Here is a 288,358-nt window from a genome sequence, read left to right on the forward strand (position 1 = left end):
CTGAGGGAACCTTCAAACTGAGAACATCTGTAAATGTTAGATACAATAAATACCGCTAGAACAACTTTTTTTTTATTTAGATGGAAAATAAAATCTAAGACATGCTAAACAACTGGCGATATTTTTGGTACAATGTTCGCACAACTGTATGTTTTTTACCTATAAAAAGTTGGTTCCCTATTTTGGATTTATCGAATTACTCCATCGACAATTTAAATCCTCACTTTATGTTCAAAAATAACATCTCAAATAATAACCTGTTATTTTGCTTTTACAATACAATACCATACGGCCACACATCTGATTTAAACATTTGAGGAGACAAAAATGAGTAAACATTCGAAGTTGTCACATAAAGGAATTTGTAAATCAGATGCGGATCCAGAATTTTGAAAAAAGGGGGGGGGGGCAACGTTTTGAGATTTGAGGGGAACAGTGAAAAATGAATAAACCATTAATGTAGCTGCAGTAGGGGAACCAAACACCATTTGCCTCAATCCAATACTTTAGATATATAAGACGTTCTGATTGGTGACAATACAGGAACCATCACTTACTTTGTTACTTTTAGTTGTGGTATAACCTCTTTTTTCAATTTTTATTAATGTTTATCTTATTAATCTGTGGTTATACCTTTAAGAATTTCTTTAACAAATGTTTTAACAAAACAATATGACCATGCATGTAAATGTACATGTTAAAACATAGTCTTCTTTCAAATCTATACATACATCGTATGATAAATTTAAAAAATCACATATTGTTTATTTTTTTCGAATAACATCCTTCAGGTGTTCGAGATATAAGTCTGCCAGATATGAATTATGATACGTACATATTTGCTTTGGATTGATAACTTCGAATTACGGAAATACAAAAAAACCCGGTTCTATTTCATTTTCAGATCTTCCTATTCATATTGTAGATTTGAAACATAGTCAATGTCCTATACAACAATGTTGCCGTACTGGCGTAGGTGAAAAATAATGGGGAATAGGAAAAAAGGGGGGTATATCTGTTGTTCATTATAACCATATTTATAACTGTAAACGGACTGACAGGACAACATATATTATCTAATAGGACAAAAGGTTGTTTGTTACTAAATTTACAATTGTTTAAACATTTTTTAGACATGTCTTGAAATAATTTCATTTTGAAGATAAGATGTTTTTACATAAGGATTTAGCAAATTGTAATCCTTCAAATGAAAGTTTTTTTGTACCACGAAGCTAGTCTTTTAAAAAATATGGCTTGACAGCTTGTTTTTCTTTATATTTATTTGATCAAGATTAAAATTTTGAAAACAATCATGGTTCAATCTTAGTTTAATATATAGAATAAAAGAGAGCCATGGTTTAAAACCCATTCTTTTAATTTTTAGAAGTATAGGATATATAAAATTTTGACTTTTTATCTATACTTTCTGTCTTATATTCATTTATTACATCGCAATGACATTATCAATAAAATATCAAATCAAAATAGTTAGGAATCTTCAAATTAACTCAAACTTCTTCGAACTCGCTCGCTCAAAATTCTTTTGGACTCTTAAAATTCATTTAGCCGCAATTCACAAAATATTTTTGAATTATCACTCAAAAAATGACAAAAAAAATCTACCAAAACTTTGTTTCAATGATATAATTCACATAAAAAAAACGCCGTCATAGCCCCAAATTTTATGTCTCACTCGCTCAGGCTGAAGAAGAAGTACTTAAAACCATAGATGTAATACCCACAACTGAGTAGCACGATATTAAGGTTTGATAAATTTTACAAAGGATCAAACGTTTGATTTTGAGTTTTATTTATATATATAAAAAAAAACCAGATGAACGCAAAGGTTTAAGTATGCAACTTTCAGTCAATAGAAGCCAATGATATTTATATTTTTCTAAAATACTTTTTATTTCTGGATGCCCATCTATTTTGTCATCGCTTTCCACAACTTAAAAACATGTCTTTCTATAATCGAAAGTTTGTCTGCTTATCTATACAAGAAACAGATTTTTGATCGCAACTATACAAACTATATTAACCACCATGTAGAGTTATTCCAACCACAAAACAAAAGTTGATAATCAATCCTAAAAATAATTAGGCCAATTTTATCAGCGTCACTTTTGAGTCTTCTGAAGACGAAACAGGCGACTGGCGTACAAAACATTAAAACTGGTAGATATGACGAGTTTATTTATATGTTATATATAATATTATTCCAATAATGAATTTTATTGCTTTACAAAAACAATAAAAGTTCGAAGTTATAAATGCAAAGAGAGCAGTGAGCGAATTATAACTAGATAGCAAGTGAATAAATTATCAGAAAACAGTCAAGGACATTTTGTATCGTTCTCGCAATTTTTCTAAAATATATTTAAGAAGAGATATGTATCAAATATCTACGAAATAAAACTTTATTTTACACCTTGCCATTAAGTATAATACTAATTCTCACCATGACCTAAGGGAGATAACGCAAACTTGATAGCATACAATTTTTTCTCGGATAAAAAATGTTGGTAATAATTATATTTGTTACGCGGAATAGCAGCATTGTCATGCACTAGTAGATTTACATCGAAATCTTGATCATCAAACACTGATTCTAGTGATTCCCCATTTTGTAGATGCAAATTCTCAATGGCTTACGAATACGTTTAATAAAGTGCAAAGAGAGCTGATGTATATTTTCTTCCCGATGCTATTTACGTTTTAAGTTTTTATATACAACAAATGGAAGTTTTAACGACCTGGACTGGCTATACAGCCCTTGCACGGTCGGCACTATTCATCCTGTTAACTGGTTGTTCGATGGATGTGTGTATTCGATATGAAAAATATTCCGATATATGACAAAAGTGTGATCCAAGGGAAATAATTCAGATTTAATTTAAGACATCGATCGTAATCGTCGAATGACACAAATACTCAGCACAAATAACCTTCTTTATATTTTTTAAATAAAACTAGAGTCACAAAAGAGCCTGTCGCTCACATTGATTTATGGGAATATCAAAGCACACTTTCCAACATTGCAGACGAGAATAGACCGTGACAAAAATCTCAGTTTTGTTGATCGTGTATTACTGATCTTTTAGTCTGTTTAGTTTCTTCGACTTATTAAAAGAATTTGCCCTGCTAATCATTTTGTGATTTAGAGTGTATTTATGAGCTGATAGACAAAAAACTTTTAGCCAATCAGAACCTGTGTTGCGTCCAAAATTAAATTATAAGTAGCTAAAGAAAATCTGAAATTAGTCGAAAATAAACTGATAATGCCAGAGCAGGTTTAAATAAAAAAAGACCAACAAACAACAGTATACAAAACACATTTTCGACTAATGAGTTTGAATATCTCTTTGGTATCTCTCGCCTCTTTTTTATCAGTACTATCAGATCTGAATAAATGTGAAATAACAGAAAAAAATACGCCTCTCTGTAAAATTGAAAATGATCCCTAGCTGTTCAGAAATTCATAAGATTATTTTAGAAGAGATCAAGCAATTGTATTACAAATGAAATGACAAATAAAGATTTTTTAGATATTTTAGGACTTTCAAACTCAAAGGTTGAAAATAAACTGACAACGCCATTGCTAGAAAAAGAAAACGACAACAAAAAACACAAAAACTGTTTACAGACAGACAAATAGACAAGCAAACCAAACAAAATTTTGGGATGAACTAAGATGCTCATTCTTTTAAACTTGAAAAACGACAAAACAACATCGTAAGTAAAAGAAAACGGAAACAGTTCATACATGTACAAGTAACAATAAATATTTCGGATAGCGGATATCCTTCATAAAATTTACCAGCACAGTTTTATACAAAAACAAACAAACATGACTTGTTCTGTGTGATAACGACTAGTTTTACTGTAACGTAAGTCCATAGTCATGTCTCATTTGTACTGTTTTATATAAGAAAGAACGAGACAATACATTTGGAAGTGAATAAATTAAGAATCTTAGATATTGAAATGCATGTTTACGCTCTTTCAAATACTGTTTTTATCATAGGGTTTGCCGGTGTATTCTTATTAGCAATTTTAGAATTTCCAATTTTTGCAAGCCAAGTTATATCGGGTATATAATAATATCATTATATATGATATGTTTGAATCATACAGAGGAATACATATTGCATATGAGTCTGTATATCGATTCGTGTTCAATCGTGACCAAATCAACTAAAAAAAGTCGAAACAAATCAAAGGCGACAAGAATTCCAGGACAAAGAGGGATAACTCTATTTTAAAATAAATGTAATCTCTCATTTTCACGGTCTCTTTAATTGGATATACAGACTATATGATGAAGTATATTCTTAGTCTTCATTTTTCATATCCATAAAAATATTAGACAGAGTATTTCATATATAGACCGCACAGTTGAGCTATTGAGTTTTCAATAACGTTAAAAAGACAAATCCACATATTTAAGCTGAATTCGAGCCATGCGTACTGATTGGTTAATCAGTTCCAGAGTACCTTTCACAAGATATCTTTCTGTTTTATTCTAATTCAATTCCTAATTATTTTTTTTAAATTTTGATGATTTCTTCATCGGTAGGCTCCAATTCTCCAGATAAGGATCTCTCGTTTCAATGACTGGTCGATAGTGCGGTGTAAAGAAAAGGGAGCCAAAAGTGAACGGAATCATCTGCTGTTGCAAAGAATTTCAAATTGTTGATTTTTCACTTCTTGAACCCCGGTCAGTACAACAGTCTATATTGAACAAGTTTCTCTTATTTGTCTTCCTCGTTTGCATGAGAACTAAATGAATATGCTTTTACAATAGAGCGTTCCCGGGAAGTGTTTCATCAAATAGCAGGTGTTACTGAGTGCAAAGGAAATATGAAAATAAACTGACTAAATCGTGACATAATATTGAAACAACACATAGAATTGTCTTCACTTGTCTATATCAAATTCTGTTTGATTGCAAAATAAGACTCATGCATCACTGGCTTATCCGCTCAGGTATCAATTATATTTGTGATTTTTTTTACTGTGACTATAATAAAAATTGACTCTGGTAGGTTGTTCCGTAGCTTCATAATTCTTAAAGTGAAAGCGTCCCTCGGCCTTAGTTCTCTCTGTGGATAGATTTCAGACTGTTAACTATCGCCCCTGTCCTCGGGCTCTCTCATCGGCCTTAGTTCTCTCTGTGGATAGATTTCAGACTGTTTACTATCGCTCCTGTCCTCGGGCTCTCTCATCGGCCTTAGTTCTCTATGTGGATAGATTTCAGACTGTTTACTATCGCTCCTGTCCTCGGGCTCTCTCATCGGCCTTAGTTCTCTCTGATGATATATTTCAGACTGTTTACTATCGCTCCTGTCCTCGGGCTCTCATCGGCCTTAGTTCTCTCTGTGGATAGATTTCAGACTGTTTACTATCGCCCCTGTCCTAGGGCTCTCTCATCTGCATTAGTTCTCTCTGTGGATAGATTTCAGACTGTTTACTATCGCTCCTTACCTCGGAGACATTTTCCTTCTACAGTTAAACAAATAATGCTGTTTATACTGCAACTAGTTTTGTTTATTTCCTTAATATATTAACATAGCTATATTTTGTAGTTTAAACATATTTATTTATAGTGGATTTGAAACTTATATTAATCCTTTTGCACAGTTGTGGGTTCGACTGCTCAGTGCCTTGTAGCGGCATTAGCCTGCTCTTTTCGAAATCTACAAGTGTGTCTTTAACGTGCAAGAGATGTGGCTCTCTCTTAACACGGGTCAGCCATTTATCGTCCCCTTCCGACTGACTATCATCGTTTCGGGCGTATTGCATTTCCGCTATTTTTTCAAAGTCCCAATGCTACGTTTCCGAAAATTTAAAGTATACGTTTTCGCAATTTGTATTTATTACTTTTCCGGAAATTTACCTTGAAGTACGTGATCTTAAAAAAACTATTAAAGCAATAGGAGCTAAACTGAGACGAGAACCATTTAATTTAGAGCTAAAATGTAACTTTTTTACACATGCTAAGAAACTTAAAAAATTAGTAAAGAGAAAGAAAATTGTATTTAAAAAGAACTTATATGAAACATTAACAAATTTGCAAGAAAATGACCCCAAAAAATATTGGGAACTCCTTAAAAAATTAAAAAATGAAGACACTAAACAGGATGATTGTTCAAATATTAAATTAAATAACTATGAAGAACATTTTCAAAATCTTGGTAAGGCTGAAAAATATGATAACTCTTTTAAAGAAAAAGTTAAAAAAGATTTAAATATGCTTGAGAGTACTTTAGAACATAATATTTATACTGATAGTCCATTTTCAATATCAGAAGTAAAGAACTGTATAAAAGAATTAAAATCAGGGAAAAGCGCTGGACCTGACTTAATATCTAATGAAATTATAAAATATAGTAGCATTGTTACAGTTACAGCCATAGTTAAACTTTTTAATCTTATTTTATCATCTGGTATTTACCCCACCAGCTGGAGAAAAGCATTTATTGTTTTAATCCATAAGTCTGGAGATAAAGAAGACATATGTAACTATAGAGGCATTTCTATTTTAAACTGTCTAGCAAAATTATATAGCTCTATTTTGAATAAAAGACTAGTAAAGCATTACGAAAATAAGTTCTCCAGTCATCAATTTGGATTTCGTTCAAATCACAGAACATCTGATAGCATATTTATTTTAAAAACTCTTGTCACTAAATATTTGAAAAAAAATAAGAAAAAGCTGTTTGCTTGTTTTGTAGATTTGCGTGGTGCTTTTGACTCTGTTTGGCATAATGGCCTGTTGTATAAATTGATAAATGATGGTGTTGGTGTGAAATTTTATACTACTTTGAAAAACATGTATAGTTTATCCCAGTCTGCACTGAAGATTGGCAATGAACACTCTTTGTTTTTTCCAATAATTAGAGGTGTAAGACAAGGGGACAGTTTAAGTCCTACTTTGTTTAATTGTTATATAAATGATTTACATTCAATTTTTGATGTAAATTGTAACCCTCCAGTTCTTGATACTTCAAGTATCCAAACTCTCAGCTATGCAGATGATTTAGTGTTACTGTCCGAGACACACCAGGGGCTTCAAAACGCATTAGATAAACTAAATAAATATTGCACTAAATGGCAATTGAGTGTTAATACAAACAAGACTAAAATTCTAGTTTTTCAGAATATTTATAAACAATCCCCACCCCTCTTGTTTAATAATAAATTTTTGACTGAAGTTAAGGACTTCAAATTTCTAGGGAATATTATTAACTATAGGGGAAATTTTACAAAAACTACTGAAGAGCTGTCTAAAAAAGGCATTAAAGTTTTATTTTTATTGAGAAAATATATGTCAAATTTTAATTTTGTTCCCACTAATTTGTCATGTAAATTATTTGATACTCTTATAAGACCTATTTTGACATACAACTCTGAGATTTGGTTTATGGATAATTTTCAGTCAGCTTATAGAGCATCTAATAGAGCTGCAGTAAATAATACATTTTGTGATACTCTTGCATTAGCAGAAAAATATCCCTTTGAGAAGGTTCATTCTAAATTTTGTAAAGCAGTATTAGGACTGAAAAAGACAGCCACTAACATAGGTGCTAGATCAGAATTAGGTAGATTTACTTTGGACTCCTATATAAAAACTCAAACACTCATGTATTTTTATAGAATAAATTGTAATGATATTAATCCCCTGGTTAAAGAATCTCTACAAACAAATATAAATTTACATTCAGAAGGAATTTATTCTTGGTACTCATTTGCAGATAAATTTTTTAAAGAAATGAAAATAAACCCAGAAAATTACTCTAATAATAATGTACCTTTTAAACAATCAAAAAACATGTTAAAATGTAATATAAAAAAGTGTGTTTCAGAGGAATATGAAAAAAATACTTTAATTAAACTTTCAAAAATGGATTCCTCATCCAAACTTTGTCTTTATGGGAAATTAAAAAATAATTGTCAGTCTGAGGAATATTTAAATTGCAATAATTTTATACATAGGCAGTTACTCTCAAAATTTAGACTAAGTGATCATTCCCTAGGCATTGAATTAGGAAGGTACAGAAACATTCCGAGAGCACAAAGATTATGTAAAAAATGTGAAGTCTTAGATGACGAATATCATTTCTTTTTGTATTGTGACATTAACACATCTTTGCGTTCTAATCTTTTTGTTTATCTAAAAGACTATGTTCCATTATTTCAGCATCTTGATGCATTCAATAAACTTAAACACATTCTAAACCCTATCCCTGAACTTGTTTGTCATATTGGAGTCTTCATTAAACAGTCTTTAGAACTGAGGGAGTCAGACCCATGTCAGGCAAGGTTATGATGGTGTTTTTTACATACATTTATAATTGAACTCTAATGTTCTATTTTTCCATATATTGTATTGTATTATTTTGTATTTCATTGTATTACATTGTATTTCATTGTATTGCATTGTATAGTATAAAATTATTGTTTCATTGTATTGCTTGACCCTCATGGGTGTAATTTTGCAATAAAGATATTAATTATCAAATTATAAATATTTGAATATATATTGACTTGAAAATGTTGCTTTGTCCTTATACAGAGACAGGCGAAAGCAGTTTCCAAAATTAACTAAATGTAGATTAGAAATTCACGAGACATTAAGACAAATCGATTTGAACACTAACACAACTGAAACTTATTTTTACTTTTAATTAGTCAATGATTTTGATTCGGGAATCGTTATACTTTCATGTTTCACCAACTTGGTATGTCTATGTAATGAAATGACTGATATTTTCATAGATGGCACATGTAAATCCTGTCCGAAAATTCTTCTACCAACTCAGTTTATTCGATACATGGATGTAAAAATGGTAACTACATTAGTCTTGTATTTGCGTTACTTCCACTTAAATCCGAGGAATGTTACACAAAACTGTTGGATCGGCTTATTGATGTGTTCACTACCCGAAGAATAACTCTTCAGCCCGAGGAAGTTCATAATGACTTTGAATGTGTAATGCATACTGCTGTTACGAAAACACGAATAGAGCTGAGTCTTTTCATGCTCACTTGAACGAGCAGTTTTACGCTGGTCAATCAATATTTTTGTTTTTATCGATGTGTTATTGAAGCTGCAAACAACATCTTACATAAAGATGAGAACCCTTAACTGTAAGAGCACCCGTTTGGAAATGTGAAAAGGAGAAGATGGACTTCCTTCTTGAACAAAATACAAAACTTGTAAACGGTGAATGTACTACTGTGGACTTTGTACGGCGTGTTGGCTACAAATATTCTGCCAGAACTGACTTATGAGCTAATATCAAGATATTTCTGATTAGTGCTGACTTTTGAACATATGTTTTCATAGATTTAAATGATAAATTTTACTTGCATGTTATGATGAGCTTTGGCGTACTTAATATTTATTTTATATTATAGCTTTGCTTTCGATCAACAGGTATCCCTCAATTATTTGCGGAAAAGCAATAATTTTTTTTTCTTCCGGAAACGTCATCTTTTTCCTCCCGGAAAAGTAATACCAATTTGCGGAAACGAAAAACGCCGATCGTTTCCTCAAGACCATACTCGCTAATGGTGTCAAGGTAGAGCCGAAAATTTGGTCCCTGAAATTTTCATCCCGGAACGGAAATCAAACCAAGAGCCTTTGAAATTTGTGTTACGATTAAAAAAGCTATTATTTCATTAATTTAAGTTGCATTATAAAAACAAAATAAGCTCAATGTCATAAAAATATAAACCTTTTTTTGTAACTGGGGATGAGCTCAGTATAACCTCGCATTTCCCCATTTTCTCAGCATCATACAAACAAGTCTATCTTTTCCTGACACTGACCTAAATATATTTATTTCCATGTCACTGCCCACTTTTAAGCAACTTAATAATAGACTCTTTTATCACGTTTTTGTTTGTTTGTGTGTTTTCAAAATGCTTAATTTGATTCTGGCATACAGCTTCGCATCATTATAAAAGGATGCCACACAGCGCTTGCAGCTTAAAATGAGTAGTCTTGTATAATAATATAAAGTATCAGCATCTATTTAAACATGCAGCTGCGCAAAATATGGAAATAGAAATGGAAGTCACTAAATAGTCAAAAGTTTGGCGACAAAAGGGATATGAGCTTCCCGATTGTGAACTCTCCATTTCTATTTAACAGCATTCAAACAACGCCTGAAGACTGATATTCAAGAGCTAGCTTGCGTTTCAATCGTGAACTTCATGATAAATGGTTGTTGCTTACAAGAAAACAATTGAACTTAGGGTGTCAAGTAGTAAAGTTGGAGTCATCCCTTCAAAAAAATTACGGACGTCATCTCGAGTTGTTCGACCGTTATAGGATATGTGTCACAGAAGACCACAGATATGTTCCAAATGTTGTACCCAAACTTATCCCGTCAGTATTTCCTAAATTGTGATATGGTAGAACGAGACGTGGTTGTGTTATTTGGGTTCGTTTTGCTAAGTTTGTAGTTTCTGTCGTCCCCCGACGAAGTCGATAAGGTATTCGTTTTCAACGATATATAAGTTTGTAATGATGTCTGTTCAATGGTAATCATTTGTGGTAGGTCATTGATATTTGGTATGCCGTTGAAGTATCATTGACACATCTTATTTCCGTGGAGATTAGTGTGCCTTGCTCATATATATATATATAGATAAAACGTTCAAGTTTGTGTTCGGTCACTTTAAGGAGAACCATTAGTTGCAACTGCATAAACGTTGGTTAATCATGTTTTTGTTACTCTTCTAGGCCACCCCCCCCCCCCCCCTCGACTTTGAAGCTTTCGTATAGTTTCCAACAATTTGCCAGTTGAAGATGAACCACTGTATAGAAATGTATAGAAATGGTTCTCTCAGAGTAAATGTTTAGCATAAATTACATATTCTCAAGTATTGCCTTTTTATCTATATTGTGGATTTTTTACTTGTTTTCGTCGTTTTTGATCTTTCACCATGACGTTGTTAGTTTCTTTCAATTTTGAGATTTGAATGCCGCCTTTATATCTTCCAACTATTTTTTTTTATCGAAGAGTTCGAAGTATGTCGATCCAAGCATTCAAAGGATAAATATAGTTTCATATTTACTGGAAGTTCTTCTCGTGACCAAAGTTGATTTATATTACAACATTTAAACAAAAAATAAAAATTTGCAGACAACACCTACTAGTAATTATAAAACCCATGTTCTTGACTTGGGACAAGTACATCACCACGGCATAATGTGACGGAACTTTACAATCCATTCAGTTTGACTTAAAACAATCAGAAATACTACAACCCTGTCCAAGGTTAGGGGAGGGTTGGGATCCCGCTTACATGTTTAGCCCCGCCATATTCTGTATGTATGTGTCTGTCCTAAGTTATGAGCCTGTTGTTCAATAGATTTCGTTTGTTTATGTGTTACACATTAGTTTTTCGTAAAAAAAAAATGAACATAGATAGGGAAACGTTTTCTTGTTTGGATTGTTTTACATTTGTCATTTCGGGCCCTTTTATTATAGACTATGCGGTTTGTGCTTTGCTCTTTGTTGAAGGCTTTACAGTGCCCTATAGTTATTAATTCCTGTGTCATTTGGTGTCTTGTGAAGAGTTATCTCATTGGTAATCATACCATATTTTCTTTTAGGAAAACAAGTTTTCTGTCAAAAAATTGTACCTTTATTGAAACTACATTGTACTTATATAACTATAAGAGTAGCAGCATGTTCACCGCGCACGCACATTTGACGATATCAAAAAAGAAAATGCGAAAATAAAACCATTCTTCGTTTTCGCTTTATGATATAAAAGCATAAACGCGACATGGCTTCATCTGAAGGTCTGGAAGGGGATTACAGAATATAAAATAATAGCCCTAATAAATAATGAATAGAACACCGGGGTATGGTATGGTAAATAATATAATGCAAAGTGAAAAGAATAAATGTGGGAAAATAAAAGAGTCGGGTAATATTATACCGAGGGAAAAAATAAATGATGTACAAAATAAAGAAAACATATCACTACAGAAACATTTGATAATACATCTTTTGAGAGAGCCGTGGTGTAGTTGTTAGTGCATCGGACTACTAACACAAAGTTTGCTGGTTCGATTCCCGTTCGGGATGAAAATTTCAAGAACTCAATTTTCGGCTCTCCCTTGACACCATTTGCGAGTATGGTCTTGAGGAAACGATGATAGTCCATCGGAAGGGGACGATAAATGGCTGACCCGTGTTAAGAGAGAGCCATATCTCTTGCACGTTAAAGACACCCTTGTAGATTTAGAAAAAGAGTAGGCTAATGCCGCTACAAGGCAGCACTCGCACTCGCAAAGTGGAAAGGGATTAATATAAGTTGCAAAACTTGTTTCCCAATCCACTATAAATAAATATGTTTAAACTAATACATCTTTTTCACACGGATGTAAAACTAACACACATCCTTGTTTTTCATAAGATAGATACCTCCTTTTCTTTATATAATATACAGCCTATAATATATCGTAACCGCTTTTGATAGTAAACTTGGAATTAAAAGCAAAGACCAAACACAAGTTACTTGTAGTATAGCTATGTTTTTTTTTTATTTAGAAAAAGAGAAAATAGAAATAGTTGAAATTAATTGAAAAAAACCCGGATTTTAGGAAAAAGCGGGGGAGGGCCAAACAAAAAAATGTTCACAAGCAAGGATTTGTATTGTCCTATACCACAAAGTATAACAAGACATAACCTCATATCAAGTACATTTTGATAAGCGTTATTTTCTAATATATGTCCTAAATATTTAAAGAATGATCATGCAGAAAAGTAGGACCCATCCAGATCGTAATATATAGCCACCATAACATTGTAATGATTTTTTATTCTTAACACTGTTTTATTTTGCAAGAAAAATCTAAAGTAGGGATGAGTTTTCCGCAGTTATTGTTTTTACCTTTGCACCACATTCTCTATTCCCTATTTTTGTCCTAATTCTTCTCCATTCCTTATTTTTAGACCTGAATATTTATAAAGATATTATCTTAGATACTCTTATCTTTCAAAGAATCATATAAATTCTTCATTTAAAGTAAATTGTGATTTTTATTTCGCTTTATCATTGTTATCACTTTTTTTTTTTTAGATTTGAACTTTGTGTAATGTTAGTGTTTATTTCCATTTGTATCAATTTTGTTCCAATACATTAGTTATTAATCTGTAGTAAAAAGTAATAATAATTGAATTTAAAAAAAAAAAACATCAGATGAAAAGCGGCTAATTTGCCAACGGTGAACCACTAATTTTGAACGTTCTTTCTAATTTTGAACTTTTCTAATTAACATATCGGTAATTAAATCAACACCTTTAAAAGCATTAATTAATTATTCGTTTTTAATTAACAAAGTGAGTGACGCCCGTAATAAAAACAGAGTTAATGATGTCTCCCTGGTTGTCAATGTCAACGGAAGTAAATAAAACCAAATTAGTGCATGTCTGAACGTAAACCTGATCGATATATAATACATTGACAGGTGTTTATATTCAGACTTACATTGATGATTTAGAATATAAGGTAAGGACTGTTCTATATATTATTTATATACAGCTAATTTAACACTACGATTTATGTAGTATAACTATATTCATTTTGTAAAATAAATTGCAACGTCACTTGGGTAAGGTGTAACATTTTCGGTCTTATTTACAGGCGGGAACAACACAACAAAACAAAAATGGCAGCAACCGGTAGAATGAACCATGAATTAAAAAGAAAGGCAAAAGAAGCTGAGAAAAATTGCAGTGATCCTGTTGAATTATTAAGATGTAAATGTTTACAAAGAGGCGCAAATGGTATTAAAGGGCTAGCAAGGTATGTGTTTACATTAATTATATTCATGTTAGTACCTGCAATCAAGGATTTGTTTGCAATAAAAACTGGGATGTTGATGATGACATTGAAACAAATAACTGCACTTATTGATTACAATGAATTTAGAAAAATGGCTTGCAACAACAATGTTGTTATGATAATTACACTGTGTTATAACAGTAACTGTGAAACAATTACCAATGTTGTTATATTAATTACACAGTGTTACAACAGTAACTGGGAAACAACAATGTTGTTATAATAATTTCACAGTGTTATAAGTTACACCTACTGTGCAACAACAATGTTGTTGTAATAATTATATTGCATTATAACAGTGACTGTAACAGGAGGTTAGGGCATTGATCCCCTTTTTTGTGTTGCAGATATTTTCTATAAAAGTCTTTAATCTATTGTGTCCAATGCAAAAGTTATGCACCTCCATAAGAGTTACCTCCCTTAATGTGCATGTTATATTTTCTGCAATGATGTCAGTCTTATTTCTAACAAATAGCAGAAGAAATTATTAAGATGACCTGCCTGTAAAAACATGAGGTCAAAGGTCATAGGGTAGGCGACTTAAAAGTTGATGCTATTCTTTTAAGTGTTTTATAAAGTGTTTAAAATATTTATTTTATAAACAGAACTTTCAAGATTTTTGATGATGATGGCAGTAAATCTCTAGATAAATATGAATTCAGCAAAGGGATACGAGATTATGGTATTGTTTTAGAGAGAGATGTTGTTGATCAAGCGTTTGAAGCCTTAGACAAAGATCACAGTGGAAAACTGGATTTTGATGAATTTTTAATTGCTTTACGAGTAAGTTTATCTTTGAGAAATTTATCCCTCTGATTAAACGAAGGAGTGAAACATATATAGTAAGGGGTAGAAATGAGATGTCTAGGCAAATTTGTGCTGATTTACAAGTTGGCTTCCAAGAAAAAAATCTAGCCTCTCAAAGCAACTTACAAAAGTAAGATGTTGTATGATTGATACAACTCTCCACCAGAGTCCAAATGATTGAGAAGTTAGCAACTATATGTTGCTGTACCGCCTTCAACAATGAGCAAATTCTACACTGCATAGCAAGCTTCAAACCCTATCTAAATTGTTTATATACTTTGTTTAGAAAACTATAGGATCTGATCAACCAAAATATAATTTTCTTGGTTTTGTGGAAATAATAGTGTCTTGTGTGCAATAACTAAACAATTCCAACAGAAAACATATTAAATGATATTACATATTTGTGATATTTATTTTTTTAGCCAAAAATGAATGCAAGCAGAAAATCTCTAGTGACACAAGCTTTTAACAAATTAGACAAAACAGGAGATAGCTTAATCACAACAGAAGATTTGAAAGGGGTCTATAATGTAAAGAAACATCCTAAATACTTAAATGGAGAATGGACAGAAGATCAGTGCTTACTTCAGTTTCTAGCATCATTTGATTCAGATGAAAAAGATGGAAAGGTAATTATTCACAATTTATGTTGAAAAAAAAGGGGGGTAGTAGTTAACCCAGTGTAAAATCACCATAGATAGTTTCACATTTTAAATGATCTAGTGAACAATCTTTCTGATATTTATTTGGATGATCTTCCAAAAACTCAAAATATATCAACTTGTTCTGACAATTATACATGTAAATCAGAATAAGCAATTTCTTTGTTTCTGATTATAAAATGTTCATACATAAAGTAATTGTATTTTAACTTTGTTTCTGATTATAAAATGTTCATGGTATTTTAACTTAATATCTATGGTGCTTTGTTGCTGGGTTCATGGCTAGGAGTATCAGTCACTCACATTAAATATTTTATTCTATAGTAAAAAAAAAAGTAGATAAGGTTTACCCTATAACACTAGTAAAAATTGATGCTTTTTTATTTAAATTTTCACCATTCTTCTTACAAAAATTTTATTGTTTATATTTTTTGGTATTGTTCTTATGTATTGCTCAGGTCTCATTGGGGTCTTAAGCGTGACCCGGGATTACTGATTTTTTTTGTAAGTGTGACACATGAAAGTCAAATTATTTTGTCACGAAAACAGGAAATGAGGTTTATCGGGACCTGGGAAATGACAAAAAAAACGAGAATTGCTTACGTACATAGTGTAAGTGGGCTACAGGAATCTGACAAAACAGAAAGCAGGATCTGGGATCAGAACCCCCTAATGAGACCCCCTATTTCTTTATATTGCTAGAAGGGAGGGAATAGACAGACATAAAAGGAGCCCTTCAAAATGTTAACTTATTTCTAGACCCTAAATGTTGTAATTAACCTTTTTACAATTTTTTATCAGTGTTATGTTTTGAGTGTTTTTATGTTGTAAAAAAATATTTGGCTTGAGTTTATTTCTTTACTTATAAGGGTGAGGCGATTAGATTCAATTCCTTCCTGACCCAATATCTCTCTCTTTTTTATTTTAAATATACCTATCTTATCTAAGTGATAACCACTGTAGCCATGCAATGTGGTAGCACATTAACACAATGTATGGGTATGGATATACATGTGTACAACAATCTTAGCATGATCATTATAGCAATATGATAATTCAGAATATAGAAAATTATACACAAGACTCAAATTTACATTTTCTTCTGATGATATTGTGTTGATGCATCCTAAATTACAAGTTTGAATATTTTTACACCTTTCATTTTTCAATGTCATGATCCTTTTTTTAATTCTTTTTTAATCACTTTAATTAAATAATTAAGAGTTACTTCCCCTTTGTAGGTTTTAGAGATTTTCAATACATGTATTTTGTTTCAGTTTTTCCAACAAGGCTGAAATACCCATTTGAACAATCCAGTCAGCATGATGGTTATAGCTACTCTCATCCCTTGATTGTTATAGCTACTCTCATCCCTTGATTGTTATAGCTACTCTCATCCCTTGATTGTTATAGCTATTCTCATCCCTTGCATGTTGCAATATTTATATTTATGCTTATTCTACACCACTTTCTTTACAGATCACAAGAGATGAATTTGACAATTATTATTCTGGAGTTTCAGCATCCGTAGATAGTGACGCCTACTTTTCATTAATGATGACAAATGCTTGGAAACTGTGAACACTGCCCCTCAATGCACATAGACCGCTGTTTAGTAATTAGCATCAGATTCTCAAATAATCAAATAAATGTTACACCTTTTAAAATATTTAGATTGTTTTTTAAAAGCTCAAAGTTTTATTGGAATTTGTATTTATTTTTTTATTATTTATAATTGTTATTTATAAATTTTATATACTGTATATTTTAGTTTTTATAGAAATCTCTGCTTTTAAAAATGTAATGTATCTTTGTAAAGGATATTTGAGAATCTGTTTTACGTAGAGAAGAATCGTGCTAAAATTAGAAAAGAAAAGTGCAGTATCATCAGTGATAATTGGTGACAGCAAATACGCACCGGTGGACAAATGCACGTTTAGTTTGTTAACAAAACATCCATTTATTTACCATGTTACATTAAATTATATCATGAAAAGTCACTTATTTTATTTTATTCACTGATTTTATTTATTTATCATGCGAGTGACCCTTGGATTATGTTGTTCTTTAGCATTATAATACAAGAGTAACTTACAATGTTTCACTTACAATGTTTCACAACACACTTTCAAAATCACAAAGCACAAACACCACTTGCCAATATGACACACAATGACACTCTTACCTTCCCACATGGTTGATATTTATGCATACTTGTATAAGTTAACATACATATTGATATTGTGATTATTGTGATGCTTATTCCCCCCTGCTTCCTATGATTTAGCTTTACTTTAATTTAGCTCTTTAGGTTCTTGCTATTTTGTTCTAGTAGACTTTAGTGGTTTAACAAAATCTGTGAACATTGCTTGTTCTACAGAAAAATCTATCAATCCTGATTTTTGTTATGGGAGACAGGTATTGTTTCTAGGTATACATATGCAGAGGATACTTTAATGTATGGATATTTATGGATGCAGAGTTACGCAGCAGGGTATTTATCATATTGAATTGCCCTTCTCAGCTAGCTCATTGTCAATGATTACTCATGTACCCTCAGCTCTGAGTGACATAGGTTCAATACAAAAGTTTAGGCCATTTGTTTGTTTGTCATTGGTGTTGTCAGTTTATTTTCAATCTATGAGTTTGACTGGCTCTCTGGTACTTTATCCCCTCTTTTAAACTCTTCTGAGACAAATATCTGACTTTAAAGGAAACTTATCTTGTGATAATGAGTACATACTTTCAGAAGGATTTAGAGCTTTGTCAACATGGATAAAGGCCTGAAAAGTGACTGGTGGTCCTTGAAGAAAAAACAAGTTTGTGGTGGGTCATGTGTTAATTTTGGTGGTAAAAACCTTCAGACCATCTTAGAGAACCGTCAAATCCCTTGGTTTGTACTAACATGAACTTCCCATTACAATATAAGATTTGGTCCAAAGGGTTCATGAATTGAAACTTGTTAGATCAAACAAAACTATTACCTGGCCTACATCTTTATGCAGTCCAGCTATTTTGATTTAATGGGGTCTGGTTCTAGTAAATTGTATATACACAACAGGTTGAAAAGATTTAGAAATGGAATACATATCCTGATTATTTTTAAACATCAATGGTCAACTGAGGTATTTAAATTTGCCATGTTTCTTAGAAACAAGAATGTGTAGTATGATGTAAATGTTCATCTGACAGGTGACATTATACCTATATTTTTATGTGCATGATATATCCATTGAACAACTTATTATAAAGATGTACATAAACATATATATATATGTATAGACTGAACTAAATTAAAACCATAGATACAGAAATAGTTAGCATGTGCATGACATACAATGTAATAAACATATTACTAAAGCATGTATTTTCACAACATAAAATAGTTCAGGCTCTATGAACAATGTTAGTTATATAAAACTTTGTGTAAGTACAAGTATTGAACTAGAAAGGGAAGTATGTAGTCGAAGGTGCAAATAACTTATTTTTTTTACCAAAATTTCTGTTTAAACAGATTTCAGTTATTACACACAGTATGTATCATAGTGGCAATTCATGAATATCAGATGCTATTCTCATGGAGGTTATTACAATGGGAATTACATAGTATATCTGGAGCAGATCCAGCCATTTTTAAAAGGGTGATTCCAACTTCCAACCAAATGTTCCCATTCAAAAGAATTGGTCATAAATAAAGAAGGAGATACCAACCCTCTCAACCCCCGCTACTGCATATGCTACATTTGAAGGGTTTATAACAATTGCAATTTAGGGTTATAAGAGCTTTCCCATTAGAAAGGGTTTATTACAATTAGAAATAAGAGAATTGGGTCTCTCTTCTCACCGGGTTTATCACCATGAAAATTCACGGATATCAGATGCTACTCTGAAAGTGTTTATCATCATGACAATTCAGGGATATCAGATGCTCTCAAAGGGTTTGTCACCATGACAATTTAGGAATATCAGATGCCACTCTAAAAGGGTTTATTACAATGACAATTCACGGATATCAGATGCTCCTTTCAAAGGGTTTATTACATTGGCAGTTCAGGGATATCAGAAGCCACTCTCAAAGGGTTTATTACAACAAACAATTCAGGGATATTAGATGCCACACTACAAGGGTTTATTACAACTGCAATGCAGTGATATCAGATGCTCCTCGAAAAGGGTTTATTATCCTGGCTTTTCAGGAACACCATATGTTACCCCATATGGTTTTTGTTACAATGGCAATCGAGTGATAGTACATGCTACTCTCAAAGGCTTTTTTATAAGTGCAGCTTACAATATCAGATACTTATATGTGCATATTGCAATTAAGATGTATCCAATTAGGTCTCAAAAATGGTTAATACGATGACGACTTGTGAATATCTGATGCTATTCTCAAGGGTTATCACCAAAACTCAAAAGTTTTAATACAATGACATTTCATTCCACTGGTAACATATAAAGATGCATGTGATTGTTTAAAACTCAAGTTTATCCAGTACCATAAGAAAATTGAAATAATAAAGTGACAACAAAATAATTAGATGCTCCTTTCAAAGGGTTTATTACAATGACAATTCAAAAATATCAGTTTATCCTCTCAAAGGTTTTTTTACAATGGCATTTCAATTGCAATTCAGGGATATAAGATGCTACTCTAAAAGGGTGTATCACCATGACAATTAAGGGATATGTAATGCTATTCTCAAAGGGTTTATTACAATGACAATTCAGGGATATCAGATGCTCCTCTCAAAGGGTGTATCACAATTCCGGGATATCAGATACATTTTCAAAGGGCTTATTACAATGACTATTCAGGGATATCAGATGCTACTCTCAAAGGGTGTATCACCTTGACAATTCAGGGATATCAGATGCTTTTTCAAAGGGCTTATTACAATGACTATTCAGGGATATCAGATGCTCCTCTCAAAGGGTGTATCACAATTCCGGGATATCAGATACTCCTTTTAAAGGGTTTATTACAATGACTATTCAGAGATATCAGATGCTACTCTGAAAGGGTTTATTACAATGACAATTCACGGATATCAGATGCTCCTTTCAAAAGGTTTATCACAATGACACTCCAATGATATCAGAAGCCACTCTCAAAGGGTTAATTACAATAACAATTCAGGGATATCAGAGGCCACTCTCAAAGGGTTTATTACAACTGCAATGCAGGGATATCAGATGCTCCTTTCAAAGGGTATATTAAAATGGCAATCCAGGGATATCAGATGCCACTCTTAAAGGGTTTATTACAATGAAAATTCAGGGATATCAGATGCCACTCTCAAAGGGTTTATTACAATTGTAATGCAGGGATATCAGGTGCTCCTCTAAAAGGGTTTATTATCCTGGCTTTTCAGGAACACCATATGTTACCCCCAATGGTTTTTGTTACAATGGCAATCGAGTGATAGTAGATGCTACTCTCAAAGGCTTTTTTTATCAGTGCAGCTTACAATATCAGAAACTTATATGTGCATATTGCAATTAAGATATATCCAATTACTACTCAATAATGGTTTATTACGATGACGACTGGTGAATATCTGATGCTATTCTCAAGGGTTATCACCAAAACTCAAAAGTTTAAATACAATGACATTTCATTCCACTGGTAATATATAAAGATGCATGTGATTGTTTAAAAATCCAGTTTATCCAGTTCCCCTAAGAAAAGTAAAATCATAAAGCGACAACAAAATAATCAGATGCTCCTTTCAAAGAGTTTATTACAATGACAATTCAAGGATTCTAGTTGCTCCTCTCAAAGAGTTTATTACAAGGACATTTCAGGGATATCAGATACTACTTTCAAAGGGTTCATCTCAATTGCAATTCAGGGATATGAGATGCTACTCTAAAAGGGTGTATTACCATGACAATTTAGGGATATGTGATGCTATTCTCAAAAGGTTTATTACAATGACAATTCAGGGATATCAGATGCTCCTCTCAAAGGGTGTATCACAATTCCGGGAAATCAGATACTCCTTTCAAAGGGTTTATTACAATGACTATTCATAGATATCAGATGCTACTCTCAAAGGGTGTATGACAATTTAGGGATATGTGATGCTATCTGCTTTAAAGGGTTTATCGCCATGACAATTCGGAGATATCAGATGCTTCTCACAAAGGGTTTATTACAAAGACATTTCAGGGATAGCAGATGCCACTCTCAAAGAATTTGTCACCATGACAATTCAGGTGCTCCTCTCACAGGGTTCATCACAATTGCAATTCAGGGATATCTGATGCTACTCTCAAAGGGTCTGTCACCATTGTAATTCAGGGATTTCAGATGCTCCTCTAAAAGGGTTTATTACAATGACAATTCAGGGATATCAGCTGCTATTCGCAATGGGTTATCACCAAGAGAATTCACAGATATCAGATACTCCTTTCAAAGGGTTTATCACCATGACAATTTAGGGATATCCGATGCTACTCTGAAAGGGTTTATCACCATGACAATTCAGGGATATCAGATGCTACTCTCAAAGGGTTTATTACAATGACATTTCAGGGATATCATATGCTACTCTCAAAGGGTGTATCACAAATCCTGGATATCAGATACTCCTTTCAAAGGGTTTATTACAAAGACAAATCAGGGATATCAGATGCTACTCTCGAAGGGTTTGTCACCATGATAATTCAGGTGCTCCTTGCAAAGAGTTTATCACCATGACAATTCAGGGATATCAGATACTACTCTGAAAGGGTTTATCACCATGACAATTCAGGGATATCAGATGCTATTCTCAAAAGGCTGATCACATTTGCACTTCAGGGATATCCGATGCTACTCTGAAAGGGTTTATCACCATGACAATTCAGGGATATCAGATGCTACTCTCAAAGGGTTTATTACAATGACATTTCAGGGATATCATATGCTACTCTCAAAGGGTGTATCACAAATCCTGGATATCAGATACTCTTTTCAAAGGGTTTATTACAAAGACAAATCAGGGATATCAGATGCTACTCTCGAAGGGTTTGTCACCATGATAATTCAGGTGCTCCTTGCAAAGAGTTTATCACCATGACAATTCTGGGATATCAGATACTATTCTTAAAGGGTGTATCACCATGACAGTTCACAGATATCAGATGCTACTCTCAAAGGGTGAAGCACCATCACAATTCAGGGATATCAGAAACTCCTTTCAAAGGGTTTATAAAAATGACAATTCAGAGATATCAGAAACTTCTCTGTAAGGGTTTGTGACCATGATAATTCAGTTGCTCCTCGCAAAGAGTTTATCACCATGACAATTCTGGGATATCAGATACTATTCTTAAGGGTGTATCACCATGACAGTTCACAGATATCAGATGCTACTCTCAAAGGGTGAAGCACCATCACAATTCAGGGATATCAGAAACTCCTTTCAAAGGGTTTATAAAAATGACAATTTAGGGATATCAGAAACTTCTCTGTAAGGGTTTGTGACCATGATAATTCAGTTGCTCCTCGCAAAGAGTTTATCACCATGACAATTCTGGGATATCAGATACTATTCTTAAAGGGTGTATCACCATGACAGTTCACAGATATCAGATGCTACTCTCAAAGGTTGAAGCACCCTCACAATTCAGGGATATCAGAAACTCCTTTCAAAGGGTTTATAAAAATGACAATTCAGGGATATCAGAAACTCCTCTCTAAGGGTTTGTGACCATGATAATTCTGCTGATCACAATTACACTTCAGGGATATCAGATGCTATTTTCAAAGGGTTTATTACAATGACAATTCACGGATATCAGATGCTCCTCTTAAAGGGTGTATCACAATTCCGGGATATCAGATACTGCTTTCAAGGGGTTTATTACAATGACAATTCAGGGATATCAGATGCTACTCTCAAATGATTTATCACCATGCCAATTCAGGGATATCAGATGCTCCTCTCAAAGGGTAAAACTGTTTCATTTCGGGGATATCATATGTTACTGCCAATTACCCTCCCCCCCCCCCCCCCCCCCCCGATGTAATTCAAATGATTTATCACCTTTGCGAGGAGCACCTGAATTATGCTACTGTCAAAGGGTTTGTTCCCATGACAATTCAGGGATAGCAGATGTCCCTCTCAAATAGTTTATCAGCATGATAGTTCAGGGAATTCAGATGCTACTCTCAAAGGGATTATTACAATGGTAATTTTGGATTCTCAGATGCTACTCTAAAGGGCTTTTTACAATTGCAATTCAATCATACCAGGAGCTTCTCTCAAAGGCTTTATCAGCATACCAGTTCATGAATATAAGGTGCAACTTTTAAAATGGCACTGGCAATTCGGGGATATTATATGTTACTGTCAAAGTTTTTTCCAATGATATTCAAGGATAATAGATGCTACCTCAAAGGGTTTATTACAATGGAATTCTAAAAATATCTAATGCTACTTTCGAAGGGTTTGTTACAGTTGTAATTCAAGGATACGATACCTCCCCAAAGGGTTTCTTGTATGACAATAAAGGGATATATGACTCTACTCTCAAAGGGTGTGCTTGAATGGCAGTTCAGGGATGTCGAATCGACTCTCCAGAGGTTATTACAATTTCAATTCCGATATAGCAGATGCTATATTCAAAAGTGTCTACTAATTGCAATGGCAATTTAAGAATGTAAAATGCTACTCTCGAATGGTTTATTACAACACAATTCATGGATATCGCGGAATACTTTCAAAAGGTCTACTGGTATTAACAATAACTATTTATGGATATCATTACATTGGTAATTGAGAGATATCAGATGCTACTTTCAATGGGTTTATGACAATACAATTAAGGGGTTTCTCAGGCTACTCTTAAATGGTGTATAACCGTAACAACTCAGGGATATAATATGCTTGTCCAAAATGTTTATTACAATGGCAATCCAGGAATATCAAATGCTCCTCTAAAAGGGTTTATTACCAAGACAATTCAAGTATATCAGATGTTCCTTTCAAAGGGTTTATTACAATGGCAATCCAGGTTTAGCATATGCTATTCTGAAAGGGTTTATTACAATGGCAATCCAGGGTTACCAAGAATGAAGGTTTCCACGAATCCAAAAGTAAAATCACAAAAATACTGAACTCCGAGGAAAATAATCAAATGATTAATCACATCAAACGAATAAAGAACAACTGTCACATTCCTGACTTGGTACAGGCATTTTCAAATGTAGAATCATGCACAAGTTTGATAATCAGAAAAAAATCATAAGTGGTGGACTATCCTATCCATGAACATATTAAGAATTTATCAATACAATATATGATCAGATATTCAAGTCACAAAATGATCTTACAACTGTCAAGAAAATTACATAAGGTGCAGGAAACAAATATCTGTCCAAATAATATAAATGATGTCATTGGTAAAGTCGTCTTCAAAAATTGAAGTTATCTCCCATTGTCCAGAATTTAGTTAAATTTAACTACAACCAATGCTTTATTCAATGCAGTATTTAATTTTACTTTCCACTGATAAATTAAGGCAATATTTACCCTTCTATGCTTACAAGCACTTTGATTGAACTAATAGTCTTAGGAATAATAAATTAAGACGAAACATATCTTACATTAAGATTGATTGATTGATTGTTGCTTAACGTCCAGTGGCAAATATTTCATGCATATTCAGGACGAGAACAAGTTCACAATAAACACAATATGTAGGTTGATACGACAGAGGCCATCTGGGATGATGGTCGGGGAAATTTGGACTGCCACCGGAAAGTGAGGGTATCTTGGATAGGGACAGAAATTTTGCCTTGCAACAGGCCACCTACAGACCCCTCAAAGAGTCTTACATTAAGAGGACTTCCTTGTGCTTAGCAAGTTGGACAAGACGAACAAGATGGAGGTTAATCCAGCAAAGACACTTCGGATGCACAAAATTTATAAAATATCGACTCTTGGTCCATACCGCTGCTACCCTATTATATATTCAGCTTATATTACGGTATAGACAGGATATATAACATACTTATTACTATTCTTAAATTAAGAAATTATAAAGATACAAGTTAGGTTCAACTTCCTCAGACAGATTTGAACAAGACGAATCTTTAGAATCTTATTGGTCATATAGGTCCTAGTGTTTCTGGCTTTGAAATTTCTAGGTATCATTGGGTATGAGCATTCCTGATAAAGGTTAGACCTGGGAAGCTCATACAAATTTAAAAAGTTTTCATTTCATCTCCGATGCTTCCCTCCATAAGTCGTGTTGAATAAATGCACCATTTGCATAACATGTTATTAATGCTTGTTTTCAAAATTCCAATAGGGAACATACTTTATGATTGAAAAGGAAATACAAATGTAATGTCAGCCATGTAGTTGAACTGAAGAAGGCCAATGGCCGAAACGTCTAAAAAAAACCTGGTTTATTGATACAATTACATGTTATTAATGAATAATAACTAGAACTAGAATATACAACCAAGCTTCTGTAAATCAAGCTAAACACACTTTGTAGAGACATAACTCTATATGAATCTGCTCAGATGAAAAAAAGGTTTGTAAAAAAAGATCATCTTCATACTGGAAACATGAGAACACTAACAAGACAATTTTTCACATGCATTACATTTTAAAAAAATGGCATTTTTTGCATATCTTTCTAGTTAAGACATTCACTTGCGAATGAGATACTGAATTACACTGTAATAATGAAAATCAGAGGGAGAACTTGTAAAATTCCATGTAGTTTACCTCTTTCTACTGTGAAAAACCGGGTCTATTGAACTGATGACCAAATAAGAAATAAGTACGTGTATACAAGAGAAAAGGATTACACTACACATATACCTAATGGTAAATAAAACATTCATCATTTACATCAAATCAGAAATATAATAGTCTGATGTCATGTTTTGTTTTATTCTTCAGATAACTCGTGATGAATTTGATAACTATTATAGTGGTGTCTCTGCCTCAGTGGACAGTGATGTGTACTTTAATTTAATGATGACCAATGCTTGGAAGCTGTGATTAGCTGATGTCATCAAATATTTATTTAAAATTATAGAGCAGGTTCTCATCGAGACTAAAACCATCTAATATTTATTATTTACAAAATAGTAGGTCGTTTTCCTGGGGGCTAGTCATCGAATATCTATTATTAAAATACGAGGTTCTCAACAAGAATCATTTTGCTCATGCAGACTAAAGTATTCATCTATTTAGTATTTATAAGATAGTATGCGGTTCTTAAAAAAGTCAATAAACAAAACATTTTGCTTATGTAGAACTACTTTTCATATGATATTTTCTGCTTTCATTATGTTGGGTTAAGATGAAAGGGTACTTCTATAGCAACACATTTACTTAACTTTGAAGGCTAAACTGGCTCTTGGTAGGGTAAGATGAAAGGGTACTTCTATAGCTACAGATATACGTAACTATGAAGGCTTATTACAGGAGTAGTAAGAATTTCAAGGGTCTGTTTTGAGGATCTGCTTTAGACTTAGTACTATATTACCCATTGGAACCTAGTATTAGTCTGGCTTATGGACACTACATTTATAAGAACATTTGTTTGAACAGTAATGCTCAATTCTTGTACATATTCTCTGTTATATTAAACTATGTAAACTCTTGCATGACTTTTTGTATGTTGTCTTTATGTTAACCATTGTCATTTGTACACTGGAACTTGGTCAAAGCATAAAACAATGAAAAATGTTAGAAATATTTACAACTTGACAAGTTCCAATGTACAATATTGAGTCATCATAACAACAGAATAAAACAAATCCTACCATAAAACTCTGATCTCAAAGGTGTTCAACTGAAATTCTTTACAAAGGAGGTTGTATGAGATAATTGTCTCAGACTTAGTCAGCCTTGGGCATGTAGTACAATGAGCAATAATGTTACACACTAATTGATAGAATCTATTTCTTTTATAGATGGTAAAGGTGAGATTATTGGAGTTTTACAATCAACACTTATTCACCCAGTCTCGTAAAATTCACTTCACATTTAAAAAAAGAAATTAAATATAATTATTGATTTTGAGAGGAAATATTAAATATGCATGTGTCTGTTATTTGATCATTGCCATGTTCTGTTTGTTGTATTCACCTTCCTTGGTTATAACTTACCACCACATATGAATGATCACCAGGATTATACATATTATGATCAACACTATGGCTACCACTAGTGAAGCTGGAATTGTTTACTTTTCCACTGTACTTTGTTTAAACTCAGTGTATAATTCAGTCTCTAAGGTATTGTGCAGTGATATTGGGCTATTATTATAGTCAGGAGATGTGGTACAATGTGAAAGCCATCCACCAGAGACTGAATGACATAAGCAAGTAAAGGTCACTGTTCAGCCTTCAAAAATTAGTAAAACCCTTTGTTAATTACTTTCTGTTTTGTTGGTAAAGTATAAGATAACTTTGCCCAACCGCTCCAACATTTTCCTACTAGAAACTTACAATGTCAGATATAAGTTCTTTTTTCAACTGATTTTTATAGTTCGTTCTTATGTTGTACTGTTATACAACTGTCCCAGGTTAGGGGGAGGGTTGGGATCCCGCTAACATGTTAAACACCGCCACAATATTTATGTATGTGCCTGTCCCAAGCCAGGAGCCTGTAATTTAGTGGTTGTCGTTTGTTTATGTCTTACATATTTGTTTTTTATTCATTTTTTAACATAAATAAGGCTGTTAGTTTTCACGTTTGAATTGTTTTACATTGTCTTATAGGGGCCTTTTATAGCTGACTATGTGGTATGGGCTTTGCTCATTGTTGAAGGCCGTACGGTGACCTATAGTTGTTAATGTCTGTGTCATTTTGTTCATTTGTGGATAGTTGTCTCATTTGCAATCATACCACATCTTCTTTTTTATATTTGTTAAGTTATCTCATGTTTAAGGAAGCATCCGTTTTAATGTTGACCCCTAAAAATCTCCTTGATAATACTAGTGGAGTGGTGCAGTTGACTATTGGTTGTTTTATGATTTGTGCAAACACATGTTTTTTCGTTATTGTATTTGCTGGGTTCCTGCTTCAAAGACATATGCCTCATGTCTATGTTCATTCATATAAAAAGGATTTAAATGTCTATTTGGATAAGGAATTAAATTATTAAAACAATAAACTCATAACTGCCCATTATTACATACAATCATTCTAGTAGACAATATAAAAGTTCATACAAACAAACACAATTTCAATATGTGACAGACTGGTGAAAACTTTCTATGTACACTATCATGATTCCATGTAAAATAGTTTTATAGAACAGGTGGATAGAATTTAACTACTTTAGACAGACATGTTCAAACTAATAACATACTTGTTCCCATAAGATTAAGGAACATTTTCTAATAACTTGAATATTATAACTGGACTTTTTGAAATCTTGAAGACTGAAGAGGATAACAGTAAGGTAATGAGATATTATAGAGTTAGTCTCCAGCACTTTCTGTTTATGTGAATATGTAAGAGTCCTACATACGTTCATTTTCATCCTCAAACCAGTTAAATGAAATTCATACAATAATTTCAAGGCAATGAAGCATTAACCTGCTTCATACTAAAATACAAATTTTCTACAAAAATGTTTGATACACATTTTTATTTGGTACACTACGGTTATGATGATTTTGAGTAAAATAAATCCACGCCAATTAATGATGTCAAGGATTTTCATATCATATTATTGTTTTTTTACTCAGATTCCTATATTCAAGGCTACAGAGCAAACTTTTAATGAACTATTAGACAAGCTATTTAAAAAACCCTTTATGCCTAAAAACATCAATAGTTTAACCACATTTTAAACTTTGGCAACATCGGGAAGCTAGGCTAAAAAATACACATAAACAAAAAAATGGACAATATTTATTTTAGCTTTACACTTGTTTATCCATTCAGTCTAAAATAAGAAAGTCTATCTATTTGATAGCAATTTACAGAAATAAATTCATACACTTAAGTTACTAAAATATGTGTTGTCCACATTGTCATTTAAAAATAATATTTTACATAAGATCAACAACAAGCGGCGTATGCAAACATTAATACTGCACATGCACACAAAATATAATTAGTTAGCATTAATTGTATACACACATCGTACATTACAGATTACAAGAGATGAGTTTGATAATTATTACAGTGGAGTCAGTGCTTCTGTAGATAGTGATGCTTACTTCAACTTAATGATGACCAATGCTTATAAACTTTAATGCCAAAACAGCGGCATGGCTTATTATTGAACTGAAAAAACCTTTTGTGAATTCTTATAGACTTTAATGCCAAAAGGTGGACATACAACGCCCAATATTATTATGAGTTATCAATTTTTTTTACATTGTTGTAAATTTCACTGAATGACAATCATTGTTTTATTCACATGCAACTGAGAATTCTTATAAAACATATAATAAAGAAAATTTGCACTCCAAGATTGCTTGATTTATAATCCCAAACATAGTCCTCCAAAAGAGGTATTAAAAATGATAACATAATAGAGTTCTTTTAATTAGTCTGTTGTGGATCCAGGGTGTGTGTTGTTTGTGGATGTCTGAGGGTTGGAACCCCCTATTATTTAAACGATCAATGCTCAATGCATTTGAATTGAAGCATATAGTTGGAACCCCCCCTTTTAAAATGGCTGGATCCGCCCCTGTTAGTTGCTTAACGGGTAAGAAATTATGCTCTATCAGTTATTTAATTACTAATACAAATCGTCACTGAACATTAAATACAATTACATGTACACAAAATAGAGACTAAACACCACACAAATTAACAAATAGTAATGAACAAAAGAAGTGAAATGTCAGAAAGAGAGAGATTTAGGAAAAACAAAAGTTCAATATATGGATATATGGTAGTTGGTTTGTTAAAAGAGATAATACTTTCCATCAGATGATTAACTTGAAGGAGAATTAGCTAACAAAACTTCTGTGATTACTTGTCAAAAATAGTTTATTTTGGAATCTAACAGAAATACTATAAAAAGATGCAATGGTTATCAAATCAGTTTGTCTGTTTTAATAGACAGAGAATTCACTCTGTTTTTTTTAATTTAAAAAAACTGATTTAAAAAAGACTGTAAAAATGAATTTATGCATAACAAATGATTCCATAACTAAAAACACAAACAACAAAAAAAAAGATGGATGATTCAAAATATAATGTTCTAATTCATCAAATAAGATCAGCAAATGAACTTTATCTATAAAAATCATTGCAGATTCAAAATATAAAGTTTTAAGTAAACAATAATGTTTATTTTTCTGGTTTTCATGACAACACATGAATAATAAATTTTCTGATGGATTGCTCCTTCCATATCTATGACAGCTTTTTATTACTGTTGAGTTCAGTCTGATCAATAAGTATCCATAACAACATGGTTCAGTGTGAATGGTCATTCATTGATTCTGATTAGTCTAGGTTCCCATGATGACATGTACAAGGACACTGTTCAGGTCGTTTTTTAGTTGCTAAGATTCCAACTCACAGTAACAAGGTTCTGATTCAGTCTAATATGTCAAAGTTTTATGACAATATAACATTGTTTATCTAATCTGATTGGTCTTCTGGTTCATCTTCTTTCAGCATTACATAGGATAACTTAGCAACATCTTTACGTAGATTTTTTATACTGTATGTATTACCTACAAAATATATCATATCTTATAGCAGAGAATATAAACCATTAAGAAATTATGTGCAGTTGATTTCATGATTTATGACGTTTCTATTGCATATTTAATGAGTGTGTTTAGTCATTATAAATATGTACTCTCACCATAGGGCAAAGAGTATGAATCATAGATAGATAGATAGAATTACTAAGGCCTAGAAAAATTCTGTAAACTTTCCTCTAGGTAAAATGACTAAGAATAAGACTTTTTTTGTACATTAATAAGGCCAATAGTTTTCTTGTTTGAATTGTTTTACCTTTGTGATTTCAGGGCTATCTATAGTTGACTATGTGGTATGGGCTTTGCTCATTGTTGAAAGCCGTAGGTTGACCTATAGTTGTTAATTTCTGTGTCATTTGGTCTCTTTTGGATAATTGTCTCATTAGCAATCATACCACATCTTCTTTTTTATAACTAACTCGGGTTGACAAAGTATTTATACACTGAATGGATACAAAGACAGGTTTTAGATGGCTAATGGAAGACTGTAAACCTTTTTCTATGGAACAGATAAGGACTTGATTGAGTCAGTTAATTCATTTATGAGGACTCAGTTCGAATAAAGTATAGACAGGACTAAAAAGGTTGAATGGAGTCAATTAATTATCTTTAGATACAGAGAATAAATTAGAATCACTCTGATTCAAACAAAAAATTCCCTAAAACTGACATTATCAAGATGCTCAATTTCTGGATTGACAACATATTTGTTACATTTGGAGGAAGTGTTTTTCAACAGACTGTCATAACTCCAATAGAAACTAAATGTGCCCCTCTTCTTGCAGACTTCTTTCTTCGTCATTGTGAGGCTGACTTCATACAGGAGCTTCTTAAGAAAAAAGATAAGAAGTAAGCAATATCCTTTAACTTAACATTCTGCTATAAAGATGATGTTCTCTAACTGAATAATTCAAAACTTGGTGACTATGTTGAACGAATCTATCCCATCCAACTAGAGATAAGTCTGCCTCATATCTTGACTTACATCTAGAAATTGACAATAAGGGTCGGTTGAAAACAAAACTTTAGGACAAAAGAGATGGTTTCAGCTTCCCAATTGTGAACTTTTCATTTCTATGTAGCAACTGGATTTGTAATAACATAAGCAACACAACAAGTGCCACATGTGGAGCAGGATCTGCATACCCTTCTGAGATCACCCCATTTTTTCAGTTTATTTTCAATCTATGAGTTTGACTGTCCCTTTGGTATCTTTTGTACCTCTTTCAAGTGTGAAAGAATTCATGGTGAGTAGACAAGTTAATAAGTCTTGATGGATGATGTAAACTTACCTCTAGGTACAAAGAATTGATCATGTGTAGACAGTATGACACTAGTGGATTGGATTGTTACTAATAGCTTGCCAAATATTATGTGAAATATCTGAAAAAAATATGCACTAGTTTATAACTTTTGTATTTATAGCATATAATACCTTTCATTCTAAAAGTAATAAAAACAATGCTGTTGCAGAATTTCATACTGTGCAGATGTATTTTCCATTCAACCTTTTAAGTTAAAAGTTTCTTAACATAGATATACCGTATAAAGGGGTGTATAGTCCGCGTTTTTTTACCCTGGGAATGAAATTGATGGAAGGGGTGCGGACTATGCAGTACTATAGGATTTCATGACCTTTTTTTCCAGAGTTCGGATACGATGTTGAACGAGGTTTGGCCAAGAAACAGAAACATCATGTGTTGTCAATGTTATAATGTATTCTTGACAACTCTTTGTATTATTTAGAAATAAAATAAACAATCCAACTGTATTCTTGACTACTCTTTGTATTTTTTTAAATAAAATAAACAATTTAACCGTGTTGACTTAGTAATTTGCATAAAATTCAGCCTTTGATCGAATTTCCGCTTTGTTTCGGATTTGGTCAAATTTGTGTCATTACATCTCAACAGTGTTCCTGAATCCTGAATATCAATGAAAGATGAACCCTTCAATGGTAAAACCGTAATAGTCAAGTTGAAACCTAGTGAAATCTTCCCAAGATCGATTGTGTTTAATATTATTCGCGTGTGTAACAGGTAAACAACGAAGCGCCATTTTGAAAGTGTGTGATTAAAGTATCAAATATTTTCGTATTCCGACTTTTTGTGTTCAACTCTTAACTTATCGACCTAAATGAATCAAGACCTGACATTTTTTAATTGTAAATCGTAACCATTAATACTGAAAGTGTAAACCCGAAAGAAGTGGAATTTTGTATACGAAACTATATTTCTAGGTGAAAGGTCATATTGTGCAGGTGTATCGTCTTACATGAATGAGTTTACGGGTGTGTGTTGAAAGCTATTAATTAACCATGTCAACTTTTGACAAGTGATGAATGTAATTCAATAACCTGAGGCAGTTCTTCAAATCAATAAAAGAAATGATAAGATTAAAGAGTTATAACAATTTAATATACTAAAAGGGATAAGCTAGGTTTTTACAGTCTGAGTTGAATTCATTTTCGATCTTAACTGTTTGATCTTTAATTTCTTTTGTTTGATAGCATACCAAATATTTATTTTTAGAATTTTAAACAGTTTATTGGCTTGGGCAAGCTACCACTTACAATGATATCAAAAGTGATAAGCCGATAGTTAAATGTACATGATTGAATTAATTAACATTTATTACATGAATACAGTTCTTACTTTCATTGTTTGGGACTTTAAATTAATTAGTAAAGAATGATAGTCTGTAAGACGATTTAATTAAGCAATTAAATAGAATCTTTTGAAGACTTTTAAAATAGATTAAATACATATCTTTTAAGTCCTCTTTTACAAACTGATCAATTTTATATTCATCATCGATCTTTTAACCACAATGATTAGTGTGTTGCAATCTTTAACAAAGATTAAAAATATATCTTTAAAGATCCCATTCAGAAACTTATCATAAGTTTTAACTGACTATCCATCTCTTTAACAACAATACTTACTGTATTGCCGATCTCGGCAAAAAAAAAATTAAAAAAAAAATACCGCAAATTCGGCATTTTCCGTCATTGTTCGCAGACCCGATCTTGTCAAAAGTTGCCGCGGACTATACAAGCGAACTAGACTTTTTCCTCGATATTTGGGGATGAAGAAGGGGTGCGGACTATACATAAATGCGGACAATACACGGCCGAATACGGTAAGAAGATGTAGTATGAGTGCCAATGAGACAACTCTCAATCCAAGTCATAATTTGTAAAAGTTAACCATTATAGGTCAAATAAAGGTGTTCATCACAGAGCATTGGTTCACATGGAACTGCAAGCTATAAAGGGTCCCAAAAATGGCTAGTGTATAACCATTCAAACAGAAAAACCAACGCTCTAATCTATATAAAAAAAAACAGAAACGAGAAACTTTTATGAACCACTTTAACAAAACAACAACCATGTTTCAAGACAACCATTGAACATCATGTTTACATTTATTTCAGCAAAAGCTGCATACCAGTGTACAATTTCTCAAATTGTTTTCCCCCCACAATATTATTATTAAACTGATTTAATTATTACCACTGTTCCTTTAGTAACAGCCTGTACTGGTTTCTCCTTTAAACCATTGAGTTGTAACATTCCTGTACCGAAGGCTGGTTGATTAATAGACCTAGTCATGAAGAATGGGTCACTGTCGCAGGCTTCTTCTCCATCAGGTCCAAATTTTAAGCTTTGTTCTTTAGTTCCAATGCATTCTAACAAAAAACATCAAACACATACACCAAAGATTTCAATTTACTTAAGAGTATGGACTTGAGATAACATAAAGCTATAAGGCTCAGTATTCTGTAACACTATCCTGGCTACTCTTATTATTAACTGTTTCTAAAATATCTGGTCATCTTTCTGACTGTAGTTTTAATATCTGCCTTTAAACAAAATATAACAAGGTTCCAGTTGACTATACACCTGTCTGCTAATAACATTGTAGCCGGCGACACAGGAGGCACTACTCATACATTGTCCATTATCTATAAAGTGAATTGACACAATATAGTCTGTACTAATAATAATACTAAACAGTTGCTAAAACTGGATATAGTCAACTTACCAAGCATGACATCCTCCTCATTATCTGGATTATATACAGTAATTTCTGTATTAAATGTAGTATCAACTTCTGATGGCAGTTCTGCATGAGCTGATAATCTTCTGGACAACCTCCGGTCAGGCTTTTCTACAAAATAATTCAATCAAATCAAATGCTTCACTTCTTCATGTTGAATTTTACTGATGGTAAACAGTCGGTAATTTATAAATGGGATCCCAATACTGACCACCTTCAAGTAATGTCAGTCCCTAAGACCAATATTATCACTGGTGGATTATGACGGCTATAATCTCCAACAGATTAAAAAGGATAATTTCACTTTTGTTAAACTATTGCCAAATGGTTCACAGACTGAGTTGCTTCTGGTGGTAAATCCAGAACTTTTTATAAGTTGGGGGGGGGGGCAATAACTGCCTACAGGGGAGTAGGGGGTTCCACTCCAGTCATGCTTTAGTGATTTCCTATATAATCAACCAAATTTTTACCACAAAACAGAAACTTTAGGCCAAAAGATCTTCATCACTTCTGGTATACTGTTATTCCAAATGGTCAGTCCGTATTATCTACAATATTACTTGTTGGCATCTGGTGCAGAAAAATTGGTACACTTCATGTTATAATTACTTGTGGGCTGTTGGCCCCAAAAATGAACATCACTACTTAATGAATGTTTGTCCCAGAAATGTTTATCAGTACTGTTGGACTGTTTGTCCCAAGAATTAGATCACTGCTGGTGAACCAAAGGACCCACAAGACTAATTGAAGACTGTAAGATCATCATGCTATTAGGTCATTATATCTTATACTTACTTCTTCCTTTAAGTTGATTTTTCCGTTTAAGTTCCATGGCCTTCAGTTTAGCTTCTGACACAGATGGTTTAACACCAATGATTGCAAAGCCTCCTGAAAAGTAATATACAATTTTTATAAAGTGTAAGAATGAAGACCTAGTGAAAAGTTAACAGTTGTTTGCATATTCCAGGTATAAAAAAAGAAGATTTACACAGAAGTCTGAGGAGTAAGAATAAAATACCACATTAGTTACCTGATTTTCGTCTTTCATAAATAGGTATTTCAAGTTTGTAATTGTCCAATCTTTTTAAACGAGTACGTCTGGATCTTCTAACACCTTCTGGTGCTGGTTCAGGGGAAACTAAAAAACAATTACTCAAAGTATAAACAAATCAAAAATACTTGTAACATAATTATTTACTGTATGTTTTACCTGTTTTTGTGTGTGTGTAGATCTGACTAATTATGAACAACTAAATGTGAAAATCATTTATTAGATTAGTACTGTTATTATTTTTCAGATAATCTCACATTGTCACACAATAAAAAGGAGGCACTTCCAAATCATTTCCTAGTCACAGAGGTCCAAGTATGGAATACAAATTCTTATCAATTTACTGTTTTTTTCAAGTGTGAGTTCCTATTTTTCAAGTCTCTTATAAATTTAATTCTACCTTCTTCATAACTAACTTTTTTATCTTTTTTGAGGGGGTTATTCTGATGTTGTCATTTACTGATCTTGTTTAAGTTTGGATTATCTTTTAAGTATACACAGATTTCATTCAAATTACACTTTTTATCATATTAAGGGAATCGCTAATTTTCTTTAAAAGTTTGCAAAAATTTTTCTGAGGGTCACATACTCATTTTGTTCAATTTTGGGTTGACAATCTTTTCAGGAGTCTGTGATGAAGTCATTTCAAATGCATGTACAAGGGAGCCATCAGTCATGTTCTGTGTCTGGTCTGTACTACTGCCTGTTCACAGAAAAGACACAAGAAATCAATTACTGTCACATTCACAATAACATTTATCAATTATGAGAATTTTTTAAAAGTTTGTTAAGTATGTTGAAGAAAAGATAATACAGCTGAAGAACTATATATTCAGTAAAGAAGCAACATGAAAAAAAATGTGATAGTATACTGCTTTTTCAAAATTGCTCAGATTAGTTTTTACCCATTACTGATCTTTTAATCTTTGAACTTTTCTGGCTGTTATCTAACTGATGATAGCTTATGATTACATACCAACAAATTAATAAAGGTTAATATAAATACCTCTATTGTAAGAAACAGGCAGGGGATACCAACAACTGTCTCTTTCCATATTTAAAATTATTATGTACTACAGTACATTAATAAATAATTGTGTGTATTTATTATTGTGATTTGGTCATTTTAGACTAAAATGTGATTTTGATTTTTGCGATATTGAGAAAATATTAACCCTGTTGCATTTTTCCAATAATAAAAACATAGCAATTTCTGAATTTACAGTATCTCACCTCAATAAAGATTAATTGTGTTATAACTTACCTGTTGTATTTTCCACATCAAAGGATGTTTCTATAACTTTCCTGCTGATGGTAACTCGCCTTTCTTTACTCTTGCTACCTTTGCCTTTGACAATACAGGGAGTTGTATTAATGACATCAGTGGAAGGAGCAAACCTCATAGAGCTTCGACGTCGGATAATGTTGGGGATCTTTCCATCTACATCTGCTTCGTCTTTGTTGACTATATGTGGACCAGAGCTGTCAGGATCACCAGAAACATCAGGTTCACCATTATCAAGTTCTGACATGTCATTGGAAGTTATATTCTTAATGCTGATGTCTTGTTGGGGGGTATCTATATCTGCTATTCAATTAAAAAACAGCGTTTAATCAATATTTTTTTAACATCTTTAAATAATCTAAAACACATTCATCTTTTGTGTTCTTTCTACTTGCTATATTTTTCTTTTAATTTAGACCTTTCTTACATTTATAGATATGGTGACACTGTCTTTTAAAAGAGACATACATAATTTATTTTTTTCTGGTTGAATTGAAATAACTTGTAAACATTGGACCTGTTTACTATGGTTTAACCTCTTTAAACTACTAAGTATATATTGTGTTACTTTCTGGTACAATAGTAAAATCCTTACCTTCAACAAGAATAGTTCTTCTCTTACTTCTGAAGGATACTCCACTCTTTAGTCCTTCCTTTAACAAACTAGCAGGATCTGTCAAAAAGTAAAAATGTCACTTAAAGAAAACAGTTACATAAATGCTATAAATTTACACTAAATTGTAAAATTGATTCTTAAAAAAAGCCAGCCCAGCATGAAATTGTTATTCTCCCTTAAGAATTATGAGTATATAAAATGAACACTTCACCAAAGCATATCATCATTACACTTTCATTGATCAAAATTTTTTGTGAAAATAAAAAGATCAAAAATTGTAGTTATGTTTTTAAAGATTAAATGGATATAATCATGCCTGCAGTTGCAGTTCATGGTGCATTTGTCCTCATACTACTTTTATAACGAGATTTGCTGATCTTCAATGTATTTACTATATCCTATCGGTAGTCATACCTACATGGGGATTTTTTCATGTTTTGATTTGGACAACAGTTTTTATATTTCATTGGACACTAAAATTCATGGACAAAGTCATGAAACCATGAAAATTGGTTCCCCACAAATAAAAGAACTTTCTCACAGTGTATCAAGTACTTACATTGAACATCTGGTGTGTTAGTTAACATGATGTGCTGTTTTATCACTGGGGTGGTTGCTTCATCTGAGGTGGGGAAAAACAGGAATATTTTTACTCTTTATTAAAATCTAAAGACTAAAACAAATTCATATACAACATGAAATAAACTTAAAGAAAACATTTTCAAGAATATAATAACTGATTCAATTGGGAATATACATAAAAATCCTGAAAAGCTCACATCACAATACATGGGTCTATTGAGTTTCTCTTTGATGTGAGCCCATCTTCTTTGACTGATTGTCAGAGGAGATTTACTGGTTCAACTCACAAGTAAACTTGTTGTTTTTTTACCAAATAATTAAATCATGTCTAATCATTTCCGACAATTCCTAACATAAAAATATATAAGTTATCAGATCTAAAAGAAGATATAAATAAATACCTGTGATAATTTCATTTGGAATACTTCTTTTTCTTGTTACTGGTGATGTCTTCTTTACACCCTTTCCTTTGTTTTTATCTTTCTTCTTCCTTTTGTTTTTTGTAGCCACACCTGGAGTGGCCTCATCAGAAGAAGACAATCTTGTGCTAATTTCATTGTCCTCTTCAAAAGTCTGTAAATCTAAAAAATCAAATAAAACATAAAAGGAAACTGGAAAAACATTGGATGAAATTCAACAATGTCCAGTATTTCTCACATTCATTGTCAATAGTAAGGATAGCTTTGATTCAGTAACATGACAGTAAACTGAACCAGTAAAAATCCTTATTTGTGTTTCAAATATGTAAATCAAGGTTTAAAAGCTATATGCAGTCTAGTAAAGTCCTGATGTTTACTGTGTTACATGTTGAATAAAAAAGCATAGGTTGGCACCTTATTTGGCCCCAAATAGCAAGTCAAATAAATTCAAGATGAAAAAGTGTTTCAAGTTAGTTAAAATAAAAATGTGAGTACAAGAAACAGAGACTCTTGTAAAATATAATAAAATATCTTTAATTTCAATCAGCTCTAAAACTAGATCACATAGAAATCAGGGTTGACAAAATAAACAATCTGAAGGAACATTGAAATTATCATAAAAAGAATACATCCTGAGGTTAAAAATTTAACTCAATTTAAATATCCTCAAAATCTTACCTGACATTTCATTCTGATTTGCTTGACCTAATGATTGCTCTTCCATATGTTCACTAGTGTGTAATTGAAGTGACTGGTTACCTGTTGCAGGTATATCCTCTTGTTCTAACACAGCATGTTCCTGATCATTAGTTACAGGTGAAACATCTTGTATTTCTTGTTCATCAGCCAAACTTGTTTCTGTAGAATCAAACACAAATGACTTTTTATTTCTTTTACTTATCTTCTTTTCTTTCTTCCCTCTTGTATATTCCTTCAGTTCTTCATCCTCATTGACATCAATATTTATCACAGGTGCAGACTTTCTAGTGTTCCTTCTTTTGTTTGTTTTGACAGGACTATTACCTGTGGTCTTTCTTCTATTTGTTTTTCTTTGATTCAGTCTCAATTCTTTATCATTACTTAAGTTATTTGTCTTCGACAATTTAGACGAGTAAGCGTCCGATTCTTTTTCCATTTCTGAACCAGCAGAAATATGTTTATCAATACCAATATTTGAATTATCTTCTCCTTCATGCGGATAAGTGTCAACAACTGCTTCTTCTTGGTTTGTATTATCAAAATCATTTTCCTCTTCATGTTTATTGTCTATATTGGCTTCACGTTCATTGTCCAACGCTGCTTCTTTTCGTTCTTTATTCACCTGGTCTGTTTCCTCTGGATGTTTGCTGTCTACCTCTACTTGATGTTGACTGTCATTATCTGGTTCCTCCTGTTGGTTATTATACACACCAGTACCCATTTTATATTTACTGACCAAGTCTATTTCTTTTCCATGTATGCTTTCATGATTCAATGACTCCTCTGTAACTGACTTTTTCTTAGGTTTATTTTTTCCACCTTTTTTCTTCTTCAATGCCTTGTCTTTTTTCACTGTATCATTTTTTTCTTCCTGTGCTCCTTTTTTTCTTACCACTTTAGATTTTTGTGCTTCTGTATCAATATCAGTATAGCTGTTCCAATCACCTCCCAGCAGTTCATCATCATTTCTTTCCACTTTAGTTTTGTTTGTTTGCGTTTTGTTGAATAAAAATTGTGAACTTTCATCTGAATCCGTATCCAGTACAAATGTTTTTTTGTTCAGTAACTGGTCATAAATAATGGAGTTTCCTGTGCTATAGAAACAAAAACGTGTCTTAATTAATTGGTTCAAGTGAGAATGTGTACAGCAGGCTGAAATAAGATGCAATAAATGAAATTCAACATAACTGTGAATAATATAATCCTTTACTTGAATTTGATAAATTAACTTCCTTACTTGCAACTTGTGAATTATTTTGCTCAGTTAACTAGTAAATTTAATAGTATCAATCATAATTAAGTGAGTATTTCACATGACGAAAAGAAACTAAATTTTATTCAAACGGTTCCTGAACCATGGAAATTAGGTCAAGGACAAAGGACGTGTGACAGAAAGAAACTTTGTTACATAATGCAAGGTATGAAACATTCAGGTCTACTACCTTCTGAAATATAAAGCTTTATACTAATACATAGAGTTCTAAGTGTAACCTTTATATTCAACATTTATCTATACCACTAAATATCCTTACTCAGCAACATCATTACATACCTAGATAACTTTGGAGTGCTTTGTCTTTTCTTCTTCCCTTGTAACTGACTGGAATCTAATGCGGCAATGGAGTAGGACAACCTGTCAAATAAATATCACAGAAAAACATTATTTAATAATAAGTGGAATATTAATACTGTGAACAAAGTTTATAAATTTTCAACATATTTAATAACATATATTATATATACAACCATGTTTCATTGTCAGAATGTAAACTCTGATTGAAAAAGAAGTTTGAAACAATATGATAAGTTTTTCCAGCTTTTGTAACTTTTCTCATTGAAATTCAACTAACTTTATCTACCAATTGAAATTCAATTCTACAAAAATATAGAAGAAAGAAATAGATTTTTTTCTGGTGTTTTTGGTTTGTTATTTGCCTGTTTACATCATGACCTTCTATATTAATTATGTAATAGCATTTAATCACCAATCATGTCTAATAAGATCTTCTTATGAGAAAAAAACACCCTCCATTCTTACCTTTTCCTTGTCCTGAAACTAGGTGTGCTCCCTACAAGATTGGGATCAGATTCTACTTTAGTCAGGGAACCAGTCTTATTTCCTCCTATATTAATGCTTGTTGCCTGCGACAGCTGTGATATTCCTACTGTTTTATTTTCTACCTGTAACCATTGAGATATTCCAACTATTTTGTCCACAGTGACTTGTGATATCCCATTTGTTTTGTTACCAGTGGCCTGTGACTTATCTGTTAGAGCCTTAGGAACTGAAATGTTCTTTTGTTTTTCATCCGATATATAGTCATCTTCTTTTGAGTTATTTGTTGCAACATTTTCATCATGGCTCAGGTCATCCTCTTCAGCTATATAAAGGTAAAAATAATATCAAACAAGAATGCATGCATTGTCATGGTATGCAGACCCCCACTTGTATTTATAAGTCTGGGAATACAGGAAGTAGGTATCTGACAGATCTGAAAAAACACTAAAACACTAAACATCATTGTCAAGCTGCCTATCAAATATGAAGTCATGCTGTTCAGTTCTACAGTAGAAATGTGTGACGGAAATATTTAAAGTTCATCAATATATTGAAAATTTAAAAGTATCAGTAAACAGAATGAAGGTATCGGACAAAACAGAATAATTATCTCCCTTGGTCTAACTGAGGCAAATATCTCTTTAACAGCTCTGCTAGTCATCTATAGGTTAACTCAATTTGGGAGAGTAAAACCAACTTTTTACGAAGGCCAAGCTTCAAATGCAATACAGATACATGTATCTCTTAATGTTGAACTTGTAAGGTAAAATTAGTACTATTCATACCAGTCATTTTCTGTGTGGCTGATGTCTGCAGTTTACTGAAATACAAATTAAAAAAAAGTTAATCTATGAAATAAAATAAAAAATATTATTCTTTTTCATAATTTCCTCATTTTAAAAATTATTTATAAGCATTTAATAAAATGAAACTATCAATATAGTGTGCATTGCAACTGATTTATAAAACTTAAGATTGTACTTGGGAAAAAACAGCTATAGTAAATTCAGCAATTTTGTATGCCTTTATTATAGCAGTTGTTGGACCAAAAATAGAGATAATTGTTAACATTTCAGGGAAATGCTGCATGAAAATAATGCTTTCAACAATCATATTAAAATAATCAAAACATCACAAAAATTTCTCAATTAGCAGTATGCTGTATTTCGCTGCTTTTAGCAGGTATGAATTGATGATTAATTATCTATTTACTTCCAACCGGTACTTAATCAGCACCATTTTAGTGATTAGTGTACATTTAAATCCATAATATTTTTTTTAGACATTTATCCTTCGTTCCTTATATATTTATAGACACAGCATTATGCATTATGCAAACAGCACTTCAATTAAAATAATTTACTTTTAAAATTTTAACACATTCTGGAAAGGGTATAGTATGTGATTTTACCTTTGACTTGTTTCCTGTTCAGTTTCTACAGATTCCTCAGGAGGAATATCTATATCTGTAGTAAGTTCATTCAAAGTGTTTGCTGATTCATTTGTAATTGCTTCAGAATATTTGTTTCCAACAGACTTCCGTCCAGATCTCAAACCATATTTTTTGTTTACTGTGGCAGCTTTCTTCCCTTTTTTTCTTTTTGTGGTCTTTGTTTTGACCTTACTGTCCTCTTTATTTGTCTCAGCCGTCTCTTCAGTACGGGAATCATGAATATCAGTATTTGTCACAGACTGATTAATTGATTTATTTTTAGATTTTTTTGCTACTTTAGAATGCTTATCTTTCTTCAAATTTTCTTTACTATCATTTATCCGTAGTGATGTATCAGTATTTGTCACAGAATGATTTGTCGATTTACTTTTAGTTTTTTTATTTGCTTTTAACTGCTCATTTATCTTCAAATCTTCATTAATTTCATTTAACGATAGTTTTTGTTTACTACTAGACATATTGCAAACTTCTGTATTTTCTATTTTGTCATTTGACAACTGTTGATGATCATAATCTTTTTGGTCTGTAGAAGTTTTTGTAACTTCAATTTTTTCAGTTGTGTCTTTCAATAACTGTTTTTGGTTGCTTTTCTTTCCTTGTTTTTGTTTGTTATTTTCCCCATTCATCATAGACCCTGTTGATTTTCTATACGTCTTTCCTACACTTGCAACAGCAGATTCATCCAGGACACTGTTATCCACTGTGATCATACTTTTTGTCCCTTTTCTCATAGATTTGTTTTTAAGAGATTTTTTTTTGACTGAATCATTGTCATCATCGACCATCATCACTGAATCTTGAGAATCGAAAGACAGATCTGGAAAAACAAAGGATTTCCGTGAAGTAGTATTGTGTGTTTTATTTTTCTGTTCAGTATATATGTTATCATTAGTTTCATTGTGAGGAATAATGGAACTAGATCCTGTTTCTGTATGGTGTGTTGTATCATCTGACAATGCCGACTTTGAGAGAGATTTCCTGTTGTCTGTTATATTTGATGACACTTCTGATTCTTTTTTATTTGATTTATTCAGTAGTTTTTCAGCCAGTGAAGAAGATGGTATTAATGGTTCTGGTGAAGTATCATAATTTCTTCTAGATTTATTTGTAGAGGATGTTATATTTTCTGATTCTGTCGACACTTTAGTATGATCTTGACATTCACTTATATCTTGTTTTATTAAACTTTTTCCTGATGTAACTGATCCCATGTCAGGAACACTACATTTGACCTCTGATCTAAAAGTCTGAAGGTTATCCTGTAATGATTCCCCTTGTTGATCATGAAAAGTTGATTGCAACAATGATTGTCCTGACAATGATTCCTGATAGTCTTCTCCGCCATCAGACGATAATTCCTTACTCTCATGTCTACTGTTTAATAATTCCTGGTTCTTCTGACCTTGACCTTCTGGTATTTCCTCCTGTTGTTCCTCTGACAAATCATTGGATACTTCCTCTTCTTCTTCTTCTGACAAATCATCATATCCTTCCTTAACATCTTCCTCTGACAAATCATTGGATCCTTCCTTAGCATCAGATGAGTGATGAATTTTAGTGTCAGATGTCTCGTCAAGTTGTTGCTCATGAACAGGTTTTTGTGAAACAGATAAATGATTTTTGGAACTAGAAGTAAGGCCTCTATTTGATTCTGACATGATATTTTCTGTACCTGAAGATGATTGTTCACTTAATTCATGTGTATCATTGTCTTTTCCTGGAGAAGGATGATTACTAGAATCAAGAGTTATATTTTCTTTTCCTGAATATGAATGTTCACTTGAATGTTCTGTTGGCAGAGATGAATGTTCACTAGATTCAGGAGTTATATTTTCTTTTCCCAGAGTAGATTGTTCATCACTTTCTTGACTTACATCATTCCTATTAGATAACCCTTCACCTTCTTTTGATTTGTTGTAAACAGACAAATCCCTCTCATTTGACAGATTGTTTTTTCCTGAAGATAAACTTTTTCTTTTACTTTTATTCAATGTCTTCTCAGGTGATACTACTTGGGAAATCTGGCTTTTTTCTGAAAGAACTGACAAAGTTTGACTCTGAAGTCCAGTCTTGGTTGGACTGTCATCTGGCACCTGTGGCAGGAACTCTGCTATTCTTGAATCTTCCTTGGCACAGTAAGTATTATCCTTACTACTGCCGTCACTTGAGTTGTAATCAGATTGTAGAGTTGAACCTGTAAAAAGGTCAAGTCAAAGAATTTCTCAATAAGTTTCAAACTTTTAGAATCTGTTTCATGAAGATGCGGTGTTTTCAAAACAGTTTCATACAGTTTGGATACTTCTTTATTCAGCAAGTTTTGTTTTAGAAACATGAAATGAAACATTATGATTGGTTGATTTTTGAATATGAGTACAAGAAACTGACTCAAAAAGTTTTATGACTTCCAGGCTGAATGTTCAGTGGTTGTTGTTTATTAATGTGGTTCATAAGTGTTTCTTGTTTTTAACATCGGTAGTTTTCCCATTTGAATGGTTTTACACTTATCATTTTTGGGGCCCTTGATAACTTGCTGTTCCATGTTCTGTTCTTTGACCTATAATGGTTTACTTTTACAAATTGTGACTTGGACGGAGAGTTGTTTCATTGGCACTCATACCACATCTTCTTATATCTATTGAGTTATTTTGGTTAATAATGGTAGTTATGACACATATTTTTTAATGGACCAGAAAATGTTATTCTAAAGACATATTTTCTGAGACTAGTATACCTTATCAAGATTTAAAATAATAACCTTACCTTCTGATTCTGTTGTTTCTGGATGCCTGCAATGTTTAAAATCGGTATTTAATTCATGGACATTCTAAAAGATGTATATCATACAAAGACAATTATCTTTAAGTATTTATATCAAATAATTGTGAACATAATATAATAAAAATAGCTGAAAGGTTTTTAAAATTTGGAAAACTTGTACTGATTTGAAAAAAAATATTCCATTATTTTGTAATTCTATACATAAATCCTACTTTTCATACATGGTATTATCTACTCAAGAACTGAAAGAATTATCATTAAAATATTAAATGATGGTTTGATAAATGTCTTCCTTGTGAAGCATTTAAAATAAACTTACATATCTGATTCAGAGTCCTTGGTATGCTTTAAATCCTGGAAAATAAATATATTTGTTAGCTAACATGTTACTGAATCAGCTAAACTATATTGATAGCCATACAAGATGCCAAAATGTTCATTTTACCTAGAGGGCTTAATAAATATATGGTTATGGTGATGTTGATCTTTGACTAAACCATTTGATATAATTTCAAACTATACACATCGAAACGAGAGTAGCCATTATAATATACAATTGGCCTAGTATTTACAGTGTAAATTTGACAAGGACAACAATTGTAAAGTTAAAACCAAATAGCAAACAAAAACAGGCTTTTAAAGTCGAGAGAGAGTACATTTTTCAGATTTTAGTCTGTTATCTATCTTCAAATAAACAAATATATTACTATTAAACCTAATCTTAGAAGAACAAAGCTGTTATTCCTAGTTTGATTTGTAAGAAAAGAAAATGAGAGTGTTTGATGTTAAATGAAATAAACATTAAGCATCAAATCCATGTTACAGTATAATGCTACCTACCTTGGAAGGGACAATGGGTGTTTCTATTGTTTTATCATTTATTCTGGATAACATCAAACTATCTGCCTCTGTAAATAAATAAAACAAATGTTTAAAAATTTATCACAAAAAAAACCTACTAAAAATAAGAATTGTAACATATTATTTTTTCTTGATTCAACCTGATTGTCTGTTCATTTCAGGAAATATCTAAACATTGGTGACCTTATCTATGGTGTACAAACTATTAACATACAATCAGTCTAATACATATATCCTTGTTCTAACTATTTCAGAACAACAGTTTTGCAGTATATTCATTTATACACCTCTTTTTTTCATAATAATAATAAATATATATTTTATTATAGTGTCACATATTGATTGACAATATTTACAAATCACAGTTTACAATAAAACAATCAATACCCAGTCATTAATTTGACTTATGAGACACTTAACACATGTTATATACATTATTAATATAGTTTAACGGTAAAATTCATAAAATTATCATCAAAAAAGTTAAAACGTGTTTATGCATTTAAAAGCATATATACTTGAGCAAAAAAAATAAAATCCGAAATGAATATTGTTAAAAAAGTATGGAAATAAGTTAAAAAGAATAAAATATATATTCTAAGTTTTAAAATAATTTCATCTAAAGATTAACGATTACATATTTAACTATCTTATAAAAAATTAATCGCAGTGACTTTAAAATTATAAAATAGACTTTTACAACTAGTATGTTATTAGTAATAATTAAGAAAATAATTTTCGTCTCATAAAACTCTTATGTAAACATTTGCTTAAACATTTTTGAATATCAGAACATTTCATTATTTCAACAGGTTTGACATCATTTAACATTGAGAAATTGTCAATATATTTTGAACATTCGAACAACAATTCAAACCTAATGTCATCATATAAGGAACATTGCAAAAGAAAATGTTTTTCAGATTCAACACTATCTAAGGAACAAAATTTACAAAGTCTATTTTCTAAAGCTGTAGGCGGCCTGGTGTACCTGCCAGTCTCGATGGCTAACGGGAGCGAGCCGGCGCGGAACAAGGCTAGAGTACGTCTGTACGAGCGTGGTATAATTTGGAGAACGTATGTCTCGGCAAAATTGTTAGTTTTAAATAACCTGTACGTTCGAAGTTTGTTGCCATTTTGATGTCCACGATCATTGAATAGTTCACTTTGCCATTCCGTATTGTCTAAAACCTTTATTTTGTCCGTCACAAACTTCATAACTGTTTTCGTAGATAAAGATAGATCGTTTACGGTGTTTCGAATGTTTAATAACTCGGTAAATTTATCCACATCGCGGCACCAACCTTTGTGTCTTCTTGAGGCCCACTTCCATATTTTGAACACGTTCCGATTTTCGTCTGTTCTTGTGATTTTACACAAAAGTCTGATACATGATATACGCTGCTTATTTAAACATGAAATCCACCCCATGTCGCCCCGACTTGCGATATTGGACGTGTTTTTTCCCACAGATAAAAAGAATTTACATGCTTTGTTTTGAACTGTATTTATGACATTAATTGATTTAGTTCCCCACACTGCACTTCCATACATTAGAATTGGATCCACCATAGAGTTATAAAGTTTAGTATATACACTATGTGACATTCCACCAGATGATGCAAATTTACCAAAAAGAGCTCCTAAAGCTCGACTAGCGGACTTCGCGAGTTCTTTACTATTTTTGATAAAAGTCAAATGCTCGTCTAGCCATATCCCAAGATACTTATATGAGTCAATGCATTTAATACTGTTTGCATCACATTCAAAATTACATCTGGTAACGTTAAATGAGTGTGGGCGGAAATGTACAACTTTAGTTTTATCTGCGTTAATGGATAACTTCCAGTTAGAACACCAGTCTGTCAACACGTCCAACATATTTTGTAGACTGTCTTCATTGGGCGCAATTAAGGCAATGTCATCCGCGTACAACAATATGCTTACCATAGTCTCATGAACATTAATTCCACAATTCAACGCATTTATACGGTCTGCAAGGTCATTAATATATACCGCGAAGAGCGTAGGTGACAGTATACAGCCTTGTTTTACATCGGACGTCACACTGAACCAAGGGGTTAACTCATTATTCACACGTACAGTACATTGGACATCTTCATAAAGCGATTTGATTGCACCAAGAAACTTCCCACGTACACCAATAACTTGAAGTTTATACCAAAGTAAATCCCTTTTGACTGTATCGAAGGCTTTCCTCATATCGACAAAACACACATATGTTGATTTTCTGGCAATTTTTCGGTCATTTAAAATTGAATAAAGTGAAAATAAATGTTCCTCGCAACTGCGACCTTTTCTGAATCCGTTTTGTTCATCGCACAAGCAATCATTAACCTCTAACCATTTACTTAGTTGAAAATTCAGAACAGAACAGTAAATTTTACAAGGTACCGAGATTAACGTTATACCTCGATAGTTCAAAGGGCATCTATTGTCCGTGGAACCCTGTTTCAATATTGGATTTATAATTCCACTTGTCCACTGACTGGGCACACGGCCAAGTTCGAAACATCCACTAATTATTTGGTATAATAGTTCTATCGCCACTTCATTTTTCAAAACCTCGGCAGGTATATCATCAATTCCAGCAGCCTTCCGATTTTTTGCCTGAGTAACGGCTCACAGAATTTCATCTCGGGTAATTATGCCATTTGAAGAATCGACATCTATGTTAGAGTTGAAATCACTTTCATCAAGATTGTTGTTATTCTCACTATTGTTCGTAAACAAGGTTTGAAACTCATCTTTCCATTTGTTTAAAACACTGTTCTTATCCGTTTTTACATTTCCTGTATCGTCAACAATGGCCCACGGAACGTGTGGTTTTCGTTCATTCGCTATTCCGGTCTTTCCTATCGATTTCCAAAATTCACTTTGGCTACACGCATTCAGTTGGTCTTCAAGTTTTTGTTGTTCCTGGTACACATATTTCCTTTTATATTTCTGATTTAGCCTATCGAATTGCTTTCTTACGCTACAGAACTCTTCTTTAAGTTTACGTTTGATTGTTTTTGATCCTTGAAATTTTAACCACTTCATATATGTGCAGAGGTACGTTTAGAGGAGTAACCCCCTCGTGAAGCTACACACATGGTTTGTTCAAAGATTTTTTTCTACTTTTAACATTTGACATCACTGTATAAAATTTTGTGACTTACCCGATTCTGACCAGTAATCATCAAACTCCTCAAATCCATCAGCTCTCTTACGGATAACCTTCCCTGCTTTAATATTTTTACCGGTCCTCCTACATTAAAACATAATGTCTTTTTAATAAATTATGATATAACAATGTTTCATAATCTTCACAGATATACTCTATGCAATTGTTAAAATACTAACACAGGCATAAACAAAATGGATTTTCCAACTTTATAGCTATTTACGTAACTTATTAAATCTGAAAACAATGAATCATTAAACTTCATGCTATCTCTATAATTCTTATCTTGCAAGAAAAAGTCACATTGTGTAATTGATTTTCATGTAAAATCAAAACAACATACAATAAACAAAATCTGGTCCTACCTTCCATAGTTCTTATTATGTACCCATCCGACTGGATTATAGCTGCTGTTGGATACCTGTAAAAGATAATTAAAGATATTCAGATATAGGTTTCCCGGTGGGGACAATTTAAAATGAAACCTAAATTTGAAAGAAAAAATTAATCAACTTCATCAAGGTAATATTTGGTAACATTAATATCATTTTATTTTAGGTCCATTCAAATAGTGGATGAGCATTGCACATGTCTAAACAGTATAAAACAGCCTGTATTCTATTAAACAGAAGTTAGCACAATCAAAAGTTTCTATATTTTAATTGCTGACACTTATGCAGACCTATGCACCAATGGGTCTAACAGGGCCATTCTGACATTTTTGAGTTACCTTAGAATTGACGGAGGAGACACCAGATCTGTATGAGGAAGTGTTCCTATTTCTGGTAGACATGTGACTGTTGGGGACAGGCTGACTTTGGACAATTCTATCATCCTCCACAAGTTTGGCATTTTCATGCTCTATAGATGATTTGTGTAATTCTGATGTTACCTTTAGATGTAATAGTAATAATACAAATACTTTGCATAAAACATATTTTAAAAATTGTTTACGATGTTTTCTAAAATATCAGTTAGAATGAAAGTGAAATAAATTAGTGGAGGTTCAACTACAGAAAATGACAGTTTATAGATGGACATTTGTTATACTGTGGATTCATTATTATTCGTTGGATACCAATTTTCGTGGATTTCGTGGGTACAGGTGAACCACGAATTCAAATGGTCAACGAATAACATATTTCCAATAGGCTTTGCATACAGAGATTGACAAAACCACGAAATCAAATGTCCTCGAAAATGAAAGTTATCAGCAATCCACGAAAATTGATACCCACGAAAATAAATGAATCCACAGTATATGAAAATGGACAAATATTGAATGTATGCATTATATCAAATATTATTTTTCATGATATCTTTAAAAATCATGAAACTTTACCAAAAAATACTTGTAAATAAAAGAACAGAGTTCCAATGTCCCCAGGGTTGCACTAAAATTATATTTCCAAGGGGCTTTACTCCTTAAAACAAAGTCGACCATCCACCAGTATAAAACTTGTCTGAGATATTGGTGATATTAACCTATTAAATAAGTTTTATAAACATCTGGCAAGAATTGTACCCATGAGAGTGCTACCAAGACTGACATGTTATGCTTGGGACAATAATGTTGTTGTTTAAGTAGACAAAATAATTTTTTGAATGAGCTTGATATTTAAACTCCTTTCATATCATTCAAGTGTTTAATTGCAGATAGTTTTGGTTGTTCTGTTTCAATTGATTTGGTGTATTTGCACAAATAATATATGTTTATTCTAAACTGTTGGAATCCAGAATTTCTAATGACAAGGAAATATGTGTTGTGTATGTCTGTGTATATTATAAATCTTTATTTATTACTTCAAAGCATTTGAATAACAAAGTTGTTACTGAGCAAGTTTTTTTTATTTGTAGTCTTTTTTAATAAGGAAAATGAACAGACTTTATGTTTTGACCTTTTCTCATTGTTGAAGATCATGTAGTAGCCAATAACTGCTTACATCCTCTTCATTTGAACTTTAGTGGATATTGGTCCCATTGGCAATCATATCACATCTCCTCATTTCTATATAACATGATACTAGTATTTTTTAATTTGTTTATGCAATCTCAATTAAAAGACTTTTACCTCAGGTGTATCACATGCGCTATTCCTAGATACCATCAAACTGTCAGCATCTACACAAATATGTAATAAACTGTTAGCATTATATCAACAAATTAAAGTTTTAAGAGATATTTTTTAAATCTTCAGAAAATTACTTTCTTTTAAGAAAATATAAAAATAAAAGAGCAGATTGCTCTGAGGGATAAGATTGCCATTGTTTTATTGACACATGTATACATGTAGCTGGATAATATTATTTTCAAAACTAAGTCAACTGCACATGTTTTAAAAATGTAATTTACGTAATCTGAATAGTTACAAAATAGCCAATCCCGGATAAAAGTGTATGAACAATGTACTTAGGCCTTATGTGTTTTATTTTTGTACTATCAATTCCAAGTTTACTTTCCACAGCAGTCACTGAGACTCAGAGTGAAAGAAAGAATTTCACCTCGTATCTTATCACCTATTTTCCTACATTAATTCTAGGAGGAATCACATTCCTAACTCTTAAGATATTTAAGTTCCTTTGGGTCAGTGATCATGACTCAAGTGTTATGACTCCTTTCCGTACACATTCCTCGGTTTAACTAATACTCGACGTGATGTTTTGATTTAGAATTCACGGAAGGGAGACACCTCGAAGCGATAATATGGAAGACTCCATTTCGCCTGAAGGGGTGTTCTTGTTACAACTTGACTATGTGGAGTACATTTATTTTAATTTAAATGATGCATATGATTTAAAATCATGCAATAACAATAACCCTCAATAGCAACCATACATGGAAAAGATCCCATGAGTTATAAATTAATTAATTGAGAATCCAGAGCAGCCATTCAATCTAATACCTGTTGAAGTCAAGAAATCTATATGCATGCGCATAATTACCAAAACAAACCTTGGAACAAGAACGTATTAAAAATGTTTATTAAATGACCTAGATGGTTCTTTATTTATTTATGGAAGTACAATCTCAAATATCAGTTTCATAACGGTAACAAATAAGAAAAAATCCACTTCAGTTCTTATATGACAGAAATAGATTTATCGGAATTTAGAGAACTCTCGTATTTTTATCAAAACTGGGGAATCCCATTGACGTGTTTCTAAATTTATAGAAACACTAAATATAAATACTGCTTAATTCTGATTTTCCCTGTTGTTAAAAACACGCACATAAGTCAAGTGAATTATCCAAAATGAAGATTATGAAACGAAAATTATAGGTAAGTTGTTTAAGTTCAATCCCTTTGTTTGTTTTTATCTTTAAAAGCAATACAATCAAGAATCTGTGATGTTCCTTAGTGTTTAGAATAAAACGGTTGACGTGAGGGCATTGCTCTGAGCCAATGGTAAAAGTCTACAGATTGCTTGAAAGCAATCGTATCCCAAAAACAAGAACCTATGCTTCCTACATTGTTCTAACAAAACCCTGACGAACAAATTCACTCAATAGTGGCTTTGATGGAGAAATGTACACAAAAGTATATGATTAATGTTTATCTGTCTCTGTATATAGCTGATGACATCTATGACATTTTAACTGCATGTATAAGGAAATATGCCAGGAATAAACTGGATTACCTGTGTCATCATAAATCAGGATTTTTTTTATAAGATGTAGTATGGGTTTTCCTCATTGATGAAGGTCTTACCATTGCCTATAATTGTTTATATCCACTTCACTTGAACTTTGTTATATAGTTGTCTCATTGGCAATCATACCACATCTCCTCCTTATTTCTATATTTTCCTTTCATACTTAGACTTGTAAACCTTGGCACAGTAATCTAACGGTCTTCTAAAGTTCTGAGTTTTGGAATACCAAACTAAAGCAGTCAATAGAGAACAACTATAAATGTACTAAATTAACAGTAGAATCTCCATGTGTATAACATTACCTGATTCTTGTACTAAATTAACAGTAGAATCTCCATGTGTATAACATTACCTGATTCTTGTACTAAATTAACAGTAGAATCTCCATGTGTATAACATTACCTGATTCTTGTACTAAATTAACAGTAGAATCTCCATGTGTATAACATTACCTGATTCTGACCAATAATCTTCAAACACTTCAAATCCATCAGGTCTCTTTCGAATGTTCTTTCCTGCTTTTATATCTAAACCTGTCCTCCTGTAACACAATAAACCTTCATTTTATTCATGCACATGAAATGTAATATTTAGTATGTATGTCCAAGAATAAACATTTTATTTATGTTGATTTTTGACAAATTTTTAAAATCTTAAGAGAACTGCATATAGTTTATACATGTATGTTTTTAGATAACAGCTTTCAGCATTTTTGCCATTTCATTTAGTCCCGATCTTCTAATACTGCTTATACTAGAGAATGTTTAATGGCCTTGAATACCCATGAGGGCCTTGCACAGTCAGTTTATTTTCTGTAGTTTCCAGAAAACACAAAATAATTGAATGTTGTTTTTCAATGGCAATACCAATAATGTGTAGATTGATTTTTCTGGACATTCCACTTATTATGTAAAACTTTTCCTGCCAATCATTTTTGAAAGGTACAAGATAAGGTAAATACATAAATTGATGAAAAATCCCAATGTCCTATATTTACAATCAAATCCGCACAACTCAATATCAATTTCTAAAAGACACATGGTTAGTATACATCCTATGGAAATTATCAGACAGTTTCTTTATTTGTTAAGACCAAAAGCTGCAGCACAAAATAGAATTTTTCATTTACTTAATATTACCCAAGTTCTACAAACATGACAAATACTACTACTTCTAAACATTATATTCTTTACCTTCCATAATTTTTATTGTGTAACCATCCCACAGGGTTATAACTACTGGTACTACTAGAAACCTGGAATCAAAGCAAATCATTTAAAGTCATGTAAAGTAAGTTTTTTATTATTATAATGTAAAGGAAATTATCGAACTAATGCATGCATACAATCTAAATCAATTCTGCTATGCAAGTTTTTAAAATTTGTTACAAACTTATAATTTTACAATCAGCACAAAATATTCTATTCAGAGATTCTTGATAGCAAATTAATTAACTTCTGGTTAGATGTCAGTGCATAACCAGATTGTGAACTGTCTAAACAATCATCACAGAATCATGGAGCACATTAATAATAAGAAATTGATAAAGCAAAGTTATTCTTTTAATATTTCTATGTGTTTTCATTTGTTAATTGAACTTTGATGTAACAGTTGTTAAATGATTTGGTGAGTCAATTGTTTTCTGAATCAATTTACACAACTATTTTTTTAAAAGATTTCAATAAGATTAAAGGATTATCTTTTACACACTACCACTAGACCAATGAACAGGTCTGGAAATAACAGACTAAGTCTTTTTTTTGCATAAGTACCAGGCCATGTCTACTAATATTATTGTCCATCTGATTAGTTAAGCATTTTTCAACTGATTTTTATAATTCCTTCTTATGTTGTACTGTTATACCACTGTCCCAGGTTAGTGGAGGGTTGGGATCCCGCTAACATGTTTAACCCCGCCACATTATTTATGTATCTGCCTGTCCCAAGTCAGGAGCCTGTAATTCAGTGGTTGTCGTTTGTTTATGTGTTACATATTTGTTTTTTGTTCATTTTTTTTACATAAATAAGGCCGTTAGATTTCTCGTTTGAATTATTTTACATTGTCTTATCGGGGCCTTTCATACCTGACTATGCGGTATGGGCTTTGCTCATTGTTGAAGGCCATACAGTGACCTATAGTTGTTAATGTCTGTGTCATTTTGGTCTTTTGTAGATAGTTGTCTCATTGGCAATCATACCACATCTTTTTTTTTTATTTACTACAAGGGATAGACACATTTTGTGCTTTTAGTTACCTTAGAATTGACAGAGGAGACACCAGATCTGTATGAGGAAGTGTTCCTATTTCTAGTTGACATGCGACTGATAGGGGCAGGCTGACTTTGAACAATTCTGTCATCCTCAACATCTTTAGCCAACTTTTGAGACTCTATAGAGGATCTGTGTAAACTCAAGCTGGACTCAACATCTACATGTAAATAGATAAAGTTTTTGTTATCTTACTTCGTGATCAAATCTTTCCTACCATACCTGTATATTCATTAATGTAAAGAAACACAATGCAACTGTTATTCAAATCTAGGTTTTCCTACCAATTTACTGTCTAACTTTATACAGGCAATTAAAAAGTTAAAACTAGAGATATATGTAACCTGAACAATAATTGAATTTCTTTATTTTTTTATAAAGCATACAAGTTTCCTAGCAAAATGCACTGTCATACTTTGTTAAATAAGTAACTAAATTTAATATATGATATTAACACTACATTTTTCATGGTGAGCATATCTACCACTAAGTATGACCTGTAACTGTTTCAACCAACCTGATTCAGAAAAATAATCATCTATTTTTTCGAATCCATCTTTATCTCTGTTGATTACTTTTCCAGATTTTAGCACTGGTCTTCCAGATCTCCTGTAAAGTAAATAATTGTAAAATAATAGTTATTAAAAAACCAGGTCTAATTATAATTTGCTAGGAGCAAACCCATCTCTCTTAAATTTGAGGAATAATTTTAACAACTCTTTCAGCTATGATAGTATGTATGTCATGAAGATTGCCTATCCAGCATACTTTTTTCAGTGGCATTCCATATTTCCTTTATCCTGAATGATGCACTTTGAAGAACCTTCCTATCAGATATATTTCTAATTTGTTCTCATCATGAACATTAGTTCCCCTGGAATTTTATAGCAAACAACACTTAATCTATACATGCTATAAAGTAATGACATTCTATTTTTTTTTTTAAAGGTTAAACTTAAATAAGTGGAAACTGTTAACTTGTCTGGTGTCAAGTTTTTTGTCATACCAGTAAAGAACATGGTACAAGTTGGGGAATCATTTTTTATTCTGTAAGACTATAATAATGTTCATATGTGAACCAAGCTCACTGAGAACTGATCTGTATCTCTGTAACATGTTGATGCAATGAAAGTATTTATGTATAATATTAATCAGATCACAAACAATGATATAAACATAGTATCAAACTTACAAGCCTCTGTTCTTCCTCTTCAGTGGATTCACAAAGAAATCTTTCCCTGCCTTTAGAAAAGAAAATAGTTAAAATTAAAAAAAAACAATGGCTAACTTGTAAGGTATATTTTTTTTTTCTCATTATGATTACATGTATATTACTGTACTATATCATTGTATATGCTGACATCAATAATTTATTTTTGTTTTATATAAATATAAACATGTAAAACATGTATCTTTAAATGAATAATTAACTATTGAGTGATTTATATTAAGAATATTATTCACCATAAAAACTAGTATAATAATAAATATTCAATATGTGCTACACTTTTATTAAAAATTTTAAAATGGTAAACATCTTGTATTAAAGAATAAATCAGTTTTATTATCTTAAAAATCAGGGCAAAATGATTAAATTCATTGGGAAAATTGACATTGCATGAATGTAAATCAGGGCTAAAAAAATGTTTCTCAAAATTGAAGCATTTCCATCAGTGAACTAATGTAACTAGAACAATAAAAACATGAAAAAAAATACCTTCTAAATATATACATTACTAACTCAAATTACACTTAATGATATGTGTTTAATTGTGTATGTACATTTATGCATGTACATGTACTATTCTAAAATAATTAGAACATAATTAAAAATATATTTAATTTAACATTTTTTTATCACCGTCAAATTACAGTCAAAGTTCAATTTAAGGGTGCTTGCGGGTTTAAATCATTTTTTTTCTTTATTTTAGGATTTCACTATATTTTTAATAAATAAACTTTATTTTATACATAATAAATAAAATAAAATAAAAAAATTATTTAAGAAGCAAATAATTTTGTACAACAAAATAATAAAGAATAGAGAAAAATGACATGATTAATTTAATATAAAGAAATGAAGAACACATCCCCCTTTTTCCAGACCCTGTGATGTCCTTTTTTGCAGTGTTGATACATTCGTGTAAAACACAGTTCGTAATTCAATTATCAAAGATTATGCTGTTTTTGGGCACTGTCATAAATTAAGCTAAGGTGTTAGTTGTTATTCTGTGGTTAACATGTTGTAATGTCCAATTTTATTATTTATTTATGTACTTCCCTGTCCTGAGTGTTCTTGCAATTAATGCATTTTTTTTTAATAAAGTATTCCTATCATGTAATGTTGTCTGTAATAGCAATAATTTTAACATTGCCATTAAGCGCAATGTTTGGCTACCCATAAAATTAGGTTCAACCAAAAAAAATATTCTTAAAAAGTCCTGTACCAAGTCAGAAATTTGGCAGTTGTTATCAATTTGTTTCAACAGTCCACTCCAAAAATGCCCTATCATTTCTAACCCGAATAATTCAGTCGTTATATTCCACTGATCATCTATGAAGGCTACATTAACGCCTGAACGTCTTCCTCAAACAAGACCGTCAACCAGAAAATTCACACCGCTTAGCAATATGGGAATTTTGATTTTGATTTAAATTGGCAGCTAAAGAAGGAGGAGTTCCGGATGTTAAATTATGTTAATTAGGGGTCCAAAACAAATTATTTTTTTCACCAAAACCTGGAAACAAACTTTTTTTTCAAAAAAAAATCATAGCCCCCCCCAGAAAATCAAATGGTTGCTGCCTAAAATCAACCATTTTTCAAAAAATTATTACCATTATTGTTTTTTTTTTTATAAATAGATACCATAAGATGCAGAATTGTGTGAAGTTTAATTGGTTATAACTTTTGTGAGGTTCGTTTTTATTATCTGATGGTTAAGCACATATACGTTATACAAGTACTGTTGCCTTCATTTCAAAATTTGATTGGAATACATATTTGTATCAAATGAAATAAAAATAGATGATTAGCTCACGTATGAAGTAAAATCTACTAGAAGTTAGAAAAATCATTTTCGTTTTCCTGTTTGTGTTATATCGCATTGTTAAGGTTGTAGATCTAATTACCATGATTTTACAAGCTCTTTACAGTTTTCGATTATTTTCCCCATTTTCAAATTTCCGCCATTCTCAGAAAATTCTAAACACCGGATTGCTAACCGAATAGTAGAGAAAATCTGTATTTTTTTGTTTTTGTTTTCTCGTCTTAATCAATCAAACGTTTTTGTTTTGCGTATTTCATGATTAAAGATATTTGTTATCGTCTACGCTGATGCAAGATATTTTTGCAGGGCGGTATCTTCAAACAAGAATAAACACAGGACTTGTCATGCAATTCACTTGAAATGTAAAGAATGAGACCGATTTGCTACAACATATACTAAGTGTAAGTCTATACGCAGGTGATAATATCTTAAATCCATCGGAAATATGTTTGTTATAAAATATGGGTTGTGAAGACACACAGGGTCTGGCCTGCCCAGTACTGCAGAGGCGGATTTAGGGGGGGGGGGGGGGCCAGGGTGCCCCCCTTTTTGGGAAAAAATTTGGTTGCTTATATAGGGAATCACTGAAGCGTGACTGGAGCAGGCCCCCTCTTAGGTCAGTCAGTGGGCCCCCACTTATGAAAATTCCTGGATCCGTCTTTAGTCTTTAGTAAGTGTCCCAAATGACACTGTAAACACTTGTGTACGTTTCCTCTTTTGTAGTTTCTTCACATATGTAATGTTCACTCATGTACTTAATTGAAATGGTGGCCGCTGCTTAAAAAAATTTGACTTAATTTTGATTTAGAATTAGTGTTTTTTGCTCTATAGTGTTTTTGAATCTACCAGACTCTGTTAAATAATTTTCCAGATGGCACAATATCTCATTTCGATTGTCTCTATTAATGTCTTCTTCATCACTGAGTAGTCCTATAACATATATATATGACTTCGCATTCTTCTTCAATTTTTAACTTTTTATACTGATATTTTCATTTTTTTTTTAATGAGATGCACATTGATAGTAATTTTTTTTTATCAGAACAGTAAATAGAAATAGTAAAAAATGCCCTGAGGTCATATGTTATAGGATATTATAGGACTAGCCTGCCCAGGTCATATCAGAGGGTAGTAATACCCTTTACCAACATCAGGTGTGGAACAGCAATTTTCAGCTACCTTTAGCGTCAAATTGATCTAAATATAACTTTAATTGTCGTGATTCGTCAGAGGTCTCAAATAACTTGTCAAAATCATTCGTTTTTTTTATATCCTTATTGTCTAAAAGAAAGTGCATATTTTATTGTCATGCACCAAAAATTACCATTTACGTCATTTGGCAAGAACTTTTACTGTTATTTGTCATGAAGGTACCTCAATTACCACCCTTAATTATATCCGCATCTGTTTTAAAAAAATTTGGACTGAGGGTTTGCTTAGTTTTCTTTTCAATCAGTTAATTAATAGCAATTATCAATAACAAAATTATAGTGCAGTCGAGTGTATCAGTGCACCTCAAAAACCTATATAATAATCTTATTATATTATAAATTACATAATCATGTATTTGAATCTGTCAAAGACATTAAGTACCTAGGAGATACAATAAGCAATGATCTTGACTGGGGCCCAATTTTAATAATTCAACTTCAAAGGCAAATAAAACACTAGGATCTTTACATAGAAACTTTGGTTTGTTTATTGAACCCTTGAGACTGTTTTGATGCTGTGTGTATCACTCTGTGTGAAAGATGTCTGTTTGATTTGTTTGTTTTGTCACTGTACATGTATTTACAGTTTTCAGTTTTATCTCGCAGTGACCAATGAGAACCAGCATTTTAACTTTTAAAATTCGCCAAATTAATGCCAACTTCAGGGCCTCAAGAATGGAGTATACAAATACCTACATGTAAATGTATGCTAATTTTGGTATTGAACTTTAAGTAGCCCCACAGTTTTTCTCGTTATAACAATCTTTCAAAATGAAAGTTAAAATGCCGGAATCCATGGGTCACTGTGAAATAGAACTTTGACTAGGTGTTGAAGATTTACAATAACAAATGAAAATAATGAAATTGATTCTGTTTGATTTATCTTGACCATGCAGTTTTATTTCCAGAAGATGAGTGGTAGACAGTTTGTAGAAACACTAAAACAGTTAGGATATCCTAAAGCACATTCTCTAGATCCTAGTGGATTAGAATGGATGTTTGAATGTGAAGAACTGGTTCCTTTCCTTGACTGGTTCTGTACTAATGTCAATTCTGCTAATGTATTAGATGCTAAGGAACTTGAAGAGTAAGTACTGACCAGTGTAAAGAAGTAAAAATTATGGTACTTTGGTGTGATAAAATGATAAAAATGGGATATCAGATGAAACTGATTTTGTTTTATGGCATCTTTGAAGCTTCAACCTAAGAATCAAAACAATTTGTGATGACACCAGGTTATACATGAATAATTACAATTTTTTTTTACATTAGATGTATGTTTCATTATAATACGTTATTCTGATTGGCTAACTGCACATCACATGTTATTCCGTAAGCAATTGCATGAGACAATAAAATTTATCATTCATGATGACACGAGGTCCCACAATAAAGTGCACAGGTGAATTAAATAAAACTTGATAAAGATCGTGTTTTCATGATCCTAGCTAAAAAATGTAATTATAAGTATTGAATGCTTCTTTTTGTAACTTTATAGGGGTGTAAAAGCGTTGACTGAAGTACATTTTTGAATGAAGCGCGGAATATAACCTGTATAACAAATGAAGCCGTGGACATATAATTTTCTTTTTTCATACTTATAATCTGAAAATTTCAAACTCTATAGCATATAGCCATATAGTTGTATAAGCACCATTGAATTACATCTCCAATGTGTGCAGTACATACAGATTAGTTTCTGTAATGTACTAGTACACAAAGATTTATTTCTATCATGTTCCAGTACACAAAGATTCAACTAAGTTATGTACATTCATATTTGTACAGCCCTGCCTTCAGTCATTCATCATTGACGTTAAAAACATTTGTGTCTAAAAATTTCTTTGTTTTAACTTGTTATCTCCACTCCTCATTCATGGGTCAACAGGTGAGGTAACTCTGGATGTTTTCACAGTCATTTGTTTTAATTTTAGATATGAGACTTTGATAAAGAGTGGAGAGGCAGTGTTAGATGGTAGGTGAGGTAACTCTGGATGTTTTCACAGTTATTTGTTTTAATTTTAGATATGATACTTTGATAAAGAGTGGAGAGGCAGTGTTAGATGGTAGGTAAGGTAACTCTGGATGTTTTCACAGTCATTTGTTTTAATTTTAGATATGAGACTTTGATAAAGAGTGGAGAGGCAGTGTTAGATGGTAGGTGAGGTAACTCTGGATGTTTTCACAGTCATTTGTTTTAATTTTAGATATGAAACTTTGATAAAGAGTGGAGAGGCAGTGTTAGATGGTAGGTGAGGTAACTCTGGATGTTTTCACAGTTCTTTGTTTTAATTTTAGATATGAGACTTTGATAAAGAGTGGAGAGGCAGTGTTAGATGGTAGGTGAGGTAACTCTGGATGTTTTCACAGTTATTTGTTTTAATTTTAGATATGAGACTTTGATAAAGAGTGGAGAGGAAGTGTTAGATGGTAGGTAAGGTAACTCTGGATGTTTTCACAGTCATTTGTTTTAATTTTAGATATGAGACTTTGATAAAGAGTGGAGAGGCAGTGTTAGATGGTAGGTGAGGTAACTCTGGATGTTTTCACAGTTCTTTGTTTTAATTTTAGATATGAGACTTTGATAAAGAGTGGAGAGGCAGTGTTAGATGGTAGGTGAGGTAACTCTGGATGTTTTCACAGTTCTTTGTTTTAATTTTAGATATGAGACTTTGATAAAGAGTGGAGAGGCAGTGTTAGATGGTAGGTGAGGTAACTCTGGATGTTTTCACAGTTCTTTGTTTTAATTTTAGATATGAGACTTTGATAAAGAGTGGAGAGGCAGTGTTAGATGGTAGGTGAGGTAACTCTGGATGTTTTCACAGTTCTTTGTTTTAATTTTAGATATGAGACTTTGATAAAGAGTGGAGAGGCAGTGTTAGATGGTAGGTGAGGTAACTCTTGATGTTTTCACAGTTATTTGTTTTAATTTTAGATATGAGACTTTGATAAAGAGTGGAGAGGCAGTGTTAGATGGTAGGTGAGGTAACTCTTGATGTTTTCACAGTTATTTGTTTTAATTTTAGATATGAGACTTTGATAAAGAGTGGAGAGGCAGTGTTAGATGGTAGGTGAGGTAACTCTGGATGTTTTCACAGTTATTTGTTTTAATTTTAGATATGAGACTTTGATAAAGAGTGGAGAGGCAGTGTTAGATGGTAGGTGAGGTAACTCTTGATGTTTTCACAGTTATTTGTTTCAATTTTAGATATGAGACTTTGATAACGAGTGGAGAGGAAGTGTTAGATGGTAGGTAAGGTAACTCTGGATGTTTTCACAATCATTTGTTTTAATTTTAGATATGAGACTTTGATAAAGAGTGGAGAGGCAGTGTTAGATGGTAGGTGAGGTAACTCTTGATGTTTTCACAGTTATTTGTTTCAATTTTAGATATGAGACTTTGATAAAGAGTGGAGAGGAAGTGTTAGATGGTAGGTGAGGTAACTCTTGATGTTTTCACAGTTATTTGTTTCAATTTTAGATATGAGACTTTGATAAAGAGTGGAGAGGCAGTGTTAGATGGTAGGTGAGGTAACTCTTGATGTTTTCACAGTTATTTGTTTCAATTTTAGACATGAGACTTTGATAAAGAGTGGAGAGGCAGTGTTAGATGGTAGGTGAGGTAACTCTTGATGTTTTCACAGTTATTTGTTTCAATTTTAGATATGAGACTTTGATAAAGAGTGGAGAGGCAGTGTTAGATGGTTCACAACTTGATGAAGCTGTCAAGAATTTGATTTCAGCAGAGGAAGAAAATCTCTCTGTTGATGACCTGAAGTGAGATACAATTTAGTTAATTTGACACAAGAGCCCATTATTCTGTGTTAAAACCTTTTGCTTTCATAAATGGATTACAGTTTCATTCACCAAAAGTCTTTAATACAATAACTTCTAATATATATAAGCACTCACACAGAAGTTTCACAGGTATTTCAAAATGAAGACAATTTGAAAACTACTCAAGAATTAGATTATGCAGTTGTGTTGCTTTTTGGTCACCTAAAAATGAAAAAAAAAAAACCATATTCAGACACTGATATTAAAACTAAAACAGAACAATAAATTTATTATTATTTTTGCAGGAAACAGAATGATCAGTTAAAGAGAGATATAGAATGCAGTCGGAAGAGGAAGCAGTCACTTATACAGAAAAGAAACAGACTGAGGTTAAATACTGGTTATCATATTTAAAAAATATTAGATAGATATAATTATTGTATATTTAGACAAGATTTTTTTTTTTCTCACAGAAATAGATAACTGGTTCTCCTGTTGACCAAGGAATTGTATATTTAAAAGGAATGGAAACGCGGCCGACTTCAAAGAAAATATTATGATGCATCTCTTGCTTTGACCGGGTGTTAATTACACCCCATCGCTCTAACTGGCTCATTACTTATCTGGTATAAGTTATCGAACGTGGTCATTTAATCTGACACTAGTTATCTAACTTGACAATGATATTTTTTTCTTCTTATAGGCATGTTTCTATAATAAAAAATAATGAACTAAAACATCATTCTAAGGGGCATTCTGTTTCAATTTGCTTGGCGTAAAATAAATCATATTATTGTTTTTTTTAGAAGATAATTCGAAATACACATTCTATTGTAGAGTAACGGTAAGTAAAATTGTGTAGTACGAACGTGGTAAAGTAGCTAAGTGATAAATCATGAAACGAAAAATAAATTAATCCAAGAAAAAAAATATAACAATACAACCACATGCCAAGTTACTAATAAAAAACTTATTATTCATTTTTTTTTATCTTGATATTTCATGAAGGTATGTCACAATCAGATGATATCGGACATTTTACGAGTGTTAAAAAGTTTTCATGCAAAATAAAGGACATTTTAAAAATGTAACTAAATGACTGTTAAAGAAAGAAGTTAATAAATTATTATGAAGGAAGGAACATGTTAACAACTGCAGTATAGTATCTAGATAAAAGAACTCAGATTACAGGTGTTATAATAAACAACGGCATGCGGGATGTTCCAATTTGCAGGTATAATATATCATGTATCAATGATAAGCTAATTTGTGTCTTACATACTTTTAAGATGTTAAAAATTAATAATGTCGAGCTCACCTGCTAAATTATGCAGAGATGCAATAAATTTTCTAATTAGAAACAGTTAAAACTTTCCCACATTCGCATTTTATTTATTTTAACACCAAAGGAATACTTTTGCGGCCTCTGCTGTTTCGTATGGTAATTTGCGGCAACGCTTAATAATGGCAAACTGCATTACCAAACAACGATTTAGTATCTAAAGCAGCATTTGACCAAAAAATGCATAACATCGTACATGGTATATAAAAAGGCACAATAAATCCCAATCGTGTGTCTTCTATATATTTCTTGTCTGTTATTTCAAACAAAATGGCGTCAATGTGAACTATAAACATGGAATTTTGAAAAATCATAGCTAATTCATTTTTATCACCATTTTCATAAAACCAACACTATACGATAGAAAAAAGACTAAGCTTTTAAATCATATGTCAATATCCCATCTATTTCAAGTAGTTATTTAACTTATACCAAAATACAAAGTGTCGATGTATTTGTTGACGCACAACTTCAAATTTTCAACATGTTTCGAAATAAAATCATATATATTGTACCAATTACATTTAGCATTCGTAATTTAGACCAAACTGTAGGAAAATATTCCTTCTTTAAAATGATATCTCATTTTTTCACTTTTTTCTTTCTACTTTCCAATATAATGAAGAAATCGTAGTGCACTCCCAGATTAATAGACATATTTTGACAGATTATTGAAACTCAAAACTGAAATTTCAAAAAATCGTAGAAAATTCTTAAAAGTTACAAGAAACTTCAAAAAGAGCGTAATCGATAGAATAAGATTTCAGCTTCATAATGATATCAACTGTTTTGTTTTGCACTTCGTAGTTTTCAAGTTTTTAGAACAAAATCAAAACACAGTATTTTTTGTTTTGTAATCCGGATGAAACTCCCTCAATTTTCAAGACCGAGGTCTATTCTAATGAGAATTTACTCAATACAACATTACAAACGTATGTTTGTTGAGGCATTAAAATGATACCTAAGGCCTTACTTTTTGCTAGGAATAAAAGTTTATTCTTGATTTCGGGTTTCTCTCTCATTTATATCGTCTCAAGCAAGATGACCCCGTGAATTAAAAGACCGATTTATATGACAGGAAATGGAACTCCGTCATGATTTTTTATATTATTCATCATACTTCCGCCAGAGCAAGACATGGTTTATAGCTCTGCGGGTGCGCTGCGGGTATCCCGATTGATCTCGAGCCGTGTTTCCATTCCTTTTAAATATACAATTCCTTGTGTTGACTGATCATAAGGTTACTAGTTTATTCACACTTTAACTTCATACAGTTCAACACAAAAAGTTCAATGATATATTTAGGAGTTTAGTATGGTGTCCTTTATCACTGAACTAGTACACATTTTTGTTAAGGGGCCAGTTGAAGTACATCTTTAGGTGTGGGATTTTCCTGCTGTGTTGAAGACCCAATGGTGACCTTCGGTTGTTTTCTGGATTTTGATCAGGTTGTTGTTTCATTCTTAATTTCATCTCAGAAAAGAATGTGAGAAATATTTAAATGACAGCATTGAATTAATTGAAAATGGGAGGAACAATACTCAAAACATGCATTAGTCATAACCATAACTTTAGTTTGAGTAAAACTATATACAGAAACAAAGAGTAAAAAAAATAAAAGTTATGTTACTTCTCCAGATATTTCAGTCATTGTGCTGCTGAAAGTCTTTATTAAATCTTACATGTTGGACATTGGCACAATATATAACATTCTATTGAAATGCATTATAATAGATGTGACAAATGATTGCTACAAGAATCTGTTTCAAGTCTAGGATTAGAAGTACATAATAGGATTTTATAATTGATTTCTACTTCTAAATTTCATCTAATTATTGATTTATTTTATAGCTTACATCAAACAGGGTTAACACACCGTGTGTCCAAGTTAAAGACTGTAGAATCAAAGGCTAAGTCACAGTACAAGAAATGTCTAGAACAGACTCAAGCTGATAACACACAAGTAATCAATTAATTTTAAATCAATAAGATTAAAATACAGATCCTATGTCCATGTCTCATTAACTGTAAGAACTTGAATGTGATAATATAAAAAATGAAATGTTATAACATTGTGTCTCAAATTTAGATTTTTAACTGATTTTTACAGATGAATAATAGTCTTGATGAATTGGTGAAATCTGTTTCCCGGACCACTGATTTGTATGACAGGAAAGGAGATGTATCAGATCAAAACAGTCATGTGACATTAGACAGACCAACATCTCCTGTATTTCTCTCTCAGCTGACACAGGAGGAATACAATAAAACTGAGGATAAGTTTACACAAGAACTTACATCTTATACTAAAAGATTATTCTTTGAGGTAAATAGATTTTTTGAGATCTAATCAGTGCTTTAAAGGAGTAGGTCCAGTAAGACCCCTTTTTGGCCCCAAAATATATAGCAGTTTTACAAAAATGTTAAAATGTAAACTTTTAGTAATTTATTGGAAAATAGAATGCTTCTGCTACATAAATATGGGCTTTTTTTTTACAATGAAATGCACATATATCGGGTACTATCATCATTAAGTCATGCTAAATTACTGAAATCTTCACAATTTTAGCATTTTAGTTAAATTTTAGATGGTTTCCATCAAAATTGAAAGTGGCAGCATTTGTTTTCATTCTTAATATTGAAATTTAAATTGTATTTGATAAAAATACGTGATATATAAAAAAAAAGGTTGATGATAAACATGGATGGTCACTTTCATTTTCGACAAAAACCATCTGAAAAGTGACATTTTTGGAATATTTGATAGATTTTTTATATTTCAGCTTGAATCAGAGTGTTTTAAATGACAAAATCAGTTAAAATTTAAAATTAAAGTTAAAAAGTGTTCTAAATCTTTCTTCAGATGAACCTGAAATTTGAGGCCAAAATCGGCCCTTATCCTTACAGTTATTGTATTTATTCTTATTTTTGTAGCATATATCTAAAAAAGTTTTAATTTTTTAGACTCTTATTTGCCAAAATTGTGGTCAAAATTTATGTTTTATTCATTAAACATGCATCATCTTCTTAATGAATAGTATTTTTATACAACCGCAAAATCAGCGTAGTCTGAAGACGGAAGGTTTCAAGATAATAACTTTAGTATAAGTGAATAGAAATGAATAAAATTTTAACACAATGTTTATAACCACAAAAGGAAGCTTGGGATTAATTTTGGGGGTAATGGTCCCTAAGGTTTAGGAATTAGGGGCTCAAAACAAGCATTTATCTACATTCAGGACAATAACTTGTGAGTAACTGTATCGATCTCTCTGACATTGTACCGCAAAGGTTCAATATAACACAGGGAAGGCTAGAATTCAGTTTGAGGTTAATTTTCCCAAACATATAGGAATAAGGGGTAAAAAAAGGCCCCAAAAAGCATTTTTATACGACCGCAAATTTTGAAAAAATTTTCGTCGTATATTGCTATCACGTTGGCGTCGTCGTCGTCGTCCGAATACTTTTAGTTTTCGCACTCTAACTTTAGTAAAAGTGAATAGAAATCTATGAAATTTTAACACAAGGTATATGACCATAAAAGGAAGGCTGGTATTGATTTTGGGAGTTTTGGTCCCAACATTTTAGGAATTAGGGGCCAAAAAGGGCCCAAATAAGCATTTTCTTGGTTTTCGCACTATAACTTTAGTTTAAGTTAATAGAAATCTATGAAATTTTGACACAAGGTTTATGACCACAAAAGAAAGGTTGGGATTGATTTTGGGAGTTTTGGTTTCAACAGTTGAGGAATTAGGGGCCAAAAAAGGGCCCAAATAAGCATTATTCTTGGTTTTCGCACAATAACTTTAGTTAAAGTAAATAGAAATCAATGAAAATTAAACACAATGTTTATGACCACAAAAGGAAGGTTGGTATTGATTTTTGGAGTTTTGGTCCCAACAGTTAAGGAAAAAGGGGCCCAAAGGGTCCAAAATTAAACTTTGTTTGATTTCATCAAAATTAAATAATTGGGGTTCTTTAATATGCCGAATCTAACTGTGTATGTAGGTTCTTAATTTTTGGTCCCGTTTTCAAATTGGTCTACATTAAGGTCCAAAGGGTCCAAAATTAAACTTAGTTTGATTTTAACAAAAATTGAAACCTTGGGGTTCTTTGATATGCTGAATCTAAAAATGTACTTAGATTTTTGATTATTGGCCCAGTTTTCAAGTTGACCAAATCGAGGTCCAAAATTAAACATTGTTTGATTTCATCAAAAATTGAATAATTGGGGTTCTTTGATATGCCAAATTTAACTGTGTATGTAGATTCTTAATTTTTGGTCCAGTTTTAAAATTGGTCTAAATTAAAGTGCAAAGGGTCCAAAATTAAACTAAGTTTGATTTTAACAAAAATTAAATTCTTGGGCCTCTTTGATATGCTGAATCTAAACATGTACTTAGATTTTTGATTATGGGCCCAGTTTTCAAGTTGGTCCAAATCAGGATCTAAAATTATTATATTAAGTATTGTGCAATAGCAAGTCTTTTCAATTGCACAGTATTGTGCAATGGCAAGAAATATCTAATTTCACAATATTGTGAAATTGCAATTTTTTTTTTAATTAAGAGTTATCTTTCTTTGTCCAGTATAGTAAGCAAGAAATATCTGCAAGAATTTTTTTAATTGGAGTTATCTTTCTTTGTCCAGAATCAACTTAAATCTTTGTTATATACAATATACAATGTATATTCACTTTTTACTACCAACTGATAAATTTAGATAATCTTTACCATTCAGTGATAACAAGCAGTTTTTTTACATCTTAATATTTTATGATGTATTTAAATGAGTAGTAATTGTTGCAAACTCCATTAGAATATTTTAATTGAAATTAGATTTGGAATAAGGGAAAGGGGGATGTGATTAACAAATTGGGTTCAATTTTTCTCATTTGAAATTTCATAAATAAAAAGAAAATTTCTTCAAACATTTTTTTGAGAGGATTAATATTCAACAGCATAGTGAATTGCTCTAAGAGAAAACAAAAAATTTAAGTTCATTTGAATACATTCATTCTGTGTCAGAAACCTATGCTGTGTCAACTTTTTAATCAAAATCCAAATTTTGAGCGGAATCCAGCTTGAATGTTGTGTCCATACTTGCCCCAACTGTTCAGGGTTCAACCTCTGCGGTCGTATAAAGCTACGCCCTGCGGAGCATCTGGTTCTAGTTTACAGACAATAACTTGTGTTAAGTGAATGGATCTCTCTAAATTTTTACCAGAAGGTTTACTACCGATAAAGAAAGGTTGGGATTGATTTCAGGGGTTATGGTCCCAAAAGTTTAGGAATTGGGGGGCCAAAAATGATCATTTTTGTAGTTTTCAAACAATAACTCGTGTTAAAGTGTATGAATCTCTCTGAAATTAAACCACAAGTTTCCATACCATGAAGAAATGGTTAGTATTGACTTTGGGGGTTATGGCTCAATTGTTTCAGAATTAGGGGCAGAAAAGCGGAAAAAACTAGGTATATCTGGTCAATGGACAATTAAGACAATTTAAGGGAGGTAACTCTTAACCATTTAACATACAATGTTGGGTTTGTTTGGATTTACCTCCCTTACACTACTTGTATATTATGTATAAAGAAATGTCAGGTTTTGGACTGTATGCAAAAAAAAAGGGGGTGGTAGTAGTTTTCTATTTTTCCCCCAAATTTTTCAAATTCAAATTTTTGAAAAGTTTGAAGAAGAAATCTTTGTTTGCACAATATTGCACAATAGATTTATAAGATCTTGACATTTGTTTTGTGTCAGAAACTCATATTGACAAAAATTTGATTGCAATCCAAATTCAGAGCTGTATCAAGCTTGAATGTTGTGTCCATACTTGCCGCAACTGTTCAGGGTTCAACTTCTGCGGTTGTATTAAGCTGCACCCTGTGGAGCACCTGGTTGGTAAATAAAATTGAAAGAAATATAAAGACCAATTTTTTCAGTATATATTTCAAAATAAATATTTATAGGGAATAGCAGAAATGACTGGTCAAGATGAAGGGTCTAGATATGAAATATTAGAAGTCAGTGATCCAGAAAATTTACTGGTTCGTGGAGAAGCTGAGGAAATTAACATAAGTGAATGTAAAGAATTAGCCAGAATACAAGCATTGTTAGTATTTAGATATTTATGATATTTGTCACCCTTTCATAAAATCATGGTTTCATTTTATTGCATGTATAATATAAATTGAAATCATAGAAAATATGCCCTCTCATCTTTACTTAAACAAATAAAAAAGACCTTTGCAGAGGGTTGTAAGCAAATCAATAATTTGATAATGGGTTTAAAAAAATGTTTTAATTTTTTTCTGGAAAGTCCCTTTAATGTTATCTGTTACTTTTTGTAGACTTCTTGTTGTTTTGGAGATTGTGGCATATTTTCACACCTTAGAATGTCGCAGCTTTTGGCTCTTGGTACCATATACCATTAAAGGGATATACAGAATAGAATGGAAAGTTTAGAAATATTCATGGTATTTTATATTTTATGTAAAATTTTAAACTTTCTATACTTTCATTCTTAGAAAATTTATATATGTATTGTCATGTGATAAAATTATATACTTTTAGTTACCCAAAGAGTGAGGCTAAACGTATCAATGCCTTGATGAACAGCAAACAGGCAAATGCTTGTGTACAGTCAGCTCAAGATATCATACAGTCATTGAAACATGGTGATTTTGGTAGAGATAGCAGCAAGTTAAGGTAAATAGAAAAATTAGAAGAAGTGGTATGATTGCTATGATTGCCAATGAGACAACTCTTTACAAGAGACCAAAATGACACAGAAATTAACAGCTATATGCATATTAGGCATTTAAATCATAATTTTAGATTGTTGGTTGCTTTTGTAATGTGCAGACACAAACATCCTTCACAAAGTAACAATCTACACCAAATTTGAAATATCAAAAATATCATTTCAAAATAAGTGGTGAAAGGGTACAGTAGAAATATTGACTAACACTGGATAAGTATTTTTTAAAAATAAAACATGGTGGTGAATTTGTACTCTGGTCACCCTTTTGAACTATGAATAATTTTCTGATCATGTCCACTAACAATCTCCAGAAGTAGGTTACCTCTATTCTATGGCTTGATGTATCGTGGTCATATGTTTTGCTTCTTTGAAGGATTTTTTTGTAAAGAAATAGCATGAAGATAAAACATAGTTTTTACTTAGAGTAAATGTTTAATGTCACTTTATATGTTTTCAGCCAGAGAATCAATGAGAAAAGAAATGCTGTAAGTTTAGTGAAGAGGGAGATTGCTGGAATGGCAGAGAGAGATATTCCTGCCTTAATACAGGAGAGTACAGCTTCTCAAGTATCCAAGATACTGACAGGGGATTATAATCTCAAACTAGCCAGACAGGATTATTTCATATCAAACCAAGATAAGGTTAGTTATATGGGTAATTTTTTTTTATCGATTTAATAAAAACTCACATTTAAGTTATTTTTATGAGACATTGTAACTTTCAACAAATGTAAGACAACGGATTCATGGAATGAAATGAAAGACACAGTTTGTCCTGACAACATATGACAGGACCAATGGACTGGTTAGTCAAAAATAGATGTCCCCTTCATGCTGCATGTTCTGCAGTGTTTCCCACTGCATTGCTGGAATGTCCATAGAAAGAGGGTGTGGTGAGTCAGCAATAATTAGATTTTTAAGAAGAATCTTTTTTATTCTGTTAATTTGTTGGTGAAAAAACCTGTCCGCTAAGACAATATATGTTGACTCTTAGATGTTTTTAGATTTTTATAATGTCTTTTGACCAATGCTTCAGTAATGTCTTTATTCATATTTATATTTTGTAGGTTTTAAATGAGTTGATTTTACAAAGATCAAGGAATGAGTTCCTGACCATGGCATATGAAGTTGAGGCTAGAAACCACAGGGATATACATAGACTCCTAACAGCAGTTAAACAGTTACTTTACACACAACTTAAATCATATAAAGACAGAATGGTAAGCTTCAAATTCTTAGAGAAATTATTCTACACTGTGCATTAATTTATTCATAAATATAATGATTTAATAATTATTTTCTATTTGATATTTCGTAAGGATCCATTTTCCATATGGTCTTCTAACTTTCTCCTGTCCAGAATAGAGACTTGCATGCTAGTTGATAAAGACAGGATAGTTAATTCTGTTGTACAAACATTGCCTATACAAAACTACTGTAAAATTGTTTTTAATTGTTTTGATTTATATTCACTTACAGAAAATGATGGAGGACCCTGCATTAAGTTCCACAAGACAACAGAGAGGCACAATAGATTCTAGAGATAAATTCTCCACAAATCTCCATCACATGTTATGTAAGTACAGCTTGAAAGTGATGAGTTTTAATGTTTCATATTTGTCAGACACATACCTCTATATTTTCGATACTTGGAATTACAATGGATGTATGCTAAGCATGACAACGCTTACAATTTCAATCTTACATTTACTTTTTAAATATGGTAGACAACTTCAAGTTAATAGTTCTTTTTTAAAAAAAATCTGATTTCATGGACTTGAATAAGTGTTTAAATCTGAGTTTAGATATGTAAGTAACCTGTAACTATTTGTTACTCAGATTTAAAGAAGGGAGCATTACAGCATTCCTCAGTTGTAGACTCTTAACTAATAAATCATATATTGGTGACCTCCATTCTAAGTTCAAATCTTTTTTGGAAATGATTTGATTATCATATAAGTTTATTCAACCCATTTTTTCAGATAAGGCAAACTTTATGACTGCAGATTCCCACGTTTGTTAATGTCATAAGATCTGTTGTAATATCTTATTGTTCTATTGTAAACTGGTTATATTTTAGGTTCTGAAGATAGAGAGGATAAAAAACATCTATTTTTAACCTTCAACAGTCTTGTACAGGGAGCAGATAAACTCAGACAGAAATGTTCATCAATGAAGATCAATAGAATAGCATTGGAAGAAAAACAAGAGGACAAATTAAAACAGTTGTAAGATTATTATGATTGCTGGTAGTTTGATTAACCTCTAATAAGGCACTACTGCAAACTACTGCTTTGTATTATTTTGAAAAAATACTTACCGAAAAATAAGAAACTTATTTGAAAGTGTGATGCATTTTAAAAAAGAAGAGATATAACACAAACCAGAGGTTGTAATTACCTTTTAATGGAAGTGAAGCTGAACTTAATGATAAGTTTTTAATTTTAAAATCATCGCACATGATGCCATTATTCTCAACAATTTAATTTCTAGGTTTTAATGATTTGTGTTGTTTCCAAACCAAAACATGGACTTTACCATCTCCATGAAGGGTAGTTCAATTTTAATAGCTGTAATTTCCCTTGAAGCATTAATGACTTATAATAGTTGTGAATCTTCTAAAAGGAATTTGAAACCTAATATTTTTGGGGGGCAATTCACAGCAAAATACATATTTCTTTGTAAATGGAGACCAAAATAAGTTTCTGGTTTATATTGAGAAATAACATTTGAAAAAAAAAAAATTACATGTAGAAAGGTCATTGAAACTATTATATTATTATTAGAAGTTGAACCATATATCATATCACAAACAGACATTTTCTAAACTTCTTGTATCCATTTTATAGAGAAAAGAGTTTACAGATGAGTGAGCAGGTCGTATACTCTGGTTCTAGTACCACCAGTGGTCAGCCATGCATGACACCCAGACAGCTGATGGAATCTATGACACAATTGGAGGAAATGTTAAGGAAGTTAGAACAATCTATAAAGGAAGTGGTGAAAGACCTAGAGAAAAGGAAACAGGTAGATTGTTTATGTACATGTCTAAACCCAAATAATTTTTTAGGATATGCTTTTAAAAAGTTTGTATTTTCTATTTTATGAAGAAAAATTGTTATTTCAAACCAGTATGATTTTATAATAGATGAATGATTCATTTTAATTCCAAACTTTTACTTTTTTGTTAATTGATCAAGTTTGACCAAAAAATAGATATTTAATATCTTAACCATTATAGTTTTGTTGGAATATTTAAATTAGTTAATGTTTCCTTCAATACCATGCCTATCAGCAGCCAATAAATATATATCTTTTCTTGTATAAAAAATAGCAAATATGAATATGTTAATTTGTTATTATATGATTTTTAATGTCATTGATACAATTTCTTGTTTTTCAGACATTAAGACATGATACCTTGTTATGTAAGGAGAGAAGATTGTTCTCCCACTTCTTCATCAATCCGTCACAGCTTAACACATTGTTTGATGAACTGTCTTCCAGATTACAAGCCCAGAAACTTCATTGAACCATATTGTCTCTTTATATGTAGTCATTTACATTTGTTATACATTAATATTTTAATAAATTCTTGAAAATATGATTTTGAAATTTGTTAAGGTTTTATACATAGTATGAAAGGTTTCAAGAAGATCTGTGTTTGAAGCATTGTAAACATATTTTGTATAGGAACAAATACTGCAGCATTACAGACTAACTTCCTCAAGCAAATAATAAAATATCTTTTATGTTGATCTTGTATTGTTGATCATTTTTACTGTTTACAGTTTTACTCTACCTTCTATAGTTTTTGCCTAAAACAGAAAGAAGGGTAAAACTTGTCATTAAAGGGCCATTATGCCTATAAGAAGACAACAGAATATTTCATCTATGCTGACTTTTTTGCAGATCTTATCTTGAAGATCATATGTACCTGCAGAAGCAGGCCTAGTAATTGCTTGACTCTGTCAATTTTAGAATCTCAAAAATATTTGTTAAATGGCTGCCATTCTATAAAAAATGCAATTTTTCAACTCATTTATGATGAAAGTAACAAAAGGAAGACTAAGTAGATATAGGAAGATGTGGTATGAGTGCCAATGAGACAACTCTCCATCCAAATAACAATTTATAAAAGTAAAGCATTATAGGTTAAAGTTTGTGATTAGATTAGTTAAGTTAAATCACTAATGGTTAGTCAATGATATTCTGTATGCTGTTGTATAAGCTGGTTAAATCTCATTTTCATGGAGATTATTTGGTCCATCCCCACAGCTATGGTTCCTTGACTTTGAAACTTGCATATTATCATGTATAACATTGTGAGTAGGTTATTTATCAAAATTATTATATGACACAATTGTTTATTTTTATTATTAAAGGATATATATTCTTACCTCCAGAGTACATAAGATAGTCTGCTGTTTTTTTCAAAATCATATTACATGTATGTGTCAAATTAGAAGGATGTGTCTTCCAATGACTATTACCTTGTGACCTATATCCATATTTTAATCTGCATGGTTAGTCCTAGTACAGGGTATCATTATTGCATTATAATTTGTTTCTTTGCCTTAAACAGCTTCAAATTGGTGGATTTGTCCTGTAAATAAACTCATCATAGATACCAGGACTAAATTTAGTATATACGCCAGATGCACGTTTCGTCTACAAAAGACTCATCAGTGACCCTCGAATCGAAAAAATTTAAAATGCCAAATAAAGAACAAAGTGTAAGAGCATTAAGAACCAAAACTCCTAAAAGTTTTGCCAAATACAGCTCCTGAGGTAGAAAAGCCTTAGTATTTCAAAAAAGTCCAAAATTTTGTAAACAGTAAATTTATAAATTTAACCATATCAATGACAATTCATGTCAGCACAACACAGTGCTGACTACTGGGCTTGTGACACCCTCAGGGAAATAAATCTCCACCAGCAGTGGCATCGACCTAGTGGTTGTAAATAAACTCATCAAAGATACCAGGACTAAATTTAGTATATACGCCAGACGCGTTTTTAGTCTTCAAAAGACTCATCAGTGACGCTCGAATCCAAAAAAGTTAAAAATGCCAAATAAAGTATGAAGTTGAAGAGAATTGAGAACCAAAATTCCTAAAAGTTTTGCAAAACAAGATTGACTTCAAATTCAACCTGCAACGATCAGATATAGTATGTTTATCTGAGTAGGGATTTTTGCTTGCATTGATGTGTGAATTTAGGGATATTTTTTGTTGAGCCTGATACTTTTGTCATAGACAGTCTTCATTTTATCTCAGCTTCATTTCATGGATCAGTGAACATTTTTAAGGTTTAATGGTCAAATCCTACATATTATACTATAAGCAATAGGTCTTCTATATTTGGTATATTGAGAGATTGTAAGGTGCAAATGTCCAACTGGCAGGTGTTGACATGAATATCAATAATGTGGTAATTTTTATAAATTTCCTGTTTACAAACCTTAGAATTTTTTGAAAAACTAAGGATTTTCTTATGCCAGGCATAGATTACCTTAGCAGTATTGGCATAACTTTTTTGAATTTTGGATCCTCAATTCTCTTCAACTTTGAACTTGTTTGGTGACCATGTCTGTCTGGCATGGTTCATCTGACCTTGTCCTCTTTTTCATGGTTCATTGGTCAATGATTAGTTTTCTTGGTTAAGTCTTTTTCTAAGAACCTATAAACAACAAGTCAACTATATTTGTTGTATTGAATTATTGTCAGGTGTACATAGATATAGGAAGATGTGGTGTGAGTGCCAATGAGACAACTCTCCATCCAAATAACAATTTTAAAAAAGTAAACCATTATAGGTTATGCATTTCTTGTTTGGTTTATATGACCTTGGCCTATTTTCTTGGATCATGATAACTTTATGTTAATCTTGTAGTAAAACTTTATATTTAGGACTATCACCATACAGTCAATGGTTATTAAAGAAGGCGTACATTTCAGCTTTTGCACTCTTGTTAACCAAGCAAGACGTGTTTACCTACATTTTAATTATGGGACCCCTTCCTGTGAAGCACACCAAACACATTCTAGAACGGGAACAATTATCTTCAAACCAATAAGAATAAATCGTTAATGAGCAAGATCTTCCATTGTTAAAAAAGTATGATCGGTCGGAGAACGCTACGAACCCCCATGTGGATAGTTTATTACATTCGAGGTACATGACGTGAGCCAAGCAAAAATCATGGCACCGGAAATGTAATTGTTGCAGCTCCGAATATACATGGTTTAATGGTGAGGATCTGACTGTTTATGGTAATATAATTATATTCAACTAGGGATCATCGAATAAACAACAAAGAGACTAACCCACTAGAGTATTATACAGAATTATTTGGCCAACAACCCCAAAACACAAATGAAAATGGAAATGGAAATCACTTAAAATCAATCGTTAATCTGATGCTTGAATTCTGACCATACCATATCTAATCATAGAACAAATTCGTATTTAAGGTAGATTCATGGTATACCGCCATCTTGAATTGAACAATCACAGTAACAAATCGGTCTAGTAGGAAATTTATTAAAATGACCACATTATTGATATTCATGTCAACACCGATGTGTTGAATACTGGGCTGGTGATACCCTCGGGGACGAAACGTCCACCACCATTGGCATCGACCCAGTGGTGTAAATAGTTATCAAAGGTACCAGGATTATAATTTAGTACGCCAGACGCGCGTTTCGTCTACATAAGACTCATCAGTGACGCTCATATCAAAATATTTTAAAGCCAAACAAGTACAAAGTTGAAGAGCATTAAGGATCCAAAATTCCAAAAAGTTGTGCCAAATACGGCTAAGGTAATTTATGCCTGGGATAAGAAAATCCTTAGTTTTTCGAAAAATTCAAAATTTTGTAACAGGAAATTTATTAAAATGACCACATTATTGATATTCATGTCACTTTTAGTGAAAAAATTATACTGGACAGATATGTAATCTTTTTCTTTTTACTTGTAGCAAGAACACAAGTTCAGTGACACTATTTTTTATTTTTATTTTCTTAAAACATATTACAAAACCTATCTTTTCACAATTTATTTCAAAATTCTATCTCATAGATTTATTTTATAGATGGATTTTACTCAAAATCAGGCCTAAACATACCGATTAGATTTGACCAGTAGCAAGTAGATAATGAATGATTAAAATATGTGTAAGTCTGATATTGTTCTATGAGAATATTCTGATATTCTATCTATGATTAGTTTATTTACGAACACCGAGTCTATTTCACTCCCTTTAGTAGTTTCATCTCGAGGATATCACCAGTCCAGCGGTCAGCACTTATTTGTTGATATGAATAATCATTGACATGGTCACAATTATATATTAAAATATAGGCACAAGATACTAGATGGACGTTCAAAATCATACGTCGAAAACAAACTGACAGCACCATGGATTAATAATGAGACACAAAAATAATAACAATAGTACAATAAACACAACATAGAAAATTAAAGATTAAGCAACACGAACACCATAAAAAAAACATACTAGTATTCTAATACTAAGAATATATAACCTAAGTTGTAATTGACCAAAACTTACAGAGATTTGGGACCTGAATGTTCTTCAAATTCGTACTTTGTTTGAACTTTAAACGTTTTTGATCCAAGCGCAACTGATGTGTCTTTTGTAGATGAAACGCTTGTCCTGCGTACACCATTTTCATACATGTATCCATCGCGAGTTTATTCATAACATCAAGATCATTTGAATATACAGACTAAATCAATTGATTTAAATTGACACACAACTGATTGTACAATATATATTTGGCTTTATTTCTTTTTATGTCTTATTTTCAAATGTTAGCATTGTACATGTAAAACAAATGGTGGAGAAGATTATGAAACATCTGTTTTGTGGTGTTTTTTTCTCAAATGAACAAGAAACCCAAGCTGAGAGAACCTACCATCTAAATGTATTAGAAAAGACAGGCAGAATTAAGGATTGAAAATTGAACAAAATTTTAGAGCAAGCTGACATTTGATGTAATAGGCTCATAGCAGTTCCACAGGGTAAAAAAGGAAAGAGAAACACCAAAAACATCAGCAGTTGTTCACAAAAAGTCTGAGAAAAAGGATATCGCTGGGCAACAAAACATGGTATCTTGCTCGAACCAGTTCGAGGTTGCTTATTTCTTTTTTGTTGGAGGTACCTTCAGATGTTTTTACTGAACACTAGGGCATGTAGTACAATCTGATTCAATATGTCAAGGAAAAGGTTTTCTAACATGTGAATATTGTGGTAAAACAGATGTGAAGCATATTATTTTAATATATTGTGTTTATCATTTAATTTTTAATATATTGTGCCTTACATTTTAGAAAACTGGGGTTATGATTTCGATATATTGTGCCTATAATTTTACATTTTTATTTATAATGTTTTAATATGATTTTACAGAATACATTATTTGACTTTTATTCATTTTGTTTATAAATAGAACTGTTTGTTTATTACAGTTATTATGTATAATGCCTGCCGTTTTTTCTAGTGATTATACATAATCCCTGAAAATTTTAGTGATTATATATAATCCCTAAACTAACCAGTGATTGTACATATTACCTGAAAATTTCAGGGATTCTACATAATAACTGATTATACAAATTTACTGTAACATATGCACGCCTTTCAACGGTTCGATCATTATATTCTTTCGTTTCTTAGTATTGACGTATTATCTAGGAGATATAAAAAAAAATGTTTTGTCAATATTTAATTGGCATAATTTAGATTTCACTTACATTAACCTGAATTCCATTAGCATTCTAATTTTTTTTTTAAAGTGATGAGCTATATTGATGTATGTCGCTTTGTACAGTTTTTGTGTAGTTTGCTAGTTTTATTGACGCCATCACGAGTTGGTTGACCGTCATGGAATAACCGTTTCACAGATGATATCGGATATGTTTCTTACGTCGTAACCACACCCCCTTCCATTTTCATGAATGCGACCTACCGAAATAGACTATTAACCGGGTTTGTAATAACATGAGCAACACGAAGGGTGCCACATATGGAACAGGATCTGCTTGTCCTTCTGGAGCACCTGAGATCACCCCAAGTTTTTGGTGGGTTTCATGTTGCTCAGTTTTCAGTTTTCTATGTTGTTTCGTGTGTACTATTATTTGTCTGTTTTTTTCAGTTTTAGCCATGTCGTTGTCAGTTTATTCTGATTTATGAGGCTGACTGTCCCCCTCTGATATTTTTCGTCCCTCTTCTCATGCTATCTTCGCATGTGAGAATTTGGTTTAATCAACCCGGAAATAGTATGAAAAGGATATTAAAAGAAAATACAGCTATTATCCTTTAACAATTACTCGATATTAACAATTACTACATAGTTTCAGAGCGTTATATATGTGAATTCTTGGTTTGTAAACGAGCATTACAACAAGAAAATATTGAATGTGGGAACAGATTTGAAGAGGTAGTGACCTAAGTTAAAACATAAAAACGAGAACATACATCTGCTAAAGGATCGAATATTAGCTCTCAAGGGAACGATTGGAAGTAATATCATCCAAAGGTAGGAGACTATTGTCTTGAATAAGGATGAGAACACACGTAAACTGAAAGAGAGGCTTAAACTCTTAATAACGAAATGTAATCATTATGACGAGTTCAAAGAAGGTAAAGAATATGATGATGCTAAATGGAAAAATGCGAAAAACAGAGGTTTAACTGTATATAAAAATCTTGAAAACATGTATTAACTAAATTTGTAAACAAAAGACCGAATGATTTAAAATCCTATTTATTATTTTTGGTCAAGGCTGCACAAGATTATGACGGTAAGGAAAAAGAAGAAGAAAAAATGCCTACATAAACAGTTTTGATTAAAGCAACTTGAGTTAAACATGTAGCTGTGATAGACGGATTTAAAAATCCTTTTTGATCACATATCTAAGAAAATTTAAAGTTTCCATTTAAATAATCTTGAGTGTAAACATTTTAATTACCCCACGGCCAATATAGACGCTTTGAGAGTTTATAGCGAACTGCTGACATATTATTTCTGTTTCTGAAGGTATGATGCATTTTATCAATAGTTTAAATCATTTGAATCTTCTATACACTTTACACAAGGATTCCCCATTTCAAACTAAAAGAAAAATCGAAAGAGGTTGGTATCATCAGCCCAGTAGTCAGCGCTTCGGTGTTGACATGAATATCAATTATGTTTTTTTGTTTTTTTTTATAAATTAAATGTAACAAAATTTTTTTAAATTTTCGAAAAACTAAGGATTTTCTTATCACAGGAATATATTACCATAGCCATATTTGGCACAACTTTAGGAATTCTGGGTCCGCAATGCTCTTCAACTTTGTACTTGTTTGGTTTTATAACTCTTTAGATCCGAGTGTCACTGATGAGTCTTATGTAGACGAAACGTGCGTCTTGCGTATTAAATCATAATCCTGTTACCTTTGATAACTATTTTTGCTTTGTTTCATAAAACAGAATGGCCAATGTAGATACATGAACAGGTATCTTGTATTAGAAAGGGGTTAATCCTACTTTGTCAAATATCGCCTTGTTTTGAACATAAATTCTTTGAAACTGACATTATCAAGATGCTTGATTTCTAGATTGACAACACGCTTATTACGTTTAGAGGACGTGATTTTCAACAAAAATCAGCATTTCAATGAATATCAAGTGTGCCACTCTTCTTGCCAAAATGTTCCTTTATATTCTTATAACGTGAATATGTAATTTAAAAAATCCTGTCAGTATGTTATTGTTCTATAATATATGTCATTATGTTATATTCAATTATAAATAAGACAATACTGGAACCACAAACGTGATCACGTAGTGGAATGAACCATTTGTGGATTCTTATAAATTCTATAAAACTTTTGGACTATTTTAAATCTCGGTCTATTTCTGAAATTAGTTTTACATGCTTTTCATTTTTTTTAACCCTGTATGCTAACATTGCCCATGTGAAATTTTAGAATTGTTTGTAAAGATATTAAACGACAAAAAAATGTGACGTTTAAATTTTTCTGATGTCAGACACGCGACTTGTTTCGTAAAAAAATATTACACGATAATGACTGCGCGCTGTACCCATATTTTTACTATTTTATTTATTATGTCTGTTGAGTTCATGCATCATAATGATTGTACATATATCGGAATTTGATGAGACTGTCGTACAAAGTGAGAGGTTTAGCGCTATATAACCAGGTTTAATCCATCATTTATACATTTGAAAATGTCTGTACAAAGTCAGGAATATAACAGATGTTGTCCATTCGTTTTTTATGTGTTTTGTCATTTGATTTTGCCATGTGATTAAGAACTTACCGATTTGATTTCCCTCTGAGTTCAGTTTTTTTGTGATTTTACTCTTTACACCAGTAATTTTGGGGCCCTTTATAGTTTGTTGTCCGGTGTGAGCCAAAGCCTAGTGTTGACGGCCGAACTTTGACGTATAATGGTTTACTTTTATAAATTGTTATTTGGATGGAGAGTTGTCTCATTGGCACTCATACCACATATTCCTATATCTATTTAAGACAAATTGAAATAGTTTGTCATGTTTTGTGTCATAAAAAAGAATGGCTAACGTAGATATAGGTCACACCGAAAGCTTCATTTTTATGAAGCCCTGGGGGTCGTGTGGTCTAGCGGGGCGGCTACTGTGCAGGTGATTTAGTGTCACGATATCTCAGTTGCATGGGTTCGAATCTCGGTGAGGGAAGAACAACGAATTTGCGAAAGCTATTTACAGATCTACTTGATGTTTAGACGATATTGTCTTAGAAAGGGATAAATCCTTCTTTGTCAAACATCGCTTTGTTTCAAAGAAACATTATTTGATCTGACATAATCAAGATGCTTGATTTCTGGAATGACAACGTTTGAAGGACCTGTTTTTTCGATAAAAATCGGTATTTCAAGAAAAATAAAGTGTACCCATCTTCTTTCCGAATTGTTCCATTAATCATACGATGCTTGCTTCATAGAAGAACGTTTTAGAAAGATAGAAAGATGTTTTCATTCATCTGTTTAGTGCGCTTATAATTTTATATAAAAGAAGACATGATATGCGTTAATGAGACGAGAACCAAACATCACAATTAATCATCCATAGTTCATGTCTTACAAATTATTCGAAATAAAAAGGATATTTTCATCCCAGGCATAGATTACCATAGCCGTATTTGGCCTTTGGGTTAGCAATGCTCTTCAACTTCATACTTGTTTGACTTTATAACAATTTTGATCTGAGCGTCACTGATGAGTCTTATGTAGACGTAACGCGCGTCTGGCGTGTCAAATTTCAAGCCTGGTCAGCAAAAACAAGAACTATCTTCAAAAAAGATATCCGACGTATTTAAATTTGAGTATATGTTTAAAACTATCCTTTCGATAACCTTCAGAAGCACAATGACTTAATGACGCAGGACCTCTTTAATAAAATATCCATCTGAATGTAACTACAAGAAATTCTTTACTAAGTATGGTTATATTTTAAGGCAATTATATTTAAGAATATTAATTGTGATGACACCTAAACATTTTATTTGTCAAAAATCTAGTGCAAATAACAAGAAACAAATATACATTTACTACTGCTAACATTAAACTTAATGCATGGTTAACAAAGCTAGAACATATTGGTAGTATAAGTAGTATCTTTCTGTTCACATTCACAAAAACCCCGCGGAAATCTCACATGCGTAGGTGCGTTCTAAAAGTCATGTACGTTCGTACACCAAAGTTTACATTAAAAATTATATAATTGTTCCGAATAAACAGCTGCCATGGATGCAAAGAGCAATTGGAGAAACAATTATTTTGATAATTTTTTTAAAATATAAAGCTTTGTAAGATAGTTCAAATATTTATAGTTTTTCACTTACTTTCCATCACGATATAATTTTCGAGAAGTTTTTTTCAAACACAACCAAATCACCCACCATGACAGCATTTTGTCCAATCACAGAAAGGATGTTCGAGCATGCGAAATCTGTTGCCATAGTTAAGCGTCATTAAGTTCAAAGGGCACAAACCGAAACTATACCGACTACGTCGGAAAAAACAAGGATACACGATTTTTTTTCAAATTAAAAATGTAGTTTTCTGTTTATAGGACTTAAATTGAAGGTAGTAATATTCAATGACCATGGAAATATAAATCGTTTAAAAAAAAAGGGTTTTGCTCTCATGACGTCATTATGTGAAAAAAAAATTGTGGACAAAATGTACATAAAACGACAATTTTAAAAACAGAAGTTTGAATTGATGATGTCAACCTCTTATTTAAAGATAAGGACGATGTTTGCCATCAATTCCTTTTTAAAAATCGTACAGTTTCTTTGTATATTTGTAAAGCAAAGTTTTGCCCCACAAGAAATCGTTTTAAAATGTAAACATTATCAATTGATTTACCATTGGCAGTATGTGTGAAATGAATTTAAAAAAAACGTTAATAATCTTAAAACTAGTCCTAAAGGTTCCAACCCATTAGTGACAATATAAACATTACTTGATTAGCATCTTGAATATTTTTAAACAAATTTGAAAATTCTTTTTGTACTTAGAAATTTTTTTGTCCAACTTTCCGCAAAAATAATTTGTACCCTATGATCTTTTACATGGAATTTAGTTACTTTCCGACAGGTTTTGATTTTCATTATGATCATATGTGCATACATTTTACATTTTTAAAATAGTGTATCTCATTTTGTTTAAGTTTTAATACTTTTTGATAAATTTTATTCTATAGTCGTGTATCGTTTCTTTTGTTGACTAGTATATTTCATTCGAATTAGGAATAGTACATACGAATCAATGTCATTGGACAAGAAGCAAGTACGTGAGAAACGTTTCAAATAGGTATGAATTCCGTCATTGCCGATTATAAGCATGTTTAATTTTGGAAGGTTTTTGACATACATAAGAGGATCAATATTTCTATATAAAGATTTTAAAGCGTTTGATTACAATCAACATAAAGCATTCTGTCAACACTGGGTTATAGGTTTTAAAAGGCTCTATTTTTGAATTTTTACTATTGAAGGCTGATGCAACTACATTTGGAACATAGTCAAATTAAGTTGTTGCATTAAAAGTTTGTTTTGCTTTTGGATCTTTCTAAAATTTTCGCTATAAATCAAACTTCTATGATTTAGGTAATTTCTATAGATTAATAAGACGATATTCGTATATTACTTTATTATCTAATTGTATTCTATGGACGTTTTGCTACGCCAATAAAACGTTCAACTGTTCAATCATCATATCCATTAATTCAACTGTACATTCTCCATTAAATTTGATCTAGGAGCTATTATAAAATTGTTCTGTCAATTTTGTGACAGCATAACTTTGATTACTGCCACTAACATAAACCTGAATTGCGTATACAATTTTTACACCTGACTTTAATGACTATTTACATGCTTAAGGATATATATGCATGTCGCTTCCATACCATATATATCTTATCATTCAGTAAACGTTAAACTATAACCATTTTAAATAATTTTATCCAAAACTTTGATTTTTTCGAAAAACTAAGGATTTTCTTAACCCAGGAGTAGATTACCTTAGCCGTATTTGGCACAACTTTTTGGAATTTGGGTCTTCAATGCTCTTCAACTTTGTATCTGTTTGGCTTTTTAACTATTTTGACCTGAGCGTCACTGATGAGTCTTATGTAGACGAAACGCGCGTCTGGCGTATAAAATTATAATCCTGGTACTTTTGATAATTATGTCACGTGCTAGTATATGTTGTCATTTAAAAAGGAAGAAAACATGGAGTGCCATTTCCTTGATTACAAGAAGTAGAAAATGAGCTATTTTTAATTTACATTTAAACATTAAATATGCACTAAGATCGTTACAATAAAAGCATTTTAAGAATATATAAAAAGAAGATGTGGCATTATTGCCAATGAGACAACTATCCACAAAAGACCAAAATGACACAAACATTTAAAATTATAGGTAACCGTAGGTAATGTACCGGTAAAGAAGTTTGATAAATTAAGGAATAAAGGTAAGTAAAAATTTCTCATTCTTTTTTTTATAATAATACGACCTGAATAAACATTGGCCAATTGATTGATTTCTTTTTTACTTTGTCAACACTCGATTTTACCTTTGCCGAAACTCATCTTTAAACAAATTGTAGATAAGCCATGACGTGATGGTCAGTTGATTTTGGACCAGAACTGAGTAAAGATTTGAATTCATATCGCTTTTCCGGGGACTTGGGCACGACCATTTAATGAAGTTCAATATTTGATAATTAAATAAACCACTAGCTGTTATTCCTCTTATAGATTGATGGTAATTAGATATTGAACAATTTTAGATTTTAAACAAAGAAAGATTTAATTTTTGTATTTCAGTATGTTATGAATTGTTTAAAAAAACACCTTTGTATATAAAGAATATTCTTGGGTTAGAGATCTTTCAAAGTGTTTAAATGTCAATTCTTATTCAAAATAAGATGTACTCTTGTCCTTCCTATTTAATTTTACATATTTTATATCTTAAAATCTTAGTTGTAAAGTGCAATAGTATTTGTTATTTTTTAGCATTTCTATAAGTGTGTTGCATATGCTATGAATTGTAACACTCCATAGTGACTGGATAGGTTGAATAAAATCTTCAACGAAAGGTACCTGCAAAGAACTTGTTATCGGAAAATATAGCAAAAGAAAGCAATGTATGCAAATGCAGTTCCAGGATGAAGGTAAAGAAATTGTTACATTATAAAGATTTTTTTCATTAAAGAATGATTTTGCTCGACAATGTAACTTTAAAGTCTATACTCTGTCAAATACTAATGTTGCTAGTAAAGGTTGTCAATATTTAACGTTATACTAAACGTTACTGTTATTAGATATAAGAAGATGTGGTATGGGTGCCAATGAGACAACTCTCCGTCCTAGTCGCATGCAATTTACAGGGGTAAACCATCATAGATCAAAGTACAGTCTTCAACACGGAGATTGTAGTTACGACATCGGTAACATATCACGGATATTCCATTACAGTCAACCAAGTCGTGATGGCGTACGTTATAATTTACGAAGAGAGGATTTCAACTTCACCAATTAGAATTATTTGTTTAAAAGCTTCCTTGTGAGCAACAACCCTCTGTCAAGGAAATCATAATAGGAAATGAAAGCCCGAGAATATCGAATCAATTGGCATATATAATCCGTATACAGGCGCTACTAGAACGTTGCTACATATAAATGGAAAGTTACCAATTGGTGAGCTGAAATCCTCTCATTTGTCGTATAGATCTTTTTAACCGACCCTGATTGTCAATTCCTAGATGTATGTCAAGCCTTGAGAAAGTCTTAATTGTATCTGTTGTATTCTTTATCCTTAGTTTGATGGGAGATATGCATGCAACATCGTCACCAAATTTTTAATTATTTAGTGAAAGAACATCATCTATATATCGGAACGTGAAGTTGAACGATACTGCTAACTTCTTACCTTATTTCTTATAAAAGAAGTTCTTGTACAAAGCTATCGCCATAAAAAAAAATGAAAGAACAAAACAAGTCGGCAAGAAGTGAGATACAGTTGATATCCACGGGAATGCGGATAGTTTGTTGAAAAATGAATACTATGTTGTCAACCAAGAAATCAAGCATCTTGATAATGTCAGTTTCAGAGAATTTTTTGTTTGAATCAGAGTAATTTTTTTTACAAATTAGGATTTATACCTCCCTTTTTGTACGTTGACATAAAAGCAATATCAACTCTTTCATTTTGTTTTTTTTAGTTTGGAATTGGGAATACTTGTGTAAAGTGTAGAAAAGTCAAATGTTTCAATACGATTGCAAGATAAAAGAGAATTAAAATTGTATGTACGCTAATAGACCTTTGAAATAGTTTAGTATCCATATTTGAAATGTTACTTTAACGTTAGTTTTACGTTGACTTTAACGTTACTTGTAAAGTTGGGTCGATGCCACTGCGTGTGGAGTTTTAATTCCAAAAGGGTATCACCAGTACACTAGTCAGCACTTTGTGTTAACTTGAGTTATCCTTGAGATGTTCATTATTGTAAATTAACTGGTAACAAAATTTAGATTTTTTTAAATACTAAGGGTTTTCTACCTCAGGAATAAATTACATTTATAGCTGTATTTGGCAAAACTTTTATGAATTTTTGGTCCTCAATGCGCTTCAATTTCGTACTTTATGTGGCCTTTTTAACATTTTTTTTATTCGCGCGTCACTGATGATTCTTTTGTAGACGCAACGCATGTCTGGCGTTAATATAAAATTTCAATCCTGGTATATATGATGAGTTTATTTAACCTTTCTCGGAGTATCAAAACTATGTTCGTAAGTAACGTTATTTTAACATAAAATGTTTATACATTAACAATTTGTCGTAACCAAAATCCTGCCCCTTTTCTCCGAATCGGACTTCCGAATTAGATTGATCCCCAGATATGTACACACAAGAGTAAAAGGGAAGGTGCCATACGAATTTCAGTACCAAGTCAGGAATATGGCAGTTGTTATCTAGTCGTTTGGTGTAATTATTTTTTTTGACTTTGCCATTTGAGGGGACTTTCCGTTTTGAACCGTTTACGGATTACATTACAGTATTTTATGATTTAACTGTTTCTACATGTGAAGTAGATGGATATGCCTACCCTTCTGTAGTTTTTTGTCGTTTTTTTTAGCATTAGCGTCGTCAGTTTGCTTTTGAGAACGATACTTTTTGACTATCAACCGAATGATATTCAAATGGTTTGTTTACATAAATCAATATGACATAGTAACAAGTCTAAATTGAAAACAACGTTCAAACCTATAATTGCATTGGATAGTTATTCGTGTGAATGTATAACAAATTTCTTGCTAAAGGGATCTAAATGCAACACAAAAAAGATATTTTCCAAAAGACAAAATAAAAATTAATAAAATGAAAAATAAATATTTTAACACATCAAATCCAATCAAATATTTTATTGTCATATAAACTTTACAGTTTGTGACCAACATATATTAACACAATAAACACAATAAACATATATAAATACATGTTAAACATACACAATAACAACAGCATCAAAATTTATAACAACAAACAAGCTGTTAAGAGTCCCCTGCCCTCAGTTCTAATGACTTTTTCAAGAAGGATCCAGACTTATTTGTTTGTACAGGCGATGATGGATTTAGTAAATAATGATTTTTTTCTGTTTCATTTAAATTATTGAAATTCATTATTATTTTCAGTACATATATGATGATAAAAGTGATTTCTTAGAGTTTTATTATACTATCAATAGAGTAATATATGTTTCTCATCCTCTAGTATTTTACATTTATGGCAAAGTCGTTCCCTTTTCGATCAAGAGGGAGTGATCACTTATTCTAAACTTAGTGATTAATCTCCTTATCTGAAAATTAGATGTATTTAGATAAGAGTGTATTTGTAATCTTTTTAAAGTTTTTTATAAAGAAAAAAAATACTTTTATCATCAATGTTTTGAAATTTAGTTTTAATTAAATCTTCATATCTATTTTCATTTTTAACTTTATATCGTTTTTTATTTTATTTACATCTTTTATGTCCTTACAAGGTAAAAGAATATTAAGGCTAACATTAGTCTCTTTAACAATATTTTTTGCATATGTATACCATGAGTAAGTCCCTGTCAAATCTAGAGACTGTTCTTGAGAAAAAGCTTCCTTTATCAATGGATTAATATTATTATTATATAGTCTAAATAAATATAAAAGGGTTTGTGTTTTAATAAAAAAATTCTATAGGCACTCTCCCTAATTCAACTCTTGCTCCTAAATTGGATGCATTTTTTCTTGTTCCTAGAGTAGATTTACAAAATTTAAGATGCATATTTTCGTAGGGGTTTTGTCTATAAAATCAAGTTGATTAATTTTCTTTTCCTGAAGTTAAGGCTCTGCTTTACAAAACACATTTGACAAACAGGTCGACAGAGTATAGAAATACATAGGTCTTTCGCCTTTATATATTTCAAAACGATGTTGGTATAGCTTGAGTTGTAAGCTACAAGTATAGGACAAAATGACGAGTTAAAATTGAGAGAAACAGTCGTAGACATAGTTCAGTCTCTGTTTTGGTTTCATCCTAATTTTTTGTGTTAGTTATTAAAAAATTGAATACAACACGTTGAACTTTAATAAATTTTATACGTCCGAGGCGCTTATCTGGATTTACCTTCATAAGAAACGCTTAGAGCGAAATATTTGAAATCCGAAGATGTATAAGTACCAAAATATTTTTAGAGCTATATGACAAAAAAATTAAAAAAAAACCCATAATTATATATTAATATAAATTAAATAAACCATTATTAGTTTTTAAATGGATTACCATTCTATATCGACCATTTCATGTATTAGTAATTCATATGACATTAGAATATAGCTGTTTTTATGTGTATGACATTTCAGCTGTGGATAAAAGTAAAATAACAATAAAACCGAACTCAAACGAAAATTTAAAACAGAAAGTCCTTTGTAAAATAACAATATCAAACGAACGGAAAACAACTATTATACTGCTGACTTTGTAGATATTCTAGAAAAGTTAGAAGTTTAAATCGAGGGTTTTGCTCCGCGTGCATTATAGGCTTTGTTGAACGATATACACACAGAAGAAATGAATTAAGAAGCATGTATGTGGGTTCTTTGAAATGAAATTTTAAACATATGATTAATATGGAGTATTTAAATATGAATTTCAAACAGTACGAAACGATTTGTTAAGTCACCATTAGCTATAGGTTGAAAGGTTTAAAGGTTTAAAGGTTCTTGACATACCAAAGGGGATCAATATCAATATAGTCTATATAAATCATTAAAATAAAAAATAAACATACTGGTTAATACAAATCGATAGCGTCTTATTTGGTTCTATTTATATTTGAAACATATAAAAGCTCTTATAATATGACCTCGAGATCATAATAAGATATTAGGTCGTGGACTTGGTAAGGTAAGTTTGCTACGTGTTTTTATTTTCCTCAGAGTATGACGACAATGCTATACATGGTATTTTTTTACTGAGCATGCCTTAATATCTTTTAAAGTTTAGATACATAAAGTGAATAGTGATAGTCATGTTTATTTTACTTGCCGTGTGATTTTATATATTTTTTAATTGGTTTTAAATTGGATGAAAAATTTGAATAATATCCCATTTATAGGGTTCGGCTTCAATTTTCTTGCTCCTTGCACATCATTAAGTTTTGTAATTTTTTTATGGAAATATTCTTTATAAAGAACAAAAATGTCAGTATTCACCTCAGAAACTAACAAAACCATTAAATAGACTTATTAAGAATGGATATAGTTACGATACTGTTGTCAAGTCATTAAAGATTGCATATTTTGGCGTTAATATTGATTCACCTGTAGGGTCTTTGTATCGAAACTAAACACATTTATTCAAAAGCCAGTTGTTGGTATGACACGGGTTATGTTCTTCTCATATATGTTATGATGTTATGATACTAAACCCCTAACGGGAAGGATTGTGCCTGATATTCATATGATGAAATCATAATCTTTCAATCAGTTTAATTGAAGTCTGGAGCTGGCATGTCAATTAACTGCTAGTAGTCTGTTGTTATTCATTGTCATTTTGTTTATTTTCTTTGGTTACATCTTCTGACATCAGACTCGGACTTCTTTTGAATTGAATTTTAAATGTGCGTATTGTTATGCATTTACTTTTCTACTTTGGCTAGAGGTATAGGGGAGGGTTGAGATCTCATAAACATGGATGACCCCGCCGCATTTTTGCGCCTGTCCAAAGTCAGGAGCCTCTGGCCTTTGTTAGTCTTGTATTATTTTAATTTTAGTTTCTTGTGTACAATTTGGAAATAAGTATGGCGTTCATTATCACTGAACTAGTATATATTTGTTTAGGGGCAAGCTGAAGACGCCTCCGGTTGCGTGAATTTCTCGCTACATTGAAAACCTGTTGGTGGCCTTCTGCTGTTGTTTTTTCTATGGTCGGGTTGTTGTCTTTTTGACACATTTCCCATTTCCATTCTCCATTTTATATAAAGATTCCTATTAATAACCTTAACTGTTTAGTCCATAATAGTAAAATCCTTTTTACCTGGCTCGAAACTTATGTATTATTTTTCTATATGCAATTTTGTTTTTTTCTTTGTTGGTACATTTGTTTTCTTTTATAGCGATTAAGCGCATAACACAAAGGTGACTGCTGTATCCCTACTTTTGTCATTTTTTTTAATGTATATTTGTATTGTCAACGGAATTTTCAGTGTTTGTCATACTAGTGAGAGGTTTAGCTAACTATATAATCAGGTTTAATTCACTTTTTTCCAAATTAGTAAATGCATAATAAATGAAATTTTACACAAAATACAGCGCACTAACATTATCTTCTTTAATTGTAATGATTTTCTCATTAATTTTTATATATGTTTATGTGTATGAGTTATAGAATTGAGAATCGGATGGGGTATACGTCAAAGAGACAACAACCCGACCAAAGAGCAGATACCAGTCGTGTTAATGTACATTGTTTTGAAAATTATTAAAATCAGGTGTACTTCTTGCTATGCGGGTTATCTGCATATTTTTAGGAACTGGGAAGTTAATAGCGACAGTTCACTTAGTAATTACAGGGTGGTTCTATATGACGTGATCCACCAGAAAGGATGTCATTGAGCCTACATATAGTAATGCGTGCTGTGCCCACGTGATAAGAACATTGAAGTGCGTATGTTGACAAATAAAGGGACCAGAAGATATTTATTGAACCCCCTATGATGCTCATCCAAGATGGTGGGCTCCTAAAGCTTTAATACCTGTCACTTGATTTGTCATCACGCATGCGCAGTTCACTTTCTCTTTAAAGTGACTTCACGCACTCATATCCGGCCCTTGGTTATTTGATTTTACTTCTTGTGAATGAAGTCACAATGCAATGACGTAACGGAACCTACCCAACGCACCGCCTCCACATATAGTAACTAAACTGTCGTCATATACTATATCGAGTTCTCGTCATTTTTAGTTTTCGAAGTCTAAGTGGACTTTAGGGTTGCACTTCAGCCGTAGATATTGATTTGATATTTGGTATAGTGTTTTATCATGACAAGTAACAGATCCAGTTCGTATTTTGTTCTGGTCTAGTGATTTGAGCAGAATTATGGTCATTAGAATTATAAATTCACTGAATTTATCACTTTCCCAAACTTGTTTTCGTAATGCCTGAGGATTTTGATTTGATATTTGTCGTATTGTTTTATCATAAAAAGTTATATGCGACTTTTGTTGTTTCTTTGGTTCTCTTAACGCGACTCTTTTAAAGATCCCGTCTTTATGTTCTTGTTCTATTATAAATGTGATAGTACTTTGAACGAAAAACGTCAAAATTATTTTACTTATTAACCATATATGGAGTCTTAAAAATTCTAAAGAACCTCTGGATAATTTTGAATTTCGGTCTGTTTCTGAAATTAATTTTAACACACTCTTGATTTTTTAACCCTGTACACCACCACGCTACATGCGAAATTATAATTGTTTTGAATATACATTGAACGATCAAATTTCTTCTTATTTGACGTTAACATTTTCAGACGCCAAACATGCGACACAATGAATGTTTTTTTTTTTTGATAGATGCTTTTTGTAAATGTTTGTTTGTTTTGAGATTGGAACACAGTGATGACTGCTGTAACCATAGTATGACTATTCTACCTATTATATAAAAAAAGAAGATGTGGTATGATTGCCAATGAGACAACTATCCACAAAAGACCAAAATGACACAAACATTAACAATTATAGGTCACCGTACGGCCTTCAACAATGAGCAAAGCCCATACCACATATAGTCAGCTATAAAAGGCCCCGATAAGACAATGTAAAACAATTCAAGTGAGAAAACTAACGGCCTTATTTATGTAAAAAAAAATGAACGAAAAACAAATATGTAACACATAAACAAACGACAACCACTGAATTACAGGCTCCTGACTTGGGACAAGCACATACATAAATAATGTGGCGGGGTTAAACATGTTAGCGGGATCCCAACCCTCCCCTTACCTGGGACAGTGGTATAACAGTACAACATAAGAACGAACTATAAAAATCTCTGTTTTGTTTACGCATCGTTGTAAAAATAACGGAATTTGATGCGACTGTCATATAAGTGAAATGTTCAATACACCACTTTCTACATTTGAAAATGCCTGTACCAAAACAGGAATATGACAGCTGTTGTCCATTCGTTTGAATTGATTTATCATTTGAATTTGCCATTTGATGAGGGACTTTCAGTTTTGAATTTTCCTAGGTGTTCAGTATTTTTGTGGTTTTAGTTTTTACTGAATTTGGTTCTGGTCTGATGATTTTGAGCAGAGTTATGGTATTTGGCCTTAGAAAATTCACTCAATTAATCAGTTCTCCAATCTTCTTTTTTCGTAATCCTTTAGGAAATTGATTTGATATTTGTCGTATTGTTATATCATTAATAGTTATCCCATTTGGACGTGGTGTGTCAGTGTAAGATAACCCCGATGGCCGGAGGACAGAGGTTGATCTTACACTGACACTCGAAGTCCGAGTGGGATTACTATTTTACATCACAGCTCTTTTAGATTAGACGAAAAGACATTTACAATTCATAAAATCTAGTTTAGAACGCCGAACAACCATTATAATATACTTTATAGATTACTATATGATGTATACCCTTTATGACCCCCGAACCCGATGAGTAGATATCAACCAATGTCAACTCGCCCCACTTGCGCATCGGCCCACACTATATCGCCACTTTATAAAAAAAAATCGCATCACTCTTCTTTACCGACTCGCCCAACTTTTGAAAAAGAGTAACATCAAATTGAACAATCAGTCTGACAACTCACTTAATAACGAAAAAGGTTCAAACCCCGGTGAATAAAAGTCTGTCAACTCGCCCCACTTATTACTTCCTTTAGTAATGTTAAAATAATGTAAGTTCTATCCAGTCGTCCTGGTGTAGTGGTATTTGTCTTGGATTGATATGCTAAAGGTCTTGAGTTCGAATCCCAGCATTAACAGTCAAATATTTGCTATAACCGCACAATTCATTCTGCAAAAGCTTTATTTGTTCTTCTTTATCTTGAATTACAGCTTCTAGCATATACACTGGATATTTTCTACGTGAACTTTGCATAACAAAGATACTCAAACTGGGGTGATCTGGTATGGATGATCCGGCTCAAATCACCTTTGTTAAAACAAAGGAGCTTGGATTTAATGAAAAGTTTTAATTTTGTTCTGGTCTGAGGCTTTTGTGCAGAGGTATGGTCCTTATACTTACAAAATCCCCCCAATTAATCAGTTTTTCCCATTTTTTGTCTTGATTGAGGATGTTGATTGGAAAATTGGTATACACTTTTATTATTACAAGTTTCAGATCAAGTTAAAATTTTGTTCCGGTCTGATGATTTAGGGGAGAGTAATAGTCCTTGGACTTAGATAATCAGTTTTCTACACATTATGTCGTCATTGCTTTAATATATTGACATATAGTTTACACCGTGACAAGACAGAGATCAAGCTCGAGTTTTGTTCCAATACAATTTATTTGTGATCAGTATGAGACTATGTATTGTCATTTTTCTTTTATTCCCGATATCTTTTTGTGTGCATCCCCTCACCTTAAATCAAATGGTTGTTACTACATTATCAATGAAAGAAATGTTCTTATTCTTATCGAAAATTAAATGTACTCTTAGGTAATTTATGTATATTTACCTTCTTTTAAATTTCTTGATATAGGAACAATGGGACTACAACAAGCTTCGTCTTTTTTTGTCAGCAGCGAAAATGAAACATTAAAATCGCAAAATGCACGAAATGGAAGAAACCCTGGAATTGTTTACCGTTTATCAAAAGTCTTTTCCGTCAAGAAAGGCAGGATTAAGGGCATTAGTAAGAAGGCACTGCAGCAAAAAGTCAAAGAATATGGCAACAGATTAGAAGAGCTAGAAGCTGTAATTCAAGATAAAGAAGAACAAATAAAGCTTTTGCAGAATGAATTGTGCGGTTATAGCAAAGATTTGACTGTTAATATAACTGGAAGAAATATTATCATAGGGAATGAAAATAATCAGATAGATACGGACGGAGATACTTATAAACTAAAGGACAAATTAAACTCCCTGATACAAAAACATAATGACGAATTCAATGATGTGACAAAAAGACATGCAGAACTTAAATGGAGAATGGAATTAACTGAGGTATGATTACAGATTAGAATAAAATAAATGATAGTATAATATTTATCTAAACTACAAACAATCTTTAGGTGTAAAGAAAACCAATAGAAATCATATTGATGATACTCTGAAATTTTAAAAACTTAAAAAAATAAAAATTGGTTACTGTGTCCATGTTTACACTTGCACGAAATTGAATCGATCTTTATTTAAAAAGACCAGTTCACATTGCACAAGCAAGATCGATCTGAATCGATCTTATTTAATCCAGTGCGTTTACATTACAACATAAAAAGAACTGGTCTGACATAATTCGCCTTACATTTCGTAAACAAAAAATCCTAAAAATAGAATATCAAAGAAAATTCTGCATATCGCACACACTGCAAAATGATGTAGAAAATGTAGTTAGGATTTTGAATGATTTAATAATTATTATTTTGTTATATATATCACAAGTCATTACACAAAGAAATGTGTGTTTCAACTTGACTATCGCTAAAATACGAACGGTCAATGCGTTTGAGGAAAGGATGGTATATGATATTAAGGAATAAAAGAATCATTTATCAATCAACAGAATCTTTAACCTCACGAAAGGACCAACATTATGCTATCTTTCGTGTAGTGGTGTAATCTTTCGAGACTTGACGTTAGAATTTTCGGGTTAATTGCTCCCTCAAATATCAGATAAATTTCAAGCTTAAATCCATGAGTTGAATTTATTTGGCCAGTTTATCATTTTCTTAAGATATTGCTTGTTCGCCAATACATTTTCAACCACAAATTGGTCTCTTTTAACTGAGATACACGCTATCCGACGTCATGCTTATTGTTATATAGTAGGTCTTGAGAATACTGTCATATCTGCAAGATTGCTTACTGGTGACAAATCTTATGATTTTTTCATCATCATCATCATCATCATCATCATTTGAAGTTGCATGCATTTTCAGGTCATGGTAACACCATCACCAATTCTGACAATTTGGACTGCTTGTTTATAAAAAAGAAGATTTGGTATGATTGCCATTGAGACAACTATCCACAAATACCAAAATGACACAAACATTAACAATTATAGGTCACCTTACGGCCTTCAACAATGAGCAAAGCCCATGCCGCATATAGTCAGCTATAAAAGGCCCCGATAAGACAATCTAAAACAATTAAAGTTTACCATGGTTTCGTTTATGGCGTTGCACAGTGTCATTTTGTTCCAGATGGGGTTTCCAATGTCTATAATTAACCGGGGATTTTCAATATCTATAAATAGGCCATGAATTTCCACTTCTTATATAGTTACCAGGCTATAACTTTAGTGTAAGTAAAATTGAGAATGGAAATGGGGAATGTGTCAAAGAGACAACAACCCGACCAAAGAAAAAAACAACAGCAGAAGGTCACCAACAGGTCTTCAATGTAACGAGAAATTCCCGCACCCGGAGGCGTCCTTCAGCTGGCCCCTAAACAAATATATATTAGTGCAGTGATAATGCACGCCATACTAATTTCCAAATTGTACACAAGAAACTAAAATTAAAATAATACAAGACTAACAAAGGCCAGAGGCTCCTGACTTGGGACAGGCGCAAAAATGCGGCGGGTTTGAACATGTTTGTGAGATCTCAACCCTCCCCTATACCTCTAACCAATGTAGAAAAGTAAACGCATAACAATTCGCACATTAAAATTCAGTTCAAGAGAAGTCCGAGTCTGATGTCAGAAGATGTAACCAAAGAAAATAAACAAAATGACAATAATACATAAATAACAACAGACTACTAGCAGTTAACTGACATACCAGCTCCAGACTTCAATTAAACTGACTGAAAGATTATGATTTCATCATATGAACATCAGGCACAATCCTTCCCGTTAGGGATTAAGTATCATACCATCATAACATATATGAGAAGTGTATGGATCCCCATGAAATTAAATTGAAAGAATCAATACCACAAAAGGAAGGTTGTGAATGTTTTGGGGGGTTTGGTCCCAACCGTGTAGGAATTAAGGACCAAAAAAAGGACCCAAACAAGCATTTTTCTAGTTTCAGGACAATAACTTGTGTATTGTTATTGCTCTGAAGTTGTACCACATGTTCAATACCACAAGTAGAGGAATGGGGTTTGAAAAATTATATTTTTTGGAGAAGGAACAATTTGGTTTTTTTTCTTAAAATTTAAGTGAAATTTCAATAGCTAAAAAGGTTTGAGTGCCAATGAGACAGCTTTCCATCAAATAACAATTAAAAAAAAAAGTAAACCATTATAGGTCAGTGTACGGCCTTCAACACGGAGCCTTTGCTCACACCGAACAAAAAGCTATAAAGGGCCCCAAAATTACTAGTATAAAACCATTCAAACGGGAAAACCAGCGATCTAATCTATATAAAAAAAACCCGAGAAACACGTACATATTACATAAACAAACGACAACTACTGTACATCAGATTCCTGACATTTGCAGCGGGATTAAACGTTTTAATGGATCCAAACCTTCTACCTTTTTCTGATGATTGGTTTGATGCTAATAAAACGCTGCATCATAATTAATGCTTCCGCTTATCAATTTAGATTGAAATACAGAAAAGACTTACATATCCTGACAATCAGATGATTTAAATGGAATGATATTGAGAAGTTTAAACCAACAAATATACTGGAATGATATTGAGAAGTTTATAACCAACCAATACACTTGTAAGTCATAAATGTCTCGAACAAGAAAATATCTACTAGTATTTAAGAAATACTGTATTGTACTTTAAGCCCCGATGGAATCAATTGGTGATTTTTTGGTAGCAAATAAAGTTTACTGGAAATGTGACAGAAGAGCCAGTGAACGGGTATTTACGATTAAAAAATCAAAAAAATTATTGCATCAGAGCTTAAAATACTATATTTGTATCTCCATTCTTATAAGACAGACAGAAAATTTAGTAATAGTATATCTTTAGTTATGTCTGTACTCATTTTGAAAAGAATTTTTCCAGAGTCTTTTTTCCAACATTGATGCCAAGTTAGAGCTGATACTGTGTACAGATGACTCAAACATGAAAGTGCTTATAGAAAAGATAACCGAAGTGAAAAGTCTTGTTACCAAAGTAAAACAGGACACAATTACAGATGAGTTCATTCAAGAAGCAGCTGATACTATGAAATACAAAACTTCAGATACAGTGGTTCCTAAGTTAGTGAGAGAGTTAGCAAAATGTCTGGCTGTAAAATATGGTACGATACAGATTGGGAATCAAAACCAGCAATCTAGTTAAAACTATACTTGAAATCTGTTTTTTCTTTCAAGTGAACCATGGAGCGACTCCAGGTGCATAATACTATTGTGTGAAATTTAATTTGTCGTCGTATACCATTGAGGAATCAATGAATTATATATAATGGAATCTCTTTTTATAAATTATCACTTTTACATGAACCTCTTTTTAATATATTGACATTTTGCTTTTAGCGGAACGACCTGAAAAGTTATATGGTGCCTTTGGCGAAATTGGTAATCATCCGTTAGGGGAGATACCTACATCAGCAGGACTTGCTCGTGCTTGTACTCACTGGTTGGAGCTCTGGATGAAAAACAAGACATCTATGGACCTTGTTCACAAACTTAGAGACCTAGAGGAGAGTGTCATACATGGTGAGCTGACATTCATTCAAATGTGTTCAATACGAATATGGGGTTTATCAACAATTGGTTTAACAGCTATTCTATACAAATACATCAACAGTAATTAAATTGTAATACAGCGAATGAATAGAAATTAGTTATCCAGATATTGTATCATTTCAATCATTGCAAAACTTTTTTCAAACATCCATGTAAGTAGTACAATCTTCATTGCTAGAACGGGAACTTGTTTTTTAATCTTAAATCTGATTTATTGCATTATTGCTGTTATAATGAATACCATGTCTACATCATTTGACAGGGCCCCCTTGTAGGGTTAATTTTACTGAACAAACAGGGAGATATGTCAGTAATATTAAATTGTTAAATTTACATTCTATGTATCAATATTATACAATAGATAACTATATAAACAGTACGGGAACTAAAGCAACATGTATTGCTACTTTAAACTGATTGGTCCTCTATCATGCTTTATATAGCACACACCACCTGATAGAAAGAATATTCATTGTACATTTTTCTATGGAATGCAATTTATTATAATATCATTACAGAGGAAGCTGAAAATCTGAGAGCAAAGGTACAACAGAGAGAAAAGAGATGGCTATGTACCTCTTCAAATGAGACTACCAGTGATACAAATTCTGATCGCGGATTGATCTGGGTTGAATGTTCAAACGACGATAAAAGTAACAGATCAGTTTACTTCCAGAACATTGTCAATGGCTAAATTGGAAATGAAGGAGTTATCAGACACAGCTCAGAACACTTGCCAAATGTCAGATACTTTCTCATAACCAAACATTTGTTTGTCGTTATTTCTGCTTTTAAAAACATTTGTAATTTTCAGCTTGATTCAAGGAAGATTAGGTTTGAATTTAGTCTTCGCTCACTTCTTCGATGTTTTATGTACGAAATCAAACTTCAAATACTACAGACCTACAACCAGGTTACTTGGGTCTAAAGGTGCAAAATTAAGGATATAAAAACATCCACGATTAGGGAGACATCATCGCCAATATTTCACATATCACTGATTTGTATTATGATTTAGTGACACACATTTTGATCCTTTCACTGCAATAACTGGCTGCATTTATTATAATTATATTAATTGTCATTTAAACATTTAAAATGTTTGTGGCAATACATATTCAAACAAACAATAAACAACAAAATAAAAAAACAAAATAATATACCAATCTAGACACAAGTGATAAATTTATAATATTACATTATTCAATATTCATGTTACAATAAGACCTCTGTCCTCAGTTCTAATGACCTTTTGATAAAGAAGCTAACAATACCAACACGTCTAAATGAAGCGGGGTTTAATATACAAAATAGATTTTGATTTTCAGGTAAATGAATAGAAATGTTACTCATCTAATTGTATATCATTATATAAATTTTGTCTGATATTTTCGTTTACCTTGCAATGGAGAATAAAATAAATTCAACCTTCGATGACTTTGCAGGTTTTACACAGTCTTTGTTCTCGAGTAATTTTAATGTAACGACCACTTTCTTTTTCAAGACCATGGTCACTTATACGAAGCTTAGTAAAAATATTTCTGATAGAAAAATCTTTAAACAAAAAGTGAAAATTTGCTTCAAGTGAAGGTGAATTGGTTATCAAAGGTACCAGGATTATAATTTAGTAGTTGTTATACAGAAAAAGTTTGCTACTTTCGTCATTTTTTACTATTTTACCTTTATATAAATCTTTATAATAGTCATTGACTATATTTTTAATTTCTGATTTTAAATATATAAAATTATTATATAAGGTTCATTTGATGCAAACTAAGTAGTAGTTGTATATTATCATTGTTTTAACATTATAGTTATAAATCAGACCACTGCTAAAATGTAGCAAAATTGTAATACTTGTAATACTTATAATGTGCTTGTCATAAATTCAATAGTTATATTTGTTTAATGTGTATGCAATGACTTTAATTTATTCTTTGTGTGCTTATATGCATTCGATCACAGTTTCCCGAGAACTGGCATACAGACACACTTGTATATGTAGAGCGTAAGGTTCGTCATAAAAGAACAATTATCATTTATATATGTACATTGACTTTTTCCATGTTTTGTTTACCTTGAGATTTAATAAACCTTATATAAATACATGTATGTACATACTTGATAACTACATGATTGTATAAATATAGACCTCACACATGTGTCTTTCATTTATTTATTTATCAATAAAATTTTGTTTAAGTTTATTTACTTATTAATTTTAAAATGCCTTCAGTTACATGTAGGATACCTTTAAAAATCTTATTTTCCTTTATAAAGATCATTTAGAAATGTATACTTCAATATGAAGAACAATCAGACAAGAAACTATTCCTTTATTAAGATTGACTGGTATTTCTATTTACAAGGTGCACAGTTCTGAAGAAGACGGTGTGATAATTATGTCAATTTCGACACGTTTATTACATTCTAAATGAACTTTCTGCACTGAACGTTCCATATGTTATTCGTCTGTTCATTTATCCAAAAAGTGGAAATACTTTTGAAAGGACTTGTATTTTTAGATACCAGATGAAGGCTCTCATAAAATCTATTCCTTTTGTTAGTGAAGATGTTACCAAACATGTATGATTGTGTGAAAATACAGAGGTTAAATGATTGTGTATAACCCAACATCCAGTAACAAAAGTTCATTAGTAGTAACAGTAGTATAACAACGTCATACCAATATTTCTAAGTAGATAGGCCTAGAGAACTGTGAGTTCTGATAACTTAATTCTTTCTGCTAATGTTACCCTTTTACGGAAAAGGAAGCCTCTCGATGTTAGGCTGATTCTATTACGTCATAATCACTTATTATAAAACTAAAAAAGAAGAAAGAAATCAATTAATCTCTTAAAATAACTACATCATTAACTCAGTGAAACTACTTACGGCTATCTAATTGGCGTAATTGGCGTTATTGAACAAAGGGACGAAAGATACCAGAAGGACAGTCAAACTCATATTGAGTAATTTACAGATGTTTATTATATTTCTATGGTTTATTATGTCGATTAATTGTGTAGGTAAACGTTTTTAAGTGACGTTATGCAACTGCACTATTAACTGTTTTCGTATTATGTGAGTTATGTTCAGTAGGCACATTGTTGAATAAAAATAAATTCATCCTAGATTCCAGGACTAAATCTTTTAAATACTAGTATACGCCAGACGCGGGTTTCGTCTACAAATCACTCACCAGTGACGCTCGAATCCAAATAAGTAAAAAGGCCAAATACAGTTCGAAGTTAAAGAGCATTAAAGACCAAAAAAACAACAACAACGTTTTGCCACATACAGCTAAGGGAAAACATTCCAGATTAATTAATTATTTAATATCCCCGTAAAATAGACAGACATTGGTCAGACAGAAATCTACATGTCTTTACAATATATACAATTGTGTAATAAAAAAGCAAAATGAGGTTGTTAGAATTGATGAATGCTTTTGTGCTTCTTTATTATATTTGTTTGTTTTATAACGATTGAAATGATGACAACACACTGTTGACTGATGTACCCCTTTTTTTTACATTTTTACTTATCGTTTCTGTTTGTTTTATTCACACATCGCTGTCAATATAATAGAATTTGATGCGACTGTCATATAAAGTGAGAGGTATTACTAGCTAAAAAAACAGGTTCAATCGACCATTTTCTAAATCTGATTAGGGGCTTTCCTATTTGAATTTTCTAAGGATTTCAGTATTTGTGTGATTTTACTTTTTATCATCAATTTACATTCTTTTCTAATGTTGAACTCTTGTTGGCCAATACATTTGCAAAACAAACTTGTCTCTTTTAACTGAGAGACACTATCTGGCGTCATACCAAACGTTCTATGGGATGTATTGTTGTAACCGTGAGCTCTACAAGTTATCAAAATAATCATAAGGCTGCTTTCTGGTTATTCATCTTATTATTATTTTCTACCTAATATCCTTGATCACTTATTTAACGTATTTGGCAGTGCTTTCAGTATTTGGACAAATAGATATTAAATATTTCTGTTTCAGAACAGCTTCCACTATTCTTGATTTGAATTCTTGTCCTTTTTCTATTCTTAATCTGTTTGTTGATATTCCTTCTGATAAAACATGTTTCAAAGCATTTGCCATGGATTTAGACATACATTTTTGGAGAATATATCAACCACTAATATTATGAATTCAATTTACTGTAAAATTTCGAAAATATAGACATGTCTTTTAAATCGATAGCCCATTGATCGTTTATCTAATAACGATAACTTTGTTCCGCTTAAACGAACTTTTCAGAGGTCAATTGCAAGCTATATGTTGTAGCTATTTTCGTATTCTATATAACCTGGCGATGAATTTTACATATGTTCAAACAAATTTGAACGTTTATGAAGCACTTGGAAACTCACTGGGTTCACTGGATTGTACTAAATACTCAAGTACTTTTCCCAAGTGGCCCTCTGTACACATGGTATGATCAATATAGAATGACATACATAATAAGGCGTCCTTAAATCTTTACAGGTTAGCTTTCATAGTCAACATCCTTCCCCTCCTCCTCCTCCTCAACATAACTTTTCATGAATGTAATCGGTTTGAATGTATTCAATCCTATTGCTCTGATTATATATGTTTCCATTAAGCGCTTTCAAATTGCATGCATTCGTCCTTGTGGGTCATGGCAACACCACCACCAATTTGGACTAATTGTTTACCATGGTTTCGTTTATGACGTTTGAAGTTATTTTTTATTCAAATGACCGCATGGCACAGTGCCATTTTCTTCCAGATGGGTTTTCCAATATCTATAAATAGACTGGGGATTTCCAATATATATACATAGACTGGGGATTTCCAATATCTATAAATAGACCGGGGATTTCCAATATCTATAAACAGGCCAGGGATTTCCACTTCTTTGAAACTGATTATTGAGACGTCTAAACCCGTTAACGGTTATATTGTACAATAATGACAAGTTTAAACACGCTTTAAATATTGATTAAAAAATAATGTTGTTAAATTCAAGTATACAGTGTTAGTCGTAGGTGAATAGATATTGAAGAATGAGTGTTTCCGATATCTATAAATAGACCAAGAACTTCCATTGTACAAAATAGGTAAACTTTACTAATTAGACGGGGTGGTATTGTTCTATCAGGTGTTGTCGGGTAGTTGTCATCCGAAGACACATGGTTTCCGGACAATAGTCTTCGTTTGAGAGTATGAAATTTGGTCAAATGATTGAATACCACAAAAGGAAGGTTGTGAGTGTTTTTCGATGTGATGGTCCCAACCATGTTGAAGTTAAGGGCTAAAAGGATTGACCAAAACAAGCCTTTTTCTTGTTTCAGGACATTAACTTGTGTGTTGTGATTGCTCGGAAGTTTTACCACAAGAATCAATACCAAAAATTGGGGGGGGGGGGGGGGGGGGGGGGGGGGGCGATCAATTTGTTTTTCCTCTTAAGATTTTAGAAATTGTAAATTTTCGACAGAAAAATTGAAATTCACAATTTATTTCGCCATTTCGTGTATAGTCTTAAAACATATTTACTAAATATTGCGCAACAACACATATATTGCACAACAGCAAGAAATCTTTAATTGGATATGAATTCAAATTATATAACTCATTTCAAGTTCTTTGACTACATTTACTCTGTGTCAGAACATACATAATGTGTAAAATATTTAAGAATCCAAATTCAGACCTGTATCAAGCTTCAATATTGTGTCAATTTTGGCCCGAACTTCGGTCGTATCCAGTTGAGCTCGGCGAAGCAATTTTATTCAAGTTACTCTGATAAAAGTTGATTATGACGTCATCTAATTAACTTAACAATGGAAGGGCTGCCCATTCCACATATGCTTTACATTAACAAAAAATTACCAGAACCCCATTTTTTTTTAGATCACTGTAGAAACAAGGATCACATAAAGGATCATTAAAAGAATAGATGACAGATATGAACACCACTAGAAATGCTTTATAAATAGACATTGCTAAAAAAAAAATCAATTTCGTCTGTCTCATTTTTTTTTAAAAGTTTTAGGTCCTCAATGTTCGTCAACTCTTTACTTGTATGGCTTTACAACTATTTTGATCTGAGCGTCACTGATGAGTCTTATGTAGACAAAACTCGCGTCTGGTGTTTAAGAATATAATTATAATCCTGGTACCTTTGATATATAATTATAGACTTTTACCTCGAATTTGACGTAATCGGTCATTTCAGTATCAGAATCTATGACAAACGAGACGATTTCAGTTTAAAAATCACCAATTTCCACCACTGGAGTAGCAATATACCAGCTTCACTTGCATATGGGATATACCCGATTAATTTGGTATTCAAGAGCTCGTAGTTGCTACTCAGACTTTTTAAAACGTCACCGCGGGGTCTGTCTGAGTCGAAAATGTCAAAGAATGTTTCTTCCTTCTACTAAACAAAGACATCGGAAAATACCAATACCTTGTTGATAAATATTCATATATATCTTACAGATAATACACGAATGGTCTTGCAGTATACATTCTATGTACTGAGTTTGTTTATCATCTTAATAATGTGTTAAAGTGTCCTTTTATTTGTCTTTGTACATTATTACTTTAACTGTTTTGGTTTGTTTAAGAAATATTTATTTGACGTGTCCAGTTAATAATACATTTCGTCATTGTTTTAATGTAATGATTTTGTATTCTTGATTTTCTTTTTTTGGAAATGTGTATTGTCTATATGCCTTATTGTTTTACTTTTGAATTGGCTCATTTATAATATAATATATATCATAGTGATCAAGATTATAACACAATGTTGAAGGCTCCACCCATATCTTTGATAATTTTACTTTTTATTCTGTTTTGTTTGTTCGTTCAAACATTGAAGTCAATATAATGACATGTTATCCGACATTCATATTAGTGAGAAGTTTATCTAGCTATAAAATATTACACCAGGTTTTTCATCCACCATTTTCTGCATAAAAAAATGCCTGCACCAAGTCAGCATTACAAAACAAAATCTTTTAAGTAGGAACTTTTCGTTTTGAGTTTTCCTCTGAGTTCCGCCTTTTTGTTATTTTACTTTTTTATAACTGGTTTAGCTCACTTAATGCCAGTTGAATAAACGTCCATAAATATTGGAAACTATTTGTGAACAAAACAAAATGAAATTGTGACTTTGATGGAAAGTTGAGACATCTTCTGACTTATTTCTAAGTAAAAATGTCAAAAATATGGGTAGAGCAATCAATATGGTGTTATAATTTTAATCTCTAAAAACAAAACCAAATATAACCACAGGCAATAAAAACATATAAAAAAAAATCCGAGCAAAATTCAAGACGAAAATTCCTCAATCAAAAAGCAAAATCAAAAGCTCAAACACATCATATGAATGGATATCAACTGTTTATATATATGTTCCGGACCATATGAGTATTTGGACCATACGCGTATGGTCATGACCATATGGGTATATACTCCTATGGTCCGACCATACGCGTATGGTCCGACCGTACGCGTATGGTCGGGGTAATTAACACTCTGTTACAGTTTACGTTAAATACGTTTCAATTCTTCATAGGGTATGACTGTTCATTAAAAAGACACTATCATATAGGTAATTTTATATTAATTTATATAATCTAAACAAAAAGATTAGCTAAAAAAAAATTAGAAGTTTCAAACTGTTAATTTTATTTACTTGTCAAAACTATAATAAACACATTTTATACCAATGGTCATTGCCGATGGTAATTACCGATGGTTATGGCCGATTTGTTATAACGAGTGAATGGCAATATGTCAACTCAAAAAAATATTTCAAAAATTTCTTAATGAACTGTTACACAAGAAGTCAATTGAAAGTAACACATTTATTTAAGTTGTTTTGTGAACATGGTGTATTGCAGTCGTGTTACGATATTTGAGATCTAGAGCTTCTTAAAACATCGTGGATATATCGGAATGGCCCAAGACCTCGGTATTACTGTACGCAGCTGCAAAAAGGCTAACTTTTCATTCGCAAACAAAAGATGTAAATGAAAAGGATCGTGCACAACAAGGACTAGTAATTGCAAAAAAGCTATGATACCGTGTGGAAGTAACTGTCACCGCAAGCCTACATGCAAGAATGTAATTAGCGATGAAAACTAACTAAGGCATCAATATTTAATTTTTACGTAGTCTTTGAATTATAAAATTAAGACATTTCATGTAACCATCATTGCTTTTTTTAGATAATTTTTGTATTGATGCGTTTATAATGTAATGTGAAAAAAATACCTATATGGTCCAAATACTCATATGGTCCGGTCCGTTAATAACCAAACGAGTATTATACACATATGGTTCGACCATACGCGTATGGTCCAAATACTCATATGGTCCGGAACATATAAAAGTAATATTCATATGATATTGAATATTGCAAACGCTAGGTTTTTCTAACCAGGTTTATCTTTCCATAGCCTTAATTGACATTACCTTTCTGGTCTATCCTTTTACATTGAATTTGATTTGGCCTTATGTCTGTTTTGATTGTGGCTTCAATGTGGACAGAACGCTGCATCATTATAATGTGGTTTGGGTGTCTTTCGCAATCTTGAATTTAAAAAACAGATATTCTAAGGTCCAGATTTTCAATTAGGTTAGCAAAATTTGATGCAGGAATGCAGATAACTAGTGTGAATTTTCAATCAAAAGAATTAATTTATAAGAATTTAACTTATAAATATTAATATTGATACAAGTATATATTATTTTGGTTGATTTTTTATTTTTTTATTTGACATTTTAAGAGGAGATAACTCTGCAACAGTGCATTGCATTTCCTACTAGTATTTTGTATTTTAGCCGGAATAAACGTTCGGTGACCCTTTCTTTTCTTTTGATATTCTCAAAGTCTTGTCTAAAAGCTATCTTTCCGTAATTTATTTTCCAATTTTTTCATTTTGTTTAGTTTCCAATAATACAATGGTGTATTTCCCTGTATAATTCATCCGAATGTGCCATTTACTCACCACCTTAAGCTTGAGAAAATGCACGCTAACCTTTCTTTTTTATTATATTTTTAAACATATATCAATATTTACAACGGTTTGGCAAATCATGAACAAATTCTATCATTTTTATTTTAGACTTCCATACCACCTTGATGCTTCCGCTTTTCAATCTAGATTGAAATACAGAAAAGACGAACATATCCTGCAAAGCAAATGGAATGATATTGAGAAGTTTACTCCGGTACTGGCATGAAAATACGGATTTCTTTGTGTTATTAAATTTGCTGTTACAAAATGATAAAAAATATTGTATATTAAGGAATGTATCTCCCTCTTGCAAAGCTCTGATTCCTTTCACGGATTTGGCTATACTTTTTGGAACTTTTGGATTATAGCTCTTTTTTGGCCAGGAGCAACTCTGAAGAGACATATATTGTCGAAATGCGCATCTGGTGCAGACAAATTCGTACCGTTAATGTTATTATAACCAACCTATATACTTGTAAGTCATAAATGTCTCGAACAAGATAACTGTATTGAAGCTCCAACGGCATCAATTGGTCATTTGATTAAGTTTACTCTCGACGCGTCACTAATTGATGGCGTCGATGCTTTACATACAATATTATATACTCCATTTCAACACAACTGTTGATTCTGGTTATCGACAAGATTAGGAACAAGTCATATAAAGTTACAAACAAATGCACAGTTATAGTAGATATGTAGTTATGTGTGTACTCATTTTAAGCCAATTGTTCCAGAGTCTTCTTTCCAACATGGATGCCAAGTTAGAGATGAGGCTGTCTACAGAGGACAGAAACATGAGAATAATCTTAGAAAGGTTAACCGACGTCAAAAGTCTTCTTACCAAAGTAAAACAGGACACAATTACAGATGATTGCATCCTAGAAGCAGGTGATGCTATTAAATACACAACTTCAGATACAGTGCCTAAATTAGGGAGAAAGTTAGCAAAATGTCTGGCGGTGAAATACGGTAAGATACAGTTGGGAATCAAAACCAGCAATTTATTCAAAACCGTTTTCTTTTTCGAAATAAACCATGGAGCAACTCCTGTTGCATGATTCTATTGTATGTTGTTTAATGTGTCGTCGTATGACCTTGAGAAATCAATCAAGTATATATAATGGGGTCTTTTTTTTAACTATAATGTCAGAAATCTGCTCAAATCCAAAACTTTTTACACGAACACTTTTTAATATATGGACATTTTACTTTCAGAGGAACGACCTTAAAAGTTATATTGTGCCTTTTGCGACATTGGTAATCATCCGTTAGGGGAGATACCTACATCAGAAGGTTTTTCTCGTGATTGTGATCACTAGTTGAAACTCTGGATGAAAAACAAGACACCTATGGACCTTGTTTACAAACTTAGAGACCTAGAGGAGAGTGTCATACATGGTGAGCTGACATTTATTCAAATGTGTTCAATACGAATATGGGGTTTATCAACAATTGGTTTAATAGCTATTCTATACAAATGCATCAACAGTTGTGAAATTGTAATAAAATAAATGAATAGAAATTAGTTATCCAGAAATTGTTTCATTTCTATCATTGCAAAACATTTTTCAAATTTGTTCATTCAAACATCTATACTAGTATGTAAGAACCCTTTTTAATCTAAAATCTGATCTATTTTTAAATCTAAAATCTGATCTATTGCACTATTGCTGTTATAATGAACACCATGTCTACATCATTTGACAGGGCACCCTTGCAGAGTTAGTTTTACTGAACAAACACTGTTACAGGGAGATTGTTCAGTAATTATTATAAATTGTTAGATTTACATTCTATGTATTAATATTATACAACAGTTTACAACAGAAACAGTACGGGAACTAAAGCAACATGTATTGATACTTTTAACTGATTGGTCCTCTATCAAATTTTATATAGCACACATCAACTGATTAAATGATTTTTTTTTTGATTTTTCTATAGAATTCAATTTATGTATATTATCATTTCAGATGAAGCTGAAAAGTTACAAAAGAGAGAAAAAAAGATGGTCAGGTACCTCTTCACATGAGTGTGCTGATAATGCAGATTCTGATCGCGGATTGATCCGGATTGAATTTTCAAACGACATTAAAAATAATACCTCAGTTTACTACAAGCACATTGTCAATGGCTAGATTGGAAAAAAACGAGTTATCAGACACTGACCAGAACACATGCCAAATGTCAATTACGATCTTATTATCAACCATGAATTTTTGGTCACTTTAATATTTTCGTCTTCAAGAAAATGTGTAATTTTCAGCTTGATAAGTTTAGCTTTTAATTTCATCTACACTGGTTTATATTAGGTACAAACATTGAGTTAAAAGTTGAGGTTTTAATTTCATCTGCACTGGTTTATATTAGGTACAAACATTGAGTTTAAAGTTGAGGTTTTAATAACATTGAGTTTAAAGTTGAGGTTTTAATAACAGTGAGTTTAAAGTTGAGGTTTTAATAACATTGATTTTAAAATTGAGGTTTTAATTTCATCTGCACTGGTTTATATTAGGTACAAACATTGAGTTTAAATCTGGGGTACTCAATGACATAAAATCATGTACGTTACATGATATAAAGATGTGGATGTGTGGGTATGGCAACATCCACAAATACGACGATATCATTACCAATATCTCAAATCTCAATGATTTGTATTATGTACTATTTTTATCGTTTTCGCTGCACTAACTGTAATAAGGTTTATTTGGATTCCTCATGAAATTAGTAATTGTAAATTACCTATGCCTTAACATTATAGTTATAACATTGCTGAAATGTAGCAACATTTGTTACTTATAATGTATATAGATTCAAAGTGTTATTTTTCGTTTAACGTGTATACAATTAATTTAATTTGTACGTCTTGGTGTGCTTATATGAATTCGTTCACAGTTTCATGAGAACTGGCATAAAGCCATACTTGTATAAGGAGCTTAATGATGAATCATAAAAGAACAATTATCATTTATATATGTACATTGACTCTTTCCATGTTTTGTTAACTTGAGATTTAATAAACCCATATAAATACATTCATGTACATACTTGATAACTACATGAGTGTATAAACATAGACCTCACACATGTGTCTTTCATTTATTTATTTATCAATAAAATTTTGTATAAGTTTATATACTAATGAGTTTTAAATCATTATCATCATCATCATCATCATCATCATCATCTTTTCAGGAATGTCATCGGTTTGCGTTTTGAAGTTGCATGCATTCGGCTTTTCATGTCATGGTAACACCATCACCAATTTGGACTGGTTGTTTACCATGGTTTCGTTTATGGCGTTTAAAGTTGTCTTTTTTTTTAAATGAACACATAGCACAGTGCCATTGTGTTTCAGATGGGTTTTCCAATATCTATAAATATACCGGGGATTTCTAGTATCTATAGATAGGCCAGGGATTTCCAATATCTATAAATAGGCCATGAATTTCCAATTCTTTACAACGAATTATTGAGGCGTCTAAACCCGTTTACGGTCATTTCGCAATATAATGACAAGTTTAAACACGCTTTAGCTATTGATTAAACAAGAATGTTGTTAATCGAAATTATACAGTGTTAGTCGTAGGTGAATAGATATCTGCAAATTGGTGTTTCCGATATCTATAAATAGACCAAGGACCAACTAATTAGCTGGGGTCGTATTTTTCTATCATGTCGTTGTTAGCGTCGTCGTCGTCGTCCGAAGACACATAGCTTCCAGACTATAACTTTAGTTTGATTGTAGGGATCCCCATGAAATTAAATCAAGATTCAATACCTCAAAAGGAAGGTTGTGAATGTTTTTTTGGGTGATGGTCCCAACCTTGTAGGAATTAAGGACCTACAAGGCCTTCACTTACATGTAGGATGCCTATTCCTTTTGTTAGTGAAGATGTTACCATACGTGTATGCTTGTGCGAAATATATACAGAGGTTAAATGATTGTGTATAACTCATCAGCCAGTGGCAAAAGTTTTTTAAGAAGTTCATGTACTGTTCAAAACATCGTTATTAATATATGGAATTTTATGCAACTGCCATACCAGTGAAATGTTTAGCTAGCTATAAACCCGGTTTTGTCTACACATAAGAAAATGCCTTAACAAAGTCAGGGATATGACATTAGTTAACCATTGTTTGTTGTGTTTGAGCTTTCGATTTTTCCAAATGATAATTGATTTTCAGTTCAGTATTTTTAATAGTGATTTTACATTTCACTTGCTAACCAATGCTTAGAAACCCTAGGTTTTGAGTTGCAGGCACGTTCCACGTCAATCTTAATTGGGTAGGATTGATAGTTTTCCGTCTGTGAGTTGATGGTTCTCTCCAGCTCATGCCAACAATAAAAGTGCTTGTAAGCACAGAAGGCTAAAGATTGCGTTAATTTATCAGTAGGAAGTAAAATTCAAAATTGCATTGTATAAAGCATTTGTTGTGGTTGATTCAACTAAAATTCTGGACAATAGGTTATAACTCCGATTTTTAAAGACAACTTTAACAATGAAGTCATTTATATTTTTAGAAGGTATTAAATTCCTGCATCATGCAAAAGTTATGTAATTTTTTGACAAGTGTAACATCGTTTTGTGACTTGGCATCTGAGCATATATTACATTGATAAATTTCTGGTTTCTGGGTATGATGTATAGAATGATATGATCAATGCACTATATTTTTGTATTAACAAGGTAGTGATAAGCCTTGAGAAATTTAGATATCAAGTCAGAAACATAGGGTTTTGATTGCATTTCATGCAATCTTTACACAAAAACCAGACATCACATTATAGCCAATAAAACACCAGAAATCACCGAATCAATATGTGTTTCATGCATTCATATTCAGGATGAGAACGAGAAAAGGAAGGTCCTGTAAGACTGGAACATTTTGACTGAGTGAATGGTATATCTACCAAGTCAGGAATATGGCAGTTGTTATCCATTCGTTTGATGTGTTTCAGCTACTAAATTTTGCCATTTGTTTAAGGACCTTCCATTTTTAATTTTCCCCGGAGTTCATTTTTTGTGATTCTAATTTTTATTTTTTATAAAGGGCTACAAACTTTACCATGCAATAGGATATATATGAACGAATCAGAGAGCTTTTGCAAGGGTTCGGTGATGTACATTTTGTTGGGTTAAACTACATTTATTGATTACCCAATCGTAAATTGGAAGAACAAGATGTATTTGATCTATCAGAATGTAATAATACTTTCTAATTAACTTGCTAAATGCTTCAATAGTTTACACTGGATAGCCTGGTTAACTTAAGGATGTACCTAGGTGAAATTAAAAAAAAACAAAAATTCAAAATTGATGTTTAGTCGGAAGGAGCATTGGTTTAAAAACAAAATAAGCTAAAAATATTGATGGGTCATGGAGCTTATTTTCAAGATATTTTGACTTTTTAAATATGGCGGGAAAAGTCTGACTCGGACTTTTACCTTATATTTGCATTGGTTTTATTTGGATCTTTAATCATTAGAAATAATCAAAAAAAATTTGGCAAATGACCTTTTATGAGCAATTGAGTCTTATATAAAAAGATAAATGGGTGTTAAAGGGCAAAATATTTCACCTTCCATTGTATGGAAAAAAACAAGGATTCCAAACATCTATCACAAATTGCAAAACCTCACCTAAGTACATCCTTAACCAATAAAATACTGAAAATAATATTATCCCAACATACACCCAATCAGAACTACATTCACATCACTACTTGCTACATCTATCAATTGATAATAGTCCTTACACAGACCAAAATTCAAAAACTAAGAAATCAGAGTTTTTCCTAGTTATGAATAACCCAAATGCAGTGCGGTATCCCTCACTTCTATTTCTAAAGAAAAAACAATTAGCAATACAACATAAAATACTCATCGAGAGTATATCCACCTTAATTCATTTGACGATCTTGTAGCACTTTAATTCAAATATATTCAAATATTGAATATCGTCTTCAAGCCATTGTTCAACTACTAAATTGTCTATTCTTCTTACCAGCACACTTGGTACAATTAAAAACCTCATAATAAATTGTTCAAATAAGGCCTTCAAAAATAGTGGATTTAATTACTTTTGGAGTGTCAAGAACTCGTTGGAAGTACTTGATAAATTGCATGCTTATATTGGTGATTTTTCTACCCTGTATACCACATTGCCTCACATTCTCATTAAGAAAAAAATCACACGCCTAATTAAATGGGCATTTAAAAAGTCGGAATGTGAATATTTATGTTCAAACTCTTTTAGGTCAATTTTTAGTAGCAATACACAAAAAAACTATGTCAGTTGGACATGCTTTGATACTATATATGCCCTTGAATTTTTAATAGATAACATTTTTGTTCGCTTTGGGGATTCCGTATATCGTCAGATTATCGGAATTCCAATGGGGACCAACTGTGCACCACTTATTGCGGACCTGTTTTGTAGTGTTGTAGTGAGTTACAATTTATGACAAAAATCAGCAAAGACCCATCGAAACAACATCTGATAAACAAATGTAATAATACTTTTAGATATTTGGATGATATTTTGGCTCTCAATAATGACGACATCAGTATATATATTAAAGAAATTAATCCTTTTGAACTTACTTTAAATAAAGCTAATACTAACAATGACCACTGCCCTTTCCTAGATCTTGATATCTATATCACTAACGGAAAGCTTAATACTAAAATTTATGATAAAAGAGATGATTTTTCATTTCTTATCGTTAATTATCCATTTTCAGATGGTGACGTTTCCTTGTCACCATCTTATGGTGTTTATATATCTCAACTTGAACGATTTGCTCGTGTATGTAACAATGTTTTAGAGTTTAACGTGAGAAATTTATGTATTACTGAAAAATTATTACACCTTGGTTTTGGATATCAGAAACTAGTCAAAACATTTACTAAATTTTATCATCGGTATAAGGACATCATTCGTAAATATAGCTCAACATGCAGACTTCTTATTCAGGTATTTCACATCCAATTTTATATAGAAATATTCTTTATAAAGCACAAAGGTTTCAGTATTCACCTCAGAAACTAACAAAACCTTTGAATAGACTTATAAAGAAGGGATATAGTTACGATACTGTTGTCAGGTCGTTAAAAGATTGCATATTTTGGCGTTAATATTGATTCACTTATAGAGTCTTTGCATCGGAACTAAACACATTTATTCAAAAAACATTTGTTGGGATCACACGGGTTATGTTCTTCTTATATATATGTTATGATACTAAACCCCTAACGGGAAGGATTGTGCCTGATGTTCATATGATGAAATCATAATCTTTCAGTCAGTTTAATTGAAGTCAGGAGCTGACATGTCAGTTAACTGCTAGTAGTCTGTTGTTTATGTATTATTGTCATTTTGTTTATTTTCTTTGGTTACATCTTCTGACATCAGATTCCATTTCTCTTGAACTGAATTTTAATGTGCGTATTGTTATGCGTTCACTTTTCTACATTTGCTAGAGGTATAGGGGGAGGGTTGAGATCTCACAAACATGTTTAACCCCGCCGCATTTTTGCGCCTGTCCCCATTCAGGAGCCTCTGACATTTGTTAGTCTTGCATTATTTTAATTTTGGTTTCTTGTGTACAATTTGGAAATTAGTATGGCGTTCATTATCACTGAACTAGTATATATTTGTTTAGGGGCCAGCTGAAGGACGCCTCCGGGTGCAGGAATTTCTCGCTACATTGAAAACCTGTTGGTGACCTTCTGCTGTTGTTTTTTTCTTTGGTTGGGTTGTTGTCTCTTTGACACATTCCCAATTTCCATTCTCAATTTTAAATATTGAAAATCTTATTATGTGATGAAAAGATTTCTTTTGAATGTTCTTTTGTAATGTTCAAATAAGTTTGATGGATACAACAAGGTAAATTGTACAAAATTTTACAAAACCAATGCTACAAAAGTGTAATACCCAATCTTTATTCCTTTATTGTGACTAAGTTTGTTCTTGCTGTAAGTAAAATAATGAAAACCATTGCTGTAGCAGGAACTTTTCCTAAGCACTCGATACAAAGCATAATGTGCAAGCAATTTTCAGTGCACAGTTGACACAACTTGTACTATACTTATCCCCTGATAACATCAGGATGTCTAGCCTTATGCTGGAAATTTCAATTCCTGTATAACAATTATTGATTAACCTCCCCCTCTGGACATCCATCCATCAGATGAGAATTAAATCAAACTTGAAATATGTCAATCAATACCTTGTAAATATAAGAAATACTTTTGATACCTTTCTTTACAGTATATTCAGGAGGTCAAAAATCAAAGTGCTTGTAAGCACTGAAGGGAAGATTGCTTTCATTTATGGAGATACATCACTAATTCATGACCTTATTGCTTTCTATGTTTAATTCCTCCAATTCAAGCATGCACAGCTCTTTTCAAATAAAGTGAAAATCATTACATGTCAATGCAACACTTTATGATGTCTTGTGCTGAAAAAAATCAACATACCTTTAACGGCATATGATTGTTGCTTTGTTATGTTTTACAGATCTGTTTTTCATTCACATTTGTACATAAATTAAGCCGTTAGTTTTTCTCGTTTGAATTGTTTGACATTGTCATATGTACCCTTATTAAAAAAAAATTCTAAAGTTTTATTATATTTAAAATTTTAAGTCAAAAAGTGGTTTATAATTCACACCAGTCATTCAGCATTAATTTGATACCAAATATACCTAAATATTCTACATATTTTGAAAGTTACACTCATGTATAGGAACTTTTTTGTGTTAAATATGTACTACTTTCTGGTATGTGCTTTCTGGCTGAGCCCAAAATTAGTTATACCTTATCAGTGAGAAAAATTAAATATTGCATTGTATAAAACATAAGTTGTAGTTGATTTAAAAAAAATCTTAACAAAGGAAGATAACTCTAAGGCTTTGCATTTTCCTAGATTGGATAATCCGATAAACAATGCACAAGAATCTATACTGTTGTGACCATAGAATATATCATCTTTGCTAGCCAAGGGTTACAAACCACTGCCACTCTCTTCACCCTTGGCGGATTGAGCCAACATTTGTGATAACAATGTTGCGCCATCTATTGGAATATAAAAATCACGCCCATTCCGAATAAGTTATTCTTGACCAATGGTAGCATTTTAACTCTTCAATTTGGAGGTAAAAACACAGGATCGTCTAGATTCTACAAACTTGCTAAAGGCGGAAATGAAAATATACGTCAACATTCATGCATTTGTGCATGAAACATACACAAGAACTTATATTGGATGATTAAAAACATTCAAGTTGTCATTAAATATAGTCGGATGTTTAGGGGTGTAAATACTTGTTGCACAATAAACATGTGGTAATTGTTTACAAACACTTTCTACATTTACACGTGATGATGTTATAGGTGCTTTTTGATTGGATGCAGCGAATTTTGACAGCAACCAATAAAAATCCTTACCTTGTGTCTCCGAAATGTTGGCTCAATCCGCCAAGGGTGAAGAATGCGGCAATGGATCGTAACCCTTGGCTAGCGAAGATGAGAATATATAAGAACACTGACATACTGATGCATATTTATTGACCTATTCGTAATTATCCACTATTTACAGACAACAAACAGTGCTTATCATTAACTAATATACACAAATTTAAAATGCACCTAATCTCATTCTGATATAACAACTTTCACTGATGTATTTGCTAGTGCAAAAAAACATTTATTTTCTTTATCTTCTTAAACATCTAAATACCTATTTTCAAAATTGTTCATTATAAAACAGAAACATATGTAAGTGACAATAACAACTAATGTCAACACTTTTCTTCTAAAATCTTATTCATACTTTTATTTGCTATACATACAGAAATAATATTTCAAAAATGCTAAAATGTATGATTTTCACTGATTGCACATATGTCCAAGGAACAATAGATAATACTTCATATATAGAACTCTTAAAGAGATTTGTAGAAAGTCAATACCTACGTCTACAGAAAGTGCCTGTGTGTTATTAAGATTACGCAATAGTTATCACAGATATTCCAAAAATATACAAAATACATGCTTACTAACCTTGGGGAAATATAGATATGTGAACAGAACCTGCTAATCAATTGAATGTTTTTACATACATAGATAAATACTAAAGATTGAGAACATACATTAATTAGTTCATAACAGATAATAACATATAACTTTTTATTTGTACACATCATTTTCAATTCATTGTCTTGTATTTATGGTTTCCAATCTTAAATAATGTATTAAATTTAGATAATAATGAACATAAATACTGAATACTAAGCAAAATACATTATAAACCATTATATTGCACAAACAGTAAGATTGTGGGTCATATACAATGTTTACATAGGGAAGTAAAATAAACATATTTAAAGGAATCCCTACCTAAAGAGAAGACATGATCATGTTCTGGTGTTTAAAAGTGGGCCTGTTTGAAGGGGTCTGAAGTCGGACACTTTTGGGAACAATAGACACGTTTGTGCCATATGCTCACTTAAAAGGACAAGGAAGCAGGAATAAGTATGAACAGTAAAGAAATGTAAAACATTGGTAAACTATATCTAGATTATAAAACGTACTTAAAAAATAAAAGAGGATTAAAACATGGTCTCATCTGTTAAAGGTATTTTTTTCTGTAACTATATAATTCACACCTAAGTACAATAGTTAAGATATTAAGTTTAACATATTTCATCAAAAAGCAACAAATTTATATAAATATTAAAACAGAAAATAAAATAGACCATTTGGATGTTGAATACTGCTCTTTTCACAATTTGGATAAAGTACTAGATAATTTCAATCTTTATATATGGGATATCAGGTATTTTCAATCTTCAAAGAAAAAGATGATTGACATGGGGTTATGGTATCCTTCAATAGTTACTTGATTTTTTTAAATTTTTGTCTTCAAATTGTATTCAAAGATTTTTTTAGAATTTCGTACCTAACTGGAAAACCTACTTTATTCTTCATGTCCTTTTTATGTAAATTATTAAAGCAATTCATGCCATACCTTCAAATGTATGAAATTCATCCTATTAATCCAAATAATTTGATGAAATACTGATTGACCAAACACTTAAAGTAGTCTGGCCTTTAACATCAATGAAATGATAAAGTGATGTTAAAACTTAAATAAACATACAGCACAGTCCTATACAAAGCATTGACTAGTGAAACTGAGAACATTAAAATTACAGAGATTACATATGACCTAGATAATGATTGAATACTTCCAAAGTGCAGAAACTGTCCATGATCATGTGATTGTTAGTATAAAGCTTTCATTCCTTCCTCCTCAAACTGGGCCCAGCCATCGTTTAATTCCATAAATATCATTTTAGCCATATCTTCATGTGGAGATCCTGTCAGCTGTAAATAAATGACAGATTTGTTCATTTGTAGGTAGAATAATCAAAATCAAAGAGCTTTAATTCATCAGTGGTGAGTAAAATCAAATATTTCAGTGAAACATTGGTTGTTGTTGATTTAACTAAAATTCTGGACAAAGGAAGATAACTCCAATTTTTAAAATGTTTTGGTAGTGAGACACCTTAAGATTTTGACATAAAGTCAGTACCATAGAGTTTTGATTGCATTTTATGTACTATATTCAGGGTTTCCGCTGGCGGTCGCCATTTTCGCAATTTGCGAAAAAATAATAATTGTGGCGATTAAAATTCATCATTGGCGAAAGAATTTGGCGAAAGAAATACATATAACGATTTATTTTCAGCCATCTTGTTTATTTACTTTTTTCGGGTTTCTCTGACTTTACCTCTCAGACAATACTTGGAATTCACCTTGAACTCATTAAGATTTTGACAGAAAATCAATAATCAGCTGATTGCATTAATAGCTATCGACATCAAAGGACTAATTAATAAAGGTGTTGATTATACGATATGACAACATGATATGGTTAAATGGCTTCTGCACATGTCACAAATGAATTTATTTACCGCTTTGCGACGCACGTGTTTGAAGCAAAATTTACGCTTCATCTCCTTCTTATGAAAAGAAAATTATTGTTATAAAAATGTTCAAAAGCTAGAAAGGTCTCTGATTTAAAACTTTATCATATAACTTTCATTGATTTGAGTGGGTACTTCAAAGTCTTTTCTGTAAGACACGTGTTTCAAGCATATAGTTTTACTTATTTACGATGGTCTAGACAAGAAAACTGTCGTTATGAAGAAATCTATTCAAAAGGTTGGCATGAGAGTAACCCTTCAATGTAATGACTACACCTTACACGAGGGATCAATTCCAAGTGATAAGATTCTTCGTTTTGTTGTAAAAAACACTTCTTATTTAAAGGAAGGGGGAGGGCTGGAAAAAAAAGAAATTTTGAAAGAAAAATATATTTGGCAAAAAAAATAATAAAGTGGCGAAAAATATATTGTTTTGGCGAAAGAGGTGGCGAAAAAAATAATTGACCCAGGGGAAACCCTGACTATATTTACCTAAGTGCTTTTTAAAATTGAAATAATACAATAAACCATTTAACATAGCACAGAGTGAATATTTGTGGACACTCCCAACAATGGGGGAATTTAGAGTCTTTAATATGTCTCGCTTTTTCAACAAAAGTTGAAGGCTCGACAAAAAGTGTCAAAACGTCCAATAGAATATACTACATTACATATGTTTTTGTGTAGAAAGAACTTTAGTTCATGTATGTGGTTATTGATGAGAGATGTATAAAACTTACCTTATCTGGATGAACAGCTAACACAGCTTTACGATACACTTTCTTTACTTGTTCTGGTGTGACAAGGTCGTGCATTCCAATGCCCTTCCATCGTTCCTCTCCCTCCCACAGGACTGTATGTAGTGAACACAAAAGAGCTCGTATATTTCTCTCTTTACCCTGTATCCATTCCATTAGCTATAATAAAATCAATCAATTGATTTCTGACAATACATAACAACTTGTTGTATAAAAGTTCATATTTTTATCAGTGATTCCATAGCAATGAATATGATTCAATATTCTAATAAAATGCAAAATTAATTGATTAATTTCAAAGCATACACATGTACAAATTCAACCATTTTTCCTTCTCCATTCTAAACCTAAATGTCAATTTCATGTTTTAAAATTTTACAAAATATATAATTTAATGTGAATTAAAGGAGATGTGTTTTTTATGAAATATGAGACAGAAATTGAACAACACAAATACAAAATGGTCTTTAACTATGAACAGCAGTGATCTTTTTTATTATCATTAAGATATTTGACAAGCCTGTGTTTGTGTATTTGTCAGTTATCTACCTTTAATTTATCAGGATCCATATCTTCTACTAACTGTTGTCTCCTCATGCTGGCAATTGTCTTTTGTTCGTTAGCTTTGGCTGTAGCACTAAAGCCCTGTGATCCCAACAGATCTTCAAAGGCATGATTAGATACTGACGGCTTAGGACCTAAAAAAAAATGTCAAATTATCAACAACATGGTTTAAACAATCAAAATTTACTAGTATTTATTTCAAGGATTAATTGTTAACATAAACACTCATGACTCTATGATAAATACATATTGGCTGTAGTAGTAAGAAACTTTTTTGTTATTATCATTAACTTAAAACATATCAAATAATGAAGAAAAAACAAAGACAGAGTGAATTATAACATTTGTGCAACTTTAATCTTTTCATTTCATAAATGTAAAGTGCAGGTTAGAGAGTGGCAGGTATAATCTTTCTTTAAACATTGAGGTAAATACTTTATGTAGTGTAACATGTGTAAAATGGTGAACAATTGGTGTAAATAACTGATGGAGGAATTGTGAAATGTTGTGCTTAGACGCATTCAAAATCTTATTTAAATGTATTACCAAAGTTATCTGCAATTAGAATGGCACGAGTTATATTATGATGGAAAATATAAGAACATGATAAAATGAAATAACTGTACAGTGAATACAAAACAATCATTATACTGCTTCTAGGATGTTTCAGTCTAAATAAAACAATCAACAGTCAAAGATAAACCCCAAGATATAGTCATGATAGTGGAGATATGAATTCATTATGAATACCAAAGTTGATATAAATGTAAAAGTTGTAAGTTTAGTACCACAGAACCTGGTTTTAACACCTTATTATTCCCTAACAGAGTCAAACTCATTTTTTTCCAGCAGTTTATAGGGTTATTGTTTCCATTTTTCCAGTCAGTTACTTCAGACTTGGAGTTCATTGCATACTTTACTATCTGTTTTACTACCTAAACACAGAAATCAGACAAGCAAAAGCTTAAATTTAAACAAGCTAATAATAAAATGCATTTAACATAAAACCATTGGTTAAAAGTTGAATGAATGTTATTGTGTTTGTGATAAGTTTCACTTACCGAATGGTTTCCGTACACCTCGATCACTTCTATCACCTATCACACTAGATTTTCCTGTGTTACTCGGAGGAGCAGGGAAGTTGACATTGTAGTTTGGTTTATGCTGTGGAGGTCTAGGAATCTGTGGGGATCCTTGAGGGGAATTTTTGTTGATGACTGCCTGTGGCCTGTTGAGTTTAGGAGAACCTTGCGGAGATGGTTTCTGTTGCCACCCTGCAGACTGCTTATTACCTCCAATACTACCTAAACTACCTGTGATAAAAAAAGTACTCTGTCAAATATTGTTTAATAGACATGATAGATAGATACATTGGTACATTTTTCTATAAATTGTTACCACTAGATAGTAACTCATATAAAAATAAGGAGATGTGTTGTGATTGCCTATGAGACAACTATTCACACAAGTTGTACATATATTATAATAGCTATTATTGGCTTTTAAAATGAATTAACAACCAAAAACAAAAAACAACTTTAATGGTCAAGTAGAACACCCCTGTTTATTTCTCTGATACGTGCTATGAAGAAGATTAACTGATCTGCAAAACCATATGAGCTTACCTAAGTCAGCAAATGGATCCAGTTTTTTGGATTGTTGTTGTTGTTGAGCTGGCTTAGCCTGATTAGCAGATAAAATATTTTGTTGTGAACCAAATCCTCCCATTGCTGGCATTTTAGTTCCACTATTATTCTGTTGTATACCTCCTAAGTTAGACGCAGAATGACTTTGTCGTAAGTTAGAACTTGATCTATTATTTACTGGAATGTTTGATGTATTAAACTTAACTACGTTTGCACTGTCCCAGTTTCCTAGTAAATTTGGACCAGTGTCATTTGAGGAACTACTTTCCATCATTTTTATAAAGTCATCTTCTTGAGTATTATTGGAATTGTTTGAGACACTTGTTTGGAATGGATCGAATGTTCCAGATGGTTTCTGGGTAGTGTTGGCTGATGGGAATGCATTAGTCTGTCGAGAAGACAATTCCTGGAAAGGATCAAATGAAGATTGCTGATCATTAGGTGCACTATTTTGTGGTCCACCTAGAAAATCATTAGGTCCATCTATATTAAGTAAATCTATTTGTTCTGTCATACCTCCATTTTTAGAATCTAATACAGCTTCTTCACCTGACAAATCAAATAATTGATTATCAGGTTGTGACGCAAACAGGTCAACGTTTTGTGGTTTTGACTGGTTTCCTAATGAAAACAAATCTTCATTTTCACTTTTATTTCCTGATGAGAAAAAGTCAACATCTTGTTGTTTTGACTGATTCCCCATTGAAAATAAATCCACATTATCTGTGTTATTTCCAGAAGAAAACAAGTCAACATTTGGTGATTTCTTTCCACCAATAGAATTTTGTGATCCACTATTACCATTAGATAATCCTTTCATACGTTCACTTGTTAACGCAGCAAAGTCATCTTCATCATCTTCACTGCCGCTGAGAAGACCTGATTCTGATTCTCTATCAGCAAAACTCTTTACTTCACCCTGTCCTTTTGATTCTTCCTGTTGCCAACTCAAACTGTCAAAGAAACTTGTCTTGTTAACTGGTTCCTCTTTTTTCATGGTTTCTTGTTTTGGTTCTTGTGGCTTTGGTACATGAGCAGGACTGCTGTTCTCACTACTAGGTTGACTGGTAGTCCTGTGTAATCTGGATTTTACTCTTTCTGATATACCTGTTGTAGAAATTGTATAAAACTATTTCTCTAATTCTATTGAAATTTATCCCTTTCCGAACCCATTGTATAAAAAAAATTAATCAACGTGTGGTTGCTGGTGATCTCAAAAGATCATTGGATGATTTTAAGGGTCATGACCTTTTTAGCTAACTGGATGAATCAAAATTTGATAACAGGTGTTAATGAAATTGACAACTTCGTGCAATGTGAAAGGCACTCGAAGGGGATTTTCAGTTTACAAGAAAAGAAAATGTCTTTTTAATCATTAGAGAAACATATTCTTACATAGTTACTCGTGGATTATCGGATTTATCCAATCTCCATAGTTAAATTATAATTAGGCGGCTCGGACTTTAAAATTGATAATTTAACTATCTCGATTGTATAAATCCGATAATCCACTGGTATCAATGTAAGAATCTATATATATATATAACAAAAGCATGGTTTTATGAAATAAATAAATATTTATGCTTTATGTCTACAGTAAATACTTACTTTAATGTGATTAAGAAAAGTGAACAGAGTATTGATTATTCTTGCCTTAGCCATGCAAAATATTAGTAGTTTCCCTTAACCCTGCTATGTTGTTTTTACCCTCCAGGTAATTTTATTCTTTTAACAGATGAATTTCCTGTCTGCAGTTTAAGAAAATTCTCTGCAGTACCACATGGTATGTGCCTTGTTTGATTTTTCCCAAACATTAAAATAAAATGAATTGGGTTTTTTTCTGGCCTGCCAATCCTTTAAAATATTCTTGTGCTAGGGGAAAACAACATTCAATTTTCAATAGCCTCATATAAATAGTATTGCATTCCCTAAATCTCTCAACTGTTCATTATTTAATTTTCTAAGACCAGTTTTCCCTGTAGACAAAGTAAATTTAGTAACAATATCATACTAACTTGTATTACCTGTTCATGCACCTCTTTAACAGTTTTGTCTTTTATCATGTTTATAATGATATTTATAGATTATTGTTGGTTATCTCAATGAGATTGATTTTCTTACTTGAGCCGGTACGTTGCGATGACAAATGATAATCTGTTTATCGCTATTTTACTTATGACCAATTTGTTAATTTCATTGACAATAGGTATGTGTTTACTTAGTTTCTTGCGACATTTTTTCATATCACTCTACTATGCTGAGAAAGGAAAGTATCAGTCAGCAAGGTCAAAGGAAAATTTTGTAAAATAGCAATATTAAACTAAAAAAACTGCAAAGTAACTTTGAGTAAATGTATGTTTTTATTTGTATTGTAATTTGTATGTGAGGACCTAAGAAAAGATTTCTTTATTATTACTGCAAATTTATTATAACTTCTATTATTATTACTAAGATATCCTGATAATATAACTTACCAAACTCATTAAGAACTTGGTACAGTTCATCTTTGGAAGAGAATAAAACCCTAGGGTTCAGTTTCTGTGTATCATATTTTTGCCACGGGTACATACTGTCAGTTCTAGGACGTTCATTGGGTGATACAATTACATCTAATGACACAGAGAAGAGGTCAGGATACTTGTCTGCTGTTTCTAACTGATCCAAATCAAATCTACAACAAAACATCTAACAACATAAAGACAACAAGCAGTTGAAGTATAACTTGAAAAGGTCAAGTTTGTAAAGCCAATATAATACTCAGTGATAATGATTTATTCCACAATGTTGATTAATGGGTTGTTACAACTTCACAACTAAAGTTTTGCAAAATAAAAGGTGAAAAAATGTGAATGTTGATGGTACATATTTACATATATGTGTATTTGCAAGGACCATATCCAGTAAACTAGATGCTCCAAGGAGCCTGTGTCACTCACCAGATATTTTTATTTACAATTGATGCATAAAAATAATGCAACTGTTATACTTTTGCTTTAGTTTCAGAGATATAAGCCAAAAACTGCATTTTACCCCCTTTGTTCTATATTTAGCCATGGTGGCCATCTTGGTTGGTTAGCAGTGACATTAGACACATTTTTGAAATAAGATACCCCAATGATGCTTGTGGCCAAGTTTGGTTAAATTTGGCCCAGCAGTTTCAGAGGAGAAGATTTTTGAAAAAGTTAACAATGGACGACAGACACCAATTGATGAGATAAGCTCACTTGGCCCTCTGGGCCAGGTGAGCTAAAAACTGTTCTTGATGAATGTAAGACTGATGTAAAAGCATGATCTTCCATTTCTTATAGACTTACTTTGTGAACTTAATGCAAGTGTTTCACATTTTACATTTTGAACAATAAAATATGTTTTAACTACACTAGTGCTTTCAGGTTTGACCACAGGATTATGTATACTTACTGTGTGAATTTCATCTTAGTGCTGTCAGGTTTGACCATACCAGTATGAAACTGTAACTGAAACATCTTCATTGATGTTATCTAAAAGAAACAAATTTTATATCTCGTTAGATATATAATTGTAGAAATAAACAGTTTTCACAATGGAATTGCATGCTTGCCTGCTTGCTTGTTGGTTGGTTATAATTTAGATGCATATATTTCGATTGTATTCTAACAAGACAACAACAAATTAACAATATTGAGTTCTTGGCCCAATAGGTAGATTCTGTAAAGTGTGTTGATGAAGATAAATTTTGCCTTAACTTAAAGTTAGCCATGGAGTTCAGTACATTTACTCCACCTATTTGATCTTGCACAAATGCACTTGCAAGTAACTTAGCCTATGATAAAATTATAAAGCACCAATCCTTGTCAATGTGCGATAGCATTGATCTCTTGCTGTAAACTTTGCCCTAGTTGTTGAAATTTAATACTTTACCTTGCCCTGAACTTTGCCCCCAAATGTTGACCTTGCATGATAGGCTATCACAGTGATATCACCAACAACTGACATATCTAGTGGTATTATAGCTTTTCCTTCATCAACAACAAAACCCCTGTAAGTAAAACAAAATAAGTAGTTTATTCATTCAACAGATTTAACCAGTTTATATATTTTTTTCTTCCTCAAAATATACCTGTTACTGGAATTTTTTCAATCTCCATTTTTTACTTAGTTAAACAAATATTATTTTTTTTTAATGTTTCAATGCCTACAATCTTCCTTAATAACATTATATTACAAACCTCATCTTATCATATTCTTGAGATGTTGACATTATTCTATCTTCTCCAACAAAAATCTCAACAAATGGTCGACAGCCATTCCTATAAAACACGAATAATGTCAATATAAAAACCCTATAAAAAATAAATGGGGAATGTGTCCATGGGACACAGATGATGCTTGCATATAAGATTATAAAGGGACATAACTCAATAACAATAAGACATCATAATAGAGTTAAAAAAAATTAAAATTGTATGTATTAAATTTGTGATTGTACTTGCAATATCATCAGAAAATTATTGTTTTGAATATCAAAAATGTTGTTCTTTTCTTTTTAACGAATGACTCCATGTAAATTCAAATAAAATCAAGAGATAATTTTCTCATCTTCAAGGTTCATATCTCAACAGTGGATTAATAAAGGTATTGTGCAAAATTTCATTAGCCTTATTAATATATAGTTTGAGGTCTGGTATAACATAGTATATAAATTTAACATTAGATATAACCTACCTCATTTTATTGAATAATGGAACTGGTGACATGATAAGATTCTTTATCATCACTGGCCTACTGTGAGGTAAATAGGGGGTGTCAGCTACCATCTCAGAAATGTACCCTATATACCTAAAAATATAAAAACAAATCTGAACTGTGAAGTAAATAGGGGGTATCAGCTACCATCTCAGAAATGTACCCTATATACCTAAAAATATAAAAACAAATCTGAACTGTGAAGTAAATAGGGGGTATCAGCTACCATCTCAGAAATGTACCCTATATACCTAAAAATATAAAAACAAATCTGAACTGTGAAGTAAATAGGGGGTATCAGCTACCATCTCAGAAATGTACCCTATATACCTAAAAATATAAAAACAAATCTGAACTGTGAAGTAAATAGGGGGTATCAGCTACCATCTCAGAAATGTACCCTATATACCTAAAAATATAAAAACAAATCTAAACTGTGAGGTAAATAGGGGGTATCAGCTACCATCTCAGAAATGTACCCTATATACCTGAAAAAAATAGAACACTAATCTTTAATGTATTTATTGACAAAATACTTTTTTTGTGATATGTTAAAAACTGTCAGTAAGAGTTCAAAATCTTTTGTATTTGCCAATTACTGGTTTTCTCTCTGAATTATCACTGAAATCATGTGCAAAGTTTCAGCTTCCCTCTCAGATATGTTCTTTATCTATACATCTTTCCTTTTATCAGGGGTTAATCAATTACCTTTAGAATAGTAAACTCATCAATTTTATCAACTGCAGACCAAATATATATCATTTTATTTCATTATTATTACACGACATGTATGTTTACTTTTCTACATTGGCTAGAGGTATAGGAGGAGGGTTGAGATCTCATGTTTAATCCCACCGCAATTTTGCGCCTGTCCCAAGTCCTGAGCCTCTGGCCTTTGTTAGTCTTGTATGATTTTTAATTTTAGTTTCTTGTGTATAATTCTGAGTTTAGTATGACGTCCATTATCACTGTACTAGTATACATATTTTTAAGGGGCCAGCTGAAAGACGCCTACGGGTGTGGGAGTTTCTCGCTACATTGAAGACCCATTGGTGACCTTTGGCTGTTGTCTCTTTGATACATTCTCCATTTCCTTAATCAATTTTATTCATTTTAATATGCTATTTTGATTTATATTGAATCTTGAGTCGTTTTGAAATTAACCTTCATTTCAAAATGAAATGTAATGTTCATTCATGATGACACGTGCCTCCACAATAAAGTGCACAGGTAAATAAAAGAAAACCTTGATAGAAAACGTGTTTTCATGATCCTAGCAAAAATAATGTAATTATAACAATTGAATGCTTCTTTTGTAATTTTATAGGATTGTAAAAGTGCTTCATACAAATAATACTTCAGTCAATGTTTTTATATCGCAATAAATTTACAAAAAGAAGCATTCAGTTTGTGTATAGACAACAAAACTATCATTGTTTTCTTCTGAAGGACTTTTGGACAGACTGACAGATTGATGAAGTGAAAACTAGACCAGCTTTTGTTGTTGGATTTGTAGGTAACAAGTGAAATCCTTGTTTACTACTATGATTTGGAATTCGACAATTATACCTTCTCTGAGCAGGAGACAGGCCTGGCTGGCATCTCTTCGAGGAGAACAAATGTAAAGCTTGTTGACTAGATTCAAACAATCTACAGAACACAAGGAATGCTCCAATGACTGTGGCTGAGGAAGCTTTACCATCCTATAATAATAAATCATATACATGTAAATAGGTTTATTGTCATATTAATGTAAATTACAGGAGTAATTCTTTTTATTTTGTTATTCTTTTTTATCTCACAGCTTCAACAGATATCTGGTGTTCTATCTCAACTTTGTTCCAGCTTTTTTTATTATCATAGAAACAAGTTTTATTTACTCATCTGATCAAAGTGTATGAGAAATATTTCAACATAACTTATCTATATACTGTCAGAATTAAATTTGACTCAAAATTTGGTTTTTAAAGTATATCATATTACAAACCACAAGTATAAAAAATGTATGAAGTATTTAACATTTATGATTTAAGAAACATAGTTTTATATATCACTTACTAAACAATGTACCACACATATATTATGTGGATTTTGTCTGAGCCATAAATGCATATTCTTACAAATAGCAAAGAGATTGGCAAGTGTTGGGGCTTTCCTAGCTGTCCAACCACATTCTGATACCTATAATGTATATGTAAAACATTTTTGATTTGTGAAATGTTAATGCATCAGTTTAAAATAGATTTAAACCTAGATATGCAATTTTAAATACATGTATAATGAATTATAATAGTTTGCCGATAATTTGTTTTTGAAGATAACAGTTTATTAGTTTAAACATATTTTATTTGTTAAAGTACAAATTGGATAAGACACAAGTCAAACAGACTTATGAAGTCTTCTCCATTTAACATTTATAGCAATATAATACAAAAATATATGTATGTATGAGCATGCATGTAAAGAATGGTATATCTTATTATATATATAAATATGGATCAAAAGACGGAAAATTGAAGATTGAAGACAAAGAAAACAATAATAATACAGAAAAAATAAATAAAAATAAAAATATATAAATGAATAAATTATTTTGAAAACAGAAAAAAACAAAAAAAACAAAAAAATAATAAAAAAACAAAACCCAAATTAAAAAAAAAATAAAAAGGACAAAAAAAAGGGAAAAGAAATCTTAGATGATGATGTGTGTGCGATCATGGTTTGCTACCTAGACAATTTGAAATCTTTCCGAACTTTTAATAAACTCAAAGACATTTTTGAAAATGTTTCGGTTTTGCTCTAAAGTAAGAAGACAACTACCCGAGGTAAGTAGTTCTATGTTGATTTTACAATCATTTGGAAGCCAGCGAAGACTTTCAAACATTTTATTTCGTATGTCTGAATATAATATACATTTAAAAAAGAAATGATAGGAATCTTCACGATTAACACCACAGCGGCAGGAAGGGTCAGAAATAATGTTGACCCTATATAGATCATAGATTAAGGATGATGCAAAACATCGAAGTTGGGTGAGAATTATATTCAATTTTCGATTTCCAAATTCATATTGCTTCGGAACAAAAATATTACTCTGAGGGTAACGGTTTTTTAGTTCAGTTTTAAATTTATTAATTGATTCCACATCACGAGTTGAATCATCAAGATTATTCCAAAGACGTATGGTTGATGGAATAAAAGAATCATTAGTTAATGCTAGTCTGCAGAATGGAATAATGATGTCATTTCCATTGCGTAGAGGATAAACCGTCATACTTTGTATTTTTTGGGGAATTAAATTTGACAAATAGTCTGGAACATTATTATTTTGAATATTATAAAACATTTGGATTTTTCTTCTCTCTCTTCTTTCAGCTAATGTTTCCCATCCAAGTTCTTCATAAATAGCCCTTAAGCTTGTGAATATAGGTAAGCCCGTAACTATCCTAGCAGCTTGGAGCTGTAATTGCTCCAGTTTATTGACATAACCTACCCCAATATTATCCCAAACCTCACTTGCATACTCAAATAAAGGTCTTATAAAAACTAAATAGAGTTTTTCTAAATTTTTCCTGCTCAGTTTATATTTCAACTTCCTTAGCATATTTATATGTTTAGACGTGCTTGATATAATATTATCAACGTGGGCATTCCATTTAGCATCATTGCTAAATGTAACCCCTAAATGTTTATGCATATTTGTAATAGGTATATTTTTATCATTGAATATAAAGTTCATTTCTGGGGTTTCAACATTAGAAAATAACATAATTTCTGTTTTATCTGGATTAAAAGACATTAGCCATTTTTTGGACCATTCGTTCAGCTGTTCTAGATCATGGTTTATCACAGTTTCTATCTGAAAAGCATCACGATCCGCACAGCTGAACGATGTGTCATCTGCGAAGAGTCTGCACAGTGAAATAAGTCTTTCTGCAATATCATTTATATATATTATAAAAAGTAATGGTCCAAGGACCGACCCTTGAGGAACTCCAGCTGAAATACTGCAAAGTTTTGAAGAAGATTGCTTGATAACCACCCTTTGTTTTCTATCACTTAAGTAGCTTCTAAACCATTTTAACAGATTTCCATTTATACCATAAGCCTTCATTTTATGTAATAAACCATCATGCCAAACTTTATCAAAGGCTCTAGAAAAATCGCAAAAACAAAACAACTTATCTCTTTCTTTTCAAGTGAGTTCAATATGCAATTATATATTTCAAACAGTTGGTAAACCGTTGAACATTTAGGAAGAAAACCCGATTGGTACTCATAAATTAATTTAAATCTTTGTAAGTGGTTGTAAACATATTTATATACAACACGTTCCATGACTTTGCCTATGCAACTTATGAGTGATATAGGTCTATAATTTGAAGGTAATGAACTATCCCCCTTTTTAAATAAGGCTATAACATTTGCAATTTTCCAGCTGGAAGGATATTTGCACTGATGCAAGGATTTATTAAATATAATACATAATGGAATTGCAATTTTGTCGGGACAAATTTTAAGCATCTTATGACTAATGACATCCGGGCCGGATGCTTTTTTGGGATTTATAGTTTTTATGATATCAACAATTTCACTAGTACTAATCACTATATCATTCAATAAATTGTTAGTTTTTTTGTCGAAATCGGGTAATTGAGCATCAACATCTGCTAGCGATGAAATGAAACAAAAATACTTATTTAGAATGTCGCATTTCTCGTCGTCTCTATCGGCGAACTCCTCAAAACGATTATCATTAAGAATATTTTTTAATGGGGGTATGTTATTAGATCCTCTATTTGGCTTAATCAGCATCTTCATAATTTTCCAATAAGTCTTAGAATTTGAAGCGTTATCTAGTATTATATTTTCCAAGTTTTTCTCAAAATTTTCTTTCGCTTCCTTTTTCATATTGTTCACTTTATTCCTCTGTTTCTTATATTTATTAATATCCGTTTCTTTTTTAGATTTAATTGATTTTTTTCGTAATCTATCCCTTATTCGAATTGCTTTTCTGATATTACTGTTAAACAGTTTATTAATTTGGTGTATCCAAAGTGTTTTTCTGAATTTACATTTACAAGACATTAAATTCAAACCCTTTTAAAGCCAATTGATGCATAACTATGTAGAAACAGTACATATGACCAAAAGACGCCTAGAAAAAGTAAAATTATAATTTGTCACCTCATCTGTTTTGAAATCTTGTCAAAAAAATATTAAGTATTTCTATAACTTGCTATAGTTTATAGAAATATGATCACCTGGATGAGAGTTTCTATTCTTGAACATCAAAGGAGATGAAAGTTGTAAAGAAAATTCAATAACAGTAAGACAAATAATAATAAAATTGCCAAAAAAGTCATGGCAAATGTCAAAAGTCATATACAATGTGATTTTTTTACGTGTAATTTCTAATTTAGAATTGAAGTACGTGCTGCTAATGCATAGATAAATACCAACCCTGTTTTCAAATTTGATGGTCCTATAACTTTTCTGTGATATATTGTATACTGCATATGAACTTTTATGTTTGTAGTCTAGATAATTCTTAACTTCATCTATATGATTCTTAAAAGCTGATTCAACACCCTCTGATGGGAATGACATAACTGTAATAGAAATATTATTAGTCTAAATAAATCATTCAATATTCTCTGAAAGTATCAACTGAAAATAGGAAAATAGAACTAATTATTGTTTTGTATAGTTTGTTCTTTTGTTGTGCTTTTCACCACTAACCCAGGTTATAGGGAGGGTTGGGCACACACTAGCATGAATAGGCCTTTTATAACTTGCCATGCCTTATGAGTTCTGCAAAGCATTAAAGGCCATCTGGTGACCTACAGTTGCAATCTTCTAGGTCATTTGGTCTCTGGTAGAAGGTTGGCAATCATATCATTTCATCTTTTTTTTTAATGAATTACCTGGCTAGCTACCTAATGTTAAAACCCATATATTTACTTTGTATTCTGATAACCATTTTGGAAGTTGTGATGTGGCAATGAATGCAGGTTTGATTCCAGGTCATGTTAAACAAACAACTTTACAATTGGTTTTGCTGCTTCATCTTAAAGCATGCATTATTAAGAGGAGACTGGTTAGCTTTTAGTACACAAATGTGTACTAGTATGGTGATGTGTTTTCATGCAGACTGTTGCCTTGAAAGCTAGTGTGTTCAAAATCCTGCTCAGAGTGTCAGTCTTGCACAAAGCAGGATTCATGTTCATATATAATTAACATCTTTTTATTCTAAATATGCTCTTTAATTGCCACTGAATGTTCAACAGCCACCCATTCATCTGTTTCTGATATCAGATTTTTTTTCTTGTGTTTGAAATGATACATTTTGTTTAAAGTATTAGTTGTTTAATCATTCAAAGTCTAGGTAACTTTACAAGTCAAAATAGCTTTTGAGAATGTATCTAGAATAATATACAGGCTAATGAAGAAATTAAAGAACAAATTCATTCATGATGAAAACATATCAATCCAAAAAAGTACATTACCTACAACTCTAGATGTGATATAACTCAAATCCAAATCTGCCTTGTTCACAGTTCTGAAATAAAGTAAATATTTCAATAATAATTTTTTTTAGTGTTGTTTTGAAAATATATCATTTAAACTTTTCTTCAATAGACTCATTACAATTGGTTATTTCAATATTTTGTTTGATATATCTTGAATTGTTTACAGTAAATGATACTTTTATAAACACTAGTCATAAAATAATAATTTCACATCATTAAATGGTATAACATAGTTATATATTCAAACTTACGCTGAGACTGTTTCCATGACTTTGGCTGAAGCATCTTTGATATTTTTCATTAAACTTCCTGCTCCACCTTTCAATGAACTAAATATTGACCCTGCTGTGGTTTGTCCCTCATTGTATGCCGAAGGTTGAGGTTGTGGGGGTGGTGCTTGTCTAACTGGGGAATCTGAATTATCTATTAAAATAATAAAGATATTTAATGATCATGGTAAAAGAAGCATCCTAAGAAGATCATTTCTAAACTGTAATACCATTTGACATAAAAACCTGCTAGTTATAACAACCATGCACATATAACTTTCTTCATAAAACACCTATTTCATTTTTCTCCCGAAATAATTTCACTATGTTTAAGAACAGTGTGCAACTCATATATTATTATTTACACATGTGAATGGTGATATATATTCTGTTTGTAATATATAATGGTTTAAAAAGGTTAAAACAAAGAATCATGTTAACTTGCACATGTTGAGTTTAACCAGCTAGCTATTTGAAGAGTTTTACCTGAGAAAGGTGTAGCAGTTATTCCCTCAGTTATATTAAGTGGAGTTTTTAAGTTGATATTTCTGGCCGCTGCTACCTCCTGTAATCTGTCTAATACATCAGTTATGTTAGGTCTATCATTGGGGTTCACTTTTAACAAAGATCCTATAAAATAGACCAATCAAAATGTTGTAAAATTTGTCAAACATTAATGTTTTATGTGCTATTTGGATTTATTGGTAATAAATATATCCTAAATAAAATGTGTATGTGAATTTGAAATCCATTCATGTTATGATTCACACTCATGCTGTGTGGTCACAGTGTAGATGCAGTAGAATGTGTGCCAGTGCCTTAATTTTGCATGTGAGAGGGCTGTCTACAAATTCATTTCATTGAGGTTTTATTTCATTAACTGTTTGGTCTCTTGTGTACAGCTGTATCATTAGCAATCACACCACATGTTTATCTACATGTACACAATGGATATTTTTTTAAAAACCAGCTGTAACAAAAATCATACTCTTCTGTTGTCTTGATTTAAAATAGTAGCAATATTTGAGGTAATTGGTGAAAATTATTGCAATGAATTTGTTAACTTTTAGAACAAGAATTGTTTTCCCATTAAAATCTATAATGTAATACACACTTACTGATGAGATCATGGAATACTGTGTACTCTCTGTCTGTATCTGGGATGGTATAGTTACCATTGATGATTCTAAGTTTAGCTGAGTCTTCGAATGGATGTACATTGAAACATAGAAGATATAGCACACAACCAAGTGCCTACAAGAAAAGATATGTTGGTAAAATTGCAGTAAATTGTACATTCATACAAATTATAAGTCCATTGAAATTGCTTCTCATTAACTTTGCAATAAAATATCACCTTCAATATATACTTCTGTTATGTCCTGAGAAATGATGATGATATAACCTCAAAATCACTCCTCAATAAGAAATTTTTAAATTCTATTAGCTGTTCAACAGTTGAATAATAAAGCTTTAATTATACTAGCACTTAAAATGGTAACTTAAAATCTTATTTTTCCAAACTTTGCATTGATCAGAAACCTGTGGAAACTGTTTTACCAGAGTTTAAACATAAATTAATTGCTATTTAAATTTTTTTTACTCTGTTTTTCTTCTTAGATGATCTCAAATATTTATCTGAAACAGAATGTACAAATTAAATGAACAAATATATTTACATTTCAATGAACTTACCCATATATCTAGACTTTCACAGATAGGATAATTCATGTATAAGTCTAACATTTCTGGAGATCTATACATAGGTGTAGTGTTTCTTGTAATCTAAAAAATAAACCAAAAAACAAACTTGTAACTTTCTTTTTTCTGGTTTTCTTGATTGATTTATTGACTGATGTTTAACGCCACTTTCAGCACAATTTTGTGGTGGAGGAAGCAGGAATGTCCATAGAGAACCACCGACCTTTGGTAGAAAAGTTGACAATACTAGTCATTACAGACTTGAGTCTAGTACTGGTTTAAACTGACAACTTCAGTATTGACAGGCTAGTGATACAACTACTTAGACCACTCCTGTCATATTTCAATATCACAAGGACCATAACTCCAGAATGGTAAAAGTGACAATCATCAATATTAAATTTGACCTCCATTTTGTTAACAGTAACAAAGTATAAAATCAAATTTGAAAATAATTAGTTGAACAGTTCATGGGTAAATGCTCAGACACTGTATGGCAGCAGCCCAGATGAAAAGCCTAACAAATGATTTTAATTCTTCTCTTAATATTTGCAACTAGATTAATTGTGTGCTGCTGCTTTAAGATTCAATATGGTGGAAGGCACCACATCTACATTAATTAAACATGAAGAAGAACAGAAATCATATTCAGTATGTTTTGTTCATGCAATAATATCATTATAATTGTTACCTCATCTTCAACAAGACTCCTCTGTATAGCAGACCAACCAGAATCAGGATAATGGGTCTTTGTTGTAGCACTACCAAAATCACATAGCTTTATGGATCCTTGGGAACTCAAAAGCAAATTTTCTACCTGAAACAAATCAATTCATTATTTATTAAACTCAAAGTTTTCCATGAAGTATGAAATTATATCTTTCCAGTTATCACAAATTAAGAACACAAAAGAAAAGTCATAAGTCAAATAAATTTCATCAATTTTGAAGAATTTCATCAAGGATTTCTAATTATCAAGGCTTAAACACGTTACTTGGATTTCTGAGGTCATGGTGCTCTATGAATGGCTCAGTTCTACAATAATATCTTAGTAAACTTATTGTTGGTTCTGTTCAGTTTTTGGATAGTATATATATCATGTATATCCTACCATTAGATGATTATCAAAATCTAGAGTTATCTCACCTTAACATCTCTGTGGACTATAGGAGGGTTTTGTCTATGCATGTGTTGGGAGTTATCTCACCTTAAGATCTCTGTGGACTATAGGTGGGTTCTGTCTATGCATGTGTTGGGAGTTATCTCACCTTAAGATCTCTGTGGACTATAGGTGGGTTCTGTCTATGCATGTGTTGGGAGTTATCTCACCTTAAGATCTCTGTGGACTATAGGTGGGTTCTGTCTATGCATGTGTTGGGAGTTATCTCACCTTAAGATCTCTGTGGACTATAGGTGGGTTCTGTCTATGCATGTGTTGGGAGTTATCTCACCTTAAGATCTCTGTGGACTATAGGTGGGTTCTGTCTATGCATGTGTTGGGAGTTATCTCACCTTAAGATCTCTGTGGACTATAGGTGGGTTCTGTCTATGCATGTGTTGGGAGTTATCTCACCTTAAGATCTCTGTGGACTATAGGTGGGTTCTGTCTATGCATGTGTTGGGAGTTATCTCACCTTAAGATCTCTGTGGACTATAGGTGGGTTCTGTCTATGCATGTGTTGGGAGTTATCTCACCTTAAGATCTCTGTGGACTATAGGTGGGTTCTGTCTATGCATGTGTTGGACTGCTCGACATGTTTGATAGAAAGATAACAACACTTGGTCACATGGTAAAGGACCATTAGATGACTATTAAATCTAGAGTTATCTCACCTTAAGATCTCTGTGGACTATAGGTGGGTTCTGTCTATGCATGTGCTGGACTGCTCGACATGTTTGATAGAAAGATAACAACACCTGGTCACATGGTAAAGGACCATTAGATGATTATTAAATCTAAAGTTATCTCACCTTAAGATCTCTGTGGACTATAGGTGGGTTCTGTCTATGCATGTGTTGGGAGTTATCTCACCTTAAGATCTCTGTGGACTATAGGTGGGTTCTGTCTATGCATGTGTTGGACTGCTCGACATGTTTGATAGAAAGATAACAACACTTGGTCACATGGTAAAGGACCATTAGATGACTATTAAATCTAGAGTTATCTCACCTTAAGATCTCTGTGGACTATAGGTGGGTTCTGTCTATGCATGTGCTGGACTGCTCGACATGTTTGATAGAAAGATAACAATACTTGGTCACATGGTAAAGGACCATTAGATGACTATTAAATCTAGAGTTATCTCACCTTAAGATCTCTGTGGACTATAGGTGGGTTCTGTCTATGCATGTGTTGGACTGCTCGACATGTTTGATAGAAAGATAACAACACTTGGTCACATGGTAAAGGACCATTAGATGACTATTAATTCTAGAGTTATCTCACCTTAAGATCTCTGTGGACTATAGGTGGGTTCTGTCTATGCATGTGTTGGGAGTTATCTCACCTTAAGATCTCTGTGGACTATAGGTGGGTTCTGTCTATGCATGTGTTGAGAGTTATCTCACCTTAAGATCTCTGTGGACTATAGGTGGGTTCTGTCTATGCATGTGTTGAGAGTTATCTCACCTTAAGATCTCTGTGGACTATAGGTGGGTTCTGTCTATGCATGTGTTGGGAGTTATCTCACCTTAAGATCTCTGTGGACTATAGGTGGGTTCTGTCTATGCATGTGTTGGACTGCTCGACATGTTTGGTAGAAAGATAACAACACTTGGTCACATGGTAAAGGACCAGGTCTTCTATTTATAATATCGACTAACTGACCACCTGTAAAATTATCACATTATTATCAAATTATAATGAATTATTGTTTGTTCAATAGGACTTGTTTGTTTAAAGAATCTTAATATTTTTCTTCAAACTTATTTTATTTTCACTTTAATTTTCTCTTTTTTAAAGTTTCAAACTTTCCATGTTACAAATTTAAGAAATGTACAAATCTGAATGTATCGTGAACATCGGACAAACATCGGTTTTTGTTATGGTCTGTGAATTTCTTTGTCTAAATAAAGTAAATGTAGTGGACTTACCACCACATAGTTCCATCAGTAAGAGATATTCTGCCTGGCCGTGTCCTGATTCCTCCTTACCAATAGATGCAGCCGCTATGAACTGTACAATGTTACTGTGACCTGTTAACTTTTTCTAGGAAGTGGTTAAGGAACCATATGTAGTATATTAATAATCTTGTTACAAATACATAATTGAAAGTCTTTTTTCATGTTATAATATTTAATTTTAAAAAAATACCCCGCTAATTGAACATTATTTCTTGGTTATTTTCCTGTCCCTAGCCAGGAACCTTTGCAGTTTTAGCTTACAGCTATTGACAGACATACTAAAGAAACCCATTATAAAGAACAAGACATTTAACTTATTTCTTCTTGTACTACCAACATATAGATAATCAATGTTATCTGTAGTATTTATAGTAATGGATACCATGAATCTAATCTCTTCCAATACTGCTTTGTTCTTTTCTTCATCATTGGCTAATAACCTCTGAAAACATAATCAAAATCATACAAATATTGTATTTTTAATGTCAAAATTATAATTTTTTACTAATCATGGTATCTAAAGTTACATGTAGCTTCAAACATCCAACCACCCTCCTGAATTCAATTTGTTTTTGTGAAAGAATGTAAAAGGCTTCTTATATCTTTCATTCTTGTGGTAATATGGCTTAACAATGTCACCTACTTGTACAACACTGCCTAGTGTTAATTTACCATTAGAAGCCCCATTCTTATATTATCATCATTATAGCAATTAATTCTTATATCTGGTTGATGCAGTAGTAGAATTAGTATTTTGCTGATATAATGTATAAAAATTTTGAAATTCTGGTTCATAAATATAGAAATCTCACATCTTAGTTTTTCTTTGTCCATCAAAAACTGTTGTGATACTAAGGTGATATGTAAAGCACTGTCTATGATGAAACATAACTACTGGTAGAGCTAGCTGCTAAGACACTTATTTTGATTGATTGATTTATATGACAATTTGTCTGCACTTTTAGTATTACTAGCTATATTGTGGCAATCTTTTTTGCTCAGGGGGTTCATGCTTATATATTGGTGAGTTTTGGATGTGTCTATGGGCCACTCGATATCTCTCGGCCGGAAGTCAGAATAAATTTCTCGGAACGTCTCGAAAGTTTTCGCTTATTTATACAGGTCTAAACAGGTCGTTATCAAGTCTTTGATGTGGTCCCTTGATGGCCCTTGACGATGCAATAAGATGTGTTAAAACGACCACTGTATACTGTGTATCTAGGTCAATTATAACGGGGAAGTGTCTGTTGTCTCAAAAACATGTAGGTTAATTATGTTTGAAGATTGAACCACGGGATACTGTGTATTTCATCACAGACTTACGAGAGAGAACATTCTGGTTAAATATTTATATTAGATCGGAAACAGAAAGATAACTAGAGGCTCTAAAGAGCCTGTGTCGCTCACCTTGGTCTATGTGCATATTAAACAAAGGACACAAATGGATTCATGACAAAATTGTATTTTGGTGATGGTGATGTGTTTGAAGTTCTTACTTTACTGAACGATTTTGCTTCTTACAATTATATCTATCATGAACTTTGCCCATTAGTAACAGAGAACTATATTTGGTAAAAATTTACATAAATTTACCAAATTAATGAAAATTGTTAAAAATTGACTATAAAGGGCAATAACTCCTTAAGGGGTCAATTGACCATTTAGGTCATGTTGACTTATTTGTAGATCTTACTTTGCTGAACATTATTGCTGTTTACAGTTTATCGCTATCTATAATAGTATTCAAGATAACCAAAAACGGCAAAATTTCTTTAAAAATTACCAATTGGAGGGCAGCAACCCAACAACCAGTTGTCCAATTCATCTGAAAAAGGACAGATAGATATTGACTTGATTAACAATTTAACTTCTTGTCAGATTTGCTCTAGATGCTTTGGTTTCATAGTTATAAGCAAAAAACTGCATTTTACCCCTATGTTCTATTTTTAGCCGTGGCGGCCATCTTGGTTGAATGGCCAGGTCATCGGACACATTTTTCAAACTAGATACCCCAAAGATGATTGTGGCCTAGTAGTTTAAGTGGAGATTTTGTAAAAGATTACTTAGATTTATGAAAAATGGTTAAAGATTGACTATAAAGGGCAATAACTCCTAAAAGGGTCAACTGACCATTTTGGTCATGTTGACTTATTTGTAGATCTTACTTTGCTGAACATTATTGCTGTTTACAATTTATCTCTATCTATAATAATATTCAAGATAATAACCAAAAACAGCAAAATTTCCTCAAAATTACCAATTCAGGGGCAGCAACCCAACAACCGATTGACCGATTCATCTGAAAATTTCAGGGCAGATAGTTCTTGACCTGATAAACATTTTTATCCCATGTCAGATTTCCTCAAAATGCTTTGGTTTTTGAGTTATAAGCCAAAAACTGCATTTTACCCCTATGTTCTATTTTTAGCGGTGGCGGCCATCTTGGTTGGTTGACCAGGTCACGCCACACATTTTTTAAACTAGATACCCCAAAGATGATTGTGGCCAAGTTTGGATTAATTTGGCCAAGTAGTTTCAGAGGAGAAGATTTTTGTAAAAGATTACTTTAATGAACGAAAAATGGTTAAAAATTGACTATAAAGGGCAATAACTCCTAAACGGGTCAACTGACCATTTTGGTCATGTTGACTTATTTGTAGATCTTACTTTGCTGAACATTATTGCTGTTTACAGTTTATCTCTATCTATAATAATATTCAAGATAATAACCAAAAACAGCAAAATTTCCTCAAAATTACCAATTCAGGGGCAGCAACCCAACAACCGATTGACCGATTCATCTGAAAATTTTAGGGCAGATAGATCTTGACCTGATAAACATTTTTATCCCATGTCAGATTTCCTCAAAATGCTTTGGTTTTTGAGTTATAAGCCAAAAACTGCATTTTACCCCTTTGTTCTATTTTTAGCCGTGGCGGCCATCTTGGTTGGTTGACCAGGTCACGCCACACATTTTTTAAACTAGATACCCCAAAGATGATTGTGGCCAAGTTTGGATTAATTTGGCCAAGTAGTTTCAGAGGAGAAGATTTTTGTAAAAGATTACTTTAATTAACGAAAAATGGTTAAAAATTGACTATAAAGGGCAATAACTCCTAAACGGGTCAACTGACCATTTTGGTCATGTGACTTATTTGTAGATCTTACTTTGCTGAACATTATTGCTGTTTACAGTTTATCTCTAACTATAATAATATTCAAGATAATAACCAAAAACAGCAAAATTTCTTCAAAATTACCAATTCAGGGGCAGCAACCCAACAACCGATTGACCGATTCATCTGAAAATTTCAGGGCAGATAGATCTTGACCTGATAAACATTTTTACCCCATGTCAGATTTGCTCTAAATGCTTTGGTTTTTGAGTTATAAGCCAAAAACTGCATTTTACCCCTATGTTCTATTTTTAGCCGTGGCAGACATCTTGGTTGGTTGACCGGGTCACGCCACACATTTTTTAAACTAGATACCCCAATGATGATTGTGGCCAAGTTTGGTTTGATTTGGCCCAGTAGTTTCAGAGGAGAAGATTTTTGTAAAAGTTAACGACGACGGACGACGACCACGACGGACGACGACGACAGACGACGACGGACAACGACGGACGACGACGGACGACGACGGACGACGACGGACGATGGACGCCAAGTGATGAGAAAAGCTCACTTGGCCCTTCGGGCCAGGTGAGCTAAAAATATATACTGTATAATGTATTTATGATTTTGAAGAAACTAACAATGATTGAAATCAGAATGTTTTCAGAGTTGCAATTGAGGAATAAGCTTTTTATATGGCAAGATACTCTGCTATGGTATTTTTAAATATAAATTGGTACAGGAAACTTAAAATTTAAATCTTAATAAATTCTTGCATTAACAAAAAAATGTTTATAAACTATAATCGTTGTATTTCTTAGTTATTTATTTCATACCATTTTGTTATTTGGGTTTTAAGAGTAATTATTATTTATTTTTTTTGGTATTATTATGTATACATAAATGGAAAGTAAGATACGTTTATTAAATATTCAAATTATAAACGGTTGTAAATCAAAATACTTGTCTGTTTTCAATTCATGAAGCATAATTTTAAATCCTTGCAGCTCACGTCACCCCTAAAATAATTTACAATTATCACAACAAAATCTAATTACGTGTTAATACTTGACGTTCGTGTTTATTGATATTATATAATATATTCAAAGGATTTGAAGGAAAAAAAATCTAACAGGAACGTTAGTTTTTTGTGAAATTTCAATTCAAATTTTATTTCACGGTTTGTTTTAATAGTTTAACCCTATAGCATCTACATACTTGTACTATGGTACGGTTTTGAAAATTGTATTCATTGTGTTGACCAACAATCCTACATGTATTGATTCATTCTGTTTATAGATCACATTTCAAAAGTACACTATCGGTTTGCGTTCTAAAAAACTCTGGATAAAATGTCAATGAATCCGGAGTCAAAACATTTAATGAAGACCGTTTGGCATTCGAATTCAACTATTAGATTTTCCTGAGTATCAATGAGATGCTTTCTATTTACTATTCAGTGCGTTAAAATACTACATGCAATACTATTAAATTCACTCGTGAAAGCTCATGTTCGTTTTTGTTAATTAAATACAGGACACCGCAGAAAGAGCTGGCCCGAGAACAGTTATTTCGTTTAGACAATAAATTCAAATAAAAAAAATTGCACCTGCTCTTTCTCAAAGGATTTATCAAGTGCAGTGCAGTGTACTACCAGTGAGACAAATAATATCAAAATTATAGAAACTTCTACCAGCTCTAACTCAAAATATTGACAATTCTGTGTTAAGGGGTGTAAAATTCAGTTTGACAGCTTCAGACGTGATAAAATTTGACCTTTTTGAACTGGACGAAATCTTAACTTCTTAACATAAAAATTCAGCACCCAACTTTTTTTAAACATGTAATTACATCCCCCTACTTAATATTTCAAGCATCTAATATCAAGAAATAAATTTGGAAAGTGTATAAAATAAAACATGCATGTTATACACTGTTTACACCAGGGACTGATAACTGTGTCCTTGGACCAGCTTTACATGTGACCGTTTCAAGCACGGTCATCATTACATTTTTGTACTAACGGTATTCTGATCTCGAGTTGTTTCTATTTTATTTCTTTTTTGAGTGACTATTCTGACCTGTTTGGAAAGCTAAGGATTGTCTATCCAAAGAATAGATTCCTCGACTTTGTATTAATGTACATGTTTTTAGCCTTTTAACTTTTTTCATTCGAGCGTCACTGATGCTGGTATCTTTTTATATCTATACATACCTTTTTATATAAATTGGTTATTTCGAAAGTGTGTAAAGGTATTCATAAACTTCTGAATTAAGAAATTCTTCGGCAAAACTTAGTTTCCCTGTAAAATGTTTGAATTGACTTAAGTAAAATCAGGAAATCCTTAAAATAAGAGATGTTTTATGAGAACAAAATAATTCTCTTCATAAGAGGTCCCAACCAATTGCATGTCACAGGTTTTACCGCATACGACATCTACCATGAGAACAAAATATAAAATTATGATAGATAAAATAAATGCATCCAAAATTCTAGATTATAAAGCAAACTCAGTGCATAAATTTATATTGCGATAGGTTTGTGCAATTTGCATAAATCATCCGGTTGGTAGAAAGAAGGATTTGCCAGAGTTATAATCGGAAACATTATGTACATTCCCAAGTAAAACATAAAATAGTCAAGCTTTAAAATAACTATTCAAATAGAAGATGCAAATATATACTTTCAACTGACATCTTATTTTCAAAGTCAATTATTTGATTTCAAAAGCAAACAAAATTCAGCAACAATCTTTTGGTGACCCGGCAGTCAGCGGTCTTAGGTTCATGTATTGCTTTTCTTTTTTTAAAGTAAGCAACTTGTTTAATTGTTGGAGGGAGTTGGATTCCCTGGAGAGACCTATTGATTGACCCTCTGTAGGAAAACTGACAATCATAGTCAATTCAAATTGGAGTCAAACATGTCTTCTTCATGTAGGGTTCAAACTCACAATCTCAGTGGTTGAAGTACTTAGACCACATGGCTAGCAAGGCCACACTTATATTGATGTCAAAAGACAAAATCGAATTGAACATGCATGTCTGAGTTATTTACCTTGAGAGCAAAATCCTTTCCACTTGTAGTGTCTTGAGCAATGTATACAAAAGCAAATCCACCTGTAATAAACAGATATTTAAGTTATTATGGTTATAAATACAACACATGAAGATTATCCCTGTGCTCTTGTTACAAATTAAAAAGAAATTTTAATAACATTTATAAACTAGATGGTTAAGAGGAAGTACAACACCCTGCATTGATAAAATGAAATAATTTCCTCCAAAACATGAAGCTAGAAAGTGAGCAAAAGGTCATGTACTGCATGCTGATAAATTTTTCAATCTTTAAATTCTATCTACTGTTTTTTTAGGCCTTAACATAAAACTTTAACATGTTTTAAAAAAAAAATGGGTAAAAGTCAGATGGGACAATAACTTCTAGATTCTATAGGCAATATAGGAAAGGTGTACTGACATAAGTAGTCTCTAAACACATTAGCTCCATGGAGCTTTCGTTAGTAGAAGCCAAACTTCTAGATTCTAGTCTATAAGTATAAATTAGAAGATGTGGTATGAGTGCCAATGAGACAACTCTCCATTCAAGGCATAATGTATGAAAAGCTAATAAAGGTCAATGTACTGGTATGTCAAATAAGTCTCATAATCTATTAAAGCTTTTAAGGCCAGGTGAACAAAAAAAAATAGTATCCAAAATTATCAATAAGTATTACATATATAATCAATCTACATCAATTGAAATAAGTCTACCACTAACCAGACTTATTTATGTAATAATGTTAATGCAGTTATTTGTAAAATCTATTATGAAAATATTTGTGGATTATATACTGTTTATATTAAATAATAAGGTTTGAAGAAAAGAACTCTATTATTCAAAGAACTATATTAAATAAAGTCTCCTATTACAAATTGTTATTCTGGTCAAGTCAGGTGTTTCTGCTTTAACATGAACATGATGAATATGAGAAAAAAGTAAAAGTATGAACAACTTTATAGTTCTAACTTCTTCATCAAACTCAAAGCTGTGAAAAAAACTTGATACATGTAAGAACTAATATTTGACATGATTCCTACTTGAAATACAAGTATATATGGGGAATGTCTTTCAACAATATAAATGATTACTATATCTAAGTTATAGAATCAACCAATCAAATGATGTATAATTGCCAAATGTTAAGGTTACTGATCTCTGCAGTGGTAAGGACAGATTCCTGATGTATTGATTAATACTACACTGAACTAACATCCAGGAATCAATAGCAGCATTATCACATTCTAAAAAAGTTATCAATACCATAAAACACTGCTGGGTCTGGTATTGTTGTATCAGTATTTGATACATCAAGATATTACATGGGAGTCCTCAATTACATATGAATTAGAATGAGTAGCAGGGTATAGGGAAATGAAACATTGACCAAACTACACAAGAAAACAAAGAAAGGTATAATGAATGACAGAGTATGTTGGGAGTATAATAACTGGGGTATCTTAAATTTGTTTAAATCAAAATTCACAATTAGAATCATCTTCACTTCCTACAAGAGTATGGTTACATTTGGACATTTGGGTGAGTTCTAGGGCTCATTACTTTCTATAAAGATTGTATAACATGTTTAAGTATAATATTCTTATGAATCAATAGTACAGTAGCTTAAATACTTTTATATTGTGAATAGTCTTAATTGGCTGATTTGGCTTTCATGAACAGAAAGAAATTAAAACACTTGATTAGTCAGGTAAATAGTACATAATTCCTACATCCCACTTCTTTTGTAAATATCCCAGAATAATCATGAAGGGACTAAAAATCTTTAGCCAGTGGACTGGTCCTCTCATGGAAAGCAGTTCCAACTAGCTAAAATTATGTAAGCAAGTTGAACTAGCCTGTAAATTATATAAAAGAATGACAGTTTGAACAGGAATGTGTCCCAAGTACACGGATGCCCTGTCCACATTATCATTTTCTATGTTCAGTGGACCGTGAAAATGGAGTAAAAACTCTAGTTTGGCATTTAAATTAGAAAGATCATACATGTATCATAAGGAACATGTATACTAAGTTTCAAGTTGATTAGACTTCAACTTCATCAAATCTACCTCAACCAAAAACTTTAACCTGAAGCAGGATGAATGGATGAACTGACAAATGAATGCATGAATGAAGGAACTGACGCACAGACCAGAAAACATAATGCCCATAAATGGGACATAAAAACAAAAACAAAACATTCATAAAGAATTCCATGGAACCCTGTGTCCTCCTTATTTTTGCTGCTGTCAGTGTAAAAATGTTATGTTGGTTTCTCCACTAATAAAACATCTTTGAAGCATGTTTTGTATATCATGTTTAAACAACTCGGCTAAACATCAACCCAACAATGTAAGATCTGTTTGGTTCTTCCCTCGCCAGGATTCGAACCCATGCTACTGAGATATCGTGACACCAAATCGCCTGCAGTGCACTGTAACCAGTGTGCTAGACCATACAACCACCTGGGCTTCATAAAAATGAAGCTTTCGGTGTCCTGGTGTTATCTTTTCATGACAGTTTTAATCTAGCATCTTACTACAGTTCATGATATATAAGGCATGAAGATGTTATTCTTATACAGATCAGCTAAATTATCTATAGTAAAGGATCCTACAAATTAATGTAACATGTGTAAGATACAGTCACAGAAAATAATTATATTTATCAGTACGTCTGAGCCAACGACAACTCTACAACAGATTTATCCATCAGATCACCATTCATAGATATAGGAAGATGTGGTGTGAGTGCCAATGAGACAACTCTCCATCCAAATAACAATTTAAAAATTAAACCATTATAGGTTAAAGTACGGCCTTCAACACGGAGCCTTGGCTCACACGGAACAACAAGCTATAAAGGGCTTCAAAATTACTAGTGTAAAACCATTCAAACGGGAAAACCAACATGTATATATCATGTATATATAGATGTAAACATTTAGAAGAGATAAGTCAAAAAATTGATTAAGGATGTTCGCTACTGTGTTTAAAAATAACATATCTTTTTTTAAGACTGTTATAAATTGATAGAATATAAATAAAGAAACTGAAAAAGCAGAAAAAAATGGAGGGTACATGTGCTTGCTTTTGATATAAGCCATTGAAAATTTGGCGGGACATAATTCTCTCTAGACTTTTCTTACATTTAACATTGGCATCTTTTTTGTTTAAAAAACTATGAAAAAATAACAAGGACTTCATAAGATTTTGAAATATCGCTTTTTAAACTATTTGTAATAAAAATTTGAAAAGAAAAGTAAGGGATAGTGGACAATTTTTTTTTATGTTAATACAAGGATAAAACCAGAGGATTCCGAAAATCTGGCAAAAATTCAAAAAATAGAGGAGCAAACATCCTTAAGACATATTCTTAGAAATTTAAAAAAATGAATATGTATTAAAAATTTGAGTACCGGTACTTCAAAATATAGCTTCCTCTTAATTTCCTCTAATATTGTAGACATGAAGTGGAGCTAAAATCTTATTGGATTGTAACTTGTTAGTATCAATATGGGCTTGAATTGACAAAACTGTTGATTTCTGCTGCAGATGGACCATGGTTAAATTTATCTGTGCAACTGAACAGTATGAAATGATTAAACTAGAGGCTCTAAAGAGCCTGTGTCCCTCACCTTGGTCTATGTAAATATTTAACAAAGGACACAGATGGATTCATCACAAAATTGTGTTTTGATGATGGTGATGAGTTTGTACATCTTACTTTTCAGAACATTCTTGCTGCTTAGAATTATCTCTATCTATAATGAACTTGGCCTAGTAGTTTCAGTAGAAATTGTTAAAAATTGACTGTAAAGGACAATAACTCCTTAGGGGGTCAACTGACCATTTCGGTCATGTTGATTTATTTGTAAATCTTACTTTGGTGAACATTATAGCTATTTACAGTTTATCTCTATCTATAATAATATTCAAGATAATAACAAAAAAAAGCAAAATTTCCTTAAAATTACAAATTCAGACGCAGCAACCCAACATCAAATTGTCCGATTCATCTGAAAATTTCAGAGCAGATAGATCTTGACCTGATAAACAATTTTATCTCATTTCAGATTTGCTCTAAATGCTTTGGTTTTTGAGTTATAAGCTAAAAACTGCATTTTACCCCTATGTTCTATTTTTAGCCATGGAGGCCATCTAAGTTGGATGGCTGGGTCACCAGACACATTTTTTAAATTAGATACCCAAAAGATGATTGTGGCCAAGTTTGGATTAATTTGGCTCAGTAGTTTCAGAGGAGAAGATTTTTGTAAAAGATAACTAAGATTTACGAAAAACGGTTAAAAATTTAATATAAAGGACAATAACTCCTAAAGGGGTCAACTGACCATTTTGGTCATCATCATGTCAACTTATTTGTAAATCTGACTTTGCTGAACATTATTGCTGTTTACAGTTTATCTCTATCTACATGTATAATAGTATTCAAGATAATAACCAAAAACAGCAAAATTTCCTTAAAATTACCAATTCAGGGGCAGAAACCCAACAACAGGTTGTGCGATTTATCTGAAAATTTCAAGGTAGACAGATCTTGACCTCGGTTTTTGAGTTATAAGCCAAAAACTGAATTTTACCCCTATGTTCTATTTTTAGCTGTGGCGGCCATCTTGGTTGGTTGACCGGGCACATTTTTTAAACTAGATACCTTAATGATGATTGTGGCCAAGTTTGGTTAAATTTGACTCAGTTGTTCCAGAGGAAAAGATTTTTGTAAAAGAAGACTAAGATCTACAAAAAATGGTTAAAAATTAATTATAAAGGGCAATTACTCCTAAAGGGGTCAACTGACCATTTCTATCATTTGACTTATTTGTAAATCTTACTTTGCTGAACATTAATGCTGCTTACAGTTTATCTCTATCTATAATAATATTCAAGATAATAACCAAAAACAGCAAAATTTCCTTAAAATTACCAATTCAGGGGCAGCAACCCAACAACTAGTTGTCCGATTCATTTGAAAATTTCTGGGCAGATAGATCTTGACCTAAAGAAACAATATAACCCCATGTCAGATTTTCTCTAAATGCTTTGGTTTTTGAGTTATAAGGCAAAAACTGCATTTGATCCCTATGTTCTATTTTTAGCCGTGACGGCAATCTTAGTTGGTTGACCGGGTCATCGGACACTTTTTAAACAAGATACCCCAATGATGATTGTGGCCAAGTTTGGTTAAATTTGGCCCAGTTGTTTCAGAGGAGAAGATTTTTGAAAAAGTTAACGACGATGGACGACAGTCGCCGGATGCAAAGTGATGGGAAAGGCTCACTTGGCCCTTCGGGCCAGGTGAGCTAAAAATGGCAATTTGGTCCAAATTTTGAATAAACTCAAAAAGGTGGAGAGCAACACTTACAATCAAGATGCAGTAAATGTTTGATAGTTTAAATGAGTCATAACAAGGACATTTTACTTGCCAAAGTCAAAACAAAGTACAAGAGAATTTCCTAATTTAACCTATAAATCAGTGAAAATGTAAAAATGTATGCCACCCTAGCATGCTCACTTGATATTCTTGCTGATAAAGCCAGTATCAAAAACAAAAATACCATTATTCTGTGACAATTTACTGACAATAATATACTTTCTCATGCAAATAGGGATATAGACAGTTATTTCTACTCTTAAAAAAAACAGTTTGTCTTTGATAGACTAGTTCTCTTCCAATCAAATGAAGGCCAACCCTGAAAAATTCCAAGCTTCAGCAATAAGGAAGACATTTGATTTGACCTGACAGGCCTTGAAATAAAATCAGTGACCAGTCTGTACCATTAGCTACTAGTCCTATGCCCAAGACTAGTAAAATTTTATACAATGTATAGACTAGTTAGTTTTTTAAAAACTTTGTTTAGACATAAGAAAAATGTTGGAATACTGAGTAGTCAGAAAAGATTTGGTTCAGACTGTTAAATGTGAAAAAGAGGTTAATGTTTAGTTTTACAATGTACTATTAGGCAATAGGCATCATCATTGACTTTGACCTAAATTTCAAAAAACATACCTCCAACATTTGCAACATCCAGACAACTCGGCTGTTGTCTGCTCTGTGATGGGGTTTTTGTCTCTTTGACACATTCCCCATTTCCATTCTTAATTTCATTTAACTTAATGAGTCTTACCAAATACTTGAACAAACTGAGAAAAATTTACAATATATCGCTCTTTTATTATATCTTATAACTCTAATATCTGCTCATTGTCCAAGCAATTCTGCAGTGAGGCAATCACTACTGAAACTGAAAAATAACAAGAAAGAGCACTCTGTTTCATTTACTAGGATAAAAAAAAGTGCATATGATGATTTACTTTTAAAATAAATAAATGGCTAGCATATTATGTTATAAAGGGACATAATTTAAGGCCTGTAAAAGTGATGCTACCAAAATTTGAATATACATGTATAAGCATTATCAATAACACATTTCATAACATTTAATTCAGACAAAATCAAGTAAGAGAACAGCAACTGAAAATAATATTTTATATAACATATATAGATAATTCTAAAAATGAATAAATGGTCTTTCTACTTATAGTTGTTTTAAAAAAAGTTTAGGATTGGATTTTTTCATTCATTTAATTGTTAAAAATCATCAAGAGAATACTAAGTTTGAAGTTTTCTAATCATTCTATGACTGATGTTTTGATTAGTTTGATTTTCAATTTAGAACTAAAGGATTTAAAAAAGACGATCAATTTGAAAATTAAGAATAAGTACTCACTCCTTAAAAATTGAGAGACAGATAGATATTAAAAAAACCATATAGAAAGATCAGGGCTGTTACAAATGTATATTTGTGACTGTTTTGAATTAAGGAGATCAGGTATGAATATTGACACTAGGTCAAGTAAATGATTTGAGAATGAATGCCTATACGGTAAAACCTGTATAAGCCAGCCGGCTACAGGACTATGAAAAATGACCGATTCGTACAGGGAGCCAGTTTATTCAGGTTTCCAGTATGACCGAAGTAAATGACTTGTGATATCATATATATAATTGCATGAAAAGGTTCTGTCTTCAGGATTGTAATTAATTAACTGATAAATTAAAATACAAAACGCAATAATGTTATAATGTATTATCCTTGTTTTGAATCTAAGAAATTCTATTCATTGGCTATAGAAATTGAAGAAACTGGTCGTTTTTCCGAATTAAAAAAGGGTTATATTGTGTTTTACACATCCTTGTTTATCAAATAGACCTCTGTAGCATTGGTCTCCGAATTGTCAATTTCACTTCTTTTTTGTTTTTTTCATTTGCATCATAATTTTGTATACTTGTGTTGTTTGGATTGTGAGACGAGAGTTTCGATTTACTTCCAGGATCGTTAATTTGAAACGTTGGTATGGCCAATTAAAAAGCCGTGATATTTTCGAACAAAATTTCATCACTATCAAAACATTGTCGTACAGTGTACAATACCCATTGATTGTTGTCATCCATGTTTTTCGATATCTCTGTTATCTTTTTATAAACAGATGTACACCAACAGACAACACTGTGCTCAAACCGAGTCGAGGTATATGGAAATGTTCACAAGTTACCTTCTGCAATGACTCTTTTCACACGGAGTTTCTGGTTTCCCAGCTCAACCATTTGGCCAACAAAATCATTCTCAGCACCACCGGGACCACCACCGCTAATTATCCCAAACGCCGACTTGAAAAAGTCTGTCATTTCTTATTGCTTTAGGATATAGTCTATCTGGACATTGTGACAGGCGTAGAGAGGTGACGTCAATTTGCCGGAAGTAATTCAATTTGCGATTATCATAAACATACAACTAATAATTAATAAATTAACACACACAAATATAGGGAGCTATTTGATTTAAAACATTCATTATTTGTTTGATCAAGTCAAGTGTATACAATATAAATGATACCTGTAAATAAAATGAGTTACGACTTAGTGAGACGACAGATGACCACAAAACAACAATTGAAAAGTACACGGGAAAGCACCGTGATAAATTATTTACAAAAAAATGTCAGAAGGCAAATCAACACACCCAGGGATAATTAGGTCAACAACTAAAACCAGGATCAGAGATATTTCATAAAGAGGAAAATACCTCAAAAAAGTTTATTTGTTATGTAACATGCCGACTATAAAATAAATTGAATTGAATAGCAGTATATAGATATAGGAAGATGTGGTGTGAGTGCCAATGAGACAACTCTCCATCCAAACAACAATTCAAAAATTAAACCATTATAGGTTAAAGTACGGCCTTCAACACGGAGCCTTGGCTCACACCGAACAACAAGCTATAAAGGGCCCCAAAATAACTAGTGTAAAACCATTCAAACGGGAAAACCAACGGTCTAACTTCTATATAAACAAAACGAGAAACGAGAAACACGTATATATTACATAAACAAACGACAACTACTGTACATCAGATTCCTGACTTAGCCTACTTTAAATACTAGCAGCAGGTTTGAATGGAAATGTGTTTGGAACCGTGATTACATTGACAACTAATAGTGTTTGACCAAACGGGTGCTTTATTATAATAATGCATTCAAATATAGTTATACCAAGCATGGTATACAGGGGCGGATCCAGCCATTTAAAAAGGGGGGTCTAATTACATGTCCCCATTCTTTGAAAATGCATTGATAGTCCCAAAACTGAAAGGGGGTTCCAACCCCCGGAACCCCCCTCTGGATCCGCGCCTGCAGGGACGTATATAGAGGGATAGGTAACTTCTAAACAATCCTTGTTGCGATAAAAAAAATTGTGTAGAGAATCATTGGAGAAACCACACTGTACATTTTAAAACTTTAAAAGTTGTTGATGGATTTTAATGAAATAAAGATTTTCTTAAACTTAAATGATTCCTACATTGAATTAATTTGAATGGTAAATAATGTCCATGTCCTTCATGTAATTTCAATTAGTTAAGAAAGCACCTGAACCCAATGGTGGTAAACTTATAATTAAAATATTCATGGTAATTAGAAAATATTAATAACAAATTAAAAAAAAAATACATCAATTACATAACGAAAAGTGGCTGAACATGCTCTTTTTCTTAAAACCACATGGTAATATTTATTCTGTTAATGACTAAATCTCTTTTAGTTTTTCCATATATATATATTAAATTCAAAGATAAATTTAAATACACATTTCTCTATGTGTATGCATATTTCATCTATTAATATGTAAATGCTTATATATATGCATTAATAAACTGCAGTAAAATCTCTAAGGTGCTTATCATATTCTTGCAAATGTGAAAGAAATATAATTATATACATAAATATCTAGTAATTGGTTGCTGTGTGTAGATGGGAAAAAAACGGTTATCAATTTGATGTGTTACGCCTTTTCACCTTAATTTTATAGTTTGATCATATGCTGAACTGTTACATCACTGTTCCAGGTTCGGGGAGCGACTAAAAATGAAAAAGACAAACAGACAAACAATAGTACACATGACACAACATACAAAACTAAAGTATAAGCAACACGAACCCCACCAAAAACTGGGGTGCTCTCAGGTGCTCCAGAAGGGTAAGTAGATCCTGCGCCACATTTGGCTCCCTTTCGTGATGCTCATGTTATAAAAAATCCGGTAAACAGTACAATTCGCAGAAGCCTGTAATTCAGTGGTTGTCGTTTGTTGCTGTGAAACATGTCATTTCGGGGCCTCTTTTATACTGAGCGTGGTATTGTTTTTGCTCATTATTGAAGACTTCAAGGTGACCTATCTATAGTTGTTAATTTTTATGTTATTTGGTATGTTGTGGAGGGATGTCTAAGTGGCAATGATATTCCACCTCTTCTTATTTTTACAGTGCCCTTTATAAAAACCGCCGTATACAGGTTAATGCTCCACCGAATCCTTGAAGGCTTCGTCCGACAATATTGATTTTTTTCAGAGTTCTGTGGTAAAGTGACTGTTGTACTTCCGTCAATACTTTACAATACTTAAAGTATTCCTTGTACTAAATAAAGGCAACAGAAGTACACCGCTGTTCAAAACTCACAAATCCATGGACAAAAAAAACCAAAATCGGGGTAACAAACTAAAACTGAGGGAAACGCATTAAATATAAGAGGAGAACAACGACACAACATTAAAATGTAACACACAGAGAAACGGGCTAAGCAAAAGACAAATTCCTATGAGAATAACAAATATAACATCAAAACCAAATACATGAATTTGGGATAGATAAGTATCGTGACACGTTTTTAGTAATGTGAATTCACACTCAAAAATGAGAGAAAACAAACGACACAACGAACACACAACGTTTAAATGTAACACACACAGAAACAACATATAGAACAATGGCCATATTCCTGACTTGGTACAGGACATTTTTAAAGGAAAACATGGTGGGATGAACAGGCTGGTTTTGTGGCATGCCAAACCTTCCCTTTTTATGGCCATGTGAAATATAACATTAAAATAACAACACAACATTACAGGACTACAAAATAAAAAAATAGGAGAACACAATTGACAAAGGAAACACACGAATAATAGCTAACAAAAGGCAACAATTTTAAAATTTTAATACGCCGGAAGTGCATGTTGTCCACACAAGACTTACTAGTGACGCCCAGATACAAAAGTATGAAAGCCGAAACAAGTACAACTAGAGGCTCTCAAGAGCCTGTGTCGCTCACCTTGGTTTATGTGCATATTAATCAATGGACACAGATAAATTCATAATAAAATTGTGTTTTGATGATGGTGATGTGTTTGTAGATTTTACTTCTCTGAACGTTCTTGTTGCTACAATTATCTCTATCTATAATGAACTTGGCCCAGTAATTAGAGTGGAAAATATTATCTGAAAATCTACATAAATTTATGAAAAATGTAAAAAATTGACTACTAGTATAAAGGGCTATAACTCCTAAAGGGGTCAACTGACCATTTCGGTCGTGTTGACTTATTTGTAAATCTTACTTTGCTGAACATTCTTGCTGGTTACTGTTTATCTCTATCTATAATATTATTCAAGATAATAACAAAAAACAGCAAAATTTCCTTACAATTACCAATTCAGAGGCAGCAACCCAACAACGGGTTGTTTGATTCATCTGAAATTTCAAGGCAGATACAGATTGACCTGATAAACAATATAACTCCATAGATATAGGAAGATGTGGTGTGAGTGCCAATGAGACAACTCTCCATCCAAATAAAAATTAAAAAATTAAACCATTATAGGTTAAAGTACGGCCTTCAACACGGAGCCTTGGCTCACACCGAACAACAAGCTATAAAGGGCCCCAAAATTACTAGTGTAAAACCATTCAAACGGGAAAACCAACGGTCTGATCTATATAAACAAAACGAGAAACGAGAAACACGTATATATTACATAAACAAACGACAACTACTGTACATCAGATTCCATGCCAGATTTGCTCTAAATGCTTTGGTTTTTGAGTTATAAGCCAAAAACTGCATTTTACCCCTATCTTCTATATAAAGCCATAGCGGCCATCTTGGTTTGTTGACGGGGTCACCAAACATTTTTTTTAAACTAGAAGATACCCCAATAATGATTGTGGCCAAGTTTGGTTTAATTTGGCCCAGTAGTTTCAGAGGAGAAAATTTTTGTAAAAGATAACAAAATTTAAGAAAAATTGGTAAAAAATGACTATTAAGGGCAATAACTCCTTAAGGGGTCAACTGACCATTTTGATAATGTTGAATTATTTGTAGATCTTACTTTGCTGAACATTACTGCTGTTTACAGTTTATCTATAATAATTTTCAAGATGATAAGCGAAAACAGACAAAATTTCCTTAAAATTACCAATTCAGGGGCAGCAACCCAACAACGGGTTGTCCGATTCATCTGACAATTTCAGGGCAGATGGATCTAAATGCTTTGGTTTTTGAGTTAGAAGCCAAAGACTGCATTTTACCCCTATGTTCTATTTTTAGCTGTGGCGGCCATCTTTGTTGGTTGGCGGGGTCACGCCACACATCTTTTAAACTAGATACCCAAATGATGATTGTGGCCAAGTTTGGTTTAATTTGGCCCAGTTGTTTCAGAGGAGAAGATTTTTGTAAAAGCTAACGCCGGACGACGACGGACGCCGGACGACGAACGCCGGACGCCGGACGCAAAGTGATGAGAAAAGCTCACTTGGCCGTTTGGGCCAGGTGAGCTAAAAATGAACTTACTTATATATAAAGTTTGAAGTGCAATACAGAATTACATCTAATTAGTTGATATTTATTTGGTTATTTTTCAAATTCAAAAATAAATTTGAAATGAAGTATAGTAAAAAGTTAAAACTTTATGTTAGTTCGTGTCATTGTTTCGTACTAAACTGTTGCCTTAACTTTGATAAACCTCGATCGGTGCCTTCAATTGTAGTGTTGGCATTGAAATAACAAGACTGCGTCGTAATCATTAAAGTGTCGATAGGGGGTTGTTCTATTTTATTCCTTTACAGTTTTCACCCCGGTTTCACATGTGAATTGTAAACATATAAAATGACGCGATGTGGTATGATTGCCGATTAGACAACTATCCAACTGAGATCAAATGAAACGTTAAGCAGCTAGATATATATAGGTTCACGTACGACCTTCAAAAAAAAAAAAAAAAACAACATGCCGTAAAAAGAATCGGCACGTAATTTCGTTTGAGGATTTAAATATCTTTGGTGTAATCTGGCAGCCGCGCGTATGAAATAAATTGATAGAAGACGTTACTTATGATACCTAATTGATATGAAAAAGTTTGAATGTTTTGAAAATTTCCCTATTCATAGTCTTGCTTCTCTCTTGTTGTCGATAAGGCGTTGTAAGAATTCAGATATCCTTCTTTATGCGTTGATTTAAGAACGGTTTCATTATCACTATCGTCATCACTATTAACTACTAAACCTTTATATATATCAGATATGAGACCATCGACAAGTAAAGTTGTCATTTCGTCATCGCTGTCTTGTTTTTCTGTTGATAACTCTTTTTGACAAATGCTATTTGTTGAAGAGACCGAGGGATACGATGTAATGCACGCTTCAATACCAAGTGATGATGATTCATCATTTATAGTGTTTTCATCAGAATTCTTCCCAGACTGGTCGTCTTGAACAATCAAATACAAATCTGTCGTAATGTTTACAGGTTCTGATGCGAACAGTTCGTCTATTTCGTGGTATATTGATTCTCCTAAAGGGCTAGAGTTTTGTTGAAAAACTTGTTCACTACTGTTTATATTTGCACATAAATCTTGTTGTCGTTTGTTCTTCTGAAGGATCTGCATTACCACGATCGAAAGTAATGTTACTATAATAAGTACCGCTACACCTATGATATAGTAAAGGATTCGTTCAATCGGAAGAGAATCTGTAAATGAAGAATATAAATGTTTAAGAATGAGGAGATATTGTACGACTGTCTAAGAGAAAATAATTTAAGTAGTAGATGGGAAAATATAGGTCAACGTACGGTCATCACAAATGAGCAAAACCATGCCGAATAGTCAGTTTTATATTAATATTCTATTACACATATACATATACGATATAGAAATGTGGTACCATATACTTGCTTTGGTAGTTACTGTGTAAGATAACTTCACTATATATGTTTTAAACTCGATTCGAGTTTTGATCTTGACATCTATGTATCGATACCTGTCTTTTATTGACAATTATATACCCCTAGATGTCGTTTGTCTTCTTGTGTCGTCGATTGATTGCTGTTTAATGGACCGATACCCACGATCGCCTATCGCAGTCTCATCTCAAGTTATTCAAATAAGTTAAACAGTGATTATTCAGAAAAATATGGGATCCATCCAAACATATCTTTGTGCTGACTGTCCTTCTTCGATAACATCCCATATTCCTCATTTTCGCACCGTGTTTGTTTTTATTGATTATGGCAAAGTAATGATTCAATACTAGTAGTTACAAGTTTGTTCAATTTGAAAATAATGAGGAACTTTGACTAAATAAAGAGACGGAATATACCAATATAACTGTAAAAGTTCGCAAGTCGAAGAGAGACAAAAAACCATGACAATAACTACACGAAAACGGTGAAAAAAAATAGTCTTGAACACATTAAAAAGAAAACTAGATTGGGCAACAGGAACCGATCAATTTATATGTATATAATGAAATAAATGAATTTTCCAATCTCGGAAACAATCTGTTCGCGTAGTCAAGATATTTCTATGGCGAGGGCTTTGGGTTACTACACATGGGATATTGAAATTATCGTTTGCGGTTTCATAAAAGATTGTCTGTTCTATGGTCGGGTTGTTGTCTCTTTGACACATTCCCAATTTCCATTCTCAATTTTATCATACATAGTATTTCTTTGGACCTGTTTTACTTATGTTTTTACATGGCTTAAGGGTACTTTGTCATATCAGATAAGGTTTTTAGTTCTTCTTCAGATTGACTATTCCGGAATTTCAAAGAAGTTTCGATTCGGTTAATTTTTCAAGCTTGACACAAATATAAACACCGGTAACCATAAATACATCGTTTTCACCGTTACTGCCCTTTATACCACTGGCATAAAAGGGCAGATTGAAAGTATTAATGTTGCATCAAGTTAGTAAGTAATAACCCATTTCTACAATCAGTTATTGTTATAAGGAGCACATCCACCAAGATTGGCAGATATTTTTTTAGTACACCGAAGACGAATAAATTACCGCGAATAGATGTATTTTCCAAGTGATTGTAAGTGTTTGTTTTTTAAATGGCACCACATCCATGTAACCATAAATCAGAAAACCTATATGCGAGGCACTGGCTGGCCAATAGAATTATTTGTTTTCCAATCACAGTTCAAACAAAAATTGTGCCTTTACAGTTGTTACACTAAAATTGATAAACAAGTACACATTTCTTATTAGTTGTACCTAATTCAATTTTAATTTATGCAAAATCAGATTTACGAACGAAACTGTTATGCTACTATTGTACAAAGTGCAAACCACATTTTTATATAGATTACCAACTAGCAAAACTCCAATGATTATGCGAAAAGGAAACTTAAGCATACAATGAACATTGTATCGTCCTGTTGAAACATCTCACTCTGTCGATCGATATCATTGATCATAATTATGTGGCTTCAAAATATCGTCTTTATAACATTCAATCGTTAACCTGCACTATATAACACGCACTATATTTGGTAATTTCTGTAACTTCATGACGCTTCCAATGCCTAATATTTATTTGTGACCGAATTCCTCATTGGCAAAGCATTTTACGGACTGTTTGCGAGGAAGACCGCTTTCAAACTTGAAAACCATCAGCAGTGGTTAAAGAATCGATTGTTCGATTACGCAAATGGTACACCGGATGAACTAATCTCTAACATTGAGGCGTGATGCGTAAGCTTCGAATTCTAAGTTGAACCTAAATATATTCTTAAATCTCTGACACTCCAGGTTGCGATTGTCTAGCCGGATGTCTTAGTTACACGTCGCATGGTCAAATCTTGGCATGCACATTTGCCTTTAAATTTATATTATTATTTGATATACATATATTCATTGTCAACTTTATTTATAAAATGAGTTTCCCTTTTTTTTCTAATTATATATAAAGACTAAATTTTCAACTGATAAAGACATCAATTGAGAAATTAATAACCCCTTTTAGTCGTATTGTGCAATTCTAAACTTTGTATGATACATTTTTAGTCCAACTCTTAAGTGTTGATTTTACCTGTAGATGCGGTAGTAAACGAAGACTCAACCACAAATGGAATCGATGTGTTTCCTGTAAAGAAGATTAACATGAAATAAACATAAACATTAAAATTAATTTGCTGCAAAACATTTAAACTCTTATAGTAAGAATGCTTATTGGTATGGGCTTGAACTTTTTCGACATCCAAACAGACAAGTCGTTTTCGTAACACATGAAAATTTGTGAGGGTAAAGTCGAAAACGGTTATCTCTTTCTAATGTATACATTCTTTGCGGCGTGTAAAAACAATCTTTAGTAGAACTGAAAAATATCTAAGTCTGGGAAAACATTGTTTATATATTAGTTGTAGCTTTGAAAAAGTAACTGAGAGCACTTTTAAGTCCGCACTTTGTGTCTTTTGTCTTTATATTAGTTATTACACATGTGTAGGTAATTTTAATCCGAACGCACTGCCGTACGTAACGTCTATGTTTTTGTTGCTTTGTGACGTTCTGATGAGTCTGAATGTTCCCTACTGGTATTCACAGTTAGTAGTATTTAATTATGACCATGTAAAAAGGCATTAACTTGAATTTCAATTTGCAAGTAAAACGAACTTTATTTCATTAATCATACACGTTTTGTCCAACCATACGAAAATATATGCCCGTGGTGTCCAAATATTTATATGGTCGAAAACATTGCCATTCAGTATAAACTTAAAACCTAAAACAAAGATGAAAGACAAATTCTTGAAAGAAAAAAATATTTTTAGAATTTTGGTATGTATAAAACCCATATAGTTTATACTTAACTGTGATAATGTAAATAATTCATATCTTGCCTTTTCCAATTCCATGCTTGTCTGTTGATGATTTTTCGAGGTCTGAATAAGTTTGATGTTCTTGATTTATACAACCATGTACAGGATCACATCTTTCAGTTGAAATAAATTAGAGACAATGAATCAAAACTAATAAAAAATTGAACATAAATAAAACATTGAATATTAGTTTCAAAAAGAAGCAGCAAAGAGCATAAAGAACAAATCATATAATTATGATAAATATTACATTAATTCCCTATGAAATTATTTTGCTTTTTCATGGTCATTGAGCTAAAATATTATAGTGTAAATAATTCACGACATTCTAAATACACTCATGTACCTTTGGCAATTGCATTGATGTTGACACTGGTATCCGTAAAAATTTCTTTTGCATGGTTTGCAGTATATACCATCAGTAGACAATGTTCCATGTGAACACTCTGTAAAGAACAGTAATAAAGAATAACACGTTGTAGATTCAGATTCAATAATTTATTTTACTGTCACCACACGCAAATATCAGTTAAAGCATTTGTATTGTATGCTCCGATCTGGAGATGATTTCAGGGCACTTTTAAGACGCACACTTTTACACATTGTATTTGAAATTGTATAATGACTATCCATAGTACATGGATTTCAAACTTTTTCTCTCTCAAAACTATTGAAATAGATAATGTTGCTTCTCAATAAAATAATGTTTGGCAACTCCAGTAGCAACATACCTACTTATATGGTGTTTACATACCGTTGAAATGATTTGACTCGTTAGTTAAATATTAATTTTGATTGACATAAGAAGATGGATATATTTGCATCAAACATAATATGTATCGTCCTATATTGACTTATGGTCTAATCAACAGATAAGTGTCTTCTACATAGTGCTCGAAATACAGACTGACAATTATATCACTTTTCGTGTCTGTAAAGTTTATGACTGCATGCATCGGTCTTCGTTTCTGCTTCCATTCTTATGTCTCATTCAACTAATTAACGTTCTGTTTTATAAAACTGGTACTAGTATTAAGTATTCATCATGTTTCTTTTTTTTCTACCTTCTTTCTTTCAAAGGAATATCTTACTAGAACCGTTCATTATGATACAAGTGTGTTCAACAAATGATTACTTTGATGACTGTTTAAAAAGTAAAGTGTGGTCGAATATTTTAGGAGTATATACAAATAATTAGTATCATTAAATTGTCTTTTAACATTTATTACTAATACTCTAACTAATTAACTAATATATTACCTTTGCATTCATTATCTGTCTCGTAGTAATTATAACAGCAGTAAAACTGTACTCCTGATGAAACTTTTCTTCTGATAAAATAAAAAAAGCGTTCATTGATTTACTGACAGCTAGTTCAGAGACAGTAACAACTTATAAAGAAAACGCATCCGGGAGTCTAGTTATCTTGAATAATAGTGTTTTGTAGAATTTTTTATTTTGTCTTTTCGTCGTTTTTCGACATGGTTTTGTGGGTTGGTTTACGATTTTAGAATTCATAATGTCTCTTGGTATATCCCGCACCATCTCAAACGGATTTGTTTAATTTTTTTTTACAATAAATTAGGTTTGCACTGTTGACAATTCAAATTGACATCCAGCGTCAAGGCGATGTTTAGTCATTATGTTAGTTGTCGTTGAAGTAGAATTTCCACTTCAATAAGTAAATATAGTCTTAACCATTTTATGAAGGTGTATACCAATTAAAAACTAAATGAATTTTACCTGCATACGTTTGTCTGGTTAGCTTGTAAAGACCTTGTCTGTTTTGTAAATGTTAATAAGAAAACATATATTACAACAGTAATACCGACCATGATAAACACACAATTTTACCACCATATGTATTTTTTTTTATATAATCTTTTATACGGAAGTTTTCGGTAAACGGGAAGTCCGAAATACTATTCTAATTCTAGAATATGTTCAAATTTGTCATAAAACAAATGAATCATTTTTTGTTTAATTTACAATTGTTAATGGGGTCCAAATTTATAAATATAGAATAAAATGTATTCGATCTGTTTTCAGATATATTAACTCATAAATGACACAAACTAAGAAAACACCAATACATCTTCGTGGATTTTAACGAGTCTCTCCCCATCATTCAAATTGTGCTACCGATTACAACATATTCACATAAAACAGAAATACCTCCCAAACAAAGTAAGAAATTTATTCTAAAAAAATTATAATTTTCAATGTTTTACACATGTGATCACATGTGTTAAAAATATTTGATATATGTAGAGTACATGACAGTTGTGTTTACACATCGAAAACGGCATGCCATATAAGAACTACAGGTTTGGATTTGTAAATTCGGAATAATGAAATACATTAAAGTTAAATTGGAGGAATGATATAAAGTTATTGACCAGCACAACAGAAAACATCAACTATCAAAATAACACTCCTCTAAAAGTAAACATATATAGAAAAAAAAACATTAACTAACAACACCTCGTCACGAGGTAGCACTTTACATTTTGGTTCAAGTTCTGACTGTCATTCCTAGAAGGGGTTTTGAAGGAGATTCAGAATATATTTTTCAATTTTATGGAAAGGTAAACCTAATACAGCGAAAAGGGCAGTGATAATGTCCGAACACGGTCTAAAGATGTCTAATATTTGTAAGTTTTGCTATAGTGTAAAAATATCTTGGCTGTATAAATTATTAGATCCCCCAAATTGCTCTCCTTGGAAAGTCTTGCTACTTAGTTGTATACAAAAAAATGGGGGACAAAACTTTACACTTAATTCAAGAAGGTTTACTTTATTTTGGAGGAAAAAGTCAATTCATTTTGGCATGCTATCCTGATAAAGTTTTCCAAGTTAAAACATAAGCTTTAAGCTGAAAACAATACTGAAATTCTAGCCCAGTCCACATGGCTGAACCCGAACATAAAAATGGATGGCAATTTTATGGTATTTTAAGTGCGATTCCAAAGAGATGGAAAATTATAATAGAAGGTAGTTCAAAACTGGAAATGATTGAAAATAAATATGTAGATAAATGGAACCAAAATCTTGTAAATTTTTGTATACATAATTTTTGGGGGATAATAAAGTGATATCTTTCTCCTTCCGTAAAAAATGGGAAAGAGATTTAAATTTGCAGATTGAAGATTGAAATGATATTTATTCCATGCCCTTCATTATAACCAGAAATTCTTTTTTTACGAAACTTTTAATCTAAGATTGTTCATAGGATTCTACCATGTAATTCATTTTTATTGAAATGTAAATTAAAAGAAACTGAACTATGTACTTTTCGTTCAGAAATTAAAGAAAAGATGTTTCACATTCTTTAAGGAATATAATATATCACAAAACTTCTAGCTATCTGTAAGTTGTACATTGGATTAAATATTATGACATATCCTGCCTTTCATTGCAATGAAGTCATTTTAGTTGTGTCTGATGATTTTGTTAACAGTAAAACGGTTAATAATATTTTGCTGTTATTATACATACAAATGTAGATGTAAAAACATATCCACATAAAATATGGTAGGGTAGAATATTTTAAATATTGGATTTATATAGAAAAATACTCTGTATGTTTCTTAACCCCTGTATAAAAAGAAAAAAATGGATCAGAAATGGCATATGTAAGAAGCAGCTTTTATTTAATTGATTTAGTTAATTAACAAAATCATTTGTAATATTTATATTTATATCTTATTATATCTGTATGACTTAATTGATCTATTAAGTATTACTTTATTTTTTATAATGTTTATCGAATACTGTCACATGTTTCATCATAAAAAAAAAAATAGTTACACAAAAAACACACCTTGTCACGATATCCTTTCTTGTTGCAGGCACATACTTTGGATAGGTTAATAGATATAAGAAGATGTTGTATGAGTGCCAAGGAGACAACTCTCCATCTAAGTCACAATTGTAATACTAAACCATTAAAGGTCTACGTATGGTTTTTTACACGGAACCTTGGCTTACAGCATCTATAAAGATCTCCAAAAATGACAAGTATAAAACTATTCAAACATGGCAACCAACGGTCTAATCAATATAGAAAAAAAACCCGAGAAACGAGAAACATCGACACACCATATCAACAAACGACAACGACTGAACATCAGGTTCCTAATTAAGGACAGGTGCAAACAAACGCAGCGGGTTTAAACGTTTAATAGGTACCAATCTCCACCCTTAGCTAAAACATGAGTGTAATATTACAACATAGAACTATATAACTATAGCACTATAAAATATCAATTGAAATGGCTTCACTCAATCAAAATGAAACTGTTTAAAACATTTAAAAATCAACCAGTTTCAAATCATTTATTGATTTTCCTTTCATTATACTGTTCTATACCTCAAAATTTAGTCAACCAAGCCAAAGATGCCAGTTGAAAAAAAAATTAACAGTAAACATGTTTCAGATTGCTTATTTTCAGCGTCGTTCTGGAAAACAATTGTATTACGATTTGTAGGAAACAGTTTCCTTTAGAGATAGAAAAATTTCCCAACCATCGGTTCAAATAAAGAACTGTTAACGTTACAGAGAAACAAATTTAAATTTTAGATTTTAAGTACATACTCCTACTGTTAAAAATGCAATTCATGTTTTTGACCATACAATAAAGCCTATACTTATATATGGGTGTGAAAATATTGTAATCCTTTTACTGCAAGTTTAAAAAAGAAAACATATCGGTGGATTAACCCAAGGATACCTTGCGAATAACAACATATTAAATTCTTATATATTTCAGGTATTAATAGGAAAAATACAAAATTTGCAGTTTTGTCTGAATAAGGTCATTTTCAACTGCACTTTGATACAGTCAAACATGTTTAAGGATATTGACATCTTTTAAAAAATATTGGCTCATCATATCCTTTGTTAAAAGCTGCGTTTGATTGTTCTAAAAAGCTATTTGAAAAAAAGCCCTCTTGGTATTGATCAATTAATTTTCTAAGGGTAAAATGTCAGGCATAGAAACCCATATTCCAGAAAAAATATTTCTTAATAATGTGACATTTTAAGCAAAGGAACTAAATTAAAAAAATCTGTACATGCATGTGTCTCTGTTTATGTCTAAGTAGCAACATTCCAGCAGCACCTGCATACGGGGTATATATCTCCCAATTGATACGATATTCCCGTGCTTGCATTTCCTATCATGATTTTCTTGATAGAGGGTTACTGCTCACAAGGAAGCTATTAAACCAAGAGTTCCAAATGGTGAAGTTGAAATCATCCCTTCGTAAATTTTACGGACGCCATCACGAGTTGGTTGACCGTTATGGAATAACCGTTTCACAAATGATATCGGATATGTTCCTTACGTCGTAACTACAATCCCCTTCCCTTTCATGAATTTGACCTACCGAATTAGACTTTTTACCGGATTTGTAATCACATAAGCAACACGACGGGTGCCGCATGTGGAGCAGGATCTGCTTACCCTTCCGGAGCACCTGAGATCACCCCTAGTTTTTGGTGGGGTTCGTGTTGTTTATTCTTTAGTTTTCTATGTTGTGTCATGTGTACTATTGTTTTTCTGTTTGTCTTTTTCATTTTTAGCCATGGCGTTGTCAGTTTGTTTTAGATTTACGAGTTTGACTGTCCCTTTGGTGTCTTTCGTCCATCTTTTAAGACATTATAATCGTAGAGTAATATTATGTTTTTTCATTTATGTTTATGTACACTCTGTATCTGTTGACACGAAAAGATTGGCAATACGTTATACAAAGTATCAACAAAATCTTATTCTTTATCCATGTTTTTGATCATGTTAACTTATCATCAAACATGTCATCAATGTTTGATACGCATATATAGGTTAATGCATCAAGTTTTTCAATATGATGTAGCGCATTCTTTATCGTTAAAGAAAACAAGCAGTTATTTCATTTTTAAAAGCTACCAAATAAGTTAAGAATATTCCAACATACAAAAATGAATAAAATGCACGTGTTCGAGATACATAATAAACACATCTATACCACATGATATACAATTAAAATAAGTAGAAAAACATAAACAGAGAGAACGTATGTTTTCCGGATTTGTTACTATGCAGATTTTGTAAACCATAAAGATTGTAATATTTTATTAACCACATTTGAAACTCCTAATAAGTTTATCTTGTAAATCCCCTGGTTCATTTGATAATTCACACACAGGGATAAACCTATTTGGGATAGTTGTACCTTTTAGGGTATTTTTTAACAAACAATAGTGCAATAAACTGAATAATTATTAAAAAAAAAAAAAAAAAAATCTGCTCAAAAATTGAAAATTGAATCTGGCAGATACCAGGCCACGGTACTCTACGACAAAACCGAATTTGTGTTAGGTGCACCTCAAAATGAAGTAATTGTTTTGTTATTTAAATGTGACACTCATTTAATTTATTTAAAAGAGAGAGGAATAGATACAAAATATACTAGTCAACAAAAGAAACGATACAAGACTTTTTTTTCAAATTAAAGATAAAGTTTTTCGTTAATTGGACCAATATTGAAGTAATTATCACTTAATCATTATCATTATAAATCCGTTTTTTTTTTGGCTTTCGTGACGTTTTTTCGCGATTTTTTTTATTTTTTGCAAAATTTACATAAAACGACAATTTTAAAAACGGAAGTCCCCACTAATGATGCCAACCTCTCATTTAAAGGGTAGAGACATTGTTTGCCATCAATTTGTTTTTAAAAATCATACAGTTTCTTTGTTTTTTTGTTAAGCAAAGTTCGGCGGGTGCCGCATGTGGAGCAGGATCTGCTTACCCTTCCGGAGCACCTGAGATCACCCCTAGTTTTTGGTGGGGTTCGTGTTGTTTATTCTTTAGTTTTCTATGTTGTGTCATGTGTACTATTGTTTTTCTGTTTGTCTTTTTCATTTTTAGCCATGGCGTTGTCAGTTTGTTTTAGATTTACGAGTTTGACTGTCCCTTTGGTGTCTTTCGTCCCTCTTTTTTTCGGCCCCACGAGAAATCGTTGAAATGTATACATTATCAACTGATTTACAATAGACAGTATGTGTAGAGTGATATTCAAAAAGCGGTAACAATCTGAAAACTAATCCGAAAGGTTCCAAATTTACTGTGTGTTGTTTTCATATCTAAAGCATTAATTTGAGACGAAAATTTATTTATTTTTTTTTACATTTTTTGAGATTTCAAAAAACACTTTTATTCCCAAAAATTTGAATAAACAATATTTCAACCCATTTGTTACAACATGAACATAACTTGATTAGCATATTGAGCATATTTAAACAAATCTAAAATTTTATTTAGTACTTAGAAAATTATGTATCGATTTTTAATTCAACTTTCCGCAAAACTAGTTTTCACCCTATGATCGTTAACACGGAATTTAGATACTTTCCGACAAGTTTTGATTTTCATTATCACATGTGCATACATTGCAAATGACAGCTTTTTAAAATAGTGTATCTCATTTTGTTTTATATTTAATACTTTTTGATTAATTTTATTTCAAAGTCGTGTATCGTTTCTTTTGTTGACTAGTATATATTAAAATCATGTCAAAACTTTCAAAATTTACATATTAGTAACAAATTAATTTGGATAATGAATAATGAGGATCCCAATGTACTATTTGCTTTTTTATAAATATATAAAAGATACTTAGAATTGAAGGAAAACATAATCTGCAATAACTAATTTCAAAATAACACTGTAATGTGAATTCGAAAACCCCTTTTAACCTGCATAGATCATAAGAAGAATATCAAATTCTCTGGCACAGACTCTTGATGATCCTTGCTGGCTGGACGCAGAATCTACGATCTTAAAAATGTTTTTCAAATATATTTTTCTACCTCAGGCATAGGTAACCTTAGCTGTAGTTGACAACACTTCTAGGAATTTTAGTCCTCAATGCTCTCCAACTTTGTACTTTATTTGGACTTTTAATTAAACTTTTTTGAATTCGAGCGTCACTGATGAGTCTTTTTTGGACGAAACGCGCGTCTGGCGTATATACTAAATTTAGTCCTGGTATCTATGGTTAGTTTATTAAAAAAAATATTTTATATTGAGATTTTTTCCACACCAACTACTTATGCCTCTTGTTTGTCTTTTGGAAAGTGAACATACACTTACATGGTGCACTTGAGTCAATGTCAACATAGTATTAATTGCATTATGATATATAATGCTAATTTTTTGTTGAGTGTATTTCATGTAGTATATATCATAATATTTTTTTGAAAACACATATTACATATCTATTTTCTGTTTATAAAAAAAATATTCTATTCTATTCTATCATATTCTATTTATAAATACGACATGTAATTGTCAAATCTTTAAATATCAGTAAAACGTAATTGTTCAAGAAAAAAATTCGAATGTAGATATTTTTGTATCTTAATATGAATGCAAATTGTTTTGCAGAAGTAGGCGAAAGATCAGTGTATGTATCAACAGCTCTAGTCATATTTACTCTTTGTATAATAGGTAAGACAACACAAGTAGAAAAAAAATAGAAAAAAATAGACTGAAAGCACCAAACATATGTTTGTGTGCTATCTATAGAGGAACATTGATCCATACAGTAAAAATAGAATGCGAAAATTATGTACAAGGATTTTAACATTAATTTATAAATAAGATTGATATGTTTTGAATATTTATTGCCGGTGTCAACAACAACCTAATTGATACATTCATTATACTTCGATATTGATATTTATGAGGTATATATTTTCAATATGTTCCTAGTTTCAAAATTAAAAAGAAAACCAATATTGATACCCATAAACAAGTATTTAATTTGAAAATGTATCAGTATTGTTTATTTGTTTTTGTCTCTTTTGAAGTCCAGGATAATTTTCAATCATGTGCAGTCAATTTGCTTTCGGATACGTTTCTCATGTCGAAACTACAATCCCCTTTCCTTTTCATGAATGTGACCTAGCGAATTTTACTATTTCCTGGCTTTGTGATAACATGAGCAACACGACGGTTGACATATGTGGAGCAGGATCTGCTTGCCTTTCTGGAGCGCCTGAAATCTTTTGCATCTATTTGCAGATATGATTTTCAGTATCAAAGAATTTAAAGTACAGATTCAAATCATAAAAAAAATAAGAAGATGTGATAAGATTGCAATTGATACAACTAGCCAACATAGACCGAATGACGAATATGTAATAAACTAAGAGTCCCTTTAAGACCTAACGCAAAAAGAAAACCAATACCGAAGAATAGTAGCCTAAATTCAGAAATTATCGCGTACATTTGTCATTGCGATTTTGTCATTTTAGACTAAAATGCGACTTAAAATTTTGCGATTTTGAGAAAAAATCGTTTAAATTCATACAATTTTTTTTTCAAAAACGAGTTTAAATTATTGTGATTATACCCCGGTCGCATTTTTCGCAAAAATAAAATTTCTGATTCTTAACAAGAACTTAAAAGGATAAAGGAAAAGAAGATGGCGGTTTCTTTAACTACACTATCACTAAAAAATTCAAACTTATGTGACTCTGTTCAATGTATCTTGCCTTTTATACTTTGAATAAAGAATACATAAACAACAGATACAGTAAAGACTGTGTCATATCTTGACTGATATACACAATTTGACAATGAGGGTCGGTTGAATTCAAACCTTTACGAAAAAAGAAGCGATGATTTCAGCTTCTTTGTGGTGAAATGTCCACAACATTCTAGACGCGCCTGCATTTATACGGTGTATATATCTCTGAGTAGATATAAAATTCAAGGGCTTTTATTTCCTATCAAGATTTAAGTGATAAAGTAGTGCTGTTAACAAGGAAGCTGTCAAACCAAGAGTCTTAAGTGTTGAAGTTGAAACCATTCCTTTATAAATTTTACGTATGCCATCACAAGTTGGTTACTTGTTATAGAATATGTGTTTCACAGCTGACAAAGTAGTAATCAGAGGTATCAGGCTTATAATTCAATTCACCAAACGCGCGTTTCGTCTACAAATGACTCATCAATGACGATTAGATAACAAAAAATTTAAATCCAAGCAAGTACAAATTTGAAGAGTATTGAGGACCGAAAATTCCAAAATGTTGTGCCAAATACGAATAAGTTAATCTTTGCCTGGGTAAAGAAAACCCTAAGTATTTCGAATAATTCATACTTTTGAAAACAGTAAATTTATAATAATGACCATTTATAGATTATACCGCTGGTTTTCCCATTTGAATGGTTTTACACTAGTAATTTTGGGGCCCTGTATAGTTGGTTGTTCGGTGTGATCCAAGGCTCCGTGTTGAATATCGTGCATTGACCTATAATGGTTTACTTTTATAAATTGTTATTTGGATGAATAGTTGTCTCATTGGCACTCACACCACATCTTCCTATATCTATTTATTCTATATTAATGTCAACATCGAACTGCTGACAACTGGGCTGGTGATACGCTAGGGAACGAAACGTCCAACACCAGTGTCATCGACCATGTGGTATAAATAGTTATCAAATGTACCAGTTTTGTAATTTGAAACGTCAGACGCGCGTTTCTTCTACATAAAACTCACTAGTAACGTTCAGATCAAAATAGTGTCAAAGCCAGACATGTACAAAGTTTAAGAGCATTGCAAACCCAAATGTTCAACTGTTGTGCCAAATACGTCTTAGGTAATCTATGCCTCGAATTAGAAATCTATAGTATATCGATTAGTTCATAATTTTGCAATCAGTAGATCTATAACAATTACCATTTAATCGCAACAATTTTGATTTATGTTGCGTGTTGTGAACTGTTGACTTGTTGTCTTTTCACCGTTTTTCGGCTATTTTCCATAAAATTATCAGTTTGTTTTTTCCCGAAGTAGGTTCACTCTAATGTTTATATCTATTTCAGTGTTTTGTATAATGGTTGACGTTCGGCTTGAAAAGATTAAATCCTTCTGTTGTGGTAAGACTTGAAACTACACTTATTTTATCAAATACTTGAATTTAATTTCTAGGATAAAATCGAATTGAACAATAGAATTTCTTATGGCGTACGTTATATGGTTATATACATTTTTAAAAGAAAATAAAATTGGTCTAAATATGAGCTGTTTCGTTATCAATTATTTTATTAAAGATTAGACATACGTCAGCAGTTAAGCATAACAAAAATGAACTTCCAAATTTTTTGTCTAATTCAATATGGCTCGTTCAATACTGATACTACGTGGATTTAAAATTGATCTCATGATAAATAGTCGTTTCTCTCTCTTGACATAAGGAACAACACACATAAGAGAAGAAGACCATACTGAAATTACAGAAAACCATTACAATGATGATATTGAAACGAGAAGTATAACAGGTATGGAGGTCAAACAAATTCATCTCAGTGTTCATTTTTTTAAGCTCACTTGACCTGAAATGCCAGGTCAGCTTTTTCATCACTTAGCGTTCAGCGTCCGTCGTCTGTCTGTCATCGTCGTCGTCTGTTAACCATCACTTAAAACGTCTCCGAAACTACGGGTCAAAATTTAACCAAACATGGCCATAGTTATTAATAATGATATCTTATTTGAAAAATGTGCCCGACGACCACGATTGCTAACCAACATTGCGAGTATTTTGAAAATAGAACATAGAGTCAAAATTCAGTTTTTGGCTTCAGCATTTACAGTACAAAATGTAAATCTATCTGTAAACAAACCGTTGTTGGGATGCTGAAACTAAATAGGTAATTTTATAGACATTTGCAAAGTTGTCGATTGACCTCTTACCGTTTTTTCATCTTACTGGTCGAGCATAAAATATGGTCTTTTCAGAAGTTTGTAGTGAAGTTGCCACATTTCTCTTTAAAAAAATTTTGATATGTTTAACTCTCCACGAGTCGATTGCGTTGGATAAAAACCGCAATTTTCATACGTGTGCATGTCAACAAATTTCGTTGTAGAAGGGTCTAAAAACAGCACAAACAACATTTTCCAAACAACCAAAAAAGTGAAAAAGTATATTTAAATAAAACGCATTTGACTAACAGGTCGAACAACTGATGTTCTTTAACCCTGCTGACTGCCATTGGCGATTGCCAAATAAAATTGATCACAAGATGTGACAAAATGGATCTTAATATAAATTTAATACTAATCGGAAAACAAAAAGCTTGTGGCCAAGATGTTATGCCACAATCACAAGGTGTCAATAAAATTATTTTGGACACCAGATCCCGAGTTCGACAATAAAAGTCTCTTCAGTGATGTTAGGGATCGAAACGGTATTTGAAAGGCCATATAAGTAACCCTTAATTTGAGATACTTTTGAATTTTAAGAGTCAATACAGGATGAACGGATCATATAACTCGGAGGAAAATCTGATACAAGCCCAAACGAAAAAATATAAACAAGTCTAAATTGAAAACTACGTTCAAACCTATGATTGCGTTGGAAAAAAACCGCAATTTTTATTCGTGTGCATGTCAACAAATTTCGTTGTAGAAGGGTCTGAACACAGCACAAATAACATTTTTCAAAGACCAAAAAAGTGAAAAAGTATTTTTAAACAAAACAAGTTTGACTAACAGGTCGAACAACTGATGTTCTTTAACCCTGGTAACTGCCATTGGCGATTGCCAAATAAAATTGATCACAAGATGTAACAAAATGGATCTTAATATAAATTTAATACTAAACGGAAAACAAAAAGCTTGTGACCAAGATGTTATGCCATAATCACAAGGTGTCAATATATTTTTTTTGTACACCAGGCACATATATATATATTGATAATTTAATGGATGATCTCATATGCGCTGGAATGGAAAGTCAACTGTCAACACATTCACAGTGATGTTTGTGAAAATTTTCGATAGAGACGACTTTCAATTTACTATTCGTTTCATTACAGTTATATATCAAGAAAACAATAAAGAAGGAGAGACCACAATGAAAGTCGTTGACTATTTTCAGCATACCACGCAGTTGAAGCTAATCCGCGAGGCTTTCGAAAATATAGGCAACCGACTTGTTATTCTACAGGGTAAGATATAATATTTGTTTTCTTATTTTTTGAAAGAGCGCTTGTAGGAAATCAAAGATATGAATAATGCTTTCATAGTCATATGAAATATAAACGAAAATGTGTCCATAGTACGAGGATGCCCCAATCGCACTATCATTTTCTATGTTCAGTTGACTGTGAAATTTGAGTAAAAACTCTAAATTGGCATTAGCATTAAAGATCATATCATAAGAAGCATGTGTTTCAAGTTTATTGGACTTCAACTTCATCAAATACCACTTTAACCAAAAACTTTAACATCAAGCGGGACAGACGGACAAACGAACGAACGAACAGAATATCGGAAGGGCGAACGGACAGATGAACGAACGAATGGACGACTGAACGAACCGACGTACAAGAAATCATAATACTCCTCTTCTATCGTAGGTCGGCATACAAATTAAGTCGTATTCAATTTTCAATCATATATAATAGCGGGGGAGGTACGGTGACGTGATATCTTCGAATCATCAATTTTGTGTTAACAAAGTTGTAGCCAAACTTTGTGCGTTGTGAGAATTAGGTAAACGATATTTATGGAACACACACAATTGTGCACAAAATTGTTATAAAAAGTAAAGATTCGCAATCGAAACTTGCGATTTTATCGTCGTTCACAAACAATAATTATTTTCAAACATCATAAACAATGACAATGCTTAAGTGAATTTATAATAAAAATAAAATATAATAAACTGAACGACAAAAGAAGCATACATATAGATCTGCCAGTAACTGCTTGTTTTCTCAGATCTTAGTCGAGTATTTGTTTTTTTGGGTAGAATAAGTATCCGTCCACGCCTACTCTTTTTTTTCAAACAACATAATAAAATTTATTCATCTAATCTGGCTTGTTACAAATTTCACCAAGAGTCCATGCTTGTGCAATTAGTTATCAAAAGTACCAGGATTATAATTTAGTACGCCAGACGCGCGTTTCGTCTACATAAGACTCATCAGTGACGCTCATATCAAAATAGATATGAATCCAAACAAGTACAAAGTTGAAGAGCATTGAGGATCCAAAATATCAAAACAGCTGTGCCAAATACGGCTGAGGTAATCTTTTCCTGGGACAAGAAAATCCTTAGTTTTGAGAAAAATTCAAAGTATTGTAAACTGGAATATAAGACGTTATTGTAAACATACAGCCTATCAAAACAACTGAGAGGTAAACACATTATTCAGTACAATCTATGAAAAATTGTCGTCATTTTACATCGAAAATTTCAAATGTTAAAGTATAACAAGGAACATCGATTTATATCAACTTTTATTTATAAAAGGTAAAAATAAATAACAAAAAGCTTGATATACGTTAACCCTTTAAGGTTTCATGGTCAGTACATGGGCTATATACCATATTTATTGGTCATTTCAACAGATAGAAGGAATGAAATTCCAAAGAGATAGTTTTGTGATAACAAATACAGATACATTATTCAAAAATGTTTTGTTCCGCTTAAGGTAAAGGCAATATTCATACCTTATTTTATCTCATTCGAAAAATCACATTATGTTATATAAATAAGCTTTTCTGAATTATTTTACTTTTAATAGTGACAAAACGAAATCTACAGATATTATAAAAATACTATCGTTTCAACATCAGGATTGATATGCATGATGCTACGGACGGAATTTTCTCAGTAAGTCAGTGTTGTTTTAAAAAGAAAAAGGTTTGATTTTAAAGGTCTCGTTTATAAATAAGATTACTTATTATTCAATCTTTATCTTTGTACCCTTTTAATTTTTTCCCCCTGTTCTATATGTGTACAATTATACAAAAAAAAAAATGAAAATATGCAAACCTCAACGCATATTTTTTATTATGTTATCAGTTTTTCATTTTAATAATTAAACTAGAAACATTACTCAAAATGTTTTTGTTTTGATCTTTTCTTATAGAAATTGCCTCAGAGAATACTTGATTAATGCAATTTTTAAGAGTTGACTTTTAAAATTAATTCACAATTAAAAGGCATTCGACTCTGGCATTTTATAATGTATGAAAAGCCATGTACTATGAAATATAGAATTAGAAAGTACAAGAATGAAATAAGTATATTATAATTTAAAACTGTTATAAACTTTATCTTAATCTTAATTGCCTAGTATTGTTTCCTTTCGTAAGTCTGTGGTTTTATTCGAGCACACATCACGCAATCAATCCCTGTAACTTTTTAGAATTATAATCCCAACTTATGCAGAATACATGACTTGAATTCAACGGGTCTAATCTTCCTTTATCTTTTAATGTCTACGTTATTGTTGATTGATAATTTGATAAAGGCTTTATCTAATCTCATTTAAAGGTCCCCCAGGATCCGGAAAGACACAGACATCATATGCATTTTGCTCGGACATAAAACACAAATATTCGATTATTGCAAAACTTATGGCGAATGATGCTTCTAGACTCACTGATGATTTAAAGATACTTGCAAGTAATTTAGGCTGGAACTACCTGTCAAATATAACAGTGAAAAACTGTTAGTTGAGATAACGCATTTTTTAAATTTTGCAGAGCACAAGGATCTTTTATATTTACTGTTCATAGACAATTTGTTAGATGACAGTTCAATTCAAATGATAAAAAATCTCATGGAAGATGTTGAAAATGTTAACATCATATTAGCGTCTAATAACGCAACGTTACATAGTCGTTTCGAAAAAAAAATCATCATAGAATTTGATAAAGGATTAAACGAAGATGAATGCATACGTTTATTGAGGTATGGAAATCAATTGAAGATATCCGAAAGCGAAATAAATGCATTAACTGATTTTATAACTCCGTTTCCTCTCGTAATTAATAGTGCTAGATTATACATGATAATCCAGAAGAAAACAGTTAGAGATTATATAAAATCGTTCGACAGATTAAGGTCTTCCGAAAAGTATAACGCGATCGGCGACAAAGATGAAGCCTATAGATTGCACATATTAGAATCACAAAGTGTTCCATTGCGAGAAATTAAATCCTGTGTCACAGTTGAAAATTATGGTAATAATTTGTGGGAAGTACTTATGTTATTGCCTTATTTACGATATAACTTAGTATCATCAACTTTATTAGCATCTTGCTTCTTTCATGAAACAGGAAATTTTTCAGAGAAAAAAGGAATAGTTGATTTTGGCATTGAAAAGTTCTTAAAGTATTCATTATGTCAAATCATAAAAAAGTGCAGACCAAAAATTCGTTTCTGTTCGCACAAAGAACCAGAAGAAGAGAATGATGGGAAAGTAGACCGCTTTTATGCGTTTCACGAACTGACAATGAGGGCTTTAGAAGAGGTAGGCAATGAAGAGAAGGATGAAAAAGAGATTAAAGAACGCAGAATAAGTCGCATAAAATTTCTTCTGGAAATGTTTTGTTATGAGATAAATATCGATTCAAAATCAGATGACGTTTTAGAAAGAAATCTATTATTTCTAGACCATGCAAAAGAATTCCTAACACAACATCAAACAGAACTGCTTAATTGTGATTCAAATGAAATTAAATGTTATCTTTCATTCCTTAATTGTGCCATAGGTTCAATAGATAGAGGAAGATGTGGTGTGAGTGCCAATGAGACAACTTTATATTTTCAAAGAATAGATGTTGAATTAAGTCATCACTATTTGATAAAAGCCAGACGGATTTGCCTTGAAATTGCAGGCGATCAATCGGTGTACACCAGAAAAATGTGCCCTTTTTTGGACAATGAACACGAAGAACTTAAAAACATTGCAAAAACAGAAGAAATAAGAAGAGTGTCAAACTCTTTATTTGATGTGCAAATCAGCACAGACACCATTAAAAATTTTGTACTGCACAAAAGAAGGTGCACAAATGAAATGAATGTTATTAAAAATGAATTGGAGAACAAAGATATTAAGATTTTTAAATCTCATTATTTATGTAAAGAGAGTAATGCTTATGCATTTCTTATAGAAAAGGGATTAGCTATTCCCCCCGAACAAGTTCAAAAAACATTCTTACATGAACTTCTCCAACGAATTCTACATAACAATGGGAAAGCCTTTAAAGAGTTGTATTACATATCCGAGGACGATGCTCATATCCGACAAGCGTGTTACAACGAATTTGTTACATCCAATGAATTTTGCAAATCATTAGAAGAGAAAATGACTGCACTACGTATGACTCCATGTTTAGAGAATAACAGAAGTGGTAGGATGCTAAAGAGATTTTCCCAGCCAAACATTCTACCTGAGAGCTTAGAACAAGACATCATATTTTATGAGAAAATGCTTGAAAGTGATTTCGGGTTTTATTTTGAATTTGGAGTTATGAAACTATCCGAAAATTCAAATGATCGTCATATTTGTACATGTTTGAGAATAATATTAAGACTTTTGTATAAACTGCACAAACTTGAAGAAAAAGAAGATTCCAAAATTAAAATCTACGAAAAGGGAACTATTATGGTTGATAAATTGGAGTTTCTTTATATTGAAAGGGAAAATCGAAAGTATATGTGGTTGTCTTTTCCTGTATTTTATATTCAATGCGGAAGGTTTTTACAGTTGTCGACTAAAGAGTCTGATCTGGATAGAGGAAGACTGTTGTTTCAGAAAGGAACTAATCTTGAGGAAAGCAGAGGTGTATCATGGACTAGGTATATGCGTGACGGCTATTACGGACAAATGGCTTGTCTCAAAAAGTTAGAAAGACACGACGATGTGCAGGCAATATTTGGTATAGTAAAATCCAAACTGGAAAAGACAAATAAAGAAAATCAACTTGAGGACTTTAGGACTCTAAATAAAGACGTTGTGAAATAAAGATACTGATATTTGTAAACAATTAAGAAGAAAGTATAATAAAAATTTACATGTACGTGATAGTCGCAAATAGTAAACATATATTTCAATTTAGGTTCATCATAACATATAAATGGACAAATATTGCCGTATTTTTATCCCAAAAACTACACTGTGTACAGACTAACATGTGCAGTTTGGAAAATTTTAAGGCCTGGCATCCGCTAAATACATACAATTAAATTCATTTTGCTAATCAGAAAGATAAAATCTTTTTTGGATTTTATTGGGCATTTTTTTCCTTCATCAGTTACATCCTCATTTATAATTTGAACACGACAAACAAAAATATTTTGTAACTGCATGAATTTTCCTCAGAGTACAGTGTTTTTGTTATGTTACTTTTTCCTATACAGTGTCATTTCATTTCGAAAAAAGAGTGCATTTTTAAATTATTCTTATCCAAAACATAGATTACCTTGGCTGTATTTGGCACGACTTTTGGTAAATTTTAGACCCTCAATGCTCTTCAACTTTAAACTTGTTTGGCCTTATAATTATTTTGATATGAGCGTCACCAATGAGTCTTATTAAGACGACACGCGCGTCTGGCGTACTTAATTATAACCCTGGTATCTTTGATAACTACATTCATCAAACATACATGACATTATTTTTTCGAACTTTAAAATGTGTGGTTAAGTCGGTTTTTGGTATTTCAGTCTAATAAAAGGAATTAAACCATTGTGGTGACGTCAACCTATTCGTTTTCTTTTTCTTGAATCAACGCTTCCTAAATCCGTCGCTGAAATGGACACACTAAATTATATTCCATTGTGTTCTTTGTGTGTCTAATTTCATTTAGTTTGAATTGGCCAATTTACTGATTTCTGTTCACTAATGGAATTATTTTAAAAACCAACTTTTAATTTTTTTGTAAATTATATATGCCTGCACTGGGAATCGAACCCGTCCATGAATTCGATTTAGTGCCATTAACATCAACATATCGAAGAAACCTCTCGGCTACGAATTGGTTATGATTTATTTGTCTAACTTATATATATATAAAGGAATATTTGATATACATCGGTACAACAGACACACATGGATTTTACCTTTATATATACCATAATAGGCAAACGAAGTGTATGATAAATAAAGGCAACAGTAGTATACCGCTGTTCAAATCTCATAAATCCATGGACAAAAAACAAAATCGGGGTAACAAACTAAAACCGAGGGAAACATGAGTTGGTAGCCGTAAGGTTTCATGGTTATGCTTAATGAGTTAGATCTTGGCGGTTAACATTCGAATCCTTAATTTTTTTTTGTTGCCTCTATTCTCTAGTTTTCCTATTTTGTTTCTCCTTTTTTTTTTTTTAACTTATTGCAGATATTTTGTTTAATAAAAGCGAGTGTCTTCGTTTGTAATCGGATCATTGTTAGCTATTCCACATGTTTGAAATAAAAATGTTTTTATTCTAGGTGTTCATTTTTGTTTTATAAACCACTATAGTATGAAATCATCTGTTTATTCGCAAATTCCTTTGCTAGAAAATCGTGATATGCCTGGAATAAGACTTCTTAATAGAAATTTCGGACACATGCTTTAAATATATGCTAAATACATTTGTATATGTTTTTTGTCAAGTTGTTGTCCCCGGATTTGACATATTCCCCATTTTTATTCTCAATCTTATTAGAAATAAGATAGAATATGTCTCATTTTGTCAAAAATGTTCAGATAGATAAAGGAAGATGTGGTGTGAGATGCCTGATAAATGAAAATCTTTAAGGGCAGACGTGGTGTGTTCAACATGTATTTGTATTGTTTTAACCATTTAATTGTAATATATAATTTATTGTAATGCATCGTTTGTCACGGTAATATGGTTATTTAAGCTCAATTACAATCTCTTCTAATTAAGAATAGTCTTTAATTTTGAATAGATATTATCACAATGGTTTAAGTTATAGATACAATGGACAAGCGTTGATTCATGAAAAACAAATCACTCGCCCTGCGGGCTCATGGTGTCTTTTTCAAGAATCAACGCTTATCAATTGTATATATATCACAGAATTGTTTCTGCCATAAAACTGATCAACAATTAAAAAAAATCTCAATTATCAACAACACACGATAACTTTCAAATAAATTAATATTCATTGTTAATAAAGCTTGCATGTTAATCAGGAAAACTAATGACCTTACACAGGTCATTATTTCATTCAATAAAGCTAATTTCATTGGAATTTGGTATCGTCGGGTTTATTTTCCGAAAGAATGATATATCGTTCTGAATGGAAATAACTCTATATAAAATATGATAGAAAATTGTATTTATAAACTCTGAAATTTACATTTTTGACTCAGTGATTGATCTAGTACTTTATCAGAGTGCTGAATTCTGAGATACAAATAAAGTGCAAAGACATTGAAACTGCTAAACAGTTTGTGAAAATGGTTACTATGAATTGTCGTACAACAAGATGTTAATGCGGCCGTCATGAACTATGTGTAAACAATATGTAAACATTTTAAATATTTTCTTCTTTTACAAAGCTTGGATGATACTAGAATACCAAAATTATGCTACCGTATGGTATTATGAATATGATTGTGTATATCTGATGAAAGCCAGAGTATTCTATCGATAGTATCATTTGCTGGTATATAAACGCGCGTCTGGCGTTTACAATTATAATCCTGGTACTTTTGATTAATATTCAAATCGTATAATTGTTAAATAATTAATGATTCTGAGTCGTATATTAATAACAATGTTAATAAGGATGTATTCTTCTGACGTTTAGGTCTCGTTGAAATCTCATTCTGGAATTATTTCCACAACATGTGATACTAAAAAAATGTCCATGAAAATATTTTAATCGAACATAACCCTGTTTAAAACTTGTATATTCACAATGAATAGATTTTGAGTAATCCAGTTTTCAAATTTTACGATCAATAAATTTTTAGCCAAAATTTTGAGAAAATGAGTAAGGGATACAAAAAATGATTGTACAAGAATGATATACATCCCATATAGTTCTTGTCTTTTCAATTTTTTTTTAAGAGATATGTGTTTTTCAATCACTTATAACAAAAAAGTTAAAACCATATGCAATTTGTTCTTAAAACAGAGAAAAATCACAAATTTACAAAATTGACAGCTTGGTAAATTTAACACAAAAAAGCTTCAAACTATGATAAAACTTTTTTTTATTAACACCTACCTATAGTTTTTTTTAAGTTACATTTATTCAGATCGGTCCACTTCATCTTTATTGAAAGTATGAAAAAAGTTTAATTGTGAAACTGTGATTTTTTTTAACGGTAATAGCCCACAAATAGGTAAAAAATCAGGTCAAGAAAAAAAGTTAATTTCAAGAAATTTTTGCCTTCTCAAAGGTGTAAATCCTTAATTTTATTCATGTATGTCTTGTAACAAAGTAACAATGTATGTATGCGCTGTAATTTGAACATAAAAAATAAATAAATATAACTAACTGAGTTTGGTCATTATAGTATATGAACACGTCTTTTATTAAAGGAACGCCGTGTGTTCATAAGAATATCTACGGCCTATCGAACAACTTTATTTGAGAATCGAACATAAATGTTGTCAATGAAAATGTACAGCTTTAATCTTATCATCACACCATGAAAGCTTCTACGAATGGTTATAAAAGACAAATACTTGTACATCATGAGTTGAATGCGGCCGTCATGAACAATATGTATCTTAAATACATTCTCTATTTACAAAGCCTGGCTCATGTCAAACATCCAAACTTTTTTGATGCGACTGTCATACAAGAGAAAGGTTTAGCGCTATAAAACCAGGTTCAATCCACCATTTTCTACATTTGAGAATACCTGTTCAAGTCAGGAATATGTGTTGTCCATTCTTTTGATGGGGTTTTTCATTTGATTTTGCCATTTGATTATGGACTCCGTTTTGAATTTTCCTCGGAGTTCAGTATTTATGTTATTTTACTTTGTGCTACCTTATACTATTAAAAAAATGAATGATTGATTGATTGGTATTTAAATAACGTCGCATGAGCACAACAAGGCTATATTACAGTGAGAACTTATTCAAACATGTTTACAGTATAGTTTACAATTTACAGTATAGTTTTAAAATGAGACAAAAGGTCCTTCAATATACTAAAACTAATAACTAAAACAAATAAAATAATGAAAAGGAACGTATTAATTGTTTCTCAAAGTGCAAATACTTTTATTTTTGAATGAATCCGGTTTTGTATTCGCCAAAATAAAAGGTGTTGGAGATGCAAAACTGTTCATCAATGTATTCAATCAAATACTTAAAGACGTATGTTTACAAACAAAGTAAGATTACATTGGTATCTCATCAACATGTGCATTTTACTCAAAACTTAATGATCATACAAGTATTTGTATAAGTAAAATTAGCTCTTTTTCCTATGTCTAGTTCTAACTACAGAAGAATAAAATAACAATCTATACAAAACAGAAGACAAAAAAAAGAAAAAGCAGCAAACAACAACTCCTCATTTACAGACTCCTGAATTCGTACAGGCACATTTGTATAAGATGGTGGGGTTAAACACATTTTTGCGGTTGCCCAATCCTGCCTTACCCTATAACAGTGTTTTTAAAACAAAACTATCAATATTGGAAAGGGATAAACTCGTTAGATGAATTCAAAGCACAAAACAATGTATACTGAAAAATAGCTAAGAGTAGAAAAACAAGCTTAGTCTAATAAAAATCATATTTGTAAGAATAAAGTATTTAACGGAAAAATATCATCAAGATAATGATAAGCATTAATGAACTTGTTAATAAAATATGTAACTTCATTTCATTCAAGATTTAGAAGGGTGTTTAAAAATTATGTCTCCTTGTTATCTAATTGGCGTTGAAACTGCTAAAAATAAGTCATGAGAACAATCAGATATCTGGTATACAATTGTGGATAATGCGATAAAAATATCACAGTTGACTGATGATACTACTTTTTTTTTCTAGAAGAAGTTTTTCTGCGCAGGTTTGTCTGAATTCCTCTCTCGCTTTTCAGAAATGATCTGTGCTTAATCCGAGCAACCTTTCCTTGATTGGTAAAATTGTAATTCTGAAATCGCTTGTAATATTTTAGCTTATTGATGTCATTTCATCTACTCATGTACCAGCAGCTTATGTAACTTAAGTGTAACGTGATATTGATATTTTTTTTATGGAATTATGGTACTCCAAAAAGTTTTGTGTGGGTGAAAATATTTCTGTCAGAATTTGATTATTAATGGAAACGAGTTTCTTAAGAATCTGTAGATGTCATTCAGATTTACAGGATGTTTTAGTTGAAGTGAATTTGAGTTTTTAAAACATTTCTTATACAGCTGTGTTATGTGCTGGAAGAGGTTTCAAGAGGATTTTTAATTCGTTAGAGATGCATAAGGTCCCTTTGGCATCTTTCGTCCCTCTTTTAGTAAAACTGAAATGCAGAAACTTATGTAAATTTGCATTTACATCGTACATTTGTCATCGTACGGTTGAATGTTTAAAAAACACTTTTTCATACGTTTTTTAGACACAATTTTATTAACAAAAATGAGACGAAAAACATATGATTTTTTTATTTGAGTTCGTAAAAGATATATGTAAACAGTTTCAGAAAAGGTATCCCGGAGATTGAAAAGCTATTTTTGGTTAAGTTTTGGGACAACATGTGACATCTTTACCCCCTTTTTGCAATATTATTAGTAAAAACAGGCAGATTGTTGCAATAGATACACCAATTTTTTTTTTATCTTCAACCATACAACTACTGTGTATCAGATCTATGGAAATTACTGATTACATACATACATGTACACATATATTTGAAACAAACAATAGTAGGCTTTATTTGTAAGAGAGTAAAAAAGGGGTTGGTAAAATTAATGTAATATTGCTACCTTACATCAAGTGACAAATCTCAAGAAAAGAGCAGTTAAACTCCCATAACAAATCAGCGTCCTACTTAACTTTCATGAAGTTTTTATAACTATTGGGATCATCTTTGTTGAGCTCCTGAAAATCTCTCATACTTTTAATTTTGCCATTTGATGAGAGACTTTCCAGTTTCCTCGGAGTTCAGTATTTTTGTGAATAAAATTTATAATGCCAACACAGACATGGTCGACGTGTCAGCCACTGCATCATCTAGATTCCTTGTCACCTTTTTTTGTCTACCCCTTTTTGTTCGTCTTCTATGCTCTCTTCAAGCTCCGTAACAGCTATTTACCTGTCCATCTGAGCTCTAACCTTCTTGCAAAATTATCAAACTGCTTTATTTCTATGCAGATGCTTTAAATGAATATTTTTCTCAGACATTCTGTATACTACTGAATCTAACCAAATAAACAGAGAAGGTGTACACATGGGACATAGATAATGCCCCCAGGTTGCATACAACGCTATAACGAGTCATTAACCAAGATCGATAAAAGTGATGCCACCTAAATTTGCAATTGTTTTATGGCATTCAGCATTGTTCAAACGTTTAGTAGAATTTTATTGAGGTAAAATAGAATATGGGTCGTACGCATACGTACTTACGGACGGACAATGTTAACACATAAAACCTCATCCGCTGCAGTGGTTAATATAACAATATTCGGACGTTTTATTCTGAAATTGTACATACTCGACTAATGCCTGACTTTCCTACAACCCCTTTACGATCAAGCCGATCTGGTCTGGCCGAGATTGAGAATAGTTGATTTGGTCTAGCTAGTCAAGTAAAGATCGTGTACAAATCGTGAATTGTCCGGAATTTTCGAAAATGAAGTGTATTCAATTAGTTGTCGGGTTGGAGTCGTGACGGGGTCTTCAGGGAATCGTGATTGGCCTAGTTAAGGTCGTGTATAGTCGGATAGTAGTTGAATAGAAGTCGTAAACAGGCCTGATAAAAAAATTTGGTTTCGCTTGGTCGTGGAAATTTAGACAATCGGAATCATCGACTTGATCTAATCGGCAGTGTGAACCTAGCTTTGGATAAATTTCGGCAATATATTTAGAAAATAACCTTTGTGTAACTAACCTCGAAGTAAATTCATTTTCGCTCTTATGTAACTTCTCATAGATCGATTTAATTTTGCTTCGAACAATAAATAATAGGGGAAGGACTGAATAATATATTCATATCGATTAAAAAGGACATAAGCTAAGTTTCAAGCTACCAAAATATGTATTTTTTTGTTTTAAACATTTATAAAAGAAGGTTAAAGGACAGAAAATTGATTATGTCACTTCACTTGCAAAATAATTAAACAGAGACAGCTATTAGGTATTAACTTTAAGTAAAAGGGACACGAAATATACCAGAGGGACATTCAAACTCATAGATAGAAAAAAAACTGACAACACAATGGTTGAAAGAGAAAAAGAAAAACAGACAAATAGACAAACATTAGTACACGTAAAACAACATAGAAAATTAAAAACTAAGCAACACGAACCCCACCAAAAACTGGAGAGTGATCTCATGTGATCCAGAAGGGTATGCAGATCCTGCTCCAAATGTGGTACCCGTTGTGTGGCTCATGCTATATGCTATAAGGAACACGTTATATAGTCTGATTCGATAGGTCACATTCGTGAAATGGGAAGGGGATTGTAGTTACGACATAAGGAACTTATCCGATATCATATGTGAAAGATGGTTCGTGTGGTGTTTCAAAACCAAACTATCGCTTAGGGTAAAATATTTGTCATAAAGGGGTAACCCGTGGTAAAATCACGATATATTCAAGCCTCCATGAATTATTTCTTAACCAACTAATTTTCGCGAGTAGAAAAAAAAAACGCAAATATAACATTATAAATCGTCGCGAATATCTCAAACTTGGATTTTCCATTATTTAACTACTTCAAACAATTTGAAAATCGCTAAATTAAAAATTGCCGCGAAATGGACTATTTAAATATTCCATAAAATGGGTACTATTTCAATAGATAAATGAGCTAGTGAAGTATCCGCTGAAATTACTTGGTTTACAGGACTTTAAACTAGTTGAGGAGTATGCAATTATTTTGATAGGAACGAACATTAATGCATTCATTTTTTTTTTATTTGTTCAAGACAAAAGAACCTGCAAGTGCGTTAAATTTCGAAAGTAAACGTATGGGTCTTTCTCATTGACGAAGTCCGTACGGTGACATATAGTTGTTAATGTCTGTGTCATTTTGATCTATTGTGGACAGTTGTTTCATTGGCAATCCTACCACATCTTCTTTTTTTGTTTATATAGTCATATATAATGCTTAATGCACCCGTCCTAGAAATACATGCGTGTGTACTTATTTTCTTGTTTATAAAATCTTGTTCGTGTGTACATCATATGCCACGATCGGCAAATTTATTGTTTATTTCGTGGCTGCGCCAACGTAAATTTTTAAAACGTTACAGGGGGGGGGGGGGGTAATAACATTTCTTATGCAAATTGTTATTTTCGCATATTTAATACCTCAAAATGTTTAAATTATAGAATATACAAGTCTGAGTTTGGTTTTGAAGATTATTTAACTACATTGCCTTTTTATTTAAGAATTAATTTGTGTAAATATGGGTGCAGTAGTCATAGGTTACCTATCGAATGTTGTAGATTTTATAGCATTGATAGATCAGAATGAATATGTGATTCATGTAACATAAATTTGCTAGGAGATGAGTTTCATTTCATATATGATTATACTTTCGCTGAACGGGTGAATTGTTATTAACTTATACTAAAGTTACTAGTATTTTGCAAAAACCAAGAAAAATGCTTATTTGGGACCTGTTTTTGGCTCCTTATTCCTCAACTGTTTTTATACCAACTTAGTTGTTGGGGTGGGTATGGGGTGGGGTGGGGGTTACAACGGATTTTTCACGATCTTTAAAAAAAAATTAGGCGACTTTTCACGATCGAAAAATTTGATTCATTAAAATTGAATGACACATTTCATATAAAACTTATTTTGTAATTTCTTATATAAACACAACCTTGTTTGTATACATTTTTAATGACATTGAAATGTCGAGTAGCAGTCTGCATTTTGTAGTATACATGTATATTAAAAATGGAGAACTGAAAACAGATTTTTTTTCCGTGTGAGGTAGGTGTAAGACAGGGAAAAAAAATGTCACCTTTTCTCTTTGCCTTATACCTTTATGACTTGGAGGAATATCTGGATGAAAACTCTGTGGATGGTCTAAAATTTATTAATGGAAAATTTACAGAGAATCTTGATTTGTATATCAAGTTATTTATTCTTCTGTACGCCGATGACACAATTATTTTTGCGGAGTTGGCAGAAGGGTTACAAAAGGCTCTGGATGTTTTTGAGCAATATTGTTTTTAATGGAAACTCACTGTTAATGTTACAAAAACAAAGATTGTAATTTTTTCAAAGAGAAAGTATAATAAGAATGTTGCCTGTACCAAGTCAGGAATATGACAGCTCTTGTCCATTCGTTTTTGATGCGTTTTGTTTTTTGATTTTGCCATGTGATTATGGACTTTCCAATTTGATTTTCCTCTGAGTTCAGTATTTTTGTGATTTTACTTTTTACTTTTAAACTATGTAATGAAATAATTGAAATTAAAGATTCATATGTATTTCTAGGTCTGCTGTTTAATTACAACGGAAATTTCTTTCAAGCTCGTAAAAAATTGGTAGACCAAGCTCAAAAAGCACTTTATGCTCGTTACAAGAAGATACAAAATATCTCACTTCCGATTGATCTGCAGCTAAAATTATTTGATGCGTTGTAGGTCCTATTTTGACCTATTCCTCGGAAATATGGGGGTTTGAAAATAAAAATAATACTGAAAAGTTACATCTACAGTTTTGTAAGCGCAGTTTGGGTGTGCGATCATCGACGCCAAATTTTATGGTATATGGGGAACTTTGAAGATTTCCACTTGAACTGCAGATCAAGTTAAAAATGGTGTTTTCGGCACAAGCTAGCAACAAATGATAAAAAACTATCGGGTAAACTTTATAAGTTACTTTGGTACATGCATGAGCATGAAGGTTGTAATTTTAAGTGGTTTAACTATGTAAAATCTGTGTTTAATGATTGTGACTTTTGTGAACTATATAATTTTCCGTAGCAAGTTGATTATAATTATATTAAAATTAATGTAAGGCAGCGTCTCCAGGACCAGTTTATTCAAAAATGGTTCTCAGATATAAACAATTCATCAAGGGGGGAATTTTATCTACACTTTAAAGACGAGTTTTGCTTGCTTAAAATTAAGACGGGGTCATAGAGTAAACATATGTAAATGTAATACAAAGTTTCCCATCGAAACAGGAAGATGGAGAAATGTACCACGAAGTGAGAGGATTTGTCCACTCTGTAAAGCTGGTATTGGTGATGTATACCACTATATATGTAAATGTACCAACTGTGAAGTTAAGGATTTAAGGAGGAAGTTCATACCTCCATATTATTTAGAATATCAAAATGACAAAAAAGTACTTGGCATGCATTGCGGACCTGTTTTTGTATTGTTATGAGTTACAATTTATGACTAAAATTAGCAAAGACCCATCAAAACAACATTTGATACAAAAATTTAACAATACTTTTAGATATTTGGATGATATATTGGCTCTCAATAATGACGACTTCAGTATGTAAATTTATCCTGTGGAACTTACTTTAAATAAAGCTAATGGTAACAATGACCACTGCCCTTTCCTCGATCTTGATATCTATATCATAAACGGGAAGCTTAATACAAAAATTTATGATAAAAAATGATTTTTCATTTCCTATTGTTAATTATCCATTTTAAGATGGTGACGTTCCCTTGTCACCATATTATGGTGTTTATATATCTCAACTTGTACGATTCGCTCGTGTATGTAACAACTTATTAGATTTTAGCGAGAGAAATTTATGTATTACTGGAATATTATTACACCATGGTTTTCGATATCACAAACTGGTCAACACATTTACTAATTTTATCACCAGTATAAGGAAATATTCGTAAATATAACTCAACATGCAGACATCTTATACGTTCAGGTATTTCACATCCAAAATTTTATGGAAATATTCTTTATAAAGCACAAAAATGTCAGTATTCTCCTCAGAAACTAACAAAACCTTTAAATAGACTTATTGAAAGGGGATATAGTTACGATACTGTTGTCAGGTCATTAAAGATTGCATATTTTGGATTTAATATTGATTCACTGATAGGGTCTTAGCATCGGAACTAAACACATTTATTTCTAATAAAACAGTTGTTGGCATGACACGGGTTATGTTCTTCTCATATATTTTATGATAGTATGATACTAAACCCCAAACGGGAGGGATTGTACCTGATATTCATATGATGAAGACATAATCTTTCAATCAGTTTAATTGAGGTCTGGAGCTGGCATGTTAGTTAACTGCTAGTAGTCTGTTGTTATTTATGTATTATTGTCATTTTATTTATTTTCTTTTATTACATCTTTTGACATCGGACTCGGACTTCTCTTGAACTGCATTTTAATGTGCGTATTGTTATTCTTTTACTTTTCTACATTGGCTAGAGGTATAGGGGGAGGGTTGAGATCTCATAAACATGTTAAACCCCGCCGCAATTTTGCGCCTGTCCCAAGTCAGGAGCCTCTGGCCTTTGTTAGTCTTGTATGATTTTAAATTTTAGTTTCTTGTGTATAATTCGGAGTTTAGTATGACGTCCATTATCACTGTACTATTATGCATATTTTAGGGGCCAGCTGAAGGACACCTACGGGTGCGGGAATTCTCGCTACATTGAAGACCCATTGGTTGCCTTCGGCTGTTGTTTGCTCTATGGTCGAGTGGTTGTCGCTTTGACATATTCACAATTTCCTTTCTCAATTTTATTAAATATAGTAATAGCAATGTGCTGTCTAAGCTGTCAATTTTATTCAAAAGGTAGAAAAGATGCTTGTCTAATTTAAAACTGTAATAAACACAAACTTATTTTTGAAGATGTATGATTTAAAAATGTATTCTGTTTGTATTATTAACTATGTTGTAATTAGTATTGTGTATATAAATATGCTCCTGTTACTCAGTCTTAATGTTGAACCATTTCGACACAGTTTTATTGTTTGGTAAACTTGTTGTGTAATTCATTACAGATTAGTCGATGCTCTTACATATGTATTTCTGAAAATATTTCCTTCACGATCCTATACCTGAGCTTTCACGATTCAATCGTAATACTTGACCACTGTTATGTATTCTTTCACGAATCTTTTTTCGATTTACCAAACTGACACCTGTGTGAAATACTTATAATGAAGGTCTTGTGGTACTAGTACCTTTAAATGAACTTATGTAGAAAGAAGACGAGGCGTTCTTTTACAGAACTCTGGTTTCTGACATTTCTGATCAGACGCTGGCATTTTAGCAGCTGTAAGCTGTTGCATGACGAATTAGTTACATTTCTGATCAGACGCTTGCATTTTAGCAGCTGCAAGCTGTTGCATGACGAATTAGTTGCCTCGATTTCCAACAAGCTCTTAAATACTGAATGCATTGTTAGCGCCACTTTCCACAGAAATTTGATTTTGGTGACATACTTTCATCTTTTCTTTTGTTGTTGATAAAGGCTTAAATGTTGCCAAAATCTGTCAAAATTGTAGTCTTAATTTTTAACGGTTCGATCAAATGTTCACCAACATTTTGTAGAAAAATAAGCATCTATGATACCGTTACATCTGAAAAGTTCTGCAGATTGGAAATTCAAAATTTTCATCAGCTAGATTCAAAAAGAAAAATTATCTTTAAAAATGTATTTTATCGTATTTTTAAGATCACATGAAATGCCAGCATTTCTTTAGAAAGTTTTTACCAAGTATATCACTTTGCAACTGGTGAGAAATACTATTTCGAATTACAAATCTGGAAAGAGTAATTTTGTATTATTATTTTGTATTGTCCCAGAATGATAACCCTGGCCGTATTGGTCACGACTTTTGAAAGCTTTTGCTTGTTTTGTATTTCACACTTTTTTCATCTGGGCGTCAATGGTTAGTCTTGTGTGGACGTGGCGCACGTCTGGCGTATTAAATTTTTAACAAAGTACCTTTTGTTGGCTATTAATCGTTTGTTTCTCTGTCCTTTATTTTCCCCCATTTATTTGTATTGATATCCTGTCATGCAATGTTGTGATTTTAATTTTATAATTAATGCTACAAAAGAAAATACAACCCACCATTTTTATCATAAATGCCCTGTACCAAGTCAGGGAAATGGCCATTGTTATATTATAGTTCGTTTTTGTGTGATACATTTTAATGCTGTGTTTTTGTTGTGTCGTAGTTCTCTTATATTTGATGCCTCCCCTCGGTTTTGGATTGTAACTCGGATTTGTTTTTTCTATATCGATTTATGAATTTTAAACAGTGGTATACTACTGTTCCCTTTATTTGATTCTGGTTTGGAAAGATCTTCTTCTCAAATGTACTTAAATTTCGACTACAAAAACAATTGAAAAAAAGTTTGCAAGATATGTTGCATATGCTGATTATTCCTATTAAAAAAAACCAATATATATTATTCTAATGCGCGGTATAGGTAATCATGAGAGGTCTTCACTATTTATTTGTGATTGCTTATGTGCTGTCTTTTTTTATTTTTAAGTACTGTCACGACATTATTGTGACAACATGCATCACTATTTTATTGTCCCAGTAATTAAAACATTGAAATTTCAGTTGAGTTTGCCTTTGTAAAGGGCTCATCCTTTCAGCATTACTTTTTTTTGAACTTCGAACTTTAGTATTTGTCCATTTATACACCTCACTTAATGTTAAAAACTAAAATGTAGTGAATCATTCTCTATGCATAGTCTTGCTTATCTCTAATTGCGGATAAAGCGTGATAAGGACTAAGATATCCTTCCATATCCGTTGATTCAATAGTGGCATCATTGTCACTATCATCATCGACATCATCATCAGCATGAACTAAGTCATCATTGGTATCAGGAATGGTGTGTTCGTTAATATCATCTAGTATGTCATCATCAAAATCATGCATTCTAATTGAAGACTCCTGGTTCGAGTCATTTGTAAAAGCGACCGATGTACAAGATGTCATGAACTCATCAATATCTATCGATTCTTCATTATTTGCGATATTTCCCTTAGAATGATTTATATAATTATTGTCATGAACACTAAAATAAGAATTTCTTGTACTTGTTGCAGGTTCGGATGAGGTTAGTTCGTCTATTTCATCGTATATACTTTCTTCTAAGGAGCAAGAGTTTTGTTGAACAATGTGTACATTGCTGTTCATTTGTGGAGATACTTTTCGTTGTGTATTGCGTTTCTGAAAGATCTGTAGCAGCACAATTGAAAATAGAATTCCTATTGTAAGTCCTGCAAAGCTTATGACATAATAAAAAATATTTTCATTCGGCAACGAATCTGGAAAACAATGATAATGATTAAATGAAAAAAGAATACTTGCTTTTATAATTTTAGATTGACTTATGCAAACAAATTTTGAACTTCGTGCTATTTAGATCTAGAGGTTGGCGTATACAATCTTAATCCTGTTGTTGTTAAAAAACATATTGACATATAATGAAGACACTATTCTGTTGTAGAAGTCTATGTGATGTTTGGATGCTGTTTAAATGCCGTTTATTTCACATCACCTTTTATTAACAATGAAGTATCATTTGTCTTATGAATCTTATGTAGACGAAACGCGCGTCTGGCGTACTAAATTTTAATCCTGGTACCTTTGATAACTATTTTATAGTATGAGTTACGACATGACTAACGGGAAACATCGGATGGACGGCAGTTTTATTTGAAAATGTTTACGAAATAAAAGCAAGTTAATATTACAATTTTTCATGAAGCGCGGAAGTGCTTCTTATCATAAGTGAGATCATTCCTCGCTTTGGTTTCGTAAAAACTTGTTGAATCGGAAAGTTAATTCAATTGTATATGTCAAAAATGCTAAAATTTGCATAATGTATATTTTTTTACACCGAGTTTTAACAAGCAATCTCAAATAGAAGGTTGAGGGTTTTGATAGTTTTATTTGATCGTAAGTTATACAGTAGTCACACTTTCCAACTGATTCGCCTTAGAAAAAAATCATTAGCTGTTACAATACAAATATACCTTGTTTTGATTTCAGTCAGGAAACGTTTTGGGGCAATTCAAAAATCATGCATTGCAGAAAAACATAAAAAAAAAGCAGTCGAAAACACACTTCTAATGTCAACGAAAAAAATCGACCAAATGTGTAAAGTCTTACAAGGATGGATATTGAGAACCAACTATATGATAGACAGAAAATATGTGCATCATGGTTGTGGAAGGAGGAGGGAGGTTTGCAAAGTCTTTAAAAATGACCTTAAAGTAACTCTGTGAAAATGACGACATGGCTATTTGACGCTGGATCCCTACCAATCATATATGCGCAATTATCTGAAAATCACGTGAACATGATCACATATTAGTATTTATAAAGCCCGGTACAGTTTTCTCCTCGCCATTGAAGGCCTTACGATGACCTGTTTTTATTTTGTCTAAAGAGGATATATTTTGTTTCAATAGCAATAATACCACACTACATAATTAGAACAAAATATACAGCATTTTTCGTAGAAATCTTTTAAATGTTAATGCAGATTTTTTCTTGCCTTTTCAGGAAATAAATTTTACCTTTTCGTCGATACACTTCATAATGAAAATCAGTTTAAATATTTGTCAACTAAAAGAAGTTACTATCCAAATGCATGTATCCCATTTTTCTTGTATTGTCAAAATGCCTTTCAATCTAGTTTATTTTTAGAATACACATTCTGCTTTTCTTTTTTTTCTATGGCTGATACAACTAAAAGCAACACATTAACATTTTTTACTTAATAAAGATATAAAGATTTAAAGTATATATATAGAGAACAGTGCCACAAGAGAAATAACACGAAGAGGCTAAAGGACAGTCATTAAAAAATCCCCAGGTATTTTCAACTGGTCGGTCGGAGGTAACGTTTTCAATGGCAAAAGGACAATCTATTTGAAGGTGTGTATGCTAGGGATTTTTACCATTATAATTACTACTGATTTCTAATCACATATCACTGCATCAGAACATTATTCGGAATAACTACATATGCTGTTTTTGCCACTGCTGTCGTTATAGTTTAGTATACTTTCTTTATCCACAAATTCCAAAATGTGAAATTTCAAATACATGTTTAAAACAGTCTGTTTTTCAAAAAAATCAACGGTTTAATTAGATTGATCAACGGCTGTATCTATTTTGCGAATACACATATAATTTTATATATTTTAACTGGACCAATGACCATAACTGGACACTTAGTTGGTGAATTAATCCCATAACACCTGTCTATAAAGGGACCGGTCTATAATGAGCGAACGGAGTAAACTCCGCAAAGTCAAGTAAAATAAGTCAAGTAGTAGTACCGTAACCAATGAAAATAACAAACACATTTAAAATAGTGTAAACGACTAAAAAAAACTCCCTTCAATTCTAAATATTGAATAAATAACTATTTCTGTTCTAATCTGAGTATTGACTATAGAGAGAACAGTAGTTTACCGCTGTTTGAAACTTCTAAATCAACAGAAAAAAAAAAAAAAATCCGAGTTACAAACCTAAACTGAGGGAAACGTATACTATACCTGTAGATTCAGTAGTAAATGAAGCCGCAAACATAAATGAAAAGGATGTATTTCCTGTAAAAAAAAACAATAGAAAAATTGGCATCTTATAATATTGATTTCATCAGTTCTTATATTTAAAAAAGGGACGAAAGATACCAAAGGGACAGTCAAACTCATTAATCTAAAACAAACTGACAACGCCAAGGCTAAAAAATGAAAAAGACAATTTGCTATTGATAAATCAAAACATAGTTTGATATGCATTCCTATTCAGTTATTGACACTTATGGTCCTAAATACTGTAATGTTGTTTTATATTTTGGCATTGTACAAGGTCAAGTTTTGCTCAAATTGTTAATGAAATCATTTAACTAAATCCGCTGAATATGTAGCGACTGATATTTTAGTCTTGAACACATGCATCATTTTATAAGATTTAATTATCTTTGGACTGGATTCTCATTTTAAATTTTTTTCTGACGTCAGACACTTAAAACAATCTATGTGTTCGTAGATAGAAGATGTTTTTGTGTTCTGTTAAATTGTCCCTTTTAAAATTGTAATACGAAGATGCCTGATGTACCCATATTTTGACTATTTTATTAACTGTGACTGTTTATCTAACGTATCATGTAAATATAACGGAATTCGATGAGACTGTTATTGACGTGAGAGGGTTAGCGCTTTAAAACCAGGTTTAATCCACCATTTTTTACATTTGAAAATGCCTGTTCCAAGTCAGAAATATGACAGTTCTTGTCCATTCGTTTTTTTAGGCGTTTTGTTACATGTATTTGATTTTGCCATGTGATTATGGACTTTCCGAATTGATTTTCCTCTGAGTTCAGTATTTTTGTGATTTTACTTTTTTTTCCAGTAACTGCAAAAAAATACTCTTAGATCGTTTTTTTGTGTCTTTATAAAAATAAGAAGATGTGGTGTGATTGCCTGCCAATGAGACAACTTTCCACCAGAGACATAAAATTGAGAATGGAAATGGGGAATGTGTCAAAGAGACAACAACCCGACCAAAATAAAAAAACACACAACAGCAGAAGGTCACCAACAGGTCTTCAATGTAGCGAGAAATTCCCCCACCCGGAGGCGTCCTTCAGCTGGCCCCTAAAGAAATATATACTAGTTCAGTGATAATGAACGCCATACTAATTTCCAAATTGTACACAAGAAACTAAAATTTAAATAATACAAGACTAACAAAGGCCAGAGGCTCCTGACTTGGGACAGGCGCAAAAATGCGGCGGGGTTAAACATGTTTGTGAGATCTCAACCCTCCCCCTATACCTCTAACCAGTGTAGAAAAGTAAAAGCATAACAATACGCACATTAAAATTCAGTTCAAGAGAAGTCCGAGTCTGATGTCAGAAGATGTAACCAAAGAAAATAAACAAAATGACAATAATACATAAATAACAACAGACTACTAGCAGTTAACTGACATGCCAGCTCCAGACTTCAATTAAACTGACTGAAAGATTATGATTTCATCATATGAACATCAGGCACAATCCTTCCCGTAAGGGGTTTAGTATCATACCATCATAACATATATGAGAAGAACATAACCCGTGTCATGCCAACAACTGTTTTTAGAATAAATGTGTTTAGTTCCGACGCAAAGACCTTATCAGTGACTCAATATTAAAGCCAAAATATGCAATCTTTAATGTCTTGACAACAGTATCGTAATTATATCCCTTCTTAATAAGTCTATTCAAAGGTTTTGTAAGTTTATGAGGTGAATACTGACACCTTTGTGCTTTATAAAGAATATTTCCATAAAAAATTGGATGTGAAATACCTGAACGTATAAAAAGTCTGCATGTTGAGCTATATTTACGAATGATGTCTTTATACCGATGATAAAATTTAGTAAATGTTTTGACTAGTTTGTGATATCGAAAACCCTGGTGTAATAATATTCCAGTAATACATAAATTTCTCTCGTTAAAATCTAAAACATTGTTACATACACGAGCGAATCGTACAAGTTGAGATATATAAACACCGTAAGATGGTGACAAGGGAACGTCACCATCTAAAAACGGATAATTAACGATAGGAAATGAAAAATCATCCCTTTTATCATAAATTTTAGTATTCAGCTTTCCGTTAGTGATATAGATATCAAGATCGAGGAAAGGGCAGTGGTCATTGTTAGTATTAGCTTTATTTAAAGTGAGTTCACCAGGATAAATTTCATTAATATACATACTGAAGTCGTCATTATTGAGAGCCAAATTATCATCCAAATATCTAAAAGTATTATTAAATTTGTTTATCAGATGTTGTTTTGATGGGTCTTTGCTTATTTTTGTCATAAATTGTAACTCGTAACAATACAAAAAGAGGTCCGCAATAAGTGGTGCACAGTTAGTCCCCATTGGAATTCCGATAATCTGACGATATACGGAATCCCCAAAGCGAACAAAAATGTTATCTAGTAAAAATTCAAGGGCATATATAGTATCAAAGCATGTCCAATTAACATAGTTTTTTTGTTTATTGCTACTAAAAAATGACCTAAAAGAGTTTGAACATATATATTCACATTCTGATTTTTTGAATGCCCATTTAATTAGGTGTGTGAATTTTTTCTTAATGAGAATGTGAGGCAATGTGGTATACAGGGTAGAAAAATCAAAACTTTGAACAGATTCAAAATCACCAATATAAGCATGCAATTTATCAAGTACTTCCAACGAGTTCTTGACACTCCAAAAGTAATTTATTCCACTATTTTCGAAGGCCTTATTTGAACAATTTATTATAAGGTTTTTAATTGTACCAAGTGTGCTGGTAAGAATAATAGACAATTTAGTAGTTGAACAATGGCTTGAAGACGAAATAATAGAATGACAGGGATAAAGACAACAGATGTATACCACTGTTCGAAAGTCATAAATCGATGGAAAAATAATAAATCCGGATAACAAACTATAACCGATTGAAAAACATCAATCATAAGAGTAAAACAACGAATGTACAAGTACCCGGCCACTTCCACTTGTATTTGATAACCTTCTGCAAGAAACTTATATATTTTATAGAACTCGTTTTATATTCTTATATTGAATCCTTTGAGGACTGACATTCAGTCCACCCAAGGAAAGCCAAGCTTTCCAACCAGAGTTAAGGTTAGTGCATTTGCTACATGCCTCCATATTACGTTAGTGCATTTGCTGCATGCCTTCTTAGTACGAATAATTTCAAGTCATTGAATGCTCCATTTCTAATTACAATTGGCACATGATAATAAAAGTTGTACTTTGTTGATTAAATTACATATTGTTTCCAGTTTTTGGTTTTCATTTACTTATATATATTATAGCACATCACATTTGACATAAATCGTTTCCGTTCACATCAGTTTACAAACTAGAATTAGCTGTGGTCCGCACCCCTGAATCCCAAGCAGTAATGTTCCTGCTACACACGTTTAACCATACAAAATTCTCTATGTATGTGCCTGTCCCAAGTCAGGAGCCTGTAATTCGGTGATTGTCATTTGTTTATGTGTTGCTTATTTGTTTTTCGTTTATTTTTTTGTTCATACATTTGTAAATTATGCTCTTAATTTTCTCGATCGAATTGTTTTACATTGTCATTTCGGGCCTACCATAGCTGATTACGCGGCATGGGCTTTGATCAGTGTTGAAGGTCGTATGTTGAGTATAGCTGTTAATTTCTTGGTCATTATGGTCTCTTGTGGAATGTTGTCTCATTAGCAATCCTATCACATATTCTTTTTTTAAATATATACAACAGAAACACTGAAGTTAACAAAAACAAACGACAATGCAACAAACACAGAAACGAACTATGAGATAACTGCTGCAATTTTCCTGACTTCACACGGACATTTTAAGAAGTAATGGTGGGTTGAACCTGGTTTTGTATCTAGCAAAACGTATGTTTCTGGCAATGCATAGTTTAACACTAAAATGAAAACAATACATGACAGAAATACTGTGCAAATGAATGAAAGAACATTCAGGACAGAGAAATACGAATACGTAAAACAACATAGAACAGCACACAAAAACAGTACAACAGAACCACGAACTGTCTCTTACACGACTGGACCAACGCCATGAAAGTGACTTCACAGGGCAGACAACAGCAGAAGGTCACCAACAGGTCTTCAATGCAGCAAGAAATTCCCGTACCCTGGGGCGTCCTTCAGCTTCTGATCCCCTATTTAAATCTTCATGAAAATTTGCATGTAGGCTATTTTTTACCTGATTAAATCAAATATGTAATAAAAAACATACCTTCATGTGCTACTTTTTGAGTTAATTGAGGTTCAAATTTCAGATATTTCCTAAAAATACGGATTCGTTGACTTATTTTCCCTTTCGATAGAAAAACATAACTTTTTTTGTTTTAAAAAAAAAACACGATCTGTTTTTTATAAATCATTTGTAATATCTGTGTTATAAAAATATTGCATAAATTTTTACATTTTATTTTGACAAATAAGTCTTTACCCAATGTTCAGGAATGTAGGACAAACCCGTAAATTTTTGCTGTATATTAATCAAATTATAAAAAAATGCACTATTTACGTTTTCATGAAAATTGAAAAGTTGACTTATTAGCTTTGCTGTATATTATTGCATTTTAATAGCTTATCTTTATCTATAAAAGTATTCAAGATAATAACCAAATTACCATGTCAGGGTCAGCAGCCCAATATCAAGCTGCTGAATTGTCTGAAAATTTCAGGGCAGATAGATCTTCACCTGATGAACAATTTTATTCACATCTGATTTTCTCTAAATGCTTTGGTCTTAGAGATGTGTGACAAAACAATTTACTATTTTTAGCCATGTCGGCCATCTTGGTTCACGGACCGGGTCATCGGACACATACCCTAATGATGATTTGATTTTAAACATATTTTATTCATTAAGATATGAAAAGGATTGAGCAACAGGCACAGCCTATAAAAGCTCTCTCCATAATACATGTACAAGGTATGATTCAATTTATACAACAACTGTATTTAAAATAATGCAATTTAGTGGAACATGCATGCTACTTGTGAGCACACACGAGCAAAATATGTTAACAGTGTTACTTAATAAATGCAAAGTATAAATAAATATATAGGCAATTAATCATCAGTTATTTAAATTACCTTGAAACATGCAAATATCCTTTATAAGTCATTAGAAATATATATATGGCTTGAAGGAGACACTAAGCTTGCTTAGTGGAATAAATGAATTAACATTGGAGTGTAGAAAAAAAATAAAAAAATAAAAAATAAAACTAGATGAAACAAAAATTAAGTAAGTTTCAAACAAAACGTTGAGTGTCACTGATATATTTCTGAACAGATTTAAAAATAGCAATATTCATATCATATGATAATAATCTGTTTCCAAAAAGTAGTAATTCAATATTTATGTCAACATTATCAACAATGGAGTAAATGAAATCAAGAAGGATCTGTCTTACATCATTATACTTAGGGCAAATAAAAAAGAAATGTTTGTTATCCTCAACAGGATGGTTACAGTTTGTGCAAAAAGTGTTCTCAGATAAGAACTGATTAAATAAATGAGATTTAAGGTTGCTAGCATTATTTCTGAGTTGACAATGACTTATCTTAAGTTTCCTTATCCCATAGTTGAAAGGTTTAAATATATCATCAGTCCTATAAAACTTATCCAGTCCACTTCTAAATATACCCAAACTTGGTGACTTTTGTAAGCTCAAAGGAAGACTATTCCAAAGTCTTATAGTGGAAGGAATGAAACTATCAAAATAAGAGCTAGTTCTAGCAAGAGGCGGGTGAAAAGTGTTATTTTCATTCCTCAAAGTATAAGGGGTTTGTCTGGGAAGATATGGCTGGATTAACTCATATAAGTATGCAGGTGTCATCCCATTTAATATTTTATAGAATAGTATAAGCTTATGTTTATTACGTCTATTCTCCAGAGTTTCTAAACCTAATTCAATATAAAGTTTTTGTCTGGAGGAATTACGTCGTAATCCTGTAATAATTCTAGCAGCTTCTATCTGCTAGAATTATTACAGGATTACGACCCTAATGATGATTATTGACAATTTTGGTTAAATTTGTCTTAGTAGGTTCAGAAAAGAAGATTCTTGTAAAAGGTTACAAAAATTTACAAAAAAATGTTAAAAATTGACTATAAAGAGCAATAACTCCTAAAGGGGTCAACTGACCATTTTTATCATGTTGACTTATTTGTAGATCTTACTTTGCTGAACATTATTGCTGTTTACAGTTTATTTCTATCTATGATAGTATTCAAGATAATCACCAAAAACGGCAAAATTTCCTTAAAATTACCAACTTAGAGGTAGCAACCCATCAACGGGTTCTCCGATTCATCTGGAAATTTCAGGGCAGATAGATCTTTACCTGATAAACAATTTTATCCCAATTATATTTGCTCTAAATGCTTTGGTTTGAAAGTTTTAAGAGTTTTAAGAGTCACTTATGAGTCTTATGTAGACGAAACGCGCGTCTGGCGTACTAAATTATACTCCTGGTACCTTTGATAACTATAAGCCAAAATGTACATTTCCCCCCTATGTTCTATTTTTAGCCATGGCGGCTATCTTGATTGGTTGGCCGGGTCATTGGACAAATTTTTTGAACTTGATACCTCATTGATGATTCTGGTCAACTTTGGTTAAATTTGGCCCAGTAGTCTCAGAGGAGAAGATTTTAATATAAGTTAACAGATGACGACGACGACGACGGACGACAGCCGCCAAGTGAAGAGAAAAGCTAATTTGGCCCTTTGGCATAACAATCAGATTTGCTCTAAATGCTTAATACTTACAGCTAAAAGCTGTAAGCCAAAAACTGTATTCCTCCCCTATGTTCTATTTTACCCATGTCGGCCATCTTGGTTGCCAAACCGAGGAATCAGACATAATTTTAAAACTAGATTCACTCGTGATGATTGTAGATAAATAAAGGTAACAGTAGTATACCGCTGTTCAAAACCGAGGGAAACGCATTAAATTTGGTTAAATTCTTCAGAGGAGAAGTTAACGGACGACAGACGACAGACGCAAGTGATGAGAAAATCTCACTTGACCCTTTGAACAAGGTGATCTAAAAAAGGAAAAAATTGTGATTTTTTTTAAATTAGAAAAAAAGATAATTTGAAAGCAAATAGTAAAATATTTCTTTTAACGTTGGATATAGTCAAAAGTAAAATCACAAAAATACTGTACTTAAAGGAAAATCAATTCGGAAAGTCCATAATCACATGGCAAAATAAAATAACAAAACGCATCAAAAACGAATGGACAAGAACTGTCATATTCCTGACTTGGTACAGGCATTTCCAATGTAGAAAATGGTGGATTAAAGCTGGTTCTATAGCGCTAACCCTCTCACTTTAATGACAGTCTTTTCAAATTCCGTTATATTTACATTGATGCGTTTAAAACAATAAAATAGTCAAAATTGGGTACATCAGTCATCATCGTATAACAATTTTAATAGGAACAATTTAACAGAACACAAAAACATCTACTATCTACGAATTCATTGATTGATTTCAGTGTCTGACGTCAGAATTTTTTTATACGTCACATAAATTTGTCGTTCAATGTGCATACAAATAATTTTAAAATTTACATAGGCAATGTTAGCATACAGAGTTAAAAAATCAAAAGTATGTAAGAATAAATTTCAGAAATAGACCGAGATTTAAACTAATCCAATAGTTATATATAGAATTTATAACAATCCAAAACTAGTTGATTCCACTACGCGATTGAATGATTTTGACGTTTGGTGTTCAACGTATATAGTAATTCATAATAGAAATATATCATACTGACATACAATAGAACAATAGTAGTATGTTTTTGCGAATAAATTCTCTTTATTCATCCAGAAAAATCTGAAATTGTAATAGCAAATATATATGCCATCTTGAAATATCTATTAAGAAATTTTGTTTTAAGCTGTAATCAACAAAATTGACAGAATTCCTCAGGTCGACTAATTTTCAACAAAACAGCTGTTTTATCTAAACATTAACCAATAAGTCTGTTAAGAAAAGATGGAAAACTGGATAGACAATTCGTTAGTTTGTTATACCCACGGGAACGGAAAAAAAAAAACCAAACCGATTTTGTTTTATAATTAAATTACAAACAACTAAAACTATTCCTAAGGCATTTTTTATATAATTAAAATAACCAAATACACACTTCACTAATCCTTGGCTTATTGAAAACCTACTATGTTAATAAAAATGTTCTTGCCTTTTGCGAATCCATGTTCTGTTGAGGATATTTCGAAGCCTGTTAAGCTGGTATCTTTATCCGGTCTGACTGAATAATTGTGTGGTTCTTGAATACAGCCATAGACAGGATCACAACTAAAAGTTGAGACATATGTTACCAATTCGTTGAAATATATATATATATATATAAAAGTATTGAACATTTGAATAAAAATCATATTAATCAGACTAAAAAGACGAAGCCACAAAGTTTATGATTATAATTGATAATTATCATTTTGATGGAATTAAGTTGAAATATAAATGCAAGAATATTTTGCGTCGGTCTAAATTTTTACTTATTATGGATACTGTCTTATACCTTAGGCAATTGCATTGATATCGGCACTGGTATCCGTAAAAATCTGGTTCGCATGGTTTGCAGTGTATACCATCGGTAGATAACGTTCCATGTGAACACTCTGAAAAACAACCCGAAAAAGAAGCATAGTTTATCCTACTTTTCCAAATTCAATTCTAACGCAGGCAGATGCACAGCTTCGTTAAAAAAAACCATGTTCATACATATTGACATTCGAACAATTTGATATTTTCCAAATAGGAACAAAAAGTAAAATCACAAAACTACCGGAGTCCGGGAAAAATCAAAACGGAAAGTCCCTAATCCAATGTCTAAATCAAAAGCTCAAACACATGGATAACAACTGTCATATTCCTGATTTGGCACAGGCATTTTCGTATGTACAAAGTGTTGGATTGAACCTTGTTTTATAGCTAGCTAAACCATATCATTGTATGACAGTCGCAATCGAATAATATTGACAATAGAGTATAACAAAATATTTCACTGTCTTTACTTACTATTCTGTTCCGTTTTTTTTACTTTTTAAAAGACCTCTAATAATTACAGAACTAGTAACTACTTTTGCTTTTATATTAGTTGGCTTACTATGGATTCATTTAAATGATAATTCTGTTCCCACTGCTGTCATTTGTCGTTTCATTAGTTCACAGGTTTTATAGTACTTGAACCTATTATGATGGATTTGAAATTTCAAAAACAACTTGTATAAACTTAGTGACTAATTTTTGGTAGTAACATCATTTTATGATTATAACTGTGTGTGTGTGTGTGGTCTTATTCAATTGGTGATTGTAATTATGCACATTTACATCTTTGCATATCATGCATATACATTCCAACAGTGGAAATTCATTTCTTCAAAGTATAAGTGAACATGTTTAACCTTGACATATTTATGTGCTTTCAATTTGAATATTGATAGTAATAGTGTTAGTTTTATGGAATATATTACTATGTAAAATCAACCTTTTACACACAGACGTAACACATCATATAAGTTTTTAAGTCTAATAGTATATGATTAGTTACATGGTGTGCTCGTGACTTAATACGAGATATATGGGGTCAGTAAATCAATACGGAATGAGAGCGAACCTCGAATCCCCATATGAAATTAACTGACCCCATATATCTCGTATTAGGACACTAGCACACCGTGTAACGAATTTATTCTACTGACTATCTTCACATGAGGTATTTTGACTAGCGGCCTATCAAAGTTATCAAGTCTACAATACTTAGTATTAAGAACTTACTCCATTTATCTATACGGAAAAAATTACCATCAATAACAACTTTTAGCTTCAAATTTGTTTAAATCTATTTCAATCTACTCTGACTGTTCATGACGTTAAAATACTAAATCCCTGGTTTTTTTTTTAGATGATTTTAGTCTCTGATGCATTTTTTTTTATTGTTGCCTTTAACTAGCTGTCAGTAATTGCGAGTACTCTAAAATCGTATTTTCTTATTAATTCGACCTATTGATACTTTATAAAATGTTTTTTGTTTTGTTATTTTATATTAATATGGATCTTGTCTATATACCAGCTTTGATAATTTGGAATATATACTAATTTTCGTTTGTATAACTTCAAGATTATTCTCCTTAAATCTGTACAGGGAAGTTTTAGCTAGCTCTTATTGTATAGTTGTATTGTTGATATTCAACCCAATTGGCATCTAGTGTTAAATTATATATTTATAAGACAGAACTCTCTTGGTATTCCTAATTATTTGAAGAATTTTATACACATAAGTAGTATACCTAAAACGACAAAGTTGTTTTTCATTTACCTTTAGATTTTATTAAAACCCCTCTTTTTTCAAAACTGATTATTTTCGAAGGGTTAAATATTTCGCTGTGGTTTCTTGCCATGGCTTTGTTTGGACTGGTTTGTTTGCTTTTCGGCCTTGAATGTTTGTTCCTAATATTTTATTAACTGTGTATTTGCATTATGGTATTGTAGATCAAATTTGTTCGTTCATAGTGTATTAATTTACGTTTTTTGATTGAGTTAAGCCTTCCAATTGCTATTTTATCGTGTGGTTTTCTATGTTGTGATGTTATGCTATTGTTTTAGAAAAAAGATAAAGGGAGAAGGTTTGGTACCATTAAAACGTTTAATCCCGCTGCTTATGTTTAGACCTGTCCTAAATCAGGAATCTGATGTACAGTAGTTCTCGTTTGTTTATGTAATTTATATGCTCCACATTCTAACTTATATGCCAATTATTTTCAAACTTAACATACCGGGTAAGTCATTCTGACTTTATCCAATTTGTTAGTTATTTGGCCGAGTTTACACATCTATTAACTTCTTCAAAACAAACATTATTAGTTTAGCTAGTTATAAATGCAACCATTTGAATCCTCAAAATATCCAATGGTTGTTTTACAGTATAATTATGTTTGATTATGAAACAAGTAGTATATTACCTCTACATTCATCATTTAATTCGTAGTGATTGAAACAGCAGTAGAACTGTTCTTCTGATTGCAGTCTCCTTCTATAAAAAGAAATACTTTCATTGTGATTCTCTTTATAACAATACTTATCATCTAAAATTAAGTAAGAACTAATATAAAGAAGTAAACGGTACATGTAAATGAGACAGCAACAAAACGACATAAAAACAAAATACATCGAATGGTAATTATATGCTCCTTATGAATAGTTTACATGCAGATTGTGAATTGATAATCCATTGACTATAGTCTTCAAAGTTACTTCTATTATTACTTGATTGTGTTATTTTTTTTATATGTTTCTATTTTAATACTTACCAGAATAGAAAATTTTAGATGTTTTATATCATGCGAATACAATACATCTTTTTCCATTATTGTTAATCAATATCAATCGAATATATTGTGTGTCAATATCAATGAAACATTTTATATGTGATGTATGTTACTCAAATTCTTCTGCAAATACAAAGCCACCCGATATTACCAGTAGAAAGAACCCAAAATATATACATTGTAAGAAAATGCGGTAAGCGTGCCAATGAGACTATTATCCATTCAACTCACAATTTTCAATTATCTTCAATTTCTACGGAAGATTGGCTGTCAAAATGCTAACATTCCAATTTTCAATAACAGTTAACAGCTAATATATTCTCACAATAACAGATAACAGAATAGATAATAGTCATATAACAGCTAACAAAGAATAAGGCAATAACAGCTAACAGTAAATGTATTTTCAGAATAACAGATAACAAAGAATTTAAATGCCCAATAACAGCATAACAGTTAAACCCCTTGCCCCCTCTTATATTTTATCACTTGTGATCTGATGCATAAAAGATGTCGTAGAATTGTCACTGGTTCACTCTTTCTTATAATATGATAATTTCTGTGACTGAATCTTACATTAATTGGTAAGATCTTCTACGATGGATAATTCAGCCAATCTGTTACAATAACAACTGCATGCCTTATATATCATGTAATGTGTTACGACGCTAATTAAAAAACGAGGAAAGGTAAATACTGTCACCGAAAGCTGCAGATTTTGCAGAAGGAGCACACTCCTGTATATAAGGTTCGCATAATGTGATTATGCATGAGTATAACGTTTCAATTAAAATATGTAAAAACCATACGACGGAGCAAATTATTTTAGACATAAATGCGACATGGTCGATAAATGCAAAATTCGTTAGACGGTTGCTATATAGTTGAACTGTCTTAAATCCTGACAAAAAAATGACAAAATTCAAACTTATTATTAGTATTCTTATTAGGATTATTGAATAGTTTGTGTACAAGGAAAGTAATCTGGAATCGTTGGAAATATTGCGAGTGATTTCAATGTTTTTTTTGTAATCCTTAAAAATGTAAAAAAACACTTGATAAATTCCATACGTCTAAAGCACCTTTCTATATTGACCTTTATCAAGAACGCCCAAAGCCGAATATCAAAAACTATCATTAGATGGATGTTATCTTATAGAATGTGTGAGGTAATAGTGTTCCATAGAGAAACCCATTGCAATTTACACTGGATATTCTAAACACTAATTATGTAGTTAGACCTTTGCAAATTATCATTTGGTTTCTTGACCAACGGTTGATCAACAGGGGAAAATAATCACTATAATTATTTTCTTTTATGAATAAACTCATTATAATACTATGATTTAAATGTTAAACGACAGTCGAGCGTGTTGTGTACTAAAAAATCTTAAAGGCGTTCGAATATAAAAAAAAGTTCAAATATAATTCGAAGTTAAAGAGCATTGTTGACTCAACATTCCAAAAGGTTGTATAAATACAGTCAAGATCAGCAAAGGTAAAATATTTCCCAGATTAGTAAAATTTTAGAAGTTAAAGCTTGACGTTTAGACTTCATATTAGAACTAAATTCTTCTTTTTGTAAATTCATTACGGTGTTAAATCGTTGACCGAAGTACATTTTATATGACGCACAGAAGCGAAAGTGCTTCATTCTAAAAATGTGCGCACGGTCAACGCTTTTAACGTGAACCCTATGAAATTACAAAAAAAAAGCATTCGATACTTATAATAACATTTTTTAGTTTTCAAGACGAAAGCCGAAAGCTGAAAAAAAATTTGCATTATTGACTCTCTCTTATAACTTTATAATTTCTAAACCAAAAATTTAAGCAAGGAATGATTAAAGTTTTATTTTAAATCTGTAAAATTATGGCCCAATAGTATGTCAACTAAATATAAACCGCTGAATTAATTTGACACTAAACATAATTGAAAGTCATAATCACGATGTAAAAAGTTAATTCATTGGAAGTACCAATAGAAGTAAAAGACGGACGAAAGATACCAAAGAGACAGTCCAGCTCATAAATCTAAAACAAACTGACAACACCATGGCTAAAATTGAAAAAAAAAACCAGAAAAACAATAGTACACATGACACAACATAGAAAACTAAAGAATAAACAACACGAACCCCACCAAAAACTAGAGGTGATCTCAGGTGCTCCGGAAGGGTAAGCAGATCCTGCTCCACATGTGGCACCCGTCGTGTTGCTTATGTGATTACAAATCCGGTAAATAGTCTAATTCGGTAGGTCACATTCATAAAAGGGAAGGGGATTATAGTTGCGACGTAAGGAACATATCCGATGTCATTTGTGAAACGGTTATTCTGTAACGGTCAACCAACTCGTGATGGCGTCCGTAAAATTTACGAAGGGATGATTTCAACTTCACCATTTGGAACTCTTGGTTTAATAGCTTCCTTGTGAGCAGTAACCCTCTATCAAGAAAATTATGATAGGAAATGCAAGCACGGGAATATCGTATCAATTGGGAGATATTTACCCCGTATGCAGGTGCTGCTGGAATGTTCACAATTGGAAAGCTGAAATCATCTCTTTTGTCGTACAGTTTTGTTTTCAACCGACCCTCATTGTTAATGTCTAGATGTAAGTCAAGATATGAAGCCGACTTAACTGTATCTATATTATCATTTATCTCCAATTCGATGGGATAGTCACCAAATTTTGAATTGTTTAGTGAAAGAACGTCATCTATATAGCGGAAAGTAGAGTTAAAGGATATTGCAAACTTCTTATCTGTCTTCCTAAGAAGTTCCTGCATGAAGTCAGCCTCATAATAATAAAGAACTGCCGACAGTCTGTTGAAAAACACGTCCTCCGAACGTAACAAATATGTTGTCAATCAAGAAATCAAGCATCTTGATAATATCGGTTTCAGAGAATTTTTTGTTTGAATCAGAGTGATTCTTTACAAAGTAGGATTTATTCTTCCCTAAGACAAGATACTAGTAAGTAAGTTGACTTTACCTGCATACGTTTGACTGGTTAACTCGTAGAGCCTCGGGCTGCGGAAAAGATGATAAGACAATATATAGGTGTAAACTTAAACCTTTCATTACGAACATTCACGTTTTATTTTACTGCCCCATGCATTAATAAAACTCAATTGTTACACAAGGAAGTTGTAATACAAATATTGTTTTAATTGTCGATGATATTTTAAATCATTTCCACTTATTGTTTTTTAATAACGTTTGTCTTTACCAAATAGACGAATCGGCGTGTTTATTTTATTGATATTAGCCGGATAACATAGAACAATTATAGTATAATTGAAAGGACAAAAAATAACATTTTAGAGGATTTTAATGAATCCGACGTGCAGTGACACATTAAGGTTCTTAGTTTTTTTTATCAGTAGACATGTAGACGTGCCGAATCGTTTTTGTTTGTAGGAGGAAATAATTTCTTATTAATTCCATGCTCTGTCGTACAGGTTTCTTGATGATGATCTTCCTAAAACCAAGATGATAAATGAGCCTTTTAATCTTGCTAGACAAGTTTCACAACATATTAAAATCAATATGCCAACATTAAAAGGGGCACTAGCTACGAGATATATTACAAATCTAATATATTATTTTTTTTGCTAATTCATTAATAAATAAAATTATTCAATTCAAGTACTAGTAATTCGCTTTCAGCAGCCAGTATTGTTTAATTTTGTCAAAATAGGCTAAACGAACCAATGATTATGAATTATTCACTTGCAACTGAAAAATTCGACCTTATTGAATCCATATTCATACGAACTTCAATTTTTAACCTCTTAGCTTGAGATGGAAAACACGTGCATTGTAAAAGAATGTTAACATTGACAGTGAAACAAAGATAAATCATTAAATTGACTGATCCATTCCACCAAAAATCATTCTAATACTGGTAAACACCATGATAAACATTTATTTTTCATCTAAAATATGAAATTAAATAAACTTAGAATAATCCAACAACAGCACTTGTTTGTATAATCTATTTATATCTATATTTATGTTTACATCGCTTATATGGTCATCAGATGGCCTTAGAGGTCAACTCGATAATTAATTAGATGGCGTATAGACACACGAAACGAAGCTACGTATGTTCATACACATTGCCTCTTAATTGTTTTTTAAGACTTTTAATAGTTTGGATAAATGTTTAAGAATTAGATTAAAATCAGTGAACATGAATTTGACACCTAGTGTCCTATTAAAGTCTATTAGATTAAGAGGACATTTTCTCATTTAACAATATGAAAAATTGCCCGCTTAAAGTAAGACAACATACTTATCTCCTGCAAATCATGTTTCGTTAATTTTTTGAAAACAAATGTGTTTTACCTCTTTTTTTTTTTAATTGATAACAAATGACGTTCATATAAATATTTGCCCTTTTAATTCATCCTTTATTCATAACACACAAGACTAACTTTCTATACAACTAAAGACCTTAAGATATTTTAAGTTCTACATATTGAGTACAGAAATAGTATCTTTTCAAAAGTAGAAGTGTACATGAATAAAAAATCAATTGAATATATCAAGAAGAACAAATCATATGAAAAAAACAAACAAAAAAACCCCAGCAAAATGATGTTTCCTTTACAAATTGATTTCACAGCTTAGCATTATATAGTTTAATAAGTGGCGAAAAAAATTACTAAATGAGCGTTATGTGCAACAAGTACAGTCAGCACACACAACTGTCCACCAAACAAAAACAACATAAACTAACATAACATATCAATTATCCCATTTCCAGTTGATGAAAGCTGCCACGTATAATGATGGACCCTGAATCCTAACACACGTACAATTGTAGCCGAAGATTTCGAAAATCACATGGCATTCTATTTTGCCATACACGTCCGTTGACCGCCGAATGAATATATTTTTCATAACTTGCAACACTCAAAGCTCGTAAAAAGTTGATATCATGGCCTTCTATTACTTTAAGGTCACTTTACTTTAGAGTTATGAAAATTATAACTTCCAATAAGTATTTGACACAGATCTAAACAGCTTGTATTTTTCTTGAGATATCGACATTTTAACGTTTGCTTTAATGTATAATATATCTATAGATACATATTAGATATTAGAAGATGTTGTATATAAATAAAGGCAACAGTAGTATACCGCTGTTCAAAACTCGTTAATCTATGGACAAAAAACAAAATTGGGGTAACAAACTAAAACATTAAATATAAAAGGAAAACAACGACACAACATTGAAATGTAACATACTAGTACACAGAAACGGACTAAGCATTAGACAAAATCCGATGAGAATAACAAATATAACATCAATACAAAATACATGAATTTTTGATAGAAAAATACCGTGACACGTCTTATAGTAATGTGTATTCACACTCAAATATAAGAGAAAACAAATGACACAACGGAAACATGACGTTAAACTCTTACGCACACAGAAACGAACTATAATATAACAATGGCCATTTTCCATTGAACTATAATATAACAATGGCCATTTTCCATTGTGTGCCAATGAAACAACTTTCCATCCAAGTATTAATTTGTAATAATAAACAATTATAGGTCATAATACGGCCTTGGCTCACACCAAACAGTCGACTATAAAAGGCAACAAAAATTAGTAGTGCTTAACCATTCAAACAGGTAAACCAACTGTCTTATCTTTATGAAAAATAGTGAAACTAGAAACACCGATGAACCACATCTTCAAACGACAACCACTGAAGAAATGCAGCGGATTTAAATGTTTTAGTATCCACCAACCTTCACCTAACCTGAAATAATAATGTTACATTACAACATAGAAATCCCCACTTTAAACATCTATTGAAAGAAGTTTACGCAATCAAAAGACAGTTTAACTTCTATTTATTTTTATATACACTGAACGAATAAATTTGATCGATAACACTATGTAAAAACGATAAATAAAACAAGGGTTTAAGATGAAAGTACCATTTGCGAGAACTCGCAATTACTGGTGGCTAATCAAAAGCCAACACTAAAATCCAAAGAGCTTTAGTGTTGTAACTTCATGGACAGTCAAAGAAGGCATGACTTGTGCCATGACAAAATAAAAGTATCGACAGGTAATAGGGTAGCTAGAACTAAACTTTTTGATAAATAAGTATACTTTATATATCTCTTAATTGGAAATAAACGTGTATTAAATATCCTTAACGAAATAACATTTCAAAGATTCAATAGTTTATTAAAGTCTCACCTCATACATACAAGTATAAACACAATATAATATCAAGTACACAATATAAAATTTAGAATGCATGTGCCATTCTTAAAAGAACTATGAGAGACTGTTATATATACAATTTTAAAACGACAGAATTAAAACATAAGTTTTGTTATTTATACAAAACATAAAAGTGCAATATCACCATGCACATCTAAGGATAAAACCTGATACATGTACATAATAAAAATAACTGAAACAGTTTGATTTTTAACAGTATAAGATACTGTTTCGTCGTAATAAAATACTGTTGCAGGTTTCGGCAACAGAACTACAAACATTTTCATTTTTGAACAAAAATATAAATTTTTCATCATCTGACAAAGTTAAAAACATATCATTTTGTTGATTTATATCAATAAATAAAGACTGCCTTAAATCTTCATATAATGATATCAATAATATCAAAAGAGTACACATTTTGTGGCAAAGTAAACATATATTCAAAGATCTAATTACAACATTAGTAAGATAACTTATAATGATAATTTCGTTTAAAGGTTCGATCACCATTTCGTGCTATTTTAGACTAGACCCTATATTATTGTCCCGTAAGATGACTTTGGAAGATTGCCGGCGGTCGTTTATCCCGATATAAACATATATATATATATATTGTTCTTTTTGGTAAAACTAGAAAACTAGGGTCAGGGAAAAGATTGCATGAAAAGGATTTAAATGAGTTGAGTTATTTTGTTAGGAGCCCATCCATACATTAGCGATTTTTTTTTTATTGTTTTGACGAAATTGAACCAAACTGACAACAATTAGTGAAATAATAATTCTTTATTGCACTTTTTCAAATGTTTGAACATTTTTTTAGCTAATGTGCCTTATCTGATGTAAAGCAGTTGTCGTTTGTTAATGCTATTTATACGTGTTTCTCGTGTCTCGTTTTTTATATAGATTAGACCGTTTGGGTTTCCCGTTTGAATGGTTTTACACTAGTAATTTTGGGGCCATTTATAACTTTTTGTTCGGTGTGAGCCAAGGCTCCGTGTTGAAGGCCGTACATTGATCTATAATTGTTTACTTTTATTAGTTGTTATTTGGATGGAGAGTTTTCTCATTGCCATTCACACCACATCTTCCTATATCTACTTACAGTGGAAATAACTGAATATATCTACATTAGATTTATCTATTTTCGTATGTGGGTCATTATAAAAAAGCGCAAATTTCGACGAGGTAATATTTTGAAAAATGATGTCATTGTTTAAAACATTGAAATGTGTCCCGCTATTCTATAGTATGGTACCAACGATATTCAGAATTATGCAATCGGAAAAATGAAGAGTTCCTTCAATTTTAACAACTTTAGGGGTGTTACCAATTTAAAGCATACATGTAAGTACAAAATATTATTGTTTAACATAAAATAACTATTCCAATTTGTTGTTAAGGTTTAAATTACGACCTTATTGGCATTATTCATATAGCTGTGCATTATATTCAAACAAAAATTTCCAAAATACAATGTCGTAAAACAGTTTGCTGTCCTAACTCTTGCCGTTGTATAAAATACTAAACATTACACTTAAACATAATATATGTGAATTGTATAAGATTAAATGATAATAATATACCTTATTATTCGTACAAAACATAAAACAATTTATAAATGATAATTAAAAAATATTGCATTTTTATATTATAACACCACTGACCCTTCAGTAACTCCAATGACACAAAAGTATCAACATTGACTTCACATTTCAAATTCTACCTTTAAGAAGTACTGAACACAAAGCCAAGAACACCGAGCAAAAGAAAAAGATGAAAAAATAATTATAAGGATAAAATATCTCAAATTATATAACCTAAAAATGTCCAATAGTGTTACTAAATAGTGTCATTGGTTTTACCAGCATACATCAATTTGTGAAAACTTAGTATATGTAATACATGATAGTGTTAAAATATTGTTAAATAAGTATTGTTTTTAATAAATGATATATTGAATGTTTCATGAATAATACGCAACAAAGTAAAATCATTTCTTGAAACACTGCAAAAAAAATCATTCTGATTGATGCAGTGGTATTGTCATAAATTGCGCTGGAGTGAACAGTGGTACAGCAAACGTCGAATTCCCTCACACAATGTTATCACACACTATAGTGACCTATAAAAATAAGCAAGTCTTCAATTTTGTTAGCATTTAAAAAACTACTTCCATTGATCCTACAAAAACAGAAGCCAACCAAAACAACATTTTAGGTTAAAATGTGTTTTATGAATTAATTTCTATCTTAATCATCAAAACCTTCGTCTGTTGAAATCTTTAAGATTTTTTCTCAGTACCGTTTTGTTTTTATTAATGGACATAACACCTGTAGTAACCGTGTATGAAATAAGCCCCGCATCCCTTCTAACCTAATATGAAATATAAAGGGACGTCACACCATAACTTACCGTGTATGAATTAAGGCTCGCCTTCCTACTAATCTAATATGAAATATACTCGGTCTCCACGCTAGGCAAAATAACTTATAATATCTTGATTCTCGTAAACCGAAGTTTAATGGTGCAGAGACTTATTCAAATTAATCAACATACATAGTATAAACTTTAAATACAAATGTAAAGTAGAGACATAAATGAGTTACACAGGAGTTCTAGGCATTGAATCATAATTTTTATAAACTTTCACAGATTGTTTAGTTCAGACGGGTTGTTGGGTTGTTGCTATTCATTAGACCATGAAATTTAAATGTGTTTGATCTGTTTACAAAATGATGATTTAGTAGCATTTGTCTACTTTCGTCTATTGCCGAACATTCTACATATAATGGAACTCGTCGCCAATATCAACAGAATTGCAAAAAGTACAAAAACGATTTTCTACAAATTTCGATAAGATTTTTTGTGTTCCAAAATCTTAATTTACAAAAAGAAGCAACATTTTTGTCATCTAAAATATCAAAGTAGTTTTCGATTTTATTTTCTATTTTTTAATAATTTATAATTTATAGAATTCTGTAGAGTAGCAAATGAAATTGAGAATGGAAATTGGGAATGTGACAAAGAGACAACAACCCTACCATAATGCTGAAGGCCACCAATGGGACTTCAATGCACCGAGAAACTCCTGCACCCGGAGGAGACCTTCAACCATATCTGTCTTAGTTAATCTTAATTTAACAGTATCATACAGCCAGATTTTACTTATAAAATATTCAGTGCTCCATATATTTGATCGTTCACAATTATCAGGCACATATTTTACATTCTTACACCAAGCTATATTTCCTCTATAATATAGGCTTAACTACTTTGTCAAATAATTCTAGTTGACATTTTTAATGTTTAAATCATGTAATCTCCCCTTTTTTAGAATATCGAACATATAGTCCTTGTTTCTTAATCAGCTTGTGTCTCTTTTGCTTTGGTGAAACTTACTGATTTCGAAAATAATACATCAAGATATGTAAATTCGTGAACAATATCTAACTCAATATCAGCATATCTAAAAATAACATTTAGTTGTGGTTTCCTTTAGCAGTAACATACCCTCTGCTCCGTTGTGTTTGTTTATACTATACCAGACTCATAAACAGGAGTGTGGTCCTAACGCAGAAACTGTTCCAATAGAGGTATGAGAAGCAAAGATTAAAATGACACCCGTATATTTAATTGAAATCATCATGTTTTGTATTTTTGGCTTAGATAAGGAAGTAACGCACCCCCCCCCCCCCTATTCGTTGATAGTAATATAGACTTTAGATAAACGTCTTTTTTCTTTAACATTTTACCATTGAAAAACAAAATAGCTTCGAAAATAATAATAATTAGATTAAGTATACTGATAAAAAATAAGCTATGGGATAGATATAAATGACAGTCCCTTCTAAGTTTAAAGATTATAATTCCAAGATTAAAGTTGTTAAAATGCAAGATTAAAGTCGACAAATCGAAAATAAATAAAAAGGATGTTAGTAATACGATTCCGTAAGACACATATAATACACGTTTTATCTGAAAATTTAAATTCGATTCGAATGACTGCTCTTTTCGCTCAACTTAACAATACTTCCTTGTTCGTTTTTTTTCTAAGGTCAGGAAATGGAATTTTGAAAATTAGTACTTTTTTGCAAAATAAATGTAAGTATGTTGATAAAATTGTACTGATACAAATGAGAACTAAACAATTAAAACAGGATGTAGCCATTTGCTTAGTACTAATATAATTCGTCGATTAATACTTTTTCAAATATTTGTTACAAGTAATCTCTAATTTTAGTATCGTGTGTTTGGTAGTACTTCATAAAACGATGTGACATAGTTAGGCGGCCATTAAAATTCAAAAAGAGTTTACTCTCATAATCATGCAGACTGAACATATGTCATTCCAAAACAAAAATTGTCCAGCTATCATAATCGTATTGGCTTATCAATATTTTTTTAGCATTTGTTACGTGTACATATTAGAGTTATTCGAAACCAAAAGAATACATTTTGAACGTACCTGTAAATTTATACTATTTGAAATTAAAAGGCGAATGCATATTGTATGTTTGCGAATGCATAATAATTATTTTTTGTAAAAACTATTTATGATTGGCAATCATACCACATCTATTTCTTTTAAGTTTACATTATTTTTAGCATTTCACAAGGTAATTATTTGTTCTTATCTAACTGTTAAATGCACGGTAGGTAAAGTGTCCGGCTAGGATCGTGGTTTTTCGAGTGATTCGGTCCTTTTTAGCTCACCTGGCCAAAAGGGCCAAGTGAGCTTTTCCCATCACTTGGCGTCCGGCGTCCATCGTCGTCCGTCGTCGTTAGCTTTTACAAAAATCTTCTCCTCTGAAACTACCGGGCCAAATTAAACCAAACTTAGCCGCAATCATCTTTGGGGTATCTAGTTCAAAAAATGTGTGGCGTGACCCGGTCAACCAACCAAGATGGCCGCCACGGCTATAAATAGAACATAGGGGTAAAAAGGAGTTTTTGGCTTATAACTCAAAAACCAAAGCATTTAGAGCAAATCGGACATGGGGTATAATTGTTTATCAGGTCAAGATCTATCTGCCCTGAAATTTTCAGACGAATTGGACAACCAGTTGTTGGGTTGCTGCCCCTAAATTGATAATTTTAAGGAAATTTTGCTGTTTTTAGTTATTATCTTGAATATTATTATAGATAGAGATAAACTGTAAACAGCAATAATAATCAGCAAAGTAAGATTTACAAATAAGTCAACATGACCAAAATGGTCAGTTGAGCCCTTTAGGAGTTATTGCCCTTTATAATCAATTTTTAACCATTTTTCGTAAATCTTAGTTATCTTTTACAAAAATCTTCTCCTCTGAAAGTACTGGGCCAAATTAATCCAAACTTGGCAACAATCATCTTTGGGGTATCTTGTTTAAAAAATGTGTGACGTGACCCGGTCAACCAACCAAGATGGCCACCACGGCTAAAAATAGAACATAAGGGTAAAATACAGTTTTTGGCTTATAACTCAAAAACCAAAGCATTTAGAGCAACTCTGACATGGGATGAAATTGTTTATCAGATCAATATCTATCTGCCCTATCATTTTCAGATGAATCTGACAACCCGTTGTTGGGTTGCTGCCCGTGAATTGGTTATTTTAAGGAAATTTTGCTGTTTTTGGTTACTATCTGGAATATTATTATAGATAAAGATAAACAGTGAACAGCAATAATGTTCAGCAAAGTAAGATTTACAAATAAGTCAACATGACCAAAATGGTCAATTGACCCCCTAAGGAGTTATTGTCCTTTTTTAACAATTTTCATAAAATTTGCAAATTTTTACTAACATTGTCCACTGAAACTACTGGGCCAAGTTCATTATAGATAGAGATAATTGTAAGCAGCAAGAATGTTTAGTAAAGTAAGATTTACAAACACATCACCATCACCAAAACACAATTTTGTCATGAATCCATCTGCTTCCTTTGTTTAATATTCACATATACCAAGGTGAGCGACACAGGCTCTTTAGAGCCTTTAGTTTTCGAGTGTAGTCGAGTGATAAAACATGCGAAAAGATTAATTAAGGTATATTTCGTAAGTATTACCTTAACCTTTCCCCCCTTTAATACATACATAGGCTATAATTAAACAAAACAATATATTCATATTGCTGATAACCCAGACAGCTTGCAGGACAATCAATAAAATTACAGATGATAACTGAATGCTGATATATGACAGTTATGTTGTATATTTAGTTAAATATCAATTAATAACAAAGGCTCTTTCATCGACGATCCCGCCGGCCAGGAAAACAACTAAAACGAGTTAACTCGGGTCAAACTAAATTAAATACCAAATATGTAGTGGGAAAAAGTTGGAAACCTTCGTCCAAACCCTATGCTCGAAAGACCGTCTCCAGATGTATACTTGGACAGTATAAAAAAAAATTTAACTGAAAAATATATAAACATGGTCTAGTATGTAATTATTCGTAACAAAACACCGCTAACCAAGAGCAGAAACCTGAATTAAAACTAAAAATGTTACTTATCTGAAATATGTAAAAATAAACTTGACACTACGACTGTTGGGTAGAAAGTGAAAGCTTTCAAACTATTTTCCCGCACATGAACATTTTCACGTGACTAAATTAGAAAATGCATACGCATCGTTAATACAAATGTTTCCCGCTATTCGTTGAAACGCGGGAAAATGTAATTATAACAGTTTTAACATTACTATCCATCTTATATTGAATACTATATATGTTTTGATCAACAAAGGAGCTCAATTGCCTTGAATTTATTAAATAAATGAGTGTTTGTTATTGTCCGGGTTTTTTTCAAGAGCAACTGTGAATGGCTTTTAGACAGAAAATTTGAAGGTATTCTAGGCTTTAAAATTGACTTTTTTTTCTAGTTTATAACTGTAATTAGGAGAAATTGAAAAAAAAGATCTATTTTAATATGTTTTTGATGACTTGTTTGGAACATATATTCCAAATAAGTCATCAAAAACATATTAAAATAGATCTTTTTTTTTCAATTTAATGCAAATATTCTATTTGGAGAGCATAATACAACTACTCTCAGTGTTTATTTAGAAATAACTTGATCCTTAAGAAAATGGCGTCTAGAACATTATGCAGGGATCTCATATTCATTTTAACTTTCATGTTACTTTTGATTTTACAGTTAATAATATTTCTTGTGGTGAACTCCGGAGATTAATAAAAAGAAACCTATTAATAAAAAAACATAAAAAACACACACACAGTGACACTGAATCCATCCCATTTGTATTGCCATTGAACACCAAATTTGAATAAAATTTCAGATAAAATTAACAATAAAATGAATAGTTCATTAGCCTAACTATGATCCTTTAGCAATGACAGACAAATACAAAACGTGTATAGCATATGCTATCACCAGCTAGATTGTCCAGTGCTTCGAACGACATCAGGAATAACATTTTTATAGATATAGGAAGATGTTGTGTAAGTGCCAATGAGACAACTCTCCATCCAAATAACAATTTATAAAAGTAAACCATTATAGGTTAATGTACGGCCTTCAGCACGGAGCCTTGGCTCAGCCCAAACAAAAAATCTATATAGGGCACAAAAATTACTAGTGTAAAACCAGATGAAAAACGGGAAACCCAACAGTCTAATGTCTTGATTAATATTCATATTTTCCACTTTTTAGACACTTCTATACTATTAAACGAGTAGACCTCATTTTGGGTGTCGCTTCTCTTCATTCCACAATAAATTAATCATCATGCCCCTGTGTCCAATGGTTACAGTGCATAATCGCATTTGTCATCCATTCATATGATTATTCAGATTGAGTTATGTTGGGTGAAAAACGAGAAAAAAGACGTCCGGATATGTTTCCTTCATTGGGCGAAATTTTAAGTCAGATTAGACTTCCAGTTTACGTTTTTCTGTATACTTTGAACACATACATACTACGAATACAGTGCATTTTTTGTCTTATATCCGTCATTGGACAAAATTTAAGTCAGATTAGACCTCCGGTTTGCGTTTTTCTTTTTACTTTGAAACAAATACATATACTACGATAAAGTGCATTTTCTGTCTGATATCATTTTCAAGTTTACTATCATCGGGGGTCACAGAGTGTATTTAATAGAGAGGGTCTGAATAATATATCAATGACCGCTGTGGATCAATTATTAAACTGAGAATTGACTGTTAAAAGAAAATACACTTTCGGGACGTCTGGAACGGGTGTTTTTAAGATCGAAATTTCAGGATTGACCATTTCGGGATCCGGGATTTCTTTTTTCGAATTTCGGGATGTCGAGATATGAAGAGGGATAGGACCTTTATCGTAACTCCGGGATCGGGCCCGCTCCGGTCATGCTTCAGTGATTCCCTATATATGCAACTAATTATTTCCCAGAAAAGGGAGGGGGCGGGCCCCCGAAATTCGCCTCTGCCCCGACCCCCCCCCTTTCTAATGAATTTTCATAATATACAGATAAGCGCTAAAATTATTCATGTGTCATTAAAATTAATAGAGAACAAAGAACAAAAAACAAAGAACATACATCTCATCTTATACAATATATGTATGTACGTCTCAAATCGAATTGTCTATGCTTATGTTTCGGACCTTATGAGTATTAGGACCATACGCGTATGGTCACGACCATTTGCGTATTTTCATATGGTCATACTGTACGCGTATGGTCGGACCATGTGATAGATATAGGAAGATGTGAGTAGTTATAAACTCCCTGTTCCAGAACAAAAGATTTTTTTCCAGAACAAAAGAATCCACTCAAATCCACCCTATATTTCAACTGCCTGTTCCAGAACAAAAGAATTTTTTCCAGAACAAAAGAATCCACCCAAATCCACCCTATATTTTCCAGAACAAAAGAATCCACCCTATTTTCCAGAACAAAAGAATCCATCATATTTCCCAGAACAAAAGAATCCACCCTAAATTTTCTAAAACAAAAGAATCCAACTTATATATTCCAAAACAAAAGAATCCACCCTATATTTTTTCCAGAACAAAAAATCCACCCCAAATCCAACCTATATTTTCCAGAATAAAATAATCCACCCTAAATTTACTTTCAATGCTGAATGAACGTAAATCACCCTGCCTTAACATACAAAGAATTCAACCTGAATCTTTTAGACTTTCTGGTAAATATGATAACAATATTCTTCTAGACATTAGCCAGCTGCTCAATAACAAATCAACAATCAAAGGAGTGACTCTAACAATGGACCAATGGAAATATTTACAATCCATAAGACAATATATCAATAGAGCCACCGAAGTAGTAATACCTCAATTATAGTTAAATTATTGACATATTGCATTCATAGTTTGTGTATGTAAATATATCATTGGGTTTTTGGTTGTTTTTTTATAATTATTATATGTTAAAAGTTATAAAAGAATGTCAATAACATCCACTTTTCATAAGAAATATTACCTAACATTAAATGAATGCCAACAGACATTTATCTATCATCATTGCAGGTACTACTGTTACAACAACCTTTGTTCACATTATATTCTTCTAAGAGATAATAGTATTTATTTGCCGACTATTTTAGTATTAATCTCCTTTGCCTTTTACTGGAAGCAATCACTCTTTTATTTATCAATAACTAACACTTTCAAATAGGACCAAAGTGTGAGGATTATAATAAACCAACACAAACCAACTACATTACTGAACAGGAAGCTCACAAAACAATTAAACACCTTTATGCATTGTCAATAACAAACAACAAAAGTCAAAGTTTTATTTTAACAACATAAAATCATATTTACATAACAACTTATTGTAGCACCATATATTACATCTTTTTAAAACACTTCATGCAAATATAAATAAAGTTAACATTTTCTTGTTGCACATTACAAAACAGTTAAAAAAAATCAACAGCAATGTTTTGTTCATCATTTCTAACATAAATATTCACTACCATGTTCTTCCTACATATTATTAAATAAAGAACAAATTTCAACGTTTGAGAAAGATAGATTTGTAAATAAAACTTTACTTGAATGTACTACATACATAACACTTAAAAAAAATGCACATATTAAAATTTATCACCTGAGATATATAGTTTTAACATAAAATTCAAACATTAAAAAGATAATTTAAACATGATGAAAAAAAAAGAAATCAAATCAAATAATCTTTACATATGATAATAGAAAAAAAAAACCAGCACATATAAACATTATATACATATTATTGAATCATCTTTAAAAAGTTTCTCTTACTTCCAGCTGTTTGGAGTTTCTAATCACAGCCATAAATTTTAGGTTACAAATACTATCATGTATTTTCTTCTTTGAAATTCATCAAAATAAGACCTAAATATTAACAAGTTTTTATCATCTTAAAGAAAATTCAAATACATGTATATTAACATACCTATGGTAATAATTCATACTATCACTATCTACTAAATTTTGGCTAAAAATAATCTTTAATGTTCTTCACTGTAATATATCCAACAACAAAAAATAATAATAATAACAATATCTTTAAACATTTATACAAAATTCTTTAATTTATACTCCCCTCTCTCTCTCTCTCTTATTAAAAAAAATTCTAATTTAACTATGTAAATTAATTGTGAGAAAAACGTTTATACTTGAAAAAAAACCTGTTATTATCTTTCACACCTATTTTAATCTTTTAGCCTAGAGCTTGTTTTCTTAACCAGCCCTTTTTACACATTTAAATCTAAATAAAGAATTTAAGATATGATTTTTACCATATAGAGAGCAACATTTCATGTATACATCCATTCACTTTAAAACAATATTTTTACTTTGTATTTATTTGGCTTTTTAACTGTTTCGATCTGAGCGTCACTGATGAGTCTTATGTAGACGAAACGCGCGTCTGGCGTATAAAATTATAATCCTGGTACTTTTGATAACTATTTACACCACTGGGTCGATGCCACTGCTGGTGGACGTTTCGTCCCCGAGGGTATCACCAGCCCAGTAGTCAGCACTTCGGTGTTGACATGAATATCAATTATATGGTCATTTTTATAAATTTTCTGTTTACAAAACTTTGAATTTTTCGAAAAACTAAGGATTTTCTTACCCCAGGAGTAGATTACCTTAGCCGTATTTGGCACCATTTTTTGGAATTTTGGATCCTCAATGCTCTTCAACGTTGTATTTATTTGGCTTTTTAACTGTTTCGATCTGAGCGTCACTGATGAGTCTTATGTAGACGAAACGCGCGTCTGGCGTATAAAATTATAATCCTGGTACTTTTGATAACTATTAACACCACTGGGTCGATGCCACTGCTGGTGGACGTTTCGTCCCCGAGGGTATCACCAGCCCAGTAGTCAGCACTTCGGTGTTGATATGAATATCAATTATATGGTCATTTTTATAAATTTTCTGTTTACAAAACTTTGAATTTTTCGAAAAACTAAGGATTTTCTTACCCCAGGAGTAGATTACCTTAGTCGTTTTTGGCACCATTTTTTGGAATTTTGGATCCTCAATGCTCTTCAACTTTGTATTTATTTGGCTTTTTAACTGTTTCGATCTGAGCGTCACTGATGAGTCTTATGTAGACGAAACGCGCGTCTGGCGTATAAAATTATAATCCTGGTACTTTTGATAACTATTTACATGGAATTTATAGAGGCAATAAGAGAAACTGTGATTGGAGAGTTGAATCACTATCCATACTCATTAAATTTTGTTGTATGTCTTGTAGTAGATTTTCAAGTTTTTATAGATACACTTCATAGGATTATGATGTGTTGTACTTTTATAAGTATACTTCTACGGATGAAATAAATCCCAAAACCAATAACAGAGCAAACTAAAGACACTGAAATCAAACAAATTATTATTCCCCATTAATTTCATATAAGAAATAATTTACCTCAGGGTTATACAATTGTTGCATTTTTATTCATTGAAAATGAATTAGAAAAAAAATAAAAAATGGATAATGGATGTAATTTAAAATTAAAACTATGATTTTAATGTATTCAATATATATTTATTTCCTTATTATTTTCATTTTGAAACCAATGAAAACGAATAGTTGATGTAACTAAAAATTGAAACTATGATTTTATTTATTCCTTTATTTTTTGTTTATAATATTTATATTATTTATTTTATTTATTTATGTCATTTATGTTATTTATTTAATTTTATTTTTTATTTATTTTATTTATTTTATTTATTTTATTTATTTTATTTATTTTATTTATTCTAGTTGTTTTAATAAATTATTTGTTATTATTTATTTATTTCATTTATTTATTTATTGTATTTAGGTTTTTTAATTTATTTTGTATTTATCTATCTACTTTTATTTTTATTTTTTTTATTTATTTTATTTATTTAATTATTCATTTATTTTATTGTTTATTTATGGTTAATTTATTTAATTTATATTTATTTATATTTTATTTTTACCGTTTTATTATTTATCGAATTATTATTTTTTTTTTTTTTCTATCTTTATTTGTGTTTATTCTTTTTATTTTATTTTGTTTTATTTTATTTATTTATTTTATGTCATCTATTTTATTTCATTTTATTTTTTTTTTCATTTTATTTTCATTTTATTTATTTTTTCATTTTATTTTCATTTTATTTCTTTTATTATTTCTTTTATTTTATTTCTTTTATTTCTTTTTCTTTTATTTCTCTTATTTCTTTTCATGTTATTTTCATTTTAAAGTTTCATTTTACTACCCAAACTTTTTCAACATAAGATATTAGTATTCATTTTACCTTTTTGGGATAAAAAAAATCCTTAGTTTTTCGAAAAATTTAAAGTTTTGTAACAGGAAATTTATAAAAATGACCATATATTTGATATTCATTTCAACACCGAAATGCTGACTACTGGGCTGGTGAAAGTTTAAACGTATTTTATCTAATCAAAGTAAAATGGATTGGACACAAGTAAGCCATACTTATGAAGTCCGCTCCGAATGACAATAATTTACAAACAATATGAATATGAGCATGCAATATCAAAGTAAACAATAATATTTACGAGTTCATCAGTTGGTGATACCCTCGGGGACGAAACGTCCACCAGATGTGGCATGGACCCAGTGGTGTAAAAAGTTATCAAAGGTACCAGGGGCCGGTTTCACGAAGCTATCATAAGACACGTCATAATATATATCTTAGGACATGTCTTATGATCCTTTTATGACTATCAGAGGACATGGTTTATGATATTCTTATGACTATCCTAGGACATCTCTCAAACCTCGTCTCGAAGCTGTCTTAGGATGATCCTAGCAAAGACATCCTAAAATGTCGCTATTTCTTTAAATTTCAAATATAACGCTGATTTACGGAAAAAATCAAATGAATGTAGTATGACTTTACCACAAATTACTAAACATATTAACTATACTTATGAAATAATTTGCAAAAATAATATAAAAAAGTAACTTATTTAAAGATTAGCTATAAATATAATACTCGAAAAATACATATATAAAATTTTCATACAAATTGAAGAAACGGGAATAAAAAATTATGACCTTTTTCTGGTACAAGTGAGTTGAATTCAATTTCCACTGTATTGGTTATAAAATGACAAAGGATAAAATCGTGCATTCTTGATATCATTACATCGAATGTTCATTGTTGACAAATCATGATAATCTCCATTCTATCAATCTATAAAGATTACGTTATAAGCAGGAAAAAGAGAATAGATAATTAGATAATGATAAGATAGATTGCAAAATTAATATAAAAATGAGTGTAATTTATATAAATAAAATGTATGACTATCCTAAGACCATCACAAGACACCTCCCGTGTTGTCCTTATCTTATGACCAACTTTAAGAGATATCCTAATTTAGGATCACTTTGTGAAACTTTACAAAATATATCGTAAGACCATCCAAAGACATGTCTTAGTCCTAAGACAGCTTCATGGAATTGGGTCCAGGATTATAATTTATTACGCCAGACTAAAAGATCATTAATTTTAGGGAAGAAATGTTTCTAAAAAAAAAACTAGGAAAATAAGAAAGTTCCCGTATACGCAATTAATATCTTTTTGAGTAATATTACCAATATGTTTTTAATTTAATATAAAAAGAAATAAAAAAATTTCTATGATGTATTTTTCTTTCTCTCTGTTTAAAATTTGTTTGTATGCAAATCAAAACCATAATTTCATTGATCCGATTGTTTCTGATTTACATTGCATGTATTGCAAAAGGTGCTTTATGTACATATACATATGCATATATATAAGTATGTCTGAACCAGTGACGGCTCTACAATGGATTTTATCCATTGAATAAGTAGCAGTGATGGTGATATTAGGCTGAAAATACATTCTCTATATCTAATTCGTCTAAATAACAGACCAATAAGGTTAGATCTTTAAATTTTTGTTATTCCCTGGCCGTGATTCGAAACCATGTTACTGAGATATCGTGGCACCAAATCGCCTTGCACTGTGCCCGACGCGCTAGACCACTCGACCAACTAAGTTGAAAAACATTATCATGAAATCCAAATGTTATTTTTTTACATTCCAAGTATTTAAGTAGGTGCTTTGTGGTGAATATACGTTTTTGAATATGAATACTAGTATGTTTATGATAGGAATCAATCATACAAACAAAAATAGTTCATATCAGAAAAGAAAGCAATACAATCAAAGCACAAATTGTTTTCGCTGTTAAAATACATTTTCGTCCAACAACGCAAGATTTCATCTACGAGAAATAAAAATGTTTTGCTTAGATATACGATGCATGTATATATATAAAAAAGTAAAATCACAAAAATACTGAACTCAGAGGAAAATCAATTTGGAAAGTCCATAATCACATGGCAAAATCAAAAAACAAAACGCATCAAAAATGAATGGACAAGAACTGTCATATTCCTGACTTGGTACAGGCATGTCCTCCGACCTCCTTCATTCAGAAGGAGCTTTGCTTAATGGCTTTGATTTTCATATAGTCAGAGCAATGTATCTAATCCACTGATTTGTTTGTATTTTTCAAACAAATTCCCAACTTATTCATATATGTGTTAAAGATGAAATCATATTCATTTGATATATGTTCGTTATACTGAATAAGTTGTTCTTATGACATACAGGGCAATTATCCATGTTTGAGTTTGAACTGGATGATGTTTCTTCAAGCTTATATCATAAAAGGAGTCACTACACACACTTTTAAGTTCGTATTAGTCTATTGAGAAAACACAGAGGGGTCCGAAAAGGGGTGTTATATTGTTTGATTCCCAATTTCCGAAAATTAAGTTTATTTATAATGAGAAGTGAAAAAATTGTTTCCCTAGAAAAATATTACAATAAATACAAAATTGAGTTCATAAATACATCTTGGTCCTGTGTATATTTGACATGAAAAAGAAAGAATAGTGTTTATTCTCAATTAATTCGCTTTGTATAGAAATTCACTGCATTTTCCACTTTATTTACTGTAAGACTTAAGAGTTGCTATCAGTAAATATAAAAAAAGACAAAAACATAAGGGGTTTTCTCCTTTGTAAAGAAAATTGTAGAAATTTATACAATTGTAGTATTATATGCCCAAAATACGGGCTCGAAAATGTTTCAATTCAAGTTTTTATCCAAAACTGGAATGTTGACTTTCTATCAGAACTGTTTTGATGTTTGATTTTCATGTGGCTAGGCTGATGTCAAGTGTAATTGATCGTTTAAAAAATATATAGAAAAGTAGATTAACATTGAAACAAATGTATTTATTGTTATAGCCCTAGTGTGTTTCGAGCAATTTAGATGTGAGGTGCTAAATGCAAATAAAAAGATGAAGTCCTTCATAAAATTTTCACAAAATCTCTATAAAATAACTTCAGAATGGTTGTTTTGCCTGACTCATTTCTTTCACAACTTACTTCTGAAGGATAACGAGTCGTTAAAATATATTCATATTATGATAACTTTTAAGCAACTATCAATCGCAAAGTGAAAAACTTTGCCTCAAACAAAATGATTGGAAGAATAGTATAAATCAAGAAATCTTTTCAGTCCGGCTTCTTCTATTAAGCCATCTATGCATAGAAATTACTAAAAAAAATAACAAATTTCTACTTCTATGGCATTAGTGTTCATTTTCATAAGTTAATACGGGCTATTGTTTTAATTAGCCCACAGTTTTTTCTAGCGTTGTAAGTCATAAGATTATTTATACTTATTTAGTATGCTCCTTTTTACTTTTTCTTTCTGAAAGTACATTGAATTTACCCAGAAGGATTATTTTCAACAAATCTTTCATAAATATTTTCAGTTTTATTTTGTTTTTATCTAATCTATTATGTTTGTATTTCCATTACTCTCATATAGATTAATTGACTGGGAATTAACTTTAAAGAATATATACAAATCAAGTGATTGTCGTTTCATCTCTGTTTTCTATTGATACATTGAGTATGTGGTCATCACGGTAGCTTATGTTTAGAACATTTCAAAACTTATTTACCTAAAAAAATAAATGTCTTTACTCATAGTTGAGTATACATAAATATTGTTAATGCCATTTTAAAAAAAAAAAGGATAATATTCATTCTTTTGATAGCAATTTTGAACCAGTATTAAAAACCAATGAATTTTGAAATTAAGCATTTCTTAGGATAAATTGTATTTCGTATGTTATGTTTTAGATATCTATTTAATATGTCAAGCTCTAAATCTTTTCTGCATAATTACAGAATGCTAATATCTCGAGATATGAAGAGGGATAGGACCTTTATCGGAACTTTGAATTTTTCGAAAAACTAAGGATTTTTTTATCCCAAAAAGGTAAAATGAATACTAATATCTTATGTTGAAAAAGTTTGGGTAGTAAAATGAAACTTTAAAATGAAAATAACATGAAAAGAAATAAGAGAAATAAAAGAAAAAGAAATAAAAGAAATAATAAAAGAAATAAAATGAAAATAAAATGAAAAAAAAAAAAAAAATGAAATAAAATAGATGAAATAAAATAAATAAATAAAATATAACAAAATAAAATAAAAAGAATAAACACAAATAAAGATAGAAAAAAAAATAAAAATAAATAAATTAATAATTCGATAAATAATAAAACAGTAAAAATAAAATATAAATAAATATAAATTAAATAAATTAACCATAAATAAACAATAAAATAAATGAATAAATAAATAAATAAAATAAATAAAAAAAATAAAAATAAGAGTAGATAGATAAATACAAAATAAATTAAAAAACCTAAATAAAATAAATAAATAAATGAAATAAATAAATATTAACAAATAATTTATTAAAACAACTAGAATAAATAAAATAAATAAAATAAATAAAATAAATAAAATAAATAAAATAAATAAAATAAATAAAATAAATAAAATTAAATAAATAACATAAATGACATAAATAAATAAAATAAATAATATAAATATTATAAACAAAAAATAAAGGAATAAATAAAATCATAGTTTTAATTTTTAGTTAGATCAACTATTCGTTTTCATTTGTTTCAAAATGAAAATAATAAGGAAATAAATATATTGAATACATAAAAATCATAGTTTTAATTTTAAATTACATCCATTATCCATTTTTTATTTTTTTTTCTAATTCATTTTCAAAGAATAAAAATGCAACAATTGTATAACCCTGAGGTAAATTATTTCTTATATGAAATTAATGGGGAATAATAATGTGTTTGATTTCAGTGTCTTTAGTTTGCTCTGTTATTGGTTTTGGGATTTATTTCATCCGTAGAAGTATACTTATAAAAGTATAACGTCAACAACATACAAATAGTCTACATTTGGAACTGCCCACACATCATAATCCTATGAAGTGTATCTATGAAAACTTTAAAATCTACTACAAGACATACAACAAAATTTAATGAGTATGGATAGTGATTCAACTCTCCAATCACAGTTTCTCTTATTTCCTCTTTAAATTCCATGTAAAATATTGTTTTAAAGTGAATGGATATATACATGAAATGTTGCTCTCTATATGGTAAAAATCATATCTTAAATTCTTTATTTAGATTTAAATGTGTAAAAAGGGCTGGTTAAGAAAACAAGCTCTAGGCTAAAAGATTAAAATAGGTGTGAAAGATAATAACAGTTTTTTTTTCAAGTATAAACGTTTTTCTCACAATTAATTTACATAGTTAAATTAGAATTTTTTTTAATGAGAGAGAGAGAGAGAGAGAGAGGAGTATAAATTAAAGAATTTTGTATAAATGTTTAAAGATATTGTTATTTTTATTATTTTTTGTTGTTGGATATATTACAGTGAAGAACATTAAAGATTATTTTTAGCCAAAATTTAGTAGATAGTGATAGTATGAATTATTACCATAGGTATGTTAATATACATGTATTTGAATTTTTTAAGATGATAAAAACTTGTTAATATTTAGGTCTTATTTTGATGAATTTCAAAGAAGAAAATACATGATAGTATTTGTAACCTAAAATTTATGGCTGTGATTAGAAACTCCAAACAGCTGGAAGTAAGAGAAACTTTTTAAAGATGATTCAATAATATGTATATAATGTTTATATGTGCTGGGTTTTTTTTCTATTATCATATGTAAAGATTATTTGATTTGATTTCTTTTTTTTTCATCATGTTTAAATTATCTTTTTAATGTTTGAATTTTATGTTAAAACTATATATCTCGGGTGATAAATTTTAATATGTGCATTTTTTTTAAGTGTTATGTATGTAGTACATTCAAGTAAAGTTTTATTTACAAATTTATCTTTCTCAAACGTTGAAATTTGTTCTTTATTTAATAATATGTAGGAAGAACATGGTAGTGAATATTTATGTTAGAAATGATGAACAAATATTGCTGTTGATTTTTTTTTAACTGTTTTGTAATGTGCAACAAGAAAATGTTAACTTAATTTATATTTGCATGAAGTGTTTTAAAAAGATGTAATATATGGTGCTACAATAAGTTGTTATGTAAATATGATTTTATGTTGTTAAAATAAAACTTTGACTTTTGTTGTTTGTTATTGAAAATGCATAAAGGTGTTTAATTGTTTTGTGAGCTTCCTGTTCAGTAATGTAGTTGGTTTGTGTTGGTTTATTATAATCCTCACACTTTGGTCCTATTTGAAAGTGTTAGTTATTGATAAATAAAAGAGTGATTGCTTCCAGTAAAAGGCAAAGGAGATTAATACTAAAATAGTCGGCAAATAAATACTATTATCTCTTAGAAGAATATAATGTGAACAAAGGTTGTTGTAACAGTAGTACCTGCAATGATGATAGATAAATGTCTGTTGGCATTCATTTAATGTTAGGTAATATTTCTAAAGATAATAAGATAAAGTGGATGTTATTGACATTCTTTTATAACTTTTAACATATAATAATTATAAAAAAACAACCAAAAACCCAATGATATATTTACATACACAAACTATGAATGCAATATGTCAATAATTTAACTATAATTGAGGTATTACTACTTCGGTGGCTCTATTGATATATTGTCTTATGGATTGTAAATATTTCCATTGGTCCATTGTTAGAGTCACTTTTTTGATTGTTGATTTGTTATTGAGCAGCTGGCTAATGTCTAGAAGAATATTGTTATCATATTTACCAGAAAGTCTGGATTCTTTTGTTGTGGAAAATATAGGGTGGATTTGGGTGGATTCTTTTGTTCTGGAACAGGCAGTTGAAATATAGGGTGGATTTGAGTGGATTCTTTTGTTCTGGAACAGGCAGTTTATAACTACTGATGTGGTATGAGTTCCGATGAGACAACTCTCCATCCAAATAACAATTTATAAAGGTTAACCACTATAGACCAAGGTACGACCTTCAACACGGGGTCTTGGCTCACACCGAACAAGAAGATATGAAGGAACCCTAAAATAACTGGTTCAAAATCATTCAAACGGGAAAGATAACGGTTTAGTGGTGGGTGGGGTAGAAAAAAATAAACGAAAGGTATAGTTATGTTACTTGGCGAAAAAATTAATAAAATGGCGAAAAATATATAGTTTTGGCGAAATACTAGTAGGGGCGAAAAAATAAGTGCCCAAGGAGAAACCCTATTTGAAACCATATAGGTATATCTTCTCATATATGTTATGATGGTATGATACTAAACCCCTAACGGGAAGGATTGTGCCTGATATTTATATGATGAAGACATAATCTTTCAACCAGTTTAATTGAAGTCTAGAGCTGACATGTCAGTTAACTGCTAGTAGTGAGGAGCCTCTGGCATTTGTTAGTCTTGTATTATTTTAATTTTAGTTTCTTGTGTACAATTTGGAGTTGAGTATGGCATTTATTAACACGGAACTAGTATATATATATTTGTTTAGGGGGCAGCTGAAGGACACCTCAAGGTGCGGGAATTTCTCACTGCATTGAAGTCCTGTTGGTGACCTTCTGCTGTTGTCTGTTCTATGGTCGGGTTGTTGTCTCTTTGACACATTCCCCATTTCCATTCTCAATTTTATACATAAGAAACGATCCAATAAAACAATAAACTTATCTTTAACAATGACGTTTACATGATATGTATTAATTTTATAGTTCAAAGGCTACCCAAAACAGTAGAAAACAAGAATGTGTCCAAAGTATACGGATGCCCCACTCGCACTATCCTTTTGCAGGTTCCATGAACCGTGAAATTGGGTAATAATCTAATTTGGCATTAAAATTAGAAAGATTATACTATAGGAAACATATGTACTAAGTTTCAAGTTGATTGGACTTCAATTTCATCAAAAACTACCTTGACCAAAAACTTTAACCTGAACGGACGCACAGACGGACGAACGAACGAACGCACAGAGCCACAGACCAGAAAACATAATGCCCCTCTACTATCGTAGGTGGGGCATAAAAAGTTGAAACCCATTGTCTTTAAATTAATTGTCTAAGTTGTGTGTATCTGTTTTCTTTCCGTCTCTAGTATCAATTATAAGACTCTTTTATTATATTGATTTTTTTTTTTGTCAGTTAGTAAAACAGTTGAACTCTTGTTAAATTTTTCATTAAGACATTTTTGGAAGTTATCTTCCAAGTCGACATTTTATTGTTCAGTAAAAGTCATCCCATGAGTTCCAAATACTTATATGGTCCGGAACACTCACATTAGATTGTTGACATCACGGATATATACTGTACATGCGTTAACTAGAAAAAGAGTACTTTGTGACAAATAGAGAAATATTTTTTATAGAAAATCCACAGCCTTTAATACAGAGATTTTCGTTATAAAATTTGAAAACACTTGCTTTTCTATGATGTGCTAGTGTTCATTTTCTACAAAAAAAATTTAACCAGCAGGTAAATTTCAAAATACATCGTGCTGAGACACTTAAGTCGAGCGCACCTTAAAAGGTTTTGGTCCATATTTTTATTTGTTTTAACCAATTACTACATTAATAAACTTGTTTTATTTTTAGATCAATGCTAACACTGTGTGCAATAATCCCATATCTATTAGTCATCAAATTGCCAAATATGAGTGTACAAGAATAAAGGCTGTGGATTTTCTATAAAATTTCCATGTTTAGCATTGAATCAACAGACGGGTACATACTTCTTAATTGAGCCTTTATTGTATAGTTTTTAAACGTAAACACATAAGCATTTTAGCTTTAAGAAATGTGTATTATCACTCGATAAAAAAGGACACACTCGAAAAAGCCCGGACTGCTCTCGAAAAAACTCGGACATGAAAAACTTAATTTACTCTCAAAATGTCGTTTTCAATGCAATAACAATAGTTTTTGTAAAATGTCTGCATCTCTAAGGATATTTATATTCCATGTATACATTTCCGTCGACATTTGCATTGGTAAGTATAAGAAAATGGCTTTATTTTGTATTTTGGAATAAAAGCATTTTAAGGCTAAATTTAACTTTTTACCCGAAAAGCAATGTCAGAATGATACTATCTTTATACCTCAAATGCCAACATATTAATGTACAACCTTGTTTATCAAACTCGAGCTTCTATATCACGTCTAGTAAGAAAAGAAGTCTGCTTGTTTACATTTTTGATCATATTCACTCGGAAAAAAAATGGTCACACTCGAAAAAGCCCCGATCAAATCACTCGAAAACCACGATCCTAGCCGGACACTATACCTACCATGAAATGGGTCGTTATGCAAAAAAATGCATATTTCGATAACGGGAAATTTGGGGAAATGGTGTCATTGTTTAAAAAATTCAAATATGTCCTCAAATTCTATAATTTGGTAGCAACTATAGCTATGTTCAGATGAGAAATATGCAATAGGAAAAATGAAGAGTTCCTTTAATTTTATCAATGTTGGTTCATCATTTGATAGAATCATGTCAATGGTGTTACCTTTATAAAAACATGCATTTCGTTATTAGAAAATATTGTTGAATACCAAACAACTGTTCCAATTTGTTGTTAAGAACTCTGAATATATTTGCACAGTAATTTCCCAATGACTCAATGAACTACAATGCATTGTGGGCTACTACGAGTTTACTACTACTTGAAAGCACGTGGTATGATAAAGTGTCTTGGACTATCGAAATAAATGTTATTGTTCAGCGAATATGTTTATTGTAAAATATATAACATAATCTTCAATTTGCGTGGTCAGATTAAATAAATATTGTTTACGGGCTATATATAAACGATTCGACTTTCTTTTTCGTCATGTAAAAGTAGTTGAACAGGTTTTTTCATTGTTATGCATTGTCCTTGTGCAATTATTTTGTAACAGTAAATTTTGCCTGGTAGTAAAATCTAGGAAGTCAAGTCCATGATCATTATTTTACTAGGAATGTAAGTCCCAGGACACATTTTCCTAGGAAATTATGTCCACAAGGGTAAAATATGTCTGGAACTTATTTTCCAATGTAAAATTGTCCTGATACGTTATACTATAATCAATTTTTATAATATTATAACACTTATTGAAAATAAAAACTGATCATATCTTTAGTTAAGATTTGAAAGTTTCATTATTTTTCCCCCCTTTAAAATAAAGGAAAGTGGCGTTATAACCTAGGAGGACATGATGTCCTAGGAAAATAAGCCTGCGGACATAAATTTTAATAAAATATTAATACACACTTCTATAACCGAATATTAAAACATAAAATTTATATTGATGTTTTAAAATAAAGGTCATAGACGATTTTACCTAGGAAAATTATTGACTCGGACACGATTTTCCTTGGACTATTAATGATATTGATAAAATTTTCTGGGAAAATTCGTCTCGGAACATAAACTTTATTAAAAGAATTGATACACAACTCTTTATTACATTTTTATTTACCTTTAAAAACAAAAGGACATGGACGATTTTACCCAGGAATATTAATGACATGGACATGATATCAGCTAGGAAAACTAGTCCGAGGGTAAGGACATAAATTACTAACATCGGATAACAAATACTAGTAAATTTTGTAACCATGGACTTTTTCTACTAGTTATATGCGTCCGCCCAGACATATTTTATCAGGACAAATTTATCTCTTATAATTTCACTGCGTGAAACAGTGAATTTTTAGATGAATTGACCGCTGTAGAATGAACAATGTTTGAGCTCTTTTAAACCTGTATAATGTCATTCCAAAAACTATTCTGCCTCGAAAAAACATGAAAACTGACACTGAAACACTCCTTTCTGTACTGGATGTGTAAACTTTTTCATCAGGACATGAACTAAAAGTAAGAGCACCACAATATTCAGTATGCTAAAAAAAGGTGTTATTTAAGCGGGACGTAAATAGCTCGGACACGATTTTCCTTGGACTATTAATGATATTGATAAAATTTTCTGGGAAAATTCGTCTTGGAACATAAACTTTATTAAAAGAATTGATACACAACTCTTTATTACATTTTTATTTACCTTTAAAAACAAAAGGACATGGACGATTTTACCCAGGAATATTAATGACATGGACATGATATCAGCTAGGAAAACTAGTCCGAGGGTAAGGACATAAATTACTAACATCGGACAACAAATACTAGTAAATTTTGTAACCATGGACTTTTTCTACTAGTTATATGCGTCCGCCCAGACATATTTTATCAGGACAAATTTATCTCTTATAATTTCACTGCGTGAAACAGTGAATTTTTTAGATGAATTGACCGCTGTAGAATGAACAATGTTTGAGCTCTTTTAAACCTGTATAATGTCATTCCAAAAACTATTCTGCCTCGAAAAAACATGAAAACTGACACTGAAACACTCCTTTCTGTACTGGATGTGTAAACTTTTTCATCAGGACATGAACTAAAAGTAAGAGCACCACAATATTCAGTATGCTAAAAAAAGGTGTTATTTAAGCGGGACGTAAATAGCTCAACATACTTTGTATATGTTGCAGTCTTGTAATTGACTGCGACATAGGCTTACATGCAAAACATAATACTACATAGAAAAAAAAAATCATGTTCATATTATGTATGTACTTATGATAAATTGTGATTAATGGGAAAAAAGGGGGTCTTGCCACAAAGAATAAAAAGAATTTTTTTTCTACTTACTGTTTGCTATTTTTAATAGGCCGCACCACTTCCAGTAAACATGATATCCCTCTACTTTCCTGGTTTGATATCCCCAAAAGATGCAAGATTTTCATCGTGCAAATAATTGATTTTTATTTATTTTTTTAATTTACACCACGCTCATGAGGGTCTTGTATCTGATCTTATTGCTGTGTCCACTTTCCTGGTTTGATATCCCCAGAAGATGCAATATTTTTCAAAAGTCTATATATATGTTTCAATTCAGCATAAACCTATAATCAAACAGAAAAAAAATGAGTTCAGAAAAAACACTATTTTGTTTCCCTCCATGTTTTGCATGCACCGGAAACTGGAGTTGCAATACAAGACTGGTACCTATAGTCTCATCCATCGATAATGTCCGTCTGTTGCTAATTAACATACTCTGACGTTACGCACGTTATTGCGTCAATACCGTGTAATCAACCAGTCCACCCTTATAAACAGCTTTTCTATAAAATCATAACAGTTAAGTTATATAAAACTTATATCCATAGAGTAGACATGTAAATACTTTTCCGAAAAAAAGTACAAATTGTTTTAACATATTTTATTTTAGTCTAAAATAAGGACAACATATGGAAAAAACGTCAAAAATATGCGTGTCAGACGTAACAGACTATACGCATATTCACTTTAGCAGGGGTGTTTGTGTTCATCAAAATAGTGTTATATCCACGAAAATTCGAATGAATGATATGCTTCATATATAAAGTATAACAATATTACTGGATATGTGTTTCTGATAGGACCAACGCTATTTTTTGGCAAAAACAAATAGTGTTCATATTGGTCAGCTTTTGGAAGATGTTCAGTTATCAAAATTCATAGGTTTGGAAATATAAGATTACATAATATTTCGTTTGTGTAAATTCGGCTCACATATGTGCATACATAGACCATATCAAAATCGAATTTTTGGAGCACTCACACTACATATAAAAATGCAACGACTTCTGGCAAATGTCTTGCAAGATGTCCAGTGTCGGATTTCGTCGTTTTTTACAAATAAATTGTCATTTGCGACGTTATTTATTAAAAATTTAGATTAGTTGCATGCTAAATAGTCCTTTTCCGTAATTGTGCTTTTACTTTCCAGAACAGCTGCATACTTCTTGATAACTTGCCTTGATAACTTGCGTAGTCAAAACGACTTCGTTTTCAAAGAAATGAAATGTCTTGCAAGTTTGTCCACTGGACGATTTTCGAACGTTTTCAACGTTGTCGATTCGGGGTACGCTATTTATGGTGGATCATCTGTATATAGTTCTTCAGATAGAATTTTTTTGATAGTCAGATACTATCAACAAGACCACAAAATATCATAAAAAAATCCGATGACTGGGTTTGTTCGTTTAGATGAGGTTCTTAAGTTGTGAAAAAGTTTTGTATCACAAGAGGATAACAAATCATCTTTATCAAAATTTTCAAATTTGGGTGGCGTAAACTGACTGCGATTTTTTTTATTTCTCTGCAACATGTACAGAATTGAAAGTGAACATAAATTTGGGCCTAAAGCGTGGCTATATACCTCTCCACATCATACAAAGCTTGTAAACATATGAGATGAATAATAATTAACCTTTTTTTCTGACAATCGTTTCATTTCATAATCTAATTGTACCGCTATTATAGAAAGTATAGTGAATTTTATAAGCAAGACCCGTTTAACTTGTTATTCTCGAACAACTTTTTTTATATTAAAGCAAAATATATATCCTCCTCCTTTTCGGATCTTAATGGGAAAACATTGCACTTTAATACGCTTTATGTCAATTGATCTCTGGTTGAGAGTTGTCTCATTGTCACTCATCATACCGTATATACCTTCTCATTTAATAAAGATATGCATTACCCAAATACGATATATTTTGTTGTTTGTTGCTTACGTTACCTTCATTGGGAAATATTCAATGCATATTCAGTAAAACAAAACATTATAAGAAGTATCCATACTGATGTGCAAAACAAAAAATTGCAAGCGAAATACAAAACCTATCCCAAATAATCGGTAATCGCCGTAAAACGTAAAAATTTGACGTTACCATTTGAGACGCAATATCGTGCTTAACGTCTTAGTTAATAAAAATATATCATTTCTATCGATCATCCCGTTGGGAAGTCATCATTATTTTATTTAGGGAGTTCACTCGATAGACGCAAATTTTTATTAGCCCTAAAGGTTTATCGAGCAAATAAATCAAATAATTGATTTTATTTATTTTTTTAATTTACACCACGCTCATGAGGGTCTTGTATCTGATCTTATTGCTGTGTCCACAATTTTTATTCTACGTATTTCACCTATATCGGTGTGGACAATTCCATGTTTATATCACGTCATTTCCGCGAGAAATTCTTCTATTGAGACCATACGAATGGATGTAAATTTGGATTAATGCATATGTATTGTGAAATATATTGCTCTCGGTGTATATATTTTCGATGAATTGACTATCACATTTTCGACAAATAGTTAGATGTCAGGTTTGTACACATTTAGTCTCTACTCTAGTCTATATTCAAAACTGAAGCCAGCGAACTGGTGAATGGGTACATTGTACATGTGCTGCATAATCCCATCACGCATTTCAACCAACAAAAAACTATTGGATATTTTATCAGCTGACATATCTATTTTTATTTCATCTAATATCAGTCATACCAACTGACAAAATCATCGGGAACCGTGTATTATTGATTCTCTATAACATGGTCATTGTATTTTAGGGTTATTTGTTTACACTTTGAGTCGTATGATAAATATATGTTGGACGATTCCATATAAGATAAGATAAGATATATTTTATTTCAAATTTTTTATCACACAATTGCAATAGACAATAAAAAAAAATTAGAAATATGTTTGACAAACAACATGAAATAAAAATTGAGTTAATAATAAATGTATAGTCACATATCAAAAACTGTATGTTTAGTGATTATTGACTATGCACCAGAAGCTGCATCACATCCATTATAGAAAAAAAAACTCCGAGTTAAGTCCTTCCTCGTTGCTGATCCATATGAGCAAATATTATTGTTCATATGCAGGAGTCACCAAGGGGAAACCCATTTTGGAACCATATAGGTATATCTTCTCATATATGTTATGATGGTATGATACTAAACCCCTAACTGGAAGGATTGCGCCTGATATTCATATGATGAAGACATAATCTTTCAATCATTTTAATTGAAGTCTAGAGCTGGCATCAGTGGCGGATCCATGATTTTTCATAAGTTGGGCCCACTGACTGACCTAAGAGGGGGCCCGCTCCAGTCACGCTTCAGTGATTCCCTATATAAGCAACCATTTCCCCCCCCCAAAAAAAAAGGGGGCCCGTCCCCCTCCCTAAATCCGCCTCTGGGCATGTCAGTTAACTGCAAGTAGTCAGGAGCCTCTGGCCTTTCTAAGTCTTATATTATTTTTAATTTTAGTTTCTTGTGTACAATTTGGAGTTGAGTATGTCAAGAGGTACACATGTAACACCAAGACAATCAAAATGCATTATATGACGTATGACATTAAAAAAAAATGGCAAATCATGATCGACATAACTTCATAGCACTGTTCATCTTTCGCTGGTAACAGGACGTAACTTTGAGGTACGTAGATTCCATATTTACATCCATGTAAAGTATAAAACTGATAAAAATATTTCAGACAGCTCTTAAAAGTTCCATTTATGACTATTGCATACATATCATTGCAAATACATTCAAGATTAAGGTGTGTATAAAAAATAAGGATACATTTACCGAGAGCATTTGTACCGAGCTTCCGTTATGTATTGCCAGTATCTATTCACCTTTGTGAAACTGTAATTAAAATTAGGAGCAAATATAAAATCGGTGCAAATGAAAAAATAAAATCAGCGCAAATGAAAGAATGAAAATTTAAAAAATCGTCGCAAATGTCATACGCCCCAATATTTATTCAATCATGGATAATGATTAAATACACGATAGCACAAATGAACATACTGGAAAGTAGAACATATTTAAAAACAAAATAGTTAATTCGCATAGGTGAAAATGTTATACTAGGTAGAGTATATTTTGGTAATTTTAAAAGCATCAAGTGACGTGAAGGACTAATGATCCTTCTGAAACAAATTTACCGATTATTTTGAATGATACAAAAATATAGAAATTAGTTTTAAAAATGAGGTAATATATTGCCTCATTCTTAGTTCATGTAGTTATAGGTTGCACTTTGTAAATACAACTGTTTCTCAAAACACGCCTCATTTGGGGAGATCTTGAATATTCATAGAAAATTAATTTTGTTTACATACATGTACTGGTTCCCAGTTATGCTCTCTGTGTTCCATCTCTCAGAGAAATTTCTTGGAAATGTTACCAGTAAATATACATGTGCATATTGTCTACATGTAAATCTGTGGTAACCTTTCATTCGAGGTAGGAGTAGTTAAGAAAATTAGTGTTAGTTTAAACTGAGAAGTTCAGGGCAAATAATGTTGAAAATATGCCGCACAGTCCTATATAATGACCTTTGAAAAAAAGTTGTGGTGCATATGAACTTTTAATTCTAGAATATTTTTTTTCTTCAAAACTTCATAGTAAAACTGGTATAGTTTTATAGTCGGAAACCAGGTTCAAATAGAACGAAAGAATCGAAGATCTTTGTTAGAGAAGGCGATAAATGTTTAGTGTATCGTTTACTATAGTGACAAATTTTTTAAAAGTTAATAGAACCAAACAAAATTGCAATTTTCTTCTCAATAACGAGGTGTTTTATTTTGAAAACACCATTTGCATAAGTTTTCAATTTATCTAGTACATAGTTAAGCAGAACAATTAGATATCAAGTTGACTACATGGGTATCTTTCAAGTCGGATGAAGAAAATGCATAACCTCCGATTTTTTTGAAAAAATTACCATGGACGGAAAAAATATCAATCTGTTAGTTCAGTAATTTTCGAGTCTGCCCTTCCATTATGTGAATGAAGAAAAAAATCCAAAAAATGGGTAACAATTGTATCGAAAAGAGAAAATCGAGTGCACCTTTTTACGTTAGGGCGTGTTTGAGTTGATTATTTTGTCTTGATATCGTACAAAGTAAGGATATTTCATCGAAAATTCCACCTGACAACCGATCAGACAATAGTTTTAAGTTGAATCAATGCAGACAAGATTATTAACTGATTCTCATTAGCTAGTTGATACATTTGTCTTTTAAAATTCAACTGACATATAAGGATCGTAATGGTGCAATGTGGATAAATTTATCGTTTTCCAAGAGCAAAATTGGAAGCGCGTCATCCCTACAATTGCTTCCATTTCTACGATTGTGAAAATGAACTGGCGTAATGGGGAGATAATTTTGACGAAGTAGGATCCTGACTGTTTACCCGTAAAGGAAGTTCCTATGGGAAATTGTATTGTCAATATTTACAGATATACAACCTATAACGTTACTGGTTTGGTATATCAAAGGTTATAGCTACGGACTGATGTGTAGATAACGGTACATATTGATCCATTGAATATTTGAAATGAAAACAGTTAGGAAAGAGGACCAATAATAGGTGGTCTGCATCTCATCAAAATTTTAGTTCACAAACATGGCTTTGAGAGGATGATGTGCCAAAGATAAAATAATTTATCTCAAATATAGATACACCATTACTTCAAACTACTTTAAAGAAGAGCATACGTCTTAAGGACTTTTTCCACGGCCTCAATACAGCACGAGGGATACACTTCGTTTATACAATAGAAGAACAAAGGATATGCGGTAATTTTCCATGACGCATATCAATACATGCACAGCAGAAGAAAACGCTCCAAAAAAATAATAAAGGAACGGTGTTTTTATTACTGTTCTTCGTCTCAATGTCGGGAATACGACAGTTGTTTTCTATTAGTTTTATGTGTTTGAGCTTTTGAATTTCCATTTGAATAGGGACTTTCCGTTTTGAATTTTTCTCGAGAGTTCGATATTGTTGTGACTTAACTTTTCACAATGAGGCGTACAACACGGAGCAACACAACTCTAACCTCGCTGTAAGTTTTGAGATTGCACCTATGCTTGTTTTTGAGATAAAATTCAACGTAAACAGTTAAATTATACAGCTATTGACGTGGGATGAGTTAATAAAACTCTTATCTTGTTTTATCCCCTGTAAGATTAACATATTAATTTGAACCTTTTTTTTATTTGACAGATATGTTGATATGAAACCAGTTGAACATGGCTTCTATGTTAATTATGTATACACTGAAGGTAAGACAGTTTAGATTAAAAAAAAACAATAAAAAACCCTAAAAGACTCATTTGTGAAAGCTGCCGTCTCCTCTAATAAAAGCTGTTCGAATACAGGATGGTGCAAGTCATGTGGTAACAAACGATATCTGACTTGCCAACAAATACTGAATACTCAAACATTTACTTGCCACTCCACTGGGTCTGTGTACACAATATTGTGTAATGTAACTGGCAAAACCCATGATGTTGTATACATTCTTCAGTGCCGATGTGGCATGCAGTATGTTTGCGAGACAGAACAGCCATTCAACAAACGCATGAATGGTCATTGTAGTGACTACACCTGCAAGCCTGACATCCCCGTAAGTCGTCTTATAAGATCAAGCTGATCTTAAAAAAACTTACCATCTCTATCATAGATCACAACGAGGATTGGTCAAAGGCCGACAGACTTACTCGGAAAAGTTTTTGGATAGGAATATAACAAAACTGTGTCAGAAATCATATCTGATATTCTTCCTCAGTCATAATAATCTTCCGTTATTACAGAACTGTACAAAGAAATAACACGACGGGTGCCGTATACGGTGCAGGAAATGCTTATCCTTCCGGAACACCTGAATTCATTCCCAATTTTTAGTGAAGTTCGTGTTGTTTCTTATTTCTTATTTATAACTGTTGATATAAATGTCCTTTGTTTACTCCTTGGTTTTGATTGTTATTGCCTTAAGGAATAACAGTACTGTAGTTGAAGAGTTTCAACCGTCAATTGACGATTAGACGGTCGCTAATGCAGTTTTACTGGCGACTCGTAGCATAACATATGCATAGCAAAAAGAAATAACTCGTTAGAACTTGAAACAAAAATTACTTTGAAATAAAATTGAGATCCGCGAAAAATAAAGGCGTCATGGCTAAACTTGACGTTATACAAATGAAAACTTACAAACTGAACAAAGGTAATTTCTGTACCTCTCTGATTCAAAAAGGGATAAAATCACATCAAAACGGGGATTTTTTGGTTAGGTCTTGTTTTAATTTCGATATTATTGTAGTTATCATAAGTTTATCAATGTATCCAAAATGGCGGATCCATCATTAGTTACGACTAGTCACCTGTGGATTTTTGTCAATAAAAACATTTTGTAACATAACAATTGCATTAGAATAATTGTTTTATTGACTTTAGATAAACATCTGTTTATCTAAATGGTTTAGCAAAATAGTGAAACAATTCAAGTTCACAATGGTTCCTCTCACATGTAAGATATTGGATTCAACAAATCATAAGATATATGAAAAGGGGTGGACGGAATCAAGTGAACTTATTATTACAGACTATGTATGTGTGTCAATTTGTGTTACTACCTTTTTGGATTGAGTTGAGCCGTTTAAATTGATATTTTATGGTGTGTCTATGTTGTAATGATACACTATTGTTTCAGATAAGGGAAAAGGTTTGCACGTGTTCTAAGTCAGGAATCTGATGTTCAGTTGTTGTCGTTTGTTTATGTGATTCATACGTGGTTCTCGGTTTTTGATAGTATATATAGGTACCAGGATTATAATGAAGTACGTCAGACGCGCGTTTCGTCTACATAACACTCATCAGTGACGCTCATATCAAAATATTTATACAGCCAAACAAGTACAAAGTTGAAGAGCATTAAGGATCCAAAATTCCAAAACGTTGTGCCAAATACGGCTTAGGTAAACTATGCCTGGGATAAGAAAATCCTTAGTTTTTCGAAAAATTCAAAGTTTTGTAAGCAGGAAATTTATAAGAGTAACCACATTATTGATATGCATGGCAACACCGAAGTGTTGACTACTGGGCTAATGATACCCTCGGGGACGAAACGTCTTCCAGCAGTGGCATTGACCCAGTGGTGTAAATAGTTACCAAAGGTACCAGGATTATAATTTAGTACGCCAGACGCGCGTTTCGTATATATAGATTAGAGTGTTGTTTTCCCGTTTGATTGTTTTATACTAGTAATTGTTTGGGGCCCTTAATAGCTTGCTGTTCGGTGTGAGCCAATGCTACGTGTCGAAGATATATGAAAATAAAGGATACGCATTTTAATTACGCGCTGCATGCTTCATACCTAGACAATCATTTCAAAAACAACGACCCATTGGTGGCCTGCGGCTGTTGTCTGATCTATGTTCGGGTTGTAGTTATTTTTACGCATTCCCCATTTCCATTCTCAATTTGTTCTTTCTAAAGGTTCAAATAAGTATAGATGTAACCATGGTAACTGTACTTTTTTAAAATTATATATCATCAACAATATAAAAAAAAAGGATATATCAAAAAAAGATACAAAAACACTATAAATAAAGGTACAACAATTTGCATTGTTCAAAAGTTCGTGGTGACCATTTCATTTATCATGTTTATAAAAATAATAAAACACAAACTTGTCTCGAGTATTCACAATCATTTATAATCGGTTATTTCAAATATTTAGCAATTTTACCATCTATTTAGACAAGTGATAGTAATATTCACACAAAAACATTGGACCAAAAACTGGCTTTATTGATATCTAATTTAAATACATTTTTTATAAACAATAATGTCCATACATCGCTTAACTATGACTTTCAGTTGAACCTAATTTTTTGACATGAACCACATCTCTATCATACTAATATGCGCATATCTTTGGTACCTTTTACCATTACGACCACGCATAATTAAGGAATATGGTAACTATCCAGTGAGACAACTTACAAGAAACAAACTGAGCTTAATTTAAAATTTTACGTTGTAATTTCCGTGTTTTATTTTTTGCTTTTATTTTGTTTTTATTTTGTTGCTTTTTTTATTTTTTCGAGAGACAACGAGACTTAGAGTAAGAGTGCAATCTTTTGCATTCGTGGAACCGAAGGGGAAACTAAGAATCATGGAATATTACAATTTCACAACGGATACCTCTTAGTTGTAGCCCGGAATTGTTTTCTTTCTATCAATCGATTTATGACATTCGAACAGCGGTAAACTACTGTTGCCTTTATTTACCTCTCATATATAAGATATTGAATTTAACAAACCAACGATTTTTCGGCCGCGGTGAAATAATATTACTTAACTGAGTAAATTTTAAACCGTATTCAATGTTTCAACTTAATTATTATACAACTTTACCCTAAGAGTTGAGCAGTGCAAATACGTTTTAACCAAGGAATGTATTTCTTGTTTTTTTCTAGGTGCTGATCATTTATATGACCAAAGAGGTAATAATGCAAACCTGTCATAAAGGAGATATGTTGCAAAAGATGGCAAACATGATGTGTGAAAAAAAGGGAGAAACACACCATTGTTTGTTTGATTCATTCGCCAAAAAAACTATCGAAACATGTTTATTATCAAAACCATTCCCAAAAGGTAGGGAAAAAAATTTGTTGTAATTTTGTTGAAACTTCTTGTAAATAATATTGTAAATAAATAAACTCATCATAGATACCAGGACTAAATTTTGTAAATACGCTAGACGCGTGTTTCGTCTACAAAAGACTCATCAGTGACGCTCGAATTCAAAAATTAAGAAGGGCCAAATAAATTACGAAATTGAAGAGCATTGAGGACCAAAAATTCATAAACCTTTTGCCAAATACAGCTACTTTAATCTATGCACGAGGTAGAAAAGCTTTAGTATTCAAAAACATCAAAACTTTGTAAACATTTAAACAGTAAATGCGTTACATTTTACTAGCTGTACCGTAGTTGTCGTCTGTTTATGGCAGTTTATGATGATTTCGTTTTAGATTTATCTGGCTTTGTTTTTCACTCATTTATAAGTAATGTTGTGGCCTGATTTTCAGTTTGCAAATAATTCCGCATAAACTTTATATTAGTGATAATCTGAAACTGCAGTTTTATTTCAGTTTTTCTTCGTGTTAAACGCATCATTGAGGCATTAAGGTCTTATCTGAAATCAACAATAAAAGCGCTGCTCCTTGATTTTTAAATTTTTATCTTTTGTTGTGAATGCACCGATTTTGTACAAAACCTTTTGTCTCTATTTGAAAAAACTCATCTAGCTACATTCTGTTTCTTTATTATTTGTTCACATTTTTTTTCACGATTGGCCCTTCATAGGGATAATATTTTTTGTTTATAACAATGAGTTTTTAAAACATGAATATCAATTACTAGTATTTGGTCATTTTTTTTAATTTTGTGTCACCAAATTTTGATTTTTTTGAGAAAGTAAGAATTTTCTTATCCAAGGAATTGATTACCTTACTTGTATTTAGGACAACTTTTGGGAATTTCGGGTCCGCATGCTCTTCAACTTTGTTATTCATAAGTTTAAAACAATTTTGATCTGAGCGTCACTGATGAGTTTTACTTAGACGGAAACGCGCGTCTGGCGTATTAAATTAGAATCCTGGTACCTTTATCGGTTACTATTAGTGACGTTTACGTATTGTATTTATATTGTGTCTTAGATTAAATTTATTCGTTCAGTATATGTTTACTGGTTTTTGACTTGATGTCTTCTCAATTGATTAAAGCGCTTTGAATTGATTTTTTTTATTTGTCATTTTAAGTTGTAATATTACACCACTATTTTAGATTAGGGTAAAAGTTGGTTAAAACGTTTACACACGTTGCATTTGTATGCAACTGTCCTAAGTCAGAAGCCTGTTCAGTGGTTGTTGTTTCTCGATTATATAAATTATATCGTTTATTTTTACGGTTCGAACTGTTGAACACTTTTACACGGTCACCTTTATAGCTTGCTAATCGTAGTGAGCCAACTATTCTGTTTGGATGGTGGACATATAATTGTTGACTTGGATGGTGAGTTGTCTCACTGGCAATCACACCACATCTTTTAATTCTAATACATTTGATGTAAGAGTTTCCCATATTTTTTAGCTCGTGATTTTCTGAAATTATTTTTATGTGTAAACATATTTTATTAAAGAAATCGTTATGTATATATAAGTATATATATAGCTACAAGGCTGAAGACAAAAATGAGAAACATACAAAAGATTCAATATTTGGGATTGGAAAATCAATGGAGTGCTCTTATAAAAATATGTTTCCCTTAAAAACTTCAAGCTGTTGTTGCATGCTGAACTGCGTACGAAAATGTACGTTAAAAGGTTAATTTATACAAATATAAACCAGTGTCATGATGTCAGCCTATTTATTTGGCCTGGAAACTTTTCTAGTATTAACTTTTTCTGATCATGTCGTAAATGAGCGCATCAAATTATATTTAATTGTTTTCCTCTGTACATAATTTTATTAAGTTTAAATCAGCTTTTTTATTTATTTCTGTTCAATATAGAAATTACTTCAAAATTTTTTCTACATTTTTGTAATTTTCAAATGCCATCACTGGAAATCGATTCCTTTAAATATGTTTTATGCAAATAAAATAAAATGCACCCATGAAACCTCTCCGCTATTTCTCTCAACTTCCTTTGAAAACATTAAATTTTATAAAATGACTATATAAAAGATATACATAATTAAACTAAAGTGGTGACTAGCTACAGAACAAAAACGGCTACATTACAAAAACACAGCTGTGTTAGTGAAAGCCAGTACAACGCACAAAGTGACGTCACATTTGAATTCATTAAAGGAGTTGCGAAAATTAAGAAAGAATTTGTATGACTTTATCAAACAATTATTAATAACAGTGAAAATTATATTACTAATTAATATCAAACTGTAGTAATAATTAGGTAATTAATTATGTCGGTGTTTCGTTTTATCAAACTGTAAATTAAATATATCGTGTAAATTTCGTTGATTCAAACTAAAAGCTAATAAATGAACTGGATGATTAATTATCTTTACCATAACACACGAATACAACATAAAAAAAAAGATTTGGAACTACAAACGTTAAGACATTCGACAAAATCTGATGACAATAACACACTTAATAAATGAATTTGGGATTGAAAAGTACCGTGACACGTCTTATAGCAATGCGAATTCACACTCAGCAAACCAGTCACATCGTGAATAAGACACGTTCGGTAATAGAAATAAAAAGTTGTTTTAGAATAATGAGAGTATCAATAAAATGTGTCTATATTACTTAACACACTAATGCATTAACATAAAGAAAATTTAAATATAAATGTAATCACATATAAAAAAAAACAGAAACAGAAAGGGTAATAGGTGTTTTAGAAAACTATGTGTTAATAGAATAATAAAATAGTATATCTTTATGCAGGAGAGAAATTTATTTTGAAATATATATCATTTTGTACTAGGATTTCAAATAGTTTACAACAATGGAAATCTGGATGCCGAAAAGTGTAATGATTCACGCTATTCCCCCGTGCCTGTTTCATCCTACAATGGCGGTGAATGTCTGTATAAGAAGTCATTTTGTAACGAGGAAGGTCAAGTAGCTGTAGACAAGGGAACATTTATTGCAGACAGAACATGTCGCTGTGATTATACCAAAGGTTACAATTACATAAAGAAACCAATGAATTATTGTAAATGTTCACCTGTAAAGGAGGATTGTTCTTGCTACATAAACACTTGCTCTAAAATGGATATCCATCTTAACCAAGGTTTGATATTTGATTTTGTCTACAAGCGTTTTGCACGACGGATATAGAAACATGCAAGTTAATTTTGTTGTGTCAAACTTCACAGAAGCTAAGAAATACTAAAACAGAACACGACGATGAAATGATTTAAAAGACTATGTCACATGTCAAAGGAAAAATAGAGAAAGCAATATAATTTTAAAATACTTTTATATTTTTAAATGGTAAATGGGAAATAGATTTATGGATTTAAATCATTTTTTAAAGTCTTTCTTTTATGAGCTAGTGGTATTACTGAGGAGAGTCGATTTAATTGCGGGCTTATAGGTTATCCTTTGCAACGCCTTATCTGAATTTTAATTGAATAATCCATCAGAGTACATGAATCTATATAATCAACAACTCAAAAACAAACTTACATATCTCCCAAGACAAGAAATTAAATTGTTTGCTGGATAATTAGTTTAACCATAAAAACTACACTTTGGTTATAAGATTCTTGAAAGTGGAAATATTAATCAACCAAACATCAATGTTATGGTCGTTTTGTCGTTAAGTCACACATAAAGACTATTCGACGTCATTTTGAAATTTATTGAAAAATTCATCGGTTGAAGAAAAAAAACATGTATTTCTTGTAATTAGTGAAAATGATTTGGTAAAACGCACTCTGCATTGTTTGTTCGATGACAGTTGTAAGTTTGACACAAATTGTTTTTTTCTTCAGATTACCAATGTGTAAAAGGTAATACAAAGAAAAGTATTTGTCCAGCCTTACAGAGATATAGGTAAAAATAGTTGTAATTTATGTTTCTCAAACTTTACTTAACTTCATAATCATTAATTAAAGTTATACTCTTCATTCACACATTAAGGAATGTATTTTTGAATATCTGTACTTGTGCATTAGTATTGGCCTTCAGACAGCTTATTGGCAAACCAAGGTTTTTAGTTACAGTGTGAATAATCCAATCTGATCTACTGATAATGTATCTTATCTACTGATAACTGTTGAAAAAAAGAAGAAAGTCGTTCGTATAAAATCGAGAGCTTATATATAAACCTTTTATCATCGTATTGGTCAACCGAACTGTCGGTATGGTTTTATGGAAAGCTTTATCGAAAAAAATATACCACAGCACTAACAAACCTCATCTTGCAACGCCTTTCCGTAGACAGAAAGATGACTACATGATTAGAAAATTGGGAACTGCGACACCATTTGGTTGCAAAGACAAAATTGATGGTAAAGGTATTCTATCTAGTCCTTCGTGTAGCTCGGTGAATGTGATGAATATTTTCAACTCTAGTCCTCGACATAGACGCAGTCATGGTCATCGTCATTATACATCACCTAATCTGTATGATGTCTTTTTTATTGCATTTCTGCCATTTATACAAAAGCCGTTAGGTATTCATCACATTCGCACGAAATTTTATTCATTACCCCTTTTACAATTTCTTTCTCTGTTCAATTTATGTTTGGAAAACACTGTTACAAACCCTCATTCATAACAATACAAACGTACAGCTATCATTTCTAGTATTGCAAGATCAGACTTTTCAAACCAGTTCGGACTGGATAAGATGAAAAAGAGAAAAGATTTTTTCTTACTCTTTCCCTTTCCAACAAAGGTCTCGATGGCGATAACTATTGCAAAATCCTTCATCATAAATGAGTTCAGTCGAAAATACCTCCGTATTTCAAAGACCAGCATGTACCAGTCATTTATTATACCCTATACCGAACCTATTGCAACAAAAATTTCAATTACAAACACGTTTGCAGGATCTTAATATTGACGACTTCAAGTCTTAACCTACTGATTGCACTTGTACTAGTTCTCAATTCACATATAATCTAGCCGGCAACGTTATAAATGGTGACCTCAACATTGTCAAGAACACTTCCCTGTGAAATGTGTTATCGAAAGGTCCGAAATATCGTGAGCCTAAATACATCAATTAGAAATACAACTTCAAAATTTTGATGGATTCAGTCGAGGATTATGCCAGGCATGGGCTTAGCGCGAGAAAGATGTAGACACTCTTTCCGAATGGAAACAGGCATGTGAAGTCGTTGATACCTGAATGGGTACATCAATGCCCATGCTACGTAAATCTTAAAAGACCCAAATGTTACAAAACACTTATCCTATCTCCATGAAAAATATGTTGTTGTCCCCGCAGATAAAGCCACAAACAACATTTTTTTGTGCGTAAAACTCATCACATTAACCGCTTGATAAATGAATTAGGAATTGACAAATCACTTGGAAACTCAACATATATCCTCATGACACTTACAAAAGGGGAAATCCTGGATAATCATAGATCTGTTCTATGTTCCTTTGGAATTTCAACTAAAGATGAACAATTGGTCTTCCTTCACTGTTTTGGATACCGAAACTACATAAGTGTCCTAACAAACAACGGTATATTGTTGGTTCTTCCAAGTGCTAAACGAAATCTCTTTCTAAATTATTAAAAACATCTATTTTATCAGCAATCAAAACCGGGCTTCAACGTTATTGTGAAACTGCCTATTCAAGAGGTGATGTGAACAGATGTTGATACTAAAAAAAATTCAAAGATCTTTAGGAATACATACAATCTAACTCTCTTTAATCTTGCAATATAACCCGTATTTGACACAACTTTTTGAATTTTGGGTCCTCAACGCTCTTCAACTTTGTACTTGTTTGGCTTTATTTGATCGGAGCGTCACTGATGAGTATTATGTAGATGAAAAGCGTATTAAATTATAATCCTGGTACCTTTGATAACAATTAATCCTTACGACAAAACTTTCCTATCTAAACGATGCATTATGGAATTAACATTATTAAAAAATGGAAGTAACAAGTGATCATGTAAAACGCAAGGACGGTGTGACTGGGTGTATCCTAGGATATCCTATACCACATCTTAGTCTTGGGTCAAGTAAACAAAAGTCTTCAAAGATACGACATGTCCCAAATTTGATCTTAAAGTCATATGAAACGAGTGACCGGTGAAAAATAATGTTCTTCCAATTCTTGAACCAATGCATACAAACATCATAAACTTAGTCTTCTGTGCTCGAATTTATCATTTTTTTCGTGTAAATTTTGTCATTTTTTTTTCAATCGGTCAGTGTTGTTGTGAAAATATGGCAGGTAATTAAAGTTCGTGTTTTGAAGCCGAAGTTTAACGATTGTCACCTGTTTGTCAACAATTGACGAAAAATAAACAAAAAAGCATGGAAATAGAGCACGTGTTTAACATGTAAATTCAGATAATAGTTTATTTTAAGGACATCCATGCGTATTGTGGTCACCGGATTTTACGAGATGGGTCACACTGAGGTCACCTTGCAATATGTCGGGGGAGTTGCTTGCTGGAAGGAAGCTTTTCAAATAAAGTAAACTTCTTCTTAATATGAATAAATTAAAGAATTTTCTTCAGAAAAATGTATATGTACATAAGTTTTATAATAAAAACTATCCATTGAGTTATAAAAATCAAATGCATTATTTTTTTTTGATTTGAGGTTTCTTATGACTTTAAAGTTATGATATATACAGGTGTCATATGATAATCCTAGAGGAGTCCTAAAAGTTCCGATGTCTTTAGCCGCAATGAAATCAACAAATGGCATTGAGTCAGTATTTGATGAATGTATCTTTGTGTAGATAGTATCCATGTTTTCTCTTTAATATTATTTGTCGCCATATTTGAAAGCTTGCTGCATATAATTCCTTTATTATTAGTTACTTCGGAAAGCACAATTAATTATAAATAATAAATACTTGTACTTCATCATTACAACATATTTAGTCAAAATCACCTTTTTTTCATAAATTGCCACATAAATTACAAAATTCAACAATGAAAATACTTTAACAAATAGCAAGCAAGATTGATGTTATTAGAATTAGATAAAGGGTTTTCTTTAAAGATTCAATTTTCTACGCTGTTTTGTAGAATAATTGTTCCAACAGATACATTAAGATATCAGCGTTTTAGTTCTTGGAACAAAAAGCACTAGAACACACCCGCGAAATAGGGGGCGTTAAGATCGTTGTTTAAAGTATGTAAAGTGTTGTTTGGAGACTTTTGTAAAATATTGAATGACTGGAGAATTTCAGCAAAAGTATCATGAGTCATAAGTTATTGGGGACAGTAAAATGTTTTTTTTTATCCCTCCTATTATATTTTCCAAATTCCTAATTTTTGGTTTTCTATCAATTTCAATATGAACATACCTTTAATATATTATGAACATTTAAGTAATAAGCCTGTAAATCAGTGGTTGTCGTTTGTTTATGTGTTGCATATTTGTTTTTCGTTCTTTTTTTGTACATAAATAAGGCCGCTAGTTTTACGTTTGAATTGCTTTACATCGTCATTTCGGGGTCTTTTAAAGTTGAGTATGTGGTATGGGCTTTGTTTGATGTTGAAGGCCGTATAGTGACCTATAGTTGTTAATTTCTGGGTCATTTTGGTCTCTTGTGGAGAGTTGTCTCAACATGGCAATCATACCACATCTTCTTTTTTTGTAATCAATGATTTTATAAAAGATTTAATGACGGAGAATTTCATAAAAGGTATCAAAAGTTCACATGAATAATTTTAGCGCTTATCTGTTTATTATGACCATTTATTACTTTATAAATAACAAATGAATAAAGTGTATTTACTTTCAATTCTAAGTTTACTAATCGATCCATGGTGGTAATTGATATACACTGAGTGCCAATGAAAACGCAACACTTTTGTTTTTCAAAAAAATCTTATAATTTTTATTATATTTTCAATGAGAACTTTGACGATTTTAATTTTGAAATTATAAATTTCCCCCACCTTAGTAGCAACATACCAACTTCACCTGCATATGGGATATATATTTCCTAACTTATTCTATATTCAAGAGCTTGCAGCTCCTACTCAGACTTTGTAAAACGTCATCAGTGTCTGAGTAGAAATTTGATGAACCAGGGGTATGTCAAAGAACGTGTCGTCCTTTTTCTAAAAAAAAGTTCATCGGAAGGTACCAAGACCTTGTTGATAAATATTTCGTATCAACTTCTCAAATAATACACGATGGTCTTGATGTATAGATTCTGCGTACTGATGTTGTTTATCATCTTAACAACATGTTTTACTGTTCTTTCATTTTTCTTTGTTCTATTATTAATATTACTTTTACTGTTGAATGGTTTTATGTGGCATCCGTTTGACGTGGATCGGTACTTATACATCTCGTCAATGTGTGTGTATTGGCTTTCATTTTTTGGTGGTTTGTATTGTATATGCGACTCTTTGTATTTCTTTTGTTCTTATTACGTGACTCTGTACTTTAAAAGATCCCGTCAGTATTATTTTGGTCTATTTTATGTCATTATGATATATTTCTATTATGAATTACTATATACGTTGAACCACAAACGTCAAAATCATTCAATCGCGTAGTCGAATTAACTATTTTTGAATTCTCATAAATTCTACCTATAACTTTTGGACTAGTTTAAATCTCGGTCTATTTCTGTAATTTGTTCTTACATACTTTTTTTTAAATTTTTTTTATACTTTTTGTATAGATATAGGAAGATGTGGTGTGAGTGCCAATGAGACAACTCTCCATCCAAATAACAATTTAAAAGTAAACCATTATAGGCTAAAGTACGGCCTTCAACACGGAGCCTTGGCTCACACCGAACAACAAGCTATAAAGGGCCCCAAAATTACTAGTGTAAAACCATTCAAACGGGAAAACCAACGGTCTAATCTATATAAACAAAACGAGAAACGAGAAACACGTTTATATTACATAAACAATGTTTACATTGCCTATGTAAATTTTTAAACTGTTTGTATGCACATTGAACGACAAATGTATGTGACGTATACAGATTTTATGACGTCAAACACTCAAGTCAATCCATGTGTTCGTAGATAGATGTTTTTGTGTTCTGTTAAATTGTCCCTTTAAAAATTCTTATGCGATGATGACTGATGTACACATATTTTGACTATTTTATTAATTGTGACTGTTTATTTAACGCATCATGTAAATATAACGGAATTTGATGAGACTGTTATTAAAGAGAGAGGGTTAGCGCTATAGAACCAGGTTTAATCCACCATTTTCTACATTTGAAAATGCCTGTACCAAGTCAGGAATATGACAGTTCTTGTCTATTCGTTTTTGATGCGTTTTGTTATTTGATTTTGCCATGTGATTATGGATTTTCCGTATTGATTTTCCTCTGAGTTCAGTATTTTTGTGATTTTACTTTGTATAGTTGGTTTAAAATGACTTTTAAGGCAATTGACGACAACTTTACGGTTGAGTGATTTTTGGAACAAATGCGAAGTAAGGATTATTTTGAACGGACATAAACCGAGTTCACCGCTTTTCAACACACGCACCATTTTCACGATTATGTCATTTAAAGCTTGGCTTATGCTATGAATTTTCCCGTCCTTATTTTAAGGAAACTGCAATAAACATCTGAGTAGATCCCAGGACTGTCTGACAACCAGCGACATGCAGTTTTGGGCATGATCCAATGAAGCCTTTCACTGCATACAATTACGAGAGGACTGAAGTTGTAGCCTCTACAATAACCCAAATCATCCACAAATTCAACCAAAATGGATCATTTAATGAATAGCGACATCCCGGGTACAAAAAGCAAGAAACGCTCAGCCAGACCGATACATTTGGTCTTAAACATATTCGATATTGTCTCTGATGGGTGTACAAAGGTCACGAGAGTTCAATGGTGGTCACAGTAGATCCTTTGGAGCAATTTCAGTAAAGCACCATTTGCGCAGAAATTGTTAAAGAGCACCAAGGTCTTTCCTTAGTGACATCTTAACGGCCGTAAGACGTAAATATTGAATTATATAGACCAAAAATCATTCATTGTGTACCAAAATCCGTCGGTGGCGGTTACATAGACATTTGGCACCAATCTTGGCCAAAAGTCATGTGTTTCGCCCGATTTTGGTCCAACCGAGCAAATTTCGCAGCAGGTTGGACATGGTTTAGACGATGAAAACCACCACCAATATCATAGTCAGATTGAGTTTTATATGCGGGACAAGTAGAACAACATTCCTCGAGATCACATTAAACGTCCGGGATGATTAATTCTACGGCGCTGTCGAGATTGCGCTGCACAACGTTGTTTTTACATGTTTTGTTAGGATGATTCGACATTGAATGTTTCGTTTATTTATAGCGTCTAAAAGATGACAATGAAACATTTTTGTTTGATATCGATCTATTGTTAGGATTGTTAATTTTCAAAAACAATTTATTTTGAAAGATTATCATTTCTAATATTAATTTTATTTTTGAAAAACCAAGTGTTGCGTTTTCATTGGCACTCAGTACAGTATACATACCCTTTATTTAATAAACTCTGTGACCGCCATGGATAGTAAACTTTAAAATGATAGCAGATAGAATTAAAATACACTTAATTCGTAGTATATGTATGTTCAAAGTAAATAGAAAAACGCAAACCGGAAGTCTAATCTAATTTAAATTTTCGTCCAATGACGGGACAATATCCGGATGCTTTTTTTCTCGTTTTTATCCCAAAATAACTCAATCTGAATAATCAAATGAATGGATGACAAATGCGACTATGCACTGTACCAATATGACACAGAGACGTTTGTATTAATTTATTGTGGAAAGAAGAGAAGCGACACACAAAATGAGGTCTTCTCGTTTAATAGAATAGATAGATATCACAAAATCTTTGGTTGTTCTAGATCTAACCTGGTGCCCATATTTTGATACATTTGGTGACTTTCTAAACGTAAACATCATTTCTATGTTATACAAAATAATTCTTTTGAGGGGTATTACTCGATTTATTTCACTTGACTGGGCGGAGTATAACCGATTCGCTCACAATAAACCAGTCCATCTATTGATAGGTGTTTTAGAATAAACTCATCAATGAAGTGTCCAGTCATTGTTTTGTAAATTCCTTTGATGACACTGATATGTGATTAAAAATCAGTAATACTTATAACGGCAATAATCCTTATCACACACAATTTCAAATAGAACGTCCTTATGCAAATTGAAACGAAAGCTCCGCCCGATAAGTTGAAATAACATTGGTAATATCATCTTGTTATTGTATATCACATACCAAATTCAAAGTTATTAACTTTAGTTAAAACAACCGTCCATATTTAATAGAACGCAAAATTGATCTAAAAGTAAAATGACATAAATACCGAACTCCGAGGAACATTACAAACGGAAAATATCTGATTAAAAGGGCTAAAGCAAAAGCGTACAAGCATTTTCTTGTGTAGAAAATGGTTGTGTCAACCTGTGGTTTATAGCTAGCTTAACCTGTCACTTGTATGACAGTCGCAAATTCAATTATATTGACAACGATGAGTGGACAAAACGAACAGACATAATATATTAACATGTCAGAAATAGGGGTACAGCAGTCGACAATGTGTTTATATCTCATCAATAAACAATAAACGAAAATATCAACAAAAAAATACAAGCAAGCGTTTGTGAGAAGGGTAAATGCCATGGAATATTGCAAAGTATCTTTCTTGTATTAGTCAATTAAAATTTAACATTTTGACATGAAGTATAATAATTAGAAATAAAACACAACGTGATAGTAAAAGTTAGATAGATAAACATCTGATATCTGTGGTAAAACTTTAAAAATGAACGAAAAGTCAATAAGAATGAAGAAAACAGAAATAGATTTATCCGATCTAGACGATGAAATAGTTATTTGAAGAATTACTTTTTTTTTTATCATCATTGGAATAGCAAAATGGAGAATTTAAGACGTAACGTAGACAATTACAAATTAAACAATCCTTAACCTTTACATAAAAGGAATGATGAATTAAAAAACTTCAAGTTAATCAATGAAAATTATTCAGTGTATATAAAGTGCAAATCCAGTAAGTTCATTTTTACTGTTATATGCAATAAAATTGAGAAAGGAAATGGTGAATATGTCAAAGCGACAACCACTCGACCATAGAGCAAACAACAGCTGAAGGCAACCAATGGGTCTTCAATGTAGCGAGAATTCCCGCACCCGTAGGTGTCCTTCAGCTGGCCCCTAAAATATGCATAATAGTACAGTGATAATGGACGTCATACTAAACTCCGAATTATACACAAGAAACTAAGATTTTAAATCATACAAGACTAACAAAGGCCAGAGGCTCCTGACTTGGGACAGGCGCAAAATTGCTGCGGGGTTAAACATGTTTATGAGATCTCAACTCTCCCCCTATACATTAAGCCAATGTAGAAAAGTAAAGGAATAACAATACGCACATTAAAATTCAGTTCAAGAGATGTCCGAGTCCGATGTCAAAAGATGTAACAAAAGAAAATAAATAAAATGACAATAATACATAAATAAAAACAGACTACTAGCAGTTAACTGACATGCCAGGTCCAGACCTCAATTAAACTGATTGAAAGATTATGTCTTCATCATATGAATATCAGGTACAATCCCTCCCGTTAGGGGTTTAGTATCATACTATCTTCATTGTAGAATAAAGGATAATTGGAAAACTGTATTTGTTTACGTTTTGAAAATACCAAAATAATTTATTTGAAACAAAGTTTTAACTTATTTTCATTGTGATATGTCTTTTTAATGTACAATAAGAGTATTAAAGTTCAAATATGTGTTAAAATAGGTACATAATATAGAATATAGATTATTCAAAGCGATTAATTTTTACTATAAATGCGATGAATTATGACTGTATGGCATTCATTTCTGATGTAGAATTTTCGAAAATGCGATGAATTTTTATTGCGGATTAATGTGATAATAAGACTTGCAACAAATGAAAAAAAAATTATTTGATTGCTTCAGGAACATTTATATTGATAAACTGTTCCCAGATTGCTCTAATGTTTAGTTTATGACTTGTATTTGTCTTTTAAAACCTAGTTGGCCATTTAAACGTTTTGTCACAGTATTGAAATGTGTAAACTGTAGTGCCATGTTTTCCTACTTTGTGATTCGCTAGGCCTTTTGAAGTTTTAAATTCCTGATTACATAAATAACACTGTTAACTTTTGTTGTTTTCTTGGTGAATGTTGTTTCAAATTATGTTTGTTAAAAAAGAACTTCTCGCATTTCTCAAATTTATAAGGCTTGTTGTACAGGTGCTTGTTGACATGGCCATCAAAGTGCTGTTTTTATATGACCGCAATTGTTTTTTTGGTTCGTATATTGCTATGATGTCGTCATCGTCTGCGTCGTCTAAAACACATTCGGTTTCCAGACAATACCTTAAATGTAAGTGAATGGATCTATATAAACCTTAAAGAAGGATCAATATCACAAATGGAAGGTTGGGATAATTTTGGGGATGGTGATTCCAATCGTTTACGAATAAGGGGCATAAATAAGCCTTTTTTTTTTAGTTTCAGGATAAAAACTTGTGTATAAGAATTTTGATTGCTCTGAAATTGTACCACAGTGTTCAATACTACAAGTAGAAGGTTGGGATTCATTTTGGGGGTTATGGTACTAACAGTTGAGGAATGAAGGAACAAAAACAGTCATGTTTGTAGTTTCCAGACAATAACTTGTGTTTATGTGTATGGCTCTCTCTTAAATTGTACTTCATGGTTCATTACCACAAAGGAAAGACTGGGATTTGGTTTGATAGTTACTGATCCTAGAAGGAATACAAGTTTAAAAAAAACCTTCAGTTGTACAGTATTGCGCATACAATTTGTAAGATTTTCGACGCCATTTACCTTGTGTCAGAAACCTATATAACGTGATTTTGATCGCATTCCAAATTCGGATATTATCAAGCTTTAATATTGTGTCCAAATTTGTTCAGGGTTCGACCTCTGTGGTCGTATCAGGCTGCGGCCAGCGAAGCATTTTCAATGTTTAACTACAAAACGAGCAGATGTGATTAAAAGCCCCTGTTACTTTCTTCATATTGTAAGTCAGGCCAGCATAGGCGTATCCCGGGGGCCTGAAAAAAATGGTAGGCCTCCTCCATGCTATCAGTTTTTATGCTCATCGAAATATCTTAAAATTTTAGTTCACACATTTTTGTAACTCATTTGTGTGGATCTTCTAATGCCTGTAAAAACTAGCTTTCCATTTTGTCTTGAAAGGACAATAAGTGCATTGGTATAAAGACCCTCCTTTTTAATTTAAGTTCTTTTTTCTGTTATACATCTTCACTTCTACATTTGAAAATGCCTGTACCAAGTCAGGAATATGACAGTTCTTGTCCATTCGTTTTTGATGCGTTTTGTTTTTTTGATTTTGCCATGTGATTATGGACTATCCAAATTGATTTTCCTCTGAGTTCAGTATTTTTGTGATTTTACTTTTTGCCTCCTCTACTGTTGAGTCCCAAAATGCTTCAATGTTCTTATTCTGAAGGAAAGATAGTTTTTTGCATTTACATTCAAGCAAGACTTAATTTTTAATGAAATAAAAAAAATGTTTAATTTTAGAACGTTTGGACTTCAATGTAGACCATTTCAATAACTTGGACAAAAATCCCAAAATCCCAAATTAAAACCACGGTGAGATTCAGCATGCCTAAGAAACCCAAATATTCAATTGTTATTGACATCCAAAAGAGTTTATTTCTAGACAGTTTGGATCCCACAAACCTGTAAAATGGGCCAAAAATTAAACACAATCAGCCTACCAAATAACCTCAATAGATATAGGAAGATGTGGTGTGAGTGCCAATGAGACAACTCTCAATCCAAATAACAATTTTAAAAAAAGTAAACCATTCTAGGTCAAAGTACGGCCTTCAACACGGAGCCTTGGCTCACACCGAACAACTAGCTATAAAGGGCCCCAAAATTACTAGTGTAAAACCATTCAAACGGGAAAACCAACGGTCTAATCTATATAAAAAACGAGAAATGAGAAACACGTAAATATTACATAAACAAACTACTGTACATCAGATTCCTGACTTAGGACAGGTGCAAACATTTGCAGCGGAATCAAACGTTTTAATGGATCCAAACCTTCTCCCTTTTTCTGAAACAATAGCATAACATCACAACATAGAAAAACACACGATAAAATATCAATTGGTAGACTGAACTCAATCAAAAAACGTAAATGATTACACAATGAACGAATAAATTTGATCTGCGATATCTGAATACAAATGCACAGTTAATAAAATATTAGAGACAAACATTCATGAACAAAAAGCAAACAAACAAGTTTAAACAAAGTCATTGCAGGACACCACTGAGAAATATTTAACCCTTCGAAAATATTGACCAATATACACTTCAGAAAAAAAAACGGTTTTAAAAAAAATAATTATTATCTTTTGTTTATACAAATGAAGTACGAAGAAGTGAAAAATTAAAGATATTACAAATAAATTTCGCAAGTTTTATTTGAACTCTGTGGGCCAATTTAAAACCGGACCAAAAATAAAAAATCTTACTTTACGGTTAGATTTACCATATTAAACCTCATTGAAATTGGTCAATGAGTGATTCATAAAAAATATTAGAAAAGTGTTGTTGGTTTTTTTTATCTCTTTTTATCCCATTCTATATCGATAGACATGCTAGATGGACGTATTTAGTAATGAAGTGTCATAGTATTGGATATTGATTTTCCCTATATATTCAATGTAATTTAGTACCCTATCGGAACATTTTAAATGAAGTTGGTGACATATATACTTTATTTTACATTTTTTTATGTACATTTGTGTACATCCAATATCTATTTGAGTTTTTATTTATTTTTTTAATCTATGGACTGGTCATTTACTGATCCTTGACCTAAATATGTTTTCATTAATTTAAAAACACTTTCAACTCTCAAATGATCCACATGTTATTTTATGACTACATTGTGTTACATTTGAAATAAATATCAATTCTATTGAATTTATTGGAGTGTTCAAACAAACTTTCCTTCTCAAGGTCAGCACTATGAAAGCCTTAATTAGTGTTTGAGCAAGTCGGCTGAATTAGGAATTTAATGCATAAAAATAAATTAAATTCATACAGTGAAATTGCACCGCATATACAATACTAATGAATCGCTCTACAGCGAAAATGAAATTAAAGTATCATTATTCAACAGTAAACATGACTCGCATAAATAAAGCTTCATATTGGAATTCAATTCAATATGGACAAACTGAATAACAAAAGCTATTCTACGTTATATAACATTAATAATTGTGTTGAAATAAATATGTTTCTGCAACTACATCTTTCCTGCAAGTCTTTAATCACCTGCACGATTTGTTTGTAAAACGTCCTAAATATTCACCTATTTCAGTATATATTTCACGTATGGATGGCTATTTTCGCGATAAACCCCGTTATCATCTCTTATTTTGTCTAACTTGTATTATTTATAACTAAGCATATACGTATGAACTATTTTTCTTTATTTTCTTCAAAAATACTATTTTTTTTCGTCTGTTTATTTACCATTCTACATCAGAAATGTTTTTCAAATGATATTTTAGGATCCGCACTTTACATACACTGATTATTTAGCGATTAATTACTAAACCAAGCAAATCCCTATAAACGGAAAGACAAGACCATCAAAGTGTGTGTGATGTTGATGCACTGATAACTATCAAAATGTTTTAATCAATTGTGAATATGTACGAAACTTCTGAAATAAGATAAAAGAAAAAAAACACATCAAATTTAATTCTTAATTATCACTTTAAGATATTTGGATACAAAATTGGAAACCAAAATCATAATGATATAAATCTTACCATAACTTTGAGTTTTTCAATCTACAACTCATTTTACAAGTAAGAACAAAGAACAAAATCTGCAAACATATATATTATTGTTATATTTAAGTCCGTGTCTATGTGTTACATTTTAATTTGTGTTTTTGTTGTTTCGTAGATCTCCTCTTATATTTGATGTGTTTTCTTCAGATTAAGTTAGTAATCCGGATTTGTTTTTTGTTTTTTCTCAATCCATTTCTAAATTTCAAACAGCGGTATACTACTGTTGCCTTTGTTCTTAAAACGAACTTGTATTTCACATTGCAGTAGACACATGAAATAAAGTAAAGTAATCTCATACGTGAATCCCAAAGGTTTCAAAAAGTTATCAAAAACATATCTTTTTTTTCAGACAAAAAAACACGCACACATTGTTTACTTCGTTATGTCTATTAACCTTGCAGAACTCAACAATTCATTTTTTTTCTTGTCATGAACATTCATTGCATGAATTTAACACTCTGTATTCTAGACTATAAGATGTCAAGGTGTTATTCCACTTATTAGTTATAACGTTTTTGTTGTATTTTCACAAGACAGTTACTAACTAGAAATACTTCTTATGTCATTTTAGATTTTGACATTACCATTCAAATATTTATGTTCAACTGTTATAGCGCATACAAAATCTGTGAAAGTAAGTGTTTAATCAAATTTATTGCAAGAATTTTTTTTATTTATCAATGATTTCTTAACTTTTGTAGAGATGATGACTTATTAGAACCTGCAGTATCATCTGACACAGTCGCATGTTTCCTGTGTGCTGAGAGGTTATCCTATAGTATGGTTATATACGTATTTGTTTTCCTTTATACTTTAATGTGTATTTTACCATAAACAAAATGAACATAACAGGGTCAAGTCAAAATAGGAAACTGACTTGGCTTGAGTTCTTCAAATAAATTAGCAACTATGCAAATGGGAACTACAAAAATCTTGACAGGTCAATTAAAACTGACACTTTCAATGCTGATATTGGATGTGCATCTTTATTGAAAGAAGAAAAATGCAGATGTTTTATAATATGAATCAAAAACATGTCCCCGACTAGTGGTAAAATCTTGTAATGAAATATTGAATAATACTTTTTGAACGTAAAGGAAGTCTTTTTTTTGATGACCTTTTAATAATTATATTGATCATTTAAAAAAAATAGGTAAATTTGTATACGTCAACTTAGCCAGAATTAAAAAAAAATGAAAATTAAATACAAAATACAAAATAAGTTACAAAATAACTACACTAGTGACTACGCATGAAGGTAATGAAATTGATAGAAAACTGACAAAAGAGGAATGTGCATGATCTGGTCTTCCAATTAAATCTTATAGATTTTTCTGACCCAACTTACTAAGCTTTGCTTTAGATGTATTAAAGAATGTTTTCTTCAGACATTTCAGTTTCGTATGACAAAAACAAATTGGTAGAAACGGTGGTGTCTTCCTCCTATTCCCAATTTTGAAAAATACTATGCCTTCTATTCCCACTTGCATATAACAATAGATGTTTTAATAAATAATTTGTTTTTATAACAATCAGGGTTAATTAGAATTTTACCTGAGATTTACCTCTATTTTTTTAAAAGCCTAACATAATAATAATAATAATAATTTATTTTATTAAAGTGTCACATACTTGTCTACAGATTTTTATACCAGATTATATAATATACATTGCACAATAATAAAATAAGACAAATACCCAGCCTAGAAAGGCTTATGAGACACTCAAAGCATGTTGGCCAATATGCAGATTTGATATCAAAAGCACAGTCTAACTAAATAAAATCTATGAATGGTTGGCACTGATTTAAATTAGTGTCTCCTCTATGACAGTTTTGAACATTGATAAAGGCAGTGCTATTTCAATTTTTAGTACAGTATATTGTGGTCACGGTGCACCACAGTTTAACACAGAACCCTGTAGGAGTTTACCTGAGACCTCTTTATGTCAGAAAACACTATCAAACACTATGAACGGTTGACACTGATTTGAATTAGTGTCTCCTCCATGACAGTCTTGAACACGAAATAAAAGACACTGCTATTTAAGTGTTTGGTACAGTTTTTATGTCACTGTGCACCACATGTATAGTTCAATATAGAACCCTATAGGAGAAAACCAACTACCTCTTTATGTCAGAAAAAACTATCAAACATCTAAACATATTATCCACTTGGATTTGTGTCTACATTTGTATAAGTAATAACATAATTTCTTATATTTGTTTTAATTTCTTTCATATTTATTTTGTTTAAAAAAAACAGAATTCATACAGATGCAAAAATATCTTATTATCTGTTCTAATAAAAAAAAACACTGGTCAATATACATTTGATTAAAAAATGTTTGTACAGTATAATCCCTTGTTTGCACAAGTTTTCCTCCTATTCCCACATGAAATTTTACCTTTTCTTACCAGCTTTATCAAAAGTGGGAATAGAGGGAACGAACCGTAGAAACTACATTGCAGGACTCATTACTCTTATTTACAAGACAAACACCTATTTCAATTTTAGATAATTATAGACCAATTAAGATGAATAATTATAGTTAATTAAAGTGTAAATATTGATCTAAGTAAGTAAGTATTTTTTTTTTATTATAATAATAATAATTCTTTATTCCGTAAGCAAATATACAGCTCATAGGATTAAATACATACACAAATTATACAGTTTACATAAACATATACATAAACATATACAGCATTACTATATAGCGGAGTTTGGCATATAATATAAGTTATATGGTTCGCTACTGACCCCATACGGATCCATAGAGGGTTAGTAAAATCCATACGGGGTGAGGCCGGAGGCCGAGTCCCCTATGAATTTTATTCACCCTCTATGGATCCGTAGGGGGTCAGTAGTAACCCGTATAACGAATTTATCGGACGCTGGACTTTTCTGCGTCGTTTTGTTGAAAAATAAACAACGAAACGCAACAACATTATTAGATGACGTCGCCATTAACGCGTCATGAACCCCCTATGAAACATACTAACCCCCTACGGTCTCATAGGGGGTCACCACGTGACGGCGTTTAACCAATCACAACGTGATATTTTATCAATGGTCCGATAATTTACATTATAGTGACATGTGTAATCGCACTCTAACTTTAGTAAAAGTGAATAGAAATCTATGAAATTTTAACACAAGGTTTATGACCACAAAAGGAAGGTTGGTATTGATTTTGGGAGTTTTGGTCCCAACATTTTAGGAATTAGGGATCAAAAAGGGCCCAAATAAGCATTTTCGTGGTTTTCGCACTATAACTTTAGTTTAAGCTAATAGAAATCTATGAAATTTTGACACAAGGTTTATGACCACAAAAGAAAGGTTGGGTTTGATTTTGGGAGTTTTGGTTTCAACAGTTTAGGAATTAGGGGCCAAAAAAGGGCCCAAATAAGCATTTTTCTTGGTTTTTGCACCATAACGTTAGTATAAGTAAATAGAAATCTATGAAATTTGAACACAAGGTTTATGACCATAAAGGTTTATGACCATACAGGGAAGGTTGGTATTGATTTTGGGAGATTTGGTCCCAACAGTTTAGAAATAAGGGGCCCAAAGGGTCCAAAATTAAACTTTGTTTGATTTCATCAAAATTGAATAATTGGGGTTCTTTGATATGCTGAATCTAACTGTGTATGTAAATGCTGAATCTAACTGTGTATGTAAATTCTTAACTTTTGGTCCCGTTTTCAAATTGGTTTACATTTAGGTCCAAAGGGTCCAAAATTAAACTTAGTTTGATTTTGACAAAAAATGAATCGGTTGGGTTCTTTGATATGCTGAATCTAAAAATGTACTTAGATTCTTGATTATTGGCCCTGTTTTCAAGTTGGTCCAAATCGGGGTCCAAAATTAAACTTTGTTTGATTTCATCAAAAATTGAATATATGGGGTTCTTTGATATGCCAAATCTAACTGTGTATGTAGATTCTTCATTTTTGGTCCTGTTTTCAAATTGGTCTACATTAAAGTCCAAAGGGTCCAAAATTAAACTTAGTTTGATTTTAACAAAAATTGAAATCTTGGGGTTCTTTGATATGCTGAATCCAAACATGTTCTTAGATTTTTGATTATGGGCCCAGTTTTCAAGTTGGTCCAAATCAGGATCTAAAATTATTATATTAAGTATTGTGCAATAGCAAGTCTTTTCAATTGCACAGTATTACGCAATGGCAAGAAATATCTAATTGCACAATATTGTAAAATAGCAATTTTTTTTTAATTAGAGTTATCTTTCTTTGTCCAGAATAGTTTGCAAGAAATATCTAATTTCACAATATTGTGCAATAGAAAGAATTTTTTTTAATTGGAGTTATCTTTCTTTGTCCAGAATCAAAAAGAAATATCTAATTTCACAAAATTGTGCAATAGCAAGAATATTTTTTAATTGGAGTTATCTTTCTTTGTCCAGAATCAACTTAAATCTTTGTTATATACAATATACAATGTATATTCACTTTTTACTACCAACTGATAAATTAAAATAATCTTTACCATTCAGTGATAACAAGCAGTTTTTTTACATCTTAATATATTATGATCATTTGAGTATAAAACTCGTTTGGTTATTAACGGACCAGACCATATGAGTATTTTGACCATACAGGTATTTTTTTTTTTTTAATTTATATTATAAAAGTTTCAATAATATAAAAACTTTATCTAAAAAAAAACCAATGATGGTAATATGACAATGTATTATTTTTATAATTAAAATTCTAGGTTAAAAAATATATTGATGCCATAGTTATTTTTTATTGCTAATTACATTCTTGCATGTATGATTTGGGTGACATTTACTTCCACACGGTATCATATCTCTTTTTGCATTTACAAGTCTTGGTTGTGCACGATCTTTTTTACACCTTTTGTTTGCGAGTGAAAAGCTAGCCTTTTTGTAGCTGCGTACAGGGATACCGAAGTCTTTGGCTATTCCGATATGTGTACGGTGTTTTTAAGAAGCTCAAGATCTCAAGTATCGTAACATGACTGCAATACACCGTATTCATAAGAAAACTTAAATACACTACGTTACTTTCCAACGATTTCAACGATTTATTAGAAAACACTCAGACACATATAAACGTGTAACATGAGGTCAAATATATAATACAATATATGCAAACAACATGACAGAAGAACGATTAAACATATTTGAATCAATATATACAGCTCATTAGAACCAAACAGTGTGAATGATTATAAAGAAAAAGATATACAATATATATGGATCGATATGACATAAATCAAAGAAATACATTAACTTTTCTGATGAACAATGATAGCTTTTTGTATAGTTCAGTATTACAATAAGAGAGTAAACCTTCAAACTTGATAATGCTCGGGTGAGCTGTGTAGTACATAGGTATGTACTTGTTTCTTAATAAAACAATATTTTCATTTTTACATATAAACATAATATGGAATTCATCTCCAATACCATTTGTACATACGTTACATGTTCTTTCTTCCCTTGGGATATTGAACCAACGACCAGTTTCTATAGGTAAATGTAAATTAGATGTACGCAGTTTGGTTAAGTCTCAATAAGTAATTTTCCAAACAAAACTGTTTTTTGAATATCGAATTAAAGAGGCCACGGGAGGAATTTTGTATATCACTATACCACTTTTGTATAAACTGATCACATAAGATTTGCTTCACAACAATTTTATCACAAAATGCATACTGGTTTTTAAAAATGTAACTCATCCCAACTTCATCAAAATAGTTTCTACATATTTAATCCATTTGAAGGTATATTTAGTTTTACTTTGTAAGGATAACATCAGTTGATATAAAATACTACTTAGTTTAGTATCATTTTGTACAAGTCTTGTCCAGAATGATACCATTCTAAGTTTAACTTTAATTTCGAGGGGAAATCTCCCAAGCTCACCTAAAACCATAAAATTTGGCGTAGTGTTCCTTACTTTGAGTACTCTTTTACAAAACTTCAAATGGATTTGCTCAATAGTTTTGAGGTTTTCGTATCCCCAAATTTCTGAACCATACAATAAAATTGGTTCTATTATCGAATCAAAAAGCTTTAATTGGATATCAACAGGTATAGACTCATTTGTGATAAGTTTATAAACACAAAACATTGCCTTTTCTGCTTGTTCTACAAGTTTTTTTTGGTCTCAATAAATGTACCATTATATTTAAATATAACACCTAAGTAAGGGTATGTATCTACAATATCAAGAATTTGACCTTGTAATGTAAAACTTAAATTGTGGTTTACTTTTCTTTTAGAAAAGATGATAACCTTGGTTTTATTTACATTTACTTGTAGTTTCCACAATGAACAATAAGACTGAAATACATCAAGTGCTTTTTGTAAACTATCTTTACTCTCTGCTAAGATAACTGTGTCATCAGCATATAATACAATGAAAATTTTATAAAAAAATATGTAATTCACTTTCAAGTTTCTCTTTAACTAATTCTAAGGGAAGTCTTCAAGATCATTTAAAAAGATCGAGTACGGAGAAAAGGCGATAAATTCTCCCCCTGTCTAACACCTGTTAGACATGGAAAGAATTCTGACTGAGAGTCATTAAACTGAACACAAGACTTAATGCCACTGTACATATTATACACAACTTTAAAACATTTCCCTTTGATTTCACTTTTTTGTAATTTTTTCCACAGCCCTGTACGCCAAACAGTATCGAATGCCTTTCTAAAATCCACAAATGTACAAAAGAGTTTCTTCCCAAAATCCAGTGATACATTTAAAGTTTAATTCAAAAGAAATTCATAAGTAAAGATTTACAGAGTAAAAATACAAAAAAGGAAATTTAAATCAATACAAATAGTTTAAACTATATTATATATTATAAAAAAAAACGTTTCATAAATCACTTATGGAGTGTATTAGTCAAAAGTGGCTGGGTTTCTTCACATTTCATTGAAGATGTAAAATTGTGTGCAATTGTTAATATTTCAAAATTGTCAATCAACTGCTTAGTGTTTTGAAAACAATAACAAATATAATGTTCATCATGAAGCGTATTTTATTTTTCTGATTGTCACATAGTTTACATAATCGTTCATTCAAGGGTATCTGTGGTCTGGAGTATCGACCTGTTTCAATAGCCAATGGCAACGCTCCACTTCTAAAAAGTGTCATTGTTCGTCTTACGGAACGTGGGATGTTACGCTGTTTGTATTGCTAAGTTTTGACATTGTCTCTGTATTAGCGATAAATTTTGCTTATTTCTGTCTTTAAAAGTTGTGATAAAAAATTATCATTATCTAGAATTGTCAGTTTGTCTTTAACTAGATATTCTGCTGTTTTTTATGCCTCACCTACGATAGTATAGGGGCATTATGTTTTCTGTTCTGTGGCTCCGTTCGTCCGTCCGTTCGTTCGTCCGTCTGTGTGTCCGTTCGTCCTGCTTTAGGTTAAAGTTTTTGATCAAGGTAGTTTTTGATGAAGCTGAAGTGCAATCAACTTGAAACGTAGTAAACTTGTTGCTTATGATATGATCTTTCTAATTTAGACTTTTGACCCAATTGCACGTCCACTAAACATAGAAAATGAAAGTGGGAGTTACAGGTTAAAGTTTTTGGTCAAGGTAGATTTTGATGAAATTGAAGTTCAATCAACTTGATACTTAGTACGTATGTTCCCTATAGTATAATATTTCTAATTCTAAAGCCAAATTTGATCTATATCTAATTTTACGGTCCATGGAACATGCAAAATGATAGTGCGAGTGGGCCATCCGTGTACCTTTGAGTGCCATTGACTAAATCTGCACATTCAATAGAGTTTATATATATATATAACTCGTCTAAACATCAACCCAACAATGTTAGATCTGTAAATTTGCTTTCGCAAATTTTTGGTTCTTCCCTCGCCGGGATTCGAACCCATGCTACTGTGATATCGTGACACCAAATCGCCTGCACTGCAGCCGTCCCGCTAGACCCCACGACCACCTGGGCTCTCATTAAAAGAGCTTTCGGTGGGCATGTGTTACCTTTCCACGTCAGTTTTAATCTAGCGGCGTACTACAGTACATGATATATAAGGCATGTAGATGTTATTGTTACAGATCAGCTAAATTATCTATAGTAAAGGATCCTACAAATTAATGTAAGATACAGTCACAGAAAATAATTATATTCATAAGTACGTCTGAGTCAGTGACAACCCTACAACAGATGTATCCATCGGATCGCCATCAATGATGGTGATACATGGTTGTGTACATAATGTATATACAACTCGTCTAAACATCAACCCAACAATGTTAGATCTGTAAATTTGCTTTCGCAAATTTTTGGTTCTTCCCTCGCCGGGATTCGAACCCATGCTACTGTGATATCGTGACACCAAATCGCCTGCACTGTAGCCGTCCCGCTAGACCACACGACCACCTGGGCTCTCATTAAAAGAGCTTTCAGTGGGCATGTGTTACCTTTCCACGTCAGTTTTAATCTAGCGGCGTACTACAGTACATATATATATATATATATATATATTCAACTCGTCTAAACATCAACCCAACAATGTTAGATCTGTAAATTTGCTTTCGCAAATGTTTGGTTCTTCCCTCGCCGGGATTCGAACCCATGCTACTGTGATATCGTGACACCAAATCGCCTGCACTGCAGCCGTCCCGCTAGACCACACGACCACCTGGGCTCTCAAAAAAAGAGCTTTCGGTGGTCATATGTAACCTTTCCACGTCAGTTTTAATATATACAACTACCCCTTTACAACGGGGGCACTTGCAGGCAGGGTACACACAAATGCGTCTAAGAGCATATACAATGAATAATGTACAATTAAAAAAATAAACATAGAACAATATCAAAGTTAAATATTAATTTTCTTTTTAAAACAAGTCGACATTCATGTAAAACATAACAACATATATATTGATATAAAATCTCAACATTAAGAGATCACATTAATTAAGTTGCACTCACGTAAATCACAATTACCTAAATTTTCTAAAATTGAAGATCTGTAAGTGTACATGTCACTCACAATCTTTTTACTAACAGTGGAAATATTTAAAACTAGATAACAAAACCAATACTTTAAATTCAAACCAGATTGCAGATAACACCACTTTATTTTTAAATTCAGAATATTATCGATATTTTCGGAAATATTAATCGAAGTAAAACAGAGAAAATATGGCTAGGCAATTTAAAGTACTGCAAAGATAAAGTTAAAAGCATTAAGTGAACACAAGCACCAATAAAAAAAAATTGGAATATACTTTGGAAGGGTAAACAATTTGAATAAGACTGTAGTTAAAGATGTGTTACAATGTTAGGCAAGATTAATCTTGCTAAATTATTAATCTTACAGAATATCACTTATGTTGCATCAGTAATCATAATTGACAGAGAATACCTTACAAACTTTAAAAAATCAATATATAGTTTTATATGGAACAATCAGAAAAAGAACCATCAGTTTTAATAAGTAAAAAATTCAATTAAGGCAGGCTAAAAATGATAAACATAGATAAATATCTAGAAGCGATAATTATAGATTATCGTTGGTTATCTCAACGAGATTGATTTTCTCGCTTGAGCCGGACACGGAGAAAGCGAGAAAAGCAATCGAGTTGAGATGACCGATGATAATCTGTTTATCGCTATTTTACCTTTGACGATGTTGTCAGTTCATGTCAATTTCATTAGCAAAGCCTCGTGGCTTCTTAGTTTCTAGCGATAAATTTCCATCTCAAGCGAGTAGCATGATATGAAAATTATCACAAAAAAAGATCAAAGGAAAAATGCACAAAATAGCGATAAATATTAATAGAGTAAAAAAAAAACTCATTGATAATACGAAGACACCTTACCCAGCAGGGAAGTCTTACCAAAACTTTTCTTTTATACATCAAAATAAAAGCATATATTATATTGACAAGAAATCCTTATGTTCAAAAGGAATTTGAACAATATCAATTTTATTAATAAAGTAAAGGAAATCATTCCACAATTCAACTAAAAAATAATCATATCATTGATAAATTCAGACTCTAAAAAAATAAACTCAGATTCTAAAAAAAATAATTCATAATCCAAAAATATATCAGAATTTAAAAAAATTCAGATCAACTATCATAGAAGTATATTAGAAATAGAAAAGGCTCAATTATTCCAGACCCGTACTGACTACGTAGCCTAAAAGAGCCTTAAGGTATTGCTGGTGAAGGTTGATTTATCCCTTTAAAATGAAGCTAATTGCTATTGATAGGGTTGTGGGAGCAAACTATACAAGACCGGAAGATGTAGTATAAATGCCAATGAGACAACTCTCAACAAAAGACCCATTGACATGATAGTAAGCAATCAGCAATTATAAACAAAAATCTGTGACTTGCAAGCAACTACTGTATACCCAGACTTTAACTGTACGGGATACACGATTTTTTTAAAATATTAATCGTAATGCAGTGTAAATGTGGTAATTAATATGATGATGAGTCCGAACAGCGAATTAACAAACTTATGAACAGCTGACTATGATTAAATACAAGCCAAAGCTCCCTCTTGTTTGGCTCAGGAAAATACAATTACATCTTATTGATGTGAGTTGCATATTAAACAAAGAGTCTGTTGATATTCCTTTACTTTAGAAAAACCCTGAAATTTGTTATTCATACCAGTCCAAGTTAAACAGTACTATTCATTTAGTATTTGCAGGCTCTGTTGTCATTACAAAACTTTCATCATCTTCGAAACTTTTTGAACCAGATCATATAGCACATTACTGTTCTTGTTTTATATATAAAAAAAAAGAGATGTGGTATGATTGCCAATAAGACAACTGTCCACAATATACCAAAATGACGCAGACATTAACAACTGTAGGTCACCATACGGTCTTCAAAAATGAGCAAAGCCCATACCGCATAGTCAGCTATAAAAGGTCCCGATATGACAATGTAAACAAATTCAAACGTGAAGACAAACAAACAACAACCACTGAACTACAGGCTCTTGACTTGGGACAGGCACATACATAAATAATGTGTCGGGGTTAAACATGTTAGCGGGATCCCAACCCTCCCCTAACCTGGGACAGTGATATAACAGTAAAACATAAGAACGAACTATAAAAATCAGTTGAAAAAGACTTAACTCATCAGATTAACAAAAATACAAGTGGACGTGGCCGGGTACTTGTACATCCCGACAACTAAAAGACACTAGAAACAAAACAGATCTGAGAGTACTCGCAGTTATCTGACAGCTAGTTCAAAGCCACTAACAATTAATAAAAATCATGCATCTTAGACTAAACTATCAATTCGTACACATTTATCATCCAATGGATTTAGTGTAAAGACGTCATAAACAGTCAGAGAAAAACATGACCTTGTGCAATGCCAGTTACGGGTATCGACAGAGTTTAGATTACATGTACATGTATGTGTATATGTATATATCATACTAGTAATATTTAGCTTGCTTTTACTTTACTGATCACAAAATCAATATTTATACCAATAAAACAATATTCAATGATCTTATTACAGTGTTGAATTGGTAACCTTTTCCTGTAATTCAGTGGTTGTCGTTTGTTTATGTGTTACAGATTTGTTTTTCGTTCATTTTTTTACATGAATAAGGCCGTTAGTTTTCTCACTTGAATTGTTTTACATTGTCTTGTCGGGGCCTTTTATAGCTGACTATATGTGGTATGGGCTTTACATTGTTGAAGGCCGTACGGTGACCTATAATTGTTAATGCTTGTGTCATTTTGGTCTTTTGTGGATAGTTGTCTCATTGGCAATCATAACACATCTTCTTTTCTATATTATTTAAAGGAGCAATAAGTTTATAAGGATCATTTTTAAATTTCCGGGCACGGTTAACAACATTTCCGTAAATATGGGGATGTGCTATCCCGTTTGAAATAAGTTTTCTACAGGTACAACCAAACTTCAAAACAAAATCTTTATATCTATGGGAAAATTTAGTAAAGGTTTTAAGTTATTTATGATATTGATATCCCTGGTTTAATAAGTTATCAGCTATACATATATTGCTTTCGTTAAAATCAAAAACGTCACAACAGACATATAATGCGTATCTAAAAAGACTGATCCCTGAATTGTTTATGCGAACAGACACGTTTTTAGCTCACCTGGCCCTTTTTTACCTAGCCGAAGGGCCAAGTGAGCTTTTCCCATCACTTCGAGTCCAGGGTCGTCCGTCGTCGTTAACTTTTACAAAAATCTTCTCCTCTGAAACTACTGGGCCAAATTAAACCAAACTTGGCCACACTCATCATTTTGGTATCTAGTATAAAACAATGTGTCCAGTAACCCGGCCAACAAACCAAGATGGCCGCCACGGCAAAAAATAGATTTTGGCTGATAACTCAAAAAACAAAGCACTTAGAGCAAATCTGACATTGGGTATAATTGTTTATCAGGTTAAGATCTATCTACCCTGAAATGTTCAGATGAATCGGACAACCTGTTGTTGGGTTGCTGCCCCTGAATTGGTAATTTTAAGGAAATGTTACGGTTTTTGGTTATTATCTTGAAAATTATTATAGATAGAGATAAACTGTAAACAGCAATAATGTTCAGCAAAGTAAGATTTACAAATAAATCAACAAGACCGAAATATTCAGTTGACCCCTTTAGGAGTTATTGCCCTTTATAGTCAATGTTAAACCATTTTTCGTAAATTTTCGTAATCTTTATAAAAATCTTCTCCTCTAAAACAAATGGGCCAAATTAATCCAAACTTGGCCACAATCATCTTTAGAGTATCTTGTTTAAAAAAAATGTGTCCGTTGACCTGGCCACCCAACCAAGATGGCCGCCACGGCTAGAAATAGAACATAGGGGTAAAATGCAGATTTTGGCTGATAACTTAAAAACCAAAACATTTAGAGCAAAGCTGAAATGGGGGTTAACATTTTTATCAGGTCAAGATCTATCTGCCCTGAAATTTTCAGATGAATTGGAAAGCCGGTTTTTTGTTTGCTGCTCCTGAATTGGTAATTTTAAGGAAATTTTGCCTTTTTTTTGTTATTATTTTGAAAATTATTATAGATAGAGATAAACTGTAAACAACATTAATGCAAAGCAAAGTAAGACCTTAAAATAAGTCAACATGGCCAAAATGGTCAATTGACCCACTAAGGAGTTATTGCCCTTTGCAGTCAATTTTTAACAATTTTCATTAAATTTGTAAATTATCCCTAACATTTTCCACTGTAACTACTGGGCCAAGTTCATTATAGATAGAGATAATTGTAAGCAGCAAGAATGTTTAGTAAAGTAAGATCTACAAACACATCACCATCACTAAAACACAATTTTGTCATGAATCCATCTGTGTCCTTTGTTTAAAATTCACATAGACCAAGGAGAGCGACACAGACTATTTAAAGCCTCTAGTTTTAGGTCGTAAATGCTTCAAGTGTTGCGGTTTCCGCGAATTTGCTAAGTTTATCAGAGGAATTCCTCTAAGGTCCAATAATTTGTAAGGACAATCGCTTAGAAAGTTCGATTTGCCGAAAAGAAAATTTTATATTATTGACGTTTTCTTAAATTTGGAAAATGTAACCCCATTTTGCACTGGCTTACTATGACGCTATTACCCAGCTTTAAGTGAAAATAACATTAACAGAAAATATAATTGATAAGTCTGTAAATATGGCGATGCAACATTCAGTTTCTTTTAAGAAATAAATTATTTTTTTCACATTTGCGTTTTCAGATAGATTTTTTTGGCGCATTAAATAAAGGAGTCGCATTTTGTAATCTTACTGTGTTCTTCATTTTAATCTCTAGTGAGGCATTTCGCATAAAAGTCCCAGTTGGTATTTTTGAACAGTGATGTTTATTTCTGAATGCACTACCACAAATCAAATAATAAATAATAGTGTCCATGGGTTTTATAAAAAAAACATAAATAAATAAATAAGTCCTCAAAATATTAATAACATATTGAATTATAATGATATATATTATAAACAATGTACAACTGTATCTAAATAAAATTGAAAAAGCATATTGATTTGCACAATTGATGACAAATTTGTAACATTTTATTTTCAAAGATACAAGCGTTTTACTCATTTTTATTTCATTTGGTGAACTGTTCCAAATTTGAGAACTTGAATATGTAAATGTTTACTCTAAAAAAATGTTATTCGTTTTGTAAATAAGTAAAATGAAAATTGTCTTTTAAATAGTAAGAAACCACATCATTTAATGATTTAGATAATTTAAGTGTTAACAAAACTTTGGTGGACGTTTCGTCCCCGAGGGTATCACCTGCCCAGTAGTCAACACGTCGGTGTTGACACGAATATCAATAATGTGGTCATTTTTATAAATTTCCTGTTAACAAAACTTTGATTTTTTCGAAAAACTAAGGAATTTCTTATCCCAGGCATAAATTACCTTAGCCGTATTTGGCACAACTTTTTGAAATTTTGAATCCTCAATGCTCTTCAACTTTGTACAATATTGGCTTTATAAACATTTTGATATGAGCGTCACTGATGAGTCTTATGTAGACAAAACGCGCGTCTGGTGTACTTAATTGTATATACCTTTGATAAGTATGTACTAAATTATAATCCTGGGGTGGTGTTCTTGAAAGTATCCTAAGATTCGTCCTAAGACACATCTTAGACCAGTTTTAGGATGAACTTAGAATCAACTTAGGACACTCTTAGGACGTCCTAAACATATCCTAAGTCGAAACTTTAAATCGTTAAAGATATTTTTTGATAAAAAAAAATTTAATGACGAAATTATTTAATAAAATTGTTTACGAATTTTATAATAACATGTACAGAATTAAATGCATAATTACCAATGTAATTATATAGAAAAAGATTGTTATTTAAACTGGAAAACAATTTGTTTGAAATGAGAATTACATGTAGTGTAATCGTATCGTGAAACACGGAGGTCAAAGTTTAAAATCATGCACAATTTCTTTATATACGAGTTAATAACCGATGTTGCGTTTCATTTCATGTTTATTTTCACGTAAAATAATGAGCAAAAAGCGAAATTCAAACTTTATTACACTAGGATAAAGATAGGAAGCTCTTAAGACACCTTATTGGGTGTCCTAAAGTTAGGACGAAAAATGAGAAATATCATAAGTTAAGAGAGCTTCGAGAAAACGACTTAGGACGAAAAATGAGAAATATCATAAGTTAAGAGAGCTTCGAGAACACGACTTAGGACAAAGACTTGTCATAAGATAGACTTAGGACACGTCCTAATCCTAAGATAGCTTCGAGAACACCACCCCTAGTACCTTTTATAGCTATGACCTTTTGGTATTGAATGCGTTTTTCCACATTTAACCAGTGTAAACTATTAAAAAAAACACTGGGTGATGCCATAATGTAAGCTTCAACTATAACCCTAGCAGATTCCTTTAATAACTTATTTTTTTTATTTATAACACTTTCATAACAACTTCCCCATAGATTGCTACAGTAATCAAATAATGGCAGAATATAAGCATTAAAATAGATAATACGTATATGCATAGGTAAATATTTTCGAATTGTGTGTAATAAATTGATTCTATTTGATATATTATCTATTTACTCATTCCAATTTAGGTGTTCGTCAATATATAAACCAAGAAATTTTTCACAATCTACATTCTTTATTTTTTCATTTGAAATATTGACATCTAAACTGTTTCCAGTTGAAGAAAGCCTTTGTTTTGAACCAATAATCATTGTTTTACACTTTTTGACATTTAATTTCATACAATTTTGCGAACACCAGTTTTTAATCACATGAATATTATTTTGAAGGTTATAAGTTAACTGAAGTACATCGTTACCTGCTTTACTATGGGATATAGAATCATCTGCATATAAATATATTAATGAATATTCTATGTTTAGTGGTAAATCATTGATATATAAAATAACAATAAATAATAGAGGGCCTAGGATATGACTTAAACCAGTCTAGTGTACAATTTGAAACATTATAATATTCAAGTTTTGTTAAAAAAATAATATGATTAATTAACCAGATAAAAAGCTTTCTTTAAATCTAAAATTACAACTCCGTTTATTTCTCCATTATCTATATGTGCTAACCATTCATCTACGAATTTAGTAAGTGCAGTAGTGCACGAATGTTTAGGTGTGTAATATTAAGAAGGTCATTACTGTATAAAAATATATACAAACTATAAGCTATATGTCGTTCTATGATTTAAGAGAGACAAGGCAAAACTGTTAATGGTCTATAATTATCAGGATTACATCATTTTCCTTTTGTAGATGTTTGTGATGTTTGGAGGCTTAGACATGCATTCTTTTAAAATCCAGTCGGGTAGACAAATAATATATTTTAACTTAGATCAATATAAAATATTTTTTACAATAAAATTTAGGGACAAATTTTTTCATGTTTTGTAATCATTCATTTCTGCAAATTCAATCGAAACACACTGTTTTGTTCTAGAATATTTTTTTATCGTTTGATATTTTTTTTTGCAGAAAAAGGCAAACGATCAGTGTATGCAGATGTGTGTGCAACTTTAGTTCTGTTTACCATTTGTATGACAGGTGAGACAACCAAAAGTAATATGGAATTATTTGTTTAATTTTTGACGTATTTATATTTTATCATTGTATCATTCAGACACAAAATATTGTACTGATTCTTTATAAAAAATAATTGATTGTCACTGAGACAACTTTCTTATGTATTACTTACACGAACTGAAAAGGGAGACATAGACAACCATTGCAGTCAGGTGTCTGGGTTCAACGTGTAATGTACAGTCATAAAACAAAACTAAGTTCCCAGTAAAAAAATGCCGAAATGATTGGACATTTTTTGAGTGAGAACTCACTTTTGTCCCATTAGTGTAGAAGGACAATATATTTATGTGTTGAACTTTCCTATTGTCTAGGTCATTTTTCTGTAGTCTGATACAGTTGCACAACGGTATGACTACGGGTTTTGTAGTCACTATTACGAATAATGAAGGACGGGGTTCATTTTGGAAACATGAGTGATACAGGTTCTTGCGGTTAAAACACGGTTTAATACGGAAATGACACGGTTTAGTACGAAACGACACTTTGCGTGACGTATGTACTGCAGATACACAACGGTTTGCTACGCTATAAGTTAGGGTTAGTACGAATGAGAACGGTCTGAAAAGGAATAGAACGAACCGTCAGATTCTATTATTTACTTGTTATTCATCATTTCTATATGGCAGGTAATGGTAGATTATTTTTTGATCTTGTTAAATAAATCATTTATCTGTCTGTCTCTACTATTTGGTGTTATTTGTAATCCTCGGACCAATGACATGTAGAAGTACTTGAAGCATATTTAGGACTATTCTTCCAAACCTTAAATGTAGCTGGATTTCCCGCTCACAATTCAATCATGAAGGGCTCAAACTGGCCATGGATAGTGAAGACAGTCCCTAGTCCACCATCTATTCTGCATCCGGTCACCTTCACGTCTGTTATCAAGTATATCGATCCTGCCCTGTCATTTTGTGCCATATTGATATCCAATTTCAACCAAATAATTGCAGGCAGCAGTTGTCGATTATTCATGTTGGATAATCATTATGTATACCTCAACTTCAAAACTCAGAATGAGTAGTGTCCTATAAGTATGGAGTATTTATACAGAAGCCTTATGCCAGTTTATCGTCGTTGCAGACGTTATACTGTGGATTCATTATCATTCATTTGATACCAATATTCGTGAGTTTCGTTGGTACAGGTGGACCACGAATTTAAATAATCAAGAAAAACAAATTTCAATAAAGTTGTATTCAGACTTTGGTAGAACCACGTAATCAAATATCCACCAAAATGCAAAATTTCTGCAATCAACGAAAATTGGTACCAACGAAAATAAAAGAATCCGTATTCCGTATTTTGTCGTGTTGTAACGTAGTTAACCGAAATAGAATGAGCCCTGGCTGATACCTAGCTGTCCGTATTGCAAATTAATGAAATCGTGCCGGTCCGTAACACATTCGTAACAAATCGTATTGTATCCTTACCAATAGAAATGTTCACCATAAGCCGATACCGAAACCAAAATCGAAACCGATACCGAAACCAAAAGTAGAATTGAGGTAAATATCAAATGTTTATAACGTTGATTACCTTATCCTTTCCCCCATTATATTGTTTGAAAATTGAATACACCAGATGGAGTATTACTTCATTTCATCATTTCACAGGAATCTACCAAAAAGCCAAGTAAAATTCAACCGTTATCAAATACATTGATGCGTGTTATATACAGTTTAAGATGTTGATACAAGTTAGTTATGACATATATTAATCATGAAGCAGGTTTCGTTGTAGGGAAAGAGCTGCTTATAGTGTTAGAATAGGTGCAATATCTTTTCGAGTAAATCTATAAAGAGAACCTATTAAATTTATAATTTCCATTCGTCTTATGAAATGTTCTATATAAACTCTTCTTGTACGAATCTTTTGATTGACAAATTTGCGTTGATCGCGAATTATTGCATTTTGATTGCGTAGCTGACTTATAGTATATGGTGTTGCATAAGAATGTTTAATAGGATGAATGGTATTTCCAAGTAAGTAACAATCAGGTGGAAACAGTTATATTTCATGTGGACTTATCGCATCCATCAATCTATATGTCATCTCGTCATTGTTATGACCTAGGAAACCAGTTTTGATGTATCTTATTTTCTTTCCTTTTGTCTATTATGACTTGCGTATACAGTGTATACGACGATGTTCAGTATAAAACAACGCCTGATTTCTGGTTGGGCGATTTTTTCTACAAAGGTGCCATCAATAGATCAAACTGCGTCTTGCAATTGTGGCCAATCGCCCTTCATAGTTATAAAGATTCACATTCTTCAGCTGGCATGTTATCGTTGGTCTTAAAGCCTGGTGAAGAATTGGCCAAATTTCATGGATAGCTTTATGAAAAAAGTAAAAACACAAAAATACCGAACTCCGAGGAAAATTCAAAAAGGAAAGTCCAAAATCAAAAGGCAAAATCAAAAGTCCGAACACATCAAACGAATGGATAACAACTGTCATATTCCTGACTTGGTACAGGCATTTTCTAATGTAGAAAATGGTGGATTGAACCTGGTTTTATAGCTATGTATGACAGTCGCATCAAATTCCATTACATTGTCAACGATGTATGAACAAAACAAACATACATCAAAGAGTAAAAATGTCAAAAATAGGGGTACAGCAGTCAATATTGTGTTATCATTTTTTTTTATCACAGGTAGACATAAAAATAATTTTGTTGTTCAAAGTATGAAGTCATACATACATGCATAGTCATGTAAAATTGATATAACAAACAACAGGCTCAACAGTAAATGTAATAATAATAGATAAATAATGTGTGGTTCAAAGTATGACGGGATACATAGGTACAGTATCACGTCAAATGTATAACATAAAAAACAGACTTAACAGAAAAAGTATTATTATTGAATAAAACAAGATCCATAATGAGAGTAATTTAAGTAAATGAAATAATTTTGTCGTTCAAAGCATGATGTTTTTATATAACCACAGAGTCAATTCAAAAGAATATCTCAAACATTGACTTAACGGTACAAGTAATATTAATAAAGACTAATAAAATAATACTATAACACGTTATTAAGATGATAACCAACGTCAGTACGCAAAATATATACTTCAACACCATCTTGTATTATTTGTGAACTAATGTTGCTAACATCAAACATCAAAGCCATTAGTTCAAATGTAGGGTCAAATCGAAAACCAAATCAAATCCATTTAAAGTTTATTTTGCCAGATTTTATGAACCGCTTTTTTATTCCTCTGTCTCATTCTGTTAATCGATCTCATGAGTATCAAATACAATTAACTAAAACTTTACACTAGTACTGTTTCACTGGTAACTCCGAAGAAGTTTATTTCATGCCTTATACATTGCTGGTAAGTATATCATTTCCTTGATATGGGTATAAACTTTCATCAGGTAGTAATCGGGCTCGAAAGTATTTTCTACATCCAATGAACTGGGAAACTATTGAAAATATCAACATCAGTTATATATTGTGTTGTTCTTCTAGTTGGTGACAGTCGAAAACCAGGTTGAAATAGAACAAAAGAATCGAAGCTCTTTGTAAGAGAAGGCGATAAATGTTTAATGTATTGTTTACTATAGTAGCAATTTTTTTTAAAGTTAATAGAAGCAAACAAAATTACAATTATCTTCTCAATTGCGAGTTGTTTTATGTTAAAAACACCATTTGCATAAGTTTTCATTTTATCTGTACAAAGTTAAGCAGAGCAATTAAATATCAAGTCGACGATATGGGTTTCTTTCAAGTTGGATGAAGAAAATGCATGACCCTCGATTTTTTTGAAAAAAATACTACGGATGGGAAACATATCAATCTATTAGTTCAGTAGTTTTCGTGTCTGCCCTTCCATTATGTTACTCAAGAAAAAAATCCAAAAAAATGGGTAAAAATTGTATCGAAAAGATGAAATTGAGTGCACCTTTTTATGGTAGGGTGTGTTTGAGTTGAATATTTCGTCTTGATATCGTACAAAGTAAGAATATTTCATACATCGTCTCGCTTCAGATTCTATCATTTTTATATATCAAAGATACAGGTTGACTTTATTATTCTTAAAGATCACAGTACTAAAAGATGGAATATATGGGTCAAGTGAAATACCTATCTTATGAGTCACAAAAACAGAGAAGGTGTGTTCGAATAGCTATTTTTTAACTGAGAGTACTTGACGACAGTCTTTCAAGTTGGATGATGAAAATG

At 31.8% G+C, this 288,358-nt stretch overlaps 5 protein-coding genes across 15 annotated transcripts; 3 read left to right on the forward strand and 2 right to left on the reverse strand.

Annotated features, from left to right (window-relative positions):
* The first annotated feature begins 3,797 nt into the window (after window positions 1–3,797).
* LOC134696668 (calcyphosin-like protein) lies at window positions 3,798–26,966 on the forward strand. Of its 3 annotated transcripts, none has more exons than XM_063558605.1 (5): window positions 3,798–3,890; window positions 13,675–13,836; window positions 14,481–14,658; window positions 15,108–15,314; window positions 16,827–17,347. In XM_063558605.1, the coding sequence occupies exons 2-5, from the start codon at window positions 13,700–13,702 to the stop codon at window positions 16,926–16,928; spliced, it is 624 nt and encodes a 207-aa protein (XP_063414675.1). In that variant the 5' UTR covers window positions 3,798–3,890; window positions 13,675–13,699; the 3' UTR covers window positions 16,929–17,347. The 3 variants fall into 3 exon arrangements, with proteins under 3 accessions (XP_063414675.1, XP_063414670.1, XP_063414662.1); XM_063558600.1 differs by lacking the exons at window positions 3,798–3,890; window positions 16,827–17,347 and adding exons at window positions 13,385–13,539; window positions 26,258–26,966; XM_063558592.1 differs by lacking the exon at window positions 3,798–3,890 and adding an exon at window positions 13,385–13,539.
* A 2,250-nt stretch (window positions 26,967–29,216) lies between these two features.
* On the reverse strand, window positions 29,217–59,274 carry LOC134696630 (putative uncharacterized protein DDB_G0282133). 4 transcript variants are annotated; one of them, XM_063558540.1, is made up of 29 exons: window positions 59,149–59,274; window positions 57,212–57,261; window positions 56,537–56,628; window positions 56,007–56,179; window positions 54,945–55,006; window positions 54,204–54,292; window positions 52,170–52,219; window positions 50,829–50,990; window positions 50,464–50,519; window positions 50,094–50,182; window positions 46,891–46,958; window positions 46,370–46,404; window positions 46,033–46,058; window positions 43,231–45,466; window positions 42,605–42,639; window positions 41,799–42,141; window positions 41,313–41,393; window positions 39,740–40,854; window positions 39,044–39,223; window positions 38,620–38,682; window positions 38,040–38,117; window positions 37,424–37,744; window positions 36,749–36,862; window positions 36,139–36,246; window positions 35,904–35,996; window positions 35,094–35,219; window positions 34,562–34,737; window positions 32,340–32,430; window positions 29,217–31,017 (listed from the first exon to the last, which is right to left on the reverse strand). In XM_063558540.1, exons 1-29 carry the CDS (start codon window positions 59,149–59,151, stop codon window positions 30,923–30,925), a joined length of 6,210 nt encoding a protein of 2,069 aa, XP_063414610.1. In that variant the 5' UTR covers window positions 59,152–59,274; the 3' UTR covers window positions 29,217–30,922. The 4 variants fall into 4 exon arrangements, with proteins under 4 accessions (XP_063414610.1, XP_063414599.1, XP_063414618.1 ...); XM_063558529.1 differs by having other exon boundaries at window positions 37,424–37,747; XM_063558548.1 differs by lacking the exon at window positions 50,829–50,990 and having other exon boundaries at window positions 37,424–37,747.
* A 40-nt stretch (window positions 59,275–59,314) lies between these two features.
* Window positions 59,315–75,776, forward strand: LOC134696650 (HAUS augmin-like complex subunit 3). 3 transcript variants are annotated; one of them, XM_063558565.1, is made up of 14 exons: window positions 59,315–59,467; window positions 61,186–61,364; window positions 63,941–64,054; window positions 64,360–64,443; window positions 67,248–67,359; window positions 67,507–67,722; window positions 71,366–71,508; window positions 71,970–72,104; window positions 72,617–72,800; window positions 73,226–73,378; window positions 73,638–73,734; window positions 74,239–74,386; window positions 75,008–75,185; window positions 75,562–75,776. In XM_063558565.1, the coding sequence occupies exons 2-14, from the start codon at window positions 61,189–61,191 to the stop codon at window positions 75,688–75,690; spliced, it is 1,869 nt and encodes a 622-aa protein (XP_063414635.1). In that variant the 5' UTR covers window positions 59,315–59,467; window positions 61,186–61,188; the 3' UTR covers window positions 75,691–75,776. The 3 variants fall into 3 exon arrangements, with proteins under 3 accessions (XP_063414635.1, XP_063414649.1, XP_063414643.1); XM_063558573.1 differs by having other exon boundaries at window positions 59,331–59,467; window positions 61,174–61,364; XM_063558579.1 differs by lacking the exon at window positions 63,941–64,054.
* Window positions 75,777–92,086: 16,310 nt separating this feature from the next.
* LOC134696691 (uncharacterized) lies at window positions 92,087–103,283 on the forward strand. The gene is made up of 5 exons (XM_063558613.1): window positions 92,087–92,194; window positions 97,018–97,481; window positions 100,459–100,696; window positions 100,932–101,114; window positions 101,663–103,283. Exons 2-5 carry the CDS (start codon window positions 97,023–97,025, stop codon window positions 101,836–101,838), a joined length of 1,056 nt encoding a protein of 351 aa, XP_063414683.1. The 5' UTR covers window positions 92,087–92,194; window positions 97,018–97,022; the 3' UTR covers window positions 101,839–103,283.
* Window positions 103,284–119,729: 16,446 nt separating this feature from the next.
* LOC134696700 (cyclin-G-associated kinase-like) lies at window positions 119,730–155,431 on the reverse strand. 4 transcript variants are annotated; one of them, XM_063558625.1, is made up of 24 exons: window positions 155,231–155,431; window positions 147,660–147,721; window positions 141,871–141,930; window positions 141,459–141,573; window positions 141,056–141,195; window positions 139,057–139,182; window positions 138,360–138,449; window positions 137,783–137,918; window positions 137,151–137,294; window positions 136,647–136,818; window positions 136,372–136,424; window positions 135,326–135,474; window positions 131,921–132,043; window positions 131,432–131,565; window positions 129,842–129,955; window positions 129,346–129,426; window positions 129,038–129,155; window positions 128,558–128,637; window positions 127,612–127,808; window positions 125,117–126,244; window positions 124,553–124,804; window positions 123,477–123,625; window positions 122,910–123,086; window positions 119,730–121,567 (listed from the first exon to the last, which is right to left on the reverse strand). In XM_063558625.1, exons 1-24 carry the CDS (start codon window positions 155,361–155,363, stop codon window positions 121,466–121,468), a joined length of 4,035 nt encoding a protein of 1,344 aa, XP_063414695.1. In that variant the 5' UTR covers window positions 155,364–155,431; the 3' UTR covers window positions 119,730–121,465. The 4 variants fall into 4 exon arrangements, with proteins under 4 accessions (XP_063414695.1, XP_063414716.1, XP_063414700.1 ...); XM_063558646.1 differs by lacking the exons at window positions 141,056–141,195; window positions 141,459–141,573; window positions 141,871–141,930; window positions 147,660–147,721; window positions 155,231–155,431 and adding an exon at window positions 140,199–140,271; XM_063558630.1 differs by lacking the exons at window positions 141,056–141,195; window positions 141,459–141,573; window positions 141,871–141,930; window positions 147,660–147,721; window positions 155,231–155,431 and adding an exon at window positions 140,061–140,183.
* Window positions 155,432–288,358: the final 132,927 nt, after the last annotated feature.

This window comes from Mytilus trossulus, chromosome 1 (assembly GCF_036588685.1).
Source record: "Mytilus trossulus isolate FHL-02 chromosome 1, PNRI_Mtr1.1.1.hap1, whole genome shotgun sequence".
Lineage (NCBI taxonomy): Eukaryota > Metazoa > Mollusca > Bivalvia > Mytilida > Mytilidae > Mytilus > Mytilus trossulus.

Bases quoted from the DNA above. Each gene is read 5' to 3' on its own strand.
- LOC134696630 (XM_063558529.1), bottom strand. The intron at 46,959-50,093 runs GTAAGTCACAAA...ATTTATTTACAG, and splicing joins TGATTACTGGTCAGAATCGG to AGGCAGATAGTTTGATGTTA. The intron at 37,748-38,039 runs GTAAGGATTTTA...TTAATTGAATAG, and splicing joins AAGAACTATTCTTGTTGAAG to CAGATATAGATACCCCCCAA.
- LOC134696700 (XM_063558625.1), bottom strand. From the start codon at position 155,363: ATGACAGACTTTTTCAAGTCGGCGTTTGGGATAATTAGCGGTGGTGGT. The intron at 129,956-131,431 runs GTATAATTGTCG...TTATATTTTTAG, and splicing joins CTGTCTCCTGCTCAGAGAAG to GTATATAGGGTACATTTCTG. The intron at 129,156-129,345 runs GTTTGTAATATA...TTTTACTTACAG, and splicing joins CAAGAATATGATAAGATGAG to GGGTTTTGTTGTTGATGAAG.
- LOC134696650 (XM_063558565.1), top strand. From the start codon at position 61,189: ATGAGTGGTAGACAGTTTGTAGAAACACTAAAACAGTTAGGATATCCT. The intron at 61,365-63,940 runs GTAAGTACTGAC...TTTCAATTTTAG, and splicing joins GATGCTAAGGAACTTGAAGA to ATATGAGACTTTGATAAAGA. The intron at 72,801-73,225 runs GTTAGTTATATG...TATATTTTGTAG, and splicing joins TCATATCAAACCAAGATAAG to GTTTTAAATGAGTTGATTTT.
- LOC134696691 (XM_063558613.1), top strand. From the start codon at position 97,023: ATGGGACTACAACAAGCTTCGTCTTTTTTTGTCAGCAGCGAAAATGAA. The intron at 97,482-100,458 runs GTATGATTACAG...GAATTTTTCCAG, and splicing joins GGAGAATGGAATTAACTGAG to AGTCTTTTTTCCAACATTGA. The intron at 100,697-100,931 runs GTACGATACAGA...TTTTGCTTTTAG, and splicing joins ATGTCTGGCTGTAAAATATG to CGGAACGACCTGAAAAGTTA.
- LOC134696668 (XM_063558605.1), top strand. From the start codon at position 13,700: ATGGCAGCAACCGGTAGAATGAACCATGAATTAAAAAGAAAGGCAAAA. The intron at 13,837-14,480 runs GTATGTGTTTAC...TTTTATAAACAG, and splicing joins GGTATTAAAGGGCTAGCAAG to AACTTTCAAGATTTTTGATG. The intron at 15,315-16,826 runs GTAATTATTCAC...CTTTCTTTACAG, and splicing joins CAGATGAAAAAGATGGAAAG to ATCACAAGAGATGAATTTGA.